At 37.8% G+C, this 288358-nt stretch overlaps 8 protein-coding genes and 1 long non-coding RNA gene across 13 annotated transcripts; 4 read left to right on the top strand and 5 right to left on the bottom strand.

The window, feature by feature from the left end:
• Positions 1-722: 722 nt before the first annotated feature.
• Positions 723-47453, top strand: LOC306870165 (oligophrenin-1-like). Its single transcript, XM_079417273.1, has 24 exons — positions 723-1266; positions 7299-7394; positions 7630-7691; positions 8680-8751; positions 17975-18076; positions 18169-18279; positions 18492-18596; positions 19517-19649; positions 20951-21051; positions 21134-21225; positions 21474-21552; positions 21641-21674; positions 24575-24637; positions 25628-25702; positions 26148-26232; positions 26317-26375; positions 30448-30553; positions 31338-31497; positions 31739-31877; positions 34268-34594; positions 35910-36039; positions 39988-40038; positions 45775-45814; positions 46227-47453. The coding sequence occupies exons 1-24, from the start codon at positions 1113-1115 to the stop codon at positions 46236-46238; spliced, it is 2388 nt and encodes a 795-aa protein (XP_079273399.1). The 5' UTR covers positions 723-1112; the 3' UTR covers positions 46239-47453.
• A 2605-nt stretch (positions 47454-50058) lies between these two features.
• On the bottom strand, positions 50059-145184 carry LOC306870164 (androgen receptor-like). The gene is made up of 8 exons (XM_079417272.1): positions 143119-145184; positions 92066-92217; positions 87137-87253; positions 58518-58796; positions 56710-56854; positions 55903-56033; positions 54253-54404; positions 50059-51804 (listed from the first exon to the last, which is right to left on the bottom strand). The coding sequence occupies exons 1-8, from the start codon at positions 144537-144539 to the stop codon at positions 51646-51648; spliced, it is 2556 nt and encodes an 851-aa protein (XP_079273398.1). The 5' UTR covers positions 144540-145184; the 3' UTR covers positions 50059-51645.
• A 2293-nt stretch (positions 145185-147477) lies between these two features.
• LOC306870415 lies at positions 147478-150406 on the top strand. The gene is made up of 5 exons (XR_013784254.1): positions 147478-147537; positions 148479-148533; positions 148783-148862; positions 148949-149041; positions 149151-150406. It is a non-coding gene; the product is annotated as an uncharacterized lncRNA (long non-coding RNA).
• A 4916-nt stretch (positions 150407-155322) lies between these two features.
• LOC306869853 (uncharacterized protein) lies at positions 155323-175811 on the top strand. The gene is made up of 7 exons (XM_079416779.1): positions 155323-155516; positions 157688-157778; positions 158545-158723; positions 158887-158975; positions 170893-171060; positions 171166-171264; positions 174807-175811. Exons 2-7 carry the CDS (start codon positions 157695-157697, stop codon positions 175202-175204), a joined length of 1017 nt encoding a protein of 338 aa, XP_079272905.1. The 5' UTR covers positions 155323-155516; positions 157688-157694; the 3' UTR covers positions 175205-175811.
• A 13044-nt stretch (positions 175812-188855) lies between these two features.
• Positions 188856-194343, bottom strand: LOC306869378 (cholesterol 25-hydroxylase-like protein; the record flags this gene model as incomplete). The annotated part of the gene is made up of 2 exons (XM_079416137.1): positions 188856-189841; positions 193916-194343. The coding sequence occupies 2 exons, from the start codon at positions 194341-194343 to the stop codon at positions 189463-189465; spliced, it is 807 nt and encodes a 268-aa protein (XP_079272263.1). The 3' UTR covers positions 188856-189462.
• A 10880-nt stretch (positions 194344-205223) lies between these two features.
• On the bottom strand, positions 205224-221356 carry LOC306869379 (erlin-2). 3 transcript variants are annotated; one of them, XR_013784169.1, is made up of 13 exons: positions 221242-221356; positions 219776-219880; positions 219588-219669; positions 219465-219511; positions 218510-218571; positions 218137-218262; positions 217672-217745; positions 216911-216969; positions 215697-215788; positions 215516-215605; positions 213950-214019; positions 208961-209040; positions 207171-208851 (listed from the first exon to the last, which is right to left on the bottom strand). XR_013784169.1 is itself a non-coding variant. In XM_079416138.1 (12 exons), exons 2-12 carry the CDS (start codon positions 219877-219879, stop codon positions 208672-208674), a joined length of 996 nt encoding a protein of 331 aa, XP_079272264.1. In that variant the 5' UTR covers position 219880; positions 221242-221356; the 3' UTR covers positions 205224-208671. The 3 variants fall into 3 exon arrangements, 2 of the variants coding, with proteins under 2 accessions (XP_079272264.1, XP_079272265.1); XM_079416138.1 differs by lacking the exon at positions 213950-214019 and having other exon boundaries at positions 205224-208851; XM_079416139.1 differs by lacking the exons at positions 207171-208851; positions 208961-209040 and adding an exon at positions 210546-210609.
• A 575-nt stretch (positions 221357-221931) lies between these two features.
• Positions 221932-225381, bottom strand: LOC306870047 (fructose-1,6-bisphosphatase 1-like). The gene is made up of 7 exons (XM_079417083.1): positions 225164-225381; positions 224524-224686; positions 224211-224303; positions 223967-224107; positions 223731-223868; positions 222858-222977; positions 221932-222771 (listed from the first exon to the last, which is right to left on the bottom strand). Exons 1-7 carry the CDS (start codon positions 225331-225333, stop codon positions 222583-222585), a joined length of 1014 nt encoding a protein of 337 aa, XP_079273209.1. The 5' UTR covers positions 225334-225381; the 3' UTR covers positions 221932-222582.
• Positions 225382-226340: 959 nt separating this feature from the next.
• Positions 226341-260141, top strand: LOC306869831 (tetratricopeptide repeat protein 33-like). Of its 3 annotated transcripts, none has more exons than XM_079416755.1 (5): positions 226341-226410; positions 227455-227679; positions 250557-250638; positions 256361-256492; positions 259724-260141. In XM_079416755.1, exons 2-5 carry the CDS (start codon positions 227657-227659, stop codon positions 260090-260092), a joined length of 606 nt encoding a protein of 201 aa, XP_079272881.1. In that variant the 5' UTR covers positions 226341-226410; positions 227455-227656; the 3' UTR covers positions 260093-260141. The 3 variants fall into 3 exon arrangements, with proteins under 3 accessions (XP_079272881.1, XP_079272882.1, XP_079272883.1); XM_079416756.1 differs by having other exon boundaries at positions 226361-226544; XM_079416757.1 differs by having other exon boundaries at positions 226409-226455.
• A 7800-nt stretch (positions 260142-267941) lies between these two features.
• On the bottom strand, positions 267942-271980 carry LOC306870576 (prostaglandin E2 receptor EP4 subtype-like). The gene is made up of 2 exons (XM_079417941.1): positions 270885-271980; positions 267942-269979 (listed from the first exon to the last, which is right to left on the bottom strand). The coding sequence occupies exons 1-2, from the start codon at positions 271668-271670 to the stop codon at positions 269383-269385; spliced, it is 1383 nt and encodes a 460-aa protein (XP_079274067.1). The 5' UTR covers positions 271671-271980; the 3' UTR covers positions 267942-269382.
• Between the last annotated feature and the right edge of the window lie 16378 nt (positions 271981-288358).

The following is a 288358-nucleotide window of genomic DNA, read 5'->3' on the forward strand; positions in this document are numbered from 1 at the left end:
TTAGTAGCCGAGTGGACACGTTAAAGGTTTTAAGTGTCGTTAATATATAATATTCCCTATATTTTAAATTGGTCAGAGTTTGGAAGTCATATTAACAGACTGAAAAATGCTTTGAATGTATTGATATGATGATTCAGAGGAGTGTCGGTGTCTCTTTAAGGGTCGGATTTAGAAGAACAATGCGCGAGTAGAATGGCAACTAGCAAGACTAAAAATACAAACATAGGCGAGGCTTAGTGGCCCGGATGTTGGACAAGGACGTACATAATACATAATAATTCTCCTATTTTAACTATTAACTGTGTATTCAATGCAATGGCTATTTAAATTTACCACTGTCACTGTTTCAGGTGCAACGTTTTTGTCCAGAACACTGCTGACGCACCACTTTAGCTGCTCGTCACCTTGAAAGTGTTACTTTTCCAAGCGCTGCTCAGGATGGACCAATCATAGTCGTTTATGATTGCTGATTACCACGACCAATAATTAACAATTTCAAAGAAACTGCAGGGGCATGTTTCCATTTGTATTCCAGGTGCAAATAATTTAAAACAATAGATTTAAATGATTACACGTTTCAGTCTGTAAATGTCTGCAGTAAAACAAAACATATCCTTTCATTTGAATGCAGTTGAATAGAGAATTTCCTTTTGTGAGCCCTCAAGCGCCCCCAGAGGAAGCCAACGCGTGTCTGATTAAAATATTTTTTTTAGCTACTAACTATATATTTTGCCGACCAATGATGTGGGAGTACTCAGTATGTAGTCCTGCCCGCGTTTGTCAGACCCTCCGCTCCTAAAACAAGGAAAAGTGTAGAAACATAGATACTTTCTTTATCAGCACTTTTAACATTTAGTTTGCCATCCAAATCGCGCGACTGAAATAACAATACCGCGTGAACACGGAAACAGTCACCACCGGAGCGCTGGATTATTGTTTTTACAACTGCATGCCATCCAATATGTCAAAAATGGGGAACTGTATCGAAACCGATTAATCGAAATCAGCTTGATTAATACAGCTGAGTGATCAAAAGGCACGTTTGTCGTGGTTTGTGCACTTTACCGACTACAAAAGACAGGTTATCTTCATTGATCATTCAGAGGGCGAGAATGGGGCATCCTCCACTAGAGTTCAGCGATTGTTACTCCGACAGTCCAGATTTCAGAGAGAGATTGAAATGCTACGAAAACGAGCTGGAGAAAACCAACAAGTTCCTAAAGGATGTGATCAAGGACGGAAACAGTGTGATCAACACGATTAAAGGTAACATGGTGTTTTACAGCAGCCGTGGTGGTGGTATTCGCTGGGGGAGGTCGATGGAAACTGAGCAAGATCAGTGATTTAAGGAATATTTCCTTACATTCGTTAAGCTTTTTTTTTTTTTTTTTTTTTTTGCATAGGCTTTCACTTGCGAGTCCTTAGTTTTAAAGGGGATTATGAATTGTAGAGGGGAGGGAGTGATCTGGCAGATGGTGAGCCCCCTCTCAGAGATGCTGGCAAGCTCTTTTAGGGGGCTGTTGATTAATTTATAGCAGGCACCTTTAATTTTCCAGATTAGTGAATGGAATTGAACTGGAAAGTTTAGAGATGGTGTGAAAGCGTCAACAAGATGATGAAAACTCGAGGGAGTGCCTGTAGTCATATATACTCAGAGACTGTAACTATAAGCCCTTCTCACTATTCTGCTCATCTCAAGTCAATTAAGGCAATTTGCATCCTCAGACTGGAGGAGAGAGAGAGAGAGAGAGAGAGAGATATATGGAGGCTGTAAACCAGCAGTCTGCAGAGCATTCATTTCTATGGCCATACACACCACAATGGGTGTAATGTCTCTCTTCCTCCTTCCTTTTCTGTGGTTTGGCTTATTATTCTTAAGTGTTTTGAAGCAACAAAATACAAATAGAAAGTTTTCACTGTCTTGCTCTACCACCACTGTTCCCCTGAACGAGGTCGTTAACGATAGAGGAAATGTCACTGCAAACAATGCCCTCTGCACAGGAGCTTCTGCCTAATGATGAGAAGCTGAACTCAGTAGAGCTATATTATAGTAATTATATAGATATAAAGTAATTATAGCTGTAGGTATCCCAGCACAGCGCATATATGGTCCTCAGTGTCAATTTGGGGTTCAGGGAAGTATCAGGGACTTATTGAAAAAAATGTGATTTCCAGGCCTGTTCATGGAAATTAAGGGGGAAAGAAAATAAGTTTTTATTTTTTTTTAAATGAAAGTAGGCCTAATACAATAATTAAACTAAAAATCTTTTAAAAATGTATTGCTATGTGTGGAGGGAGTTGAGAATAAATCAAATAAAAAAATATATAATGAGCATATTAAATGCATCATGTAATGTTGCAATAACTGAAAGTACAGTGAAATGTAAGTTAAACAAGATGTAAATAAATAATAAATTATGCCAAGCTCTATTTGGGTAAAAATGCTTTTTAATATAAAATTATCCATTAATCAAGAACAAGTAAAAACAACAACAAAAAAAGTAATGGGAATTAACTGATCGAAAAGAGCAGGAACCCTGTGTCATTGTCAGATGTTTTCTTGACTTACTGGAGAGTTTAGCTGATTGGTGTTCAGTTTTTCCGTCTGCATTTCACAGCCTAAGTTTGGATAGAAGAATTGACAGCTGGTCTTCTTCAGTGACAATATGATGATTCAGCTTTAATTTATCTCCTAGAGTAAAGCTTTTCAGGCTTCCTCCCCTAATTTCAAGGGAAGTCTTAAATACGCTAGTTTTCTAAAAACACAGGAAGCCTGATAGCATTTTTAAGTTTTTATTTTGCCTGAGGGAGTATGCAAGCTTCTAATTTGACTAACAATAAGCCTCGCTTTATACCTCAGAGTGCAACACTCCAAAAGCAGAATGCTGAGCCATTAATGCAGATTTCCTTATGGATTTGTGCGGTGCACGAATGGCTGTAATTTGATGACTGCATCTGCTCTCGAATGCTTCCACTGTCTTGGAAGGAGTCTTCAGTGCTTCAGTATCTGAAAGAGTCACTAGAGCCCAACCTATATTTTCCCTAGGGTTTCTGCTATTTGAAGTTCTGCAGTTTCTAAAGTCATATGACCTGACTCAGAGGTTTCGATATGCTTACTTCCTGCGTTTATGTAGTTTTGCACTTTTTGAGGAATATCGTGTGTGCTGTGTGGATATGAAACTTCACACAGGAAGTGTTGCATGTCCTTTTCTTCAATGATGAGGAACCTCTTTGGAGATCTATTGCTGCTGTTATGACTGAAGAGAATATCAACACCATGGCAGATTTCCAGAAGGATTGAGGAAGCTTTCATATTAATCTTAAACAAATATGCTCGCCAATACAGAACGCGAGCCAACTGTTGCGTTTGCTGTCGTTTCAAGTGCATTAATGACTAAATAATGCCACACAACACTTTTTGGCACCATCCATTCAAACATCATCTGTTTAGTTAATGCAATCTCATTCTGTCAGCTGCACTGACTGGTTCTTCAACCAAGTCTGGTTGGTTGTCTTTTACCAGGATGTGGTTCTTGGCCTCATTTGAGGTTTAGTAGTTTATGACCTGCAATACAAACAGTGACTCAAACACGTTGTCATACATTCTATCGTGCTTTTGAAGAACACCTGATACATAATTTCTAGTTTAATGTTGCGAGAGTAAAATAGCGCTTTTTGAGATCCGTGTGTGTGTGTTTGTCAGAGGGCTAAACAGGGTGGGTTTTGTGATCTGGTTTGGAGAGTGTAGTCCGACATGCCAGCTCCTCATGCTTTAGACAAACACACTCTTTGTGTCCTTTTCATCAGAGGGGATATAATCGTTTAAGCCATCTCCTCTGTCATAGAGCGTGCAGGCCTAAAACACAGTCAGAGAGAAGGAGATAGAAAGATGGATGAATGGCTCACATGCCTATTGATCAGTAATAGAGGGCTGAAATCAAATAGAGTTTCTCTTCTCTGGATGTTATTTACATAATAATTTTGCATAATAATTTTAATTGCCACATCAAAAATTGCACAATAATATTAACATTGACAACCCATGATCTGGAGAGTTAGAAATGTGCTGAGATCAAACCTAGCGGTGGACGATATGACCAAAATCTTATGTTGTTTGGCGATAAATAAATAAATGCATAAATAAAAACATTTTTATTTGCATAACAATTTACATAATTCATGAACATAATTTAATTTAAATTATCAGTTGAGTTTAAGATGAAATTTCATCAGCCATTACTCCAGTCTTCAGTGTAACAAGATCTTTCAGAAATCTTTCTAATATGCTGAATGCTGGTGCTCAAAAAACAGTTCCTAATTTTATCAATGGTAAAAAATGGTAATGAAGAAATGTTACAAAAAATGTATTTCTAATAAATGCTGTTATTTTGAACTTTTTGAACTCTGTTTTCAGTATCATGTGACACTGACGACTAGAGTAGTGGCTGTTGAAAATTCAGATTTGCCATCACAGGAAAAATTTATTTTAAAATATATTACTACTATAGAATTTTTTTTTAATGAAATTGTAATGATTTTTACAATATTACTGTTTACTGTATTTCTGATCTAATTAATGTAGCCTTTGAGACTTTTTTTAAAAAACATTGACAACCCATGATCTGGACAGTTAGAGATGTGCGATATGACCAAAATTCTTATATCATGATATGAGTAGTTTTATTTCACGGTAACAATATATATCACAATATAGTTTTTTTTTTTTTGATACTACAGAAATTCCATAATTCTTGTCACCAGTGTGAAAAGTGATTTAGTCAAGGGCAGTGAGATATTTTCTCTCTTTTGTTGTTTGATTAACATGAATGACAGACAGAAGGAATTTTAGACTGCTGTCACTTTAATGCTGTCTTCACGTGCTATTGGAATTATCGTAAATACGAGTTTCCTAATCGGAAATCTCAAGTTTCTGAGTTGGGCGTGTCATAAACTTTAAACATGGTGGAGGGGACAACCACTGCTGCTGTCAATGCTGTTCTCACAACAACTACATCCTTTGTCTTGTCGCTAAAGTAGTGTAATTATAGGCTAGATATGAACAATCATTCGAAGAATATTGCATGTTTTATAAGCAGTGAAATAAGCATGTATTTGACCGAAATTCCACAATTGTCAGCAAACTGCATGTATAGCGCGGTGAATGTTTATATGATTGTCAACCAGTGGGATGCTACATTTTATTCTTTCCGACATTAAAGCACTGGAATGCGTCAAGCTTGTAACCACGACTTCATAAGTGGGAAATAGGAAATGTCCGATAGCACGTGAAGGCAGCAGAAGATCCAATATACTGTTAAAGGGGTCATATGACGTTGCTAAAAAGAACATTATTTTGTGTATTTGGTGTAATACAATGTGTTTATGCATTTGTGATCGGAGAAACAACGAACAACAAGCACTACTCTACACTGCTCAAAACTCGCGTTTGAATCGTCAGTGGCAAATTCTTTAAATAAGAAAACGTTCTTACAAGCTGTGAGTCAGAAGCGCCAGACTGTCCTTGCAAAGTTGTAATTTCCCCACTTAATAGAAACAGCCTTTGTGCAAGCTAGCCTTGTAGGCTACTCTTCCAGGTTGAGGACATAGTCCTCTGTAAAATGCGCTGCACACACTTGAATATTTGCGTTCTACTGTTCTGGAACAGTGTTGTAAATACAACTTAATCACTGATTTCTAGTTGTGTCCTCTTTTGGAAGCCCAAACAAAGTACTTTCACTTTCACAATGAAACACAACGCCTCCACAACATGGCGCCGGCGGCAGCAGCAATACTTCTTTTGCAATACTTCACCCTTCTTTTATTGCGTAAACATTTGGGCGGTGTTATACAAATCTTCCCACACCGTGATGTAGACGTGTTTATATGAGGAATTTTAGGTGGGCATGGTCAAGTCTTAACTTTTATAAAGAATATCTCTTTGGTTTTGAGACTTTAGTCTTTGCAACTTCAGGGATCATATCTATGCACAAACAGCTTGTAACACTCCAAAGAGAAAGGAAAACTTGAAAATCGCGTCATGACAACATGTTTAAATATGTGTTTAAACAACTTTAAACATGTGTTTCCTTTCTCAGCTGTTCGCTTTCACTTAAGACCTAAATTATTGTGTTTACGAGGATACTTGCACGGATGGGCATTTTGACACATACGAGTGTGTGTATTTAACCTTTAAAGCCCAGGTCTATGAAGCTCTATGAGCACCGTCTTCTCATTCACATGACTCAGAAACGGTCCCTCAGACATTGTGCACATATAGTGAAATGAGTTCCCTTTCTTTGTCCCAGTGGTTATAATACTGTAAAATGCTTTGGATGAATGCATTTGACAGTGGTCTGTCTTACTGTGTGTGTGTGTGTGTGTGTGTGTTCTGGCACTGATCCGGTGTAGTGAGGTTGATACACAATTCCATCCTCACTGAGCCCCACAACATCTGATTTCACTTAGCAATTCTCAGAGGTTCAGTAATTAATGGCTTCATAGGTTAAGTGGCCAGCAGCCAAGCAATGTGGTGAAAGGTAGTTTGCATTCGAATTCTCTGGTCGTGGTTGTCTTTCAGTTTTTAGTGAAACTGTGAGAGTTGATATTATAGAGAGTGTTTTATTGGGGATGGGCTGAAGCCATAGACAGTATCCACTTTTTTCTTCAACGCGGAAGTAAGCCTATGGGTGAGACTTCCGGTTCATTAGCTGTTATAGATAAATAACGAGAAGAATAACGTGCAGTAAACGGTAAAACTGTTTGCTCTACAAACCAGTGTGTTCATAATTAAGATAATACATTAAAATAATATCGTAAGACACAAATTTTCAATATCAAGCAGCAAAACGAACTGTTTTGTACAGCTAAAAATAGCTTTACAAATGGACGCGCCCATTTTTACGACAAGAAAAAGGTGGAAGAGAAGGAACACTTGAACATGAATGTCCTGCCTTTCAGTTAAAAGAGCCATTTGCCTTATTAATAAAGGCATTGCTTGTTTGTTTACTCTGGAACATGCATTCACATAGCTAAGGAGCTTGATTTGAGCTATAAAAACTACATTTAAAATACATAAATTGCCAATATTTCAATTACTTGCCTTAAATAGTTGCCAAGGTATGTTGACAGACTGAGTGGAATCTGCTAGCCTGTGCTATGTGACCCATATGTTCAATCTGGCAATGCTTTCCTATTGATGTTCTCCATAAGTAGCAATTTAGTCTGACCAAATAACAAAACCTATAGGGACTAATGAGGATTTTTGATTGTGTTCTTTATAATTTTGATGTTATTTCCAGAGTACTCACTAGCAGTGCAGAAGTTCTCTCAGACCCTTCAGTCGTTCCAGTTTGATTTCATCGGTGACACTTTGACTGATGATGAGATGAACATTGGTGAGTCGACAGCATGTCTGATTGGAATAGTGCTAATTAACCTGTCCATTTCATTTATGTGATGTATTTGCTGATTTATTACTGTATTTCACTTCTGTTCTGCTGAGTTTGTAAGTGGAGTGAGTGTGTTGGACTGTACCTGCATGTTTGTGTCAATCTCTGGCAGTTGTTTTTGTGCATGTATTTGTGTTTCATTTGTATGTGTTGTTTAAGTGATCACGTTTTGCCTACACAGCTGAGTCATTTCGAGAGTTTGCTGGTTTGCTGCAGGACGTGGAAGAGGGTCGAATGATGCTGGTTGGTGGAGCACATTTCTTACCATACCATTATAAAAAACAGTCAATCATAATTAAACTCTACAACAGCACCTACGATTCTCAGATACTGTATGTCAATCATTAACATTCTACAAGATTAGCCTTCTTGTGTTGAGGGCCAGTTAAACTGGTTGTGGTTCATTTCGTTGATGTTTTTGCGCTTAGGTTTTTTTATTGCTTTTAAGTCTAAAATTTCACCTTTAGAAACAGTCTTGATTATAAATGTTCTCTGAGCTAACCATGTATAACAAGAAAATCCAGATTCAGACAAAAAATACCTCTTCCTTCCTCAAAAGGTGTAGGACAAATGCTGAAGTAATCATTTTATGAGAACAATACTCATGCACACTCATAATACAATGGAGTGAATGACAAGGCTGAATTTAATTTATTCCTAAATGTTCCACATCTATGAGGGGAAATTCCCAAACAATTGTTCCCTATATAATATAGAAACTTACAAAATTTGGATTTTTTATATTTTATATACATTTTATATAAATGTCTTTACTGCCGCTTTGATTTAATGCATCCTTGCTGAATAAAAGTATTAATTTCTTTAAAAAAAATATTGACCCCCAAACCTTTGAATGGTAATGTAGCAAGGAGTATTTCCAACATTAAGCCATCAGGACAAACATATTATGTTTAGTATCACAATGTGTGTGTAATAAGAGCTTCACACAGAGATAAAGACTCATTTTATATATGATGACATGAGTGACAGAGTGGTTTGTGTTGATATGGAAAAACAGCTTAATAATTCCATTGTCATATAGACAAAAATTGTATTTTATAATATAATGTAATGTCACTCAGACGTTCATCTGCTCAATTGTGACAGCTCTTGACCTCTGACCCGCATATACTTCACAAGAGTTGGGACAAGACTTTCTATTGTAGATACAGTAAGAGACTTTAGGAAAAAAAACAGTTATAGCCAACTCACCAGTCTTTCTTTCTTGCAGGTGCAGAATGCATGTGACTTGCTTATTAAACCTTTGGAAAAGTTCAGGAAAGAGCAGATTGGGGTCACAAAAGTGAGTGTTTATTATGCACATTTAGACACATTAAGCACACACCACATTACCATATATGTGAGCCTACTCCTCATTTCCGCCTCTACTTCCTGTTTCAGAGCCAAGTAATCAACATCACACAACAAACAAATATATATACACACAGTCATGGCCAAATATATCGGCACCCTTGGTAAATATGATCAAAGAAGGCTGTGAAAATTAATCTGCATTGTTAATCCTTTTGATCTTTTATTTAAAAAAATTCACAAAAATCTAACCTTACATTGGATAATAAGAATTTAAAATGGGGAGAAATATCATTATGAAATAAATGTTTTTCTCAAATACACGTTTTTATTGGCACCCCTAGAAATTCTTATGAGTAAAATCGCGTTTGGTCTCGTACTGTATCGCGTATCTTGTCAGTGTGTGCACTTGCTTGGCCATTTTTAGTTGATAAACAGGAAAGTGGGTCCAGCTGAATTGAAATGGTGATTTGTTGGATTGGTATAAAAAAGGTTATTATACCGCGGCAGTCGTCGTGTGAAGCCCTCTTAGTGTGAAGACCGAAGAGTGTAAAGACCATCAACTCTACCGTGCGACTCCACCGGGCAGGGACACCGGCAAGGGATAGAAGTATCACTTTTTATTTTAGTTTTTTCATTTATATGTTTATTATTGAAATGTTGTTATATGCATGTGTCAATTTTATTTAATTTCTTTATTTTCTTAAATATGTGGGTATATAGTATTTATAGAGTTGTAACTTTTAGTTTTAGTTACTTTTTCTTATTTGTAAGTCGCTTTGGACAAAAGCGTCTGCTAAATGACATAAGTAAAATATCTCTGAAGTATATTCCCATTCATATTCACAATTTTGAGCACTCCAGGGTGATTATGAACATTAAATTATCCAGCCATGGCTTCCTGTTTCACAGGAATATAAATAGGAGGGAAAACTAAGCCCAAATTCCCTTAATCATCCATCACAATGAGAAAACCCAAAGAGTATGTTTCTGATGTTCAGCAAAAGATAATTGAGCTTCACAAATTAGTGAAGGGGCTTTAAGAAAAGATCTAGAGCAGTGAAAATTCCAATTTCCACCATCAGGGCAATAATTAAGAATTTCCAATCAACAGAAAATGTTACGAAACTGCCTGGAAGAGGACGTGTGTCTATATCGTCCTAATGCATGATGAGAAGGAGAGTTTGAGTGGCTAAAGACTCTCCAAGGACCACAGCTGGAGAATTGCAGAAAATAGTTGAGCATCAGGGTCAGAAAATCTTAAAAAGAATTGTCAAACAGCACCTACATCACCACATGTTGTTTGGGAGGGTTTCAAGAAAAATTCTCCTAGCTCATCCAAAAACAAACTCCAGCATATTCAGTTATCAGACACGACTGTAACTTCAAATGGGACTGGCTTCTATGGTCAGATGAAACTAAAAAATTAGCTTTTTAGCAGCAAACACTCAAGATGGGTTTGGTGAACACAGGGATAAAAAGTACCCCAGGTGTACAATGAAATATACTGCTGTATTTTTTATGTTGTGGGCCTATATTTCTGCTGGAGGTCCTGGATATCTTGTTTAGACACATGGCATCATGGATTCTTTCAAATACCAACAAATAAAAAAAATCAATAAGTGACTGACAATAAGCCCTTTCACACATACAGACTTTTCCAGAAAATTACTGGTAAAGCCATAAAGAGATCATGTGTGAACAGGACCTTTTCAAAAATACCTGTAAATTCGTTCCGGCAATTTACCGGTATGAAAAGTTGCAACATTACCAGTAAATTGCCGGAATGTGTGTGAACGCAGGAGGAAAATTACCGGTATGAGCACGTACGAGTTCAGAATGCGCTGGCGTAAAACGTCTACTCCGGGCCAGTCATAACATTCCGACACAGATGACACATTCACTCCACACTTTCCCATGTATCCGCCCATGTCTGTCGCACAGACCTCTGTGTAGCCATTTGTGTAAACATAACTTTTTCTTTGGCTGCAGGTAGCGCCTCTGCCTGCGGATGCAAGCGACAACATTTTTTGCCAGGATGGCCATTTTGTGTAACTTTGTGTGTATTTTGGACATGATTAATTATAACTCTATTACAGAGATTTGTGAAATAAAATTTTCAGTATTTTTTTTCCCCATGCCTGGAAATTGCTGTTTCAAATTTTAATGGCTTTTTCAGATTTTTCATGTACGAACCCTAATAAAAGCAACTGATGCACGCTGTTAATCACTTAAGCTGGCCCACCAATGTGATCAGCTGAATGCTCCGTTACCTCTCCCTCTAATCACATGCCGGATCCATCACCCTGCTTTGTTCCGGGACCTCGAAATTTACAATTTAAGCACTGGTTTTTAGTCGTCTATTACGTTGTCTCTGGGACAAAAGCAGCTGCAGGAATGCGAATGTTTGAAACAAAAATGAAACCAACAAAAAGACTTGCTGCATATACCCCTCCATGTTTACAAATACAAGTGCAGCCGTTTAGAGGTTAATAATGTCACATAATTTACCAGTATTTTGGAATGGATGTGTGAGTGGTGATTTTCCGGAAAAAAGACGGAATGTTGTTGCCTGTGTGAACAGCGCATTTTTGAATTTACCGGTAAAGTAGTTCCGGTAATTTTACGGCAATTTATTGGTATTACTGTGTGAAAGGACTATCTGTTAGAAATCTTATAATGGGCCATGTTTGGATCTTCCAGCTGTACAATAATACAAACACAAACCTCAAAAACAACACAAAAATGGGTCACTGAGCACAAATCCAAGTTTCTGCTATGGCCATTCCAGTCCTCTGACCTGAACCCTATAGAAAATGAGTGAGGTGAACTGAAGAGAAGAAGCACTGTCATGGAGCTGGGAATCTAAATGGTCTGGAGTGATTCTGGATGAAGGAATGGTCTCTGATCTCTTGTCAGGTGTTCTCTAACCTCATCAGGCATTACAGGCATTTTCACAGCCTCCTTTGATCATATTTACCAAGGGTACTGATATTTTTGGCCATGACTGTGTGTGTGTGTGTGTATAATATATATATATATATATATATATATATATATCAAAATTAGCACGTTAACGCAGGCAATTCAATTTTTTTTCAGTTTAACATGTTAGAATGATTTAATGCTGTTAATGCAGGGGCGGAGCCTAGGGTTGGCCACCCCACTCATAACTGCTACTTCTGTCTCTTTTTCTCTTGATAAGAAGTGCATTTATTCAGTCGCAGAATGTTTTTACAACCACATCAAATATACCACATCAAACCGGAGATGTTTCAGACACGCACTCCAGCTTCACTTCAGCGCCAGGCGCGAGTCAAACAAGCGCGGAAACTGTACTGTGCTCAGAGGGCGAAATCTTCATTTGCATGCAAAAAGACACCGGCACGCACTGTACCCTGTATCTTTTTATATCAAATCACAAAATAAACTATGAGCATGCAATGTCTTTGTCAGTTAAGGCATGAAGTTACCAAAAAGGCGATTAAAGCTGCCTTAAAACTGTGCATGTTATAACAACTACAACTCTTTACAAAAGGGTTGAATTATCACAGGGAGAGCTTGATTAAATTGCTCCCTTTTACTTGTTTGTTAGACCTTAATATCAAACACAACCAAAACCGTTAACACGTAAAGATTCAAACAAAATAGTCCCAAGCAAGAAAATTCATAAATAGGCTCGTTGGCTGCAACACACCAGTCCATTAGTCCATAGGAAAGGAAAAAGAGAAAAATAAATAATGATAGTACTTGTCAGTCTGTCGACCTTTTCTGCTTTAGGGTGGACAGCAAACCGAAAATCCAGATGAGAAAAAAATAATTAAATGTCCCCAAAAAAAAGAAAAAGTATAATCCACTGGTTCAAGGCCCCACAAAAACAGGTTATCCTCCAGCTGAAAAAAGGTCGTCAGAGTATAGTCCAAATCTGTATATCCCAGACTTATAAAACAGCTCATAAGTCTAATACACCATGTCTCTTTTATAAGAGATCATTTTGGACCATTGCTCTGGGGTTAAGGTAACATGAGCATGCCACCTCACCAAACATACCTTCTTTTAAAAAAAAATGTCCGCCCTTCCTTCCTTATAGGCAGGCCCATCATAATAAGAGTCCTTAGCAGCCAACATAAATCCCCATAATTCCCACTCACACAAAACGCATATGAGAATTTTCAAAATCAACACCTCTTGCACATGGAAAGAATAAACAAACATTTAGGCATGGTAGTCATTCATATATAATGACCTTTTTACATATTTACCCCTAGTGAGTAACTATCATACTCGCTTTACTGTGGCAGTGTCACAGAGTCCAAACTAGGTCTCCCACTTGGAACTGTACAAACTTCTGTCTGGCATTATAATACCTGGCCTGTTTGGTATGTACGCTTCTCGTTGCTTTTAGAACATCCTGCTCAAGTTGCTGTTGTCGTTCTACTAGGGAATAGCCTGATTGCTCTGGATTTGGTGGATGAGCAACAAATTGTTCAAGGGGACCTTTCAACTGCCTGCCCAGTGCTAGTTCAGCAGGTAAATGTCCTGTGGTTTCATTGAAGGCAGTATTAATAGCAAAATGAAATTCAGCCAGCCACCTGTCCCAGTCACGTTGGCTTTCACCTACAAAAATGCAATCATGGTCTTAATGGTTCTGTTGACTCGCTCCGAGAGATTTGTTTGAGGGTGGTAGCTGGTGGCGAGCTTCCTTGTTATTCCCCATCTCTTACAAGGATCCTCCATCAGCTGGCTTAGAAACTGAGGTCTGCAGTCTGACAGTAAGAACTTTGGAACTCCCCACCTCGTTAACACCTCTTCTTGTAAAATCTTGCAGATTCGGTGACTCTTGCTGTCTCTGATAGAGAAGAGCTCTACCCATTTGGTGAAATAGTCGACCACTACCAGAAGATACACATTCCCCTTTTTGCTTTTAGGAAGGGGCCCCATAAGGTCCACCCCTAACATGTACCCAGGCTCCTCTATTTCTGTGGACTGGAGGAAACCATAGGGCTTGGTTTTGTCAGGTTTGTATTCTAGCAGACCGTGCATTTCTTCACGTACTTTCGTCACCTCAGCGGGCTGTTGTGAAAATAATTGATAAAGGTTGTGGTTAGACTCTCGGGCACTACAAGCTGGTACTTTGTGCCTGCAGCACAGGGCGACACTCTGTACAACACTGCTTGCTGGACTTAACCATCTAATGCGGTTGACCTCATCCGTGATTCTGATCCTCCTCTTTAACTCACTCACCCCAACATCCACACTCTGGGCTTTGAATATTTCTGCCATGGTTGATGGAATATCCAAATCCCAATGGGAGGATTTGTTGTCAACATGCATTGCCAAGGAGACATTGCAACTTTGAGCTCTTGACAAGGCATCAGGCACTACATTCATCCTTCCCTTTCGGTACTGTACCTGGAAGTGAAAACGCTGGAGCCTTAAGGTCCATCTCGTCAGCCGAGACGTAGTTTTGGGGGAGTTAAAAGCCCAGGTCAAAGCAGCGTGATCCGGACACACCACAAATGGAACTCCTTCCAGGTAGTGATGCCACTTTTCGACAGCCCATATCACTGCAAGACATTCTTTTTCCGAGGTTGAATAATTCACCTCTGCTCCCCTCAGACCCCTCAAGGCATATGCAATCACCTTTTCCTCTCCTCCGATGTTCTGAGTTAGAACCGCCCCCCAGGCCAACTGAGCTAGCATCTATCTGGACCTGGAAGGGTTGCGACAGATCAGGTTGAGGTAGTATAGCAGCATGTTGCAAAGCATGTTTGAGATTCTCAAAGCATAACTGGGTTTCTTCAGTTCATGCCCACTTCACCCCTTTCCTCCTGAGGTGGTTCAATGGGACAGCCAGTTCAGCAAAGTGGGGAATAAATTTGTGGTACCACCCAACCAACCCCAGCAATCTTTGAAGTTCCAACAGGTTTTGCGGGATTGGGTACTCCCTAATGGCTGTGATCTTGTCCGAGTCAACTTTTGCTCTCTGATTGGACACCACATGTCCCAAAAACTTAAGCTCTGCTTTCATGAAGTGACATTTCTTAAGATTTAGGGTAAGATTAGCCTCCTTCAGTTTTTGGAAGACAGCTTCAAGATCTTTTAAGTGTTGCTGTTGACTTGGGGAATAGACAATTATGTCATCTATGTAGACAAAACACACATTTCCTCTTAGCTTACCTAACACTCTCTCCATCAATCTCTGGAATGTAGCCCCTGCATTTTTCAGCCCGAAGGGCATGGTCAGGAAATTAAACAACCCAATGGGGGTTATGAAAGCTGTGTTCTCCCTGCTGCTTCCTTCCATTTCGACCTGCCAGTATCCAGATTTTAAGTCAAGGGTACTGAAATAAGTGTCGCTCTGTAATGACTCCAGTATTTCATGGATGTGCAGCATCGAGTAGGCATCTTGGGGATTTTTGGAGTTAAGACGGCGATAATCCACGCAGAACCTTAGACTTCCATCTCTCTTTGGGACTAATACCACCGGAGATGTCCAAGGGGATTGAGAAGGCTCGATAATACCTTCTCGCATCACCCTATCAATTTCTCTTTCCATCACCTCTTTCTTTAAGGGAGAAACTTTAACCGCTTTTGACCGTATAGGGATGTCATCCTTTGTTATGATCTGATGGGTTGCTTGATTAGTTCTCCCTAGACTTCCAGAACAGACTGTAGCCCATTTATTTAAGAGGGGTTGGATTTTTGGAGGATGTCTTGCTATGATGTCCTTTATGTTAGTTGCTGATGCCATTATCTCAAGCTCTCCACCCTTCTCCGTTGGTACAGCCATGAACAAAGAGGTAACCTGTTCCCTCTTCAGAATGCGTGGCTGCTCCCACTGAGGCTGCTGGAGAAAAGGGTATACTCTAAACTTGCCCTTTGACCTTCAACTCATAGCTCATAGTGGCTATGAGTGGCGTTCAACTGTACCTAGTTTGTCTCAGGAAGTCTAGTCCAAGGATCAGAGGAAATGCCAGGTGTTCATCTGACATTATATAGGTGTCAGTGGACCAGACCATTCCATGCCAATTGTAATCTACAGGGGATCTACCCTCTGACACATGAGCCTTTCCATCGGCCACCATGAACATCCTGCTTGAACCCTGCAGCAGTCGTTCTTCTGTTTTTTTTTCACAGCCTCCCATAACTGTTTCTGCATTAAGGAATAGGTCGAACCAGTGTCGACAACAGCTTCGACGTGGTAACTCCCCACACCTATTGCAACTTTCAGCAGAGAAGGTGTGTTTGTTTGAATCAATGAGACATGTTGAATTGAGGTGCTTGGTGACTAGGGTAGTTGATCATGTCGGGATGAAGCACTCCTTTTCCTTTCATTAGTTCCTTTGAGCTGGTTGACTCGAGTCCAGTAATCTTTCTTTTAATTCAAGTCCCTCTCCACCAAAGATCCCACTTTAACCAGCTGCTCCACGGTGTGCACGGCACCTCTTAGACTACTCGCCAGGGAAGGGTTACAACTATTGAGAATTTGTCTTACCACCTCCTCTTCTGGCAAGTTGTCCTTCCATCTCAGGCACAGGGCCCTATAATCATAGGCAAAGTCGCGGATACTCTGGTTTGGGGCTTGAACCATAGCCTTGAGCTGGTCTTCCAACTCAGCCAAGTTATCATTAGAAAGGAAAGCAGACATAAAAGAGTATTTGAACTCATCCCAGTGTTTGAACTCATCCCAGAACTTTTCAGCTGCCCACCAGTTCCTTGCAAGCCTTGTTAGCACTGCATTGATTGTAGCTAGCAGTTCCACATCTGTGAGTGGTCTGAGGGACAAGAAGTTCTCACACTTCTCAATGGACTCTAATACATCGCAAGTTTCACAATGTTGTCTGAAGGTGGGAAACTGTAGGTTGATAGGTGGCTTGGGCTCTGCTGGAGTAGAAATTGCAGAGGGAAGGTGCCCTGCATGTGAAAGACTATGGCTGAGAGGGTGGGGTGAAACTGGGGTACCATCGTCTTTATGTGTGCCATTTCTTTCTTCCTGTGCTCATCTCGACGCTTGAAACAATTCACCATCTAAGCCTCCAAAAAAACCTGAAATGGGTCAGAAAAGGTAAAAAGGTAAAACCCAATAACCCAGAGGCTGTGATGTTTGTTCATCAAGAACAAAAGAAAAAAAGAGGAAATCAACACCTTTTATAGCTTTAAGGATTCATCTGTATTTTGTTTAGAATTTAGTGTTTGATAACTTTATTGAATTTCTGTAAATTTCTGTTGATGGGCACAGATAACTAAATATGACATTATTATAATAGGTTTATGTGAAGACTGTTTTAAGTTCACTTAAATTAGAAGTTATTTTTAAAGTCTAATAAATGTTAAAATTGATTATTTTAATTTAAAGGTATGTTGAATGGCTATAGTCAATGGTTAAAGGGGGGGGGGGGGGGGGGGGGTATTGGGAAATTAGTATTAATTGGTATCAGTGATACTGGCCTTCAGTCATAAAAGAAAAGATGCCATTAATCAAATATTAAAAATATACTGTCTTTGTTGTTTGCACATTAATTTGAAGATTGAATGTGAAATTATTGCAATATAAAAGTATATTTAAAAACTTTAATGTTAGGTGGGATTAATTGCGATTAATCTCAGAAAAAAATTAATTAGTTAATTTTATTTAATCGATTGACAGCACTAATATATATATATATATATATATATATATATATGTATATGTGTGTGTGTATACACACACGAGTGTCTGCATGGCCTTTCATGTCAATGTGTTTTATGATACATACAAAACTAAAATGAAATAATGTGTCAGCAACTGGCGCATCCATGGAAAAACTATGAGTTGCAAAGAGACTGAGAAAGAGTTACAGAGCTATCATGATTCTAGAAGGAAACAGAGATCATTTGTTGGAAAAACAACACATGGAAAGTTTCAAAATTCCAAAGACTTTTCACTGGATTATAGTCTTTCCATGCCAGCATGCTTCAGTTAACTTTTCTGAAGTGTCAGTTTCATTTCAGTATTGTTTCAGTGTGGCTACTCCGAGATTATTGGTTGAAATTATTGGTTGTAAGGAACAGGTTACAAGCCTGCAAAAAATTTATAAGAACAATTTCTGTATTTGTTTTTTTTTTTTTTTTCATCAGGAATTGGTTTAGTGAGCTGGAGCACATCCACTCTAGTTTTCAGTCTCATTTTCTCTTTTTTGAGTTATTTGTTTGCTTGTGTGCATGTGTTTTAGGAGAGACGAAAGAAGTTTGAGAAGGAGAGTGAGAAGTATTACTCTCAGTTGGACAAACATATGAACCTGTCCTCAAAGAAAAAAGAGACACAGCTACAAGAGGTATATTTCTAAATACAGTCAATTTAAAATGGAAAAAAAAAAGAAACCCAATAACATAATCTTTATTTTTGTGTGTTCATGCGTGTTTATAGGCCGATGAACAGTTGGACAAGGAGCGTCATACATTTTACGAGTTGTCTGTTGAATATGTGTACCAGATCCAGCAGGTTCAGGACAGGAAGAAGTTTGATGTTGTGGAACCTGTATGTGAGAACTTCCTTTTCCTCTAGCACATACTCTTGTTTTTAAATATGCTTTGTTGTAACAGATGGTTTATTGTGTGTACAAGAATGCATCTACAGGTGCACAGATAAAAACGAGACTGTAACACACTGATTGTGTTCATGCTGATACAAACTTAAGTGACTAAAGCATGTTAAGCTTAGAGGGGTGTGTCCTTGTTTGTGATTGACAGGTTTTAGCATTTCTGCAGAGCATCCTAACACTGAATAATCTCACTGTGGAGATGACGCAGGACTTCCTTCCATATAAACAGGAGCTTCAGCTCAGTCTACAGAACGTAAGAGCTTCACCAATCAATAATGAGTCTAACCTTCCATCCATACTGTCACATGATCAGATCAGCAGAAAATGAGTCATTCAGTATGTTGCTCTGTGGGGTTGTCCTTCAGTCTGTATGTTTTTTTTTTTTTTCTGAGTGGTGGTTTAGCAGGTGCTTTTATCCAAAGTGTCTTTCAGTAAATGTATTACAAATTACTGGATTCATTGTGATGCCATGAATATACAAGTTTAATAAATTATAAAGAAAATAAAGAAAAAACTGAATTCCACCACTAATTATTAATATGGTTTAGCCATTAATAAATGCAGATTTTATAAATTATTATTTTAATATTTTACATTTAAATTTACTTTAGGCTGCATTTATTTGATCAAAAATACAGTATAAACAGTCATATTGACAAATATTATTATAATTTAAAATGACTGTTTCCTATTTTAATCTATTAAATCATTTAATTTATTCCTGTGATGGCAAAGCTGAATTTTCAGCAGCCATTACTCCAGTTGTCACATGAATCTTCAGCAAATCATTCCAAATAGCTGATTTGCTGCTCAAAAAGCAACGTGTCTTATTTTTAATGTTGAAATTAGTTACGCTACTTTATTATTTTTGTGGAAAACCTGCTACTTTTTTCTATTCTTTTATGAATAGAAAGTTTGAAAGGAACAGCATTTATTTGAAATAGAAATGTTGGTATAAATGTCTTTACTGTCCATTTTGATTAATTTAATAAATCCTTGCTGAATAAAGCATTACTTTCTCACTCCAAATATATATTAATTGTAATTAACATTTTGGAAAACAAATACATCAGCATATATTTTGTAATTGTTCCTGATTATATGTTAAATGCAATTGTATGTATGTTTTTAGCTTGTTTGTTTGATTGGGTGCCGCTGGTGTTGTCGTTGTAGACCCGTAATAACTTTGAGAGCACCAGAGAGGAGATGGAAGAGCTAATGAAGAGGATGAAGGGGTCAGCACAGATCTGTATTAGACACAGCCAGCAGGCGACTATGGAGGGATACCTTTATGTGCAGGAGAAATGTGAGTGCTTTTTATTTCTGCAGCACTGCATGTGTTTAGCTGCTATGTTGAACTAGGAAGTTGTCTGAATCCTTTTTTTTTAGGATAGAATTACTTTATTTTGGTGTAAGAACTTGTGTGGATATTGCAAAATATAAACAAAAGATTTGTTGGTTTTGCACATGTAGTCACATTACATCCTTACCATGTTCCTTCTTGGTGTCCTTTGAAAGTGAAAAAGTGAAAGTGACGTGTGGCGACCCATACTTGGAATTTGTGTTCTGCATTTAACCCATCCAAGTGCACACACAGTAGTGAATACACACACACACCCGGAGCAGTGGGCAGCCATATTGCTGCGGCGTCTGGGGAGCAGTTGGGGGTTCGGTGCCTTGCTCAATGGTCTCACCTCAGTCGTGGTATTGTTGGTGAAAGAGAGCGCTGTACATTCACTCCCCCCACCGACAATCCTTGCCAGACCTGGGACTCAAGCCCGTGACCTTCGGGTTACAAGTCCGACTCTCTATCCAATAGGCCACAACTGCCCAACTGATTGGGCAGCTTTGGTTAATATCAGCCATGAAATAAGATAAAATTGTATTTAACTTACACAAATAGGTTTCGATCACATCAGTCAACATGTGTGAGGGCTATCCTTTCAAAACATGCAATGTTTTCATTATAAGTTAATTCATTTCTATAAAATATGGGACAAGACAAAATGATTGTCTGGTAATCACCAGCCTGACACAGATGAAATCCATTGACCTTCAGTTAATAATAACCCTGAATATTCCTTAAAAAATCCAACCACACGGAAATAATACTTTGTGAAAGAAAGAGCATCTAGTCTGTAAAGGTCAGTGTCCACACACAGCACAAATATTAATATGTGTTATAGTTAATAAACGACTTCATAACACAGCTAACTGATTGGTCAAATAGCATTGTGCAGTAAAAGTAAAATATGATGCTAAACTTAGTAATTGATTGGTACTGGATTTCTGGTAGTTGTGGTAGATTCGTATCTCTGTGGTAGAACTCTGATCTCCATGTTCTCGCATTATAAAATAAACTCAAATCAATATTTTAAGACCATTTATTTGGCAAGTAACTGTAATAAATGGGATTATTTACAGGTAGCTGGCCTTTATAACAGAATAAACCTCAGAAAAAGGGTCATGCAAGACTGGGCGTCTGAGCCAGTCACCTCAATACTTATTTTTTGCAGTATTGACCAGCTGACCATACAAAACTGTGTACTGGATCATACCCTGTATATAATTAAAATGATAGTATGCTATTAATCTTTCTTTCTCTAGGGGCTCTTGGTGTAACCTGGGTGAAGTATTACTGTAAATACTTCAAAGACAGCAAGTTATTCATCATGGTGCCGATGGAACAAAAGACAGGAGCCAAACAGGTGCAGGACTATTATAGATATGATCATTACTTTGTGAAGTGTCAGCCCTTTTCTCTTACATTTGTCTCTTTGTTTCTCTTAGACCACATGCCAGCTCACATTGAAGTCCTGTGTACGCCGTAAAACAGACTCCACTGATAAACGCTTCTGCTTTGACATTGAAACAAATGAAAGGTGAGACTGTCATATTCACTCGTTCTCAAATCTGTTTGTTAATTTTACAAAGTGCATCTATATTGAAAGTTTTAGTAGGACCAGAGGAGAGTCAGCAAACTGGAAAGTTCATATATTTGTCAAAGCACTTTTTTCACATTTTCTTGATATGTCGGCATTTGTTTGTTACTGGAGAAATTTCACACAAACAACAAGTCTTTATTAAATACAATGCAGTGTGTGTAAGTTTTTTGTGTTATGTTCCATAGGTGCAGCTCTGTCCTTCTCCAGGCTATATCTGAGGTCAATAGGAAGCAGTGGATGGAGGCCATGGATGGCAAAGAACCAGTGGGTTTATCATTATCAATCCTCACTCCATTAAGAGTCAGTCTCTGTGTATGATCATGTTTCTGATCCTGTGTGGTTTCTGTTCTAGATTTATCATTCTCCGATACAAAAGCAGGCAGAGAGTAAGTATAACTTCACTTCATCACGGCACTGGCGTATTAGTATAGATCCGTGGTCCTCACTATTTTTTTCATGGGAGCCGCACTAATATGGCAAAGTCAATCGGAGAGCCACTTATACCACAAAGTATCAAAAGTTACATCTAGTCATAAATAGCATGTCTTTTTATCAATCTGTCATCCCTGAAATGCAATGCAATGTAATACAAAAAGGGCTATCATTCTTTATCATTTACCAGTCAAATTTGTAACTACGACAAGATGATTTAAAAAAAAGCAGGATTACCTTAATGCTGGGAAGACCTCAAGTTATTTATTTATTTTTCTATACTAGCCCATCATGTATCTATTATCTAACTATTTGGCGCACATTCAGTGGTAAGAGCTGTTAAGATTAAATCTGGCAACTCCGCTGTGAGTCAGAGTCATGGACGTAGGACAGAGCAAGTGTAAATATCTCTAGTCTATATTTCCATCTCGTAATGCCGCTGTTTTAGGTATTTTTTTAAAATATAAATGATTTGTAATAGAGCAGACACTGTCTGACCGTGTCTATACCAGACTCTAAAAGTCTGTCTACACTTGACGCGAAAAAGCAACAGTTGCAAATCATTTGAACTTAGTGCCAGTATAGTTCTTCATAAATGGAACGAGGCATCAGTTTACTGATAGGGATCGTGTCGCATCGCGTCGCATCCAGTGTAGACAACATGGGTTCCAGAGTATGTGAGCGGAGTGGAGCGCTAACAATTTCCTCTCTGCGCTCCGAGCATTTAATAATCACTCTGCTCCGCTCCGGGTTCACCATTTCAGTACGTTTTCGTCAGTTATTTTACTATTCTCGCTTCATTTCTTACAGATTTCTGCTCATTCGAAATCAGATACAGATGAAGTAGCACTGTGAGATTACATTTGTTTGAATGCATTATTGAGAGAGCGATTGCGTGTGAATAAGTGTAGTAGTACTTGTTTAAATCATGCTTTCACCAGGAAATATTCAGTATCAGACGGAACAAAGTTACAAATTCCTTGAACTATAACATCAGCTCACGTCATCAAAGCCTTCACATTCTTTTTATTTGAGTGATCCATCTCTATTAAGCTAGATAAATATGTTTAACGTGAATTCTTGCTAAATATGCAGTTATATTACGGGCCGTTGGTATTAATTGTACTCGTGATGGAGTGGTGGTGGAGGGCTCTTGGAGGGAATGAAAACCACGACGCTCCGACTTTTAAAAAATCCGCTCCTCCTTCCAGTAAAAATTACACCGCTCCGCGCACGTACTCTGATGGGTTCTGTTGGTTTAGACATGGTGTGAGTTTTTTTAATGGGTTATGTTATAGCCCTGCTTGTTTTAATGTTTTTATGAAATATCTGTATTGACTGCATGATCATATCATCGTATTATTTACTGCCATGCGAGCCACAAAGTAAAGCTTGGCGAGCCGCGCAATGAGTAACACTGGTATAGATGCTTATTTGTATCAGAAAACCACTGAAATGTATTTGCTGCTTAAATGTAATAAGTTAGACTGCCTCAGTTCTTCACTTCACACAATCTCCAAAAATCCACCCTTAACATGTCAGCAAACTCCAATGTGCTAAATATTTCACAGGAAAATAGCTATTCTAATTGCAGCATTTCTAAAAAGGGTGGACTGCTCCTCAGACAATTCTGTTTTGCCTTTTACAGCATCTAGGAATGTCACATTCTGTAGATACACTATGATACACTCAAATAAATGCTGTTCTTTTGAACTTTCTGTATGTCAAAGAATCCTGAAAAATTTATCAATTTTCTTAACAATATTAAGCAACACAGCTGTTTTCAACATGGATAATAATAAGAAATATTTCTTGAGCATCAAATCAGCATATTAGAATGATTTCTGAAAGATCATGTGACACTGAAGACTGGAGTAATGACTGCTGAAAATTAAGTTTTGCCTCATAGGAATAAATTACAGTTTTAAAATATATAAACATTTTTTGATCAAATAAGTGTAGCCTTGGTTAACAAGACCACTTTCAAAAACAAGAAAAATCTTGCCAACACCAGACTTTTAAATGGTTGTGCAGGTGTGATATCTCAGTGATATCTGTTAGCTATTAAAGGGTTAGTTCACCCAAAAATTAAAATTAGCCTGTGATTTACTCACCCTCGAGTAGGGCTGTGCAAATAATCGAATGCGATTATAAAAAGTCAGTAAAGCCGGTTCTGTGATTAGTAGTAAATCTCCATCACATGCGTTCAGATAGAGCAGCATTTACTACACAGCGCCGTAGTTCACTGACAAGCTGCGCAATATCACTTTCATCATCGCAGGCGATTCCTCGCTGATAATGAACGCGATATTGTGTAGCTCTTGTAACCGGGTTTACTGGTTACGCATTCGATTATTTGCACAGCCTTACCCTCGAGGTATCCTAAGTGTATATGACTTTCTTCTTTCAGATGAATCCAATCTGAGTAAAATTGTCATGGCTATTCCAAGTGTTATCATTGCAGTCGGTGGGTGTTTCTGTTCAACAGTCCAAAAGACATCAAATAAAGCGCACGCATCCATAATAAAACATGCCTCACATGGCTCTGGAGGGTGAATAAAGGCCTCCTGTAGCAAATCCATGCGTTTTTGTAAGAAAAAATATCTATATTTCAAATGAAATAGACACTTTACGTAAATGTAATTTAACCTTTTAAGAGAAAAGTTGCAGAACACAAGAGACTCTAAAAATAGACGGAGAAAATACTGCTTAATAGATTCTGATACTTGCAAGCCTGTGCAATACCATGTATCATTACACCATAAATAGTGTGCAGTAACCTTCTGAGAAATGTATACAGGGATAATGAACTGTGTTTATTATATGTAATATGAATTTCCTTTTTTTCCCTCAGTGGAACTAAATGATCTCGGCTTCAAGTTCGTCAGAAAATGCATCAATTTTGTGGAAACAAAAGGTACCATCACACATTAGACTAGGAAAGAATATTAGTCACTTATTTTAGTTTCTGAAATGATGTCATAGTCATGTAATAGGTTTGTCACCTGTTTCTTTAATGACTGACTCTCACTGCTGTTTTTGCACTTCATGGCCACCATATGCTTTAAATAATCAGAGATGGAAAGACAACACAATGCCACTATTATTTATTGGATTCCTGTCTTAAATGCAGCCAGCAGAGGGAAGCAGCACACCATTTGTGTTCACATCTGCGTATCCAGCAATTTGAGCCAACTGTAAATAGAAATGATTCTTTTCCAGAAGATGTTTATGCTGCAGAACTGCTGCTGATGTAGCCAAAGAAACAGAAACACACACACTGAAACATACATATTCGTATCAATAATAATTCATGCAAATTAAAAGGGAAAAAAATAATGTGTGCAGAAATAAATTAATAGCAGACATGTATACGCTCTCCCTCTCTTTTTCTCCAACATAGCAATTCATTTGAAACCTGGCTGTAGTGTTTCCATGCTAGAGGCTGTTATGGTACGACAATAAAATCATGAAGAGGCATTTCAAGGCCATTAATAAGTGTGATTGCACTTTAGCATTGACTGCGGGACCACCGGGCACCAACGGCTCTTTTTGAAGTGCTGATGTTTGTGTTCGCCAGTCTCCAAGCGTGCCGTTAATCAGATTTCCCAGATGTTTAAGTCCAGCCCTGTCGTCAGGCACAACATGGTGTATGTTAACAATCAGTAAACTCTGGCAAAGTATTGTCTGGGGTTATAGCACGGCTAATGATGGCTGAGCGCAAACCGAAAGTGGGACCGTTTCACCGCTCGTTTTACGGTTGAGCTGTACTTTTCCACTGCGAGACACTCCCCCTTTGTTCTCCTTCAAGCCAGGTTCTCCAAATTTCTCAGTCTAAATCATGCTTTCTTTTTCTCTTTCCTCCTTTTTTTAAATTTTTCTATGTTCTTCTCTTTCTTTCTGGTAGGGCTGACTCAGGAAGGAGTCTACAGGACTGTGGGCAGCAACATTCAAGTACAGAAACTTCTGAATGCCTTCTTTGGTGAGGAAATGGTCAAAAGAACATCTGCTGTGTGTGTGTGTACAAGAGGAAGACATACAAACATGCTCTCTCACACTCATTGTGCTTCTAAGACTAGTAAACCAGATTTATACACAAACATTTACAACCAAATTTATACAAACATGTTTTTTCTTGTTAAGAAGCTTATCATGTTTTATGTGGACGATAAATTTATTGACTCATAATTCTGAGTCCAGCTTATTGTGGCGTGTTTAATATCTGCAGTGAGCTTTGTGAACTTCCTGAGTTTTTTTTACGCTGAGGAAACCAAAGCAGAGATATACATCCATGAGAGCGTCCTTGAGCTGTTACAAAATCCCTGACACATACTCTACAACAGTAACAACTGTCTGAGGAAGGCCATTTATCTCTCTCTCTCTCTCTGTTTCTCTCTTTGTCTTCATCTGTCCTCCTCTCTCTGTAGATCCAATGTGTCCAGCGGATGTAGATTTCAATTCCACTGACATGGACATAAAGACCATCACTAGTGCTTTGAAATGCTATCTGCGGTGAGTTAAGCACACATGATTTTACGATGTCCAAAAAGGACTTTTTTTAAAAAGCGTGTATTGTACATTTGCATGCTTTTCCAGGAGTCTGAGTGAACCGCTGATGACCTACAGCCTGCATGGAGAACTGATCTTAGCAGCAAGTATGACAGCGAACACACACAGTCACACACTTTTATGTGTACAGTGCCCTCCAAAAGTATTGTAACAGTAAAGACAAAATTGCTCTGTCAGCTGTGGAGTCAAGACATATACAAATATGAATAAAATATAAATATGAGATAAAACTACAGAATGTCACATTTTATTATTGGGTGATTCAACACATAGATGTTTTACCAGCTAAGAAGTTCAGCACTTTTAGTTTCATCCCTCTGTCTGATGTGAGCATAAGTATTGGAACAGTTGCCTCACAGGCCTTTCTAAGTGATCAGCTGTCTCCCGTTGCATTAATTCTTCAGATATTAATTGCAGGGAATGTGTCGTATCAGTTATATCCATTACTTCTGTATTCTGAATCTTGCATTCGATGATGACACACACAAACCAGGATGAAGACGAGGGAGCTGACTTTGAGAGAAAAGCAAGCAATTTGGATGCTGAAAGAAAAGAGGAAGTCAGTTAGAGCTCTAGCAAAAACAAAGGGCATGGAGAAATTAAGAGTTTGGAAACCACCAACTACACCAGCAACCAACAATGACCTGATCGGCTGAGAAAACAACAGTAGTTGATGACAGACAAATCATAAAAGCTGTGAAAATGAACCCTAAAAGATGTGTCTGTAAAATCGCCAACAACTTCCAGAAAGTTGGGGTGATGCTCTGACAATCTACTGTCCTCAGGAGACTTTGACACAGAACTGCAAATAATCCCAAGCATACAGCCTCATCTGTAAAGCATGATGGAGGTGTTGTTGTGGCATGGGCATGCATGGCTGTCTCTGGAACAGGCCCTCTCAACTTTACTGATGACTTAATGTATGATGACAGTAGCAGAATGAATTTGGAAGGGTACAAAACCATCTTGCCACCAGATTCATTGGGAAGTGCTTCATGTTGCATCAGGACAATAACCCAAAACACCCTGCCAGTTCAGTCAAGGAATTTATAAGGGCAAAGAAATGGAAAGTCTTAGATTGCCCAAGTCAGTCTCCAGATTTAAATCCGATGGAACATGAATTTCACCAGCTGAAGAGGAGAGTAAAGGCAGAAACTCCCCAAAACAAGCAACAATTGGAATTGGCTGCATTAAAGGCTGGGAAAAGCATTTCAAAGGATGAGACCAAGAGTTTGGTGATGTCTATGGGTCACAGACTCACTGCTGTGATTGTGCACAAGGGATCTGCAACTAAATAATAGCTTTTAATCTTTTATATCTGCCTTATGTTAAACTATCCCAATACTTATGCTCACATCAATGAGTGGGATGAACTCTAAAAGTGCTGTTCTTTTTATTTGCTAAAACATATATGTGTTGAAACGGCTAATAATAAAATGTGACATTCTGTAGTTTTGTCTCATATTCATCTTTTAATCATATTTGCAAATGTCTTGACTCCACAGCAAACAGAGCAATTTTGTCTTTACTGTTCCAATACTTATGGAGGGCACTGTATGTATGTATTTTCCATCTGTTATGTGGGTCAGTTTAGTTAAATTCAAGTGTACGTTGAAGTCCAAGTGCACCAAGTTTGCTCTTTCAATACTAATCTGTACTATATAATAATAATAATAGTAATAATAAAGTACCAGAGTGAGTAACTAAGCAGGTTCCGGGGGGTGCTTTTTATTTATGCTTTGTTAACCCTAAAAAAAAAAGACTATAACAGGGCTATAACATAACCCAGATTTTATGTATTTGAATGACAATAATTACAGAATACACTACCATTTAAAAGTTTAGGGTCTGTTACTGTAATAATGTAATGCCTTTATTCAAGAATCCATTAAACTTATTAAAACTGACTGTAATGACATTTATAATGTTACAAAAGATTTCTACTTTTAAAAAATGCTGTTCTTTTGAACTTACTATTCTTCAATGCATCTTGAAATAAAATCATGGTTTCTGCAAACTTAATAGTAGCACAACTGTTTTCAACTTTGATAATAATAAGAAATGTTTCTTGAGCATCAAATCAGCATATTAGAATTTCTGAAGGATCATGTGACACTGAAAACTGGAGTAATGGCTGCTGAAAAATCAGCTTTGCCATCACAGGAAAAAATTACATTTTAGAATGATTTCAAATAGAACACTGTAATTTTAAATTGTACTAATACTTAACAATATTACAATCTTCACTGAAACATTTAAAAAATATACAGACCCCAAACTTTTGAAAGGTAGTGTTTTTTTGTTTGTTTGTTTGTTTTTTTTTACTCAAAGTACCATTAGTTTAAGTAAAGCAATTTTAATAATATTACTGATAATGCTAAATTATATCCAATATAATATGATATTAAAGGAACTAGGATGGAATTGATACCAAAATGTCAACTTTTGTATAATCCCAGTCCATAGTAATGTTAAATTGATACCCCAGGTAACAAAATTACCAAAAATTTGTAAACTTCCTTATATTACTTTATATTTATTTAGCTGTGTATTACATGCACAAATAAATAGCCTTCTGAATTGTGAACCGAAGCAAGATATTGCAGTATTAATGAGAATCCTACTGTTTCTCTTTTATTCAGTGAAGGAATAAATGTAGCCAGGGTAAATTGCACCTTATTTTTGCACTGACTTCCTACAGAAAACCCCTCTTACAGTGAGTGCCCGTTGAGTGCCTGTGCTCACACTGCTGTAGTCAAGCATGCAGCTGGCTGAGAAAAAGGCATTTACAAGACTGACATTTACATGGACGTATAATAAAACACTCATTAAAAGAAAAATGACCTCTTTCAGTGGTCTTGTGTTGTTAGATTAATCTTTTACAATGCTTGACACATCATGTCATCACCCAAACTGACGTCCACTGCCTGTATACTGGTTTTGCATAATCTTCCCTTCTGTTTAAATTATTAAGCCACTTTAGGACATTTTACAGTAATTTTATGAAAGCCATGGGTATTATTAGGTCTGGCTTCAAGTAACTGATTTATTTTATAAAAATCAATATGAATATGATAGAAGACATCAGCATTAAATAAATAGATACATTTAATTATTAATAACATTCAGAATAACGTATTCTTGGAAGTAATATAGTTCATTTAGTGTTATTGTAGGCTGTGTCCTGTTGCCAACAATGTATCATATTAAGACACTTTAGAACGTACCGTAACTCATCCAATCAGAAATTAGAGACCAAATCATCCTCTGTCTGTGTCTGCATGAGTGAGTGTGCATCCAGCTTTGAGCATTTTCAGAGAATTGTGTTGAACGTGCTGAATTGTAATCCTCCCCATTATAAGATTAGAGGCCATTACAGCAGCTTTAATTATTATAGCATGTCTGCTTACCTGCACTCAGATTACACACAACTAAACAAACTCAGCGGCGCAGAGGAAAGGGCTGCACCTGCCGAGGGATTACCGGCTCGCTTTAATGTGCTCTACTCGCTTGGCCCAAGTGACCTCCCAGTCCTTCATGTTGTAGAATTTCTTCTTTTTTTATATATTTTAAAGACATCAAGAGGGTTTGTCCGGCTCTTTTAAATATGCTACAGCATCACCTAAAAACAATGCCAGTTCACAATAACATGTATATTTGCTCCACTCTCTATAAAGTAAGCTTTGTTATGGTTCAGCACAGGCTGTATCTATAGATAAAGCTGTGTTTATCCCACATTTCACAGTAAATGTGTCTGTAATGATCCATTTAGGATTTTACAAGTTATCTTTGGACAAGTTGAAAGATGGTTGGCAAACTGCCGTGAGGTGTCTGCAGGAAGAAAATAAAAAAACACTTCTAGAAACCACTAGCTTCAAGCAGCCCTATTAGCTTTAACAGCTCTATTAGTTTTAGTGTAGACAGAGCAGTGCACTGACATGTACTGTCTGCTTCATTCTGCCTTTACACTGCATTCTTTTGCAAGTCTTTTCCTTTGGTACTGTGTAATGTGAGTCACGGCAGTGAAATGCATCATGAACTGCACTTTCTGTGGGTGCGACTCAACACTCACTGTGACACAGTAGTTATGTTAGAACAATATGTGACTCATGTACATCTGTAGTGTTTGTTTGTGACTTCCTACACTTTTTCCCTTAGAGTCGGAGAATCTGGACTATCGGTTAGGGGCGGTTCACTCACTTGTTTACAAACTCCCAGAGCGGAACAGAGAGATGCTGGAACTACTAATCAAACACCTGGTCAGGTAATACACATGCACATGCAAGCATGCGTGAACACAGACGTGCTAATGCTCAAACTCACACTCATTCTGAGGTTTTTCTAACCGCTGCTCAGCTTGCTTGGGTGTACCTTCATAATTAAATCTGTTCTATTTGTATTTTGATTAATGTGACAAGTTGTGTGTGTGAAAGTGTGATTTGATTAACATGACAATAGATCACCTGATCTGTCTATAGCTCCACGTGTCGTCGTGTGTGTGTGTGTGTGTGTCACATACAATACATTCACATAAGTAGCTTGAACTTTATATTAAAGGAGCTGATATACTAAATTGAAATGAAATTTAGGATTATATTAATAAAGTGTTGGTAGATTTTTAAGGCTACACTTATTTGATCAAAAATAAAGTAAAAACACTGATATTGTGGAATATTATTGCAATTTTTGTTAATTTATTTTAAAATGTAATTCATTCTTGTGATGGCAATGCTGCATTTTCAGCAGTCATTATTCAGTCTTCAGTGTCACATGGTCCTTTAGAAATCATTATAATATGAGGATTTGGTGAAATTACCTTTCCCATTTTGAGTGTTGAAAAAATTTGTGCCGCTTAATATCTTTGTGAGATAGCACGTTCACAGCTTTAGCACGAGATTTCTAATTATAATAAACCCTGCATTATAATGAGCCACAGACACTCTAAGCAACATTTTTCAGTTTTATCCAAAGTTATACAGTACTTATCACAGGGGACAATCCCTGTATCTTTTCCAAAACCTTACTACATTATCTCTGTGTGTTTATAGTGTTTGCAGCCACAGCAGTGAAAATCTGATGACTGTGTCGAATATGGGTGTAATATTTGGCCCCACTCTCATGAGAGCAGAGGAGGAGACTGTAGCGGCCATGCTGGATATTAAGTTCCAGAACATCGTCATGGAGATCCTCATTGAGGACTACAGCAAGGTCGGACATGCCCCCTTTCCAAACGATCAGGGGAACAGTTTATCTCTGTATCTATTACTATACAAGCAAAACGGGAAAACAGGTTTCGCTTGAGAACTGCTCTATTTGCACTTTGAAATTTTTTAAATCAAAACAAAAATGCTGTGTGATTTATGAGAGAACAATTTCAACAATATTTTGTCACCTATTCAGTCGCACTAATAGCGATAATAGATTGAAGTCATATTTCTGATGTTTGCAGATCTTTAAGGGTCCTCCTGAAGAAACCATACCACCTCCTATCCCGCCTCCAAAGGTGACGCCACGGAGACGGCAGCCAATCACAATCTCAAAACGCCCACCCCGTCTCTACCCCAGCCTTCAGCCTCCAGTTTTTGAGCGTAAATAGCCTTCAGCACGATAGCCATCAGCATCGTCATCATCATCATTTCGTTTGTCATATAATGCATATTTTTAGCCATATCAGTAAATTGTTATGAATGTGAATTATGTTTTTAAGAATTTATCTGGAGAATGAAGATTTTTTTACATTGTACTTTTTTAAAAAATGTATATATATATATTTTTTTTTTTGAAAGATTGCTTACAACTTTTTGATAAAGATCTAAACAGCTCAGATAAGACATTATGTTTCAGATCTATTTCTATATATGATGTTTTTCAAATGATTCTCAATATTTTTCTTATATTTTTCAGCTTTCAGTCTTCTACATGTTCTTTTTTTGCTTTTAACTTTTCTGCAAAGCCTGTTTTTGTTCTGCGTGCTTGAATACATTACACACACCTAAACATCAACGTTGTTAGCAGGCACACACACATAACAGCTGATCAGGTTTCATATGTTCTGGAAGGGACCTCGGACTGGATCTGTTTTACTTTAGTGATTTTATCTAAATGAGGGAAATACAACCAAACCTCCCAGATTTCTCTCTCTCACTCACACACACACACACACACTCCTCATGTGCCAGTTTAGAACCCTCCATGTGCATTGCGAATTGTATGATTAAATCAGCAGAACCTTGAGGCGTGTGTATGCGAATGTGTGTCTGCCTTGATAAATGTTTGTTCTCTGACATGTTGTCCTCCCCTCATTGTGAGCCATGTTATGTAGTGTTTAACAACACTCAAGCTAATAGTACACTCACTAGAGCATGAAAACTAAACGACTACCTGCCTTTCTGCAATGTGTGTATTTGTGTGTGCCTGTGCATCAGCGCCAATGGGTCTGCAAGTGTGTGTGTGCGAGTGCGAGCGTACTTGTATTTTTTAAATGCATGCGTACGAGTGTTGGTATGCGATCGTGTGTGTCCTGTGTGCGCTAACCAGTGTGTCTGAGAGCTAATGCCTGCATGTTTTTACAAGTCTCTCGCAATCTGTTTTCAAATTGGCTTTTGGACCTTTTTCCCCCTAATAAGCTATTTTCATTATTAACATCTGAGCCTTTCTTCTCCACGTTGATCAAAAACGACTGTGTGCATTAATCCATTAATATGACTCTCTGGATCATTTGTATGTTCATGAAATTTGGCTTATTAAAGCATGCTGGATCTTTGCTTGTTCAGAACAGTGGAATAAATTTTTTCCTCCTTTTCAATCAAATCATTAATCTCAGTAGATCATAACTGCTTGTTTCCTGTTTGTTGAATTAGTTGGTGGCGGGATCTGTGTGTTTGTGCATGTGTGTGTGTATGTGTGAGTGTCAAGCCATCTGTTGAGTTTCAGTGTATCTTTGATTGTGCATAAATTTGGCCCTGTGTGTGTTTTTGTTGGGAATACAGATACGGTCATGGAGTATTAGGAGCAACTGGTTGTGTGGGAACCCCTGCCAAAATGTGAATGCGTTTGTGAATGTGTGTTCATCAGATGTGTACATGTCCAGTTTGGCTAGCTCACACACAGCTGGTTGTTTTGACTGACGCGGTTCACACACACACAGAGCTCTTTCACACTCATGTCCTTGGTTCACATATGGCCATAGCAACCTTTTTTTCACTTTTCTTTCTTTATATGACACCTGTTCACACACTAAACTGGACATTGTATAAAGTTTATAATTTCAAATCAAGGTGTTTTTATGCCCTATATTAAAAATTTCAAGTCTATAAAAACACTTTTCCCTCCAAAAAAACCTCCTCATTGTGCCAAAGTAACTTTAGAGTCTGGTGTAAATGCCAACAGCAAACATAATTTGTACTCTTGGATATATACTAAAAGCAGTTAGCTTTTACCATTTCAAAGTAATAATGCTAATTCCACACAGCAGGAAATGTCATTTCTTTAAAAAGGGATAATTAAAGTTAGGTTAAAAACAGCAGGCTTTTCAAAAGATAGACTTTGACCATGTGGCTTGAGCTGATAACAATCAGGATGTTTGAGTTAAGTTCTTTATATACTTTTTTTTTTTTTTCTTCTTTTTCAGTTTAAAGCTTCCATTATGCTCTGGTTGTGTTGATGCTGTTGGAATGACTCACTTTTGATAATTTGATTTTGACAAGTTGAGTCTTGGCTTGTATTTCTCATATTGTGGAAATACAAGAGGACGGAGCATCTGTCGAGCTGTTCTCTTCATTTATTTATCAGAACCATCATGGGCTCCCTTTTTAAAGCCAGAACTACAGGAAATGTAAAATTTTTACGACACCCCTGATGCAATCTCCCCTCTGGGGAATGTTCAGGGCTCAACTGTTGCAATTGAGCTTCTGACTTGCCTGACATTTAATAGGGCTTTATCTAAACTGCCTGCATTCACTGACTCTTTGCTTTGCAGGGCGAGAGCAGAACGGCGCCACCCACAATAACAGTGAACCCGAGGGAGATACTGGCCTCACCAGTCCGGTTCCTCATCAAAGAACAAAACTGGCACCTCCATCCGTCTCTCCTCCATCCATCCCGCTCTCCTCTCCGGCTTCTCAGAAGCCTGCTCACCCCAGACCTGCTCTCCGACCCATGGATTCGGACGTCAGCAGGCTTGAAATTAGGATACAGGCTGGTCAGAGGTCAGACGCCATGGTGGCGACCAATGGGGAATCAGGAGTGGCAGTGAACCGAGCTCAGTCTTTCCAAGGAAAGAGGCCACCACTCAAAGAAACAACCAGTAAACAAGCAACAGACATGCTCAAACTGTCTGTTATATATATATATATATATATATATATATATATATATATATATATATATATATATATATAGGTGCATCTCAAAAATTAGAATAACATGGAAAAATTCTTAATTTTTTTGTAATTCTATTTTAAAAAAGCAAACTTTCTTTATATTCTAGATTCATTGTTCGCAAATGAAATATTTCAAGAGTTTTTTTTTTTAATTCTGATGGTTATGACTTACAGCTTAGGAAAATTAGAAATTCAGTATCTGACCAGCTGCTCCAAACCTGTCCCTAACCTTACCCATATCCCACCTCAATAGCAGCAAAAGTGTTGTGCAATACAGTATGAACACAATAAGTACACTGTACTTACTGTTTGATGTAAATACTTATGGCCACTTAATATAAAGTGGGACCAAACAAAAAACTCTTGAAATATTTCAGTTTGTGTTCAATGAATCTAGAATATAAGTTAGCTTTTTTAAATTAAATTACAAAAAATAAAGAACATTTCCATGATATTCTAAGTTTTTGAGATACACCTGTGTGTGTGTGTGTGTGTGTGTGTGTGTGTGTGTAATAATTTTCTTTTCTTTTTTTTTTTTTTGGGTGTGATACAACTGTCCTGATACCACAAGCCTCATTAAAATAATAATAATAATTTATTTTATAAAGAAAACCTTGTTTTTTTCCCCTTGTAAAAAATATTTAATCACTATATTTAAAAACTATAGTGTCCACCAAAAGTCACTTGGCTCAATTAACATCCAGTCAAAAAACATAAAACAGGAAAGGATATCATAGAGAGGACCCCTGCAGACCCTCATGACCAAGGCCAATAAGTCTCTTAAAATATTAGATACGACTTTTTTATGAAATGCAAGATTAGTTAAGTTTGTAAAATTATATTTATTAAAACGAATAATCCATGTAAACACTTAATGCCTTGAAAATATATTTTAAATATTTTGGAAGATAGTTGTTAAGATGCAGACTCACTTAATTGAAACTTTTCTTCAAAATAAAAATACATATAAAATGAACATGAAAACAAAGAGCACGTTTCTAAGAACTTGCACGTGTTTGTTAAAAGATTTCTCTTTTTTGTATAATGGAGACTTTTGTATGTCAGTGAACCCTAAACAACTGATATCTGTGATGTAAAAGCACAGTATGGCATTTGGAGTTTGAATAATCATCATAGTACATAAGGACAATGTGATCAATGTCGGCAGAACACAGACATACAACAATCCCGATGCAACGAGTTGTGGTTGTAACAGGTGTGTGTTTATGTGTGTAACAGGAGAGGCTCAGGGGCAGAAAGGACGATCTTTCTCAGAGAAAAGTTCCATCTGCCGGCCACCCACTCGACCACCAGATCCACCCTCACGTCACCTCAATAAAACTCCAAACGAAGACAGTTCAGCATCATAGTGAGTGCACATCACTCACTACAAACCCTACTTTACAGTGATTCTACTGCTGATTTATGATTTAATGATTCTCTGTGGTAATATTTTTCGGCAACTCCAATTTCTTTTTTGTAGCGTAATTTATTTTTTTGTTCTTGTGTCATATATTGCACAAAGCTGAAATATGTTGCCTATCACACAGGGAGTGGCATCCGTGCAGCAGTGACAAGATATATTTGGGTGAAGGATATATCGGCTTTGCATGCTGCTCAAGTGTAATTTTGGCACATTGTTCCAGGCAGATTTGCACCATATTGTTCCAGTTACTTGCTCGACACCTGTCCACTGCAATTTTCAAGTAGCGCCACAGTTGGATTGAGTTCAGGACTTTGATTGGACCATTGAGATACGTTTTTGTTCTTGTGCCACTGTGATGTTCATTTAGACTTGTGTCTGGAAACATTGACCTTCTGAAGGAAGAACTCTTTCCCAAGCTTTTTTTTGGCAGGTTAAAAGAGGTTCTCTTGGAGTAGGGCTACACAATTTTAAGGGTGCATGCTATATATCAGCACCAAAACTCTTCAATCATAATTTTAGGTCAATATTGGATTTTTAATTGTACATTAATTTCCTCTATTTTTTACATATAGATTTCATTTTCCATCATCTAATCCTCACTTAAAGTTAATTTTACTAATATAATAGTTTATTAAAATGTTAAAATTAATATCCATTTTTCATACTGTACTGTACAGTATTATAATGCCGTGATGCCTAAATTCACTTGTATCATTTTAAATGACTGAATTTAGAATTTAGTATGGAAAATAGTATATAATTGAAATACAGAATTTAAATATCGATACAACATTTTTTTTTAAACAGAAAAATTTATCTTGCAATAATGATTTGAAATTCAACCTAAACTTTGGACATCTGTTATTGTTGCCACTTAGGTATGTGAAAACCAAAAGAGTCCTACAAACTAGGAAGTCATGTTTTGCGTAAGCTTTCCTGCTAACAGAAAGAGTAAAGGTCACTGCACACTGAGCCCGAAATTTTCATACGTTAAAAATAAATACGACCTCACGTTGTGTCAATCATGTTTGCACACTGCCTCCGAAACTTTCGTCCATCAAAAAAAATTCGGATCATATTCGATTTTCTGCGTTTTTCGCATCCATAGCACGGATTTTGATAGGAAAGGATGGGGAATACAAAAACAACGGAAAAACGCATGCGACAATTTCAGACTCGGTGTGCAATGACCTTAACTCAGAAGTCTTTCAGTTGAGCCAAAAGTGAACTGAGTGAAAAAAGAAGCCAGTTCTCACGGTATTTACTTTATACCTGAATTTAGGATGGACTCAGATCTCTGTCTACTTCAGTTGTCTCTATCCACTTTTTAGTAATTGAATATTGAAATTATTGTGCAGTAGCAATATGTTTTTTTTTTTATTATTATTGTTATTACTTTAAACCCTCAAGATTTTTGGAGGAAAAATTAGCATGACGTTCACAATAGATTTCACTCTGTACAAATATTTATTAATTATTGTTTCATCTATTTAGTTACATTTCAGCCATTTCTTCTTTCATAATTACGCCATTCCACACTGCAATCTTGATTTTCATGCAATCTATTTTGATGCCCTATATTGCAGTAACTTTCTGTATTTTACATCATCCATCATCCATTCTCTCATGTTTTTATTAACATGTTCAGTTCTTGCCCGACCTGATGGCAGGACTGCAATACTTAAGCATATGTGGATGGTTTTTTTTGTGGTGTGGGCAGATATAGTGTAGATTCGTGCCACCCAGATTGTTTTAGATGTCCAAGAGCTGATTGTTTCCCACATTGCAGCTACATCGCTTTTGTGCATTTTGGCAAACTCCTGACATGCTTTCACTTGATTCTTTTTGAGGACTGGCTCCTTGTTGCCACCCTCTCCATACAGCACAGTGTTTTGCAGGACTAGTGCAATGGTTTGCTGGTGCATGTTTAATCGGTTGTCAACGAGCGAATGTTGTAGATCCTGCAGAGTGATTGTTGTGTGGTCCGCTTGGAAGTTTCCTGGTTCACATGGTTTTGAGGGATGACCTTTTCTAGGCAACGTCTGGGTGTTTTGATAGTTCATCTAACCAACGGCAACCACTGGGACAGCCAAACAGTTGGATATAGTTTTAAAGGTTTTTCCAAAATGTATGCATTTGTTTTATTTTGACCCAGGACTGCTCTTAACGCATCATTAACTCATCAGAGCAGCCCTAAAGAATCGCAGCTAGAGTAATGATCCCTTAACTGTACGGGTTTTATCCAGAAAATGCGACTGTTATTTTAATGGTTCACAGGTAGAAGTCAATTCGACCGCATTTGTGTCCTTTATTAACGTAGCTGTTTTCCATCTGTGTAAACTCAAAACTTCTGCGACAAAGGGAGTGAATTCTGAATCAAACATCTCTTCTTTTTTTTTTTTTTTTTTTTTTTTACAACAAATTCTTTTTAACAGAAAAACACACATTACATTTCTAGACAGTCACATTAAATTAATGTTGAGTTCCAGTGGTTGGAAATACAAATATCCAATTTCAGTGCAAGATTTGCAGGGATTGAGAAAACTGAGAGAGTTAGTAAAGCATCTGAAGCCTTCCACAAGCCATTGTAAATATGTTATATACAGCAAACTTTATCTGTATATGACAGCTAATCTTGAATCAAGTATAAATTTCAGCTTGTCATATCCTCATAATTAGCATTCTGTGAGCAGGAGCATGGATTAGTAATCTTAGACCAACTCTGTTTCTGAGAAAACATGTGAGTGTGCTGGTCATGGTGTCAAACTGTCTTGTGTCTTATCTTAGAAAGGCTCAATCTATTTTCTCCTGAGAGCACGCATACACTCGGAATACTTGCTCTCTCATTCTTGTGGCAGAGTCACGTTGTTGTTTTCAGCATAGTTTCAACGTTTTTTTTTTTCTTACCTGAAATAGAGGTGTTTGTACCTGGTTTGCTTGTGAAGGGCAAATCTCTCTCTCTCTACGGTTGTTAATATTAATAATACAAATTTTAATAACAATAATACCATTTACACATTAATTCAAACCAAAAATGTCTTAAATTCAACAGAATTACTGGGAAAATAAAATAATTTTAATATAGTTGATGGAAAGAAGAAAACAACAATGCAAGATATTAATAAATGAAAGAAAATGTAGAAATAACTGGTATAAAAAATCTAATCATGTTCAGTATTGAGCTGAAGGACACTTAATTGAACTGCTTTGCTCATAGTTTAATTAACCCACTCAAATATATATATTATATATATATGCATCGATACATAACTTCAGTATATTTATACTCCTAGTTCAACAGCTCAGATTTTCACATTTTGTATTTGTTTAATAAATTAATAAATGTATATTAAAAAATGGTTAATTGTTTGAACATTTTGTTAATGTTTGGTATTAAATTGTTGTCCAGTTTGAATTTTGTTAAAAAAATATATTTATTTTTATAGACTAAAATTTCAGACTAAAGTGAATAAAAATTTGACTCAAAATGCTAAAAGCATGACTAAAAACAAATTATTTCTGCATATTAGTGTGTGTGTGTTTGTGTATTTATGTGTTCTGTCAGATATTTTCTGAACAGTTTCAAGTGCAGATATACATGCAAACACACTGAGATTCAATGCAAATGTCAGTACATGTGAATGAAATTTAGAGTAAAGAGTGACTCAGAACTCAATACAATACTTTTCCACGTTTAGGATTCAAGACTCCAACTTCTGCCTCAAAAGAGACTGCAGCATTTTATGATTCCGGTCTTCTGATGAAGTTCATGTCTGTAATACTTGTTGCAGCATGCAAATGTGAAAAATATGGACAAAATAGTTCTATTCAGTCTTGTCTTATTTAGTAGATGAAGTATTGATGTATTCTTCTTTCTCTCTTTCCCCGTAGTGTCGCCTCCAAAACCAAATTTTTTGAGAACGCTTCCAGGCAGATGGGGAGGTACGTGTGTGTATGTAAGAGCATGTGCTGGATCAGGAGTGTGTGTGAGTGAACCTTTCATTGTTTCAAGCAGCTGCCTGACTTCACTTAAGAGTGCAGACAGTAAAACTCAGAGCACTTTTGATGTGGTGCTTTTAAATAAAGTTGTGTTTAAGACAGGACCACATGCTGAGTCCTTGTGTTACAAACCGGACTAGACACACATCCGATCAGTTGTTTTGTTCTGCACGGCGATATAGTTTAAATCTTTCGAATAGACGGGAACTTTATAGCAGGTAATTCAATCCAAGTTTGGGAAAAGGCCAACATGCACACTCTCATAAAACACACACACACAGATTTGCACAGTAGCCTTATTTGAACCCTTCAAAAATCAAGATCATCATCTTTTATTCATTCCTCATGTTGTTTCAATCCCTTTATGTCATGGAGCACAACGTGACAAATTGTAAGAAATAATTTGGCCACTGTTTTTCTAGCAAATTCAAATGAATTAATTTTCAAGGTTCTAAAAGGATGTAAAAGCCTCAGAAAACTGGTTCGCTTTGTGTGAGAGAGAGTCTGTTTGAACTTTTTTCTAACCGAATGTCCGGGTCATGAACAAATAATTTTAGGTTGATTGGCTGATCTGAATCAGTATTGTGAATCTGAATCAGCGATCTGATCTGATCGAGTGTTAACAACACCAAGGAGTTTGAGTTTGATGAGTCTGATTGCTAGAGAATGCATGAACTTAATAAAACATGTACCTTGAATGAATGAATGAAAATATACATTTTCAAATCAGACGGAGTCTATTCAATGAGTTAGTGATCTAGTAACCACTAACAGCAGTTAACAGCTTACTGGACAGTATTAGTAAATAATGACTTAATATGACTTGATTTTGAATATGGTGTATGAGTCATATGAACCATTTTTAAGGTTGTTTTTTTTGGTGCTTTTGGAGCTTGATATCCCCTGGTCATAAATGTAATGGGCCAGTTTATGTGTCCATTTGAAGATCGAAAACTCCAGTTCTCTGTCATTTTTATTGCATGAAAAAGAGTGACATTCTTCCCCGATTTCTCCATTTATGTTTTTCCAGAAAATGAAAAGTCTCACTGTTGAGTAAGTAATGATAGAATTTTCATTTTTGGGTGAACTATTCCTTTAAGCCCAAGAGTTCACATAAGGTTACTGTGCCTGTAGCATTATGCCAGACAGGAAAGTGCAGATAAGTTAGGCTAGCTTTGCAGTCGGTAGCGAGGTACTGCTCAAATATCAGGTTGTGTGTGGACAGTTTGTAGGTATGTGTGTAATCTAAAATCAGCATGGCCTGATCTTTTACTAAATTGTGAACTATGAAATGACGAGCAGTTTGGCTGCCTGTTCATGTTTAGGAGGATTCTCTTCACTGCTCATGGCTGCTCTCCAAGCCTGTGCACACACTTGTGTAGTTCAAGTTCAAGGCCTTTTACAATGCTAGAACAGATTCCTGAGGGAACTCACAGAGGATACTAAGATAAAAGGTTTGACCAATGCAAAGCATCAAAGTTATCAAAAATGAACCTCTGTAATAAAACACCACACCAGGGTTCGTACAGAAACTGCGAAAGGAAATTCCAGGACTTTCCAAGCACTACTTTTTTGGTTTTCAAGGACTAAAATCAGAGATTTCACTTGTCAGACAATATCATTATTATCTTTCAAGTTCTAATAAATAAACTTATTAAAACAAAATGGTACAAATAAAGTGCAGAACATGCAAAGCATGTGGCAACTTTAACATCTGAAAGGATACTATGGCAAAGTTGTCGCTTTCCTTATTCAAACTATTTATTTTTCATGAAAATATAATTGATCTGAAGAATGAAATCTGTCATACACTTGGAAAATTATGAGCTCTATCATGCTCGTAGACACTAGGAGTGTGACAAAACACTTAGTTGAGATGACAAAATACAGATAATTATGCTCCCTTCACGTGACATTGGAAATTTCCCACTTTCCCACTTATGAAGTCGTGATTACGAGCTTGTCTTATTCAAGTGCTTTAATGTCAGAAAGAATAAAATGTAGCATCCCACTGGTTGACAATCATATAAACATTCACCGCGCTATACATGCCGTTTGCTGACAATTCTGGAATTTCAGTCAAATACATGCTTATTTCACTGCTTATAAAACATATAATATTCTTCAAATGATTGCTCATATCTAGCCTATTTTTTTACACTACTTTAGCGACAAGACAAAGGATATAGTTGCCTAAATACGACTCGAGAGGCCGTTCACATCCAATTTCCGATTAGGAAACTCGTATTAACGATAATTCCGATAGCACGTGAAGACAGTATTAGTTCACTAGTACAAGACAATATTTTAATAGCCTACCATTTTTAAGAAATTTTCAATGACAAAATATTTCTTTTAATCACAAAAAGCAAAACAATGCAGTTGTATTTTGAAATGTTTTAACTAATCTAGGGCTTTAATTTACGATTATTTTGGTAATCAGGTAATCTGATTATTTTGGGTAATCTGATATTTTCTAGTAATAAAACTAGATGTTAGTGAAAAACAGGCTTTAGAATGACTATATTTATATATAAACAAAAGATGAGGAAATTATTATGTTTTATGTTTTATTGAACAACACTGTTAAAATGTATAATGTAAAGTGCATTTTGTATTATAACATACTGCAGAGGGCGCCCACAGGCTGGTGATGTTTCACTTTACAGGGAGATTCATAGCGAGGGTTTAAACTTTTATTTTGGAATCGCGACGTACAACAACAAATCGCATATTTAGAAATATGTTGATGTATGCTCCTGTGTTGATATAGGATTATTAATGATTTACAGTCATGGACAAAAATATCGGCACCCTTGGTAAATATGATCAAAGAAGGCTGTGAAAATTAATCTGCATTGTTAATCCTTTTGATCTTTTATTTGAACAATTCACAAAAATCTAACCTTTCATTGGATAATAAGATTTTAAAATGGGGTTAAATATCATTATGAAATAAATGTTTTTCTCTAATACACATCGGCCACAATTAACGGCACCCTTTTATTCAATACTTTTTCAAACCTCCATTTGCCAGTTTAACAGCTCTACATTTTCTCCTATAATGCCTGATGAGGTTAGAGAACACCTGACAAGAGATCAGAGACCATTCCTTCATCCAGAATCTCTCCAGATCCTTCAGATCCACAGCTCCATGATGGTGCTTCTTCTCACTCATTTTCTACAGGGCTCAGGTCAGAGGACTGGAATGGCCATAGCAGAAACTTGGTTTTGTGCTCAATGACTCATTTTGTGTTGTTTTTGAGGTTTGTGTTTGGATTATTGTACGGTCGGAAGATCCAAAAATGTATAAGATTTCTAACAGAGTCAGTCACTTATTGATTTTTTTTATCTGTTGGTATTTGAAAGAATCCATGATGCCATGTGTCTAAACAAGATATCCAGGACCTCCAGCAGAAATATAGGCCCACAACATCAAAAATACAGCAGTATATTTCATTGTACACATGGGGTACTTTTTATCCCTGTGTTCACCAAACCCATCTTGAGTGTTTGCTGCTAAAAAGCTAATTTCTTTGCTTCATCTGACCATAGAAGCCAGTCCCATTTGAAGTCCCAGTCGTGTCTGATAACTGAATATGCTCAAGTTTGTTTTTGGATGAGCTAGGAGAATTTTTCTTGAAACCCTCCCAAACAACATGTGGTGATGTAGTGGCTGTTTGACAAAACAGTTCTTTAGCCACTCAAACTCTCCTTCTCATCATGCATTAGGACGATATAGACACACGTCCTCTTCCAGGCAGTTTCGTAAAATTTTCTGTTGATTGGAAATTCTTAATTATTGCCCTGATGGAGGAAATGGGAATTTTCACTACTCTAGCTCTTTTCTTAAAGCCACTTCATTCATTTTTGAAGCTAAATTATCTTTTGCTGCACATCAGAAATATATTATTTGGTTTTTCTCATTGGGATGGATGATTAAGGGAATTTGGGCTTTGTTTTCCCTCCTATTTATATTTCTGTGAAACAGAAAGCCATGGCTGAATAATTTAATGTTCATAATCACCCTGGAGTGCTCAAAATTGTGAGTATGAATGGGAATATACTTCAGAGATATTTTACTCATAAGAATTTCTAGGGGTGCCAATAATTGTGTCCAATGTGTATTTGAGAAAAAACATTTATTTCATAATGAGATTTACCCCCCATTTTAAATTCTTATTATCCAATGAAAGGTTAGATTTTTGTGAATTTTCAAAATAAAATATCAAAAGGATTAACAATGCAGATTAATTTTTACAGCCTTCTTTGATCATATTTACCATGGGTGTCAATATTTTTGGCCATGACTGTACATTACAAATCTAGTGAGATAACGCACAGTGTTTTCCCTGATGAACATTAAGCAATTCAAACTCTCAGCATATGCAGAGGAAGAGTTTGATGAAGATGCGCTCCACGCTTGTAAATGGTAACAGTGCAACACAAAGCACGTCAGATTTATATACGTTCCCAAATGAAACCCAAACAAACAGCACATGCAATAAAAGACTGAACAATATAATGCAAGCACTATCAAAGGTTAACACAAACTCAACTTTATACTGATATCGCGAGACCGCTTTTCACATCGAGGATTATCATTAATATTATGAGATGTTGTGTGTTCCCAAAAGCCATGTATTTATATCAGACGTGCTGCATTATTAATTTTGCGTGAAAAGATTGTTTTTAATCGAAAACAAAAATTAACTCTTAATTTCATGTAGACTACCTCTTAAAAATTCGAGCAGGCTACTTTTCAAGTTTTCAAGGGGTTTCCAGGACTTAAATTTCAAAAAGTCAAATTCAAGTACTTCAAGCACTTCAAGCACCTTGTACGAACCCTGCCACACCCCATTCATTTCACAAGCCTGTGCACAGCGCTCACTATGCAGGTGCCCATATGACATTTTAAAGTAATAATTCAGCCAAAAATGAAAATTCTGTCATTTATTCACCCTCATGTCGTTTCAATCCCGCATTCTGTTATTTTCCATTGTAATACAAAAGGAGAATTTTAAGGATTCTTTATCTTCCATACTATGACAGTTTCCAGTGATTATGGGCAGAGAAGCTCCAAAATTACAATACACCGTATTATAGTCTTCTGAAGCCATACTTAAATCAATATTTACTCTCAAATCTAACCAAGTATGTAGCTCTCAGATTAAATATAGTTGGACATCATGAACATGAAACATCATTGGCTCAAGCATCAGTGTTATTTCAGTATTATTTATATACTATTGTGTTGAGATGGCTTTTAATTGCAGTTTCATTTTATTGTAATTTTGCTACGAGCTTGTATTTTTATTTGTTTTAATTCTTAAGTTCTTTCTATTAGTCTTTGTTGTGTTATTTAGGTTTAAATATATTTTTAGTTTTAGCTTTTATTTCTATTAATAATTTCAGTACTGCAACAAAATATTTCAGTTAGTTGCCGTGCTAACATTTCTAATTTTCTTATAGAAATTCTTTTTCATGCTCATCCCTTTATACTGCCAGTGTAGTCAAAACTGAAGTCTGAAATATTTTATTTTTTTAACCGCCGCCCCCCCCCCCCCCCCCCCAAAAACAAGAATGTAACTAATCACTGAATTCTTTATAGGGTGAACTATCCCTTGAAGTTGCTGAAAAGAGTTAAATTCATAATCACAACTGTTTTGTGTCTTGCAGTGCCTCTCCAAATGCCTCACCTGCAGCTTCTAGAGATGAGGTACGGCATGTTCATTCTCATTTTTATTATTAAATCTTTCCCCGTCAGCCTTAAAAAAAAAAGTTGCCAGCATTTTTGAACATTTTCACAAAACTTTAATGTCCCCCAGATGGCTTTGTTGTTTGAATATCTGAACATGAAATATGTCAAAACAAAGAATTTAAACTAAAACAAACAAAAAACATTATTCTAGCTTCCTTTATTCATTTTTATCAACACTTGAATGTGGGTAAGTTTAATTTAAAAAGCAATATTTTGAAAGAGTTGAGAAAAATGTGTTTTTGTCAAAGACTATGTCAATGGCGCGGAAGCTTTGTCTCATAAATGATGGAAAATTCCATCAGTGGCGGGAAAAGAGTTAAGGTAACCTATAGTGTTAATGCTCATTATTGTCACTTGTTTGTCTTTGCAGAACACAAAATAAGAACTAACATCCAGTCACTGCTACAACTTGTGGATCAATGTCTTGTGGACCAATTAATGCACATTGGGGGTCATAAGATTGTGTGTCCGTGTCCGTATATGGCACAGGCCGGCATCTGGTCATGGTTTTGAGAGATAAATTATAGTTACTGACAGAGCATGAAGGAATGCCCCTCAACTCCATTTTTTTGTGAATGAATTGGAAAAGGTACTCTTTTTAATTTACTTTATTAAAACTAAGTCTTTGATTTTTGCTTGGATCAAAGAACACAAAGAAAAGCATTGACATTTTTTTTTCTTCAATATTTTGACCTTCCTGCACACTATAGGAGAACTCTCTCCCCTTTTCTGTGACCTACTTAACAGACCGATAAGACTTACGGTTTCTGATCTCACTCTACAGATGCACTACCGACTTCACTATAAGAGCGATAGAAAGTGGTACAGCCCAGATAATATTCAGAGTAAACACTAATCTGTGTTTAATTGCGCAGAAGCTGAGCATGCTTTATTAATTACCTGTTATTATCTCTGTAATTAGTAACTGGAGAGAGATGAGTGGCCTGGGTGCTGCTTCTAAATGTTTCTGATAAACAGAGTAGTTACTGTAATTGCAAAGTGTTTCTCCTTTTATGTGCCGAGACATGCTAGTGGTGTCCCAACAACAAAAAAAGAAAAACAAAAAGGGGGGATCACGGACCTTTCGTTATTTCGACTAATCCACAGAGCACTAGTGTGTTTCAATGAGCTTTTCTCTCTCTCTCTCTCTTTTTTAAATTGTCAGTGTACCTTACTGACATAAGATCAGTTTTAGGAGCTTAACCGGACTTTTAAGCCTCAATTTTTGTACCAAAACATGAGCTTTTATGGATTTTTTTTGGTCATTGTATATCTTGAATGTGAAAGTTGGAGATTTTATCTCATCCTCATTTTCACATAACTGTAAATGTGGGGGAAAAAAAAAAGTCAATGTTTTTGGTACTTAAGATACAATAAAAGTTGAAATTTTAGGTCACTTTATGCGGGTTTGGCATGAACACTTTAAATGTGAGGCTGGAGCGCATTCTTATGTAATATCATAAAGCTCCAAATTTCAAGTTGACATTTTATGTATTTTTTTGTACATATTTTGTTGTTTCTTAAGCTGTTTGTCAAGCTCTTAATACCTAACAGTCCCTCATTTGAATGTACTGCTGCAAGAAAATGCAACTTTATTAAAAAAAGAAAAAGAAAAAAGAAGTATGTTTGTTTTTTCTTATGAACGTAAGTTGTAGGTGAAAGTGCACTGAGCCGACACAGAGTAGAAATAAATCTATACAATAAAATGGCCTCATGATAATAATCAATAAATAATTGGGAGGAAAATAGACCTTTGGAATCCAATTAAATTAAAACAGCTGTGCATCAGTCCAAATCTGAAGTGCAAAGAAAATTCACAACCTAAAGAAGTTAGACAAGTTCCTACCACAGAAAAGCTTCTCGTGCCCAATTGCTTTTGCATGATATTGTTCAGGTCCACCCAATTCAGGGTGTGTCTCACGAAGTTCCAGAGAACAACTTTCAAGATTTTTTAAATATTTTTTATTGAATTGAAAGCGGTAAAACACAAACAAACCTGATTTACACAGGCTCTACACCACAGGAATCAGATAAGCGATTTTCCATACGAGTAGAAATCAGTTTACAAACTGCTCGAAAGAAATTGCCCTTTAACAACTGTCAATACAACACTATAACAGTACTAAATAATCTGCGTAAAGCGTGCATGCACAGACACACACACCCCCTCACATACAACTGCTGTAAAAAAAGACTATAAAGTTACAAAGATTTAAGTAACAAACATTGTTTAAGAAGCCAGAATTTCCTCTTCTAGTCATATAAAGCCAAACTATCTAGCTCTTCCATCTGCATATGGAAAAGCGAAAAATATCCCAAAACACAAGGAAAAGACAGGAATTATTCACACCAGAGAAATAAATGATTTGATCACACCACACACAATAATTCCTAAGACTTTAATTGAAAATCAACACGCAAGGTTTTACATCATAGCTCATAAGAGATGTGTTAAGAAAAGTCACAAGTCACAGATTATGGATCGTCCAAGTATTTTCACGGGCGCAGCGCGAGCCAAACGAGGTGTTACATTCGAGTGTCGCTAACTGACTTATTACAAACTTGCGATTGCAAACAGAGGATAAGACAGCGAGAGAGCGTCTCCCGCAAAGTCGATGTTTGCATGCGAGTGCCCCTCCGAAAGTCCACCGGCTAATGAACGACTTTGTGATCAGACTTTGGCATCGGCTCCGTCCTACAGCGCTGCATGTTCGTGGTGAAAGTCACGAGCTCTTTTTTTTTTTGGCAGGGTAAAAGTGCAGTTTGGAGTTCTGCAAATTCTAATGAGTGCTTTTGGGCCGTCTAAATGGGTAAACACCTGCGTGTAATTGCGCGGTGCTCGGTGCTGTCAGCGCAGAGGAGCTGTCTCTGACAGCCTATTCTCTCTCTGGCACATTCAACCCGTCAACATGCTCCGCGGCGACAAGAGCTCGAGCAGCTAAACCACATCTCGTCGGTTTAACTCGGCGGGAAAGTACACCCCAGGTCACCCCAGGCCTGACAGAGACAACACAGCGCCGCGATTTTGGGGCTCTTTAAAGAGTAATCTACATACATAACGCTGCAGGCACTATTTAATCATTTAGAAACGGAGAACGTGCGGAGGGAAAAAGTTGACACGACGTCTAGATAATACACGCTGCATGTATGAGGAAAGCGAGTAAAGATGTTGCTTTCTGACAGATAAATAGAGAATGATTTAATTGAAGCAAAAGCGGCGTAAAAAATACACATGCCCTTTTTTTCTTTTCTTTTTTTTTCTTCGTCTTTTGTCTCGTTTAAAGCAATGGCTCACCCGAAAATGCTGCCTCCAGTTGTTCCAAACCTGTAAGAGTTTTTTTCTTCTTAATTTTTCTACCGAAAACTGAATAAGATATAAGAAAAGAAAAAAGCTGGTCACTAAACAGCTGATGGCAGCCTTCGACTTCCATAGCATTTTTATTATAGCCTATGCAAGTCAATGGCTACCAGACACTGTTCAGTTACTAACATTCTTCAAAATATTTGACCCTGGACCACAAAACCAGTCTTAAGTGTCAATTTTTCGAAATTGAGATTCATACATCTTCTGAAAGCTGAATAAATAAGCTTTCCATTGATGTGTGGTTTGTTAGGATCAGACAATATTTGGTTGAGATACAACTATTTGAAAATCTGGAATCTGAGGGTGCAAAAAAATCTAAATATTGAGAAAATCGCCTTTAAAGTTGTCCAAATAAAGTTCTTCGCAATGCATATTACTAAACAATGATGAAGTTTTGATATATTTATGGTAAGAAAATTACAAAATATATTCATGGAACATGATCTTTACTTAATATCCTAATTATTTTTGGCATAAAAGAAAAATGTATCATTTCGACCCATACAATGTATTTTTGGCTATTGCTACAAATATACCCCAGCGACTTAAGACTGCTTTTGTGGTCCTGGGTCACATATGTCTCTTTGTGTTCAACAGAAGAAAGAACTCATACAGGTTTGGAACAACTTGATGGTGAGTAAAGGAAAATTTTCATTTTTGGGTGAACTATCCTGTTAACACCCTCGAGGGAACAGAGAACAGCTTTAGCACCACTTGTCAGTGATTTGAGACAGCTGATGATGATTAAGATATTTGGTACGAGCTTCTGAAAAAAATAACAGTACTATTCCCATATTAGCGCATACGCTAAGCTCTTTTTTCTTTTCTTTTTTTTTTTCAAAGTTGTGCAGCATTTGAAGCATGTTTTGATATTCTAAAAGAGCTCGTTAAAAGAGTGTGTTAAGCATGTGATTATTTATTGCTAGCGCAGAGAAATACAAATCCCTCAGTGGCACTTACCATAAAGGAAAGATAGAAAACTGTACTGTAAAACTATTGACTACATCCATACATTAGCATATAGAAAGGTTGAAAAGAACCACGCTTAACTTTTACATATACTATATATACAAGAACATTACCTTGCCAAATCTTCCATTAAGGACAGTGAGAGAGAAAGTATCTTCAAAAGAGCCTTATGGGAAACAGTACCGTTTCCTAACAATATCCATTTAGCTTACTGGAAATGCAGTTTAGTTTGTTTGAATATCTAGGGCTTTAGCATGCAATTATTTGTTTGTTGTTTTGTAGATGGATATGAAGACAGCATGCAAAGATTTATATTTATATGTATATATTTGAAGATCATCTCTGCTTACCCAAGCGTTGCAGTATTTATGTTCTATGTACAAACTGTCAACAATATCCCCTAAAACCTGCACTTAAATATCCAGGTTGCAAAAGAGGGCATTGAGCCCTGTCTTAACAAAACTCTGCTGTCTGGAGGAGGCAAGTCTTGATGACTGTTTTCTTTTTTTTCTTTTTTTAATTGTGCTGTTGTTTCGTTCTTGTGGCAAACCCGACTGTGACAGATTTTTAAAATAAGTCACAAATTATCTGACCCCAAATGAATGATGCCTTTTAAAAAGCTTTTACAAAGAGCCTCTACATTTCATAAGAAATGAATGAAGTACTTGTTTTACAATCAATAAACTAATAAAGCAGGGAGGAGACTGATAGCCAGCCTGCTGTACTGAAATACACACTGTTATATATTTAGTAGTGCATTCTAACTAACAATAGTAAAAGTCATAAGCGAAGAGACGCTGTCATAGTTTTCATCATGTTCTGATGTATTTCTCTATGCATGCTGCTTTTCTTTGACCTGATCTCTCAAGTCAACAGACAATAAATGAAACCTTTTTATCCTGCGATGCATAGAGATTAGAGGCAGGTCACAGACTCTGATAGAGATCTGTGCAGTGTCCTTTTTTTTTTTTTGATTAAGGGCTCAGATGAAACTTCAGTGTGATATTTTTTCCAACCTGTCCACCAGGCAACACGTTGTAACTCTTGAAGGATAACTGCTGGTCGAAAGAAAGAACAAAACTTGCTTCACACCATGCTGTCAGTTTGAGAAAATGAGCTCAAATGATCTCTGAAGAGAAGATAGACAACTGTAATGATGTAATGGTCCCGCTACTTTTCAGGGCCATTTTTCAAAAGGAGAGAGAGAGAGAGATGAGACTGATATAGAAAGAGAGGGAGTGATAGAATGGGAGAAATAAAATTTAAAAAAAAAGGGAAAAAAAAAAAATCATATCATTCAGTCTCAGTATCGTTCAGTCCTGTCGCTCAATTCGAGTCCAGATTCAAAGCAATGCAGGCTGGTTTAGGCTGGATCAAACTGGATTAGGCCAAACTGACTGGCTCATATGGCCTGGGTGGGGTTGGTATGGATCAGCAGTTCAGGGGTGTAGACTTGTCATTTGTGAAACAGGATTGGTTTAGACAGGCCGGCTAGGATTTTTGGCACCTGGACTGAGATGATTTCTGCAATCATTTCAGGAAAGCTGACCTTCGTCGGCAGGGACCGTGCTTGGACAAAGAGGTCAAAGGTGAACTGGTGCAACTTCTGAACAATCTGGGTGAGGGAAAGAAGAGAGAGAGAAAAAGAGGGGAAAGGAGAGACAAGAACAAGCAAAATGACAACATGGAAAAAAATGAAGGGATAGAAAAATTCACGAAGAATGAAATGTGTCATTATTTCCATGTGCTGTCTGCATTGTTTTATTATCAGATTTGATGTTTTAGAATCCGATTGAAATGACATAAATCAGTTAATCGCACAAACACGGACAAAAAAATTTGCAGTGACTCAATGCGCATGTTGCAGATCACCATCTGAGGCCGAGTGTTCAGTTGTGGATGATGCAGCAGACTACCACAATCTGGCGTACTATACTGCGATTTTACAGCATTCACCCGCATTAGCTCTTTAAAATGATGAAAGTGTGCTTGACTATACAGCACGTTCCTGGTCTTAATGATCTTCTCCCTCATTTGATGAATTACTGCCGCCATGATCAAAAATGTACATAAAAGTCTTATTCATAAAATTCCTTTTACTCTGATTAACTCAGATGGCAAAAGTGTAACATGAGGTAAATTAGCCATTAGGCATTCCAGTAGCTTGGAAAGTAAAACACTGTGCTAGCAATAGCAAGGCCATGGGTTTAAAGGGACAGTTCACCCAAAAATGAAAATCCGGTCATTTACAGTCATCATTTCACCCTAAAGTTGTTTCAAACTTGTGTGAATTTCTTTCTTCTGCTGAACACAAAAGATGATCATTTGAAAAGTGTGTATAACCAAGCATTTGCTGGTCCGTAAGGAAAGAAATACAATGGAATCAATGGCTATCTTCAACTGTTTGGTTACCTACAGGTTTGAAACAACTTCAGGGTGAGTAAATGATGACAGAATTTTCCATTTTGGGTGAACTAACCCTAAGTCTCAAGTCATGGATCAACTGATAAAATACATAACCTGAATGCAGTGCATGTCATTTCAGATCAGAGTATCTGCAAAATTCAAAAGCATGAATAAGGTGCATCGATAATGAGCCTAATTTACATTAAATGGTGTGTTTGTGCTGAAAAGAATGACAGTTAATTTAAATACGCTTTCAGCCCATTTAGCATCTTGTTAAACTGGACTGCAGATTGTAAATTATTAAAATGCATGCATGGAATAGCAGCACAACTTTATACTGAATTATGCCTGTAATTGTCTTATTTGTGTATGAGAACACACACTTCCACACAAATGTTTGGGGTTGATAAGATTTTGCAATGTTTTTGAAAGAAGTCTCTTTTTCTCATCAAGGCTGCATATATTTGATCAAAAAGACAGCAAAAACAGTAGTACTGTGAAACTGTTTTACACTTAAAGGGGTCATCGGATGCAAAAATCACTTTTACATGTTGGTTGAACATAAATGTGTGTTGGCAGTGTGTGTACACAACCACCTTATAATGATACAAATCCACCCAGTGTTTTTATTTCATTTTTAATTCCAGATAAATAAAAACCTCTTTCTCAAATAAAGCCATTCACAGATTCTTGGATGTGTGACGTCACACAGACCCAGGCCGCTCCCACAATTGTTGATTGACTGGCATTTTATCACAGACCCGCCCTGAGTGTCTGTCATCAGTCCGCCATTGTTTCAATGCTGGAGCAGGTGCAGACAAGTCTCCTAAGAGATTGTGGTGTTTTTTTGTTGGATGTAATAATGAATTCGCCCCCCGATCTACCTAAATGTGTTTGTTCGTGTAAATCATTTGTGATCCAGCTTCACCTACAGAAGAAGCGAGTATAAGTTTTTTTTTAAGAATCTTTGCAAATCACCTTTCCTAATAATGTGTTTGTTAGCAAGTTCCGAGGCTAAATGCGGCTAAAGTTTACAGTCTCTTGAGAATGGCTCATGAACGGCGGCATTAGCATTTAAAGGCACATGCAACGAAACGGCTCGCTGTGAACAGAGCTGTTTTTGAAAAAGGGTGATTTACACTACCATTGAGAAATTTTAACCAAAGTATGTTATAGACTTTTCATTAAAAGGATCGTGTCAACTTGTGGAATATGGGCATCTGATGACCCCTTTAAAAGTAACTTTTTTATTTTAATATAATTTAAAATTAAATGTATTCTTGTGATGGCAAAGCTGTTTCTTAGCATCCATAACTCCAGACTTAGGTGTCACATGATCCTTCAGAAATCATTTTAATATGCTGATTTGGAGCTCAAAAATATTTCTTATCAATGTTGAGAAAAATTGTGGTGCCTCATATTTTTGTGGAAACCATAATACTTTTTATTAATAGAAAGTTCAAAAGAATAGAAAACATTTAATTGAAATAGAAATGTTCTTTAACAATGTAAGAGTCTTTACTCTCACTTTTGAGCAACAGGATACATCCTTGCTGAATCAAAGCATTAATTACTGTCACTAAACATTTGGATGATAGTATATGAATGTAAGACTAATCAGTATGTTTGGTGTGTGGCGTGTATGTGTGTTACTAACTGGTTGCAGTGAGTCCATCAGTCGGGTCAGCTGTTGGAAGCGCATGGAACAGTTGGTCTTCCTTCCATAGTTGATTAAACGATCAAGCTCGTTTATGTACGTCAGTCGCAGCTCATCAAAATACTTCTGACTCTTCAGCCCCTCCATTGGAACTGCAGAAATAGAAATAAAACTTTCATTTTAAATTGCATACACCTGAAAAAGAACATGATTTAAATAAAATGTACTGATTTTGTGTTTGCCTATTGTATTTTGCATGATTTATTATACAGTGGCGTTTTCTTTTTCTTTTCTTTTTTACTTATTTAACAAGTAGTCAATGAAAGGAGGTACTTAACCTTCAGGGGGTCACACTAAATATTATATGAGCTTTATTTTGTTTTCATTTAAGAAAAGGAAAGTATTGTGACTGTTACCATAACGTAGAACAAACACAACCTCTGATTATGACGCTGAGCATGTGCACTCAACTTCTTTGGTCGACCATGGCGAGGCCTGTTCTGAGTGGAACCTGTCCTGCTAAACCGCTGTATGGTCTTGGCCACCGTGCTGCAGCTCAGTTTTAGGGTCTTGGCAATCTTCTTATAGCCTACGCCATCTTTATGTAGAGCAACAATTCTTTTTTTCAGATCCTCAGAGAGTTCTTTGCCATGAGGTGCCACGTTGAACTTCCAGTGACCAGTATGAGAGAGTGAGAGCGATAACACCAAATTTAACACACCTGAGTCACATGACACCACTAACACTAACGAGTCACATGACACCGGGGAGAGAAAATGGCTAATTGGGCCCAATTTGGACATTTTCACTTAGGGGTGTACTCACTTTTGTGGCCAGTGGTTTAGACATTAATGGCTGTGTGTTGAGTTATTTTGAGGGAACAGCAAATTTACACTGTTATACAAGCTGTACACTCACTACTTTACATTGTAGCAAAGTGTCATTTCTTCAGTGTTGTCACATGAAAAGATATAATAAAATATTTACAAAAATGTGCGGGGTGCACTCCCTTCTATGAGATACTGTAAATATAGACTATTTATGTGATTAATATTTTCTTGCAGAAGTATTAAATAACATTAACATTCAATAATATATAAACAAAATAATAATCCATAGAAAATATATATAAATAAACTAAATTATAAATAATTAAATCTTAAATATAAAATTATGTCTAAATTAAGCTAACACTCAGCTGGGGATAGTTCATGTGGTGGTGAAATGTTTGTTCATTTATATTCTCAATTATATTTTTGTAATGGGAAATCATGCAGTAACAGAGTTGAACACAATGTGAGACACAGCTACATTTTGCGGGGTTGGCATTTAAAATTAGCTGATAAAAATAATTTATACAGCAATGAACTGAATATTCACAAGATTGTCAACATTTATTTGATTTGTTGAATACAGTCTAAAAGCTCCCTGGACAGACTAAAGTCACCATTTCAAGGTGTTAGCTATATATATATATATTTTATATTAGCTACTTAGAATATTTCTCACACCGGTAAACAAGAATGATGCCTATAATTATTATTACTGTTATTAATATTTTTTTTAATGTGTCATTAGGTGCTAGTATTCACAAGTACTTTGCTCTGTACACACACACACACACACACACACACACAGCAATAGACTCACTGATGCTGAAAAGGAGGAGGGCCTTCATACAGAGGAACTCTTCCTGTGTGACCTGCAGCAGCACAAACTCCTGTGAGAGGTGCTTCATCTGAACACAGTGCTCGTACATGCTGGAGATATGCATCCTACGACTGAGATTGGGGACAGATTAATTGACATACACGGAGAGAAAGAAACAAACAAAGGAACATCTGACAATGACAGAGCTTGCAACAACTTTTGACTCGCTAATTACCATATAGTACTGACTACTGAATAATGCAGTCAGTAATCTAATGATTCCCAAATATCTCTCTAAATGAAATGTATTTCATGCCTTATACACAAGTTCTGTCAGCAGCAGTGGTGTGGGATTGCCCAAAATGCATTTAAGAAGTCTTCTATTTCAGATAATGGTGAAAAGGCCATTGAGAGCATGTGAACCCCCCAAAAAATCCAATCTCTCCTGGGATTGTGTTTGTGACAAAGATCCTCCACACCATAATAAGCCAGCAGTATATTATAAATGAATCTTGAAAGAATCCACGATGAGACTCTTATTGTGTGCATGAAGTACAAGATATATACCTGCCCAGGAGAGAGAAAGATAGAGAGAAGGAATAAGGTAGAGAAAGAGCCGCCGAGGAGAAATGAAAGAAAAATGAGCGAGAGGAAAGATGGATTAGAACATTTACAAGACAAGCAAATGGACAGAAGAAGAAAATGGAATGAGAGAGAAGGCAACAATGCAGAACACAGATGGGTGTCAGACACAAAAGAAAACAGGCAAATAAGAGCAGGGCGGATGTGAAAGAGAATGAGACTGACTCATTGAAGACCAGGTCCGGCGCAAAGTAAAGCATCCGCGCGTTGGCGTTCTTGTAGGACCTCCAACCCAGAGCAAAGACCATCACTCCCATCCAGGTGTGTTGTATGACTGTCATCTGATCATCCACATGCAGGTTACGGAAACCTGAGAGATGGGAGAGATATTTGTAGTTTGTGTTTGCTGCCTATAACTTACAGTTTGTCAGGTGCTTGGGCGCTATTTTTGAGACCAACTGCATTTACAACTCTATTTCAGCTCCACCAGCTCATGCCATGATTCAGACTCGCCTGATGTTACTTTCAGAAAAAAGTATGGATGTCAATCTGAACAGAGGATTTTCAGTACATTGACTTGAACCAAATAAAAAGTTTGTAGAAGACCAGACAGCATATGCACCACTTTCAGGAAACAAAGGGAAAACTAGCTGAACGTTCTGGGACAAACTTGATCTTGCTTCCCTCATAACACATTTATCATTGGATTCAGTGCAGATTAAAATGCCAGGCCTCACAGTTTTATTAATGCTATAAATAACAGGGAATTGGAGAACTGCAACCAATCACATCAACCTGATTCCATCAACCAATCACTTGTTGCTGTCACACTAAGCTTCAAAAAAGGGTTCTTGTCAAGCCACACCCCTTTCGCTCTCTATCGCCCATCCTGCTGTTTTTCTCTCAGTATTTGATGGTTTGCTGCCTGCCACTGCATTTTACATACGACTGAAGTCTGCCTTTGCTTTTCAAAAAGCCATTTATCAAAGCCATTAGAGTGAAGTAGATTACACAACACCTCTTAAGCCTCAGAATTGAAATACAAACCATAGTTAAATCACTGAAAAAAAATAACCAAATAATTCTCCACTGATGCCCCGATCTGAATAACCAGGCAGGATCTCCATCTTGTTATTATACTATTGTGTCAATGAATATTAAGTGTGTCACAGATAACGAAAAGAAAGATCATTTAAAAATCTAGTTTCTTCAAAATTTACATTTTGTATTCATGTTGGTTCCACATGGGTTTTAAAAATGTTAATAATAATAAAAAAAAAAAAAGAGTAAAAACGAATATTTTCATTGCCATTTGATACACGTGAATATGCAGATTTTACATTTTTTTTTTTCAAACAGGTTTTTAATTCCATTGTTGAAGGTAATTATTATAAATTTTTTTGCAAATATCATTAACTATTGATTGATAAATATATCAAGTGTTTGGTCACATCACATGACATTTTACTAACCTTGTCTTGTAATGAAAAAGTCAAATGATCTGATATATGAGACTGGCTAACCTTTACAAAGTCATGAGGACCTGCATGGTCCTCTCATTACCTCTCATCTACTGATTTATGTTTCTGCATGATGTTGGACCACATACTTCTAATTTGGTGCAAAAAGCTTTTAAATAATAAGCAGTAAAGTGATGTTGTTCACCCCCCCTCCCCCCCCCCCCCAATAAATAATAATAAATGAATATATCAAACTACATCAAAACATAAATGAATTCAAATTATTCTTCAAAAATAAATAAATAAATTGAAAAAGGCTTTTTCTTTATGATTTCTTGACTTTTTAATAATATTTCCATCAGAAAATATCAAAATAAATTTTTGATCCAGAAATGAAAAAACATGTTCTTCATAGAAGAGGTTTAATCAAATTTCTATAGAATTTATGTTTGTTTTTTTCTTTTTGTATTTATTATTAATAGATACAAAAAATGTGCATCAAGGTACTGACCCCTTTATAAAAAGCAAAACTGCAAAAATGAAATAAGTGAAAATGTGACATGCTTAAATTACCTGGAAGTCCTTTGGCCCATTTCACTACCTTGACAAGTTGCCTCTCTCCCAACTCATTAAGGCTGGTGAGGAGGGCAGCTGCCGAGTCAGGCTGAGCATGATCATGGCCGGCGTTCACCACCTCAGGCTCTATGGCCTCCAGGATGTTCAGGAAGATCAACTGTGAGTGGAACGTCAGGCTGGGCTTGGGCGACAGGCACTGGACTGCCTCTGATGGGCCCTGAACAGGGCCGACTTCCTCTGGACCTTTCATCTGTCCGATCTTCCTCAGCTTGCGGGCTGCGGCACAGAACAAAAGCAATATACCGTCATAAACAGGGTGGGAGTACTTCCTTTGTAAATTCAACCTGCACAGAAACACATTATTAATCTCGAACACTTCTTTATTTTATCTAGCACATATTATTTAGAAGGCAATGAAGCAGGTAGTCTCTGAGTAATGAGGTTGGCATGATCTTATTTCTGCTCTTGAATATCTCTATTATACAACAGAGGATAAAACCTGCAATGCGACGGCAAGTGTCTCCACCACATTATCTCCTGCCAGTCACCACAAAGAAAGATTACTAACCACAAAACATGCTTTTCACTACAACAAAGGACCTGACAGGATTAGCGTAAATGTGTGGATATATTTTAGTAACATGGAGCAGAACTGCAGCCATTCAACAATGCAAAACATACTTTGTTTCGCTAATTCTTGCGGATATGCATTCTTTGACCAGAAAATGCTGTTTACTATGCACAACAGAGTAAAACCATCTGTATTCTGAGGCTGCTGCTAATAAAGTGAATTAAATGAAGATGTAAATATGCGCGCGTGTGTGCATGTGCGCTTTAATTAGTTGCTACAGTAGCAACGGTTTCTCTCCTGCTCCAATGAGTGCCTGTGGTTTTGTTATGATGCCTAACACTCACAGTTTCCACTCTGAATTATAAATCAGAGATGCTCATTATTCAGTGGGCAGCGTTAGGGTGAGGAATGAAAGACTATCGGTTGAGATGATTTACAACTCGCATACTTTAATGGTGCATTACGAACGCCGATCCAAAATGTAAAAAACAAGTTCTATTAAGAAAAAAAAAATTGAATAATCTGTGAGGCAGCTGATTTAAATGCCTAAAAAGCTCTTCGTTGCTGGCTAAGTGGACACACTCAAAATGAAAATGATTCAGCCCTCTGAGATCCCCACAAAAAGGAGGCTCCAATTTTGCTGACGAGAGACCAGAACCTCTCTGCTTGTGGTCTGAAATGAAGTGTTGTAAAGACATAGAGAAGGGGAAAGAGTGAAATAATAACTTCCTCCTGAGATGGTTTACCAAAAGCCTATGGGTTTGCGGTAAACTTGTGGCAAGGTGCCAAAGACACCACCACTGAGATTCTCTCGTCAAAAGACACATAAACCTGCCATTCTGGCAAATACAAGCAAAAATGTAATGTAGATGGCAAATACAGCAAATATGGCTGTTACAAAACACTGTCTCCTGCACGTCGATTTGCTAGTTAAGCTGATATGTCTTCAGATACAAACTTCACTCCAGAGTAGAGTAAAGCTGGAGCTTCAGCTTCAAACAGGCTCTAGGCAGACTGAAAATGAAAAGGAAGACCTATAAGTCAGTATATTCTGTAATGTTAACATTCAGAGTATGGACTTTGGCAAATAAATACCAATTATGCAAATCAGCATTGCACTTCAATGGCTTCGGATGCCAGTTTAAATAAGCATACTTCCATATCCAGTATTCCTCAGAAGATAAAGTCCACCCATGAGAGAAGATGCATCCTCACATTATCACTCAGTTGGGCATTTCTGAAACTCAAAATTTGAAAACACACGTGAAGTCATCCAATTGAGTTTCTCTGAAGGTCTGTAATTAGGTAAATGGTGTTGCTGAGAAAATCTTCTCAGACTTGAGCAGGAACTGGAGGAACAAGGTGAATGCGTTAAAACTTCACAGACGAGGGAGAAGCCAGCACTCAGTAGCGGATGCAGTAGATAAGTGTTTACTTATATATATGTAACAGTTTACTGTTACATAAAAGAAAACGTTTTGTTTCAGAGTTTTGGCATTCTGGGCTCCACTCGGAATCTGTGAAAAGTTTTGAATGATGTGAACTTTGAGCCATAATGACAGATGTGTGCATAAAGACTTCTGTCTCTCACTGGCAGAAAAAGAGTTTTGGGACGTTTCGGCAATAAGTAACTGGATGCTATAAATTTTCAGTCTTAAGGATTTTAAATGTAGGCATGAACTGACAGACCATTTGTGAGAATTAACATACAACCAACCAAATCAATTAATAAACAGAGATTTTGTTTTTGTTTTAAAATTTTGAAATTGTTGATTTTTATAAGAAAAAAAATGCCACTCTTTAATGCGTAGTATGTTTCTAATCCTGTCGAAAACATTCCTAGTTAGAGACTTTCCCTTTTTATTCTGTAAATGTGTTTCTGAATCATATTAAATATATGAATCATATTTTCTGAATCATATTACATATATAATCCAATTACATATATAGTGAGCATAAAACCCTTCAAGGCTTTTTTTCAGAAAAAAACAAGTAAAAATAAAGTGAGTTTTTGAAACAAACAAAATAATCTGGTTTCTTCCTTCCTGATTTAAGAAATTTTAGATATTTTGGCTGAAAACAAGACAAAAAAAATCCAAGTAAGAAAAACATTATTTCCAGTGTGAAATGCGATTACAGTCACAGAATTCAAATGTGTCAGGGAAGAGGGAAGGGCCGTCCGCTTGTCCACCGCCATCTGCTCTGTTCAAACTATCAGTTACCACAAACAGATGTATTGTGTGCGTGATGGTTTTACAACCACACTTGTGTGCTGTCTACTATTTGCTTTTGTCAACAGGACGATTTAGGTTTTATTTCCACAACTAAACATTTAAACAAAAACAAATGAACATGAAATGAAACAAATTAGCAGAATAAACCCCCATCGCTAATAAGTTTTAGGGGGAGTTTTCAGCAAAAAAAAAAAAATCCTATTATTTCTGAGCTTTGTTTGCTATATTGATTTTTGTAGTCATGTATCTTATTGCGTTTGCATTCTTATTTATTCAAATGTGATGTGATTATACTGTTGAAAGTATAAAAGATAAAGGCGATATACAGCATGTTAAAAAGGAATAATGAAAAATCACAGCTACAAGCACTTCGCGATTTATTCAGCTATGACTCAGCTGTATAAAAATCAGTGAAGAAATGACCCATGATTGCAACGTTGTTTAATTTGATGCATTTTAAATCAAGATTACTCCGACCATCTTTGTTCTAAAAGCAAGATACTATAGCGTCACTGTGAAGCAGAAGGTCCACTCTTTAATTTGATACCTGTTTTATACAATAACAACTTTGTGAGTAATTAAAAAAGATTGATGAGTGTGTGGAGATGCAGAGATGGAAGTAGTGCAAGATGGCTGAAATTTCATGTGATTTCAAAACCAGATTACTACACAATACTTTGTTGCACAGACTAGCACATAGCATCATTCCAAACGACTAGTCCTGATGCTATTTTTAGCACCACATATTTAAATGTTCCTTGTTCTTGATATACCGGTATTTCTGTTATTTTCAGAGCAATGTACATCACAGAATAGAGAAGTATGGTAGAACAAAGTGCAAGTGTTACACAGTCAGAGTGTTTAACACACTGTTCGTATGGTGACTCTAACCTTGTGACACCTACGAATATAGATTCATGGAACACACTACTCAGAGCAGCTAAAATAAGAGGCTACAGCCCCATCCTTGATCTTGCTAAAGACCTACCTGGTAGCATACCATCAGTATTGTATCACAGGAAATGTCGTAGCATCTTCACTGTGAAAAAACAGCTTGACAGCATCCTTGCAAAAGAAAGTTCTGCGGAAAGATCTCTCACAGAAAACTTAAGAAAATCCACTAGGCAAGGTCCACTGGCATCAAGGGTGTATGGGGCCAAATGTATATTTTGTGACAAATGTAGCAAGTATTTGAAAGGTCAAAGGACAAAAGAGAGCCTGACAAAATGCAGAGAGTTGAGAGCTGATGATACAATCAGGAGAGTGGCTGTCAGGAAAGGTGATAACAGAATGCTAGCCATAGTCAGCCGTGAAATAGTAGCAGCTGAAGGTCATTATCACAGATCCGGTTACAGGGTGGTTTTTCTGTGCAGCTGGGCAGGAACAATCCCTTTGGAAAGATTCTGGTAGACCAGACAATTGAGGAGACTGTAAACAAGGACACCCAGACTGCCGGTGGAACCAAAGGTTTCAGCCTAAAAACTGGAGCAGTCACCAGATACCATCTCACTTCAGAAAACAGAAGTCAGTATCTGAGGCAACTCAGGAACATGACAGGGAATGAGTCTACAGAGTGTTTCAGTCATCAAGATTTACAGAAGCCCAGGATAGAGAAGGATATGAGGCTGGGTAAACCCTCTAGGTCCAGATCAGTCTGATATCATTAGTCTTGCCACAGGAATGGCTGTGTCACCAGACATAGCGAGTGATCTGCTGCAAGCTCACCAGACTGGACAGCAGGCATATCAGACGTTCAGAAGTGAACGTTTAGCGAAAGAGTCACCTGCAACCAAGTTCCATGACAAAATGAGAAAACTGAAGACATTCTCAAGCATCAAGACAAGTGCTAGAGTAAAACAAGCACAGAAGAAAGAGGTGGTCTTGAAAGTTGACAGAAATTTATTTGGGCATATGATCATTGCTTCGCAAAGTAGAGAACTTCACATTAAAGATGTCCTGGATCATCCACTTGGTCCATTGCCTTGGGCACTCTCAAATCCAGATGGCTCATTGCGGAAAACTAATAAGGCTGCTCTTGCAAGAGAGTTAGAGAAATCACCATCATCAGTTGAAGATATTGGAGAACACTCTGCATGCAACATTGATGGAATTAGCCTTGTTCAGAAACTAAAAGGTGATGGAAAGACTTTTGGAGAGATTGCTGATTCTGTGCTGAACCTAGCGTTGCACGAAAAAAGAAACAGTAAGCGGATAGATGTGGTGTTTGATGTGTACTGGAAAACATCAATCAAGAATGCTAAGAGATACAATCGTGGTTCATCAAGTAGCACTCAATGGAAGAACATTTCCCCGGGACACAATATAGTGCAGTGGAGAAAGCTGTTAAGTAATACAGACAGTACAACAGCCTTGATAACATTCATCGTGGACCAGTGGAAGCTAGCAGAGACCTGAGTAAAGCTTCAGGACAAGCAGCTATTTGCAACCTATGGAGAGAGATGCTATTGTCGGACCAAAAAAGACTGGAATGTTGTTGAAGAGCTAAAATCTTCCCATGAGGAGGCGGATACCCGTATGCTCCTACATACAAATCATGCTAGCCAGAATGGCTATCAAACCACAGTTATTGTGAGTGAGGATACGGATGTTATGATCCTTTGTCTTGGATGCTGTAAGAAGATAAACTGCCCCTTTATCAAAAATCTGGCACTCAGAATCGAACAAGGTACATCAACATCAGCAGCCTTGCTCAGCTCCTTGGAGATGACCTATAGGCTGCTCTTATAGGGGTACAAGGGGTAAAGGCAGGTTGTGATAGCGTAAGTGCTTTTGCAGGACGAGGAAAACTTACCGCTCTCAAACTTGTGAAAGAAAACAGGATATTCCAAGAGTCCTTCAAATCCCTGGGAACAACCTGGGATGTATCAGAGGAATTATACAGCAACATGGAATCATTTGACTGCAGGATGTATGCACCATCGTCTAGTGTATGTGATGTCAATGATCTACGTAACCTGCTATTCTGTACCAAAAGGGTTGAAGTGGAGTCCAGGCTACTTCCCCCTTGCAGGGACTGCTTAAAGCAGCATATACAGCGTTCCAATTACCAGGCAGCTGTCTGGAGGCACTGTCTGGAAGGACAGCCAGACATACCCGAACCAAAAGGACATGGATGGACAACTGATGACAAAGGTATGTAATTATAATAAATACAATAATTACATTTTCTAATAACTAATAATAAAATAGTATAAATATGTATAGGGAATTTCTAGACATTTGGACACCTCACTGAAATGGATGAGAAATATCTTACACTTAATTTGTACAGGTATGCTGATGTTAGATTGGATATGGGGACCCCCAGCACCAATGGCTGTTCTGGAGCTTTGGCCTGCAAGCGTTCACGGACCTGCAAGCTTCCGACTGTTCCTGTCTTGCCAACAAATTAAAGTGCACAGAAATGTGCAAGATACAAACCTGCAGCAATCAGAGGGAGGAGGAGGAGGATACTGATGTCATGAAACTAGTTGAGTATGATGATGATGACAATGATGATGATGATGAATAAACAGAAACAGTCTGCAATGACCAAATAAGTTCATGGACAAGGTAGAATTATGTTGTTTTTCTTTGTATGCCATGTTCTGTTCAAATAAATATATTTTCATTCTTTGGCTCAACGGTTAGTGTCATTGAAGGCTGATTTCTGTGACAAAGCTACCATGTTGTAATATCATCTAGAGATATGGACTTAAAAAAAATAAAACTAGAATTTGCCACCTTGGGTGGTACCAATTAGTGAAAAATGTGGCCTGGGCCCATGGACTAATTTCAAAGCATTTTGTAGTCCATCACTTAACTGTCACACCCACACTGAAAGAAAATCGACAATTCATCTACAAATAGAAAATATTTCACAAAACTGGCAATCTACCTGGGCTAGGAGCTGACTGACAGATACTGCAGGAAGTCTCCAAGAACCCAAAGATGACATCAAAGGATATACAGTGCTGTCTTGGCTCAGTCAGTCAGAGTGCAAGAGTCAAGTATCCTAAAGAGACTGCATTACTTTGCACAGTATGTGACATACACAAGGAAGATGAATGTGAGGCCATCTGTTACAAAGCTGAGTCTGAGCTGTAAGTGGACCTGAAATATGGTACTCTGTTCCGTTTGGAGGAGTGAGCAAAAATTTAATGAGAAAAGAGACTTGACTGTTAGAGACTGATAAATTACGAAAAACACCAGTAGTTTTTAGCCAAAGCTATAAAATCATTTAAAAGGACAATTTTCACTGTAACTACCCATCAATATTCGTAAAACTCATGTAATTAAAGGGGATGCCTAATGCTATTTCATGCATTCTGAGTTATTTACACGGCTAAAGAGTTGGATTATCATGCTAAACATGGCCAAAGTAAAAAAAAAAAAGTTGGACGTATGATGGAGTATTTCTGTGCCAAATCAGTGGATGCAGTTTGTTTCTCTGGGGCAGCAGAGTTGTGCAAGTGTGTTTGTTCCCTGCATTTCGATGACAAATGTTTTATTAACAAATTAAAATTTAAGTCAAAGTTTTTGTTCCTGTTTTATTTATATTGATACCACAGCTTGCAGATCGCTACACAAAAGCTGCACATGCTTGTGACTTTTAGATCCCCCACGGCATGCCCCAGGAGTTTGACTGTATTTGGATAGAAGCGTGTTAAAACTAAAGAATCTTCAGAAATATGAAGGATACAATACTACTATAGGTACACAAGATTAACACGAGTTTGGAAGAAACTGTGTTATGTACCCTTTAAATATGTTTAAAATTGTTAATATGCTGTTAACAGTTCATGCATTTATCTAATCTGACTTTTTAATATATACAGTATGCTCAAAACACAGACACACACGTTTACTAAACAAACTTCCTGAAAACATACTATAGACTTAAAATATAATTTTTAATATAAGCTTATATTGATTACAGAACAACCCACAGCACTACCACTAAAAGAAATCTATTTGCTTTTCAGAAAAAAAAAATATATAAAAATTTTCTCCAAATTTTTTTTCTCACTGTCGATCATAACATACTCTTAGAGAGACTGGAAAACTGGGTCGGGCTTTCTGGGATGGCACTCAAATGGTTCAGATCATACTTAGAAGGGAGAGGTTATTATGTGAGTATAGGAGAGCATAAGTCTAAGTGGACGGCCATGACATGTGGAGTCCCACAAGGCTCAATTCTTGCACCGCTCTTGTTTAGCCTGTATATGCTCCCACTAAGTCAGATAATGATGAAGAACCAAATTGCCTATCACAGCTATGCTGATGATACCCAGATTTACCTAGCCTTATCTCCAAATGACTACAGCCCCATTGACTCCCTCTGCCAATGCATTGCTGAAATTAACAGTTGGATGTGCCAGAACTTTCTTCAGTTAAACAAGGAGAAAACTGAAGTCATTGCATTTGGAAACAAAGATGAAGTTCTCAAGGTGAATGCATACCTTGACTCTAGGGGTCAAACAACTAAAAATCAAGTCAGAAATCTTGGGGTGATTCTGGAGACAGACCTTAGTTTCAGTAGTCATGTCAAAGCAGTAACTAAATCAGCATACTATCATCTCAAAAACATTGCAAGAATTAGATGTTTTGTTTCCAGTCAAGACTTGGAGAAACTTGTTCATGCCTTTATCACCAGCAGGGTGGATTACTGCAATGGTCTCCTCACCGGCCTTCCCAAGAAGACCATTAGACAGCTGCAGCTCATCCAGAACGCTGCTGCCAGGATTCTGACTAGAACCAGAAAATCTGAGCATATCACACCAGTCCTCAGGTCCTTACACTGGCTTCCAGTTACATTTAGGATTGATTTTAAAGTACTTTTACTTGTTTATAAGTCACTCAATGGCCCAGGACCTAAATATATTGCTGATATGCTCACTGAATATAAACCGAACAGACCACTCAGATCATTAGGATCGAGTCACTTAGAAATACCAAGGGTTCACACAAAACAAGGGGAGTCTGCTTTTAGCTATTATGCGGCCTGCAGTTGGAACCAGCTTCCAGAAGAGATCAGATGTGCTAAAACATTAGCCACATTTAAATCAAGACTCAAAACTCATCTGTTTAACTGTGCATTTGAATGAGCACTGTGCTATATGTCCGAACTGACTGCAATGAATTTTATGTATAATCATTTTCTTTAAATTTATTTTAAATCAATCTCTATATCATTTTAAAATTCCTTGTTTTTATTATTTTTATTTCCATGTTTTTATTGATTTTTAATGTCTATTTCACTTTCTTTTATGTAAAGCACTTTGAATTACCACTGTGTATGAAATGTGCTATATAAATAAACTTACCTTGCCTTGCCTTAAATGAGCACATCCAAAAATGACTATAAATGCAGGTTTCGCAAATATAAATTTGTCTCCAAAGTATAGTGAACTAAAACCGCAAACACACAATCCCAGAGCTCCCATTCATCAGAAATTTATGGAGAAAGACCTTCTTAATGGAAAAGTCAAATTAAAAGTCAAAACCAGATGGGACATTTAAAGGGGCCATATGACGTTGCTAAAAAGAACAATATTTTGTGTATTTGGTGTGTTTATGTGGTTTAAAGTAAAAAAGAAAACATTATTTTCCACATACTGTACATTATTTTTACTCCTGTATGCCTCGCCTTTCTGAAACACGTAGATTTTTACAAAGCTCATCGTTCTGAGAAGCGAGGTGTGTTCTGATTGGCCAGCTATCCAGTGCGTTGTGATTGGTCGAATACCTCTAGCGTGTGATGGAAATGTTACACCCCTCTCACCGCATTGTGATGGCGTTTCCTAATGCCGACGAGAATAAAACAATAAAACCCTTTACAAACGAAGCATCTGTTGCATCCAGAGGGGACATAATTACTGATTATAATGACTTATACTGTACTTATACTTATACTTTTTAAACATCACCATGTCTGAATTTGTGATTGGAGAAAAGACAAACAACAAGAGCTACTCTACACTGTTCAAAACTCGCGTTTGAATAGTCAGTAGCAGAAACGTTTTTACAGGCTGTGAGTCAGAAGCGCCAGACTGTCCTTGCAAAGTTGGAATTGCCCCACTTAATACAAACAGCCTTTGTGCAAGCTAGCCTTGTAGGCTACTCTCCAGCCAGGTTTAGGAAGTAGTCCTCCATAAAATGTGCTGCACACACTTGAATATTTGCATTGTACTGCTCTGGAACAGTGTTGTAAATACAACTTAACCACTGATTTCCAGTTGTGTCCTCTTTTAGAAGCCCAAACAAAGTACTTTCGCTTTCACAATGAAACACAGTGCCTCCACGACATGGCGCCGGCGGCAGCAACAATACTACAGCGAGAATAAAAGTCACACCTTCTTTATTTGCATATACGTTTGGACAGGGTTATGAAATTCTCCCCACATCGTGACGTAGACATGTGGGGGCATGTTTGAATGAGCCGTTTTAGGGGGTCATGGACTCCCTAAAACGGAAAAAAAAATATATAAAATTGGGCTAAAAGTGTGTGCACAAGTGTTACTGAACATGTACAGAGTAAAATATTACTGAATACATGTTCAGTAACACTTGCGCACACACTTTTAGCCCAAATTCTTTTTTTTTTTTAATTGAATGTCCCTAGGGCCGGGCTTCGGGCTAATATTCACGTCATAGTTCAGACGCGGGCCGGTCTTTGGGCCTGTTTTAGGCTTCTTTATATTTATATCAATTATTGTATTATTGTATTATATGACCTGAAGAGAGCTGGGACCACAGTCTCAACGGTTACCATTAGTAACACACTACACCGTCATGGATTAAAATCCTGCAGTGCGCGCAAGGTCCCCCTGCTCAAGCCAGCACATGTCCAGGCCCATCTGAAGTTTGCCAAAGACCATCTGGATGATCCAGAGGAAGCATGGGAGAAGGTCATGTGGTCAGATGAGACCAAAATATAACTTTTTGGTATAAACTCCACTCGCCGTGTTTGGAGGAAGAAGAAGGATGAGTACAATCCCAAGAACACCATCCCAACCGAGAAGCATGGGGGTGGAAACATCATGCTTTGGGGGTGCTTTTCTGCAAAGGGGACAGGACGACAGCACCATATTGAGAGGAGGATGGATGGAGCCATGTATCGCAAGATTTTGGGTAACAACCTCCTTCCCTTAGTAATAGCATTGATGATGGGTCGTAGCTAGGTCTTCCAGCATGACAATGACCCCAAACACACAGCAAGGGCAACTAAGGAGTGGCTCCATAAGAAGCATTTCAAGGTCCTGGAGTGGCCTAGCCAGTCTCCAGACCTGAACCGAATAGAAAATCTATGGAGGGAGCTGAAACTCCGTGTTGCCCAGCGACAGCCCCAAAACATGTAAACCTGTATGGAGGAGTGGGCCAAAATCCCTGCTGCAGTGTGTGCAAACCTGGTCAAGAACTACAGGAAACGTCTGACCTCTGTAATTGTAAACAAAGGTTTCTGTACCAAATATTAAGTTCCATTTTTCTATTGTATCAAATGCTTATTTCATGCAATAAAATGGAAATTAATTATTCAAAAATCCTACAATGTGACTTTCTGGATTTTATTTTTATATTCTGTCTCTCACAGTTGAGGTGTACCTACGATGAAAATTACAGATCTCTCCATTCTTTGTAAGTGGGAAAACTTGAAAAATTTGCAGTGTATCAAATACTTATTTGCCCCACTGTACATTGCTTAAACTCCATTCTTTTACTCACTGTTACTTCCTTTAAATGGCGGATTTATGTCTACCTTTGAGTGTAGCTGGAGACCATGGAGAAGCAGATCCGCGACCTGGTGGAAAAGCAGGCCCAGCTGAGAGCCGTGCTGGAAACATCCCGTGCTGACGCTCACAAGTTTGGGGTAAATATACACTTCCACCACCTCTACTCCATGTGTTCCTGTGCACAGGCCCTGTGCACCAAGGACGCGATCTTCCCAGGCCTCCTTTACTCCTTCCTTTACCGGAACACCACGGACCCTGGGTACACCAGCAGTGGAAGACGCAAGCCATGCCCTGGGCAAGGACCTCTCCCCCCGTGCCGCCTCCGGTCTTCGAGATCTCCACCCTCCGCAAGATGGAATACGACGCTGTGATCATTGGAGACTCCATCATCCGGCATGTCTATGCTACCTTTGCTAAAGGTAAAGTGCACACTCACTGTTTCCCTGGCACAGGAGCGGTCGTGCTGCATGCGGGGGTTAACGACACCAAGCTGCGGCAGACGGAGACTCTGAAGAGGGACTTCAGGAGCCTGATCGAGATGGTACACAGCACATTACCCGCGATGACGATCATCGTGTCAGGACCGCTTCCCACGTATCGACGAGGACACGAAAGCACAATCTGATTCTGCTTTAGCCTAGATTTAAACTGCTGATTTTGTCTGGCCAGAGGAGAATGACATTCGAGAAATATTTCGATAAACTATTTCCCCATCTAATTACTGTAAAGCTGATATAAAGCCACCCAGCTTTATATCAAGCTGATGTAAAGCTGCTTTGACACAATTTCCATTGTTAAAAGTGCTATACAAATAATAGTGACTTGACGAAAGGTTCAGTAGAAACTGCTCTTTGTTAATAAATGCAATCTTTTCTGGGAGCGACCTAGGATTTTTCGTGCTGATGGCCTGTACCTCAGCAGAGTCGGAGTGGAACTCCTGTCAGACAACTACCCCAGAACGCTACGCTCCATATAACTAGTAAGCCAATTCTCAAATAACTGCTATGATGGCTTTTGTAAGTACTTGCGTTGTCCAATCTATAAAGACTGTGTCTGTTCCCTGAATTGTGAGGTCCAGGGCTTGACATTAACACCCGACAAAAGCTTGTTACAGACCTGATGTCAATTAACTTCATTAGTTGCTAGATGTTCTGCCAGCTGAATATTTTCAAACTTTCTTGCTTTTTCAGCCCTTTGCTGCTCCCGTGCCAACTTCGCTCTGACGATCGAACGCTGTCTTTGAATGTGGCAGGATTGTTGAGCCTCACAAGAAAGTGCGCACGCAACGCGCCATCACTGCTGAGTGGGGCTGTCAGAAAATTTTTGAATTTCGAATATTCGTCGAATTTAAAATCAAATCCACATTCGAATGCAAAAACACTGCATTAGAATTTTAGATGTGCATTAGGCAGCCTTATATGTGACACACAAGATGCAATGACGATGTAGGTGTCGTTGCAATTTAATGCTTTTTTAGCCTATCCAGTTGAACCCACTGGATGCGGCGCTGCTCATTCAAAATACTGCGGAAAAAGAGAACATCAATGCGGAGAAGATGTTGTTTACCTCAAAACTGGAACCAAGCCGTTCACACAGAGCGCATATTATCACATTTTCTATATAGGGACATCTATCACGTTGCACTCGCGTCTCTCACAAGAGAGTGGCATGTTTAGAAAGCCATGTAAAGTAAGTTTAACTTTTAAAAAACATGTCTCAAGACTTTATGGCAGTTTTTCTACATCCCACTGCATCTCATGTTTTTAAATGAAAAAAGAAGGCTACTCTTTGTGATTGGTTTTCGGTCCTTAGTATTAAACTATACTTACACAATGCTTGTTGTTTCTAATTGTTTAAGCAACGTAATTAATTATATATGGTTTATAAATATTGTTTTAAACATTATGCACTTTTTCAAAGATCGTCTTTTTTTGTTATTTCTTTGAAGAAACGTGCATTAGTACGGTAATATTTAGCTCGATGCACCCTCTTGTGGCCTCAGAAGAGAAGCCGCAAGCTGTTTTCCCCTTACAGAAATTATGCCTTTTAAATTCGAATATAGATAATATTTTAGTACATTCGAATTTAGTTTTTCAGCCAATTTGCTGAGATTGGACGCAGTAAGACAGTCATTTTACATTTCTTAAAAGATCCTGAGAGTTATGGGACAAAAAAGTCAAGTGGTAGACCCAAAAAAGATGAGGGGAACACGCAGGATGGTCCAAAAGAGCGATGTTATTCTACTGGAAGAGGTCCTTCATCAGGCAGTTGTTGTGAACTGCAGAGGTGTCCTGTTGAAAGACCCAGTCATTACCACTGCAACATGTCCACATAGCCAGCGGCCGTTTGACGCCCCTGCACAACCTAAAGATGCATTATCCCATTAAAGGGAAAAGCACCCCAGATCATGATGGAGCCTTCTCCACTGTGCCATGTAGAAAACATCTCCAGTGGGATCTCCTTGTCATGCCAGTAACGTTGGAAGCCATCAGGACCATCCAGGTAAAAATTCTCGTTAGAGTATAAAACTTTCTTTCACCTTTCAATATCCCATGTTTGGTGCTCCCTGGCAAATTCCAAATGGGCAAGTTTGTGGAGTGGGAGGAGATGTGGCCTTTGAAGACATTTTTTGTTCTTTGAGCCTTTCTCTCACAGATGCAGTCTTATGGTTATTGGGCTGCAGTCAGCATCAGTAAGGGCTTAAATTTGGGTCGAGGATCGGCCTGTCTTTTCACAGACAGCCCGTCAGATCCTCCAGCGCAGTGCAGGTGATTTTTTTTTATGGTTCTATCACTTTACATTTTTTGTCCCATAATTCTCAGGATCTTTTAAGAAATGTAAAATGACTGTCTTACTGCGTCCAACCTCAGCAGTGATGGCACGTTGCACGCGCACTTGCTTTTGCGGCTCAACAATCCAGCCACGTTCAAAGACAGAAAACCTTTTTGCCTTTGCCATCAGGAGATCACCACTGATAAGCTATTACTAAATATAATGTAGAAACTTTTCTGTAAAGCTGCTTTGTAACGATTTGCATCGTGAAAAGCGCTATACAAATAAACTTGAATTGAATTTACCATTATTTTTACAAGCTGACATGATGAAAACTTTAAAATACAAAACAATAAATAATTCATTCAAAATAAGTAACTAAATAATAATATTCAAGCAATTAAAAAGCAAGATCACTTACAATATTATACCCCTTAACCTCCCCAATATGTATACGTTTGTTCAAATAAAGACCTCTCCTACACTAATTTTAAAGAGTTCTCATATTATTAATTTTTTTTCTCATTAATTGGTCAAAAATGGCTACTGACAAAACACAAAGTATGTGTTCCTCCTTTTGTGTACACCAACACAATATTAAAAACATAATTTTTATTTCTATTGTGCCAGTTATTATAAGCCCAATAAACAATATAACTGAATTAGTAAATTAAAAGATGCACAAATGCCTCCAGATAATGTTAAATGTCACTTTTTTGTATATAAGGCATAAAATGTAGGGATGCACCGAAATGAAAATTCTGGGCCGAGACCGAAAATTCTGGATTCACTCGGCCAAAAACCGAAACCGAAAATGCTTTGTAATAATTATTTATTATTTTATTAAATAATATAAAGTAATTTTGTAAGACTTTTTAATTTAACTCAATTTTAATGATACTGAATTTAAAAAACACAAGTCAATAAAATAACCTCACTTTTACTAAAAGTAACATAAAACTGGACAGAATTTATATTAATATTGGTAACACTTTACAATAAGGTTCATAGTTAACATTAGTTAACTACTTTAGTTAACATGCACTAAGAATGAACAACAGTTCTTCAGCAGTTAATACACTCTGAATTAACATGGACTAACACTGAACAACTGTATTATCATTAACTTTAACATTAAGAAAGCTTAATAAATACTGTAAATGTATTGTTCATTGTTTGTTCATGTTAGTTAATACGTTAACTAACATAACTAATGGAACCTTATAGTAAAGTGTTACTTTAATATTAAATATCAATATATTATTTTTATTCACTTCTATGTAACAGAATCAGATATAAGTTGTTGTTGTTTTTGGATTAATTGTCCAAATAATGTAGGATATTGTAGTCCTACATTGGATATTGTAATAATGTAGTCCTTCAAAGCTATTATCAGAGCATGTGAGCAGAGCATAGCGTCACTGAAGGTAGCATCATTTTACCAGCATTGCCCAGTACAGCTGTACTACAGCATGTTATAGCACAGTAGCGCTACTGCAAACAGGAACAAGTATACTGCATAGAAATTTCCTGTCAGTACGTTATTTGAGCAGACTTTGCTTTTCCAGTGAGCATGAGTGGTACACTAGCACATTCATAGAGCGGAATATTGAGCGGAGCGTCAAACCGCGCAGCGATGAGGAGAGTGAAACCTGCACGCTTAACACTGCGGGACGGGGCACACCATATATGTGACCATGGACCACAAAACCAGTCATAAGTGTCAACTTTTTGAAATAGTCATTTATACATCATCTGAAAGCTGAATAAATAAGCTTTCCATTGTTGTGTGGTTTGTTAGGATATATTTGGTCGAGATACAACTATTTGAAAATCTGGAATCTGAGGGTGCAAAAAAATCTAAATACTGAGAAAATTGCCTTTAAAGTTGTCCAAATGAAGTTCTTAGTAATGCATATTACTAATAAAAATTTAAGTTTTAATATATGTGTAACGGAGCGGGTCGGACACAGAAGGTAAGTGAAGTCACAAGGTGTTTATTTACAGGGTGAACAGCAAACGTGTGGATTCTTCGGACTTGGGTGAGTGTTAATTCGTGAGGTTAAAGTAATAGGAATGTCAATCACAATCAGTCTCTCTGTCTTGACAGATCCTGGAGATGTGCAGCGTCAGAGACATAAGAGAATTCGACCAAGCCACCGGGGACAGACGAGGAGGATGACTGGAAGAGGACAAGGCAGAAGGTGAGTGATGACAGGTAAGTATTAACAGGTATCTATACTCAGCTTGTAGGGGAGTAGAGACGGTCCAGGTAGCAATCCTGAGATCGGAACTTTGCAGTGCTTGTCACGTCACTTCAAGATCGGAACCAGAAGTGAGCTGAGGGAAGTGCTTTTATGTGGCTGGTGATAATGAGGTGCAGGTGCCCGTGATGATTGGCGATACACAGGTGATAGTGATGAGTGACGGGGAAGACGGGCCATTCTGTGACAATATGTACGGTAGGAAATTTACAAAATATCTTCATGGAACATTATCTTTTCTAATATCCTAATGATATTTGTCATAAAAGAAAAATGTATCATTTTGACCCATACAATGTATTTTTGGCTATTGCTACAAATATACCCCAGCGACTGGTTTTGTGGTCCAGGGTCACATATATTATTATATGTATAATATTGGCTCATATTTTCAGGCGTTTCTCTCTTTCGGCCGGAAATCGGAAAAAACATTTTCGGCTGATAATTTTCGTCATCCAAAAATTTGGTGCATCCCTAATAAAATGTTTGAACAAACATGTCTAATTTTGTTAAAACTGGTCTGTACCTGAAGATCAAAGAACATTCTAAAAGCCAGAATCACAATGAGATTAAAAGAAATCATAGTAACATGTTTACACCGAGTAATACTGCTCAAATGCCATTGTCATTTAATTGATATATAATCAGTAGACTCATGCCTTGCATTTAAAATCCCACAAACCCTGAGCCAGTAGAGCCTCTCAGATGTATTTAGATTTAACATCTTCTGCTCCATCATGTCTGAGACCTGCCTAATCAGCACAATAATAGCTTATTTTCAGGAATATTCTCATGAAGACTTTTTCAAGACTCTAAAGCATTAATTTATTATATATAGTTCCTTAGAGAATCAACTGTTGCGAATAAAACACTTGGTCTTTCAGCACTAACATTTCATATTCATCTCAGGTTGTAAAGTCCTTTTTGAGCTCTCCTGCTCTTACTCACTTTCCTCTCTCAAACATGAACGTGTTCTAAAATAGTCACTGATCCTCATTTCATTTCACCTTTACTTTTCATAAATCAAGTAATTATTCCTTCAAAAGCAAACATGTAAATGAAACCAGATTCTGCCATCATGTGCAATCAAACTGTTTACAGTTGTCTGAAATTTATAATTCACATTTAATGAAGAGTGAGAAGAATGGGGGGGGGGGGGGTAATATTGAGCAAATATTACAGAAATTTTGACTTGGTATCTTCATCAAAATTATACTCGCTCACAGAGTGACTTGGCGTGTGCGATTCTGTGTATTTGGGACTTTTATCGATAGCCTGATCTCTGCATAACACACTGTAAATAGGTCAGGTTAGAGTGACCTGCTCGTACTCGCCTACTCCACCCACAGAAAATTAATGCCAACACAAATAAACCAATCTCTTAGCCTTGAGCTAATCTGTACACACACATGCACACATACACAAACATATAATGATTATAACTGAAGTACACACACATCAAATATCTAATATCAAACCCCATTAAACAAAATAACAAAATACAACATACCCACATACTCGCAGAGTCTGGTTTTGTTGCTATTAATTTGCAGTGAGTGAAGCAAACCTTGTGTGTGTGTGTGTTTGATTCTGAAAATTCATTACTTCTTCAACAGCTGATGTCAGGCTGACTTCAGAGAAATGTCCTCTGATTATTTTCTTTAGAGCTTTCATAGTTCATCCTAAGGTTGGGCGATGTCTACCAAATTGGCATCAGATGATGTCTACAGTGAATGAATGAATGAATGAATGAGGCATTTATATAGGGCTTTTACTGTGTATTGCTGTATACCCAAAGCGCTTTACAATCATGAGGGGGTCCTCTCCTCAACCACCACCAGTGTGCAGCATCCACTTGGATGATGCGACGGCAGCCACATTACAACGGTGTCAGTGCACTCACCACACACCAGCTATAGGTGGAGAGGGAGTGATAGACCCAGTTTAATGAATGGGGATTATTAGGAGGCCATGATTGACAAGGGCCAGTGAAGTAAATTTGGCCAGGACACTAGGGTTACACCCCTACACTTTATGCGAAGTGCCATGGGATTTTTAGTGACCACAGAGAGCCAAGACCTTGGTTTAATGTCTCATCCAAAAGACGGCGCTTTTTACAGTATAGTGTCCCTATCACTATACGGGTCTCACTAACACCTCTTCCAGCAGCAACCTAGTTTTCCCAGGAGGTTTCCAATCCAGGTACTAACCAGGCTCAACCCTGCCTAGCTTCAGTGGACAACCAGTCTTGGGCTGCAGGGTGATGTGGCTGTGGCAGTGAAACATCACGATGGACGATGACATTGGGGGGTGGGGATGGTTGTTTAGGGGTGTGCTCGAAGCGTGAATCTGTATTCGGAAAGGCACGGAAAATTAATAACACGTTCTATGCAGCCACTAAAGGGACATGGTCAGCCGCTCGCTGGAGGTAGCCTGTTCCAGTACATAAAATTTCACAATGCTGGCTCGACATTATGATGTCTGTCAGCCATCAGGCGATGAATGATGGCATCGTCTATCAGCCCAACCCTAATTCATAAAACACAGACTCTGAAGCCTCGCTGGTCACTGCACTTGCTCCGTCCTGAGCCAATGTGGAATGTTTTATATAGTTGTGAAGCTTCTGAAAAGACTTGAACATAAACAAGTTCACTGTAATTGTGCTTCAGTTGAAAGTGCTGAGGAGTCACAGAATGCCCGGAAGAATCTAAGACAAAGTGTGTTTACATGCAAACAATGTAATGTTTGTTGTACCTGCAGTATAGCATCTTTATTTTGAGATCAAATTCAAGGAAATACTCTTGAAAGAATAGGAAATACTCACTGCAGGATATACCCTCCACCCTTACAATAGTAAAAAGCATGTCTTAAATAATAGAACATTAAGAAATCACTACCACTAGCGTAGAATACATTTACATACTTGAATGAGGCCTAATGGTTAAGCATGTGGGCTACTAACGCCAAGGCTGCTGACTCAATAACAAGTAGGATTTACCCAGGAGAGTTACTAAAATCAGAGTTCGACTCCACAGGTCCTGTGTCTTTGAAGAAGGCACTTACACTAGAGTGAATAACTAGCCTAATGTCAATTACAATATTGCTGCAAATAATTTGTAAAATTACCCATCTGAGAGAACATGCAATACATAAGCTCTCTTAGCAGGGACAATTTAAAGTCAATCAATCTTTAATCTGAAAAGCTGAAATGTGAAAGTGTCTGAATTTTGATGACATGGTTACATGTTATATTGATATGGCTTTGCTCTACAGGTCATTGGAGGATAAAGAAATCATTAAAAAATAACGCAAACAACATTTCCTCTTTGCCTTGTTTATACATAATACATTTGCTTAAAAAATAGTATAACAAAGTACAGAATAGCATAAATGCATTTCTGTGTAATTAAATGCTATTACTCAGTAATCTTTTTAAAATGTAATTGTTGTCTAAAAAACTCTAATAAATAAATACATAAATCGCATGAGCACACAAACACAAAGCCAATGCAGAAACTGCTGTCAGGTGTTTCTGTAACTTCATCCACCTTCTACATATAACCAACCAACAGGACATTTTCTTAGCATGAGAAAAAAAAGAATCTAATAAGATAATATCAGCCTCAGGCGGCACACCCACGGAGCGTTCATTGACAGCCTGACACATACTGCACACAAAACTGGCAAGACCAGAAACTGACAACTCCAAGATGACTGGCTGGCTTTTGCGTAATTTCCGGGGTGGAGAACTGTTTATCAGTTTTCCAAGGAATGTTTACAGTTTCTGACGTTGCTACAGTATGACTATGCCACTGGATATGACAAAGTTTGCAACATTTATAACATTATACTGTTTTGAAAGAGAAGTGAATCACATTTCCTTAAACTAGGGATGCTCCAATTGATCGGCTGATAATCACCTCGTGAAGTTTGATCGGCGGTCTCTATAAAGGCCGATCTCAAAAACTGATTAAGCTGACGTGAGAGGTTTGGCATGACATGCAGCGCCATCTCAATCTCTGTCTGGTGTTGTGCCGAAAAAAGCACCCTGCCAAATTATGCACCCCCTAGTATTGGTAGGTTTAGGAGTAGGTGTGGGGGAGGGGTTAGGATTAGGGGTGGGGTTGCGATTAGGCAATCAGGCAGCGATTTCAACGAAGGGGTGCATAATCTGGCAGGGGTGCAGAATTCGGCACAACACCGGTGCGATAAAATAATTCTAATGCTGATGTCACAATCTCTCAATCCCTCCAACTAGAGATTGTGAGAGCTGAAGATGAGTTTCCAATTCATATATATTTTTAAATAACTTAAAAAAAAAAGTAATTAGAAAAAAAAAACAATTTGAAAGCTTTCTGTGAGATGAAATTTCACACACAGCGTGAATGAATTACCTCGCTCTCTCTCTTTCCACAAAGTGCACAAATGGCCACATTGCATCTGCACTATAAGCGAGCTGCACAGTTGATACAGGATTTGTCACTTGCACAATCGAGGCAGTGTTGCATCGTCACTAAATTTTATAATTTGCATTTCTTTTTTAAGTCTTGCCAGTGTTTAGCACTCGCGCGCTCTCCTAGATTATGCACACTCAAAGTGCATACATATCACGGAACGCGGACGACCGAGGTATTCTTTAGGGTTAAAGACACCTCACATACAGCTCATGAAATCTGGCTTGAGCTGTGTGTAAACTACTGTGCAACAATTGCCGATTGTAAAAAAAAAAATGCACTGCATGATCAAACATTTCGGTGAGATAATTATATATATTTTTTTAAATGTCTAAAAAATGCCCCCCACCACTGCTCAAATAAAAGTGTGTAAATAATATGTTATCTTCACTAGCTTAACAGTTTAGTTATTTAGTCTAGGCTTGTTGTATGTTAGCTACGTACTTGAATGCATTTGCTATGATTGAAACATATTTCATGGGAAGGTTTCGATTATAATCTGCACCACAGGCACAGAAGGACTTTTTCAGAAGCTGTTCTTGTATCTGCCAATCTTGATTAAAAGTCTAGGCTCACAGAGTTTCTCAGTTTCAAAACGTTTCACTCAACTAATTTCTACTCCTTTTAAGGATAAGAAATCATACTTTCTTCTTGACAAAATAATATCTGCTTTTGCTATGGAGTTCAAATGAATTGAGGAATTGTATTGTTTTGCTACATTTTGATGTGAATAAGGTTCTTTTCATTGGTCAGCAATCTCTTTGAACAGGCAGTTCCAAAGATCACTTCATTTGAATTTCCCCAATCCTTGATTTATTTATTTATTTTAAATCAGTACTGTCTTATTGAGAACAATGGGAAGCTATGGTTTTAAAATCTTTCCCAAAGGAAGGATGAGCTTCACATTTTCAATGTGATGCTTAGCTGGTTAACATTAAATTTATGCATCTCATAGATTTGCAAAAACCTGCTCAAATCGATGAGGACAATATGTGCCACACTTAAATCAGCGTTTGAACAAAAGGTTAGCAGAAACCATAGGCCACTAAATTTTGACATAACTCCAATATTTGATTTCTTTCTTTTGTTCAAATGAAGTAAAGATTTAACATCTCAACACTGAAATAGAGCAGTTTTACAGCTTACAGTAGTCTGCTACAAAAGATTCAGATCCAAGCCATTTGAACAAATATCTTTGTTTTGACATTAATCGAGCAAAATTATTCAAGATAATCCCAATTATTATAAGAAAAACAATTTAAAAAATTGTTTCCTTAAAATACTACAAAATAAAAGCTATTGCAATCCATCAACAATATTATTTATTATGTATGTGAAATGTATTTATTCATGTCTCAACTTTAAATATAAATATGTCTCAAATTTTGAGTCTCATATAAACCGACCAGAAGACAAAGCAGCTAACATAATATTTGGTTTGACCTCCTTAGCTGAACAGGCAACATTTTACAAACGTTAGATATTTTTTGGACCATTTGTTTAAAAAGATCAAGGATTAATGATTACATTAATCATATTTAAATCAGTTTTTAAGAAGCTATTTTAAAACCCTATTTTGTTGTACGTTATTCATAGAAAGTGGCATGCAACTAGTCTATGATCAGCAAACCGGTCTGACCTTCTGTACAAGGTAGCCTACGTCAAGCCATTACAAATATAAATAGTAATGTTGGTAACTGGCTTTAAACTTAAAGCTAGATGTGATTTGAAAAGGTTAATTATTTGACTGATTTTAAAGAAGAAGTGGTAAAAGAGGGGAAAACACCATGGGACAGATATGGTGAAACAGAGTGGCAGATGGCTTAGAAATACGGAAAAAGAAATCCAGACTCAGAAGGAAAGGTGATATAGTGGCAGGCATTGCCTGTGTAAATCAACACTGAACACCAACAGCACTTTTGTGCACTGATCCTTCCAGAATGTCTTTCAAAGAAGTATCTAAATCACGCTTAAAGGGGTCATCGGATGTCCATTTTCCACAAGTTGATATTATTCTTTAGGGTCTCAATGAAAAGTCTATAACATACTTTGGTTCAAATTTCTCAATGGTAGTGTAAAAACACCTTCTTTACCCTGTCAAAATTAGCTCTATTTTCAGCAAGCCATTCTAGTCCATGTTGCTTTAAATGCTAATGAGCTCTGCTCACCCACGACTTTAAACTTCAGACACGACACTGGCTAACTAGCACATTATTAGGAAAGGCGATTTGCAAAGATTCATTAAAAAACCCCCTTATACTCACTTCTTCTGTAGATGAAGCTGGATCACGAATGATTCGCGCGAACATAAGACGCATTTAGGCAGATCGGAATCGTCGCATTCCCTTCAAAATGAAAGTAATGTTAATCCTCTGCGTCTTCAGCAGCTCAGATTTCAGGAGTAAATGATGACTGCTATATTCATTACTACATCCAACAACAAAACGCCTCAATCGCTTAATCGGAGACATCTTGTCTTCCCCTGCACTGGAGTCGACACAATGGCAGACTGATGATCGCTCTCTCAGGGCTGGTCTAAGGTAAGACGTCCTTGTAAATCAATTATTGTGGGAGCGGCCTGTGCAGAACTACATCATTCTGACAGGAATCTCAGAACAGCCTGATTTTGAAAAAGGGGATTTTAAAATGGTTATTGTATGGATTTTTATTATTATAGGATGGATGTGTACACACGCTTCCAACATGCATTTTTGTTCAAACAACTTAAGTTAATTTTGCATCCGATGACCCCTTTAAGAAAGGGTGTGACTATTTATGACAACTTGTTCCATCCAGGTGTGAAGTTGAACATGTCCATTATTATGTTTGATAAAAACATGAATATTCCATAAAGTCCATAAAGGTGAACATGGACATTTGGATGTTTGATTGTTGCTTTCAGGCTGGAAGTCTAAAAATGTGTAGTATCTCTACATGTTTTCATGAACATGGTTTGCAGGTTAACCGTAGACAGGCAATGAGTCTGAACTTTTCAGTACTGAACCTCTTTGTTTCTAAGCCATCTTCCACTCTCTCTTGCTGCATCTCTCTCCCATGGTGTTTTACCCTCTTTTTCCCTACCTTCTTTTCTCTCGTATTCCCAATGACTTTCATCATGTATTCAATTTTCACCCGGACCCCTGACGTTCTTACAGAGGAGCAAAGGACCGTGTGACAGTGTGTATGCATGTGTGTGTGTGAGTCAGTGAGACAGTAGTGTAAGAGGTGTTGAGATGTTGTTAATATGGCCTCCAGCTGCCAGAGAGGGTCTAGAGGGGCAAAAGTGCCATAATTCTATAATGTACTGATAACACTCTTTCTCCTCTCTTTTCTCTATTCAAAGAGAGACAGCTCTCCTAATCCTCCCCATCCTGTCATTTTTTTCTTTTAGTTCCTCTGGAAATGCCACACATCTCTTACATTTTCTGCCAAACTTTATAGTCTCTCACACACTCTATCTCAGTTCTATCTCTTATTCCTGTAATTTAGACGCTGATGGAAGTTGTTACAGATTTGACTGATTATAGAATAATACATGCTCTCGTTCCATCTCCTGTTCAGCATGTGCTCAATAATAACTTCAGATGGGTGCGTTCATAGTCAGTGTCCAATTGAAACTGGATCTCTCCTCATTTAGATCCCTCACTGTGCTGCCACCTCCTCAGCAATCAAAGAAAACAACCTCAGTGCACTGTAATGCTGCCCTATACCAGCCGCCTAAGAAATACAATAATTGCAGGTTATTGTCACCAAGTCAAGAAGTGTGCCCGTCTGCTCAGGAACTTACTACTTTATGAACTGAAAGACATGCATTACTTCAGAATACAGCACACCTCAGGAATAATTTGGGCAGGGTCTTCTCGGATTATTATTCCAATTTTTACATAATTGCATCTAGTATGAACAAGCCTGTAGTAAAATGGGTTTTACAACAAAAATGCCAGTGGATGTTCTAGATAAATAACCGCAATTATACGTAATTTATCAAGGTCAAGGTGCTGCTGTATTGCATGGAAAAAAACAGCAAAGTTGTGTCACGGAAACCCTCAACTTCATTTTGACCACTGTACTTTCCTGAATACATGGGATTTCTTTATTTGTCTGCTATTGAATAGTGCTGCAACACAATTACCTGATTGTCAAAGAACTGCATTTTGCACAGCTTATAGAGCTATAAAATACTGTATATAACTAAATAAAACTCTAAATATATTGGTAAAAATAAGAAATCTTTCTTGACCACCAAATCATTAATTAACATGAAGAAAAAAAAAATCACCTCCAAACTTTTGAATGTTAGTTTGTACATATGCACATAGTTGTGGTCACACATTTACATACACCTTGCAGAATCTGCAAAATATTAATCAATTTCACAAAATAAGAGGAATCATAAAAATAGCATGCTGTTTTCCATGTAGTATAAATAAACTATTTCATATAATAATGTAATTCAAAAGACAAATAATATCTGAATTTATAAATACTACTTACTTAAAAGTTTACGGCCTGGTTTCACAGAGAGGACTTAGACTAAGCCAGGATTCGGCCATAGTTCAATTATGACATTTAAGTAATTTTTATAAACATGACTTAGGGGAAAAAAAACATTATTGGTGTGCATCTTGAGACAAAACAAGTGCACTGACATATTTTAACATCAATCAGTGCAAATTTCTTTTAGCTGAAACAGCTCAGACTTACATTTTAGGCTGGGACTAGGCTTAAGCCTTTTCTGTGAAACCAGGGGTACATGTATTTGATTCTTAATACTGTGCGTCGTAACCTGAATGATCAATAACTCTTTTATTTTTTTGAATATTTGTTCATATGTCTCTTTTAAACTGTCCACTGTTCCTCCAGGTACAGCACATTCTTTGGTTTCCCAGCATCTTCTGCATATTTGAACTCTTTTCAGTGGTGTATAATTTTAAGATCCATATTTTCACACTTTTATTTAAACATCTCATTCATTTAGTACTGCTCTTTGGGAAGCTTCATAAAACATAATCCCCAGAAGACTAAATAACACAAATAATACAGTTTACTTCGATTGAGTATCAATGAAGTTGTAATCATAAAGTTGTAATTTGTACTCAGGCAATACTAAAGAAATATTCTTTGAATTACAGTTTAATTAGACTATTAATTCTGGGTTTGAGTCAAATGGAGATTCTATCAGAGTTAATTTAATCCATTCAAAGAATTTGACAGAAAGACTAAAAGAGAATCAGTGATCACAATCAAGCTGATTGGAACTCATTACCCAATGACCTACTGTACACGGTTTCAAACTAAAAAAAAAAAAAGTTATAAAACACACTTTGAAAAACTCCTAATGAAATGACATCTTTAAAAAGGAAATCTGTTTTCATGAAGAATAAGTATGCTGTAAATTAGTGATAAAAGCAGCATTCAATAAACTATGCTTCGATTACTTCTGATCCATTATCTATTGCTATGATAATTTATTCAGTTAGTGAAAGCCTTTTGGAGAGACAAAAGAAAGAGAAAGAGAAGGGAAGACCTTAAGAGAGGGAGACTTCTTAATGTAGACCAGAGAGCTAAACCCTTAATTATTCATCAATAATTCATCAGTGAGTGTCCTAGAGGGAGAGGGGGATCACAGAGAAATGCAAAGCTGATTACTTCAGTATAGAAGTTCCCCACAGATGATCTGAAGACACCCCCTACATGCATTCTCTATATCTCACTCTCAAAGTAGTCTTTAAAATGGCTCAGCTGCTATAGAGCTGTACTACCATGACAACTCAAATCATCTAAATATTCAGAACTTCAAACACAAACAAGGCCCAATATCAACACACGCCGATTGCCATATCCTTGTAAACCACTGGTCTCAAACTCAATTCCTGGAGGGCCACAGCTCTGCACAGTCCAACCCTAATCAAACACACCTGATCCAGCTAATCAAGGTCTTCAGGGTCACTAGAAACTTCCACATAGGTGTGATTTGGAGCTGGTTGGAGCTAAACTCTGCAGAGCTGTGGCCCTCCAGGAATTGAGTTTGAGACCACTGTTGTAAACATTGGTTTTGGTGAGTTACTCTTCAGTTAGCTGGCAACTTTATTAAGGACGTCAATGTAATACATAGTTTAAGCAGAAGTCTAAGAATGATTGCCTGACTCATGATGATGGAAGCCAGATGAGCGATTTTAAACCAAAGAAATACAATCCATGTCCAAATTAATCTTTTGCAACCTTCTGACATTTGCCTGGAACTGCATGAGGTAGGACACATAGGATATTCCTCATATTAAAGGAATAGTTCACCCAAAAATAAAAATTCTGAATTAATTTCTTTCTTCTGCTGAACTTGACTTCAATGGCATTTGTTCTTCCCATACTATGGACGTCAATTAGGACAAGCAACTGCTTGGTTACCCACATTCTTCAAAAATATAATCTTTTATATTCTACAGAAACAACATAAATCCAGAAATCCAGAAATCCATACAGGTTTGGAACAACTTGAGGGTGGGTAAATGATAACAGAATTTTCATTTTTGGGTGAACTATTCCTGTGAGGTGCCAAAATGGAAATGTACTAGTCATTTGCACTGTCTGTCAATAACATGGAAGGGAAAAAACTGCTTAATAACTCTCCTGTATTATAGGGAGTCACAGTGAAGACTTTTACGGTTGATCAATACCAAAAGCTTTGTGTAAATTATCTTTTAAATATCCTTTCTGCATAAATCATAACAGTGATTTATGTAATTTAAGCCATCTGTAATATCACATAAAATAAACCTTTACATATTACCAAATGACCATTTGTTTCAATAATTTAAAGGAACAACCTAGGGTGTGATTGAGCCCAGTGATTGGGCCACCAAACGTCTCATTGCTATGCCTGGGCTGTAAAGAAATAGTTCACACAACAATGTCATTTTTGAAATGTAAGTCCATCTTCTCTGCTGAGGTTATTTGAGGTCATTTTGTGAACAAATTATTCTTTTGATTTAAATTTTTGGCCTGTTCCTCACACAAAGCATACAGAAAATATAGTATGCCTTGCAAAAACCTGGACAAAAGTACAATACTTTTTCTTCAGTGGTCATAATGAAATGTAAAATACATGAACAAGGATTCTTAAAACTTCCTTCTTGTTCCACAGAAGAAAGAAAAAGAAAATTATAAAGACTCAGACCCAAAGTTATTTTAGTATCATTGAGATACTACTAGAGTTTTAATATTTATACTGTTTTTGGTGAGGTTTTAGTGATTTTTGTCATTTTCATTAGTTTTTGCTATTTTAAATGTCTATATAGTTTTTATTCATTTTTATTTCAGTTTTAGTTATTTTAGTACATCAAATTAAACCGAATGAGAAGTCGTTAATTGGTAACTATCTGAAATAAAATAAGTTTAATTTGTTAATATTTAAATTATTTTAATATTTAAATATATATAAAAAATATATATTTCAAGGATCAAAAAATTTCAGGTTTTAGTTACCTATAATAACCCTGTTTGGAATGACGTGAGAGTACGTAAATTATGACATTTTTGGGTGAACTATTAGCCATTATATAGCGCATCACATATGGGAGCACATAATTTACCTCCCAGGGTCATCCCAGCCTCAAAACACTTCTTCAGACGGCAGGATGGGCAGTTCTTCCTCCTCAGTTTATCTATGGTGCAGTCATTCCTGCTAGCGCAGAGATACTTCTGCTTCCCTAGAAAAAGAAACAGACGTTTTTCAGAAGTTTTATTTTTTGAGACAGTTGGCAGCCAAAGTAAAGCTCCAAAAAGGACAGAGCTGGATGTATCAGATTTACACCAAGATAAAACATAGATCAGAATAAAAATAAAGCGCACACACACGCAGTATGCTCCAATTAGAGAGTGCTGTTAACGTGACAAGCCAGTCGCTGCCCTCACTCTGGGCACCTGGGGACAGCCAAATGAAAACTGCAGAGTGAGATTTGAAAAGAGGTTCCACAGTGTTTTTGTGTGTGTGTGTGTGTGTGTGTGTGTGTGTGTGTCTTAATCAGGAATACAGAGCCACTGCTGCAGTAACTGCAGTCAGGTCTGACATAAAATTACAATGAGATGTCACAGACATCCACTACCAGACCTACATACAATTATAACAAGATCTGAGAATAAAACAAGTAAAACCTAATCAACAGTAAATCATGCACAAAAGCATCCATGCATTTCACCTCACCACAAAAATAAAAAATTAACATGGAATAATTTACAAAAATACTGGGTAACACACCAGTGTTGGGGTAACGCATTACAAGTAATGCGAGTTACTTAATCAGATTACTTTTTTCAAGTAACTAGTAAAGTAACACATTACTTTTTAATTTACAAGAAAATATCCGAGTTACTTTTTCAAAAAAGTAATGCCAGTAACTTTGTTTTCCCATTTATTGACTGACAAGTCTCCTGTCTCCATGTTGGGAGAAATCAGAAGTACAGAGGTGTTGCATGCGCTGTATGAAAATGATTTTACTGTAGTTCCACACTAAATGTGAATGTGACTTAATTCATCTCACTCACAAAAAAAACAAAAAGAAAACCGATTTAGTATTCATCAAAATGAATTAAAACAGTGAAATGGAAACTCAGAATATGATGCAAACCTGCAATAATTAAATGCTAAATAACACAAATGTGTCTAATCCCATTTTATTAACCAATGTCTTTGCTGCTGACCTTTGATGATCCAGTTCAACCATACTAATACTTTTAACTTTATATTCACCCAAGCGTCATTTACGATCCCCACAAACTGGTTTATTGGTAGTTCCTCAGACACGGTTGCACTCTGTAGGGGACAGGGCTTTCTCTTCCTACGCTCCCAGGCTTTGGAATGCACTCCCTCTACATTTTAGAGATGCACAGAATTTACGCATTTTTAAGTCTTACTTAAAAACAAATTTTTTTAGGTTAGCTCTTTCTTGACCGTTTTGATTTTAAGTTATATCTTAGTTTGTTTTTTAAATTGGTTGTCACGTGTGTGTGTGTTGGATTTTTACTTGTTTGTTTTATTATGTAAAGCGCTTTGAGAAACTATTTTAAAGGCACTATATAAAAATAAAGTTATTATTATTATTATATTATTATAAGCAAAAATGACTTTACATAAACTAACAATTGTGCTTCATTGTGTTTTATTGCTGAAGAGTGTTGAACCTTCTTCTCCTGTGCTCTACTTTACAGACGTGAATTTACTTTTCCTTCAGCCTGAGGTCTATTCATTACACTTTTTGGAGTGAAAAGGCTTTTACATTTACTATAAATAGAACTACTTATATTAAAAACAAACAATCAAAGTAACGTAACGCATTACTTTCCATAAAAAGTAACTAAGTAATGTAATTAGTTACTTTTTTAGGGAGTTACGCAATATTGTAATGCATTACTTTTAAAAGTAACTTTCCCCAACACTGACCATGACAATCTTGACATAATGCCAAACAAATGTACAAACTGTAATCAGATCTTGCAGGGAATCTTTTTACAAAGCTGAGGAGTGTCATTTTAAAAATGATTTGTCAGAGTCCAGGAAACCTATTTGAAAAGAGCGACTCTTGTTAGAAACTGGTTGTGCAAAAAATTGTCACCTTTAAACAAATTCAAAAAGACATATCTAACCTTACAAATCTGTCTACAGTTATTCATAAACAACAATAAGGAAGCCAGAATAAGACGGCGCCTCTAAGTATATTGTTCCAGGTATCTCTCTGTCTCCATTAAGAACTGTTGAAACAGTATAATAGTGTGTTATTTCTGTATTTGATTAAACTGAAGTTCATTGTTGGCTGTGGAGCAAGACATGTAACTCCTCTTAACTTTGATAAATTGTTTTGTTCCACAATCTGTGTGTTCAAAGCAAAAAGGCCATGACTTTATCAGAAGTGTGTATTATTTTTTCAATTTGAACATTTATTTGCAGTATGAACATGGGCTTACTTTGCACACATATACATATCCTAAAATGATCACTAATATAATTTTTTATATATTTATAGCATATATAGTGCATTTATTTGTATATAGTGTGTATATTCAGTCTACCCTCACCTCATAATTTGTCATCATTTACTGATCCTCATGTTATTGCAAACCTAACATACACTACCATTCAAAAGATTGGGGCCAGTTTTTATGCTTTTGTAAGAGTCTCATGCTGCATTTATTTGATCAAAAGTACAGTAATGACTTCTAATGAAAAAAAGCAGGATCCGCATTTGCTTGTACGCTTAATGATTTTTGGATTTTTTTTTATCTTGCAAAAAGCACAAATGGATCACCAAACATTTGGCAATTTTACAAAGAGTTCAGTTTAGGGACTACAGCTCATCAGGTGGGAAGTCTCATTGCAGGTGCATCCTATCACAAGCATTAGCAATTTACAAGCCAGTATCCTGCTTTTTTCATTTGAAGTGATTACGCTAAGTGTTGGTTGAGCGCAGTGATTTCACTATTTTTTTTATTTATCAAAAATACATTAACAACAGTAATATTGAGATAAAATACACCTTTTCTATTTTAAACGTTTTAAAATTTCCTCTGATTGCAAAGCTGAATTTTCAGCAGTCATTACTCCAGTCTTCAGTGTCATATGATCCTTCAGAAATCATTTTACCATGCTGATTTGGTGGTCAAGAAACATTTCTTATTATTATCCATGAAATTATCCATAAATTTAATGTATCCTTGTTGAATAAAAATATTTTATTTTTTTTTTTCTTTAAAAAAACAACAACTTTTAAATGATAGAGGACATTATCTAAGGAACATAAACCTATAAACCACAAAACTTTTTCTTCATTTCCATGGAGCACAAAAGTTTTTCATGTAGATATCAAGTAAAATGTGCAGGCAGGTTTTTTCATACATTGAAAATGACCATAACTGTCCCTGGCCTGGTCCCCACCCACTTTCATCATAGGGAACAGAGTATCTTGCACATTCTGCTTACTAACTCCTTTTGTGTTCCATGCAAGAAAAAAGTCATACAAGTTTGGAACGAAAATGAAAAAATGAATAAGAGACATGAATAATGCTGAAATCTATGCTTGGGTCACTTTGAGCTAAGCGTTTGGGTCTCACTAGCTGCGTTTCCACTGTCGGGCCAAAAGCGTGTGCAAGGGCCAGTCGCATTTCCACTGTCACTTCCAGGGCTTGATCATGCCTCGTCGGGGCTTCCTCTGGGCCAACGGTCAGGGTTTTTTGGCCTGCCAAAAACCTTGGGCCAAAGTGGGCCAGCTCGGGCTTAAGGAGTGGTTATGAACAAAGGTGGAGTTTCTCCGCATCTGAAGAGCATTACACCAGCATTAAAAACTTTAAAAAATGTTTAGCTCAAAACTCACTTTCCGACAGCAGCGAGTGTTTGAAATAATTTCTGTTTGAGATCCAATGTGGATTATGATCACCATACAAGGCAGAAATATTTATAAGCACTGCAAAAGACTATGCACGCTAGCCATTACCATAGCAAACATAGTAAATATGACAGCTTGAAGAAATCAGACAAATCATATAGGCTATCACAATCGTGTATTTATTTAGTAACATATTTTATCTGTCAGTAAGACTCGTATGTCATTAAGTGTATCATAATCATAGTTTTTGTTCAGGAGCTCCCTCTGCTATTTTTTTTATGGAAAAATAATAGAAATGATCATTCTTTCTAAATGTGTTGTATACGGTGACTAAAAATAAACAGAAACAGACGCGACTGAATATGCATGTCACATTTTTATGGTGAAATAATGGTAAATACCAAATTAATTCATTATGATCAGTGTATCACTTATTATTGTAAAACTGGTAAAACACCAATGCTTTTGGATTTAAATCTTTAAGTAAACAACATAAAATGCAAACAAACGGCCACTTTTATCATGTTCGTTTTGTGATCTTTCTAGTTCCAGTGATTTATTTCTGATTAGTTTTCTGATAACTTCTTTTTGTAGGGGAAATGACGGGGTTGAATGACGTTGTTCCAGAGAGGCATGTAAAGGGCAGGTTTTAGTGAAGCGCACCAGAACTTCTGGCCCGACTGTGGAAACGCAGCTATACTGATTACTAATCATTTATGGCGAGTCTTCACACACCTCACAGCCAAGTCTGTAATTTCTAGGCTTCTATTGGATTTCTATTTCATTTTGGATTACATAATAAGGAAAGTATGTGTCACAAAGGTTCATTCATTCATTCATTCAAAGTGTCGCATACTTGCTCTCTTTTTATTTTCTCTCTTTTACTGAATTCCCAAAAACCTGTGTGTGATGTGCCAATTGTTGCAATTTTAAGTGATATGATTTATTAACAATAAAATCTATACTGGACATGGTCAGGAGTATATTCATTCTATGGCAGCTTTTAATGCAGCTTTAATGACAGTTTATAGCTGCAATTAAAAGTTCTAATTAAAGTTATAACGGTCCTCCTCACATATGGTGAATATATGTAGCCGTTAATGCAATCCGAAGCCAGACTTTAGTTATAATGAGTGTGTTTGTTACCCTCAGCAGCTCTCTTAAAGAACACTTTGCAGCTTCCACAAGTGAGGGCTCCATAGTGACATCCAGATGCTTCATCAGAGCAGATTAGGCACATCCTTTGTGGAGGAAGGAAAAACTCCATTGGGAAAATGTCACTCCTCCCTCCATCAAACCTAAAAATAAAAACACAGCATTAACTAATGGCACGACAAAACACTGACATAAATGATCTGTTCTCTGTTATATCTGCAGGGGAAAATAAATACACTGCAAACTTGTTACTTGTCCTTCCATTGTAATGTCAATTGTGAAGAAAAATATTAGGTCCATTATCAGTAATTTGAACAGAACATGCATACCAGCTTTCATCCAAACAAACACCGAAATGTGGGCATAATGGGTGCACATTTGTACATTCAGATGATTGAGCAGAATAAAAATAGTGTAGGTTGTAGCTGAATTCCGGCCTTTTTAAGTTTTACATCGGTTGTCCAGTGTGCAGCTGCTAAATTAGAAATGTAATTTGCAGGTCCAGCACTCAGTGATAACGTTCCCTATGAAAATGCACAACTGAAAGCTGGTGTGTGTGTCATTGGGTCAAATGATGGTGGTAAGTTGAGGTGACATTATCCTAATGCAAGTGCCAGGTCCCTAATGAAGGGTAATAACTGCTTTGTTCCTTAGGGAATGATGGAAAGATTCTGAGTTAAAGAGAGTCATTCAGCATGATTATTCTGTTCTGATGATGGTGGCCAATTCTGTCACCACACACAGTGAGAAAGGAAAAGTGAACGAAATGACTGTGATTAGGACAAGGGCATATTTCTGATATTTTCTTGGCTGTCTAGAAAAAGTGGTCAAACGATGTACATTATAATAACTTTTTGTAAAAGAAAGAGCAAAAGAAATTAAATAAAAAATAGAGGACTCAGAATCAGGCAATACATTGTGACAGACCAGACCTACATAAAAAAGAAATCTCATTGTCACCTTTGTTTTTCTCTTTTCTCTCTCTGTTTTCACCTCTTTTTTTTTTCTTACATACACACAGTTGGGTGCTGCTGGTTCATGACATTTCTGAGAGTCTAACGATCTGTGTACTTGATGACAAAAGATTATCTGTATGCTATTGTCACTAATTATTTAAAATTACAATAGCAATAGTCTACAAATACAATAGTCTTCTGTATGCTATGTCCCCCGCTGCTTATTAAAATGTTATTCATCTAGCCCTGTGTGACGTCTGTTTTTGTATTTTTTGTCAACACACATTACATATATGTATCTGGATCCACTAATGCTGGCTTCTTGACAATTCAAAATAATTAATTGTTAGGGTGGATAAAAAGGCCCCCCCTTAAGGACTGTATATGTATATATATTTTTTTTTAAATTTGAATCACAAGTTAAATGTGTCTAAATTAGAATAGTTATCCTTGTTTGCAGTGATCGATGAAGGAAAGATGTCCGTCTCAGCTATAATAATAGCAGGAAATAAATAAAATGCATTATTTTTCGCCTGCTGGTCAAAAGTGTGTAAATGCAACAAAAACTCAGGCTAAAACGTGCATAAAAACAGTTTTAAAGCCCATTGCAAATGTTTTATTGAAAGTATACTATGTTAAATGCAATAAAAATAATAAAATACCATTAAATGTGAAGTGTCTGTATGATATGTGGTTTTTAAAATATTTTATTAATTTGCTGGCTTGCTTAGTTTGTTTTTCTCACAGCAATTCGTACATACTTTACGAGGTGGCTAATTTGTACAAATTCATACAATTTTTGCTAAATCGTACGTATTTTTATGAGTTGCCAATTCGTATGAATTTGTACGAATGACCTACACACCTAACCCCGCCCGTAAACCTACCCATCACTGGAGTTTAGACAAATCATACAAAATCGTACGAGTGAGGTCATACGAATTAGCCACCTCGTAAAATATGTACAAATTGGTCGTGAGATAGTGTTTCTTCTTTATAACTAAATTTATTATAACTAAATAATGAATAAACGAACAAGCATGTATAGGTACTTTTGTAAATAACAGCACTGGAATTTTCCAGAAAACTACTGTTTTCTGTGCGGATTCCAGCGAGGCCTGGATATGGGTAAAATATCGCTCCAATGATGTATGGGAGTCCTGGCATTCTTGGGAGGTGTTTTGGTTGTTTGGGTCTCTTACACTACTGACCTGCCAGCTGTGGAACTTTCCAAATAAGCTATATAAATCACAGGGTCTGGATGTCTCTCACTATCAGCATTATGGCAACTATTGCTTTGACCTCATGCAATGCCATGTTTAAGAAGGTCACAAGGGCTAAAAATACAGTCGCACTGAGGTTCTGAGCCAGAGCAGTCACACAACACACGCTCTCACACAGGACTCAAACGGTGTTGGTTTGCTCTCACTTACTATTTCCACTAACAAGTTCTTTAGTCTTTCTCATTACTGAAGATTAGACATAACTTGATAGCTTAACAACACTCAAATGACATTTTTTAAATACCAAAACGGGAGCACGTTGCTAAGTAAATTTATTGCCATGCTTCGTGCCTCTGTCAGGTTTGCGATTATTTCCCATGCTCCTTCAACTGGTGTGAGGCTTGCATTTGTCATCCCTCTGGTTCCAGCACTCTGTTCCATAAATGTTATTTTAACATGTCCCAATAATAAGTTAGGTTTACATTAGTGACAATAGCATACAGATAACATGCCATATTATCAGACATATTTTGCCCATAAATAATTTACATTAAAGGAATTTTTTGAAAAACGGTTTTGTCTATACAATGAACGTACAATTTTTTTTACAAAGTTTTGGAGCCCATTCATTTTGCAGCGGTCTGAATGATCCATTCAGAGCGAGTCTCTGGTGAACTGTATTCACAAGTCTGACAAGAACCGGGGATCCCCTGAATGCCCGTGCGACTGATGCCGTGAAAACAAAGTTACTAATGTTGAATTTTACGATTAACTATTGTAACTGAAAATCATATTTAAGTCAAAGTTGTCAGTTGTTTGTGAACTAAAATCTAATGTAAAGAGCGATCTGTTTAAACCCACTGAAATGAATGCGGAGGCCACATCAATGTCTGTGTTTTAGGTCAAAGAACAAAATAACACAAATTAACATAACACAAGCCCGTTCGTTCCCCCTGCTGCTTATTAAAATGTTATTCATTTACATATATGTTTCTGGATCCACTAGTGCTGGCTACTTGACAATTCATCATAATTCATGGTTAGAGTGGGTAAAAATGCCCCCCTTTGTCAGGGTTGTGGGGAGAAGGGATGAGGCGAGGACTCAGTACTGCAGAGAATGGGCTTCATTAATAATAAAAAAAAAAAACCCAACCAAAACTACCCCGTAGGGGAAAAACAGGACAGCTGGCAGGCTTGGCAAGGCAGGGCAGGGCAGGGCAGGGCACGACAAGGCAAGGCAGGATCAGCACACGACAGGGGAAATTACGACGACGAACTGGCCCAGGACTGCAAACACAAGGAGATTATAAAGGGAGCAAATGAAGAGGGTAATGAGGTAACAGGTGGGGCAAATTAACCAATAATTAGGAGACAAGGTGGGTGGGGTCAAGACAATAGACATGAGCACATGGCACATAGAACCAAACAAGACAAGCCATGTGCTCACACAAAACAAAAACACAAGCACATGGACAGCAAAACAAATCACTAGCCATGTGCAAAACAGGACACGAACATGCAGCTAATGAGAAGACTCATAAGCCTCTAACCCTAAACCGAACCGCGTGCCGAACAAAACACACACACACACACACAGAGGACAGAGGAGTGCACGGCCCGAGCGAACTCGAAATCGCACGCTCCCCAGCAAGAACAAACCTGAAGTGTGAGTGTCCGAACCCCGACACGAAACCAGAACAGAGTCTGAACAAGACAGGAGTGCCGGGATCCGAACACCACGCCCCAACATGAAACAGAGAGCACGCAGACAAGAGAGCGCGCAGCTCGAGCACACTCGAAGCCGCGCGCTCACCAGAAAACAAGACAAGAAGGGAGCGTCAGGGCTCCGTCACAAAACCATGAATAAACTAGACCGAAGTGACAGAACCCTGACACCCTTAAAGACTATATAATTTTTTTATGTGAATCACAAGTTAAATGTGTCTAGAATAGTTATCCTTGTTTGCAGTGAGAATTACATAAATTATAAACCAAGTATGCAAAATGTCCAGAGTTTTCATTTTATTCGATTTGTTTTAACAAAAAAATGGGCTAAATTTGTACCGGGGTATTTCCCACAGGTGGAGTAAAATGCCACCACTCTGACAAAGCCATTTGCTTTAAATAACTTCAGAGCAAAGTTAAAGTATAAGCAGTTTTAGCTTAAAATGAAAAAGACAAGCTTAAATAACAGTTTATAAATACGAATGTTTATTCAAAGCCATGCTGAAAATCAGAAAATATTGTTAGCTGATGCTAGCTGATGCTAATGCGAGATTTATTTATTTTTTTATTTTTTTATATAATGTCCAATTATTTTTATTCAACCACCAATATATTTTACACTTGATGGAAAAACAGATGATGGGATGTTCAGAACATGATAACCACACAGACTAGGTTTGAAAAAAAAATCATTATATCTTTAATTTCAAAATATAATTAGAAATTCCTTAAATAACAAGTAATTGTCACTCTTCTAAGGAGAGGAGCGAGACGACGTAGGAGCTTCAATTTAACCAGCTTTAATAATTCAAAAGCAGGGAACATAGAGAACGCAGGAGACACAAAATGACGTTAACACCAGACGCTAGACACAGGAAAACACTGGGCTTAATGCTGCCTTCACGTGATATTGGAAATTTCCTATTTCCCACTTAAGAAGTCGTGATTAAGAGCTTGTCTTATTCAAGTGCTTTAATGTCGGAAAGAATCAAATATAGCATCCCATTGGTTGACAATCATATAAACATTCACCGCGCTATACATGCAGTTTACTGACAATTCTGGAATTTCGGTCAAATACATGTTTATTTCACTGCTTATAAAACATACAATATGCTTCGAATGATCGTTCATATCTAGCCTATAAATACACTACTTTCGACAAGACAAAGGATGTAGTTGTTGTGAGAACAGCATTGACAGCAGCAGTGGTTGTCCCCTCCACCATGTTTAAAGTTTATGACACGCCCAACTCAGAAACTCTGGTATCAAAATTATTTCTGAATTTCCGGAAGGCCATTCACGTCCAATTTCCGATTAGGAAACTCGTATTTACGATAATTCCGCTAGCAAGTGAAGGCAGCATATGTAACAGGAAGGGAACGAGGATAATTAGGGGAACACAGGTGGATCAAATGAAACTCAATGGGAAATGGAACAGGAAGAACCAACTATGGGAACAATGAAACACGGGAGAAAAACGGGGTCACGTGGACCACATAGGAAGAAAAACACAACACAGGACTGACAGTAATCCCTAACAACAGGCCTTATTCTCATATATAACTGATGTTTTGCAAAACAACAAGCTTTCAAACACGTTTTTTTCTTACTGCTGAAAATTAGATCACTTTCTCTCAGATACATGCAGTGTAAGCTTCACAGTGAATATTTCTACATCACTCTTGTCAATGTAGTCCATAGCAACAACAAAAATGTATCTTGACTTCATTTAGTGGTTATTTTGAGAAAAGCCCAGGTATTTTGACCATTAGGATTATATAAAATATATAATTTAAATTAAATTATATAAGAAGTGTAGGCCTATTTAAAATGACAAAATAAACAATTTTAAGTATATTAAAAATACTTTCACTCAAGTAAAGTTGAAAAGGAGTTTTTCACACTTTACTGGAGTAAAGTTTATTTAAACATATCTGTACTAAAATACTTGATTTTTGTACTTCATTCACCACTGCCACTTTCACTGTACAACTGAAACATTCTTTGAAATATATTCTTACTGTGTTCCACAGTAGAGAGAAGGGTTTGGAACAACATGAGGTTAAGTAAATGATGTTCATCACATCATTGTCAGTGATACTGATGAAATGTAGATTTTTAAGGTATTGTGGTTCTCGGCCTCATCAGCTTTTGTGAACGGAGCTCACATTTTGGCTGGGGTGTTAATGACACCTAAATATAACACAGAGAGAGTGTCTGTGTGTGTTATTACTGATGAAGGTAGAGGCAAGGGAGTATGAAGTTAAGACTGAGCAGGGACAAGTTTGTGTGTGTGTGTGTGTGTGTTTGTGTGTGTGTGTGTGTGTTAAGACAACTGCACCACAACCAAGAAGTTGATTGGACACAGAGTACAGACATAACTATACTCAGTGACATGAGATGTCAAGGTTACACACAAGGACGAACACGCATAAATCATAAGAATCATAACAAACACTCACATGCCCTCTCTTTCCCTTCGCTCCCTCCCTTTCTTTTTCTCTGTCTATTTTGCGCTAAACTTCTGTTCCTGTTTTATTATGTATCACGGCACCAGCTAAAGAAATAATGAAATCATACACTCTCACATGAATGAATATTTTTTTCTTTATAGTGAAATACTAAGCAAAGTGAAACGTAGGCATAAGCATATTTCATCAGCACCAAAAGAGATTCAAATTGTTCATTTCTTTCTCTGTTTCTTTCCTTTTCTTTCTTTCTTTCTTTCTTTCTTTCTTTCTTTCTTTCTTTCTTTCTTTCTTTCCCAAATGTTCAACCAAAATGAAAATTCTGAAATTTCTGTCAAAATAATTTACTCGCCCTCATATCTTTAAAAAAATACATACGACTTTGTTTCTTCTGTGGAACAAACAAATAAATTAAAATAAGTTGATACTAGCAGGATGTTCAAGATGTTCTTTCCATAAGGCAGGGAACAGTGACCAAAGCTGTCCAGCAAGGTTTAAGACTAAATTTTCAGTGAATAACAACTTTAAATTTCTGTTCTACACAAAAATCTATTGTATGTCTTTAGAAGACTTTAAATATAGCACACAGGTCATAATAACTACTTTTATGATGCTTTTATTGTTCTTTTATGTTTTTTTTTTTTGGAGCTTGACAACCTGGTCTCTACAACCTGGTTGGATATTCTACTAATAAAAATGACAGCTTTTTTGTCAGGTAACATCAACGGTTTCATGTGGTAACATTTAAATTTATTCAAGTAAATTAAGAAACTCACATGGTATGCAAGTATTATATTAAGTTGTACATTTATAAATGATGTATGGTAGGGTCAGCCTGATTTCATTACATTAAAATGCGCTAAAATAATTTTGAGGTCTTCAGGTATGCATTCGTATGCTACATGTATGCAGTCCACTGAAGAATGAATATCACACAAAGTGGTGACAATGTTAATATTTGGGTGAACTGTCCATTTAACAAATATTCAGTACATGTAAAACATAGCGGCAGAGTTGTGCACAAATTAGGATTAAACTGAGGATGCCATTTAAATTCCTGAATTTAAAATTCAAAGGGAAGTTTCTCAGGACAAAAAAACAAAACAAAAAAACAAGTAAATAAAAAAAAGAAATAAATAAAATATAAAGGTCATCCTGAGATTCTGTAATATTTCAGTCCCATAGAGGTTCTCTCTTTGATGGTTCACCAAAATGAATTGTTAGAAGCTTTCCACAATATGCCCATTATTAATGAATAAACAATTTATTGCATTTTAATATTTTTAGCATAAAATAACGTCTTATATTTGTTTTAAACCAAGCATTTTGTCATGACCCTGAGGAACGTCACTGAGTTTGTGCTTAGAAAATTATTAACAAAATGTGCATAGTGTCTGTGATTTTTGGCAATATTATAAGCATTTATTTTGTATTCCTTTCTTGTGAAAAATATTTTTCTAAAAAAAAAAAACTAGATTTTTGTTTTAAAAAAAAAAACAGACTTTAAAGTTATGTCCCTGAACTCAACCCTATCACACTAACTATTCTAATTTAGTCTCCACACATATGTGACATCATTTACCAGAAATTACATCATTCGGGTCTCTTTAATAGTGATGCAGAAAATGGTTAGTAGTATTACAGTAATGGCCAAAAATATTGGCACCCTTAGTAAATATGATCAAAGAAGGCTGTGGAAATTATTCTGCATTGTTAATCCTTTTGATCTTTTATTTAAATAATTCACAAAAATCTAACATTTCGTTGGATAATAAGAATTTAAAATGGGGGGAAATATCATTATGAAATACATATTTTTCTCTAATACACATTGGCCACAATTAACGGCACCCTTTTATTCAATACGTCTTGAAACCTCCATTTGCCAGTTTAACAGCTCTACATTTTCTCCTATAATACCTGATGAGGTTAGAGAACACCTGACAAGAGATCAGAGACCATTCCTTCATCCAGAATCACTCCAGACCATTTAGATTCCCAGCTCCATGTTGGTGCTTCTCACTCATTTTCTATAGGGTTCAGGTAAGAGGACTGGAATGGCCATAGCAGAAGCTTGGTTTTGTGCTCAGTGACCCATTTTTGTGTTGTTTTTGAGGTTTGTGTTTGGATTATTGTCCGGTTGGAAGATCCAAACATGGGCCATTATAAGATTTCTAACACAGTCAGTCACTGTGTCAGCAGCGCATGCGCTGATTTGTGACTGCGTGTTTTGAGTTTGAGCTCCATCAAGTTCATTCTTTATCGTCTATTTTCTATCTTAAAAACAATTTTTTACACTATCATTTTCGTTTCTATAACGTGTGAATATATCCCCTATAGCATTCTAAAATAAAACCAATCAGAGCGCCTTGTTATCACTAGTTTTATTTTGATTTCTCATGTCTGCTATTAGCTTATAGCCCGTTAGCATCGGCAGCGTGGCTGCCTCTAATCTCGCTTAGATTGCTAATACTCTATTCACACACATTACCATTGTTTCACTGTTACTTGCTTAAATGGCGGATTTGTGTCTACCTTTGAGTGCAGGTGAGGACACGTTTGAGCTGCATTCGACCTGGTGGAGAAGCAGGCCCAGCTGAGAGAGCGGAGAGCTGGGCTGACGCTCACAAGTCCGGGGTAAGTATACAGCACGCTGCTAACACTCCCACCACCTCTACTCCGTGTGTTTCTCTGCACAGACCCCGTGCACCCAGGACGCGATCTTCCCAGATGTCCTTCACTCTGGCGCTGGAACGCCACGGACCCTGGGTGTACCATCAGCGGAAGACGCGAGCCAGGCCCCAGGCGATGACCTCTCCCCCTCCGGTCTCGGAGATCTCCACCCGGAACCACTTCGCTCCCCTCCGCGAGACGGAATGCGACGCTGTGATTGTCGGAGACTCCGTGCTACGTTAGCTGAAGGTAAAGTGCACACTCACTGTTTCCCCGGTGCTCGATGTTTCTGCGCAGATACCCGCGATCTTGAAGGGCGATGAGAGCATCGGTGCTGTTGTGCTGCACGCGGGGTTAACGACACCAAGCTGCGGCAGACGGAGACACTGAAGAGGGACTTCAGGAGCCTGATCGAGACGGTACGCAGCACATCGCCCGCGACGACGATCATCGTGTCAGGACCGCTTCCCACGTATCGACGAGGAAACGAAAGGTTCAGTAGACTGTTTGCTTTAAACGAATGGTTATTATCATGGTGTAAAGAACAGAAACTGCTCATATAATAATTATAATAATAATAATTGGAATCTTTTCTGGGAGCGTCCTAGGCTTTTCCGTGCTGATGGCCTGCACCCCAGCAGAGTCGGAGCAGAACTCCTGTCAGACAACATCTCCAGGACGTTACGCTCCATCTGACTAGTAAGCCAACTCTCAAATAACTGCTATGATGACTTTTGTTCTCACTTAAAAGACAGAAGTACTTGCGTTGTCCAATCTATACAGACGGTGTCTGTTCCCCGAATAGCGAGGTCAAAATATAAATTTAATGCAGGATCTAGAAAAAATCTGATCGTGATTAAACCAGAAAAACGCAAAATAAATGAACAAAAACAATTTTTAAAGCTTGCGCTCCTAAACATTAGATCACTCGCACCCAAAGCAGTTATTGTAAATTAAATGATCACAGATAATAATTTTGATGTACTCTGCCTGACTGAAACTCTAAATCTAAATGAGTCTACTCCACCAAGCTACTGTTATAAACATGAGCCCCGTCATACTGGTCGTGGCGGCTGTCACGGTGCACAAACGAGGGAGGAACAAGGAACACGAAGACGAGGATGTAAACTCAAATCATAGTCTTTAATGAAGACATCAGGGCAGGGCAAGGCAAGGCAGACATCAAACACCGGGGAGTAACGAGAAGACCAAAACGAAAGCTAACTCAACAGACAGGACTATAAATACACAGGTAAATCATAGATAACGAGACAAACACAGCTGGACAAGAATTAACTAATGATTACATTTAACAAGGACAGGAAACAAACCAAATATGGACACACGAGGCGGGAACACACGACACACGACAGAGGACTGACAGCAGCAGTGTTGCAACAATATATAGTGATATTCTCAATGTTACTCAGAAAACAGGATACAGGAGGTTTAACTCATTCGAAATACTTCTGCTTAATGTTACACTGTTAGATATGCAAAAGAAATCTCTCCTATCTCTTGCTCTGGCTACTGTGTATAGACCGCCAGGGCCATATACAGATTTCCTAAAAGAATTTGCAGATTTCCTCTCAGATCTATTGGTTAATGTTGATAAACTGCTAATTGTCTGAGATTTTAACATTCACGTTGATAATACAAATGATGCGTTAGGACTTGCGTTTACTGACCTAATAAACTCATTTGGAGTCAAGCAAAACGTCACCGGACCCACTCATCGTTTTAATCATACGCTAGATTTAATTATATTGCATGGAATTTATCTTACCGATATAGATATCGTACCTCAAAGTGATGATGTTACTGATCATTTCCTTGTATCGTGCATGCTGCGTATTACTGATATTAACTATATGGCTCCGCGTTATTGTCCGGGCAGAACTATTGTTCCATCCACCAAAGACAGATTCACAAATAACCTGCCTGATTTATCTCAACTGCTTTGTGTACCCATAAATACACATGAACTAGACGAAATGACTAGCAACATGGGCACTATCTTCTCTAATACATTAGAAGCTGTTGCCCCCCTCAAATTGAAAAAGGTTAGAGAAAAACGTACTGCGCCATGGTACAACAGTTACACCCATTCTCTCAAGAAAGAAACTCGTACTCTTGAGCGCAAATGGAGAAAAACTAACTTGGAAGTTTTTAGAATTGCGTGGAAAAACAGTATGTCCAGCTATAGACAGGCTCTAAAAGCTGCCAGGGCAGAGCATATCCGCAAACTCATAGATAATAACCAAAACAATCCAAGGTTCTTATTTAGCACAGTGGCTAGATATTCCCTCACAGTTTAATAGTAATGACTTTATGAATTTCTTTACTGATAAAATAGATAACATCAGAAATACAATAACAAATGTAGATTCTACTGCGTCTAGTATTTCAGCTTCATTCATCGCACCCAAAGAAAAACTGCAGTGCTTTACAACAATAGGACAGGAAGAGCTAAATAAACTTATCAGTGCATCTAAACCAACAACGTGTTTATTAGATCCTGTACCCACTAAACTACTGAAAGAGTTGTTACCTGTAGCAGAAGAACCGCTTCTCAATATTATTAACTCTTCGTTATCTTTAGGTCACGTCCCAAAACCATTCAAGCTGGCACTTATTAAGCCTCTTATTAAGAAACCACAACTAGATTCTATTGAACTGGCAAATTACAGACCCATTTCAAATCTTCCGTTTATGTCTAAAATTTTTGAAAAAGTTGTGTCTGCTCAATTGTGCTCCTTCTTGCAAAAAAAATGATCTCTATGAAGAATTTCAGTCAGATTTCAGGCCTCACCATAGTACAGAAACTGCACTTGTTAAAATTACAAATGACTTGCTTCTTGCTTCAGATCGAGGCTGCATCTCATTGCTAGTATTACTTGATCTTAGTGCTGCGTTCGACACTATAGACCAGTGCTTCTCAAAGTCCGGACTCCGGTCCGGATCCGGACCCGGAGGGAATTCAATCCAGACCCGCTTCTATTTCATATTTCAAGAACACTAATTATATTTCCTACTTTGATAAACGCACGTTAAACTTGTAAATCGTTTGTTTATTTATTCTTATTTTTTTATGACTTTTTGGAGAAGGTCCGAAATTGCAGGCGAGATATTGAAACTTTTCCTTCATGACATTTGTTGTGAAAGATATGAATGTATCTTTTAAAAGAACCGTCCGTTTTCTTCAGAAAAGCTTTGATGTCAATTTTAATTTGGTCTTTCCTGTAATGGCTGATAAAGTAGCACTTATTTGATTACAGTCGTTACCGGGGAAACAGCTATATATCACGCTCCAACAGCGCCTCCTGCTGGCAGAGAATCAACTTGCATTTGCTAGTCTGCGGGAAACACTGGTGTCTGTCAGCAAACATAAACAAAAAAGCATGCTTCAGAACTGTTTTGAGAAGGTGCTTAAGTTTTGAGCCATGTATTATTACTATGAATTAGGCTACTACTACTACTATTACTAATACCATTTACGCAAACTCTCTTTTGATATAAAGGGAAAAAAAGAGAAAATCGGCCCAAAAAATCAGCATCATATATCGGCCATAGGCTGCCCTGATTTCTAAATATCGGCATTGGCCAGAGAAAAAACATTATAGGTCGACTTCTACTGCTGACACTTAAATTAATTGTTTTGCCACTTTTGCACTTGTTATTAAAGTATTTTGAATGCAAAGGGAACCTTTTTTTTTTTAAATTAGTGTTTATTTGTTATATGTTATGTATGTTTATTAAAAACACGTTTTGTAATAACCAATTGTTCCGGACCTTTGACACTGATGAAAATTCAGATTTGGACCTTTGAATGTAGACTTTGAGAACCCCTGCTATAGACCATGATATACTCATAGATTGATTACAAAACTATACTGGTATTCAAGGGCAGGCTTTAAGATAGTTTAGATCCTACCTGTCCGATCGCTGCCACTTTGTTCATTTAAATGGAGAGTCATCACAATTATCACCAGTAAAGTATGGAGTACCACAAGGATCTGTCCTAGGTCCTCTGCTATTTTCAATATACATGTTGCCTCTTGGTAATATTATTAGAAAATACGGGATTAGTTTTCATTGTTATGCTGATGATACTCAACTATATATCTCAACAAGACCAGATGAAACTTCTAAACTATCTAAGCTAATAGATTGTGTAAAAAATGTAAAAGATTGGATGACCAATAATTTCCTCCTATTAAATTCAGATAAGACAGAGATATTACTTAATTGACCAAGAAACAGTACACAGAATCTCTTGGATTACACTTTGCAACTAGACGGATGCACTGTCACGTCCTCTAAAGTAAAAAATCTGGGCGTTATATTAGACAGCAACTTGTCCTTTGAAAATCATTTCACATGTTACAAAAACAGCATTCTTCCATCTTAGAACCATTGCCAAGGTTCGAAAAATGCTACCTGTTTCTGATGCAGAAAAGCTAGTTCATGCATTCATGACCTCTAGACTGGACTATTGTAACGCACTGCTAGGTAGTTGTCCTGCATCTTCAATAAACAAGCTACAGATAGTCCAAAATGCAGCGGCTAGAGTTATTACCAGGTCAAGAAAATATGATCATATTACCCCAATTTTACAGTTTCTGCACTGGCTACCTATTAAGTTCCGTATCATTTACAAAATATTATTACTTGCCTATAAGGCCCTAAATGGTTTAGCTCCTGCGTACCTAACTTGTCTTCTACCACGCTACAATCCAACCCGCTCCCTAAGGTCGCAAAACTCTAAACTTGAATTGAATTGAATTGAACTTATTGATTTTTTTTATCTGTTGGTATTTGATAGAATCCATGATGCCATGTGTCTAAACAAGATGTCCAGGACCTCCAGCAGAAATATAGGCCCACAACATTAAAAATACAGCAGTATATTTCATTGTACACATGGGGTACTTTTTATCCCTGTGTTCACCAAACCCATCTTGAGTGTTTGCTGCTAAAAAGCTAATTTTTTTGTTTCATCTGACCATAGAAGCCAGTCCCATTTGAAGTTCCAGTCGTGTCTGATAACTGAATATGCTGGAGTTTGTTTTTGGATGAGCTAGGAGAATTTTTCTTGAAACCCTCCCAAACAACATGTGGTGATGTAGGTGCTGTTTGACAATTTTTTTTTAAGGTTTTATGACCCACGAGACTCAACTATTTTCTGCAATTCTCCAGCTGTGGTCCTTGAAGAGTCTTTGGCCACTCAAACTCTCCTTCTCACCGCGCATTAGGACGATATAGACACACGTCCTCTTCCAGGCAGTTTCATAACATTTTATGTTGATTGGAAATTCTTAATTATTGCCCTGATGGTGGAAATGGGAATTTTCACTTCTCTAGATCTTTTCTTAAAGCCACTTCAGTAATTGGTGAAGCTCAAATATCTTTTGCTGCACATCAGAAAAAGGCCACGTACACACTACAAGTTTCAGGAGTGACAACCGCATTTAAATGCGGGAGTGAGTCCCATAAATTACCGTTTCATGTGTGTATAGAACAGCACTCACTCCCGCATTTGTGATACACACACATTTGTAAGTACACATTGCCACATAGTATCTACAGCTCTAATGTTTGTGTAACTACTTGTAACAACTAGGGATGTGCGCTACGACTAATTTGACTGTCGTTTACACGCAAGTTTTGTATCCGACTAGTCTAAAAGATAGAAACCCCCAAAAAGTGGCAAAAGAAGAAAACTGCGTGTATATATATATATATATATATATATATATATATATATATATATACAGTGGTGGAAATGGGGGGGGGGGGTCCTTGGAGTGAATTTCGAGGGGGGGCGGCGTTTCATTTTCAACTGGTTAGATTTATTTGAAAATTAAAATGATTTCTATATTATATCCATTCAAAAGCCTACAAAAGCGATCCCAGGTCTGCATAAACCGTAGTGCAGTGCAGACTAAACAAAATGTAGCGGGATATTTGTGTCTATGGTTTGCTGGGCAATGCCGTCTTTGATTGGCCATCAAGAGCAGACTGCAGCCAATGGAAATGCTTCTCTATTGCTGCGCATGCTGCTCCTCACAGCACAGATCGTGAAAGCAGACTGCAGTTTGTCATTCATTGTAACAAACAAAGTGTAGAGAAGATGTAAATAATAGATTCAGTGTGCAGTGTAGAGAGCTTCATTCACTAAAATAGAAGTTTGTAAGATCGCAATGAACTTAATGATTATATTTGCAAATGTGAAATTGAATTTATACAACATATTTATACATTATTGATTTAATTTAAAAGTTAATATAAAGCGACTTACATTTTAGGAACACTTGTCTGGTCTGTTCAGAACTATTTTGTTGATTTAAATAAAGTTACAGCTGAGCCGCTGCACATCTCCAAGCAAACACAGCGCTGTTTCAATTGTGAATGAATCTTTGTTTTTGAACAAATCTAGTGAGTCAATGATTCAATGACCCATTCATAAAGAATCACTTGCTTCATTCCTTAATGAATCAGCCGTTTGAACGAATCGATTAGATGAATGATTCAGTGACAGACAGTGACTTGCTGCCACCTACTGGGAGTTTCATTTTTAAAGTATAAATTTTAATTGTTTAATGTTTCTATATTCAATAACATTGTTTTTATTTTATTGAGTCCCGTAAAAAAAAAGTCTGTAAATATTCCACATTTGTGCTCTTCTGTTCCGTGCAAAGATTAATTGTTGATGCTGATTTCAGGACTTCCTGATTGTATCTTATTATTTTAAATGAATTTATTGTTTAATTAATATTTTTTTTTTTACAAAAAGTTAATAAATCTATTTTTGGCACAACATATGACATATATTTAATAAAGTTAAAAATGGCATTACAAAGGTTAAAAAAATGCTTTAAGGAGTCAAAAATCACCTTATAATAGTAAGGTTAATTTCTGTCATTGATCAGAAGGTGTTCCTAATTTATTTATTTATTTATTTTAAGTAGAAGCACTAGTGCTCCTGAAAAGAAACGTAAGTGCAGATTCCTTAAGAAAGTAATGTTACCTTTTAAAACTAATTGAAAACGTTTTTGCAAAGTGTAAACTATTAAATATAATCTACAAATCATGCAATACTGTACAGCTAAATAAGACGTGTTTTGAGGGCTTAGCTAATCAGGCCAATGAGAGACAATCTAATTCTAATATTTCTAATTCTAATATTTTATCAAATCATTCGTTCATTTCACTAATCAATGTTTTTTTAAATATTTTTTTTATTAAACACAAGAGGTCATTAATAATAATTATAAGATGTACAAATTCAAACACAACATATCTTTAATTTGGGCAGAATTGCATTAAGACAATGCATTGTCTTAATGTACAAGAAGGTTTAGAGAAAATATGACATAAGTTGTTAATAAATGGTTTTATGATTAAATACATCCGAAAGGAAATCTAAAATTACCATTGTTAACCCCCCCCTCCCCCTCCAAGATAGAGTCCCCCCAGAAAAGTTCAGCCATTTCCACCACTGAGTGTATGACATGATTGACATTTGCTGGCTTTGGCTAGCCTCCAAGCTAGCGCATACGTGCCTGTATTGAATGTGGTTACGCATCGCTCCAGTAAAGTTATTGCAAGCCAATCTGACATTACACAGTTTACACACAACTTTTCCGTTTTCGTCTAACGTTAACTCAAAAGAATCCCACACCTTGCTGATCTTTTGCATGGTCACTTTTGAGCTTGCCGCAACTGACATGAAGAAAACGCATGCGAGGTCTGAGGTGGGGAAGTCGTGGCCTAATGGTTAGAGAGTCGGACTCGTAATCCAAAGGTTGCGGGTTCGAGTCTCGGGCCGGCAGGGATTGTAGGTGGGGGGAGTGAATGTCCAGCGCTCTCTCCACCCTCAATACCATGACTGAGGTGCCCTTGAGCAAGGCACCGAACCCCCAACTGCTCCCCGGGCGCCGCAGCATTAATGGCTGCCCACTGCTCCAGGTGTGTGTTCACGGTGTGTGTGTGTTCACTGCTGTGTGTGTGCACGTTGGATGGGTTAAATGCAGAGCACAAATTCCAAGTATGGGTCACCATACTTGGCCGTATGTCACTTCACTTTTTCACTTTAGGTAAAAATGTAGTTTGCGCCCAGATTCCGCTTTTAAAAATATGTATATATTCAAATATTTTTATAACTTATGTATTCTTTTTCAAAAGTTTTATTTTAACTTGTTATTTAAAATGTTTTAAATGTAACGTTAAAATCTTGGTAATTTGAAAGATAAAAAAAAACCAAAAAAATCAAAAATTCCTATGGATTTACCATGTAATTACTTTGATGTTACACAGCAGCGGCTAGTAAGTTAGGCTTTACATATAAATTGTGGTTGGTGTCCAGAATGTTACACTTTATATTAAGTGGACAGTTCCTGAGGATTTACCATGTAAGTACACTGGTATTACAGAGGTGCACCAACTCCAGATCCAACTCCTCCCACTTTACATATCCCTAAACCTACCCATAATTGTTACTCTTAAACATACTGTTGTTACAAAATGTAGCTATATAATTCCTGTTACACGAGTACTTAGTGAAGTGAAAAAAGTGTTGTTAACAATGTCCTGTTACACATTTGTACACACATACCATTTTGAGGGTTGTTACATGTGTGTAGTTACAGAAATATTACAGCTGTATATACTATGTACCAATGTATACTTACACTGTGGTTACATACTACGTACACATCTAGTTACTATGTAAGTACACAGGTATTAGGGACACAATATAAAGTGGGACCTAATTGTTTTCAATAAAAATAATGAGATAGTAGACACAATTAGTGTATTTTTAGCTTCAGTCCAATGAAATGTAATAATTATGATAAATGTTACATTTGTTATCATATTTGTTTTTATCAGGGACACATGAGCAGAAGGTAGATGGTTGTTTTCCCAGGAATGACCCATAAATAAATAAAAAGCCTTGAAGGATTGCATCCCAAATAAAAAAAGAGATTTAGACACAAAAATAAAATAAAAATTATTCTGAATTATCCCAACCTTCTTTGAGGTTTTAAGAACCTCACTGGACTACATTCTTAACCACAGATCCATCATTCCCTTATACGTGAACAACTCGAGAAAGTTTTTAGGTTCCTTCATAAGGCGGTGAGAGAAATGTAACGGGTTTGCAGGTGAGGTGACTGTGTGTTTGCACGTGTGTCCTGTGATGTTTCAAGAGGTGATTAGATGCAGAGGTGATTTAATGGCCTCGGGTTAAACTAACAACTCAGATTTGTCACTTCATCCGCACTCGCTGAAAAACAACTTCCTGGAGAGTCACACATAGGCACAGATCCCATAACAACCAACAAAAAAGCAACGAGTAAAATATTTCCATGCCACGGGCATATGTACGGTGGCAAAATCAAGCAAATCAAGAAAACATCTTCATCAGTTTGACCCGCACAAGTGCTGCAAATGCACACAACACAAACAAATAAAGAATTTTATTTTGCAGCACGTTTCTTTATTTGGTTGCATTGTGAGCATTTCCAGTGCGTGTGTTGTCAAATTGATGAAGTTGTTTTCTTAATTTGCAGGTGTTTTTTTCTATTTGCAGCGCATTTCTTTATTTGGTTGCGTTGTGAGCATTTGCAGCGCGTGTGTTGTCAAATTGATGAAGTTGTTTTCTTAATATGCAGGTGTTTTTTTAATATTTGCAGCACGTTTCGTTATTTGGTTGCGTTGTGAGCAGTGCGTGTGTTGTCAAATTGATGAAGTTGTTTTCTTAATTTGCAGGTGTTTTTTGTATTTGCAGCGCGTTTCTTTATTTGTTTGTGTTGGGAGTATTTGCAGCATGTTTCTTTATTTGTGTCGTGAGCATTTGCAGCGCGCATGTTGTCAAATTGATGAAGTTGTTTTCTTAATTTGCAGGTGTTTTTTCTGTTTGTAGCACGTTGAGCTCTCTCGGCCACCGTACATATGCCACTCGACATGTCACCGCTACATGCGCATGCCACTCGACCCGGTACGGCCATACATACATGGCACTCGGCCTGTTACCATTATATGCGCATTGCACTCAACCCAGCACGGCCATACGCACATGGCACTCGACCCGGCACGGCCATATGTGCATGGCACTTGGCCTGTTACTGTTATATGCACATTGAACTCGACCTGGCGCTTGACCTGTCACTGCTAAATCCGTCTGGCACTCGACCTGTCAGCGTTATATGCGCATGGCACTCAACCCCGCGATGTAATAAATCGTATGTTTGACAGCAACATACTTTTGATTAATTATATCGTTCTGTCGTTAAGTGTGTATGTTACGCAATCTACATTATGCAGTGGCACCCAGCGGCAGGTGTCAGTTACCGCAGATGCCACATAGCGACATGCACCACAGCAATGTCAGTGACACTGGACGCAGTCCATTGACATGTGTCACAGGTTTCAGTGACAAATACCACTGTCCACTGACACATGCCAGTGAAAACCAGAAACACCACCAGAAGTGTCACTGAGCATAGCGGCATGTGCCAATGGCATCTGTGCATCAGATGTCATGTTAGTTAATGTTAAAACTGCTGCTGCTGACACCTCTTACTCTAAACAGAAGCGCAAGCTGAGCATGAGAAGAGGTGAGGTAGGCATCACGTGATATTCCAGCAAGTTTGGTCAAATGACAAGGATTGAAGACACAACAACAGAACATTTATTATTCAGAGCATTTACTTATAGCTGTAATGAATCCCGTGACCGGCTTATACGGCTGTGACGGGTCGCGAGGTCAGAGTGTTTAACCTTGAGGAGTCCAGTGGCAGAGCATATAGTCGCTTTGAATCCGGTGACAGCTGCATATAGCGGTGGCAGCTGCCTCTAAACGGTGACAGGTCGAGCGCCAGGTCGAGTGTCATGCGCATATAACGTGACCGGTCGAGTGCCATGCGCATGTAGCGGTGACTTGTCGAGTGGCAGCTGCCGGTGCGATGTGCATGTAGCGGTGACATGTCTAAAAACTTTGACCAATCAAAAAAATATTTTGAGATTCAGCAACCTTTCTCTCAGAGAATTTATGTGTTTGAGCGGTTTTCATTATCAGTAGCTCATATTTAGGCAATTGCATGGAGTACTACATGGCAGTATGCTTCAAAATCAGAAAATTGCAGGTTAATTTTCTCTGTGAAAACCTCTATTTCAGATTAAACAGTTATACTTAATGCACAAGGGCTTCATTCAATATACTTATGCATCTGCTGATTTCATCTTATCTGTGGATTATTTGGTTTTATTTTGAAAAACAGAAGCATGCCAAATAGACTCCAATGTGAATCTCCCAGTTTCAACAGCTAAATAATGTGACATAGAGTTAACCAATGTTAACTTAATTATAAGAAAAACAGAAAAAACAAACAAACATTATTTACCCCCTTCGCATCTACAAGTCATCCTTTGTACATTTTTCTCTTAACATCAATATTTATGACTGTTGAATGTCCGACAATTTGACACTTGGTAATGTATTTGTAGTCCATGTGTTTTTCTTTTCTCCAGAGACACAAATTCTGAAAACTTGAATTCTTCATCAAGCACGCTATTGCATGGAGAAAGACTGTAGGCATACTCTTGAAAAACCTAAACTAAGTGTACACAAGTAATGAATAATGGGAGGGGAGGGCAGTGTTATGGAGGGTGGGCATGCATTCACTGGCAGAAACATAAGTTGGTGCTTATGGTCACACACACATACACTCGGATCCAATTAAATAAATGTGCCCCTTATTTAAAAAAATCCACCCAGCATTGGCGTATGTGCTGTCTGTAAGTTGTGTTTAAAAACAAAGCAATAATGACCCAAGAGAAAGGACTAAAGGGTAAACAAATAGGTCATCAGCGAAGGGGGGGCAGAGACACAGAACACCCTCAGAGAGGCCCTGATTAAATCATTCAAGTGAAGACCTCCAGATGGAGGGCTCTGGACAAAATACACATAGATTTATGTAATGTTACTAAGAAACATTCACGTTAAAAACTTTAAACTTTTGATAAGATAATAATAGTTTGACGTTGCAACTAAAGTTTGGATGCAAGCATTTCAAAGCATTTCAGATGTTACTCAAGACAAGAAACAGCGTGAAAAAGGTTAATTTTGAATGAGGAAAAAATTTGGCTAAATTACTATTTTTGAGTTGCTGTGTCAATGAAAACATCACACAACAATGTAGTTGTTGAGCCCATTAAAGCATGTGTGAGGCACTGGATGAAGCACAAAGCAGGGCTGCCACAAAGATTCACGTCCAGAGTAAGAATATGAGAAAATTTTTCACCATTCACCATTCAAATATGGGAATAAGCACCTTTGTCGACGAGATGACAACACGGAAAGGTTAGATCCCAAAATTATTCCTGTACCTTCCAGCCAGCTACAGTGTGGGCCTCAGTCTGTGCAGAGGTCAATTCATTTGAAGTAGGCTATGAGTGGGCGTATGTGTCAGGATCTTGGACCTGTTTTTGTTGTGTTTTGCTCCCCATGTGTTCTGTGACCCAGTTTCTCCCTCATGTTAATTGTTAATTTGATCCCAGGTGTGTCTCCTTAGGTCCCTCGTTATCCTGTGTTTATAAGCCCCAGTCCTTTCAGTTAGTTTTGTCGGTCGTTGAATTGTCTTCCCTGTCCGTGATGTGTTTCCTGTGCCTCCCATGCTCCTAGTTGGATTAAAGATTCTTGTGTTTGTGAATTCCTCGTCTCCTGGTCTCCGTGTCTCCGTGCTCCCGGGCAGAGTTGTAACAGAACGACCGACCTCAAACAGATACCTCTACTTTTACCTTCCGTTTTGTTTTCCGTCTTACCCAGTGTTTTTCTTTCCGTTGTGACCCATGGATCCCTATGTCTGGCCCGAATTCCTCCTCCTCCTGCTGGAGCAGGGGGACCGATCTCTCGAGGACCATACAAGACTGTTCCTCATGTTAGCTAACGCCACCAGCTACCCGGACGACGTGCTCTGCTCTTTCTATCATGGAAGCCTGAACACCGCGTGCAGAGCGCTGTCGTCCGAAGATGGTCCTCGAGAGGATTTCGCCGCTTTTGTGGAGTGGATTCTGGTGAGAAACGGATCGCCTCTCACAGTCTCCTCAGAGGATGATCTCGCCAGAACCACTCCAGACCCAGAGCCCAGCCCACCATCTCCCCACGGTGCGGAGCACCAGCCCGAGCCCACCGATGACGGAGAGCCATTTCCTGCCGCGATCTGCGAGCCAGCGCGAAGCCGAGCGACTGAGCGGATGATCGTCCCGGAAGTAGAGCCCAACCCGTCAGACCAGGTGCGAGAGCCGGCGTCAGTGTTCATCACGAGGGAGCAAGCCGTGGACGGTGTGAGCGCGGAGTGGAGCTCCGCCCCCTGCACCGCGGCTGAGGGTGAGCTGAGGACAAATCTGGGACTGCTGGACAGAGAGGGGGCGTCCGACTTTCCCGTGCTGGTTCCGCCCAGCCGTCCTGAGTTCCCGCTGGTTCCGCCCAGCCGTCCTGAAGTCCCGCTGGTTCCGCCCAGCCCACCTTCGTCTCCGCTGGTTCCGTCCAGCCGTCCTGAAGTCCTGCTGGTTCCGCCCAGCCGTCCTGAGTTCCCGCTGGTACCGTCCAGCCCACCTTCGTCTCCGCTGGTTCCGTCCAGCCCTCCTGGGTTCCCGCTGGTTCCGTCCAGCCCTCCTGGGTTCCCGCTGGTTCCGTCCAGCCCTCCTGGGGTCCCGCTGGTTCCGCCCAGCCGTCCTGAAGTCCCGCTGGTTCCGCCCAGCCGTCCTGAAGTCCCGCTGGTTCCGTCCAGCCCTCCTGAGTTCCCGCTGGTTCCGTCCAGCCCTCCTGAGTTCCCGCTGGTTCCGTCCAGCCCTCCTGAGTTCCCGCTGGTTCCGTCCAGCCCTCCTGAGTTCCCGCTGGTTCCGTCCAGCCCTCCTGAGTTCCCGCTGGTCCCGCCCAGCTCTCCTGAGTTCCCGCTGGTCCCGCCCAGCTCTCCTGCGTCCCCGCTGGTCCCGCCCAGCTCTCCTGCGTCTCCACTGGTCCCGTCCAGCTCAGCTCTTCCCGAGCGCCCCCAAGTGTCCGCGCTTCCAGAGCGCCCTCCAGTGCCGGCTCCACACACGTGCCCTCCAGTGCCGGCTCCACGCACGTGCCCTCCAGTGCCTGCTCCTCGAAGATCCCCACCCTCCCACCCACTCCTGCCTCCTCCACCGCTGTCGTCTGGCAGCCCCCCCGCTCGCCCTCAGCCCTCTATCGGTACGGTGCGAGCCCCGTGGGTCTGCCATCCTCCAGCGTTGCCGGGGCTGGAGTATCCCTTACCTCCGCCTCCAGCCTCCGAGGCCCGGACTCTGCCTCGGTCCGTAGACCCAGTGGCTCCACCTCGGCTCCTAGCTCCCTCGCCTCCACCGTCACTCCTCGATCCACCAGCTCCACCGGGCTCCCTCGTCCCTCCGGCTCCGCCTTGGTCGGGCGTCGACCCGCCATCGCCTCTGGACTCCTCTCCTCTGGCTGCGCCTCGTCGCTCCGTCCCACCGGCTCCGTTGGGCTCCTTCCTCCCTCCAGCTCCACCTTGGTCCTCAGTCGCTCCGGCTCCGCCGCGGATCTCCGGGTCTCCGCCTCCACCTCGGTCACCAGAGCCCTCGGCTCCACCCTGTCCCCCCGGATCCTCGGCATCACCCTGGCTCGTTGGCTCTCCGTCTCCGCCTCGGGCTCCTCCACCACCTGCTCCGCCGCCGTTGCTCGGCCCCCTGGAGTCGGCGGCCATCCCTCCTCCATGGCTCCTCCCTCCGTCGGCTCCACCTTGGGCCATCGTCACGGCTGTGGCCTGGGTCCAGCTGAGCGCCTCCTGCTCCGGGTCCCTCCTGTCTCTTCCCTGGCTCCTCCCTCCTTCGTCACCGCCTTGGCCTCTGTCTGCCGGCCCCCTCCCGGGTATCCGTCCTCCTCCTGAACCGCCTCCCTAGTTCCCACCCGCCCCTCCCCTTTGGATGTTTCTACGGTGCGAGGACGCACCTTCCGGGAGGGGGGCGATATGTCAGGATCTTGGACCTGTTTTTGTTGTGTTTTGCTCCCCATGTGTTCTGTGACCCAGTTTCTCCCTCATGTTAATTGTTAATTTGATCCCAGGTGTGTCTCCTTAGGTCCCTCGTTATCCTGTGTTTATAAGCCCCAGTCCTTTCAGTTAGTTTTGTCGGTCGTTGAATTGTCTTCCCTGTCCGTGATGTGTTTCCTGTGCCTCCCATGCTCCTAGTTGGATTAAAGATTCTTGTGTTTGTGAATTCCTCGTCTCCTGGTCTCCGTGTCTCCGTGCTCCCGGGCAGAGTTGTAACAGTATGTGTGTGAGCATCTAAAAGTGCTGAGCAAGTTCAGCCCTTCATCTTTTTGAAAGACATCTCAATAAAATAATTACCACCAGGGATATAATACTTTAAAATGTAAAGAATATCTTTTTCTCACTCTTTTCAAATTACTGAGACTTTGAGTACTTTAAATACTGAGAGTATTTAGTTCTGTAGAACAGCAACGTATGCAAATACTATAAAGACATCAAGCCATCAGAAAGTGTAGTTTATTGACAGCCAATCACACAACAGAAATAAATGTGACAACAGCCGATCAGTGCATGTCGCTAATAAGCCTGCATGTTTCTGTGTCACTGTGTGAATGAGTGGTGTATAGTGCATCTGGAAATTATTCACAGTGCTTCACTTTTTCCACATTTTGTTGTTACAGCCTTATTCCAAAATGGATCAAATTAATTATTTTTATTAATTTAAATTTGTTGAAGCACCTTTGGCACCAATTACAGCCTCAAATATTTTTGTTTATGATACAAGCTTTGATCATCATCATTTGGCAATTATCTGCCATTCTTCTCCTCGTCTCTTCACCTCTCAAGCTCTGTCATGTTGGAAGGGGGGCAGACGCACATTTTCAGGTTTCTCCAGAAAAATTTGATTGGGCTTAATCCCAGGCTGCGGCTGAGCCACTCAAGGAAATTCGCAGGGTTGTATACTACACTCTTGCACTCTGATTTGGCCAGCATTTGGCGGGTCGTATATAATTTTTCAAGGTTTTTGTTTCCTGTGCGTCTTTTTATCCATCTTTCACGAAGAATGGGGCTGTGATGGAGTGTTTGATTGTATTTTGGGTGTTGTCATATCGCTACACCATACAATTTGCAGAAAGAGAAAGCTGAAAAGGTTTAATGTATTAGAAATAAATCAAGCATAAAGCTTGAGATATTATTTTAACCTGGTGAAATGTAAATGACACGGGGCACAAAACTTTTTAAAATCCATCTAATTGGGCCATAGAACGGGACTCTCAAAGCATTAACATCTGGGTATCCGGGAAGTCAGTAATTTCGAGTAAAATCACAGGCTTCGCTTATCCCGTACGAATGCACCACACGAAATTCAGACGTGGGGGAGTAATTTCAAAATCACACATGGTCCCCAGATAATACTAATCCCGTGCGAATAGGGCTTAAGAGTGCCGTTTTTCTCCAAAAATTACCATAATTACAAATGTGATATTGATTTTTACAACAGTTCAATACACAAGAAGTTAATTAAGAGACTTACATTTTAGACACCATATTGCCTGTTTTTTGCTCTATTTCGCCAACAAAAATCGTTCCAAACACAGCCACAGCACTGTTTTGCGTCTCTGAGCAACATGAAGGTGTTTCGTTCCTGAATGAATCAAACGTTTAAATGATTCGGTGCAATCGCAATGACTCACTTAATAACAGTGATTTGCTGTCACCTACTGACTTTTTTTTCATGTTTTAAATCATTTCAAATATCAGCATTTAACGTTTTATGTTTAATATATCAAAACATTATTTATGAATTTGTAATTGTAGGTTAAATGCATTCATGTCAGCGCAAATGTCTTATTATTCCAGTTTATTAAATGTAAGAATTTGCTGATTTTATTGAAATTAACCAAGGTTCAGTGGATGATCCTCAAACACTTTGGAATGCAGTTAAAGGATTTATAAGGAATAACTGAATTTCATATGCCTCTTTCCTTCAGAAAAACCGACACAAAAAGATAGTTGAACTGTAACAGTGATTTGCTGTCACCTACTGACTTTTTTTTCATGTTTTAAATCATTTCAAATATCAGCATTTAACGTTTTATGTTTAATATATCAAAACATTATTTATGAATTTGTAATTGTAGGTTAAATGCATTCATGTCAGCGCAAATGTCTTATTATTCCAGTTTATTAAATGTAAGAATTTGCTGATTTTATTGAAATTAACCAAGGTTCAGTGGATGATCCTCAAACACTTTGGAATGCAGTTAAAGGATTTATAAGGAATAACTGAATTTCATATGCCTCTTTCCTTCAGAAAAACCGACACAAAAAGATAGTTGAACTGGAATCACAGCTCCAGAATCTGACTAGTGATAATCAGTGTTGTTTCTCAGACAATACACTCCGTAAAATCATGGCAGTTAGGTCTGAACTGAATTCATTACTGAGATCCAGGGCAGAATTCCTGATCCAAAGATCCAGGCAGAATTATTATTTTCAAGGGAGTAGACCAAGCCACCTTTTAGCCCTAATATTACGCAACAATGAAAAATTTGCTAATATTTGATCAGGGAAATCCCAATCTGGGCTCATTATGACAGACCCAAAAGACATTAATATCGCCTTTCACTCTTTTTACTCTAACCTCTATACTTCTTCTGCTGATGGTGACCCTGACTCTTTTGCATCTTTTCTGTCCAACCTTGATTTACCTAGGCTGTCAGATTTGGATTCGGAATACCTGGCTGAACCGATCACTCTTCAGGAGCTGGAGTCAGCAATTCGATCTATGAACAAGGGGAAATCCCCAGGCATAGATGGCATTCCAATCGAATTGTATACTACTTTTTGGTTGGATTTAGGCCCCCTCATGTTAGATATGATAAATGTTTCAGTTACTCAAGGCTCATTTCACCCATCTATTAATATAGCTGTTATTTCTCTCTTATTAAAAAAAGATAAAGATCCAACTTCCTGTTCTAGTTACCGGCCACTTTCTTTGATAGGGACTGATGTTAAATTATATGCTAAAGTACTATCTCGTCGTCTAGAGAAATTTATGAATAGGCTAGTTCATCATGACCAAACAGGATTCATTAAATCTCGCTCAGCTTCGGATAATTTATGCAGGTTATATCATATTATTAATTCAAATAATAGTTTGTCCTCCCCTTGTGCAGTATTATCTCTAGATGCGATGAAAGCTTTTGACCAGCTAGAATGGAACTATTTATGGGCGGTTCCACAGCATCTGTGTCTAGGATCGAGTTTCATGAATACGATAAAAGTTCTGTATGCCAATCCAGCAGCCACTGTTCTCACAGGTGCTGTTCGCTCTAACCCATTCTTTATACATCGAGGTACTCGTCAGGGTTACCCACTTTCTCCTCTGTTATTTGCCCTATCCTTGGAACCCTTAGCTCAAGCGGTCTGACAATCTGAAACTATTTCTCCCATAAATATGCGGAAAACTCATTATCATATTTCTTTGTTTGCTGATGATATCTTATTGTTTTTGGAGAAGCCGTCACATTCTATTCCTCATGTGCTGAATTTATTTGACAATTTTGGATGTCTCTCAGGGTTTAAAATGAATTGGAGTAAGTCATGTTTACTTCCCCTCAATTCTAAAATTGATTCCATGTCGCTTTCTATTCTATTCCACTGGTTCAAAACTTTGTACTTGGGGATAGATGTTTTTCCTTCCTTGCAGTAAATCGTCTCAAAAAACTATAATGGTATTCTAGCCAAAGTATCCTCAGATTTGGAAAATTGGTCTCGTCTTCCTACTTCTTTTCAGGCCCGTATATCGGTGATTAAAATGTCTCCTTTTTTTATGTATTTGCACATTATATCAGCCCTACGGACCTATGGGGTGCCTTGGAACTCTCAACTGCCTGTTCACCCTTTGCACAAACTAATCCTTCCTTCTGAGGAATCTCCCTCCTCTGCTTCAGTCATCTCTCTTTCTTCTTGAGCATTCATACAAACCTTTATCTATTACAACTGTTTGGGCTAAGGATCTTAATGAGGATGTGCATGTTTTATTTTCCGATCAGGTATGGGGTATGTTTAAATTGTCTTCTAAAAACCCCATAATCACCAAATGATTCATTGGAAATTGCTGCATAGGGTTTACTTGACTCCAATTAAACGTTTTTATATTAATCTGTCATCTTCTCCTAAGTGTAATCTCTGTTCCCAAGGAGTTTTAGGCACATTTTTGCTGTTTTTTTGGGAGTGTCCCTCTCTCTCACCTTTTTGGACTCAGCTCTCACAGGACCTATCATATTTGTTGGGTACTGAGATATGTTTGACTGCGCGCCATTTTTTCGTGAATGACTTTTGGGACTTCACCTTGTCCGTCCAACAAAGATCTTTACTGTTAGATGCTCTCACAGCAGCAAAAAAAATGCTTGTCAACCGTTGGAATCCTCCTCACACAATGGACAGACGAACCTGTACTGTGTATTTGTTGGACATTATCTCGATGGAACTCTCTACTTCTCGTATACATGGATCTAACGTGAAAACTGTAAATTCATGGCATTCAGCTTTTAATGTTGTGTCTTTTCTAAAATCTTTGTAAAAAATATTTTATTATTTGTTTATCTATTAATATTAATTAATGTCTTTATTATTATTATTTTTATTTTTTTTTGAGTCTACCAAGGGGTGGGTTTTAAATTTGTACAGCTGCTTTTTGTTTTGTACTACTGTTCCACAAAATAAAACTTAATAAACAGTTGTTAACAAAAAAAGAATATTTGCCTGCAGAGCATAGCCTATATAGTAGTGATGGGCGGTATACCGGTTCATACCGAATACCGGTGTTTATTTTTATTATGACATGAATTTTTAAAATACTGTAATACCGGTGTCGTTTAAACAACATTCGGAACGCGACACTGTTTGAGAGGGGTCTCTTTTGACTGTTGCACTGTAGCGAGGACACAGCTGTATGAGTTACTGAGCGTTAAAGTTCTGCAACTGAAGCTGTAGAACTAGTAGAACGTGAACTCTGCAACAAAAATCCACCGCCCCCTGCCATTAGCTCCCACGTCTCTCACAAACGAGCGCGAAGTTAGTGCTATATTTAGCAACTTTCAGACCCTTTTAATTTGACAACTGCCTTGGATAATTAAAACTTGATAATTAAAAATAATTTCTTTCTCATGAAACCTCATTTAAATAAACAAATATTCGATTATTCGTTTTTTATGAGCCCAGATATTCGAATGCAAATTTTTGAAAAATGCCCATCCCTAGTGTCCGCTGCAGCATGTAGATCATGGTGTGTAGTCGTGATGATAGGTATCTTGCTTCACGTAGAAGGTTGGCTGAAGGAAAAGATTCTGAATGGATGACATACAAGCGCTGTCTTATATAGAGTGGGATTCCCGTTCATATTTCGCGCGCTTGAACGCCATTGGCCAGTTTCGCTGGTGTGATTCAATAAGGCTTGAATTTGAGGAAAAGGTTTTTCCCATAGCAATGTAGAGTGACCGGATTGAAAGGGAACTGGAGGCGGCCATTTAAACCAGCGCAGATTTGGCTATATAAGGAGCTTAAAATATCATCTTGTGATGTTGGGTAATATATCAATCACACTGAACTGGGCCAAAATACAAAAAGTAATTTAAACATTCACTCTCATGTAGCTGTAAAAATAGTTGCCTGCTGAAATTGAAATATATACCGTCGTGGTCAGAATTATTGGCCCCCTTGAAAATATGATCAAAGAAGGCTGTGATTAATTAATCTGCATTGTTAATCATTTTGATCTTTTATTTAAAAAATTCACAAAAATCTAACCTTTCATTGGAGAATAAAAATTTTAAATGGGAGGAAATATTATGAAATAAATGTTTTTCTCTAATACACATTGGCCACAATCAGCGGCACCCTTTTATTCAATACTTTTTTGAAACCTCCATTTGCCAGTTTAACAGCTCTAAATTTTCTCCTATAATGCCTGATGAGGTTAGAGAACACCTGACAAGAGATCAGAGACCATTCCTTCATCCAGAATCTCTCCAGATCCTTCAGATTCACAGCTCCATTACGGTGCATCTTCTCTTCAGGTCATCTCACTCATTTTCTATAGGGTTCAGGTCAGAGGACTGGAATGGCCAGCAAAAGCTTGGTTTTGTGCCCAGTGACCCATTTTTGTGTTGTTTTTGAGGTTTGTGTTTGGATTATTGTCCAATTGGAAGATCCAAACATGGCCCATCATAAGATTTCTAACAGAGTCAGTCACTTATTGATTTTTTATCTGATGGTATTTGATAGAATCCATGATGCCATGTGTCTAAACAAGATGTCCAGGACCTCCAGCAGCAATATAGGCCCACAACATTAAAAATACAGCAGTATATTTCATTGTACACATGGGATACTTTTTTATCCCTGTGTGCACCAAATCCATCTTGAGTGTTTGCTGCTAAAAACACATTTTTCATCTGACCATAGAAGCCAGTCCCATTTGAAGTTCCAGTCGTGTCTGACAACTGAATATGCTGGAGTTTGTTTTTGGATGAGTGAGGAGAATTTTTCTTGAAATCCTCCCAAACAACATGTGGTGATGTAGGGGCTGTTTGACAATTTTTTTTAAGGTTTTCTGACCCCGAAACTCAACCTTTCTCTACAATTCTCCAGCTGTGGTCCTTGAAGAGTCTTTGGCCACTCAAATTCTCTTCCTCACCGTGCATTAGGACGATATAGACCAGGGGTGTCAAACTCAATTCCTGGAGGGCCACAGCCCTGCAGAGTTTAGCTCCAACCCTAATTAAACACACCTGATCCAGCTAATCACATCCTTCAGGCTTATTTGAAAACTACTTGATTTGTGTGTTGGAGCAGGGTTGGAACTCTGCAGGGCTGCGGCCCTCAAGGAACTGAGTTTGACACTCCTGATATAGACACATGTCCTCTTCCAGGCAGACTCATAACATTTTCTGTTGATTGGAAATTCTTAATTATTGCCCTGATGGTGGAAATGGAAATTTTCAGTGCTTTAGCTCTTCTCTTAATGCCACTTCACTAATTTGTGAAGCTCAATTATATTTTGCTGCACATCAGAAATATATTCTTTGTTTTTTGTCATTGTGATGGATGATTAAGGGAATTTGGGCTTTGTTTTCCCTCCTATTTGTATTTCTGTGAAACAGGATGCCATGGCTGGATAATTTTATGTTCATAATCCCCCTGGAGTGCTCAAAATTGTAAATATGAATGGGAATATACATCAGAGATATTTTACTCATAAGAATTTCTAGCGGTACATATAATTGTGTCCAACGTGTATTTGAGAAAGACATTTATTTCATAATGAGATTTTCCCCCATTTTTAATTGTTTTAGTTGAATGAAAGGTTAGATTTTTGTGATTTCTTTTAAATAAAAGATCAAAAGGATTAATAATGCAGGTTTATTTTCAGAGCCCTTTTTGATCATATTTACCAAGGGTGCCAATAATTCTGACCATGACTGTATAGACATCTTTGACTAGATAGACACAGGTGAGTTTCTCTTTACTACACGTTAGGTTTCTCTATAGATGTGAGTCACTCAACCGGAGGTAATCCTGTCAGATCGTCCATCCTTTGAGTGAGTACAGGTCGGCCAATCTGGTTTCGTCCATTAAAGTTAACTTATTTAAATAACAATCATGGTCCTGCACAGTGAGTGATCTTACACATGCAGGTGAAATCGGATTTTCTCCACTATTTGTAAAAAAAAAAAAACAAGCTAACAAACTTCATAGCTAACGTTAGTGAAGCGGTCAGTGGAATCTTTCTGCCTCCACCTAAGCTCCGCCCACAGAAAAACGTCACAATGTTTACTAACAGAAAAAGGGTCTATAAAGCAGCTCTCCAGTGTGGAGCTAGCTAATGATCAAATATTTTTATTAGTGGGGAAAAACGCGATAGTTTGGTTTACAGAGATCAAAGCTTGATCTAGCTCAGGACTGTTTTGGTTATCATATAAGGTATAGGTAACCCTATAAGGTATTTTAAGACATTATGTTGTGAATAAAATAGGTTATACACAGCGTCTTATCACTTACCTTTATTTTGTTTCTTATCCAGATGACTTACTAAAGGAGATGTTAGGCAGAATATGTCATTCAATTACTTTTTCATGTAGCTAATTAAATGGTGAGAGTGTCTCTGTCTGTCATCTCATTTTGTGTGCCAAATACATCTATTTGTACAATGGGTAACACTTTTTTTCAATAGTCCACTTTAGACATTCTACTAACAGTAAGTAACTTTGCAACTTCACGTCAACTAGCAGTCATTACGAGTATTAGACTGTCTACTAAATATCTTCTAACACTTTATTTTGATGAGTCCACAACATACAACATACTGACTACCCTGATAGCACACATACATCTTGGAGACATCTATTTGACGTCTGCATTTACATCTGCAAGACGTATTTTTTAGGATGTTTGCTCATCTGCAATACGTCTATAGGACGTTTCCTTTTAGATGTCAAATAAATGTCTATTAGATGTCTTTAAGATGTTTATGATTTAGAATGTATGTAAAACTGACATCTGAAAGACATCTGTCAGACGTTTGTAGACAGCAGATGCTTTCCAGATCAAGAGATCTTTAACAGACATCTTGCAGACGTACGTGTGCTATATTGCCCTATTCGGACGGTAATTGTTTATCTCTCACCACTAGGGCTGGTGCGATTCGGATTTTTAAAAATCCTCGACTTCATTTTGCTTGCGTCGACTAACCGACGAGAATCCATAAAACACATTATTAGACTGTTTTCCAAGGTTGCATGATATATTAAACCCATTTAAAAATCATAAGTAAGCATAATTGTGAATTCACAAACGCTACGATTTAATTAAATAATTATATGCGATGCAGTTCTAATACAGTATATGTGCTTTAATTATTTACATGCGTGTAGGTTAAGTACATGCGTCTCACAACGGCTCCGTTCACAGTAGTTCCACAGAAACTGTTATCATTTACATGTGGAGCATCTCAAACTCCATCTCTGCATGTTGATGTGAGTTTGGGTTTATTATAACGTTCATCTGGGAACGCAACATGTGCCATTTCATCAGATTTGTAAGGTAAATCATTTACAAACCTACGCAAACACAGGAGAATACATCACGGTTTCAAAATAAAAGCTCAAATCCTATGGCAAGCCGTTTTGACTTTTATTCCTTCTCACGATATGAATTCTTGATATCAACAATTCAATTTTTACTAGTTAAAATGCTAATTCTTGATATCAGGAATTAGATTTTTACTAGTAACAATGGCTATTTTTGATATCAGCAATAACATTTCCACTATTAACAATGTTAATTCTTGATATCAACAATTCAATTTTCACTAGTTAAAATGATAATTCTTGATATCAACAATTCAATTTTCACTATTTAAAAAAACTAGTAAGAAATTAATTCTTGATATCAACAATTTATTTTGAATGGCAGCCTATGGTGACATTTAACTAGTGAAAATACAATTACAGATATCAAGAATCAAGAATTAAATTGTTGATATCAAGAATTAACATTGTTACTAGTGGAAATACAATTGCTGATATCAAAAATAGCCATTGTTACTAGTAGAAATCTAATTCCTGATATCAAGAATTAACATTTTAACTAGTAAAAACTGAATTGTTGATATCAAGAATTCATATCCTGAGAAGGATGTCCACATATTCATTTAATTACAGTGGCTATAGCATTTCTGTCCTAAAGAAATGGCCAAATATTAAAGATTAAGTGGACATTTGAATTAAATGGTGCTTGGTCAATATTAAACAGCAATGTGTAAAAACAATTATCAGGCCGTTGGCGCCCCCTGCAGGCCTTTGTTGTAATGCGTAATGCACATTAGCCCTATTGTTTATAATACATTATGTATTTTAACAATTTTGTTCAATAAAACCATGATTTATTGCTTTTGATACTTTATTTGAACTAATTATGATTGCCTCATTGCTATTATATATGTATTTTAAGTCATTTTAAAGGCTATTGTTCATTTACATCTATTTTTATTACCACAAAAAAATAAGTAATTATAGGGCCATATGAAATCCGTTTTATTTCCAAATTCAGTTTTTTCCATTTTAATTTTTCTATACTCTGTTTTAATGGTTATATTAAATTTTATTAATCAAAAAGCCTGTGTAATTAATTTGAGTTTTAGAGTTTTATCTCTATTTATTATATCTATTTATATCTATTTTCTGGATTCCATTTGAATGGTTATTAAAAAGTTTTTTTTCTTTTCTTTTTTTTTTTTTTTTTTTTAGAAATACACATTTACATTTTTCTCCTAAATAAATTCTGGTAAATAATATTTCTGTTAAATACTCCTTTAAAATTGTTTGATTATAATTGTATTATTAGTAGACTAGAACATGTGGATATATTGTCATTTTTACACTATAGTATTGAACTTTGATTTCAATGATTTGGACTATGAGATGGACACTTGCTTCTTGCACTCTATGTTGCACTTTACTTTTGCTTTAAAAAAAAGGATTTCATAGAAATTTGGATTTCATTTGGTTTAATAAAATATAGTTTAATAAAATATTCTTAAGTGAAATTGTAGATTTTTTGTTGGAAATTAATCATTTAGATTAATCTATTAATTGATATATTAGTCGATAGATTAATCAAAATAAAAATAGCCGTTAGTGGCAGCCCTACTCACCACCCTCGTAAAAATCCCGACCGAATTACCTACTGTTTTTTGACAAACACCAAGATCGTGTGGTAATTTAATTGCGGTCCGAATCCACATCTCTGAGTTTACAAGAAGAAATCGATTCAAAATTCAGTGTTTAAACCCTTTTTGAGCACTCCCGAACACTGTAAGGTAACTGTTGTAGGCTACTTCGGTGTAATTTGCATACATATCATTTCTGAAATGCTGGAAAGTATTTAAAAGAACAATACTTCATAACTGCTCATGGCGACTGGGAGCAGAAGAGAAGAAAAGCACGTAAACATTCGAAATGTGTCTTTATTATGGCAGCAGCAGGTATGCGATACAATTTTAAAATGTGTATTATAAACAGATATATATTGCGTATAATTATATACAACTATAGCGCGTCTATTTTCCTATTTTTAAACAGGAGATTTAAATAATCAAATAATAAATAGGATTATATATTATAGAATATGCTTGGAATAATAAGAATTTATTTTACATAATAATTAGTGTTTTTAAATACATTTTACACAATAATAAGAATAAATTTGTAAATAAAATTAATTTTATTTACAGCAGACAATCATGTTACTGGCCACGTGAGCAGTGTGTTATTAACCAGGGAAATAATCGACGATTAGTCGATTAATCGTTCCAATAATTAATCGATGATCAAAATAATCGTTTGTTGCAGCCCTATCATATACCGTGAAACTAGTATAATTTGGAAAAATACAGTGATATAAATTTTTGGTCATAGCGCCCAGCACTATAATACAGCCTCACTAGACAGCCAATCCTGAAACAATAATCCCATTCAATGGCTGGTAATCAAGGGAAAATTATGTGGGTAAGGGACTTACTAACCACCATCTAAAAGAGATGGCTCTGATCAAGCATCACATATTGATGTACACTGCAGTAGTAATATAGCACACCTATCACTACAATCATTAAAACAAAGTAACAACAGAAAAACAGTGATTATTTACAGAGAGAGACATCAGATGTCAGATGCTAGAACAAATGCTAACATTTGCATACACCCATGGGCGTAAATTTCATCTAACAGTAGTGGGGGGGGGGGGGGGGTTTCAATAAACATAAAATTTCTCAAGAGCAATTTTTGAAGGGGACACAAATAATACAGCTAAAATTGAACTTGTAAGGATATGCATACACAGAGGAAAGTCTTAGTCTTAGTGTTGCCAAGTCCATGGTTCTCCCGTGGGTTTGGGCTACTTTATCACTGTTGCCACAGGTTGTTTTTCATGTCCGCGGGATGAAGCGACCCCAATAACGTGTATTTTAGCCCCTGGAACGCTATTTTTACTGGGGGACCCCCTCGAAATGTGATTAGATTGGACTAGTTTTGGGTTAGTTTTGAGTACCAATTGAACGGGTTTTGTTGTGAAAACCTGGCAACCCTTTAAGTCAAGCAGGTAACGTTATTATTGCTAACATACCGACTCATCGAAAAACACATTGGCATCATCTGTATTAAAGAGAAAATAATCACTTCATCCAATATTTAAGTGAATAAAATAGCATTGACAGCCTTACATAATGGAGTTCCACAACTAGGCCTATTGACTTTCTTCTCTCTCACCGAACTTGTGTGTGTGTAGGTGATGTAATAGAGGAAAGCAGGCATTTGGACCAAAGCACTGTGAGGCAAGGGAGGGGGAGACTCGAAATGTTTTCAAACTTAAAAAGCATGATTGCCTTGTTTGCGTTGTTTTACTACTTACACAATTTTTTTTTTTTTAAAGTTTAAAACATTGTTAATTACAATACAAAGCGTGGTTTTTAATAAAATTTTTAGGGGGACAACCCTCAGATGACTCTGAGATCAAGAAGCTAGAAAAGGAAGAAGCTCAGCCTGCTGCTCGCTGCCGTAGAAGAGCCCCGGCAGAGGATGAAGCGGAAAGCCTTCCCCTGTGGCCATCCGGCACTACAAAGAACAAATTTCTGATGTTATTTCAAATGTAACCCCACAACGGGCACAGCGAATGCATTGCCTGCCTGGCAGCGCCCATGCAGAGGCTGCACTAACTGAGACATCATGCTCTAACTGCGAAAGTATGAGTCTCTCCTCTTTTCGCTCACAGATCACCTTCTATAATGAAGGTAGTCCTCCCCGCTCTGCTTTCCCATTTGCTTTCTCACCTAGGCCAAAGAAACAGCGAAGCAGCAGGGCTCTGACATCTGGCTCGAGTGATGTCACACCGGCTCAGCCCCCGCGTCCTCCACTCATCCTGCATCACCTCATCTCACCAGTGTGCTTAGTTTCCTTCGGCGTTTCCAAGGAGGAGATTGAAGAGTGGGTCTGTTCCAGTTTAAAAGCCCATGCAGCGCATCCATCCAAGCCCTGCAGGACTACATCGGTCTCGGTCAACAGGGCTTATGCAGCAGCTGGTCAGGCCAGTTCAGTGCTGCATACGATGTCGGTACTCTAGATGTTCATGGCAAAGCTTCTCCACAACATGGATGAGTCCAGACAGGAATCTAATGCTTTCAAGGACCTGTGCACAGCAACTCACCTGGCTCTGAGTGCAACAAAAGCAACAGCTCAGGCAGTTGGCAAGGTCTTGGTGGTGCTGGACCTTTGGCTGAATCTTACAGAAATCAAGGACGCTGAGAAAATAGCCTTCCTCCACTCACCAGTCTTGCTTAAGTGACTATTCAACCCTGCTGTGGAATGGTTTGCTGAGCGCTATATGGAGGCACACGCTGCATCATTTCCTGCCTAAATGCTTTCATTGAAGCAGCTGCTAGTTGCTGGAAGACCCCATCCACTCAGCAGCCTGCATAGACACCAGCCTGCAAAGACGCTCAGCCCCAGCAAAAATCTGAGCCTGGGCTTCAGCAGCTCCCCTCGGTGGCCAAACGGTATCTCTAACCGAAGCACAGGGTAACCCTTCTCTGTATCAGAGCTGTGGCCCCTGGACAACTCCTCGCTTGTTTTAACCAGGCGTTCAGTTGGGACTGACCTCTAGGAGGAAGGAAGTCTCGACAGATGCCTCCAACTCGAGTTGGGGAGCTCTGTTCAAGTGTAGCGTTCGGCTTCTGGTCAACCTCGGAGCAATGCCTACATAACAACTGCCTCAAAATGATGGCAGTCTTCTTGGCCCTAAAAACCTTCTTGTCAGCCTTAAAGTGGCACCATGTCCTGGTCCAGTCGGACAACATGATGGTGGTAGCATACATCAATTACAAAGGCAGTCTCAGGTCACGTTCCCTTACAAGATTGCTCAGTGTCTCCTCTTTTGGGCACAGAGCAAACTTCTCTCACTAACTGCGGTTCATGTGTCAGGCAGTTTGAACCGTGGAGCGAATGGAGACTACACCCTCAGACAGTTCAAATGACTTGGTCTGCCTTTGGGAGGGTAGAGGTGGACCTCAATTTCTCTCACGACCCAATTTATTTCTTGATGCAGCGAGATGCCCTGGCCCACGATTGGCCCAGTGCTCACCTGTATGCCTTTCCCCCCTAATTGCCTTGTTTCCTCTGGTCATAAAACGGATCAGAGAGGTCAAATGCTCGGTAATCCTGGTGGCCCCACTCTGGAGGAACCAGACGTGGTTGCCCAAGTTGATTCAGCTGTCAGCAGCAGCCCTTTGGCCAACACCACTGAGGAGGGACCTTCTCTCATAGGCGAAGGACATGATTCGACATCCCCAGCCAGAGCTGTGGAAACTTTGTTTTCAGGGAGCACGCCCCTTCCCCTCTGAAGTTTATATGGCAGCTATCACAGCGAACCATTCTCTCGAAGCTAGCCAGTCAATCAGCAGAAATGACCTAGTCATAAATTTTCTTATGGGAGCTTCGTCCTCATACTTGAGACTTGGTTCATAACCATAAGGGTCCAATGGGGCCCTCCTTTTAAGCCGTTCCATTTGGCCGAACTGTGCACCATGTCGCTTAAGAACGTCCCTCCTCTTGGCTTTAGCATCGTTCATTCAAGTGGGTGACTTGCAGACACAGTCAGTCAGTGCTTCCTGTCTTGCGTTTGAGCCTAATGACGTTAAAGTCATCCCCATGCCAAGGCATGGTTACATACCTAAGGATGCTCTCAACTCAACGTTTAAGAGCCCAGGTTATCACTCTCCTAGCACTCCCCGCTGCAGACGGTGAGCAGGGTCCCAATCCACTCTGCCCAGTAAGGGGCCTTAGAGTGTGCGTCAAGCACTCTAGTCTCTTCAGACAATCAGAGCAGCTCTTTGTATGCATTGGAGGCCGCTCTAAAGGGCTGCAAGTTATGAAGCAGAGACTGTCTCACTGGATTGTAGATGCTGTAGCCTTGGCTTACGCCTCAATTCGCTTGCAGTGCCCCATAGGTGTGAGGGCCCACTCCACTAGAGGAATTTACTCCTCCTGGGCATGGTCCGGCAGAATTTCAATCAGTAAGATAAGTGTGCGGTCGTCGCTGTCCACCCTTGCCATATTCTATGACTTAGAAATTCCTGCTCTGCAGGCACGGATTTTGTCTGCTTAATTCTACCTATTTTCCCCTTGTGAGTGGAAAAGGTTATGTCTTGTGGTCCTCAACCTATCGGCTTGGGTCTCAACTTTGCACATGCTTTGTAGGAGCCATTTAAACGAGTGCTCCGAGGCTGGGCTCGCAGAGCAGGCTTCATTCTGCTCATAGCACGGTGCTATTGGATGTGTTCACAACAGTGGTGGTCAGTAACGAAGTAAAACTTCTTCGTTACTGTACTTAAGTAAATTTTTCAAGTATCTGTACTTTACTGGAGTAGTTTTATTTTGAGTAACTTTTACTTTTACTTCACTACATTCCAAAGCATAAGATCGTACTATTTACTTCACTACATTTCATAAAACATATCGTTACTCCTTATAATCTTTTCAATGATTATAATATTATAATATTCTGTTCAATGAACCAATTTTTCAGTGAAATTGGTTTGCAAATCGCAACAAACGATTCATTCACGAATTGGAATGATCCGATTGCAGCTGTTCTCGAGTCGACAACTCACTGATTCAAATGATCCGTTTAGAGCGAGTCTCCAGTGAACTGAACTCACAAGTAAACACTGGAGATCTTGTGAGCGCCCGCGCACGCAACTGATGCTGCTAAAAATAAGTTACTAATGTCGAATTTTAGGATTAATTATTGTAACTGAAAATCATATTTAAGTCAAAACTGTCAGTTGTTTGCGAACTAAATCTGCTATAAAGGGTGATCTATTTAAGCCCACTGAAATGCTTGAATGCACACAGATCAATGTCAGTGTCTCTATGTTTTAGGTCAAAAAACAAAACATTAAAATAACACAGATTAAATAAAATAACTCATGCACGTTCATATTCCCCGCTGCTGTAAAGTTAGCAGTTTATTAAATTGCTATGCATTTAGCCCTATGTGACGTCTGTTTTTATATTGTTTATCAACAGTACAATTTTTTATATTGTTTAGATCATCGAGCCGAGCAGACAGATATGAATGTTTATACATAACCATACTGAAAATAAGTAAATATTGTTAGCTAATGCTAACTGTCTAGCTAACAAGCTTGCTGGTGCTAGGTTGAGGAAATTTTTTGATATAAAGTCCAAATATTTTTATTTAGCCACCTAGATAGATTCCATCTGATGTAAAAAGAAAGGATGTGATGTTCAGAACACAGTAACTATAGTAATTATCAAAGTGTGAAGTGATGCCCTCTTGGGGCATTTGGCCAGGGGTGTTTTTACACCACAGACAAGGTTTGAGAAGAAAAAAATCATGAAAATATAATTATATTTTCCTTAAAATGTTCTTCCTAACTTCATGCCTAATTCTCATGTCATATATAACTGACGTTCTGCAAAACAAGAAGTTTTAAAACACTTTTTTTCTTACTGGTGTAAATTAGACTGTCAAATCTGTTTTCTCTCAGGTACATCGCAGTGTAAGCTTCACAGTGAACATCACTACATCACTCTTATCAACGTAGTCCATATCAACAACAAACATATATATCTTGACTCCATATAGTGGTCATTTTGGGAAAATTACAGGTATTTTGGGCAGTAGGATTATAAAAATGTGCTAATATAAAATTAAATTAAGTAGTCTAGATAAAATTGCAAAATAAATCTATCTATCAGTACTTTTTTACTTAAGTACATAAAACAAAATTGTACTTTTGTACTTTCACTCGAGTAAAATTTAAAAAGCAGTACTTTGACTTTTACTGGAGTAATGTTTTATTATACGTATCTGTACTTTTACTCAAGTACTTCTGTGATCTGTGTACTTTGTCCACCACTGGTTCACAACATGCATCCTTGACTCAACAGGAAAGACCGTTCGATAGGGAACGCTCCGGTTTCTAACGTAACTTGCCGTGCTATGAGCTGCATGTGAATCAATGGCTGACGCTTCAGTCTAAGGATTCTGATGAAATGGCACTTTGAGTTGACTAATATAGAGGTTGGCTTCTCCTTTCTGGCAGGCAGGAGCACCATTGGTTTGTGCAGCCACACTAACGTGAACAAATCAGGCTTCAGTAACAGAGTAAACAGGAGTTTCCCCAAATGCGTCCTTGACACAACGCTTGTTACCTTATCTCAGTGAACTGAGGTTATGTTAGTTACTGGAGCATTATTTAGTTTGTCCCACATCCCATTAGATTACATGGAGAGGGGAGTATGGAAAGCCAAAGTGCTCATAAACGCCTGCTCAGGCGTCTGATTGCACACTGACACGTCAAAAGTGTGCGATTTGACAGCAAAGTTTTCCTAAAAATAAAATGGCATGAATAGACATCAAAAAGGCAAAAACAATGGGATTTTTTTTTAAAATCACCAATACATTTTTAGGTTTCAGGATTTTTTCTTCTAAACTTTGTTTAAGGATGATTCTCAACTATGTTATAAAATATATAACAAAATGATTTGATATACCATTTTGTTTTATGCAATATGTCTGTACAAATTTCCATAAACTGGTTTTCCCATTAAACACAGTGTATCTTTACACTGTATCTAATTTGCATATTAATGTGTTGCTGTTGGGACAGCATGTTGAAAAAAGAATTGTCACAATGGGAGTAATAATTGGCCAGATGTTCATAACAATATATAATATTTCATAAGAAAATGTATATATATAATTAATTTTTCTATTCAATAACAACATGGGGGTAAGTCACTTGAGACAAAATTTTCATTTTGGGGTGGAGTAAACCTTTAACGCACGCTCTACATTTAAAGCTCTGTTTCGGGGATTACACCTGTGTCCCAATGTGCATACTATCCATCTTAAATTCTATGTGATATTAGTAATTTTCAATACTATTTAGGGCAGATATGGTGTATAGTATGCACGTTGTGTTCCTCTGTGGCCAGATGAAACCTTATTGTAGCCTATATATTATGCTCTATTCATTATTTTTTAGAAACCTCGTCCTTTTTTTACTCCATTTGAAATGTTCTTGTATTCAAATTAAGAGCGGTCCACTGCTGTACATGTGCCACTCGTATCAACAAATGACAATACATCGTCGTATAGAACACAGCACTATTAAAAATGTCGCCCACACTTGTCAAAGTAGCTCAAAGATAAAATATGTGAACCACCATATATTAGGAACAGTGTCCAGAAACTGCTGCATGGACATCACTGTTTTTCCTTTTCATTGTATCTGTATGTTTGTTAAATTGTTCTTGACTAAGACAAAATGCTAGAAAAAAAGACAATCATCTTTAACACAGTAACTTTTCTTGCTTTCTGTGATATTTGACATTTGGTTTCTTATTTACATCATTATACAAATATTATTTAAGTAATTAGGGATTAGATCTGAAAAACTAAACGTACAAAAAAGTTTTTTAGGGTAATGAATAAAAATGTTCCACATATAGCAGTAGCACTTAAGAAAAGCTTACACATATGGTGTTCAGGTTAGAGGTGCAATGGATTTCAAAACTAAATGACATACACAACCATTTTACTAACATATGACTTATATGAAGTGAAGTGACATACTGCCAAGTATGGTGACCCATACTCGGAATTCGTGCTCTGCATTTAACCCATCCAACGTGCACACACACAGCAGTGAACACACACACACCGTGAACACACACCTGGAGCAGTGGGCAGCCATTTATGCTGCGGCGCCCGGGGAGCAGTTGGGGGTTCAATACAACCCAAAACATGTCAAATAGGGTCTGTTCTCATTTCATGTGGAGACCAGATCATGAAAAATCTGTTTTCAAATTAAAAATGTTTGATGCAACATATATTTTAAAACTTTCAAAAAATACCTCCCATGCATGGAGGCTATTTATTGATGCTTAGTCGCGGAAATTATTTATTGAAATCTACAAGGTTGTGATGCAATTTCTATGAGCTAAATCTATGAGCACATTTGCACATTAACACCTATTCAGTATTCAGCAACTCTTCACCTATGCTTAGCCTTCCAAAGGATCTCAATGTAAGGGCTCTGACAGCAAATCAATACTGAGAGGAAATGTTATTAAAAACGGTTAAAAATGAGAATCATTAGCCTACCAACTGTGTGCTACAGTATTGCATGGAGAACCTTCATCACTGAAGTCACTTTACAGGGAAAAAAGTGCATTTAGAAACAGCAAAAAACCAAAGGGTAAGTTCCAGCAAAAAAAAGGGGGTATAAAACTAGTTGAACAAAGCATGGGCTCAGCACTTTATACTGAACACTTCAAGGAAGGTCATAAGCATATGGTTTCATGTGGCACGTTTGCCATGTCATGTCCTTCTAGGCAGCCTGTACTGTTAACTGCAGTGACGGATGGTGGGGAAGCACAAGTAATTGTACACTAAACAATGAACCTTGCTCAAAGTGCTCAAAATGAGCCTATATTTCAATAAAAACAAAATGGCAATATTCCAGGGACAAGAGAATAAACATTAAACCCACACATTGCAATGGAATGAATACATCTCAGATTGTGGGGTGCACTGTGTATGCCTGCATTTTTAATATCATAGATTTCTGTAATGTACATTTCAATAACTCATTTAATGCAATTTCCAACCCATTTGATGGCCCAATTATCATAAAAAGTAAACGGATTTCCAGATTTGAAAACAAAACATTGATTGAAATCCCAGTAGCCAAAAAAGCAAGCAGATGTTTTTTCCACAGCACATAGTGCACAAAATGCTCTCACTGACTCCTGCTGAAGCATACAGGTGTCACCTAAAACTACTTATTTAGATACTACTGCCCAATAAACACTGACATTTGCACCACTAAAATCAATGGTACACGTATCTACCATCGACTAACAGTGAATTTGCAGTCCTACTTAGAAGTGAATGGCATAAGTTTATTTTTATCAAGTTAACTCACAGAAATATTTTTCCTGAAAATTACAATTCTGTCATTATTTAATAAACCTGTTGTCATAAAGCCATCACTCAAGTCAAATGTGCCATTTTTTAAACCTGAATGAACATGTGAATGAGATTTCAGAGCTTCAGCAGAGAGAAAGATTTGATGGTAGCACTTTATTTTACAGTACGTGTACTTCAGGCAAATGAGTGGTAACACAAGGTACTTACCTGAAGTGTATGTACATGGTAACAAATAAGAAACACGGCTGTACTTAACAGTCGTACATGCATGGTAATTAGTTTGTACATACAGACAAGTGTGGGTAAGAATGGTCACTACCAGGTGGCTGATAACTAATTAGATACTTTACTGTATTATTAATGCATAGACATGGTAAATATGTAGTACTTACGGACAAGTGGGTACAAACAGGCACGTTCTTACAGTATCCGTATATGGTAACTAATAAGACACATTACTGAACATACTAATGATATGTACATGGTAAATGTGTAGCACCTACGGAAAAAATGTGGTATTATGTGATACCAGACAAGACACATACTGTACTTGGTATAAATGGTACGCTTGGTAAGTCCTAACCTTACCTAATAAAAAGAAGACTGTTTTTCAATTGCTTGTGAGGATTGTTAATGCTAAATTGCTCTCCACAACAGTGCTTACAAAGTTTGAAGAAATGGTAATTCCTGTGTAATGTTTATGTAAAATGGTGCACTTTATTTTACAGTGCTATTTCCATATACTTACTATGTACATACTGGTGTATGTACCTATTAATGTACAGAATAAGTTATGCGGTACTCAAGTTGGGGGTTATAAACATGGACTTAACAAGGTACTTATTGCGTAATTGATAGTAGGCAGGGCCGTGCAGAGACCTTTGGAGGGGCAGGTGCTCAAAGTATAAAAGGGGCACATGGACTGTGCTCCTTGCTGATATGTGTATCGAAATGGATGCTTCTGTATTGATACAGCAGCAAATGCCATGACGCAGGTTTGAAAAAGAAACACAGAACAGAAAAGACCATTTTAAGTTTAAATGTTAAAGATTTTTTTGCACCTCTTAATTACTCTGGAATTATATTATTATAATTATTATTGTTGTTGTTATTGAGTTTACAGGGTATGGTGGTTTTGCTGTTGTAAACACTGTTGTAGTTGTAGAAAAAAATAATCCTGTCTTATTTAAAATAGAATTCTATTCTAATCCTCTTCTGAATTTATTCATTTTTTTGAATGATAATGATTATAAAAACAGGATTGATAAGTATAATTCGGAGGACGAGAAATCAGCCTGTTTTACCAGTGTTGTGATAATTATTTTTAAGGCACTCTACAATTTTTAAATAAATACTGTAATATTAATAATAGTTCAAGAATAGTTTTTAGTCAAATAACAAAAAAAGACAAGACACCTCAACGCGCTTTAAACTTTTCCCAAGTAAACAGCAAGGACGAAAGAGAACAAACAACTTTGTTTATATTTCTGTGTGTCGAACTACGTTAGCTGCATTTTTAATATTTAATATAAATTTTAATACAAATTTAAATTCGTGCCCCGCACTTTATTCGAGCTAGAGCAGGTGTTTTCACATAGAGGTTAAGTTAAAAAAGACATGACCTGACGTTTTATTCATATCCAAAATGAGGAGATGTGAATATCAGGAGAGCTGAACACTCTCGTGCAGTGCATGTTTCATTCATACTCGAAGCCAGAGGGCGCTCTAGAGTAGAAACTTATGACGTGCAGGAAATCCCTGTAACGGAACGGGTCGGACACAGAAGGTAAGTGAAGTCACAAGGTGTTTATTTACAGGGTGAACAGCAAACAGCAATCGTGTGGATTCTTCGGACTTGGTGAGTGTTAATTTGTGAGGTTAAAGTAATAGGAATGTCAATCACAATCAGTCTCTCTGTCTTGACAGATCCTGGAGATGTGCAGCGTCAGAGACATACGAGGATTCGACCAAGCCACCGGGGACAGACGAGGAGGATGACTGGAAGAGGACAAGGCAGAAGGTAAGTAAGGACAGGTAAGTAATCGCAGGTAGTTATACTCAGCTTTTCGGGAAGCAGAGATGGCCCATGGAGTAATCCTGAGATCGGAACTCTGCAGTGCTTGTCACGTCACTTCAAGATCGGATCATCTAGTGAGCTGAGGGAAGTGCTTTTATGTGGCTGGTGATAATGAGGTGCAGGTGCCGGTGATGATTGGAAATAAACAGGTGATAGTGATGAGTGATGGGGAAGACGGGCCATTCTGTGACATTACCTCCCCCTCCCGGACGGCGCGTCCCGCGACGTAACAACAATAATACCGGGGAGGGGGGGTGGGCGCCCTGGAGGCTGGAGCAGAACCTGGACAGGGCAGGGAAGCCTCCAGGGCGGATCAGGAGCCTTAGGAGGCCAGGGCAGGACTGGAGACTCGGGAGACCATGGCGGATCCGGAGACTCGGGAGGCCGTGGTGGATCAGGAGCCTCGGGGGCCGTGGCGGATCAGGAGACTCGGGGGGCCGTGGCGGATCAGGAGACTCGGGGGGCCGTGGCGGATCAGGAGACTCGGGGGGCCATGGCGGATCAGGAGGCTCGGGGAGCCATGGCGGATCAGGAGGCTCGGGGAGCCATGGCGGATCAGGAGGCTTGGGATGCCATGGCGGGACAGGAGGCTTGGGATGCCATGGTGGGACAGGAGGCTTGGGCAGCCATGGCCATATGTTTTGGGAAGCCCAAAGGGATTCATGTGGCCATGCGAAATGAGCCATAGTGGCCCTGACAAATGTCCCTAGCAAGGCCACTATGGCTACTAGGATTACAAGTATATAGCCCCCCCCCAAAATTTCTTTGGGAATGTTCCCCATAAGGGGTCTCACTGGAGGAGCGGGCTCTGTGGGGCGCTCTGGAGGAGCGGGCACTTGAGGGCGCTCTGGAGGAGCGGGCACTTGAGGGCGCACAGGAGGCGCGGAGCTGGATAGAACCAGCGAAGACGCAGGAGGACGCTCTTGCAGCGCGGACACCTGAGGGCGCTCTTGCAGCGCGGACATTCGAGGGCGCTCTTGCAGCGCGGACATTCGAGGGCGCACGGGAGGCGCGGGGCTGGACGGGACTAGCGGGAACTCAGGTGGGCTGGACGGGACCAGCGGGAACTCAGGTGGGCTGGACGGGACCAGCGGGAACTCAGGTGGGCTGGACGGGACCAGCGGGAACTCAGGTGGGCTGGACGGGACCAGCGGGATACTGTAAGAACGTGCCTGTTTGTACCCACTTGCCCGTAAGTACTACATATTTACCATGTATATGCATTAGTAAGTACATAATTAGTTACCATGTACGGGCACTACCTGTAAGTGACCGTTCTTATACACACTTGTCTGTATGTACAAACTAATTACCATGCATGTACAACTGTTAAGTACAGCCGTGTTTCTTATTTGTTACCATGTACATACACTTCAATTAAGTACCTTGTGTTACCACTCATTTGCCTGTGTTACAGATGTAGGACTCAGACTGCGTGACGTAGAGAAAACAGGTATTTATTGGCAGACTTTGAGCAATAGGGAGTAGAACAGGTAAGTGGTGATTCTTGGATTCTTCGGAGATCTGGAGGAATGTTAAATTGGATATATTTTCTTGACAGGAGACAAGGAACAGGAGCTGGACACACACCCATACGGCAGACGAGCATGGAACTCGGGAGCAGACAGACTAGGGATCGCTGGACAACACACTCGGGATGAAACACAGCAGGTAAGTAGACAAGGCGGAAAGTATCAGGCACAGATATTGTGATGGTAATAGTAGTCCTCTTCGCATGAATGATTGACGTAGTAAGGTAGTAACGAGACTGGACACTGGAGTGCTGTGAGGTGTGTGTATTTGTAGGTGTGTTGATGAGTGAACAGATGACGTGCAGGTGTGCTCAATCAATGGCTAGGTGAGACCAGGTGCGTGAGTGCATCGTGACTGGTGGAGAACAGACAGATCCGTGACAAGATATTTACCACATATGTACCAGGGAAGTACACGTACTGTAAAATAAAGTGCTACCGATTTGAATTTCTCTCACTAAGCTATTATACACTTTAGAGGTCATATGGATTATTTTATGGTGATTTTTAGTGTTTGACAGCGACAGTCACTATGAACTCATTTTATGGGAAGAGCTTTATAAAGAGTTTTCTAAAATTCTCATTTTTTGTCTTTTACAGAAAAATTATTTTTGAAATAACATAAGTGAGAGTAAATATTGACAAATGTGTTATTTTTTTCTGTCAGCATATACTCACCCTTATGTGTGATTTGGTTTTCCTCTTTGGAACACAACGGAACATAATTTGAAGAATACTTAAGTCCAAACAACACTGGACCCCACTGACTTCACTGCTTGAACAAACAAACTAAATATTTTTCATGTTCACAGAAGCAAGCAAGTAAATAGAGTTTCAAAGGACACTAAAGTTTATCATTTATGACAGAATTTTCATTGCTGAGTGAATTATCCTTTGAAGCAATCATTTGTTCTAAGCCCTGCTGGTGTGTTGTGTGCCTTAAGCACTGCAGTCCAGCACGTAAGACAAACTTTAAATATGACTGCTGTAATTATACCTAAAATAGTCATTAGTAAATAAAAACACTTTGACTGAGGGTTCTCAGATTTCTAGTGCAATGGGGCTACAGTGAACTCTTTTAGGGATCTCGGTTGAAGCCCCATGTTGCTACCTTGACCGCTTTGTAAGGAACCATTGCCTTGTTTGGAATGCTGTTTGACTAGAACTGAATTTGGCCAAGGTGTACATCAGATTATTACATAACAGAGACACACAAAAAATCTCACAACCCCACATCCCCTCTCTCTAGCTCTTTGTCACTGTCTCTCCCACTCATAGACACACAAATAAATACAAACAAATTTGTATCACTAACCCAGCTATCTACCTTCAGTGGTCATCCAGCAGTTCACAGTTTGTCTATTTTTGCACCAGCCAATCATCAAAGTCACTGCTTATTAAAAATGTTCAATGTTTTCAAAAGAAAAGTCACCTTAAATTACAGCTAGTTGTCAAGTAGACTACCAAAACCATCACAAAAGATTAATATGGTGAACTGTACATTTAAGTACGAACAATTCTTACTCAAATAAACAAAGTGTACCCTTGAACTTTGTTGTGTTACTCATAAACCACTTTTTTTTTTTGCCTAAATGTGGCCTCATGTTGTAAGATTCATGTTCAGAAGATTTATTATGTGTGATATCAGGTCAAGACCAGTGTAAAGTCCCTCACACTTTGTCTCATTATTTGGGTCTCTGTGTGTCAGTTTCATGTTCTGGCTGGTGTCTTAAACCATATTTTTCGCAAAAATCAAGTGGTTTTGCATCCAACTCAAACAAAACAAAGTTTCAAAGGTTAAACACATAACTAAGCTCAAATTCCTTTCAGGAAAAACACACACTCCGTATACACTAAAACACAGCCTCGTACAAAACACTCGCTTAACTTATGGTTCAGATTGAAGCACTAAATTATCAATCAGATTCTTTAGATAAATGCAGAGACACACAAGTGTTTTTCTCCGTATAGTCTTAATTTAAGGTGAAGTTTATTTTCAGCTTGCATAACATTTCATTAATGTTCTGCTTTTGTTCCAGCTTGTGCAGGTCTAATTGAAACCAGTTTTTTTAAAACAGCCATCCCACTGTTCAGTGAAGTCAAAATACATTTATAATTAAAGAGAACATTGTTAAACCACAAATGATGAGATATCAAAACAACCAAATAGTAAAAGATATTAATGCATAAACTGTGAGTTTATGCAATGCAATTTAACTAATGCCTGTTAATTAAAATGCATAGCATGACAGTTGGACCGGCATGTCAGTGTATGAATCAAAATGTTCCCTTTCCATGTATAGTTTGTGGGTGATTAAATGTGTGAATGACTGAGAACGAGAACGAGAATACAGAGAAGTTCAAGGATAAGAGCTTTGAAGCGCTTGGCACGGTGTCTTTGCGTTTTAACACAACTGTGTGGGGTTGCCTTTATGGCAGTATCCCTGGATCCAGCTACCCTGAGGGAGGAGGCTGACTATGAGTCTGTGTGTTTGGATAAAAGCGTCTGCTAAAGGAATAAATGTATATGTGTGTTAGTGTGTACAGCTGTCTGTGTACTGGTTTACTTGGCTGCAGTCATAAAGAGAGGAATTTCAAACAAATTAAGGCTTCCTTCAGGAATTACAATTTCATTTAATTCCTAGCTAATAAAATGGTCCTGAAGCAACTGATCCCAATCCATTAATAGAAAACCAATAAAAAAACATTACTATACAGAACTGAAACTAAACACGAAACCAGGGGCCATGCGAAAGTACTGGGGTCCGTGGAGAAGACTTCTAAAACAAAGCCTTTTCTTTAAAAAAAAAATTCACTACATCTATGACTATTTTATTTGAACTAATCATCTAATGAGCATTATATAATGTAATTTTTTTCATACTTTAAATGTAAGTTTTTTTTAAATGTTATGAAGAAAATTTTGACTTTTTTATTCTGGGTGGTCTCTGTAATAGCTGAGAATCTGAATGGGAGATCCCCTTAAAAAGTAATTGCTCTCCAAATGAGTGCAATTGGTCCTGTGCATCGTTTCTTGCTAATTTCCATTAGCCATTAATTAATAATATTAAAATAAATATAAACTGTAAATAAACATTTCTACAAGTCGGGCAAACTTTTTCACTGTCCTCCGTACAGTCGCATGTTGGGGTACAAAGACGCGTCTTATTTTAACGCGCGCCATTTTAATTAACTTTATCAACGTAATGAATTGGTTGTAGCGCAACACATAATCAGTGTGGAAAGAAAAAACAAAGCAGTGCCCCCTCTTACCTGCTATCCGTATATGATGTTACATCCAGCCATTTGCCCATCTCGTTTTTCACGCAGGGCATGTTAGGGTAAGGAGGACGGGTCAACATCCCGCCGGGGTACCACTGTTCGGGCGGAGGTCGCTCCCGCGGAACCAGAGACTCGCTTCGGCCGTACTCGTAGGGGTTACAGATAAAAGGAGTATCGTGACCAGATGCGTAAGGGGTCCTCTGTTTGAGGGACCCGTACTGGCCGTTGCTGTCCTCAGCGTAACTATGCGGGTACGCCCAAGTGCCATTAAGTTCACGGGGCATCATCTCTGCCTTGATTTTGACATTATAGAGATTAACATAATTCTCCACGGGGCCCGTGAACTCGCCGGACATCTCCGCGGGCTTCGCGAAGCTCTGGCTCGGTCCGTTTTCGAGCTCCGGTTGCACGAAATGGGCCATGCTCTGGGGCAACAGTTGTTCGAACTGGCACGAAGCCGTTCGCGTTGCGTCCATGTCCGGTGCTGTCGTCGCTGCCGTACCTTCTGAATTCAAGTTGGAAAAGTCCCCGGACAAGCTGGCGAACTCATGCACAGCCGCGGTTAAGTGTGATCGAGATGCGGTGCTGCACTGCAAGGTCGTCACCTCGCCAGCTAGCTGCTCCAAGTCGCCACTTTTAAGTATCTCGAGCAGTTTGTCCCTGCCTCGCAGCTCTGCGCCTCTGTCTCGTCCCGCCGCGAGAGCGTACTCTCTTTCTTTCCCTCCTCCTGCCTCCCGTTCGCTCACTGAGCAGTTCAGCAAAGGCATTCCAAAAAAAAAGATTTCCTCACTACTACTTTCAGTGGTCAGGGGTGGCGGCGCATGGTGCGGTCCCACCTCGCCCAGTTCGCTGGACTCCATAGCTAAGCCCAAAGATACGGACACGGCTTTGCACAGCTCTCGCGCTGTCTCCGAGATGCTACTACTGCTGCTGCTGCTGCTGGTGGTGGTGGTGCACGCGCGACTACTACTCGCCACACTTGCGTCACGGGCCGAGCACAACTCGCGCGATTGAACTTCAGCCGCAGCGCAGCCCTTCTGCCCGCTCTCAGCGCCCCGAAGGAAACCTGCGCGACTGCCGCTGCTTTCTGTGGCGTCTGCGCGGCCCGAGCCGCTAGATGACAGGGACGAGTCGATTTTACGTCCTGTTAAACTCTTGTGAAAATAAGTACGATTCGCCGCCGCCTGTATCACTAAACTCGCACCCTCGCACTCTTTCTCGGGGCAGCATATTATTCCCTTGCTGGGGGACAGCTTGCTTATTAAAAGCATTTCTGTCGACGCGGTCTCCTGCAGGCAGCCGCGCTTCTTGGCGCTAGAAAAGTCCAAACTCTCGGCGTTTTGAAGAACGCTTTGGTAAGGTCCGTGAAAAACTGCGTCTGGGGATTCGCAAGCCTCCCCCGGAACCTCCATAGTCTAGAAACAGAGCACAACACTGGTCGCGAGGGTTTAAAGGGGACTCACCACAACAAGTTCATCGACAAAATACTTGAAAAAGTTCCAGTCAGACAGACATAAAAGAGCTGCGCTGCGCGAGATCGTTTGAGCAAAAGTAATCAAACTAGCGCTCATGCTCAGCTGGAGACGCAAGGTGGCTCTTAATAAACGTCAACGGAAAAGTTTTCCGAAAATGCACGCGAACAGCCTTCTGGTCATCAGAGCGTTATTAAGTCCCGCCGTATGCTCAGTCAAGGCGTGCAAGCTACGCGCGTTGTCCATAAATGAGCGGATGAATGTGAATCAGACCGGGGGTGGGAATTTCTTTCCACCGCTCGAGTTGTTTTCCGTCTACCTTGAGAACAAGCGAAAAGATTTGTTTTCAATGATCAGTCCGAGCCGAGGCGGCGGTTGCTACAATATAAATAGGCACATCACAAAAACCCACGCTTTCCTTAAAGTACAATTAAGCCCTTTTCTCTCGTGTCAGGTACTCTCCTGAGCTCAGTCGCAGGGAAAGCGTGGAGAGCTTGCTGTGTCACGGTGTTTTGCCGGGGTAAGCAGTTATTTTACGGAGAGTCCTTGAGTGCTTTAATTTTCAGGACTAAATAGTACAGCCACGGGAACGGCGCCAGTAAAACGGGTAAATGAGAACACGCCGCAAATACGAGCACGAGATCACAACTCACTTTCACTTAGTATTAAAATATATCACTGATGTATATGTAGCCTATCATATGTTTAAAAAAGGAGAAAAATACAATAAAATAAATGAACCCCAGTGCTCTATGGCAGTCTGCACGGTGCGCACTTTATAGGAGTTCTGGGCCTCTGTTCTGTGGAAATATTTCCCATGACATATATTACTGAGCACACGTTAAATTCACAACGGGACTGTTAAATCCACAAAATTATAGCCATTTGAAGAGCAAAATAGGATGATGGCTATTTTTTTAAAATGGGAGAAGGCTATATTTTACCTGCTGCCAGAATAAATGTTCCTGTCTGGACATTTAATGTCAATTAAATTTAATTTGTGACCCTGGACCACAAAACCAGTCATAAGTAGCATGGGTATAATATTTGTAGCAATAGCCAACAAGCCTACATTGTATGGGTCAAAATTATTGATTTTTCTTTCATGCCAAAAATCAGGATATTAAGTAAAGATCATGTTCCATTAAGATAATTTGTAAATTTCCTACCATAAATATATCAAAACTTAACTTTTGATTAGTAGCCTATGCATTGCTAAGAACTTCATTTGGACAGCTTTAAAGGCGGTTTTCTCAATATTTAGATTTTTTTGCACCCTCAGATTACAGATTTTCAAATAGTTGTATCTTGGCCAAATATATTGCCCCATCCTAACAAACCATACATACATCAGTGAAAAGCTTATTTATTCAGCTTTCAGATGATGTATCTCAATCTCAATTTTATAAAAAAAGAAAAAAAAAGAAAAACAAAAGACCCTTATGACTGGTTTTGTGGTCCAGGGTCACATATGAAACTACATTTTTTATGTGTATAATTTAATGGACTATTTTATTTAATGACAGAATTTAACATTAAATTAATAAAATAAGGTTTGTAAACATGTCAAATGCCCCCTCATCAGGGAGAATGTAAATGTTTGAGTTCAGAATATGACATAGGCTATGGAAAATATGACTGACTCAACAATAAAAGGAAATGAGAGTCAGAATGTGTTAGATAAATAAGTTCTGTGTGAATAAATACATTAAATATCCATTAAATATAATATTTTTTTGCTTGGACTGTTGTTGCTTTGACAAAGGCAAGGCACCACTCTAGGTATTCATTAAGCTCTAGAAGACGAAAAAACATCAAGACAATGATTACATCTTCCTAAACAGTCAGGTCCTGAGATGTCTTCTCATTCACATCCAGCCACAAGGACCCGTTTGATCAAAATTCCATTATTATGAGTACTAATACAAGCAGTATTATTATTTTTCAATAGAACTTTCACCAGTGCAAAGGGTATCCTTTTTTTCACTGTAACTAAATGTGACCTAAATTTTTTTCTTTGCCACAAAGCTCAAAAGATTTTAATGCTCCTCAGTGAGAAAACATATTCATTACTAATCCCTGTTGTCAGTTTAAAAATTAGTAACAGTGTAACATATGAAGCCTTATTTATATCATGTTACAAGAAGAATGATTTCCTGGCATAAACTTTGCCCTATTAAGAAGCGAAAGTTCAGAGAAGCACTTCACATAACCCGCAAGCGGGCACGTATGCAGTGCAGGATATTGCATTTGCAGCTAGAGCTGTATTGTCGTGAACCATGTCTGATAAATGCTGCAGTGAAGTGTTTGAGGTTATTCCAAATGAGTGGCTTTATTCACAATGAATTGGTGAGCAGCTGTGGGAGGAGCTGAGATCGAGGGGCAGAAGTTGAGAGGGCTGTTTTGTTTTGTTTTGGCCGGAGATTGCTGATATGTAGGGAAAGTGTCAGTTGTGTTGTTTATCAGGGTTTTGGTTATATCTCATCATCACATTTTTGGTTTATCATTAAAGGAACAGGCATTCTACCCGTTCCTTGCTGGTGCTCTCAGTGTTAGTTTTTTTTTCTTTCTGTTTATTTTGCTCTATCACATCCATTTGAGCGCGCATGTGCAGCACCTGTTGCTTAGTAACTGAAATTCCACATATACTCAGAGCATTACGGCAAAGTGCAGCCCATCACTCAAAAAAATGAAATCTGTGTGTTGTTTGATTAAAATAAATAGAATAAAATGAATCAATTTAAGGGATATACACAGTTATTTCAAATCAATCTAAACTAAATCCAGGGGAAATTAAATGAGCGCAACTAATTTTTGCTGAAACTACAAAAAGGAATTGAGTCGAGTCAACTACTTCTTCTGCGCATGCTCAGAATACAGGAACTTCCGGTGACCGCTTCAGCCGACGCCATTAATGTGGTGGAGTTGTTTGAAATCGGTAAGTCCAAAAAACTTTTACCATAATAGTTATTAAAAACTGTTCAAAACAGTCCTAGTATTGTATTCAAGCAGATATTTGACTCTTTATTTTTTATATTTAAAACAGACTCGGATCACCCTGTATACGCAATGAAAAAATAGCAAATTCGTTTAAATGCCTGTATTCATGTGCATATTTAGACATTAACGTGGTATTTGCTTAGATCTGACACTAGTTGTAAGGGGTATTTCACTAGATCGTTTGAGTTATATTACAAACATTAACCAATTAACCATTGAATTTTGTTGAGCTTGCTGTTAGCAAGGTGATATTTCCGTACGGGTAGAGATGAGAACACAGAAAATTCAAGTAAAAACGATTTACAGTTATTTCACTTAAAATACAAGTTTATATTTGATGTAACATGTTGTACCCAAAGCGTGATTTTTGTATTCGGAAATACATGGAAAACGAAAAACGCGTTCTATGGAGTCACTAAAGGGACATGGTTTGCTAGCGGTATTCTGCTACAGTACATTATAGTTAGGGTTGCATCATTGTTCGATGTATAATGCGCATCTCGTCAGTAAAGCCGGTTCTGTAATCTGCGGTAAATTCCATCAGGTGCGCAGCTCGTCAGTGAACAACGGCTCTGCGTTGTAAATGCAGCTCAGTGTGACATATGCACGATGATTATCCTGCAGCCCTAATTTACAGTACATAACATTTCACTTTACAATCAGAGTATGGAGAGAAGAGTGATAGAACGTATGATCACAAATTTTTAAAGTGAAAGTTTCATTTATAATTTACAGTGACATGAAAAGTGGTTTCAGTAGCAGAACTAAACCATCCGAATCTATTTAAAAATGCATTTCATTCTGATACATTAAAAAAAAAAAAATAACTATCAAGTTAAGTAAATATCATGCTAATTCATTTTTGTTTTCATTTCACAGGTTTTACAAGAGCAACATAACAAATCATGCTTGGCTTAGTTTTTTTCCCCATTGGGTAAGTAGTATTAGGCTAATTAATGTTATTTAATTTTAATTAATTCATGGATATTTTTAAAACACCTTTTATTACTGTCATGGAATAGAGGAACGTGTTTTATTAATCGGTGCTTGGACATACATGTTTTGGAATCCAGTATGTAAATGTATAATAGTAAAATCTAAATCAGATTTTACATACTGATACATTTTGATACCTGTGATTTTACAATTTCCTAATTGATTGTTGTGCTTGACCAATATTCAGACAGCTTGATGAAGATTTTTCACACTAAAGGTGGAGTCAATGGCCGAACAATAAAAAACATCATGCAACCCATTTCACAGGTTGGTACACAAAGTTATACACACCTCTTGGTTATCAATATTCAATTTTTTTTTTTTTATCGGTGTTTTGTATTTGTTTTTTTAAGAATAACAGCATAGATGTGCGAAGAGAATGCATCCTCAAAGCATTGTATGCATACTTGAATGAAGACCATGTACAGCTGTTCAAGGAGTATGCTGTAAGCAAATGCTTCTCTTCCGTCTACTTCACTTTCATATATTACCTGTACTGTGTACTTAAAGGTTAGTTGTCATACAAATGCTGCATATTTTGTTTATTTTGCACAGGATTGCGATTGGTTGAGTGCCAAAGAAGCGATGTAGCAGACAGTAATGGGGATCTACATTGTTCGACATGAAGGACATGACCCAGTGGATCAGCCTGTAGATGTTGGTGTCGTGATTGAAGGGACTGAGGTTCTCAGCTCCTTGAGGAATGCAGGTGTAGCAGTGGCCATGTTATTCGGACTCATTTACGCCTTGAACCTTAGCTACCCACAAGAACTCAAATCTACATTTGAGGTAATCCAGAAAGTGTTCTTCAACCTGGATGGACACAGACTTTCACCAAAAGTGCAAACCCTGAAGAACAAGATGTTGGAGTAAGTTGACCTTGTTCTATTTTGTTGTAGCTCAACAGTGAGCAGAAATTGTCTTAATTTTTTTTTAAATTATTATTGTATAGTCATTTTATTTGGTTGCATGCAATATATCAGTATTGTTAATCCTCTTTTTTTTTTTTTCGGACGGTGGTTGGTTTCTAAGTTTTATTTCTTGACTTGGCTGAAACTTTACAACTACTGCTGTAGTTGCTTTAATGTGATTCTTGAAATATGTAGTTGTAAGATACTAGTTTTGAGATTGTATCTCTACACTAAGCACAAGTTGGTGTTTTTTCCTTTGAGTGCAGTAATTGCCAAATCTGCATTAAAAGTGGTTGATTTTCATTTTATTTAATTGCATGCAATAGCAATATTGTTTCTCCTCTATTTCTATTGTGTAGTTTTTCTTTATTTGACAAAATATTTGTCAACCTGCTTGAAACCTTAAAACTACCTCTGTAGTTGCTTCAAACTGACTCTGGAAATACTGTATTTTTGATCTGCCTTGTTCTAAGATGGAGTAGTTTTGAAATTGTATGTCAGCACTGATCGGTAACTGCTGTTTTTTGTTTCACTTTGGACACTGAATAAAGAGAGATTTGAGACATTTACATTGAGTATTTGATTTGTAAGTAAATTTTGGCAGAAATATCAGTAATTAAATTAAATTAAGCTGGTTTAAATGACAATTACGTTGTTCAGTTAACATATTTCTGGTTGTTTAAATTTAAGTGGTTTCAATTAATTGGCTCAACAAGACAAAATTGTGTAAAGTTAAATTCACAAGACAATTAAAACAAAAATAATTTGACCTCATTGGCTGAACATGATTTTTGCTTATGGGTTCTATTTGCCTAGATTAAGCAGAGATAACATAATTCAAATGCGTGGAAATGTGTCATAATTATATTAAGTTACACCAACGATTTATTTTTTTGAGTGCATTTACTCTGTTTAAAAATATAAATGTTCTTTTGTTTATTTTAAATAATTTTAAAGGTTATGGAAACCTGCTAATGTTATGTTAAAAGAATATTCCAGGTTTAGTAAACTCAATTGATAGCACATGTGGTATGATGTTGAATGATTACCACAAAAAAACAAAAATAAAATTAATTAATTAATTAAAAAAAGCAAACAGTGAGGCTCTTAGAATGGAAGTGAAAGGGCCAATCCATAAACATTAATACTTACTGTTTCTAAGCTTCATATTTCTGCTTTTAAAAAAATTGGTCTCATTCATTTATATGGTGCCTTGCTGTAATTTTTTATTTTAAAGAAAACAAGGGACAGGTATGAATTATTTTTTGTATTAGTCAACATTATTCCACAAACACTGTTGATTGAGCTTAACTTCTATTGTTTATGGAACATTCCTTTATTTTCTTTGATTTCTTCGAACCTTAGGGTGTCACCAGAATCAAGATAATATGAATCCTCATGTGCAAACTAAAGTCTGTGTCTGTTTTGTGCTCAGTGATGTAAGTGAAAAAAAACATTTGATTGAATCTCCATATAGGTCAGATTAACTTTTGCATTACAAACTCAGCAGACAGACAGTAAAGCCACTTAAGTGAATGTGCATATGTATTTAAGTAAGTGTCTATAAAGCAGTTTTTGAGGTTGCTGGTGTTCTTTCGTCCCCAGGGACCAGTCCAACATTTACATGCATGTATTATGATAAATGAGAGTCACAATCTCTATATCACACCCAGACACCTGTAAACAGGCCAGACATTTCTGTAGAAACACTTAGCATACATAATTCAACACAAGTTGTCTTTTCAGGACATTCCGAAAATATTCAGTACTTTAAATGGAGCTGCTGCTCTAAACATGTGAGTTTTGCAAAAAATTGTTCAAATGAGTTTGTGTCTCTCTGATTGTCCTAAAGCAGCATATGGGCAAAGATGTGAAGTATTCGTCCTACATGTGGGTATTTTATCAGCCATGAACACATGGGCACTATAATTAAATAAAGGAAAATGAAGGTGTGGCTGCTAAAACAATTTCACAGTTAGTGGATGATAAAAAACACTAATATTTAAAATGATTGTGAGCGGGTGTTTTTTTTATTCAACATCCTAAAGAGAACTATTTTGTTCTTAGTGTGAAAAATATTCTTCCACTATAACCTTGAAAAGGTTCTATGGATGTTAAAGTTTCCTGATGGAACTATGTGGCAATAAAGAATATTTAGTGTGCAGTCTGCTTCTTTTAACAGTTGACCGGAATGTCATCCCAGCGGAACCCCCCCCCCCCACCACCACCACCACCATTTTTTAATCTATACATATGCACATTTAGACACTTGCAATATATTCTGGTATTCATTGATAACAACTGAGGAGAACTTTGAAAAATGTTAAGTGAGTGTGAGAAAAAAAAAAGAAAGCAATGTTTCTACAGGCTAAACCATTTAGTCGAGTCCTCCATTCTCTAATTGAAGGTTACAAAATACGACACAAAGAGGAGGGTTGATATTTTCTTCCCATCTATGGCTCTGTGTCCAGAGAAGAAGTCCATGCTGAAGACTTTTTAGCAGAGAAAGGAGTAAAGAACAAAAGACACATGATACACAACCAACTTCAGGTCTCTCTAACATTTCTCTCTTTGTCTATCCATGATGTCAAGTTTATATTTACAAGCAAACACTTACACATTCCAATCCAGTCCAGTCATTTTACCCCAAAGAAATGAAAAAGAGAGAAAGAAGCAGATGGAAAGACAAATGGAGATACAACATAACAAGTTGCAAGAAGTTTATCATTCTCTGAGGAGTCAAGGAGTCAATGCCATGCCAACAACTGAAGATTAACATTTGTCAGAGGGATGTGGTCCGCACAAATTAGTGAAGCTGGGTGTTTCACAATTTAGTGTGTGAAAGCATGCATGTATGGGGCCTTAAAATTAATAGCATTCTGCTCATCTTTCAGTTACATTAATATATTCCTGCTTAGAGAAGGTCTTCGTTTAACTTGATCACTCATCGTCATCCCCCTCTGAAGTCAGCAGACATTCTCTACTTTTCTCCAGCGTGCCAGAGTCTGATCACTACAACCTCTTTGGCTTTGATTCATGTGCAACTGAGAGAGCTGCAGAGTGGGTGAGGTAAGTTTATACTGTTTATATACCGGCTGCTCTGTGGTCAGTGGAAGTCATTGGCATAAGTCACCTACTCTTTCATGCCACAACATTTGTTGCTGCTCAACTCAACTCCTCTACACCTGCAAGTATATTCTTTTTTCTACTTTTTTGTTGATCTTTCGGCTTGCAAGAGCTGTTTTGAATCATGAAATCTTGGAGCTATTGTAAAATTTCCACAATCAGGTCATGTCACAGATGTAGTTAACTTTTTATTGAGGAGCTTTATGGTCGTCAGTGTTTTTTTTTCCTTTTGGTTGGACTCATCCTATTAATCCATGATGTGTTGGCCACAATTGTCCCATTTTGACAAGTTAAACTTTTCAGTTAATAAAACATCCAGTCAGGCTGAAGCTGGCGTTACGCAACATTGGTTAAAAGACAACAGAATGCTGGCACTGACCAACTGATATAAGTTTATGACAGACTAAGTCATGTTTATGAATTCTGGTACAATTTGCTGTGTTTTGCTTTCTCTGCAGAAGAATCATACCTAATTGAAGTTCATATAAGCTGTTTCTGGGACAGAAACTAAACAAAAAGGAGGTATCGTATGACAATTTGTTGTTTTATTTAGCAATTATACGACAGAATCCAAGGTTTTATGTAAGTGGACTAGGCTTTTTTGTTGACAATGAGTGTTTTTGTCCTTCTTAATATATCATGTAAACAGAAAGGCTCAAGTGAGCTTGCTGGTGTAGAAATGGCCCACACTTTCATGAAATCTCATCTAAGTGAAACTTATCCTTCACATTATGCACTAGAAATTGTGTCTAATGATCAGCAACTATTCATTGTCATTATGTAAAACAAGACAACGCATTCTACATTCTTACATCATTTGCTCACCCTCATTTTGTTCAAAACAGCATGATTTTCTTTCATCATAAAAACATTAAAGAATATATTTTATGAAAGTCTATGGACAAAAGTCTAGTATGTAAAACATACTGAGACATCTTCGTTTTCTTTACAAATTCATACATCATCTATTGTGTTCCAGAAAGCAAATCAGTCAAACAAAACAAATATGTATAATGCTTAGTAAAAATAAAAGTATGTTTTCTTTAAGGTCCTCTTTACTTTAACTTTGTTTTGCTCATTATGTCTATTCTGCCGGTCTGAGGCAAATCCCTCAAGGCAGACTCTAGTTCTGAGAGTAATGCTGATGTTTTTAGGGGCTCTTATGCCACTTTTCATAGTTTTTCCTGTACTGTACTACTAATTAATGTTCAGAACCAGGTCTTAAGGTGTCTCTCTCTCCAGGTGGTTGAAGTTTTCTTATCTGAAATATTCCCGAGTCTGGCTCTGCTCTACAGCCTTCATACTTAAAACTCCCACTAACACACACATTCATTCACTCAGACACAGATGCAAATGCTCATACAGGCACACATGCCTTCATTTCTGCATGGCCATAAAATTCAGGCGTTTCGGTTTGATGTCTACAAAATAATTTATTTGCCTTAGTCAGTCAATAATATTTTTTGCCTTGGTCTGAAGTTCGTCATTACAGACTCTGTCTGCATGGGCACCTTTGTAGAACAACATCTGTCTTAAACTTAAATATGAAGTTGAACGTCAAAACACATACCCATGTATCTTTTTAGAGGTCAGAGCAAATCTACATTTCTGATAAGGATGTATGTGAAGTGGGAGGGGACAGGAACAGGCTGAGATAAGATTCAGGGATGAGGTGATCGCATGGACGACCACGGCAGCACTCACGACAACAATGATCAAACTATCTGTGAAACTGTTCTGTTAATATAACATCATGATGTTCTGTAATATGAGTTGCTTAAGATCGGTTTAGGGACAAAACGACCTGTGCAAATCATTGGTCCAGTTCAGACACAATAACTCTTGACAGGATATAAAAATACTCCTTCATGCACTCTCTCCCACTTTCTCTATCTATTTGTTCCTCCTTTGCCAAAACCACTATGACTGCTATGCAAGGCTACAGTGCCCTCCTACTCACCCCCCCCCCCCCCCCCCCCCCCCCCCCTCTCTCTCACACACACACACACACACACACACAAGTCTCTGCAGTTATCTTTTCAACACATACACACCAATCCCTTGCACAAAAACTTTTAATTTAGCTTAACAATTTTGTAACAGTTTGTGTGTGATAACTGTAAAGAAAACAGATACCTTGAATTCCTAATCGGGTTAAATAAGGCATAGTAAACATGTCCTGCTCTGGTACTTGCCAACTGATCACTGAGCTGCAGCGTTCAACTTAAGGTAATGCAATCTAATAATGGAATGCAATATAACGTAATGTGCTGTAATGTAATATAATGCTATGAGCTACATAATGGAAACGAATTTAATGTGAAATGAATTGCCGCGCTATTTAAGTAATTCGACTCCACTTTAGAGGTCATACGTAAATTCATTATCGCCCCCTTGTGTACTTAAGAGGTTGCTGCAGCGAGGTAAATAATGAAATTCCTAGTTAAACCGAGTAAAAGCTCTTAGAACATATTCTTTTGAGAAAAAAAACACTGCTTGTGGTTGAGGAACAGGACTGCGCAACAAGTTTTCAAACGGCTATCATCGTGTTATATGAGATTCATATTCAGACCTTTGTGAGAAATCCTTTAGAATCGTTATTTCCATTCAAGAGCAGTTCTCAATGAATGGACTTCGCCTGTGGCGGCGAGTGCTCGCAGATATTTTCTTCTGCGGCTGCAGCGGCTTTCAGTCACAGCAGTGCGAACATGTCGGGACATGCCTTTGTGTCCCAGCGCGCACCGCTCTGTCGCTCACCGGGCAAACGTGCCAGTCAACTTCAACCGCAGGCGAAACTGGACCGAGCTGACCCAAAGCCACAGGAGACGGTTACTTTAATGGGATAAAGAATTAAGTGACTGCTGAGCTTTGCCCCTGCTGCAATGTAAGTTTGGATGAAACTGTCCCTAATACATGACTTTACAGGAGATTGATGATGCCGATGCATTGCCCTTTACTTTTGTATCGTAGCAGTGCGCCCTACTTACGTTTGACCACTTTTCTTGTATTTTATGCCTCGGTTAGATTATTCCCAACAGATCATTTAACAGAGGTATGTTTGTGTTAAATGCACCTCATTGTGCGCTCTCCCTTGATCTGTTTCTCTGTTCTGAGATCTGGAATGGATGAAAGTGAATGGACATCAGGCTACTCTTTATTATTGAAACGAACGTAAAAAGCTTACTATAGTCTACATTACATGAAACTACAAAAACTTCTTTTTTTATTTTCCATTGTCTTTTTAATTCGCCAATTCGCTATAAATAATCAAATGGACTGTAAATTCTGAGCAAAATAATCTACGCAATATTAAAAAAAAAAAAAAAATCAGAGATACACCTAAAACTATATTAGATCGTTTTTTGAGTTTTTTTATTAATACGGACTGTCTTTGTTTTTACACATTCTGGTCAAGCAGTTGGCTAAAATGTTTTCGTAGGCTGCTTTAACATACACCTCAGAAACATTAAACCTAAAATTCAAATGTTCCAGGCATCAACAGGTTTAGAAATAGTTAGTTCTAGCTAAACAGTTGCATTTAAAATGGACATTTAAAATAACAAAAATATAATTTATAATTATATTTTTTATAACATAATTATATTTATAATTTATATTTAATTTAGCCTATATCTAGATGGAATTTAACCTTGAGCTTTGATTTTTAAATTCATTTTATTTCAGTTATTATAAGAAGTACACTGTACTTCTATACAGCTATAGTTGCCACATCTTTGCTGTAATATAGTCTAGCCTATAAACTAATCTACCAGTCAAATTTTTTTAAGAGTAAGATTTCTAATGTTTTTTAAATAATTATTTTCTGCTCACCCAGCATTTATTTGATACAAAATACAGCAAAAGCAGTCATATTGTGAACTATTTTTACTATTAGAACTGCTTTCTAAGATAATTTATTTCCGTGATCAAAGCTAAATTTTCAGCAACATTACTCCAGTCTTCAGTGTCACATGATCCTTCAGAAGTCATTCTAATATGCTGATTTGCTGTTCCAGAAACATTTTGTTGTTATTATTATTATTATCTACAGTTGAGTAAATTTTTTTCAGAATTCTTTGATGAATATAATTTTTATAAAAATTATTATTATAAAAATTTATATTGTTATTTAGCAATGATGCTTTAAATTGATCAGAAGTGATGATAAAGACATTTGTGACCCTGGACCACAAAAGCAGTCTTAAGTCGCTGGGGTATATTTGTAGCAATAGCCAAAAATACATTGTATGGGTCAAATTTATTGATTTTTCTTTTATGCCAAAAATCATTGGGACATTAAGTAAAGATCATGTTCCATGACAATATTTTGTAAATTTCCTACTGTAAATATATAAAAACGTAATTTTTAATTAGTAATATGCATCGCTAAGAACTTTATTTGGACAACTTTAAAGGCGATTTTCTCAATATTTAGATTTTTTTGCACCCTCAGATTCCAGATTTTCAAATAGTTATATCCCAGCCAAATATTGTCCTATCCTAACAAACCATACACCAATGGAAAGCTTATTTATTCAGCTTTCAGATGTTGTATAAATCTCAATTTCGAAAAATTGACCCTTATGACTGGTTTTGTGGTCCAGGGTCGCATTTATAATGTTGCAAAACATTTCTATTTCAGATCTTCTGGACTTTCTATTCATCAAAGAAACCTGAAAAAAAGCTGTTTTGAACATAATTAATTTTTTGTTGTTTTTATGTTTTTGTTTTTTTGAGCAGCAAATCAGAATATTAGAATGATTTCTGAAGTATCATGTGATTGGAGTAATGATGCTAAAAATTCAGCTTTGAAATCACAGGAATAAATTACATTTTAAAATATATTCAAATAAAAAACAGTTATTTTAAAGTAAAATGACATAATTTTAAGTTAATTTACACGTTTTCCCTGCTAACTTACTGCCAATTAACAATTAAGAACTTCACTGGAAATATACGGTATTTTGCATTCAGATCTCATAGTTTTGAATTAGTGTATTGTAAGCCCATGTTTGCATGCTGTATGTTTTAACTCTTTCTTTTTTATTCTGTTAGATATGAAATGGATTGCTTGATGGACGAGTATTACAATGGTGGACAATGTCATAAGTGCCCACAATGTCCACCTGGCCAAGAACTGAAAGAGGTGAGAGAAAGAGCGATGTTGGGTGTGAGTAAGCAAGAGAAATGCCCTGTTGTGTATCCAAAATTGAAGGATTACTGTAAAGCAAATATTTGAAAAATCATTCACTTAATTAATCACCATTTGAGAAGCCCAGAGGCTGTGTGAAGAAAACAACACCAATAATTAACTGTCACTTATTTTTAAACGCATGTAGATGAACGAATATGAATCCCAGCAGTCAAAGTCAGCAACCTGTTTGATTGACTTTGTAATACAGTAAAGCAGATACGGTTATATTTATAAACATTTGACTATGCAGTGAATATTTATCCTGCTGGGGGTGGGGACAGCTTCAACAAGCCTAAAGTTTGCTGGTCTTAGCTCGTGTTCAGTTGGTAAAGCTGGTCAGCAAACCATAGAATATATTAACTATACATAGAAAAGTATTGATAATGTGGCTTTTTTCAAATTATTGACGAAAATTGCAATTGTCTTCTGTTTGTAAGTAACTGTAGTTGTACCTATACTATAAAATTATTATTAATTGGTGTGTTTTATGTACATATATGAAGACATAACATGTTAAAAATGTCCAAAGAGAGCCCCAATTTGTGTTCTATGTAAGGATGCTGTAGTATCACATCCCTGCCACCAGAGGCTTACGCATGACCTTAAATGACTTGCAAACAGGGCAAGGTTACAAAGGTTACATTCTCAGAAAAAAAATGGACACATCCATTGTACTTATCGTATTACTGATTATGTTTGTGTGCTTGTGAGTTGTTAGGACTGTGGTTACGGTGTAGGTGTGTCGGCAGTGTGCGCCACATGTGATGTTCGGTGGTTTAAGGAAGCCTGGGGTTCTCACCTTTGCGCACTGTGCCAGAACTGCCGCAGACTCAACAGACACCAAATCAAGCACTGCACACACACAGACAATTCAGTGTGTGGAAGCTGCCTCCCTGGGTGAGACTTTCTCACACGCACTCACAAAACAACCTTTATGAAATATAATTGTGATCAACCCACACATGACTGATTGCATCCAACTTCACACCCAAAACTTCATAGACTCACACACACCTGTATCCTGTTTTTTAAACTGAAACCTTTTTTTCTCAAATTAAAGTTTCTACAGCAAATTGCGACTGGATGGACTAAAAGATTTGGAATGCCTTCCATGTGGCCCCGCACCCTTCAGGAACATACAGTGTAGCCGTGAGTAACATACCGGAAAATACAACTTACGCCATCATGATTGAGTCTGAGCACAGTGTCAAGTTAAAAGCATGTCTCCAGACTCCCTGTGCTCTGTTCAATTCTGTTACGGTTCATCCAACTGTTTCTGAACAAAATGCATCCTATTTAACTGCCCCATAAGCAGAGCTTCAGGGTTGGCCTGTGGTAAATATGATGCTCAATCAATCTAATGATACAGGGATTCCTTATAGCATTAGTCTGAAGTTAAGTGAAAATGAAAATTCTGTCATCATTTATTCATCCTCAGGTTATTCCAAGCCTGTTTGAGAGATTCCTTCTTCCGCACGTAATAAAAGGTCATTTTAATGAGTAACCATTTGGGTGAATTTAATAAAATGGCAGTAGATCCCCTGGCACCTGAGATTGTGACCAAAAAAAAGTCACCCGGGAGATCATTCTCTATACCCTCACCCTCCTTCATTTTTTTTTTTAAAGTTGGACATCAACTTTCTTAGTAGTCCTCAATACGTTCATTATAAACTATATAACAAGGAAAAAAAAATATATATATATACAGTGGGGCAAATAAGTATTTGATACACTGCCGATTTTTCAAGTTTCCCACTTACAAAGAATGGAGAGATCTGTAATTTTCATCGTAGGTACACCTCAACTGTGAGAGACCAGAAAAAATCCAGAAAATCACATTGTATGATTTTTAAATAATTAACTTCCATTTTATTGCATGAAATAAGTATTTGATCACCTACCAACCAGCAAGAATTATAGCTCTCACAGACCTGTTAGTTTGTCTTTAAGAAGCCCTCCTATCCTCCACTCATTACTTGTATTAATTGCACCTGTTTGAACTTGTTACCTGTATAAAAGACACCTGTTCACACACTGGGGTGGACTGGGGCCCATGCAAGATCTCGCCTCGTGGAGTATCAATGATCCTGAGAAAGGTGAGGGATCAGCCTAGAACTACATGGGAGGACCTGGTCAATGACCTGAAGAGAGCTGGGACCACAGTCTCAACGGTTACCATTAGTAATACACTACACCGTCATGGATTAAAATCCTGCAGTGCGTGCAAGGTCCCCCTGCTCAAGCCAGCACATGTCCAGGCCCGTCTGAAGTTTGCCAAAGACCATCTGGATGATCCAGAGGAGGCATGGGAGAAGGTCATGTGGTCAGATGAGACCAAAATATAACTTTTTGGTATAAAGTCCACTCGCCGTGTTTGGAGGAAGAAGAAGGATGAGTACAATCCCAAGAACACCATCCCAACCGTGAAGCATGGGGGTGGGAACATCATGCTTTGGGGGTGCTTTAATGCAAAGGGGACAAGGTGACTGTACCGTATTGAGGGGAGGATGGATGGGGCCATGTATCGCAAGATTTTGGGCAACAACCTCCTTCCCTCACTAAGCGCATTGAAAATGGGTCATGGCTGGGTCTTCCAGCATGACAATGACCCCAAACACACAGCAAGGGCAACTAAGGAGTGGCTCCGTATGAAGCATTTCAAGGTCCTGGAGTGGCCTAGCCAGTCTTCAGACCTGAACCCAATAGAAAATCTATGGAGGGAGCTGAAACTCCGTGTTGCCCAGCGACAGCCCCAAAACCTGAAAGATCTGGAGAAGACCTGTATGGAGGAGTGGGCCAAAATCCCTGCTGCAGTGTGTGCAAACCTGGTCAAGAACTATAGCAAACGTCTGACCTCTGCAATTGTAAACACAGGTTTCGTACCAAATATTAAGTTCTATTTTTATATTGTATCAAATACTTATTTCATGCAATAAAATGGAAATTAATTATTAAAAAATCATACAATATGATTTTCTGGATTTTTAAAAAATATTCTGTCTCTCACAGTTGAGGTGTACCTACGATGAAAATTACAGATCTCTCCATTCTTTGTAAGTGGGCAAACTTGAAAAAGCGGCAGTCTATCAAATGTTTATTTGCCCTACTGTAAAAGAATGCCTGTTTTCTGATCAATTTTTTATAAAAAGTGTATAAAGAGGTATGTAAATGTGTATTTTTTTTCCTGCTCAACTATATTTACATATCTAATGACTCAATACATGCAATGCACCTTTTTTCCTCGAGGTGGCGCTGTTTGATACACAATGGTGACGTGAGGTTTCGCTCATAATTAAGGCAGGCATAAAACAAAATAATATTATCAGCAAAAAATTAACTGGTTTGAATGGCTTTACTGCAGAGCAATTACTGTATACAGTGAAATATAAATGTCACTGTTATTTGATGGTGGATGTGGTGAATAAGCTGTCAGTGATCAAAATATTGATTTTGAAGACACTGAAAATGATAGTTTTGAGAATATGGTCGGAATCGCGAATATGAGCCATATGCTGCATGTACTGTGGAAGTACGCTCAGACGATGACAATAATGGTAAAATCATCTGCTCAAACTGAACCCTTTGAAGTTTCAAAAGGTAACGAAATATGCTTTATTGTGTTTTTCTGTAATTTTTCTTAAAATATCGAGAGCTTTTTTGCTATTGCAGCAGTTAGAGATCCATCCATGCTGGATATATAGGTCCGGGTCGAAAGACCCGAATATGTAATAATGATTGGCGAAACATTCATGCATTTAAGGGTTAATAATAGTTTAATGATAATTTTGTAATGGCTCATTTTAAGTGAAAAATAACCTTATATTTAAGCTATTTAAGTTTCACAGCCTGAATGTTTTTAAGCACCCATGTTAAAAGGATAGTTCACACAAAAATGAAAATGAGCACACACACAGAAAATGGTCTCTCAGACAGCGCACAAGTACTGAATTCAGTTCTTTTTGTATCTTATCGCACATGAACAGAGAAATACACACAAAATGATGTCAAATTGTCCATTTCGATGAGTATTCATGTAAACAGACTTGGTTACATTTAGTGAACAGAAGCAGTTAGAAGAATATCTGTTGTGTATCAGTATATTGCATCCATGCATTTGGTTTTAAATGAACAGCATGTTAATCAAGCAACAAAAGAAAGAGAGATAATCACTGAACTGCTAATAATAAGGATTAATATAAATGTAATAAATGTGTCTGCTTGAAAGAATAAAGAAAGTGGTAAGCAAGTTGGTATAAAGAATGTATATTATATAACCATTGATATTGTAGTGAAAAAGGACCATACTCTTTCTTGTTGCTCTTGTTTCTTTGAAATGTGTTTTTATTTAATTTTAATATAACGACATGTTGTGTGTTACAGCAGTTAAATGTGTGTCTATATTGCATGTTCAAATTAATACCATTCATATTACCAGGTTACCTGATGTTTTCTCCAGGAATATATAATGAGTTTAGAAATTTTAGAGAAATGCTTAATAAATACTGTCTAAACCCATTCGATTTTAGTCAACTAAATACTGTAGATTTAGTCTACAAAAATCTTATGGTATTTAGTCAACTACAACTAGACTAAAACTAAAACAAGTCAGATGACTAAAATATCAATCAAATTAAATGGCATTTTAGACAAAAGACTATGACTAAGACTAAATCAAAATTTGCAGTTAAAATTAACACTGAGCACAAGGGAAGTGGTGCTTAAACATTGGGTTACTTTTCACCAAACTCAAACAGAACATTTTAAAATGATCAGAATGTATTATTATTATTTTTATAGAATTTTTTTGCTGACTCACATACTGTAAGTTTGCATCGGTGCTAAAGAGTCACAAATTTATCATCACATAATTGAACCCCCCCCCCCCCCCCCCCCCCCCCCCCCCCCTTAATTTCATGCTTAAAGACACACTTCACGTTTTCATCCTCTAAAAGTTGTGGTACTGTCTTCACCCTTGCACACACTCATTCATTCCATGCTCTCATGCTCTTATCTGAGCTTCAGTACCTTTACTCCTTCTCTCACTGTTTTATCTCTATCCTCTATTCTCTCAACGTGATTACGGGTGAAGTAAAGGAGATGGTATTTATCCAGCAAGGATCAGTCAATGCTCTTTGAAAGTGGACTAAGGTTCGATCCTCCCTGAACCCACTTCATCATGGATTGACAGAGGTCTTTTAGTATTCTGCTGATCAGATACACGACCAGCATCAGGAAGAGGGGTGCTTAGCAAGAAACGAAAGGCAACAGAATAAGGCAGCTGTGTCATTCTTTGTCAAATCAACCAAATTTCAGAAACTGGGGGGGGGGGGGGGGTGTCAAAATGGCAATTTTCACCTGAGATTCAGAGCCAATTTACAGGGGGCTAAAAATTACTTCCGAAAGATGGCAGCATCGTATTGTTACTTTTACTCAGAGATTGGTAGGTCTATTAGTAAAATCTGTTACTTTAGCAATCATTGTTGCATTATGTGCCAATGGTGAGCGTTTAAAAAATGAGGAAAGGGCACTTTTCAAGTTTTTTGCAGGCCTGTAACTCAAAAAGTATTAAAGATATCTTAATGCCCTTTTAGATTTTGGGTCTTAACAAACTTTTCTTTTGGCATCTTAATTTTTAAGGCCCAATATGGTTTCGTTCCAGAGATATTGGGATCTCAATATGGCTCCTAGGGTAAATTGTTAAATTGTCAATGGTCAAAAACCAAATGTGGGTCAATTTGCAAAAATATGATACTTCTTTTCTTTTAAAGGTGGGGTATGTATTTTTTCAAAAACACTTTAGAAAACTGAGTCAGGCCGGTTACCAAAACAAACTTGTAGCCAATCAGTAGTAAGGAGCGTGTCTACTCATGATGTGGAAGAGAGAGCGCTCAGTGCACATGACAGACATTAGCCGAGCCGAGCGACGACAGAAAGATAGAGATGGTGGATAAAAAACAAAAGAGGAAAACGTCTACGGAACAAAAGAAGGCTTAAACCGTGTCTACACCAGACGCGATTGTTGTCGTGTCGCGCTGCACCGCGCCGCTCGCGTCCGGTTTAGGCACGGTGTTACGATAAGGCAAGAAGTAGGACCCGTGTAAATATCGGATCAGTTCAACTCAAGGAGCGGGAAGGCCTGTGATCAGATGTAGAGGTTGCTTTGTTTCTTCTCGATAGGTGAGTAACATTGGTTTTGCTTTGCTTGGTTTTATACAGTGCCTACAGAAAGTCTTCATACCCCTTCATTTTTTCACATTTTGTTATGTTACGTTATGTTAAACTGCTTTAAATTACTTTTTTTTCACATAAATCTACACTGCACTCACCATAATGGCAAAGCAAAAACCGGATTTTTAACAAGTTTGCAAATGTATTAAACAGGAAACACTGAAAAAATGACATTGTACAAGTCTTCATACCCTTTGCTTTGACACTTGAAATTTATATCAGGAGCATTCCAGTTTCACTGAATCGTATTTGAGATGTTTCTCTACTCTGACTGGAGTTAACTTGAGGCAAATTCAGTTGATTGGACATGATTTGGAAAGGCACACACGGTCTATATAAAGTTTAACAGCTGAAATGGATGTCAGAGCAAAAACTAAGCAATGAGGTCAAAGGAATGGCCTGCAGAGATGAGAGACAGGTTTGTGTTGAGACAGATCTGGGGAAGACTACAGAAAAAACATTCTGCTATATTGAAGGTTCACAGGAGCATTTGGCCTCCATAATCCTTAATGGATGAAGTTTGAAACAATCAGGACTCTTCCTAGATCTAGCCTCCTGGCCAAACTGAGCAATCGAAGGAGAAGGGTCTTGGTTGGAGAGGTGATCAAGACAGTGGTCACACTGGTTGAGCTCCATGATCTTATATGGAGATGGGAGAAACTTACAGAAGGACAAACATCACTGCGACTATCCACCGATCTGGGCTTGATGGCAAAGTGACCAAACTCAAGCTTCTCCTCAGTAAAGATACTCTGGTCTGATGAACCTCAATTCCTTATTCATGTCTGAGGGAAACCAAGCACCGTTTATCACCTGCATAATACCATCCCAACGGTGAAGCAGCATCATGTTTTTCAGGGACTTGGGGACTGGCAGGGACTGGGGAAATGATCAGAGAAGACTGAAAGCTGAATGCAGCAAAATACAGAGATATCCTTAATGAAAACCTGGTTCAGAGCACTCAGAGCACCTCAGACTGGGCAAGACAATGCAGGAGAGGCTTAGGGGCGACTCTATGAACGTCCTCGAGTGGCCTAGCCAGAGCTGGGACTTAGAACCAATCAGACATCTTTGGAGAAACCTATAAATGGCTGTCCACCGATGGTCCCCAGCCAACCTGAGATGATCTAAAGAGAAGAATGGCAAAAAAACTAAAACAAATGCAGATGTGTAAAGCTTGTTGCATCATACCCAAAAAGACCTGAGGCTGTAATTGTTGCAAAAGTGCTTTAACTAAGTTTTGAGTTAAGGGTATGAAGACTTGTGCAATGTCATTTTTCCAGTGTTTCCTTTTTAATAAATTTGCAAAGCTGTGATAAATCCGTGTTTTGCTTTGTCATTATGGTGAGTGGGGTGTAGATTTATGTGGAAAAAAGTCATTTAAAGCAGTTTAACATAATAGTGCAACATAACAAAATGTGAAAAAAAATGAAGGGGTATGAAGACTTTCTATATGCACTGTATATATAAATGTGTGACCCTGGACCACAAAACCAGTCTTAAGTCGCTGGGGTATATTTGTAGCAATAGCCAAAAATACATTGTATGGGTCAAAATTATAGATTTTTCTTTTATGCCAAAAATCATTAGGATATTAAGTAAAGATCATGTTCCATGAAGATATTTTGTAAATGTATTACCATAAATATATCAAAACTTCATTTTTGATTAGTAATATGCATTGCACTTCATTTAGACAACTTTAAATAAACTTTAAAGATTTTCTCAATTTCTTTATTTTTTAATAATTAATTATTAAATTAATTCCCATAATAATTTTTTCAAATATTGTCCTATCATAACAAACCATACATCAATGGAAAGCTCATTTATTAAGCTTTGGATGTGTAAATCAATTTGGAAAAATTGGCACTTAAGACTGGTTTTGTGGTCCAGGGTCACATATATATACAGGTGCATGTCATAAAATTAGAATATCGTGAAAAACTGCATTTTTTTGTAACTTATTTCAAAAAGTGAAACTTTCATATATATTTTAAATTCATTACATGTAAAGTAAGACAAATTAAAAGTTTTTTTTGTTTTAATTTTGATGATTAGAGCTTACAGCTCATGAAAGTCAAAATCCAGTATCTTAAAATATTAGAATATGTCCTAAGATCAATCAAAAAAAGGATTTGCAGAGCAGAAAAGTTCAAGTTCTTTAAAGTATGTTCATTTATGCACTCAATACTTTGTCGGGGCTCCTTTAGCACAAACTCCAGCATCAGTGAGGAATGGCATGGAAGCGATCAGCCTGTGGCTCTGCCGAGGCACTATTGAGCCTTCAGCTCATCTGTATTGTTGGATCGACTGTTTCTCATCTTTCTCTGGAAAATATACCATAGATTCCATATGGGGTTCAGGTCAGGCATGTTGGCTGGCCAATCAAGCACAGTAACATCATGGTCAGCAAACCACTTGAAGTGGTTTTGGCACTGTGGGCAGGTGCTAAAGTCCTGCTGGAAAAGCAAATCAGCATCTCCATAAAGCTTGTCAGCAGATGGCATAAAGTGCTCCAAAATCTCCTGATAGACGGCTGCATTGACTCTGGACTTGATAAAACACAATGGACCAACACCAGCAGACGTCACGGCACCCCAAATCATCACTGACTGTGGAAACGTCAAACTGGACTTCAGGCAGCTTGGGTTCTGTGCCTCTCCAGTCTTCCTCCAGACATTGATTTCCAAATGAAAGGCAAAATTTAAATTTTTGAAATAAGTTACAAAAAAAAAATTTGTTTTTCACAATATTAATTTTTTTTTAGATGCACCTGTATGTGTATATATATATATATATATATATATATATATATATATATATATATATATATATATACTATGGCTGGTAAGCGATTAATTTTTTTAATCTAATTAATTACATGATGTGGTAATTAATTAATCTAATTAATCGCAAATTAATCACACATCAAATTTGGCTGAGAAATCACTCCCAAAAGATCATTTGAAGTCATTGTTGTGTAAAGCATCAAACAGACATAACAAAAAATAGCTACATTTACATTAATTCATTTAGCAGACGCTTTTATCCAAAGTGACAACTGAGGAATACAATAAGCGAGCCATTATAAAGAGGCAAATAGACACAGGAAGTGCTTGCAATACAAAGTTTCAGGCATTGTTCAGAGTAAATACTAGCTAGACAGGGAGAGGTTAAGGAAAGAAAGTAAAGTGTTCATTTTTTTACTTTTTAATTTATTTATTTTTAAGATGAAGTCAAATGATGATGGAAGAGATGAGTTTTCAGATGTCGCTTGAAAATTGTCAGAGATTCAGCATTCCTGATTGGGTTAGGAAGTTCATTCCCATCTCGAGGTCCTTTGCCAATCCTATTTCCCTCTCTCCACCCAATGCCTTCTTGTCGTTACTCTACTGTCCTATCAAAATAAAAAAGCCATAAAAGTCCCAAAAATATCTTTAAAAAAAAGAGATCGCGAACACGATTCAAACACCAACGTGATTCTATTCCTAAATTACAATGATTAGGCTGTTTCAGTCTTCAACCGTGTCATTGAATCATTCATTCATAAATTACATGTGATTTTGCTTAGTTGTCCCATGTTTTTTTCTTCAGAATCAGTTATGTTCAATGCCGTTCTTTTGCCAGAGGGAAACAAGATACATGTCTAGTTTCAACATTATTTGTTCTTCAGACATTCCTCTTTAAAAAAAAGTAGTATCTTATTTTTGCAAATTGACCCACATTTGGTTTTTGACCACTAAAAATGTGCACAATTTAACAATTTACTCCTGGAGACATTGAAATTCCAATATCTCTGGAACTGAACAATATATAGGGCCTTAAAAAATTAAGACATCAAAAGAAACATTTGTTAAGACGCAAAGTCTAAAAAGGCATTAAGATATCTTTAAAACTTTTTGAGTTACAGGCCTGCAAACTTTGGAGAAAAAACTTGAAAAGTGCTCTTTCACCATTTTTGAACGGTCACCATTGGCACATAATGCAACAAAGATTGCTAAAGACAACAGATTGTATTAATAGACCTACCTATCTCTGTGTAAATGTAACATTATGATGCTTATGTAATCTTTCTGAAGTCATTTTTACCCCCCTGTAATTTGGCTCTGAATCTCAGGTGAAAATTGCCATTCCACCCCCCCACATACCCCCCCCCCCCCCCCCCCCCCTACAAAAAAAAAGAGGATTACTCAATAAATATTCATTCATGACATTTAATATTTAGGCTTTTATCACTTAACATGTTTATCTTTCTTAAATATTAGAAAAATGAAAGTGCCCCTATTATGCATTTTGGAACACAGCTCTAAGTGAATAAAAACATCCTGCAAAGTTTTAAATCTGAAAGTGCACTGTGTATAAAGTTGTCTCTCAAAAGAAAGAGTCGACTCCTAATCGTTAAAATTAGTTTGTTTTTTTTAAACGAATCCCAATCCGTTTCATGATGATGTCAACATGAAACATTACCATATTGCCCACCCGCTTGTTGGTCTTTTCGTGCTGGTCTGACTGAAAATGCAAATTCATTCTTTGCCACTAGGTGACCACGTACACACTGCAAGTTTCAGGAGTGACAACCGCATTTAAATGCAGGAGTGAGTCCCATAAATTATCGTTCCATGTGTGTACGGAACAGCAGTCACTCCCGCATTTGTAACTATAGAAACATTTTGCCATCTTGCAGGAGTGAGGAAGAATTTAGCAGTTTGGTATCTGTCATTTTTTGGCTAAAGACTCTTTATGTCCATTGATTTTAACTAAACTACCGCTAATAGACTTGCCACATTTTGTTTTTGCTTGGGAGGCTGCTTTAGAGAGCGCTGTCTTGGAGTGTTGCCATGTCCTCGTATTTACAAGCGCTTTAAGGCATGCTGTTTGGTCTTAGCTCATAAAGTTAGGCTTTTTATGGAGTTAAAATGGTCTGCTGCGGATATGTGATATATATGTGGGGATTTTTGTGCTATAAAACATAAAGCATTTTGGTATTTTAGTGTTTTTTTCTGCTTGTCCACTGACACTACCGCAGGGCTCGTGAGCACCTCTAGCCCCGTGTCAAAATATGCTAAGGTTAAGATTTCTTTCACTGTTATTTTCTTGCATTTCACATACAGACGAAGACACATTTCTGAAGCACGTTCAAACACATGATTAACAACTAGTTGTTCAGTTTAGTTCCGTACACACGGCATAGAATTTCTGTAAATGCGGTTGTCACTACCTGTACTTTTCGGGAGTTAATGCGGTTGTCACTCCTGTATCTTAGTGAATTATGTGTGTACAGCGATTATGCGATTAAGGAGTAAAAGGTGAACTGACAACTGAATTTAGCTGCAGTGTGTACGTGGCCGGTGCTGCTTTTGGAGCGGTAAAATAGTGGTTTCCCCGTTAATGGCTGTACACAAAGCAGCACTGCGCTCACAAACGCTGCTTTATCAGGCATTACAGGCGAGATGAAATGGATATGAGACCAATCGGACCAATCACCAAAGATTAGCATCACGCAAAGGAGGGGTTTGGAGAAATGAATCATTGAGCGAATCGTTTAAGAGTCTTTGAGCACGTAAGGTAAAAATAAATGCATATTATAAGACAATGAAAGTGTTTTTTGACCTTGCATGCATGTCAACCTATTGTTGGGGACTCCCAAAACCAAAATATGAACCTTTCATTACCCATAATAGGGGCACTTTAAAAATTTTAGCCGGGGGACCTCTGGTTGTGTTGACATGGAATGACCCAGCTGCTAGGGTGGGCGTATCGATCCTAATATCGATAGTATCGATACCAACGTTGGTATTGGTATCGGATCGATACTAGCCTGATAAGATCGATACTTTAGGTTAATTTTTTCTCCTATACACTTAATAACATTGCTTAATAAATACAACAAAGTGTAGACATGTCTGTGGGTGTATATTCCGCTCTTTTCACATCTTGTATGCAAGCATCGCTGCTCCTCCCCTGCTACGCTGTGTTTGGTTGTCATGCCATCACGTGACTCAGCGACTCCGAGCGCGAGCGGATACTTTTAGCTACAGATCGAATGATAGAACTCCGAGCTACAAAAGAAATGAAATCCTTCACATAGTGCATATTATACCTGTGTACCGAGTTTGTCCTTTTTATACAGTATCACTGTAAGGTGTGTGAGTTTAGCTTTTTAAAATTATTTCTTAATGCATTAAGACACTTTAAATTTTCATTATAACGGTTTTCTATTGGAATAAAATGCTTAACATGTTGTTTAGCATGTTTGCATATATATTCTGAGCTCAGCTGCTTGCAACATATTATATTTTATTAACAAGCTGTATACCGAATTTAGTCTTTATTTATTTATTTGGTCTTTATCACTGTCTTCCTCCATTAATTGCACCATATTAAATGTTTTTATATTGCAATTAGAGAAAATTTTTATACCAAAAATGGTACCAAAAAGTAGTTCATTGGACTTTTGTGTTATATTCCAAGTCTACTGCAGCCACACAATTTAGTTGTAAATGACTAATAATAATCTTCCTCTCCAGTGATCACCGAGTCAGTGAGTTGAACTTGAGAACTGAATCTTTAAACAAATCATTCTTTTGACCACTGATTTATTTTTTCAATTTTCTGTTTCATTTAAATCAGTCAGATTAACATTTTTACTATTTACTAACATAGTAAAAGACCCAAAACATACAACCTTCAAAGTACTTAATTACCAAACCAAATAAATAAATAAAATGACTGAATTACCTGCTCAACAAAAGAAAGAAAGAGTAAATAATGACAACATTTTAGAATGAAAGTTGATTTTGGTAGTATGTATTCTAACGGATTCTTCCATTTTTAGGAGAAGAAGGGACTGGTGTTGCAAAAGCCCTCACCTCAGCACCTCCCATCCATGATGTATCGTCCATAGTGACCGCTTGTGCAGCAACAGCTATATTAACGACCGTCCTATTTACAATTGTGTGTGTCACCTACCAGACACGGTCTACACTCAGGAAAACATGCAAACGTATGAATATACATACACTGAATATACTGTACATACAAAAGTAATCCACTTAACCTCTAGGTATGACTTAAAACAAACGTAACTCCCATTTCATTCAACCTCTAGGTTGTTTATCACCAGTCAGTAATGGTCACCATGATGCAGCTTCGGTTCCAATGACAACCCTACACACAGTGATGCCGGGCACAGAAGTGGACACATCAAGTAAGTGTGCATGACAGGTTGTGAGTTACAGTTCGATTACAGACACAATGAGAATGTGATGTAAAAAATAAACAACTAAGTGTAGTCAACTGTGCTATTTGGGACACCATGAATATGAACTAAAACGCGTTTTTAGCATACTATCTTTTTAGATGTCTTTTTAATAGTCACCACTTGAAGTGCACTTGAGTGTACTAGTGTATGAAATATGGGTTGAAGTGTACTACAAGTGGTATCTAAATACATTTTTTAAATACAGAGATAGTATGTTAAATGCACATTTTAGTTCATATTCATTTAGTTCATGTCAGAACTAAATTATACAGAATTACCAAATTTTGCCATAAGTCAAACATATTAAGGTTCTGCAATATATAAATATATTGTGGAAACTTAAATTCCTGTAGAGCTGCTTTGCAACGATTTGTATCGTAAAACGCGCTATACAAATAAACTTGAATTGAATTGAATGTCCCAAAATAGCACAGTTGGGTACACTTAGATGATCTTAAGTTTATCTTAAGAAGTATTAAAGAATAATTTTTAGTATATTAGGTACAAAATTAGTGCGCAAAAAATAGAGCACTATAAGTGCATTATGAAAGTGTTTCTTTTCTTTTTTTTTACTTGGGTTCGCTCTCCCGAATCAAACTTGCGAAGTCCGAGCTACCAAGGACAAAAGTCCGAACTTTGTGTACTTGGTATTGAAAAACGGCTAATGACTCGTAAGTAATGCAGGTGTTTTGTAGTTGGATGTAAAAGTGAACGCAAGACATCAGAGCCACTGAGGATGCATTGGATTTGTTTTGGTTTTAATGGTAACGTGCTACCAAATACACCTAAATTCACTAATGTCTGCGCAAATCGTTTTACTCCAGACTGCTTTCTAAACGAAGGAGAATTCAACGCAGGTATTGCTAAAAAGTTTAAACTTAAGGATGGATCAGTGCGCAGTGTTTGCGATCCAGATGCACCTCTGGAAGTAAGTCCCACACTTTATATTTCTAATGATTATTTGCGAATCGCCTTTCCTCTTCCACAGAAGAGACAGGCGGGGTGAGCAGAGCTCATTAGCATTTAAAGAGACTAGGGCTGTCGCAATTCGTCGATTTTATTCGACTATTTGATTTTTAAAAATCCTCGACTTCATTTTGTTCGTGTCGACTAACTGGCAAAATACCGGAAGTGGTGCATTTCACAGACGAGAATCCATAAAACACATTATTAGACTGTTTTCCAAGGCTGCAATCGCTGCATGATATATTAAACCCATTTAAAACTCATAATTAAGCATAATTGTGAATTCACAAACGCTATGATTTAATTAAATAATTATATGCGATGCAGTTCTAATACAGTATAGCCTATGCGCTTTAATTATTTACATGCGTGTAGGTTACATCCGTGCGTCACACAGCGGCTCCGTTCACAGTAGTTCCACAGACACTACAGGCCCCCTGCAGGCCTTTGTTGTAATGCGTAATCTACATTAGCTCTATTGTTTATAATACATTATGTATTTTAACAGTTTTGTTCTATAAAACCATATGATTTCTTGCTTTTGATCCTTTATTTGAACCAATTATTATTGCCTCATTGCTATTATATATGTATTTTAAGTAATTTTAAAAGCTATTGTTCACTTCTATTTTTATTACCACAAAAAAATTGTAATTATAGGGCCCTATGAAATATGTTTCTATTTCCAAATTAATATTTTTTTTGCCATTTTCATTTTTCTATACTCTGTTTTAATGGTTAAATTAAATTTAATTAATCAAAAAGCCCGTCCAATTAATTGAGTTTTACAGTTTTATCATTACCAAATTCTGTTTTCCATTATTTTCTGGATTTCATTTGAATTGTTCCATTAAATTTTAATAATCAAAAGCATCTCCAAATAATTGATTTTATTTATTTAAAAAATTTTTTTTATTTTTTTATTATTATTCAGAAATACTGCACGTTTACATTTTTCTCCTAAATAAATTCTGGTCAATAATATTTCTGGTAAATACTCCTTTAAAAAGTGTTTCTTGATTATAATTGAATTATTAGTAGACTAGAACACGTGGATATGTTATCATTCTTACACTATAATACTGAACTTTGATTTCAGCGATTTGGAGATGGACATTTGCTTCTTGCACTCTGTTGAACTTTATTTTGCTTTAGAAAAAGGATTTCATAGAAATTTGGATTTCATTTTGTTTAATAAAATATAGTTTCATAAAATATTCATAAGTAAAATTGTTGATTTTTTTTTTTTTGCGGGAAATTAAATTAGTCGATAGATTAATCGAAATAAAAAGTTGTTAGTGGCAGCCCTAAAAGAGACATGCATGAAACAGGTCACTATGACCAGAGCTGTTTTTGACAAGGTAAAAATGCTGTTATTTTACATGACCATTGAGGAATTTTAACCAAAGTATGTTGCAGACATTTCATGAAGAAAGAATCATGCCAAATTGTGGAAAGTGGGCATCCAATGTCCCCTTTAAAATAGTCTCAGCATGACAATGTGGTGTTTCTAATAGGGGCCTGGCGTTATCCCGTTATCAGTTGCCACGAAAATGAAGGAAACAATATCCTCTCTGTTGTTCTGCATTGAAATGGACTTTAAAGGGGTCATAAAATGCCTTTTCAGATGTTTATACATACTATGTTTCTGGGGTGAATTTGTGAAGTCCGTAACAGTCCGTTGTGAAATGTGAGGAACAAACAAAAACTATTTAGTCGCTCACGCACGTCATTAAAAACAAACTTCAGCCATGCATTTCTCGGATCTTTAGGAAGGCCTTTTGGAGAGTTTCTTTACATTCACTGACAGAACAATGCCTGAGTTTGACAGTCTAATTTGATATTTTTATCCAACAGCAGTATCGCTCTTGTGATTCATAGACAGACCTGAGTTGTTCAGAACACTCCGCCTTGATCACGTAAGACCATGACGCATGTTAAGGGCGTGATGAAGGGATATTTCAAATCCGGGCGTTTCAGAAGAGTAGAAAATAATAATTCATATTTTTAACTGAGGTATTTTAAATGAACCACAAAAGAAGATTTTTAAAAAAAATCTTTATAAAGGCAGTGGATAGCGATCAGCATCAAGTTTTCAAAAATAGGTGAAAAAAAATATCACAGAATGGTTCCATACAACAAGTGCCATATATTCCACGTGTTCTGGGGGTATATTATAGCTAAATTTGAAATATTATTTAACAACGATTCTGACCTTGGCTGTTGGTCTCTGAAAATGACTCATTAAAGTTACCAATGGGAAAATGAGCTTAATTTTAGATATTTTCTCTGAAATTAAGGCTTATTATATGACACTTTGATTCTCGAGTAAGTTTATCTTAGGTTAAGATATTTTTAGAAGAGAACAAGACATAATACAGTATATAGTAAGAAATATGACACCAAAATCATCAGTGCTTATAATTACAGTATATGTATTTGCATACAGTATGTATTTAAAAGAAAGAAAGAAAGAGATGCGATGATTGTGTGCCTGACTTGTTTGGTCTGTGTCCTGTAAGATCCTTGCATGCTATTGAAGGACCCCTGCACGCTTGATGACATCACCACCACGATGTCCTCTGATCTTGGCCTGCATAGGTGTGAGGTTCTTCCTCTGGTGCGAAGCTCATCCTGCACAGATCCTGCTACGGGAGTCCTCATGCAGGCAACAGAAACACCTGAAGTTTCTTCTTCAGACTCTGCCCTCTGCAGCCAGCATGTCATTCTCACTCTGGTAGAAGGACAGTCTACAGTGAGATCCTGCTGTGCCGCAGAGCAGCGAACAGCCTGGGGGCTTCATGCTCCTGTAGAGTGCACTGAACTGGACCTTCAGTATCTCTCCATCGCCCCGGAGCTCCAAACATTCAGACCTTCAGACTTCATAGCCAGAAATATCCCACAGTGCCCTCAGGCCTGATTCTGCAGGACCTGGAGAGAAGAGAGCGAGAAGAGAAAGTGGAAAAGGAGACTGTTATTCTGTTAAAGTGCCCCTATTATGGTTAATGAAAGGTTCATATTTTGGTTTTGGGAGACCCCAACCAACAATAGGTTGACATGCATGCTAGTTATGAAAGGTTCATATTTTGGTTTTGGGAGACCCCAACAATAGGTTGACATGCATGCTAGGTCAAAAAACACTTTCATTGTCTTATATTATGCATTTATTTTTACCTTACTTGCTCAACGACTCTCAAACAATTCACTCAATGTTTAATTTCTCCAAACCCCTCCTTTGCGCTAATCTGCGGTGATCGGTCCGATTGGTTTCATTTTCATTTCATCATGCTTGTAATGCCTGATAAAGCAGCATTTGTGAGCACAGTGCTGCTTTGTTTACAGCGTTAGCGGGAAAACCGCTATTGTACCGCTCCAAAAGCGGCACCTAGTGGCAAAGAATGAATTTGCATTTTCATTCATACCAAAGCTAAAAGACCAACAAGTGGGCGGGCAATATGCTTATATTTCATGTTGATGTCAACACGAAATGGCTTGGGTATTCGTTTTAAAAACAACTCGTTTCAATGATTCAGAGTCGACTCTTTATTTTGAGAGACAACAACTTTATACACAGCGCACTTTCAGATTTGCAGGATGCTTTCGTTCACTTAGCTGTGTTACACACAGCATGAAAGGTAATTTTCAGAAATCCATAATAGGGGCACTTTAAGTCAATGTACTGAAGTCGCAATTAATAGAAGTAGCAACATATGTTTTCTTCAGTATTTTGATGTACATCTGAGTGAATTGGATTATGAAAGAAGGAAAAAATATAGAGGGGGACTTAGTTCTATCCATTGCTTGTTGATCATTCACGAGAAGATAACATATTTAGAAAATATTCATGTAATTCTGACTTTAATTGAACACCACTTATTTACATTTAAGGAAAAGTTCACACAAAATTACAATTATGTCAGTATTACTCATTCTCTTCAGTCTCTTGTCAATATAAACCTGTAAGCTTTTATAATTATAATGTCAGAATTTTAATTGTGAATGGTTTAAAATAGTTTCTTCAGTGAAAGTATAATAGCTGGAAAAACATGAGGGTAAATAAATGATGACAGAATTCAAATTACACTCCCATTCAAAAGTTTGGGATACGATTCATTTTCAGAATTAATACATTTAATAAATTAATTGATTACATTTTTTGTGGATTCAAAATTAGTTAATGAAGTTTAGAATACAAAAAAAAATAAAACATTTTTCAGCTTTGATAATAATAATAATAAATGTTTCTTGAGCACCAAATGAGCATATTAGAAGGATCATGTGAAACTGAAGACTGGAGTAATGGCTGCTGAAAACAGCTGGAATAAATTACATTTTAAAATACATATATAAAAAGAAAAATATCTCACAATTTTTACTGTAATTTTTGATCAAATAAATGCCACTTTGGTGAGCATGAAAGACTTCTTTCCAAAAAATTAAAAACCCAAATGTTCTGGACATAGTGTACCCCTTTAAATTTTGTAGATGTAAGCTCACTCCTGCGGTCTATGTTCAAAGCCCAGGAAATGGATCACATCCTCCTGAAACTGAAAACTGAATGGTAATTCACTCCAGTTGCTAAATATGTTAATGTAGTTAATGTAGAGATTCTACGAAAGGCATGTGTACCTCTAATTTTACACACACACACACACACACACACACACACACATAATATTCCAAGCTTCAGTATTTAGACAGGATTTAACAAAATGTATCCAAAAATTCAAAAGTAAACAAATTAAAGTACACAACCACTAATGTACATTAAATGAACTGCACAGAGCACACAATGTTTTCGATACTCCTAAAAACATAATTTAACTTCAACAAGCGTGTGCAAGCCTGTCTTAAAACACGTGCTTTACAGTTCTTTGAAGAAGACTGCAGTTAGTCGCCTGAGGAGTGAGATCTATTGTAGAAGTGTTATGGGCTAACGGTGGTTCTTTAGTCATTAGGTGTGTCTGTGAATATATAAAAATGTTTTTGAGGTGGTTTGGTGGACAGATGCAGATGGGATGCCACAGGTGCCACAAAAACTGTACAATATTGCAATGGATATTCGGCTTTGCTCTGTACAAACTGGTTTTTATACTCCATATGTGTGGCCCTCACTTCATAGGCTTTGAGCTTGAAAGTATAAAATAATGCAACAAAAATTATAATTCTGAAATATTTGAATTCCTATTTAATTCTGGTGACATTAAAGTGCATTTTTAAAAAACAGCAGTTTGTTAGATCTATTTCCTGAGTAGTTTCAGAGTTGGCATTTCAAGTTGCTGGGAATGAGGCATAGCAATGACCTCTTCAAAATGGACCACATCCAAAAAGGCATTTAAAGCAATTGTTCCTCTTTTTGCACCTTAGATAAATATTACTTGTCATTTGTAGAGCTAATTTAAAAGCTTGAACATTTTAACATTAATGTGATTTTTCTTCTACTGTAAAATGGTGCTAGTTTCTTTTTTGTATATTTTGCATATTTGTAGCCAAACTTTGCTATGTCTGCCTGCATTTTGTTGTGCTAATTTTTTTTATTGAGAATTGTGTTAAAAACCACACATTCATATTTACATTCATGTAAAATATGTCAGAGTTCTATTGTTTTTTTTCCCAAAAAATCTCATCAGTGTTAAACGTGTACTGTGTTGTATTGTAGTAAAAGTAGGATTTTTTCTATTTTAAGTTGAATGTGTTCTTACTCAATGAATCAGGTAATATTGCAATGATGATATGCTGTTGTCAGTGTTGTTTAGTTTAGTATATTTCAAATAAATAATTGTTCTACTTTTTTCATTATGCCAAAATCAGATTGTTGTTCATTTTGCATCAGTACACCAATGCAAGGTGTCGCCAAGTCAATGAATAAAACATACATTAAAACAATTATTTGGGTAATAATTTATTTTAAAAAGGTTGACCTTTTTATATATCAAACTGAAAATGCACAAGCTGCACTGAAAGAAAAACTCATATTAAGATGTGACTGCCATCTACTGTTCATTTGTAAACAATGGAGGTTTATCTTTAGCAGCACCTGCCATTAGTGCCTATTTGCTGAAACTTCAGGTCATTTGATCTGCCCTTTCTTCTGAGATATTTGCATGTGTATTTACATTTTACAATAAAGTTGGGGATGACGAAAAACAAAATACGGGAGCTGGGCTTTTGAAAAATAATCCATCAAAAATGTGTAATCCAGTGTTAGCCTAATTGATTAAGATTTAGACTTTTTCACATTTGGTAAACAAATGGTTTACTGTGAATTAAGCAGAATCCAGAATACTAATCTGTCTATGTTTAAGAAAAAAAATAAAAAATTATTTCAACACCTCACAGGTGAACACACAGGAGAGATGCATATGGCCTGTATACGAAATAGAGATTGTAGAGTCCCCTACTGTATCAATTGCAGCTCATTACTGCAAAAACTTGAGCTGACAGAGCTAGCTGAGATGACAAGGAAGGAGATGAGACTCTGGTGCATCTAACAAGCAGAGAAAGATTTTTCATATTCCATTACATGGCATTCAGCTGTGCCATTGAGAGCCCACAGGAAAGAAAAACCTCTTCAATATCCCTGCATAAAGAGAGCAAATGGAGACATTTGTTTAAATCTCCTGCTTCTTGGAGTTTTTTTTTTTTTTTTTGAATTCTGAGGAAAAAGACCCCAGTAATCCCCACTGCGCTCAAAATGTGCACATATTAGCCAGGATATCAAAGTCTACAAGACGAAAAGGAATAATTCAGACAAAAATTAAAATGTTCTGAAAATATACTGAGGCCATTCAAGATGTAGCTGAGTTTTTTCTTCATCAGAATGGATTTGGAGACATTTAGCATTACATCAATTGCTCACCGATGGATCCTTTGCAGCGAATTGGTGCTGTCAGATCAAACAGCTGATAAAAATATCACAATCCACAAGTAATCCACACAACTTCAAATCCATCATAATATTTTTTTACGTCAAACCATTGCTAAAATATGTCATATTGCTTTCTCCAGTGAAAAAACGTTGTCTTGTTTGAATCAGAAGAAAAATATGCACAGATTAAGAACCATTTACAAGCAAAAACAATTCCAAACTCCAACTCCAAAACCATTTTAAGCAAATATGTCTATAAGTTTTGATGTCACAGGGAACTTTTCTGCTAGAGGATGTGCTGTTATGGATTTTGTTTCTACAAGACATTAATTGATGGATTGAAGTCGTGTGGATTATTGTGATGGTTCACCGCAGACAATCCACTGGTGGGCAAGTGTAGTAATGCTAAATTTCTCTAAATCTGTTCTGTTGAAGAAACAAGCTTATCCACATCTTGGATGGCCTAAACGGAAATTATTTAGATTAATTTGTAATTTTTGGATGAACTGTTCCTTTTCGTTTAAAACTCTTTGGAAATTTGAGGGGAAAATGAGACAACGGGCTACTAATGTTGAAATGATACTGAGAGCTCCATTAAGCTATAAGCCTGTGAGCAATTAAAAATCTCTTCATGTTATTCACAACAAATCATATTTCTTTAAAAACTATCCTAAAGATTGGAAGTTAGATGTAGATTAACTGTAATAGCGATCATAGTTCCTCCCTAGACTACTTAATTCAAATGAGTTCATGTAGATCAAAAATGAAGATGGAGATGGAATGTGCTGGAGGGATAAACTGTCAAGGGATTGGCTATATATGCACAAGTTCTTATGCGCTGTGATCGACAGGACAAGATGAACAAGCTCTTGAATTGACCTATCATTTGGGAAACAATTAAGTGAATAAGTGGGAAATCTTGTCAGGTGCTCTGGGAATAAGAGGTGAAAGACTGATGAATGATAAGATTTGCCAAGATTAAATTAATGTTTGTGGGACATTGCTTTAACTCAAATGGGGGCAGATGAAGACAAGGTTACAGTTATTCTAAAAACCCCAGATCAAGGCTGTCTCTTGAAGACCTTGACTGACTTGGCAATTACTTGAGGAAGTGAGAAATAAAACCGCACAGAGACAGAATACAGTGCGTAATGTCACTGGTGCAGAATACATTAGCTAGAAATAGGCTATTATACATCCTATTGCTTCTTGTCCTATAGTGCAATGACATTATATCTCACTGGAACATGCTAAACAGAGCACTCAGAGTAGCAGAATAAGCCCCCCAAAATGCACATGACTGAGAAGATGACAGTATAGTTCACTGTGGACACTATTATTCAGCTGCCAGAGGGGTGGATGTGTCCAGTTCAGAATCAGAGTGAGTCTGATACTAAAGTTTTCTTATTACAGCACAATATTAGATTCCTTCTTATGCATTCAATTTTCACACTCTGTACAACTGCAGATGGGAATTTCTTAAAAGGGATGTTCTTACAATTCCTTCCATCTAATGGGATAGTTCACCCCCCCCCAAAAAACAAGTTTACTCGCTTACCTTTATTTACTTTGTCATCATTCACTCTTAGAAATAAAGGTGCAAAAGCTGTCACTGGGGTAGTACCTTTTCAAAAGGTATGTATTAGTACTTAAATTGTCCATTTTTGAACCTAATAGGTACAAAGTATACCTTTTAAAAAGGTACCGTCCCAGTGACAGCTTTTGTACCTTTATTCCTGAGACTATTTATACTCCCATGTTGTTCTAAACCCATGATTTGACTTTAACTGAACACCACTGAAATAATGAATAATAGCATGGTCACTCTTTTTCAAGAAATAACCATTAACAGGGCATATAGACATAAAGTTGAACAAAAGTACTAAAAAAGTAATCCATCCGGACATTAAATAGCCAATTAAGAGAACTTCAGTAAATACGTTTAGCTGCAAGAGCTCTGCTGTTCATCACATTCACAGCCAAGTTCATTTGAAAAACAGCAATAGGCTATAGCGTGAGTGTTATAGCTTTTATAGGCAAGAGCTTGCATGCTGAGCTCCAGGTTATTTTGTCTGTTTTGCTCCCCCAATGAAAGTATCTCCAAACGAAGTCAAAGCACAACCTTTGCACGTCTTTGAGCATCAGCGGGCTATGGAGGACCAAGAGTGCCGCTTAAAAATAAATGTATACAAATTAATTGACATATTTAAAGATGTTTATTTAATTTATTTAACTATTTTTGTAAATCCAGTGGTCAAATGCTGTGTATAGTCACTTGACTAATGACAGTGGGCTATATTTTAAGCAGTAAGGAAAGGCAAGTTTAATTATATAGCACATTTCATACACAATGGTAACTCATAGTGCTTTACATAAAATTAAGTGAAAAATTATTTAGAAATTGATTTAAAATGAATGTAAAAACAGTTAAAAATAGAAAATGATTATAGCCTACATAAAAATTGAGCACAGTGCTCAATAAATGCACATAAACAGATGAGTTTTGAGTCAGTAAGCTATTAGGAAGGAACATTTAAAATATGAAAAAGAGGAATTAGGGAGAATCAATAAGTTACAAATAATTTACTGATTTTGTGTGAATAATAAGTAATCATGCAATCAAAGTAACTGTAGTCTGATTAGGAGTAGCCTATGTTAAAATGTAATTTAAAGGGGTCCTATTATGCTTTTTCACTTTTTGAATTTTAGTGTGTAGTGTGTATGTTTGGGCATAAAAATATCTACAAAGTTACAAATCTCAAAGTCCACTCCAAATGGAGATATTTTGTAAAAAAAAAAAAATCCCTTTTCAAGAACTACAATGAACGGCTCGTTTGGGGTTAAGGCTAGAAGGGATACGTATGGCACTACTGAGCATGCGCACATCAATACAGCAGCGTAATTTTTGTCACACTGTACAGCAATAATTACTATATTTATCATTATTGTAAGGGGTAGGTTTAGGGTTGGGGTAGGTGTAGGTGTAGACGTTAATAAAACACAATCTAATAGGTAGAAAAATTATTTCATTGTTCGTATCCGGTCGGAGCTGTATCCCTTCTAGCACAACCCTCGTTTGGACTACAGCGTTGTTTTCCGGTGTTTGTGATATCACAAAACAGTCCATTAGAATATCATTAAAATAAAATCCCGCCTACGGAAATTCGAATGGTTTTGGGGGGTGGGGAGAACACTTGGTTGAGCACTGCACGTTTTAAAATCAAAACCCGGTGCTGGTGTTTTTATATCACTGTATTTCTGAAGGAAACTGTCTGTCTTCAGAAAATTATGGATGTCATTTTCATTTCAGCTTGCATGTAATGTCTGATAAAGCAGCGTCTGTGAGCGGAGCTCTGCTTTGTGTACAGTGATCACAACACATTTCGTTTTTCGGAAGGCGGGCCTTCATCAAACCCGCGAACTAATTGAGCAGTTTGTGCCAGGCTGGGAAGAAAAGTATTGTAATAATGTAAATTATGTGAAAAATAATGCGATTTTCGAACCACCAAGCATGAGAGCATGTTCTAGTACACCCACAAAACAAAATCAAGACTTTGTAAAATAACATAATATAGGACCCCTTTAATCTAACTACAAGTACTTTTAAGGCACATTCCTTATGAGAAAATAATGAAATAATTCAGCCAACCGAATCGTTCAGAAACACTTATTCATTCTGGAATGAAACACGTTACTGTATTTATGAGCATACATGTGATCTGGATCACGTAATCAGGCCTGCATTCAGACCCAACAAAACGGTGCAAAACGTTTATTAAACGGAAACAGTGGTGCGTTGAACACCCTGTTGCTGCTGATTGGGCTGACATTTTTGACACACCCACCAAATAAGAGAAAACGTATCTCAAACCCTGTTGCACACCGTTTCCAGGAAACATGTCGTTCAACCTGGAAACCGTAGCAAAACGTGCACCGGTGTGAGCCTGAACGTGCCAAAATGTTTGGTTCATTTATGAATCAGTGATTTTGAAAGAATCAGGTGACTGAGTGATACATAAACTCACTCAGTAACTTGCTGCCGACTGCTGGAGAAACAATGTCACCTGCTGAAATTGTGACTAGCGTACTGCAATGGAGAAATCATGTATAGGAAACACTATTTGAATTTCCTATAAAAGTAGTTGCATTTGTTTGAACCTGAAGCTCCTCCACTGCCATCATCTCATCAATGAAGGTCACAGAAAGAATGATTGATTTTGGTAAAGAGGGTCCTGGAGGGAAATCAAGAATACAGCTGCAGGAAGAGTGAAACTTAAGAAAAAGCTAGCATGGTCAGCATTTCTGGCACTCAATATGGAAAATATTCCAACAAGTAATAGCTCCTGTTATACTAGAGATTTATCCCAGGGGAAACGCTGTAAGTCAGATAAATGGAACTTGCTTGAAATAAAGTATATTCCTGTCATGGTAATTGGAAATACAGTGCTAAATCTAAGTAAACCACATTATCATATATGTAGTGTAATGATATGAGAGTAAATGACAACAGAATTTCCATTTTCAGATTTATAGCAGAGGGGATTCAAATAAGTAACACCCTCATGTTTCTCTCTAGCTGGTCTCAAATTATGAAATTATTGGGAAGTCGTGGCCTAATGGTTAGAGAGTCGCACTTGTAATCAAAAGATTGTGGGTTTGAGTCTCAGGCTGGCAGGGATTGTAGGTGGGGGGAATGTACAGCGCTCTCTCCACTCTCAATACCACAACTGAAGTGCCCTTGAGCAAGGAACCAAACCCCCAACTGCTCCCTGGGTGCCGCAGCATAAGGCTGCCCACTGCTCTGGGTGTTTGTTCACTACTGTGTGTGTGCACTTTGGATGGGATAAATGCAGAGCAAGAATTCCGAGTATGGGTCACCATACTTGGCTGTATGTCACTTCACTTTAATAGCCAGTGTTTTTGGTAAGGTGAATCAAACTTCATTCATCAATTTAAGGTATGAAAAAAAGACTAATTTACAGGTAAACTTAAAGTTAATTACATGTTAGGAAATTACAGCATTAGGAAATGCTGAAATGTTGGGGAAAGAAAGAGTTCAATTCAAGAGTATCAGTTTTGTGCCTTTATTTTACACTTCATTTTAAACTACAATACTATCCATGATTTGTATGCGAAGTTCATATTTTACCAATCATATTTCACATTCCACATTAGATTTAAGCTCAAATATTCACAATCATCCACATTCACAGTCAAATTTGCTGTGCTGTGACTCCTCATCCGCAATATATTCTCTTCTTGGGCTCGCATAAATACATCCCCTAACGCCACCTAGTGAGTATTATGCCGTATATCAGTGGTGGAAATGGCCGATATTTACTGGGGGGACTCTAACTTGGGGGGGGGGGGGGGGGGGGGGGGGGGGGTTAACAATGGTAATTTTAGATTACCTTTCGGATGTATTTTATCATAAAAACATTTATAATCTATGAAAACATTTATTAAGAACTTATGTCATATTTTCTCTAAACCTTCTAGTACATTAAGACAGCCACCTGCAATTCTGCCCAAGTTAAAGATGCGTTGTGTTTGAATTTGTGCATCTTATAATATAATTATTATTACTGACCTCTTGTGTTTAATAAAAAACAAACAAAAAACATTGATTAGTGAAATGAACTAATGATTTCATAAAATATTAGAATGATTGTCTCTCATTGGCCTGATTAGCTAAGCCCTCAAAACACGTCTTATTTAGCGGTATGTATTGCATGATTTTTAGATTATATTTAATAGTTTACACTTTGCAAAAACCTTTTCAATTAGTTTTAAAAGGTAACATTACATTCTTAAGGACTCTACACTTACGTTTCTTTTCAGGAGCACTAGTGCTTCTACTTAAAAAAATAAAGAAAGAAATTACGAACACCTTCTGATCAATGACAGAAATTAAACTTACTATTATAAGATGATGTTTGACTCCTTAAAGTATTTTTTTAACCTTTGTAATGCCATTTTTATCTTTATTAAATGTATGTCATATGTTGTGCCAAAATTAGATTTATTAACTTTTTGTAAAAAATAAATAAATAAATAATTAAACAATAAATTCATTTAAAATAATAAGATACAATCAGGAAGACCTGAAATCAGCAACAATGAATCTTTGCACGGAACAGAAGAGCACAAATGTGGAATATTTACAGACTTTTTAACAAGACTCAGAGGTGGCATTAATACATTTAATAAAAACAATGTTATGAGATTGAATACAGAAACATTAAACAATTAAAATGTATACTTTAAAAATGAAACTCCCAGTAGGTGGCAGCAAGTCACTGTCTGTCACTGAATCATTCATCTAATCGATTCGTTCAAACGGCTGATTCATTAAGGAATGAAGCAAGTGACTCTCTTTATGAATGGATCATAGAATCATCGACTCACTAGATTTGTTCAAAAACAAAGATTCATTCACAATTGAAACAGTGCTGTTTGCTTGGAGATGTGCAGCGGCTCAGCTGTGACTTTATTTCATCAACAAAATAGTTCTCAACAGATCAGACAAGTGTTCCTAAAATGCAAGTCGCTTTATATTAACTTTTGAATAAAATCAATAATGTGTAAATCTGTTGTATTAATTAAATTTCACATTTGCAAACTCTTTATAATCATTAAGTTCATCGCGATCTCACAAACTTCTATTTTAGTGAATGAAGCTCTCTACACTGCAAACTGAATCTATTATTTCTACACTTTGTTTGTTACAATGAATGACAAACTGCAGTCTGCTTTCACGATCTGTGCTGTAAGGAGCAGCATGTGCAGCAATAGAGAAGCATTTCCATTGGCTGCAGTCTGCTCTTGATGGCCAATCAAAGACGGCATTGCCCAGCAAACAACAGACACAAATATCCCGCTACATTTTGTTTAGTCTGCACTGCACTACGGTTTATGCAGAACTGGGATCGCTTTTGTAGTCTTTTGAATGGATATAATATAGAAATCATTATAATTTTCAAATAAATCTAACCAGTTGGAAATGAAACGCCGTCCCCCCTCGAAATTCACTCCCAGGACTCCGTCCCCCCCGCGTCCCCCCCCCCCCCCCCCCCATTTCCACCACTGCGTATACTATATGCAGTATTCCACATAAAATGCAAAGAAATGGCACCTATACCTTCCGTAAAACTCAAGCTCAAGCTTTAGCAGGAATAAATCATTATTTTTGCTTTGGTTTGATCTGTCTAAGTGGCACTGGAAGCTTATTTGCACATCAAAGTATGAGCCAGTGAGCTTACCTCTTGGAGGAAAGTACATATATTAGGGACTTTGAAACTACTAAAATGTACTTACAAAATACTAACATTTCCGATTAATTGACCTATTTCCATCCCTTATAATTCACTAAAGTGCTGTGTGGGGAACAATATTTTAAACCAAACGGTGATGGATGCTCCTATAAAGACTATACAGTTAACTAAAAATGTCAATCAAAGGAAAGGCTTTTTGGCACAGTGCAGGTGAATGATGCTGCTTGTTGCAGTATACAGATGTGATGTGGCCTTCTCCGAAAAGGTTTAGGTCAAATCAGTTAAGTACTTGTGTTAGGACCACTAGGGGTCAGCCATAACAGGAAAAGGAGGAGAGCCTCAATACCAGAGAGATCAGATGCTGAATTCACCCAAAAATGAAAATTCAGTCATTAATTACCCTCTTTGTTCCAAACCCTAAGACCTTCTTTCATTTTCAGGACACAAATTAAGATATGTTTGATGAAATCTGAGATCTCGCTGACCCTGTAATGCAACTGAAATGTTCCCAGGTTCAGAAACGTAGCAAGGACATAAATGAAATAGTCGGAATACTTTTTGTGCGAAAAAAGTACAAGAATAATTTTTGTGCACAAAGAAAACAAAAATAACGACTTTATTTAACTATTCTTCTCCTCCTCATCCTGTCTGCAGCGGTGCCACCATTGTGGAGAGTATCATGACGCATGCGCTTTCTTCCGGTTCATGTAAACAACGCATACGCATGGCACTGCTGCTTACATTATTGGTTGTTTTCTTTGTGCACAAAAAGTATTCTTGTAGCTTCATAACATTACAGTTGAACCCCTGATGTCACATGGACTATTTCATCGATATCCTTATGTGTTTCTGGACCTGGAAACATTTCAGTTACGTTGCGTTCTATGGAGGGTCAGAAAGCTTTCAAATTTCATCAAAAATATCTTAATTTGTGTTCCGAAGACGAACGAAGGCCTTACAGGTTTGGAACAACACAATGGTGAGTAATTAATGACTGAATTCTCATTTTTGGGTGAACTAACACTTTAAATTAAAAACAAGGGTTTAGCGTCAGGGGCAGGCTAGGTCAAAATACCAATTAAGTATCTTTTTTTAACCCCCTACACTTCCTAAACCAAAATGAAAGATTAAAAATACAGTTTAAATTTACCTGAATCCCTAAACCAAAAACTATGTGAAAAGATGTGTAAAATAAAATGGCATCAACCCCCCTACATCCTTTAACATTTTTCAAAGTTCACAAAAGATATATACAATAGTTGAACACGATGAATAATGTTATGGTCACTCTTTTCCAAGAAAAGACAAAGTCGATAGCTACAGTTCAAAATCAGTTTCCAAAATCGTAGTCAATCAGGCATGGGTCAAGTTAACAAGAAATATCACAGGTTGAAATCACAACCACTAATGCTAAATTACAGTCACACTCACAATATCAAGTATGCCACAGCCATATCACCCTGCAGCCCAAGACTGGTTGCCCACTGAAGCTAAGCAGTGTTGAGCCTGGTCAGTACCTGGATGGGAGACCTCCTGGGAAAACTAGGTTGATGCTGGAAGAGGTGTTAGTGAGGCCAGCAAGGGGTGGTCTGTGTGGGTCCTAATGCCCCAGTATAGTGATGGGGACACTATACTGTAAAAGCCCGAAGTTAATTTCCGGTCTGTGCTTGTTTATAGGTCTGGCTAGTGGTGCCAACTACAAACGCAGTTACAGTTCAGGTGAAGAGTATGAAGTTGGGCTCAGGTTGTTGTGCTGTGGGATGCAATGTTTCCCATACATTGATTTATTTGTGGTGAACCACAACAATATCAAAACTGACCACAAATAGATTTTCCAAAAGGCTATGACTTCGTTGAAAAAATATGAGCTCTGCACATTTCAAAATCTAAACGCAGTGCGGGGGTTTTTATATCACTGCATTTCTGAAGGAAACGACTGTCTTCAGAACATTTTCGATGTCATTTTCATTTCGTCTTGCATGTTAATGCCTGATAAAGCAGCGTTTGTGAGCGGAGCTACAGGGGAAACCTGTATCTCTGCCACTCCAAAAGCACCTCCTGCTGGCAGAGAATGAATTTACATTTTCAATAAGACTGTCTGATTTACGCCACAAACATATTTAGCTTGTCATCAGAAATAATCTATTCTAGAAGGACTTGTTGTTAATGATTCTTTGCGAAAGTCTACTAGAAGTTAAGTTTGGGACATAAAAGTGCACATGCGCAGTAGTGACTCAGGCTTTTAATTGCAAACTACAACTGATCTATCTCCAACTTCACTGCCATGGCATTCCATGTTTTTGATGAAGTACAGAAACAGAATTTGATTGAATTTCAAGCTGGACACACTGGTAGAGTTTTGTCGCATTGACTATCATTGTATTACTTCAGGACTAAAAGTGTCATTATTATAGAAAGTATTTAATTTGTAATATTGCTGTTTTTATTGTAAATGCACATAGCCTCGGTTGGCATACTTTTTTCAGAAACATTAAAAAAAAACATTCTTCTGCTTTTGCACACTTTTTTGTGTTAAAATACATACCAAAATCCACCCATGAAAAGGAACTTTTTTTTTTACTATCTCAGACTATATAATAAAACATTTAAAAAGTTTTCTTTGAAGCTTAAATATAAAATTGACATTTTCCAGCTGCAATAATTATATTTCTATACAGAAACATTTGTAAAAGAGGCCTGTTTGATGTTATCAGCCCTTAACAAAACAAATATAAACATTTGATAAATATACAACATTAAAAAATTGTAATGCAAATGTATTCAAAATGTACATAAGATTTCTACACAGTTTAGGCTGAGTACAAAATCAGGCCAAGAATCTAAGATAACTCATTCTTATAAACAGAATTAACTTGATGTTCCCAGGCTTAACTGGGTTTAATCCAGTAAGTAAAATCTTTGCAAAAACTGGGTTATTATATGTGAATTCATATAGGGTGAAATCAGATACAATGGGACACTTTTAATAGTCTCATTCTCACAGTCCTGTAATGGCCCAATTAACCTGTATTCACCCTATCTATGGCCTCTCTTATTTACTGAAATGGGCAATGAGGTCCCAAAGATATAATCCCAGTGTCTGAAGTAAGGGGCGAAGTTCCCTTTAAAGTGCTGATGGTGGGCCAGGTGGTGCGGCGCCCCGCTAAAGCATGGCAACAACCGATGCAATGCCCAAGGAAAGTCATATCCACAGTGGTCCTCCACAGCCATCCAGGTGTTAAACAGATGGAAAAGGATTTCGCTAAAAGGGTGGCAGCCCACAAGCATGGCACTTATAAATGCAAGGGTTTGTAGAGACAGCAGTTCAGAAATACTGGAGTCTTGAGCTGCCAGAGCAAAAGTGTCCCTGTTCTGATGGTGAATGTGGTGGACGTTGTGGTACAGCCAGGGAATTCTGGAAGAAATACAGACATTTGATATAGTTATATATAATAATATTATATATTATATAAATATGTACTGAAATATTTTATAAATAGATACATAAATGAAATACATAAATATGGGCCTTGCTAAAGTTACAAGTGGAGACAACAAGAGTGAGATGTGATAATGACATCAACAGATTATGAAAGTGGAATGGACGTGAGTGGGGTTTTTTTTTTTGGAGCTGTGCACGATAGTTTGTTCCTTATATTTGTGAATCTGAATTTATAAAGTGGTTGGAGTCATGGCACTGTTGCTAATGCACAAGTTCTAGCATATACAGAGATGTTTTGCTCATGGCGATGGCGTTTGTAATCTGGCCAGATGCATGCTTTACATGTCTTGTCTACTCTGTTTTATACAGAAAACTATATACTAGACAGTGACGTTACACAACTACACATTGAACTACACTGTGAGTAGATTCGGTAATCGCAAAGAAACTTTAAAACTCTCTGGGACAATTTTCACCAAAGATTCTCTGCCCCTGGTTAATCTAAATCACTTCATAATTTCATAATATCTCACATATTTATGGCAATATAAGCCTTACAGAACAGAACACAACACATGAGATTATTTATTTGCTTCATGGCAATTTCATAGCATTTGCTTGACATTTTTCCTTTTCATTTGGTGTTAAATAAAGGTTTAATATTTGAATAATTTTTCACCATAGCTTTTTTTCTAAAATCTGGTAAATGCATTATTATTATTATTAGGTTATATAAAAGCAATATTGTTATATTGAAATAATAAATTGAATTAAAATTATTACATTTATTAACTATATTTTTAATTAAATGAATAATCCTATGTAATTATAATCTAAAAACATCCATAAGTATCTTTGTTTTTTGTTTTGTTTTGTTTTTCAAATAGGGCTTTTAAGGTTGCGCTAACGACCCCTGTTGTTCTTCATAAGCCCACTAAACTAAGAATACATTGAAGCTCATATGAAAAGCATTAACTGTGCTCAAAACCCATCTTTTTTTCTCATAAACTTTCATGGGTGGCTTCAGGCGAAAACTAATTTTTCTTTTATAAAATGTGAAAGGTCAAATTGTATTCATACAAAAAGATGTATTTTTTTCAAAGCTGTAGCCTAAAGGCCAAGATAAAAAGCTGGAACTGTTCAAATTTGTCCTATGAGAACAGGCTAAACACTTTTTTTAACGAATAGCCTAGTTTGAGCATTATACCACAAGTTTTTGTTTTTATTTGGCGTAGGGTAGAATAAGTACAGTAGAGACACTTTCTGCTTTTTTCATCACTACACAAAAACTAGATGCTGAAATTAAGTGATTTTTCACATGTTATTTCTTTTGCTTGTGTACTAAAATATCATAAATTGATAATGGCCATAAGTAGTTTATATTTTTCACAATTAGCTCATAAATATGAGGTGCATTTTTGTCTCAGCTGTACCCATATGGTGTACAGTTGAAACAGTAGCATGGTACAGTTGAGACACCCATTCTTAATGCTGTAAAGCTGGTTAACCATTTATAGCAAATGTAATAAATGACAAAATTACAGTTTTAAATAATTAGTTTAAAAATACATTTATTTATTTGCTTTATTTAATTCAGATTCAGTTAAACAAAACAGGAACAAATATTTAACACTACAAAAATATATGACAAAAAGTTCAAATGCAACCCAGACAGCAAGCAGTGTTTGCCCAGATCCGGCCCACATCTGGCCCGTGTGAAATCCATGCGGGCCAGATGTGGGCCGGATCTGGGCAAACACTGCTTGCTGTCTGGGTTGCATTTGTACTCTTTGCCATATATTTTTCTTTTTGCAATATACACTATGTTGCTGTCTGGGAAACATAACAGTAAAAATAACAATAGGCCTATACATACAGTCAGGTCCATAAATATTGGGACATCGACACAATTCTAACATTTTTGGCTCTATACACCACCACAATGGATTTCAAATGAAAGGAACAAGATGTGATTTAACTGCAGACTGTCAGTTTTAATTTGAGGGTATTTACATCCAAATCAGGTGAACGGTGTAGGAATTACAACAGTTTGCATATGTGCCTCCCACTTGTTAAGGGACCAAAAGTAGTGGGACAATTGGCTTCTCAGCTGCTCCATGGCCAGGTGTGTGTTATTCCTTCATTATCCCAATTACAATGAGCAGATAAAAGGTCCAGAGTTCATTTCAAGTGTGCTATTTGCATTTGGAATCTGTTGCTGTCAACTGTCAAGATGAGATCCAAAGAGCTGTCACTATCAGTGAAGCAAGCCATCATTAGGCTGAAAAAACAAATCAAACCCATCAGAGAGATAGCAAAAACATTAGGCGTGGCCAAAACAACTGTTTGGAACATTCTTAAAAAGAAGGAACGCACCGGTGAGCTCAGCAACACCAAAAGACCTGGAAGACCACGGAAAACAACTGTGGTGGATGACCAAAGAATTCTTTCCCTGGTGAAGAAAACACCCTTCACAACAGTTGGCCAGATCAAGAACACTCTCCAGGAGGTAGGTGTATGTGTGTCAAAGTCAACAATCAAGAGAAGACTTCACCAGAGTGAATACAGAGGGTTCACCACAAGATGTAAACCATTGGTGAGTCTCAAAAACAGGAAGGCATCTAAAAAATCCTTCACAGTTCTGGAACAACATCCTATGGACAGATGAGACCAAGATCAACTTGTACCAGAGTGATGGGAAGAGAAGAGTATGGAGAAGGAAAGGAACTGCTCATGATCCTAAGCATACCACCTCATCAGTGAAGCATGGTGGTGGTAGTGTCATGGCGTGGACATGTATGGCTGCCAGTGGAACTGGTTCTCTTGTATTTATTGATGATGTGACTGCTGACAAAAGCAGCAGGATGAATTCTGAAGTGTTTCGGGCAATATAATCTGCTCATATTCAGCCAAATGCTTCAGAACTCACTGGACGGTGCTTCACATTGCAGATGGACAATGACCCAAAGCATACTGCAAAAGCAACCAAAGAGTTTTTGAAGGGAAAGAAGTGGACTGTTATGCAATGGCCAAGTCAATCACCTGACCTGAATCCGATTGAGCATGCATTTCACTTGCTGAAGACAAAACTGAAGGGAAAATGCCCCAAGAACAAGCAGGAACTGAAGACGGTTGCAGTAGAGGCCTGGCAGAGCATCACCAGGGATGAAACCCAGCGTCTGGTGATGTCTATGCGTTCCAGACTTCAGGCTGTAATTGACTGCAAAGGATTTGCAACCAAGTATTAAAAAGTGAAAGTTTGATTTATGATTATTATTCTGTCCCATTACTTTTGGTCCCTTAACAAGTGGGAGGCACATATGCAAACTGTTGTAATTCCTACACCGTTCACCTGGTTTGGATGTAATTAGCCTCAAATTAAAGCTGACAGTCTGCAGTTAAAGCACATCTTGTTCGTTTAATTTGAAATCCATTGTGGTGGTGTATAGAGCCAAAAATGTTAGAATTGTGTCGATGTCCCAATATTTGTGGACCTGACTGTACCCCTAAACTTACACATCACTCGAAACGTTCTGCATTTTTACATTTTCAATCATTCTGTATACATATATGATTTAAGCTTGTTTCATCATGGGGACCTAAAACATATTCCCATAAGGTGAATTTACTGGTATTACTATACTTGTGGGGAAATTTGGTCCCCATAATGTAGGTAATACCAGTACACAAACACACAGTCTCTGTATGCATTTTATTTTCTATGATTGAAATGTTACTGTATACAGTACATTGCAACCTAAAGGGTGCCTCAACTGTACCCACTTTTTTCAACTGTACACATGTCTCAAATGTACTCAGTCTACCCTATTTACAGCAATTTCATGAGATTGGGTTATATTCTTGAGAATGCCAGCCTGTATACAAATGCCAATACCAGTGTAGCCTATAGCGTCTAATTTAATAAAACTGTTAAAAATGACAATAAATTACTATAAGATTTAAAACTTTGTCATTAAAAGTTGCAATGCTCCACACGTGCAATGTTGGAAGCTCCATATTCTGACATGTGAGATGAGTTATGCTTACTTGTGAATGGTGCAATGACAAAAGAAGAAGAGCGTATCGAATATGAGCATGCACGATACACATTCCCTACAGGCCTGGAAACAAGACGGTGCTGTCTCCGGGAAATGCGTGCGCCGCACCGACAGAAACAGCGCAGTTAACGGTAAAACGCCAACCACGTAATTCCATAAAATCCGAGAAGCACATCGAAACCACTGATGCAAGCCAACGACTTCACGGCGTAACCTGTATTTATGGAGCCATCCCAGGTGTGGACTGAACACGTCCAGAAGCATGAAGGGAGCAGAGAAGATGAGGTGAGTGCTAAAAGCTGCGCACACGCTATAGTGGGGTGACATGAGGATCACATGATGTTCCGCATATATGAAGTCCCAAAACCACTGAAGAAGTGCATCGCCTCCGACAATCAGTAAGAAGAGAACGATCATACTTGTGGACTACTACTGTTGTTTCCACATAACCGCGAATGAAGCTGCAGCAGTGATGATGTCCTCCAGATGTGCTGTCTTTTGATGCAAACGGCGTGAAGATCACTTTCATTCTGACTCGCTTTGGTACAGGCAGGGGCGTGTCTACGTGGTGGCCAGGGGTGGCACCGGTCCCCCCTGAAATTTGGCTGGCCACCCCAGGTGCCCCCCCTACCAGATGTCTTGCGATAGGCTTGTTTTTAGTTTCTAACTGCATCTGGCGTATCTTGGCATGTGTAGGCAGCTGCCTAGGGCCGCTTTCTTCTCTTCTTTATTAATTTTAGGCATTTTAACGTGATCTAAATGACAAATGTCGAGAGCGCATAATGTTACGTGACCATGTAATGCGCGAGCACGAATCTCTCCACTCGCACAAAACTGGTGTGTGCTTTTAAATCTACATTGTTCTTTTATGAATTGGCTCGGGTCTCACTCAGATATTGTGTGTATGCTCAAACGTTATCCTCGCATCACTGAAGACCAGAAAAGCTTTTTTTTCTAATTCAAGTGAAGAGTAGGCTTTTCTCACTAAATGGAAGCAAGCTGAATAGTTAGCCTTCTCTAGCTATTAATTTTATTAATACTTATTTTAGTTAAGTGCTTAAATTGTAAATATGCATTTATTAAATTATGTAGTACATTTGTATTTTGTTGTTTTTGTATATACAGGTCCTTTTCAAAAAATTAGCATATTGTGATAAAGTTCATTATTTTCTGTAATGTACTGATAAACATTAGACTTTCATATTCATTACAACACAACTGAAGTAGTTCAAGCCTTTTATTGTTTTAAAATTGATGATTTTGGCATACAGCTCATGAAAACCCAAAATTCCTATCTCAAAAAATTAGCATATTTCATCCGACCAATAAAAGAAAAGTGTTTTTAATACAAAAAAAAAAAAAAAAAAAAAAAAAAAAAAAAGTCAACCTTCAAATAATTATGTTCAGTTATGCACTCAATACTTGGTCGGGAATCCTTTTGCAGAAATGACTGCTTCAATGCGGCGTGGCATGGAGGCAATCAGCCTGTGGCACTGCTGAGGTGTTATGGAGGCCCAGGATGCTTCGATAGCGGCCTTAAGCTCATCCAGAGTGTTGGGTCTTGCGTCTCTCAACTTTCTCTTCTCAATATCCCACAGATTCTCTATGGGGTTCAGGTCAGGAGAGTTGGCAGGCCAATTGAGCACAGTAATACCATGGTCAGTAAACCATTTACCAGTGGTTTTGGCACTGTGAGCAGGTGCCAGGTCGTGCTGAAAAATGAAATCATCTCCATAAAGCTTTTCAGCAGATGGAAGCATGAAGTGCTCCAAAATCTCCTGATAGCTAGCTGCATTGACCCTGCCCTTGATAAAACACAGTGGACCAACACCAGCATCACTGACTGTGGGTACTTGACACTGGACTTCAGGCATTTTGGCATTTCCTCTCTCCCCAGTCTTCCTCCAGACTCTGGCACCTTGATTTCCGAATGACATGCAAAATTTGCTTTCATCCGAAAAAAGTACTTTGGACCACTGAGCAACAGTCCAGTGCTGCTTCTCTGTAGCCCAGGTCAGGCGCTTCTGCCGCTGCTTCTGGTTCAAAAGTGGCTTGACCTGGGGAATGCGGCACCTGTAGCCCATTTCCTGCACACGCCTGTACACGGTGGCTCTGGATGTTTCTACTCCAGACTCAGTCCACTGCTTCCGCAGGTCCCCCAAGGTCTGGAATCGGTCCTTCTCCACAATCTTCCTCCGGGTCCGGTCACCTCTTCTCGTTGTGCTGCGTTTTCTGCCACACTTTTTCCTTCCCACAGACTTCCCACTGAGGTGCCTTGATACAGCACTCTGGGAACAGCCTATTCGTTCAGAAATTTCTTTCTGTGTCTTACCCTCTTGCTTGAGGGTGTCAATGATGGCCTTCTGGACAGCAGTCAGGTCGGCAGTCTTACCCATGATTGCGGTTTTGAGTAATGAACCAGGCTGGGAGTTTTTAAAAGCCTCAGGAATCTTTTGCAGGTGTTTAGAGTTAATTAGTTGATTCAGATGATTAGGTTAATAGCTCGTTTAGAGAACCTTTTCATGATATCCTAATTTTTTGAGATAGGAATTTTGGGTTTTCATGAGCTGTATGCCAAAATCATCAATATTAAAACAATAAAAGGGGTGAACTACTTCAGTTGTGTTGTAATGAATCTAAAATATATGAAAGTCTAATGTTTATCAGTACATTACAGAAAATAATGAACTTTATCACAATATGCTAATTTTTTGAAAAGGACCTGTAGTTATAGAAGCATATCAACCAGGTTCCAGAAATAATCACTAAGGCTGCTTCTGAAATAAGTGGGGGTGCTCTCTTAATGCACATTTTCACATATTTTGTCCCTTCTATTGCTATCAATATGCTGCTACTTCGAGAGCGAATCCCGCATAAATATGCAGATGTCATTCCCAAAACTTTGCAACGTGTGTGTGGGCCAAAAACAAAGTTCTACATTTTAAATGGATTGCTTAGAAAGCTCGCAAAGAGTGCTCATGACCAATAAAGCTGTCACTCTTTGTTCATCGCGATCTCACAAAGTTCTGTGAGGACCAATGAATCTCACACTGTGCAATTAATAGCCTATATAATATAGGCCTATTAACATCGTGTATCCAACCCCTCCCCCCGGCCACCCTCTTTTAAGGCAGTGCCCAAGACTGGCCCCCCCTTTAAAATGTTCTAGACACGCCCCTGGGTACAGGCAGTGGCAATGTGAACGCGAGCCACAGCGGGGAAAACTGAATCTTTCCTCCCACAAGGGCAGCTATAATTATGAGCAGCACTGAATCGTGATCTTCCAGCGAAATGATGCCACTGAATAAATGTGCTTATTCTGCTTAATAACATTATGTACACAAAGTAACTGGTAACTATACTGTGTCTAAAATGTAAATTACTCAATATTGATTATATAAAACATTATCACTGAGGGAAAACCACTTTAAACAGTCACACTCTCTGCTTTTTGAATATGCTTTTTAAATAAATAAATCAAATAATTACAAATTTTCACTAATATCAACCACACTGTAAAAAAAAAAAAAGAAAGAAAAAAAAAAGTTGAGTTTAAGGCAACCAGCTTCAGCAGAAATCTGAAATCTGCTGAAGCTGGTTGCCTTAAAATTTTAAGTTGTCTCAACTTTTTTTTTTTTTTACAGTGCACATATAGAATATGACAGTTTCCTTATTAACAGCATCTGCCTATGTTTTGTGTGGAGTTCATACTATATTGAGACCTGGTGACTGTGGGAACACAATAATACTCTCTTGCTCCTTCTTTGTTACTAAGCACCGCCAGCAACAGAGATCAGATGCCAAGTTTAAATGTCTTTCACATTGTCAGTTCTTTATTTTTGTAGAAGGCAAGGCTCTCACTTCAGCAGAGAAGGAGCATAAATACCTCACTGTATAAGCTTTTAATTTATAAAACATGCTAAGCATACAGCTTAACTGTTGTTTTTCATTTGTCATGTGTGAAAATAACAGGAAGAATGGATCACTAATCCAAACGTCCTCTATCTGAGTGCTTCCAATTCATTACTCACCCCACACTGAGTGAAAAATGACTAATTTCCCAGAAAACAGTACTGAATTCCAATATGATGATTTTTTTTCTATCCCATCTAATATTTGATTCATTGTGTAATATTCTATTCCAGGCTTACCTGGTTTTGGATTTTGTGTCTCATTCATCTCGGAGGCACATTTTGATGAATGTATTATGAAGTTGGTTCTTGAACTATTCAATTCTATTCGGTTCCCTTTATTTTTTTAATCACATTTAAATACAAAACATGCTGTTTTAAAGTACTGAATACACAGACAAATAAAAACAAAGAATCAATCAGTGATGACAAAATTCAAGACCTCAGACAATAATACATGCTAAAGAATAATAAAGTTTTAAGAACTGATTTAAAACTAAAAAAGGGGCAGACCTAACATGAAATGGGAGAATGTTTCACAAACTTGGGGCCAAAACAATCACAAAATAATCTCAGCTGTCTCAATGGGGAGTATGGGGGGTCAAAAGATTATTTAGGGGCAAGCCTAACCAAGGCCTCAATACAAACAACAGAATCTTAAAATCAATACGAAACGTCACATGGAACCAGTGATGAGAGGCAAGAAACAGAGTAATGTACTCTCATTCTGCACCAGCTATAGAGATAATTGAGGTAAATTGACATGAAGCACATTATAACAGTCAAGCCTTGATCTATTCATGAATCACTATTTCCATGTCATTCCTGGAAAAGAACGACTTCAATTTAGTGATAGCCCCGAGATGTAAAAAGCTGCTCCTGTCAGCACTAATTTGCTCTACAAATAATAGATGTCAAACAAGACTCTGAGTCTGAACATTATATAAGTTGGAACCTAAATAAATTTGAAAAGCTGAGACATAGCCAATAGGATCAGAACTTTGGGATTAGAATTATGTAGCTGCAATATGTCATCAAGGTATTAATTTCATCAAAGCAGTTCAGCACACTGGTCTCAGCACCTTTACTATCTAAGTTTATTGGCTTCATTGAATTGGCTCTATCTCTCTCCTCTCCACCTATAGCTGGTGTGTGGTGAGCGCACTGGGGCCGTTGTACTGTGGCTACCGTTGCATCATCCAAGTGGATGCTGCACACTGGTGGTGGTCAAGGAGAGGTTTTTTTTTGTGTCAGACATGTGTCACTTTGCTCACATCTGATTGGTCCAATTTCAGTTTGAGATCTCTAACTCGAACATAACCTGCCCCAGAGCAGGTTAGCTGTGGAGCATAAGTTACTATGGTGATGAACACCACTAAAATCAAAGCCACTTTCATGGTACCTAAAATCCAAGACTGGTGCAAACTAAACTGAAACTTACCTAGCCAGGTACTCCGGCTTCATGGTACAGGCCCCAGGTAATGCAGTCCAAGTCTGCTTTGGGAGTCATTCGTTTATTTTGGTATACATGTGAAAATAACAGGGAGAACAGATTGCTAACTCAAACGTCCACTATCTGCTTCCAATTCATCACTGACCACATATTAAAAGAGAGAAATGGCTAATTTCCCAGGACAGTAGTAAATTCCAATGTAATTAATTTGTCTTTTATTTTTTTAATCTAATATCTAACATTTGATTTATTTTGTAATATTCTATTCCAGGCTTACCTGGTTTTGATTAATATATTATGAAGTTGGTTCTTGAACTATTCAATTCAATTCGTTTCATTTTGTTTTTAAGTCACATTTACAGTGGTGGCCAAAATTATTAGAACACTAGTATTTTCACCAGATAAAAATAGTTTTAAGTCAGTTATTTCTATCTTTTGCTGTAGTTTGTCAGCAGGAAATATCAGTTTACATTTCCAATTTCCAGTGAGATTTCTGTTTGCTCAAGGAGTCTAATAACAGCCAGTGCTCCACACAGAGATCTGATCTCATCATCATCCAGTCTGCCTGGAATGACATGAAGAAACAGAACAAACTCAGACAGACTAAATCCAGAAGAATGTTTCCAAGATGCTTCAAGAATCCTACCTGCAAAGAAAGCTACAGTACTGTTAAAAGTTTTATGCACTAGTGTAAAAATTCGGTAAAATGAGGCTTCAACATGGCTTCAAGATATCTCCTACGATAAATTAAATCAACATTTAGTGTGACCATCCTTTGCATTTAAAGTGGCTTTTGCCTTAGGTGCACTTGCGCTTAGTTTTCCAGGAAGCTTTGCTATGGTTGGCCCCTATGGTTTCCAAGCCCCCTGAACATTGACTCAGGTCCCCCTTGGTAAAAAACGCATCCAAGTTCATTGGCTCTTGGAATCATCTTAACCTTAACCTTCCCCACCGTTAAATTATGTTGTTGAATAAATAATGTTATTATTGTTTTCTTTGGCACAAAAAGTACTCTCATAGCTTCGTAAAATTACAGTTGAACCCCTGATGTCACATGGACTATTTTACCGATATTTTACATTTCTGTGCGTTGATCATGGTAATATCCTTGCTGTCTATGCAGGGTCAGAGAGCTCTCAGATTGCATCAAAAATGGAAAATGTTTCGCTTCCCAACCTACAATTTTTAAAGCTGTATGGACAAGTCGAGCAAGTGTCTGAGAATTTTATAAAAGAAAATTAATATCCTGACCTGAGACACATTCATTAGTATATAACGTACACAAAATGGGTGAACTAACACCGCCCTGCGGTGCCACTGACAGAATAATAATTATTGACCCTGACTTGATTTGTTGTATGATTTGTTAAAAATGAATAAAACCATTTAATACAAAAGGGGTTCACTTTCAATTCTATCAGCTTGCCACTTAATATCTTATGTTGGAGTGTATTGAATTCCGAATTAAAATCTATAAAAAGTAAACGTGCATAAGCTTGGGTGTCCTCTAAATGTCTATTTATCAAATGAAAGATGCAATTAATGGCATCCTCAGTCCCCTGTCCAGCCTTATAAGCAAACTGAAGCGGGTCAAGCGATAATTTAACCTCCTCTTTCAGAACATTTACTACTAATATTTCAAAACATTTCATGATATTTGAAGTTAATGCCACAGGTCTAAAATCACAATTCTCATCTGGGCAATTTTTCTTGGGAACCGGAGTAATTACAGTTTTTTTCCACAAAGAAGGAATTCTATGCAAATCTAAAGATCTCTGAAAAATAGGACAGAATGCTGGAGTAAGTTCATTAGCTCAAGTCTTTAACAAGATGGCAGAGATTCCATCAAAACCCGTAGATTGTTTGGTACATATACCTTTAAATATAGAACAAACTATGTGTGGGCCAACCTCTAGTCTCCGATCTGAATTAGAGTTTACTTGATTCCCACTTTTAAAACAGATAAAGCCACAGACAAAGACTGTTTGGTCCGATGACAGCACTGAAATTTTAAAGGGCTGCTTTGCTTGCACGGATTGGGAACAGTTTCATGAAATGGATGTTGAGGATGCCAGAGAGACAATAACAGATTACATAAACTTTTGTGTGGACACAGTGGTTGAGATGAAAACTGTAACTGTAATCATCTGTAACTTTAACTGCATTTCTTTATATAACAAAAGTTATATAACAAAGGAAATTAAGGAGTGTTTAAATAGGAAGAATTTAGCTTTTATCAACCAAGATAAAATTTAATTAAAATGAGTTCAAAAGGAATTAAATATCACTTTCACTTTTTTCACTTTCACTTTCAATATTCTGTTGAACGAGGCTAGGAAAAAACATAGACACATTATAAAACAAAATTTTAACTCTGGGGATCCTGATCAATTAAGTGAACTTTGCAGAAGCACAAGTAAAAGAGCTACATAAATTATACCTTTGCCCACCAATTGGATTCCGTCTTTGGGCCAATCTGGGTGGATCATTACATCATAACCTGTGTTCTTCAGTGGCTGACAGGATTCTTGAGCAAGTGGTGAATACTGCACAAAATATCATAGATGTACCACCATCATGGACAGCTACAAAATTTGGCATTATAAACAACACCTTAAGGTTTTATAGAAGTATCAGCCCATCTAGTATTGGCGTCCCCGTCCCACACCTCAATTCCTTAACAAAAGGGACATTTGAAATTCCTAAGGACACAGAGATAGCCTGTATAGGCGTGTATAATGGAGGATCTTCTAATTGTCACAACTTTAGAACAGTGCGGAAAGCTGCTGATTGATCAGGTTGAATGTCTCAGATTAGTTTATAGTCACATGATCAAGGAAGGGATAAAAGAAGATTTAACTGTTGCTCTGCTTCTTTCTTTTTTGCATAAAAAGGAATACAGTGCATAAGCTCAGATCAATAAGGCCTACAAGCAGTACGTCCCAAAAAGAAATACAAACCCTGTGTGAATCCAATATTTTTAAAAATATAGCATATTTTATGAGCGGTTTTGTGGCTAGTCATTTTTAGGTTTTGTGTAAGCCAGTCATTTTTTACCAAAAACACCACACATGTTCCATTGACTTCCATTCAAATGCATCAGATCGGAAATGCAAGCCCATGCGAAAAGTTTCGCATTTTGCTACATTCCAAAGTTAAAGCTTGGTGAACTCTGCCATGCGAATTCACATCACGTGACCCCGTGGTCCAACGGCAGATCGATACATCACAGCATGACCTCGTAGCTGAATTAAAAGAACAAATTTAAAACTGCAGCGCTGCAGAAAAGTGTTGTAGATTTGTATGTTTTTACATTTTAGATGTATTATTTGTCATGTGTTAAAATTAACCTTTTTAAAAGACGCTGCAGAGCATGACGTCATATCATGACCGTTGTAGCTTCCAAGGGAAATTCGCATTAAAGTCTAGTGTGACCGTGGCTTAACACTGTTGTTCTGTAGTAACCCCTTCATTGCTGTGTGCTAACCCTAACAACCAGACTGCCAGAGAGATAAATGCATGTTCCCCACTGTGCATTGTTTTCCTAAAGCTCCTGAGTGGCACTGCTTGTAGCTATATTCTTCGTTTAATTTTTGCATGTTCAATACTTTTGTCAATTTTATTTTTTTGTTTTGCTCTGACCGAAACAATGAATATTTGTTTTATTGCCAAATTGTGAAAATTTATGACTTTGTTTTTAGGCCAGATGGTTAATGCAGCCATTCTTCTAATGCCATCACTTTTCAAAGAAAAGGAGTCATCGCTCTATGTCATTGATCAGGTAACTTAAACAAAAATGATTTGTACCCTTGTAAATGTGTGGTATTAACATCACAAAGTAAAAGGGTCATAAACTGAGAAACTGTTTTTATTATATTTTAAATCACCGCTTATTTCCTACAAACCCTAAAAATGTTTGTTGTCACAGGATCCTCTATACCCAACCCCAACCATCGTCCTAAAAAACTGTGAAGACGGGAACCCTTTAACCAGTGGCTCAGTTACCATTCAGATGGATGGAGAGGACATGGTCAAAGATGATGGGGCACTGATATTTCCCTCGCTCTCAGCCTCCTGTACTCACTCTACCAAATATACAATGTTGCATATCCGAAATATTTGAGAAAGACCTTGACGTTTTTTGAGGCTTTTGTTTTCCAAAAGACTATACCTGTCCCTGTATGTGTACAGAGGGTTTATAATTCCCTGTAGATTCCCTGCAATTCAAACACGGTGTCTCTCACACCGAGAGACACTCACACACACTTCTCTGTATGTATAGATAACTCAAACACACTTACACAGACACAAACATATTCACGGGTGTAAATATATGCGAATCGCAGTTGAACGATTCACAGGCATTTTCCAAATGGAAGTGATCATCCCTGTCCCCTTGTTGTGGGGACTTTGGAGTGAGCAGGGCACGTGTATCATTATGCAGTCGTTTGGAATGCACTTGGTAAAGGGAGCAATGTAATTTCCTCATCTTCAGCTGGGATGTTCCTGTGACAACACATGGTCTCTGTCAGCAGATGTTGCCGTTTTAATGTCTTTTTTTTTGTTAGCATAACTGTTGTAAATAAACCATACATTTTATATTTAAATATGCTAATATATAAAAACTATGAAACCTTTTTAAATATCAAATATGCAATTTTTTATGCATGCAGATCGTGCTGCATTGTCACAGGAACATCCCAGCTGAAGACGAGGAAATTACATCGCTCCCCACTACAAGGGGACGGATAATCCCTTCCATTTTGGAAAATGCCCATGAATCGTTCAACCGCGAGTTGCGTATCGGTACACCCCTACACACAACACATACAGACACACACACAACACATACACTCACACGTTTATATTAAACCGTCGATAATTTTCATTGTTCATGAAAATTCATAGTCTCTCCATCACTTTTGGATGTTAAAACTGTATTTGTTTGTAGATGCAATTCATCGTTACAATTCTCAAGTCTTAAGATGGATCAGTTTAAGGCTTTTTTTTTTTTTAAGAAATGCGTTTCTCTGTGAAGGAAGTTTTTAAATTCCCTGTAGTTAAAATTAATCATAAATTGCATATTTGTTGCTGCTGCTGTTCATCTTACAAGTATCAGTACTGTTTTATATTGTACTGTTTTTATTGTATTTTTTCTGCTGTTTTCTGGTTTATTTAATGCTGTTTTCAGTTTGATTTTGGGCAAGTAATAAACATGCATTTATTCCTGTTCCTGGATTTCTTTGTATGTCTATTAAATACATTGGGGCCATGAAGAACCTTTTCATAAATGGTTCCACAAAGAACCTAATAAAGTGACACGAAGAACTGCAAGGGGTTCTTCTAAGAACCTTTGAAAAGGGTTCTTTGCAGTACCAAAAAAGGTTCTTTATGGCACTAAGAAAAAAAAGGTTCTTCAAGGAACCATTTAATAAAAGGTTCTTCAGGGAACCAAAAAAGGTTCTTCTATGGCATCGCCGCGAAACCCCCTTTTTGGTTCTTCCTGGCACCTTTTTTTTTAAGAGTGCATTTAACATGTGGGAAAAAAATTCCAACAATTATGCATTTGGGAAGCTGTTATTCCTTGTATAAGAAAAATCACTGGGTTTCATTGCAATATAAATTACAAAATCCTCTCTAGGTCAAAATTTCCGGAACACAACATGAGGGTTAATAAAAAAAAAATTAAAAAAAGAGGTTTGTTCATGAGAAATCAGAGTTGATAGTTGTATAAATATGTGGCTATATTGAAATTATACTCAAAGACCACTTTAGCATTAAATTGAGCAGCTGTTCTCTATTATGAAGCTGATGTTTATGAACACCACATCTTCTCCAGCAATATGCATTTACCTTGTATTTACTTTAGATATACTTTATAATTTAAATATGTATTTTTTTTAAACATGTCACTTATTAAAACTGAACACAAAGACTTTGAGAAAACTTTACTGTATAAACAATTACGCGCCCAATACATAGCCAATTTTTTATGTACATTAAATAAAGAAATTGTGATCTTGACAACACATTAAAAACAGACAGTGATTCAACACACATTCAGTGCTTAATAAAACACAGACATGAACACTAAATGTCTTTGGGAAGCTCTGATAAGTCTCTGAGGCTTTGAACAAAGTATTACACAATCTGCTACAATGTTTAAAACTTGCCAGTTCTCAGGCCTAAACACAACTGTGCTCAAACAAACATGACCCTTTAAACAGTCTGACTAAATTAAAGCCGGTCCAAATTTTCAAAGAGAGTAACAGTAAGGAGATCATTTCAAATCCACAAATGTGAGATATGCTGTTCATTATTAGGAACATCTATACATATATCAGAGAAATACTTTTTATATCCTTCAAGTTGGTCTTATTCAGATATGCATGAATGTAAACAAGTAGCCCACATTCCTGAGAACAAATGAAAGCAAGCTACTGATCCATACATCTGGAGGTACTAGAATAAGATACTGTACATGATCTTCATACTGTATATAACAATTTTAACACTGAAAAAAGCTTTTGTTTGAACTTCATTTTAAGGGAAATTGAAAATTTACAGAAAACATACAGTTGGGCAAAAAAGTATTTAGTCAGCCACCAATTGTGCAAGTTCTCCCACTTAAAAAGATGAGAGAGGCCTGTAATTTTCATCATAGGTACACTTCAACTATGAGAGACAGAATGGGGGGAAAGAATCCAGGAAAATCACATTGTCTGATTTTTAAAGAATTTATTTGCAAATTATGGTGCAAATTATTATGGCAAATTATAGATTTGGTCAATAACAAAAGTTCATCTCAATACTTTGTTATATATCCTTTGTTGGCAATGACAGAGGTCAAACGTTTTCTGTAAGTCTTCACAAGGTTTTCACACACTGTTGCTGGTATTTTGGCCCATTCCTCCATGCAGATCTCCTCTAGAGCAGTGATGTTTTGGGGCTGTCGCTGGGCAACACGGACTTTCAACTCCCTCCAAAGATTTTCTATGGGGTTGAGATCTGGAGACATGGCTAGGCCACTCCAGGACCTTGAAATGCTTCTTACGAAGCCACTCCTTCGTTGCCCGGGCGGTGTGTTTGTGATCATTGTCATGCTGAAAGACCCAGCCACGTTTCATCTTCAATGCCCTTGCTGATGGAAGGAGGTTTTCACTCAAAATCTCACGATACATGGCCCCATTCATTCTTTCCTTTACGCGGATCAGTCGTCCTGGTCCCTTTGCAGAAAAACAGCCCCAAAGCATGAGCTTTCCACCCCCAGGATGCAACTCAGCATTCTTTCTCCTCCAAACACGACGAGTTGAGTTTTTACCAAAAAGTTCTATTTTGGTTTCATCTGACCATATGACATTCTCCCAATCCTCTTCTGGATCATCCAAATGCTCTCTAGCAAACTTCAGACGGGCCCGGACATGTACTGGCTTAAGCAGGGGGACACGTCTGGCACCGCAGGATTTGAGTCCCTGGCGGCGTAGTGTGTTACTGATGGTAGCCTTTGTTACTTTGGTCCCAGCTCTCTGCAGGTCATTCACTAGTGAGATCTTGCGTGGAGCCCCAGATCGAGGGAGATTATCAGTGGTCTTGTATGTCTTCCATTTTCTAATAATTGCTCCCACAGTTGATTTCTTCACACCAAGCTGCTCACCTATTGCTATTGTGACCAATTCTGCGATTCGATTCGATTCTTATTTTTATGGTTTCGATTCGATTCGATTTCGATTAGCTATCAATATTTCATTTAAAATGTTAGTTTTGCAGACATGGGATCCATATTTTGATATAAATGCTGGTAACTGAAACTCTCCTACTTAAGTTTATTACTGAAATACACATCTACATTAATAATAGGGTGCACACAGTTGTTTTTTTTTAGTGGAGCAATTCGAAAGATGGTGACACCTTCAGGACGAGAGGTGAATATCCATATCCTCTTACGTGAAGCACGCGCATTAAGAATCGATTCGGGGATTTCCCGAATCTATATCGTTGCATTAAACTGAAGATAGATTAAAATCGGAGAATCAATATTTTTTACCCAGCCCTAGTAACGAGTGGAGGACAGAGGAGAATCTTAAAGAAGAAGTTATAGGTCTGTGAGAGCCAGAAATCTTGCTTGTTTGTAGGTGACCAAATACTTATTTTACCGAGGAATTTACCAATTAATTAATTAAAAATCCTACAATGTGATTTCCTGGATTCTTTCCCCCCATTCTGTCTCTCATAGTTGAAGTGTACTTATGATGAAAATAACAGGCCTCCCTCATCTTTTTAAGTGGGAGAACTTGCACAATTGGTGGCTGACTAAATACTTTTTTGCCCAACTGTAATTCCAAATATGACTAACAATATCAAGCAGAATCAACATTGCATGAGTGAGAAACAGCCCACAGACATGCTGCTTTCTAAAGTTCAGTGGTGAGACAGTGACAAAGACTCTTTTTTAATGTAGTCTCCCAAATCCACAGAAATGTGAAAACGACTGGAGAGTACGCGATTACACTCCTCTGGGTGCTGTGCAGGAAAAGGCACAAAACACCTGGCGATTTAAAGAGGGATTTCATTTTAAAGGGTACTGTACATCACTTAAGATTAAAAGTTTCTAATAAACTCCAAATAAAACTCTGCACACAATTGATAAAAATTATATATGATGCTGTACTTTTATATTTAACAATAAAAGCTATATGCTACAGTTTCCAGATGACCTTACGATTTTGCAGGTTTACACATCCATTTCCTCACTATAAATTGTTACCTCTTGAAAGATTTTCTCAGTACTTGGACAGCTTGATTAGGATAGTGTTCTAAATTTTGTTGCCAAATGATTTGAATTCAATGGGGGAGGGGGAAAGGACAGCCGGCTGAGTCGTAAAACTTCAAATGGCAATAAAATTAAGAAAACTATTCTAATCTAGTCCATATTCTGATTTTAATTCTGTAAACTCAATAAAAGAATCCCTGAGGTATAAAAGCCTTCAAGACACTAAGATGTCTTGAAAGTACATCATTCAAATTCCTCAGTGTAAAAAAAATAGTTTCTTTAGTTTTACAAACTTGATGTATCTGAAAACATTTAAATCATGCACAAATCTCTACATGCATTCAACTGGGTTCTAATCTCACATTCAATTTCACATTCCCACACACTTCTACTTAAAAGTATAATACTCTGGTTAACCACCACTGGCGTGTGATCAACTCACCAGGGTATAGTTGCAGGTATAGTGTTTCGGTCCTAATGATACAGCACCGTATTACTTGACTGAAGTGATTTCAGCTGCACTGACTGTACCAATGCAGTCTTATGACTTGCCATTAGTCTCTTTTATTACCTGTTAATTTATCCTCAGTACTACAACACAACTTCTCTCGTCATTCCAAGTCCAGTATGCCCTCTGAGAGGGCGTCTATGGCTTTGGAGGCAGCTGAGGTGGAGCTTCCTGGTCCCGAGTCCATGAACATGTGAGGGATCTCACTTCCAAAGTAAATCTTACTATTAGCTGCTATTGCCTTAAATTTCATCAGCTGGAGATATTCAGGGGTCAGCTTCAGCTGTGAGGAGAGGAGAGGAGAGGAGAGGAGAGGAGAGGAGAGGAGAGGAGAAAACATTCACTAAACAATGAGCACAGTAATAAAAGGTGGTGCAGTTTTAGTGGTTTACCTTATTGGCCTCAGCTGCTCTCTGTGCGGTGTAAAACTCTGCATCTGCTTTTGCTTTCTGCCTAGCAAGGAAAGCACCATCTATAAAATCAGCGAGACAAATGGGAAAGCAAAATGAACAACAGAAACCACAGCAACATTCAGAGCTGTGTGATGAGGGCATTTAAATTCATCCTAAGCGTCGCATTTCACTCTTATGATTATGAATGTATTCAGGCAGTTTGCCGTTTAAACCTCAGCATCTCCTATCATTCTAATGATAATTTAATTGTTTGTTCATCTACATTTTCATTTATAATGAATTTATTCCACAAGTAACAGTTTCCAATAACAGTGCAGTTACTGAAATTCATGATTTCACACTTACATATATTAGCTGGAGTATGGTAATGCGTATTTGGCGTGCTGTCCGGGGAAGGGTTCTGAGCTCAGGAATGGCCCGAACCCAGAGTATCCCCCGTATAAGTGTAGTAAGAACTTAAAGTGGGAAGAAGGGGCGGTGGAGGGATGCTGATTAATCGTCAAAGGATAGAGGTATGTCAGCTGTATTTGTTACCTATGGTGTTGATTAACTTGAGTGTACTCCTCTTTGTGTTATTTAGGCTAAGTATCTGACGCGCTCCTCCCGAACTTTGTTGATAAAACATCATTAAGCAAGTAGTATTTAGCTAGTCATGTGAGCTGATAAATAGAGTAGTGCTGCATTTACAGTGTCATAATTACTGCAATGACAGCCTGGCACTTTCTAAGTATGAGTGTCTATGTCAACACTATAACTGCCAAAATTATTTGATATAGTTTTAGTAATCAAAAACCACAATAAAAACCAATTAAAAGTTGTTATGCAAATGCATTATTAATAAACATTTTTAATCTGGACATTTACATGGATTAAAAATAATCTTCTGATTGAAACTTTTTCCTCGGCCAGGAGTGCTTGTCCTTCTAATTTAAGAAATTTAGGAGCACCTTCTAATCAATAATAAAACATTTTTTTATTAAAGTGCCTTCTTAATACAAGGTGACATTTGACAAAGTGATTTACAGGGGCATTTTCTTTTTACCTTTGCAAATGCATTTTTCTCATTTTTGAATTTTTCTAATTAAATGTATGCAGTGTTTCCTCTAGGATATTCTCCAGCTGTGGTGGCAAGACTATTTCCCATGGACCACGCCCCCTCCCCACCCAAGATTCATGCGTACTTACAGTTGAATTAATTTGAACTAAAAAAGACAAGTAAAATAGTAAATAATACAATAAGAACAAATAATTACAATCAATAGCACAAACAAAAGCAATAAGATACAAATTAAATTATTAGTACTTACATTCTTCAGTTAGGTCTAACTATAATCTATTCAACTGTAAAATAACGCTGGATAGTCTTCACTGTATAATGAAAGACAGCAGCAGGTTTATTTATAAGAAAAATGTAAAAGTTCAAATGACGCAGGCAGTGACGATTTTCGCCGGCCAATCAGTGATCAGCAGGGTTTACACGTCACGTTTTAGTATCGGTACAGCTCGCTTGGAACCTCGGCCGATTTCGAAGCTCCAGGCGATCACCACGTGCTCCGTGCTCAATATCCGCCTCGAGCAGCCTTACGCTCAGCTAGTCCTTCCGACATTTGCCGCTGGCTCTGATGTCTCTGCGGTGATTAAATGAGAATCAATACGTTTTGTGTATATTTAACAGGCATTCGTGGTCTCATGAATATATTATTTGTTCCTGGTCATATCGTTTTGACTGAGCACAAATTTTAACTTTATATTTATTTTGAACTTTACCTTTAGATAGATAGTTCGACAAAATAAGCTGTGAATTTTGTTCTCCCCAGTTATTTTCAAACACGTGGTGCGTAACCTATTATAGCTAGCTTAGTCAGTGTTTGATTTGATCAAAATTAGTGTCGAAAGATAGCATTATTTTATAATATTTACAGCTTGCTCTTATTTTCTGTGTTATTGTACCATTCTGGGATACTTGACATGTTTTCTAACAAAATAAAAAACGTTAAAGTAAAAACTTTAAAAAATTTATAATATATAATAAAATTATTATTTGTAACATTTTAGTACCATGTAGGTCTACTGTACGTATTACTGTATTAACTACTATTATTTCATACTAATATTATTACTACATATACTATTAGTAGTAGTAGTACGTGTAAGAAAAATAATATTGCACGTTCTTTTTATTGTACTTTACAAATCTCAAGTGCTACCACAGACAATAACAGTAACACAATAACAGTGTAACAATTAGAAATAAGTTCTGTAATAATTTCAAATAAGATCTTTGGAATAAAATGCGGCCTTGAGTTTATTTTCGTCAAAATATCAAGTAATCTGCGTAGAATTGACAATATGAGCTCTGTTGGGTTGTCTAAATAATTTGCGTGTGACTTGTAGTTTTTCCCAGATCGTTTATTTGCACAGGCCATCATTCATGGTCTTTGCGAGCTGCAGGGATTGTCTTGGCAGGAGGCTGAAGAGGTGTTCCCCCAGGGCCCCATTTATTACTCAAAGTATGTTTTCAATTTTTGTTTGTACAAAAACTGTTGGATTTTTGTGTTACACAACATTTCTGACAACAGCATTTGCCTTTTCTTTTAGTGAAGTTGAGGAATTTGACAGAAGAATTGCTCGAGAAATGAAAAATCTCCCCAACAAGAATTGTCTGAAAACAACGATAGTTCTGGCAGTGCTGGTCTGAGCATGTGGGTCTGAGTGTACAGTTGGGCCTCCGGGCCTGCAGCTTCATAATGTTGGTGGGCACACAGAAAATGAGAGCGCGCGAGTGAGTTATCAACGCTCAAAAGCACGTGCGGGAATGAATAGAATTATTATTAATATCCGCAATCCCATGCCGAAATTCAAGTTCTGCTCTGTGTTCTCTGCTAATAACCCGACTGTGAATGATGCGAGCGGCGTTACTATGCTGTCAGTGAGAAGCTGCAGCCGTGGCGGGGATGATTTTTGGTGTTGGATTTTGGTCCTGACAATTTATCCTACCCATCAGATTTTCCTACCGGGGCTTACTGCTTTTTCTCACGCTGAACAACAATATTTAATGCATCTGCATTACTGTAAGGGTAGGTTTAGGGTCGTGGTAGGTGTAGACATTAATAAATCATAATTGGTAGCATTTTTCGTTGTAGAATTGTACTACCTACTGTTTTAATGGGAGGTAGGAAAATCTGACAGGGTAGCACAAATCGACAGAACACCGGCAGAACATCCGTGTTTCTTTTCCCCTCATTTTTTTTCCCCATTGATGGAAATCCATCGTAGCGTCAGAGAACTTTAGTCCATGCATTTATGCGACTTTTGCTACAGTATGTATTGTAGGTCTTTTATTTATTTTCAGATTATTATGAAAATATTAACAATAGTCATTTATGGGAATTAGAATTAGAATATTACAAAACTAGGGTAAATGTACCAATTAAGCTCACCAAAATCTACACTGAGAGATTTTTAGTGCACAAGATATTGGGTTCAGTACAAAACGTTATGTTGAAATAAAACATTAATCTCTCACACAAAAATATTTTATTTTATTTTAAATTACAAAAGCATTTCAATTAAGATATACATAATTAAGTTAAAGTCTGGCTGGGCTTAATGGGTACATTTTGTACCCTTTAAGCACACCCCTGTTCCCATTAAGCTCACATCATTTTTTATGAAAAAGTCTTGTTTATTTTAACCAACCTTTTTAAAGAATAATTTAAAAATATTTTTTAAGGTACAAAGTCAATCACAAAAAAAAAAAAACAGAACACTAAAATCAAGCAACAAGGCATTCAATTCGATCAGTTATATATTCATAATGAAGTGTCATTTAAGCACATTGCAACATCTATACTAGTCCACGTTCAGCCAAGTAACATTCAAAAATCAAATAAAACATTTCATTCATGGGGATGAACACAGAAACTAGACTCATTATAAACCTCTTTTTAAATGGATGTCAACTTATCAACAGTCTCTAATGGCTGGAATACACCAGAAGAGTTTTGCCCCGATTTTCCACAGATTTACAGTCTGGAGAAGTTGATGCTAGTTGCCAAAGATCAGAGCCAGTCTGCAGATTTCAGTTGACAGAATCCATAGAAAATCAATTAACTTAAAGTATGTTTATGAAGTATTTACATATACGTTCAATGTGGAAGAGCTTAAAGAGCACACTGAGCTTAATTGGAGCAGCAACAATTTTTAATAAATTTCATGTAATATTTATTAAAATGACAGGATTTTGCTAAATAAATAGTCTAGGTCATGCATTAAGTTCATACATTTTATTACGAACAACTATTATTAATATCATCTATGAAATAATATTTTTTCTTATTGATGTCACACTGAAGCTGTGTGATTTTCATAGTAGTGTACACTTTAAGCTCACCATAAAATATGAAATCTTTCAAAATTACAGCACTGTAAAACCACAGACCAGCAATAAACTGTCAATTTATAATATTATGGATTTAAAAGTACAAGCCAGTAATGCCTGTGACGTAATATGTTAGCGAAGCACACAATCTTATAAAGCTTGTCAGCTAACTGTGTTCTGTAGCATCTGCGCTATGCTGCTAAAACTATCTTTTGGACCGAATTAATTATTTCCCACATCCTAGTTCCAGTTTATAATATGCAACAGTCTGAACGTTAATCTCTTGATTTTACAATAAGTAGTGAAAGCTACCCAAAATAAAGGCTTTTTTATTTATTTAAGGGGCTCCTCTTCTGGTGAAAGTTTTAAAGCTTTCAAAATGGCCGCCAGACAGTGTGAACACATGGAGACCCATATCTCAGTGTGCAATGATCTGATTGACTTGAAATTATAGGAGGTATATAGTAACAAACGTATCAATTGGTTAAGACATCAAGTAGGATAATAAATTATTTTTTCTTTTTATAATCTGAGCTCAAAAATGGAAGTGTGCTTAATGGGTACGTGAGTTTAATAGTTACATTTACCCTATTTTGAGTGTTTCCATCGGTCAGGTGTCTCGGTATCTCAACATGTCGGCCCACATGAGGCAACCAGCTTCCATGTAAAATAAAACAGCTTTTCTTAGGAGACCAATCCTAAGAATCTCCAAAGCATGATTAGAAGAGAAAGTCCATGCATCTGCCTCTTCGAAACTATCTTATGCATATACATTGAGTACAAAAACAAATAACATCTTTTCTCAATGTTTATATTCACATTAGTTCAGAAATACTCAGACTGCCCATATCAATATTCACATTAAACAAAACACTGTGGCTTTTAGTATGCATAATCCAGTCTGTTGGCTCAGAAATGTCCCTATTTTGTTCTGTAGGAAGGAAAGGAAACCCAGTCTTGAACAAACATTACGAAAACTGCCAAGCATAAAACACAGAAGGGCCATGTTTTTACTGAAACAGTCCATTCCTTCCAACTGAACTTCTACCAGATTGTGGAACAATTCTGTGTACAGTAAATGACACATAATGAATTGATAATGTTACATAATGCAGTTTGCAACAAAGTTTGTTTCTCCCAATGGACACACTGGCTTTTTTTTTTTTTTGATGTCCTGCAATATAATGATGACCTGCTTTGCATGGAATCACATGACATCCATTTGTCTTGGGCATGCATTTGTAGTTTTTTTCTTTTTTCATTTTCAACAATTTTTACATTAACTCCTAGACTATTGGTGAAAGTTTTGAATAAAGTTCTTCAAAAATGATTTGCATGCTGGTTTGGTAGACAGTTGTTGCTAATTATTTGAGTAATGACCAACATGAACTTGAAATTAAAAGCATGATTTAACATCTGAAAACCTGGCCTGTATTGCAAAAAAGAGTTCATGTTTAAAGCTGAAGAAAAATATACACTGCCGTTCAAAAGTGGTCGGTAAGAATTTTAATTAGGTCTATTATGCTCACCAAGGCTGCATGCATTTGATCAAAACAATAGGAAAACAGTAACATTGAGAAATATTATTACAACTTACAATTCATATTTTCTGTTTTAATATATTTCAAAATGTAGTTTGTTCCTGTGATGGGAAAGCTACATTTTCAGCAGTCATTACTCTAGTGATCCTTAAATAATATGCTGATTTGGTGCTAAAGAAACATTTCTTATTAATGTCAATGTTGAGAATGGTTGTGCCGTTCACTAATTTTGTGGAAACAAATTTTTCTGAATTTTGTGATTACAAGAAAGTAAAAAAAAAAAAAAAAAAACTGCATTTATTTCCACTGAATCTTTTTGTAACTTTATAAAATGTCTTTACTGTCACTTTTTATCAATTTAATTGCTGAATAGTATGTCTATTAGACCCAAACTTTTGAATTGTAGTGAATATGACTTTTTGTATGAGGTTATATTTTATTTATGAACCAGGTACTGTATATAATGCTATGAAGTAATTTCTTCCAAACATTTAGTGTTAATTTTGGCAATAATTTTAGCCCAAATACCCCATGTGTTTATTCAAGGCTGTTTTCATTTTCCTACACTGCAGTCTAGTATTTAAGAGGGCACATGAAAACACATTCACCTACCTTCAATTTCTGAGATCTTTTTCTCGGTTTCTTTTTCCATAACTTTCTGTCCAAATTTTATTTCAGCCACCTGAGCCAGCTTCTCTGCCTCTGCACACACACAGAAACCTTCATCAAAATCCAACCCACAAGACCAAACTAGTTCATCAGGCTGAATACTAAGAAAAACATTTTTGTTCACCAATGACAGCCTTTTTTCTCTCAGTCTCTGCCTCCTTCTCTACAACCTTCTGAGTCTCAGCTGCAATCAGTAACTTTGTTCTCTCACTCTCCCTGAGAGAGAGAGAGAGAGAGAGAGAGTGTAAGGACAGATTATTTTTCAATTAATTTCAACTGATAAGGATTGACATAATTCTCTCACATAACACCAAAATACAATTGTACAGTTCAGAAATAGAATGACAAGTATGTAAGCTCTAACTAGGGTCCAAAATTAAGACTCACCATGAACCATATGCGAGTACAATGCTACTTGCCAGTTGGCTGGTATCTTTATTGGGAACTGCAACATTTAATCTATCTAATGGAAGTGGCAATTAACACACAAAAATTCACAAATACAGAAAATACAAACTTCTGTTTTCTATGATAACGTTAACCACATTGTTAACTACTGTTATCCATTTATTTGGACATATGTGTAATATTCCTCAAAGTTTAATAAGGGGGGTGGGGGGGTGTAACTGTTTGCTATTATGTTTATAAATTATTTAGTTTTTTCTAAGATTATTTTTGTTTTGAAGAGAATAAGTTACATTTATTATTTGTGAATTTATTTTGTTATTTGGTGTGGGACTTTTATTTTGAAATATATATGGTTGTATGTAAATGGCTGACGGCCTTCAAGGTTCTCAGTTCCTGTAAGCAAGCCAGCGGCAAACACGAACATTGTGCATGTGCGCGTTAATGGATGTCTCTTCCTGTAAAGGATTTGAACCTGAGATTAAGGAGTATTCAAGACAATTTCTTTCATATAGCATGCAGCCTACTAAGTATTTCACTTTATATTTGCATTTTGTGTTTGAAGTTTCTAAAGTATGTTTGTTTGCTTACACATGTTTTGGTTTGTATTAAGTTAATATGGCTTTGTATTTTTTTTGCATTATTTAGTTTTCATGGTGGATTTGGGGGAAAAAGCCAAATAAACCAGTAGTACGGAAACCACTTGTGCCAGCGTATGCTTGAGGGGAATTACAGGGGGAGATCACTTTTGACAGGGATTGGCTCATTTAATATGCAAGATTATGCAAGAAAATAAATATTTGTCATAGAGCGAAACATTGATTACCCAGTCCACTGATTGCTTAGAGGTGTTAGTTAACTTTGGACCCTTGTAGCAAATCATATCATTAACAGCTATTACACACAACCAGCAAGAATTTCTCATAAACCCACATTAGTTCATAGTTCCTGCGAATGCTTTCTGGAATGTTTGGTTTGGTGACACGGACCGCCTGCTTAGGAGGGAGAGGAACAGAAAAAAGATAAAGGAAAGAGAAAAGAGTTAAACACAGACAGACACAAACATCGCTTTTCCTAATAAAAAAGAAACTAATAAGATCTTTGACTTTAAACAGGCAGAGCAATCTTCTCACAAAAAGACCTTGTTACGTAACGTATCTTTTTTTCTTTTTTTGCTGGAAGGGCCTTGGGAAAGGAGTTAAAGGAGTAGGAAGCATGGTCATCATTGATCTCAGAGGAAAATGAGTCAAATACTCCTCAATATGGTCAAATACTCCTCATGTGACTGACACATTAGCCACAAAAGCTAACAGAATTCAGGCTACGAGGATGTGTAAAACAGTTTACTGATGATCTCTGTGTCATCTTAACGAGCTGATGACTTGCATATTTTTAGTGCTTTCAGATGAGAATTATTAACACTGGAAATGTACTGCCTGCAAAGCTGATTATGGGAAAGGCTGTTTTAAGAGTCTTTGCTTGAATCTGTGAAAACTTGGTCCAGCACCAGAGGGATTTGGGTGAAGGAAATCTGCCAAACCAAAGCTAAATAAAGACAGACAAACACATGCACACATACAGAGCTTATATGCCGCATCGTATCTAAAGTCTAACATTTTCCTGAATTTGAAAGAATTGCCAAGGGATAAACTGTGCAGAAAACAGAATTACCAAACCAATCTATTGAGTCCCACCTGAATGATGAGTCCGGGGGCCATGCTGGTTAGATCCTGCTGCAGCGTGAGCTTAAGATTCTCGTCTATTTGATCTAAGAAACAACGGGCTACTTAAAGAATGACAGGTGTACACAGAAATTATACACCTAACTTTTTGCTTTCTCATCACACAACATCAACTGCAAATAAAAAGTATGTGAGAAGCTTATGCCACTAACATCATGTCAAACATCTCCACATTACCACTAGAGGGCTGTGACTACCTACCCTCACATCATTGTGAAGTGCAATCATGGACAAAATCTAATGCTATAATGGTCTCACTCTGTAAAATTCTCAAAATATGTGTCTACAAATTCTAATTAAATTACTAAAAGGAGTTATTTTCTGATTCCTAAACTTTCCTAGTAAATTCAGTGTCTTTACATTTTAGTAGGGACAAATATGCATAAATTGATTAAAATATTAAAGCCCATCACTTACCGAATAGACCTATGTAGACCTCCTGAAGTGAGTGCACACTGCAGAACTGATTCAGCTCATGGTGTACCTTGTTGAAAATCAGAGCTTTGTCGTAGTCAGCAGTAAAGTTTCTCACAATGCCATAAACTGCAGCAGAGTAGACAACAATGTTAAGAGAGAGATGAATAGGGCACATAAAATAAACGACTGGTCTGGGTTACTGCTAAAATTCACGGGGAGCAGGATAAAACATTTATGCCAAAGAGGCTCTTAGTGGGCCCTCCCACATTACAGGGCCCAGGGAAACGTTCCCAGCTGTCCATCCCTATAACAAGAGCTTTTTTTTTTTTTTTTTAGAGGTTCTACATTATAAATGACAAAATAGTAATTTTACCTGCTGAGTGAACAAGATAGTTTACCACCTCAATGCGATCAAAGTAGATCATTACACCTCCACTGCAAAGCAAAAAACATGTTGATATGAATGAGTGTGAAAATCTACTCCAGAAAGCAAAAGCGATAAAAGTAATCTCACACTCTAAAAACAGCATGTGTTGATCCGAGCATGAGAAGATCTATAATAGAAGACTGACCATCTGTTTTATGAAGAGAATGTATTGTAGTTTTCAGCTGCATATAACAACTTCAATAATATTTCACAATATTACTATTTGTACTGTAATGTTGATCAAATAAATGCAGCGTTGGTAAAATGGTTTCAAAAACCATCAAAAATCTTACTGAACCCAAACTTCTGAACAGCAGTGTACACATACAATAACACATTTACCAACATTAAGTACATATAATCATCAATTATTATAATTTCATTGTTTACAACTGTTTAAAGCAACAATCTGAAAAATCTCTGGGATTTATTTTTAACCCGTTTTTCTGGCCTTTAGCCAGTTTTATTTTTATAGATCAGTAGAGAGATAAGAGGAAATAAGAAGGAAAGGAGGAAGGAACAGAATTGTGAAATGTTTTGATCCAGCTTTAAATCTTAGCTTAAACTCTATAGTAGATCAATTCTAGATCAAACTCTCAAGTGTCTGCTCATAAATTATGTTCTAACACAAAGTTGCAACCTTCAGTCTAGGATTCTTCTTAACTGCTGACCTGATGTGTGCACAGGCTTAAACATTGCAAAATAACATATATATGATGTTGGCTAGACAGAAATGCAGGCAAGAGTTCACCAAACTTGAATTTGGTATGCAGCAATAGAGGAAACCGAATGCCTACGCTAATGTGGCTCTCACCCTAATTTTGCATGCATATGAATGGAACACAAAGTCTGTTGTGACTGCACTTTATAGAAGGTATGATATATGAACAATTTACCTCACCTTGTGCCACATGGAACATTCTTTACTTCATCTGTTTGTAGGGTTGTCTTTATAAAAAGAGAAAGGATGTAATAAGAAAAAGAAAACTATCAAGTTAATCTATATATAAAGTCTGTCATTTACCTGTACGGACTTGAATGAAGTAATGAACGGCAGCATCAGATGAAAGCCAGGGCCACTGGTGGTGGTCAGCAGAGCTCCACCTCTGAGAGAAGAGAAGCACACATCTATAGTACAAAGTAGAAAGTGACATGCACTGCAGCATCTACTTGGCTCTGGAAGCAGATTATTGGAAATTTTAAGCAACTGACCTGTAGTAAACACCCACATGTCCTTCTTCAATCTTATGAAGAGCAGAAAACACTGCGGCTCCTCCTATGGCGAGGATCACAGAGGCAATTGCTCCCAATGTCATTCTGAACACAAAAGAAATACGTTAACCAAAAAATGTTAACCTATTAACCCCACCCTCAAGCCATCCAAGATCTAGATGAGTTTGTTTCTTCATTTGAACAGATTTGGAGAAATTAAGCATGACGTTACTTATTCAACACTGGATCCTCCTCTGCAGTGAATGGGTGCCGTCAGAATGAGAGTCCAAACAGCTGATAAAAAAACAAACCCCACTACAATATCCGCACAACTCCAGTCCATCAATTAACATCTTGTGAAAAAAGTTGCATGTTTGTAATAGACAATTCACCTTTAAGATATTTTAACTTCAAACCATTGCTTTCTGCTAAAATACGATTTCTCTCTCCATAATATTGCATCCTCCAGTTAAAAAGTTGTCTTGAAGGTAAAACGCCTTATCGATGGATTTGTTTCTTAAATAAACACACAACTTTTCACTTCACAAGGTGTTAATGTACTGGAGTCAAGTGGATTACTTGTGGATAACTGAGATGTCATCTCATTCTTATGGCACCCATTCACTTATTTTCCATTTACAAACAGTAACAGCCATTCATCCTCACGAGGGAGTCATGTTGTGTTCTACTCTTTGCAGTTAGACAATAGACACAATCCAACAAAAATATGAATATTTATCCCAAAACAACTTAATAATAATTATTAACAACTCTTAATACATGTAATGTTTTATTGTAGTATGCTGAACTAATCAAAACAACCTAAAGTGGATGCTGGCCAGTTTTCCAGCCTGGTTAATACCTGTTGTGGATGATTAGAACGATTTTGTGTGTGTTTTACAGTTAACAGCTAAACAATATTATTAGTGTGAAACCCAGGGAAAAGTACAGTCATTAGAGTTCATGGCAGATTGAGAGAGCATGTGGAGCACTGACATTGATGTGACTTTGTTGCTAAGAGGATTGAGAAAACCAAGCACAAAGACCTGCCATGCAACTGTCCATTTTATTGACTATGTATTATTTAAAAATATCACAAACGAAAACCTCAGTTTTGTGAACCAGCGCTGCAGGGGTGCAAAGTCCGGGTTTTAGAGACACAATGACAAACAGTAACTTTGACTTAAGACACTATAGTTCGTTAAATGCATGACTTCTGGCGGTGATGTGGCTTTTCTCTTCGCGTCAAACAAACTTATCGATACAGTTCTGTAAATTAGTTACTATTTTGTCAAAATAACAAACATTCTCCCGGCGACAAGATGCAATCTTACCAATAGCAAAAATGACTAGCTAGCTTTAAAAGATGTGTATACAGACAAAATACATTAGATAGCCAGTCAACGCCAGATTACAACACGGAAAAAAATACTTTGTGGATGAATGCGAACAAATAGAGATGTTACCTAAGTACCTACTGTTACTCCTTCCTGATGGCCGGTACAGAGACACCTGCGATCGATGAGGAAAATACAGCGACGCTCGTTTGCGTCTGACGTCACTACAGTTCAAACCACCGTTGTTAAAAATATGTCTATGGAGCATCACACCATTAGATGGCGACACATATCTTCCTATAAAAACAGGACTGGAGCTGACCCTAATTTATTTGCCTCAATATTGTTTATTAGTAATTATAAAGTTTTGTAGTATTTATTATAGCTATTTTAAAATTTGAAGTTTTTTTTATTTCATATTTATTTTTATTAATTTTAGTTCTTCAGCTTAGTTTTTATTATTTACATTTTACGTTTATTGTTTCCTATAATATTTATACATTAATTTCAGCTTTATTTCAGTTATCAGAAATTATATTTAGTTTTAGTTAAAAATAACAACACTGTTATGACTTTAAAGCTTTTACATGCATTTTGGAAATTAACAAGTAGGGCTACAACAGGCCTTAGGCAACAACATCATTTTTTTTTTTTAACTGCAGTTGTCAGTTTCCTTTTAAATGCTGCTGGTCTAAAAACATCTTGGTGGGAAGTGGAGCTTCATCTGTAGTTGCAACATGCCTTCCAACGATTTCTGATCATCAAATTATGTTTAAATATGGACACAATTAAGCAATACTGATTTTATTTTCAGTGTGAACAGAAGCGTTTATGGGGCTTAATATCAGACACAAAATGTATAACATTGGATTATATATATATATATATATATATATATATATATATATATATATATATATATATATAATTTATTTATATTATGAATTGCATAAGAGTACAAACATTTACACAGAACAAACATTTGTGAAAATTAAAATTAAAATAGAAACTTATTGTATCCTATACAGATGGATGCTTCATGCAGAGTCCTTAAGTTTCGCTTATTTGTGACCCTGGACCAAAACCAGTCTTAAGTCGCTGGGGTATATTTGTAGCAATAGCCAAAAATATATTGTATGGGTCAAAATTATTGATTTTTATTTAATTATGCATTGCTATGAACTTCATTTGGACAACTTTAAAGGCGATTTCCTCAATATTTAGATTTTTTTGCACCCTCAGATTCCAGATTTCCAAATAGTTGTATCTCGGGCAAATATTGTCCTATCCTAATAAACCATACATCAATGGAAAGCTTATTTATTCAGCTTTCAGTTTATATATAAATCTAAGTTTCGGAAAATTGACCCTTATGACTGGTGTTGTGGTCCAGGCTCACATTTGTTTTTGAGGTTCAGTGGGATGGCAGTGGTTGTAGAAGATGACAAAAGAAGCTCATCTGGTTGCATCTCATTTCGAGTGTTTTTTAAAGATGGAGATATATTCCTGTACATCATCAAGGGAGCCCAGCACTACAGGAACCCTCTGGTGGATTGAGTCAGGTTTGATGTCTAGAACATTCATGGCTCCTGTTGTTGCCATACCGCCAGCCTGCTCCATGATGAAGGCCATGGGGTTGCACTCATACAACAGCCTCAGCTGGAGCCCGAAAAGAAACATGAAACCAGTGAGATTGTTGCCATAAATACACTTTAAAATCACTTTTAAACTCTGTTTCTCCTCACCTTGCCCTTGGGGCTCTTGATATTAGCAGGATACAGGAAAATTCCACCATAGACTAGAGTCCTGTGCACATCAGCTACCATTGAGCCCACATAGCGTCCTCCATAGGGTGAACTGCCATCCTGCCGGTCAGAGTGGGAATGTTATATTTACTGTCAGTGGAAAAGGCTAATTATGATGGCTAAAACTACTCTATAAGATTTTCTCTATAATGTCCTACTGCACATTTAGAAGAGAGAAATAATTACATTAAGTCAAAATTTTAAGTGAATTTTATTTTTTATTTTTTATTTAACTTTAACTGAGTACTTTTCACCCTTCGGAAATAATGTTACAAAAACTAACTACCATTCAAATGTTTGGGGTCAATAATCTATCTATCTATCTATCTATCTATCTATCTATCTATCTATCTATCTATCTATCTATCTATCTATCTATCTATCTATCTATCTATCTATCTTATCTTATTTATTTATTTATTTATTTTTTTCAAATGACCCCAAACTTTTGAACAATAGAGTATCTTAAGCCCTTGCACACTGAATTTTCGTATGCGTTTTTCATATTTTTCGTATTATCCTTTCCTATCAAAATGCTTGCTACGGATGTGAAAACGCAGAAAATCGAACCTGGTCCGATTTTTTTTATGACAGATGAAAGTTTCGGAGGCAGTGTGTAAACGTAATTGACACAACGTAAGGTTGTATTTATTTTTCAACGTGTGAAAATTTCGGATTCATTGTGCAATGGCCTTTAGAGTTATGATCTGACTCTACCATGATAGTAACTGTAATGGTTATTAAACAGATAGTAGGATGTTTCTCTAGCTCGGACCCTTTAGTGACATATTCTCAAAATCTCGAACCTCTTACCTCTGGGAATTTCTTCTTTTTCAGATATTCTGTCACATCTGGGTAAAAATGTGCTGCATAGCCTTCATTCAGACTGTAGATCTTTCCCTTCTTCTTAATCTTCACATCCCGGTCTACAAGTATAAATTCACCAATGGCCTAATGATGGAGGAGGAAAGAATGCAGAAAGATTAAGAGGTAATTCAACTATTTATAGTTAAATAGGATATGAAGTATGTAACATAACTCTGACTTACAGGATCAAGCATGAAGCAGTTGACACCCTGTCCTGTGGAGAGAACCAGCATGGTAGCACTGCCATAAAGAGCATACCCTGCTGCCACAATGTCTCTGCCACTCCGCAAAGCATCCTTCTCTGAGGGTTCATCATCAGTTTCCTGGAGATCATGTGCACAAACAAACAAACAAAAGCATTTCATTAGTCTTTAGATGACTGTAAAGAGATTTGCACTTCAAATTATATGATTGCCTGTGCTTTACCTTTCTGTAGACTGCAAAAATGGTTCCAATAGAAGCTAAGCAGTCAATGTTTGAAGAGCCATCCAGAGGGTCAAAGCAAACCACGTATTTGCCCTGGGCAAAAAAAAAGGAACAGTCAGGTATTGGCCTGTACAGAAATACATAATTACAACATTACATCATCATATAATACATAATATTATTAGCATAAAACCTGTTATTAAAGTTAATAAAGTGTCTGTGGGGTTTACTTTGACATTTAAATTTTTACTTTAATTAATCAAGGGTTTTTTCAGGTTAAAATAACAACAAAACCAGCGATGAACACACTTACCCTTTTCTCTGGTTCTATAATGATGGCGTGATCATTTTCTTCAGACACCAAGACACAGGATGTGAAGGAAGATTTAATCATGTTTATAACAAGATCATTAGACAGGACATCTAACTTTTTCACCTGGTCACCTGTAACATTTGTGCTCCCAGCAATTCCATAGCTGAGAAAAAGTAAAAGATCAAATTCAAAACTTATTCATGGAGACTTATTCATGGACTTTCTTCAGAGTGCTGATAACTTAGGGAAGAGTCGACCTTTGCCCCATATTTCAACAAGAGACAAGGTCTAATCATTTCCTCAGTCTGTAGTGTTTGTTTGCAAAGTAGCTGAAATGAGCAGACGCTACAACAGTACACTGACTTATAGAAAATATATATGTTAAAATGTGCAAAAATTATTTATCAGAAAATGCTTTTTGCATAGGTGGAAATGAAGTTTAAGTTATTGAAAAGTTTCTAATCAAAAGGACACTAAAGCACATTGTATAGTCTGGGAAGTGATATTGTGGCTGCACATTCAATACCAATAAATAGAGAACATTTCCTCACTTTTTATACTATAGGAAGCAAAAATGACAGAAACGGTCTGAAAACCACAATATTAAAATGTTGGTAAAGATGCATTGACAGATACTCACAGATTGGCAATGCCAGCTTTTCTGACTGCAGTGGAAATGGCTTTGATGGCCGTGCACATGGAGTTGAGAAGGGTTGTAAGCTCGCCCGTTCCTTTGGCTTTTCTGCCCTCTTCCAAGACAAACCTGGTGAGGGTCACCACATTAGTATCAAATGCACCTCTGTCTGACATGATGACTGACTGCTAAAGCATGAGTTCCTGCTGATTCCTCCTGTCGGAAAGGATAGTTTAGAATTAAGTGTAGATATATGACTGGGTTTAAAGGGGGAGTGATGGTAATTTAGCCAATTGCAGATAAAGTTAAAAGGGAGGAGTGGTTTTTTGCACATGTAGTGAATGCAGGCGAGGGCCTGGCCGAAGTCCATCGAGTTTATCACAGATTTCACCCTGAGTGCAGGGGGACAGTCTCTTCAAAACAATGAAGATGATTGTATTAGTTTAGCTTATTTGATCTGTGATTGACTGATTAACATTTTGTGATGCAAACCTACTTTGTGCAACAAACTGCATCTAGGTCTCAGTTATAAGATCTGTGCTTACAAAAAAGTTATAAAATGAATGGATGATAAAATCACTGACTATAGCTATTCTATTCTACAGAGAATTTTGCAACATTCATTCATCTGTTTACCTAAAGATCCACATATGACATAGTTATGTGCACGGGCTGTCCGTGATCAATGTGCAGTTTAAAGGTTAGTGTGCCTGAGTCTGTTCTGAAGGTTAATTGGCCACAAAAGAGTGGGGCAGTGAGATTCTTATGCAAGATTTTACAAACATGTACTAAATAACTATTCTTAATGGTTCAACTCTGATCTTTGCTGGTTTCAGGGCTAAAATGTACAATACAGTACAATAATAAACTTAATAATGATGATGATGATGATAATTCAAAATGATTAAAATAATATTTTACTATAAATAATCAAAAGCAGGAGAGAGAAGACAAAGATTTATCACAGCTCTTGATTAATAGGCTACATGTTGTTCACTGCTCCAAAAAAGACAATGTACAAGCCATTTCTTTCTTTTTTTTGTTTGTTTTTGTTTATCTGCACAATAAATATCCTGTTTTTGTTACTGTATACAGTAACAATTAAACAAAAAACAGGATTCAGATCCAGTCTCGCATGTTCGTAATCTGGTAGTAATGTTTAGTCTCTTAAAACTGCCCCTGTACCTTTAAGAGAGTTTTACAGTACTTCCGGGTTAGAGAGCCGAGTGACTGTAAACAAATCCAAAACATTTGTGAGTAACGCATAGATGAAAACGAAACCTGTAATTGGTGCTGGGGTATTTTGATTTATATTTATAAATCAGATTTGGCTTTTTCGAAACCAATAGTTTTAATTTAGCCTACGTGTTCAGCCGCACGCGCAAAGGTAAAGATTGTTTAGAAAATGACAGCGCAGAAAGTGCTTTATTGACCGCCGCCTTCAGTTTATGTTATTTCACACAATATGAATGAGGCATGTGCAGTAAATTGCATTGGACTGTAAAACAGCCATGTGGTACTTCAGAACTTCATCATCTTACGCCTGTTATTGACCTCAAGTTGGCTGTATTACAAGAGCACTTGACCTTCTTGCAGTTACAGGTTCAATATGAGATGTCTGAACCTAGAGGTTTACAATTGAACTAAGACACTATACATGCAAAAACAATAATGCATGATGCGTTTGTTTCAGTACAGACAGCAGGGTTAAAATATTTATTTGACTTAATTTTTATAAATGTTTGTCTGGGACAGTTACCTAGGTCATTCAAACCACTTCAAAATACATTTTGAGATGAATGTTTGAATATATAATACCTCTGTCCGTTCCTGACGATTATCTTCTTTGGTTCCGATGGCAAATATAGTGTTATGCAGTTTATTTAAATAAAAGTTTAATTATTTTGTCAGCGCTTTTGCATGGAAAAAATCAGTGTAGTTTTAAATTAATATAAACTGTATTTAAAATGAGTTTAAAAACTTTTACAATACATTGTATACAATGCATGCATTTGTAGAAAATACCTTCAAAGTTTGTCCTCAGATTAGATTTCCAATGTCCTTCTCATGTCTTTGTCATGTCATGCACACAGACAATGTCTTTACATTTTATGTAAATATTGTGAATTTGTTAATGAATTACTTAACAGATATAAAAAAATAACAGATCTGCCTTCCGAATCACTATCAGCAGTGCTGATTTGTAACATTTGAATGTAGTATTCACTATTGCTAGTTATACAGTAGCTGTAACCTCTTTTGAATGGAAAGAAATACATTATATTTTGTATTTTCAGAATGGCCTCCTTTAGCTGGAAACGTAAGGTGGGGGAAAAAGTTTCCAAGACGACAGTGCAGCAGTTTGAGAAGGACTCGGAGCAGGCAGATGATGAAGATGTGGAGAAGGAGTGAGTTGATTGGCTGCACGTCATCAAACGGCGGCGAGAGGTGCTGCTGGAGGATTGTGCTGCTAAGAGCAAGAGGCTAAAGGATGAAGGAATGCTGCTCGCTGAGCAGGGCAGGTAGACTTTTGTTTGTGTGCTTGTTAGTGTGCTTGTTAACTCCAAATGTCTATTTCCAGCAGTCTTAACAACAGGCTGAATATTGCAAGTTTTGGATGAGCGATTAGGCAGCCAATGTTGGGGAATAGCAAGAAGTATCTACTGAAAGAACCAAGTCAAGTGTCTAACAACATTGCTTCTACTGTTTTTATTTCTTAGTTACAGTCTGAAGCATTATATGTGTGGCATGAGTCAAAAAGTGAGTCAGTGAGTTGAAATTATGTAAAGATGTTAAATGTTTCCACAGTGTTTTGTGGTTGCACCACTGTAATCTGCTCCCAAAATTCCCTTGCTTATGTACACTACTGTTTGAAAGTAAGGGGTCAGAAAGATGTTTTGAATGAAATTAAAACTTTCATTCAACAATGATGGCACATTAAATTAATCAAAAGTGAAAGTAAAGATAATTATAATGTTACAAAAGATTTCTATTTCAAATGAATGCTGTTCTTTTTTTAACTTTCTATTCATCAAAGCATCCTAAAAAAAAAAAAAACTATTACAGTTTTCACAAAATAATACACTGAAGACTGGAGTAATGGCTGCTGAAATTTCAGCTTTGTCATCACAAGAATAAATTACATTTTAAAATGTATTAATTTAGAAAGCAGTTAATTTAAATTGTAAAAATATTACTGTTTTTAAGTTTTTCATCATTTCACAATAGTACTGTTTTACTGCATTTTTGATTAAATAAATGCATTAGTGAACATACAAGATTTATTTCAAAAACATGAAAAAATCGAACCGTCTCCAAACATTTGAACAATAGCATATACACATACAAACTGGTATGACATTGATATCCTGGTTTTGACAGGGAGCTGTCTGTCTGCTTGATTTGAAAAGACAAGTCACATAATAAGATACTTGTTGGCCCATGGAAAACCTCTCTCAGCTTACCTGATTTTCAGTAAGTCTCTCTATTTTCTTAGATTCTGGCAGCGTGTGTCAGCCAAATTCCTTCCAGGAAAAATTGACAGCTGTTTTGCCTTTACGGTTATTCATCTGTTAGTTGTTATTTAATCAGGTTAATGCATTGGCCAGCAACATGACAAAGCAGTTATTGTCAATGATAGAAACAGAGTTCTTAGAGTCATCAACAAAGAAGATAAGTGGCGGGTCTTACAGTGTCAATTATAACAGTGCCACATTCATCCAACAGATGGGACTGTGGGTTCGCTATGGACTCGCTGCATGTGGATGTCACTTGTTTAACCTGTTCACTCAAAATATGCTGGCTCATACAAAACTATTATATGGCTTCAGAAGACCTAAAATATAGTGCAGATTTTGTATGGAGTATGATGCTTTTTATGGTGCCCTTTTTGTCATTTTAGAACTTGACAGCCCAGACCCCCATGCAAATGAATTGTATAGACATTTTCAATCACATTTATGGGTGCTTTTAAAAACATTGACTTACAGCCAACTATTTACATTGTTCATCTTGAATTAAAAATATAAATTGAGCACATGTTAGCAAGGATAAAGCTGTTTATTATATCACTTTTCAAAGGAAATCTCGTGCTTTGTTTATTTGAAGTATTTAAAAGGATTACATCTGTCTACTTCTATTGAAATTTATTCTTGTAATGACTTTCATGAAGTAAGCCCGACACCAGCGGGAGAGGCCTAGACAGGAGTTCAGTACAGTATGAAGAAGCTGAAAATTTTAGCACTCAAATGGGACTTTTGGTTTTAGCATATCCGTGAAAAGCTCAACCAACGGTCATGATGCGCTGTAGCAACTCATAATGTAATAACTGCACATAATGTAAAAATTGCACATAATGTAATAAGTATTACATTATTATTGTCATAAAATATTCATAATGTAATAATTTTTCTCAAAACGTAATAAAATCTTGAGCTCATAATATAATAATAATTTTTTAATGTAATAATTTTTTTTCCCATAATGTAATAGATTATTTTATGAGAAATGTATTACATTATGAACACACTGCAGCAACTTATGATGTTATCACAGTTCACAAGGTAATACCAGCACATCATTTAAATTAATGTTTAAAATATTATAATTATCTTTCAGTATAATAAATTTGACCACAAAACATAATAATAGTTTTATGTAAAATATGCTATTACATTAAAAGAAAATTAGGCTTATTAGGCTACATTGTGAACTTTTATTGTGAAGAAATATTTAACTCGTGCTCCGTTAGACTTAGACATTAGACTTTGAAAACTTTTATTTGTTTATTTTCCAACTATGTTCATAAAAATGCCTTCAATTCAAGGACATAGAATTTAGTAGGGGCGCAGCTGAATTGTTCCTAGTAATAATTTTGATCAAACAATTAAAAATAAATTTATATGTAACCACTGTTGTTGTCATCATACCACGGACATTACCTAAGAAGTTAAAGTAAATATGTCAGCAAACTGCACTCTTTCAAGGACGAGTATTTAATGCATGGTCAAAGAAGAACATAATAAGTGCAAAGAAGGATTGCCAACTGCTCCCATATTTAAGTAACATTCCATATTAAATCCATACGGAAAGCATTGTGTCACGCCCAGTTTAGGGAACTAAACACTCTCAAAAAATAAAATACAAAGAAAACAACAACAACAAATAAATATATATGTATATATATTAGGGATGGGCGATATCTTATCGTTTGCGATATACCGTTGAAAATTCTCCTCACGATAAAAATTTGTCTCCTCACGATAATAACGATAAGTCTAGTTGATGACGTAGTTTTGTGCGCGCCCGATTCACTGTTCACGTGCGGAGTGAAAACAAGCATGGCGGAATGCGGACGTGAGGCTGACAGTGCGTTCACACCGGACGCGACTTGCGCGAATAAATCGCGCTATTCGCGCGTGGTTGGACGCGTGAACATTTTGGGTTTACGCGCTTCATTCGCGCGTGAAATTCACTGCACAACAGACGCGAATTCGCATCATGGGCGGGGCTTCTGCCAGGCGCACATGTATGACTGCCACAGAGAGCATATGTATAGAATTTCGCTCTAAACGCTCAATTCGCGCTGCGTCATTCGCACGAATAGCGCGGCAGGATGTCTATTCGCGTCTTTGCATTGACTTAACATGTAAATCACTCGCGCTTAACGCTTCATTCGCGTCTGGTGGGAACGCACCATGAGGAGGAGCTTGTTGTTACGCGAGGAGCTACCTCCACAATTTGCAACTGGTTTGGTTACAGAAAATCAGATGAGGAGCAAACTACCGTAATATGCAAAGTGTACAGAAAAATGGTGGTTACAAAGAGTGGAAACACGTCCAATTTGAATTTGACATAAAAGATGCCATACTTTTAATAAAGTTAGAAAAATGCCATTACAAAGGTAAAAACTAAATTCCCTGTAAATCACTTTAAGGAGTCAAATATCACCTCGTAATGGGAAGGTTCATTTTTGATCAGAATTGTTGATTATTGATTTGAAGGTGCTGCTAAATTTTTGACCGTGCTCCTAGCAGTCTAAATCTCCGCGATGTTCTCGTTAAATATGCCATTTCTGAGATATTACAATGAATTAATTTCTAAAATGTTATGATATGGAAAGCCTGAAACAGATCACAGCAGTATAGCCATACACAGGCTTTCAGTCATCAGCAACGTGGTAAATGTGTGCCAGTAGCCTATGCATATGATTTAATATGAAGCGTCCATAACGCATTATTATGGTTGATAAGAGCAATTAATGGAGATGAGCTGTTGATCATAATTAGCATGGCCATAAGTTGGCTGTGTACAGAAAGTTTCAAGTTAATTGCATTAATAATACTATATGAAATAATCTTAATCTTTAAAACTTAATTTACTTATTTATATATATATATATATATATATATGTATATGTGTTTATATGTATAAATTATATATATATATATTATCGTCATTTGTATCGTTATCGCAATAAATACCTGAAATTATCGTGATAAATTTTTTAGGCCATATCGCCCATCCCTAATATATATATATATATATATATATATATATATATATATTGTGGCGGGAGGAGCAAACGACAGACACAGTGGGTGTGGCGTCAAGCCTCGGAGAGGTTTTTATTAAACAATAAAAAGGAAAATAAAGTGTCCAAAGGGGCAAAGTGTCCAAATAAACGGGGAATCTGGTGTCCTCGTTGTGCTGCGGGGCTTGTGCCGGAGGGTAGTGTTCGTCAGGGAAGGGTCCAGGGAAGGGGCGGAGTCCGGTGGCCGCACGCGCTCCCCTCTCGGGGCCGGGAGCGAGTGGCGGCGGCGTCTCTTGCGCGGCTTCGTCCATCTCCTGGGTTCCCGGCGCTTCTGGGGGATTCGGCGGCCTGGCATCCTGGCCCGTCAGCCGCCTAACGGGTGCGGCAGTCCTCCTCGACGCACCCTTCCTGGACCCACGAGGACACCAGCGTGCATGCACGGGGAAGAGACCGGTCTCCCGAGGAGAGGCGCGCTCGGAGTTTAAACGGTGGCGGTGATGAGGCTCTATTCACATCAGGTGCGCCTCATCACACGCTGCCAGCCCTAGGTGTTCAGCGCCCCTCCTCTCTCACACACCCACTCCCGTCGGGAGCCTGGTGAAGGGCGGCGAATACGGGACGGGGTGGTGATGATGGACAGGGGGGAGGCAGCCGAGGGTAGTGTTCGTCAGGGAAGGGTCCAGGGAAGGGGCGGAGTCCGGTGGCCGCACGCGCTCCCCTCTCGGGGCCGGGAGCGAGTGGCGGCGGCGTCTCTTGCGCGGCTTCGTCCATCTCCTGGGTTCCCGGCGCTTCTGGGGGATTCGGCGGCCCGGCATCCTGGCCCGTCAGCTGCCTAACGGGTGCGGCAGTCCTCCTCGACGCACCCTTCCTGGACCCACGAGGACACCAGCGTGCATGCACGGGGAAGAGACCGGTCTCCCGAGGAGAGGCGCGCTCGGCGTTTAAACGGCGGCGGTGATGAGGCTCTATTCACATCAGGTGCGCCTCATCACACGCCGCCAGCCCTAGGTGTTCAGCGCCCCTCCTCTCTCACACACCCACTCCCGTCGGGAGCCTGGTGAAGGGCGGCGAATACGGGACGGGGTGGTGATGATGGACAGGGGGGAGGCAGCCGACTCGTCACAATATATATATAAAAGAGCACCCTTAGTTAAAACTGTAATAATAACATATTTGTCAAACTCTTCTGTGCATATTTGCATTTGCGCTCTGGAGAGCATCAGATGTTTCTGTTTATGTTTGTAGCGTTGAGCAGTGTAGCCAATCACAGACACGTCTGTTGAACCGATGAACTGAGATGAGTGACAGACTCAGTGCATCTGAAATTATAAAGGGCGCACTCTTTGCACGCGTACTAGGGTATCAGTAATGCATTCAGAATTTTAATAAAAGGTGTTTTTTTTCCATGATGCTAAAAGGAACAATATCCGCTTACTAATGTTCAGCTATAATTTAGTTATTTTATATAAATGCTCATATGAATCCCAGACATGAACATATTTGCTTAGTCTTTTCATATACCAATTAATTCTAAAAATAAATATATATGTCCTTTTAGAATTAATTTGTTTGTGTATACACACACACACACACACACACAAACAAATTATTTCAAAATGGAAATATATATTTCTTTTTAGAAGTAATTTGTACATGAAAAGTTTAAGCAAATCAAATATGTTCACGTCTGAGATGCATTTTGACATTTATCTCTATGTCTCTGTCTCTTATATATATATATATATATATATATATATATATATATACTGCCGTGAAAATGTTTTTGACTCTTCCTGTTTTTTTGTTGTTGTTTTTTTTCCACACTTAAGAGATTCAGATCATCAAACAAATTTTAATATTACACAAAGATAATTACAAAAAAAATACAAAATGCAGTTTTGAAATAATGATTTCATTAAGGGAAAAAAGCTGTTCAAACCTGCCTGGCCCTACGTTAAAAAGTAATTGCCCCCTAAATCTAATAACTGGTTGTGCCATCCTTTGCAGCGACAACTGCAATCAAGCGTTTGTGATAACTGACAATGAGTCTTTTCACTGTGGAGGAATTTTGGCCCACTCTTCTTTGCAGAATTGTTTTAATTCAGCCACATTGGAGGGTTTTCGAGCATGAAAGGACTGTTTAAGGTTTAAGACTTTGACTTGACCACTCCAAAACCTTAATTTAGTTTTTCTTGAGCCATTCAGAGGTGGACTTGCTGGTGAGTTTGGGATAATTGTCCTGCTGCATAACCTAAGTGTGCTTGAGCTTGAGGTCACAAACTGATGGCCGGACATTCTCCTTCATGATATTCTGATAGAGTGCAGAATTCATGGTTCCATCAATTATGGCAAGTCGTCCAGGTCCTGAAGCTGCAAAGCAGCCTCAGACCATCACACTACCACCACCATGTTTGACTGTTGGTGTGATGTTCTTTTATGAAATGCTGTGTTGGTTTTACATCAGATGTAACGGGACGCATACCTTCCAAAAAGTTCAAGTTTTGTCTCATCAGTCCAAAGAATATTTTCCCAAAAGTCTTGGGGATAATCAAGATATTTTTTGGCAAATGTGAGACGAGCCTTTGTGTTCTTTTTGGTCAGCAATGGTTTTTTGCCTTGCAACTCTCCCATAGATGACATTTTTGCCCAGTCTCTTTCTTATTGTTGAATCATGAACAGTGACCTTAATTGAGGCAAATGAGGCCTGCAGTTCTTTAGATGTTGTTCTGGGTTCTTTTATGACCTCCTGGTTGCGCTCTTGGGGTAATTTTGGTAGGCCAGTCACTCCTGGAAAGGTTCACCACTGTTCCAAGTTTTCTCCATTTGTGGATAATGGCTCTGACCGTGGTTTGCTGGAGTCCCAAAGCCTTAGAAATGGCTTTATAACCCTTTCCAGACTGATAAATGTAAACTATTTTTGTTTCTCATCTGTTCTTGAATTTCTTTAGATCTTTAGATCTGAAATTTAACTCAACTTTCTAAAATAATGTGGTTAATCACAGTTCTTTCATGATTTAACAGGAGGGGGCAATTAATTTTTCACATAGGGCCAGGTAGGTTTGGACAGCTTTTTTGCCTTAATAAATGAAATCATCATTTAAAATCAAACCTACGCCCTTGATTCACATAACACAAAAATAAACTTGTCTTTGGCTTATTCCTCACTATAATACTATTACTGTAGCTGTTTATTATAATTATATTTAACAAGTCTTCTTATTATACCTACACCGATTATACTCATTTATAATTCATATTCATATTTTTTGGTGTTTTTTCTCCTTTCTCTGTTGTGTCCTAACAACATCAGAGTTCTGGAACCCAGAATATTTTGATACTTGAATAAAAACAATGAGAGCCATTTTTTTTTTATTATTTTTTTTTTTACTTTATTCAGTTTTAATATGACATTTGCTTTACCAGAACAAAGGTCCAAAACAAAAGCGATAGTACGGTATACTAGTTACAAATAGATTCCTCTGTTCAAAATAAAGACAGATCAGAGTTCATAGATCACAGTGATAACATCAGCAGGGTGTGAAGAAGAAATAATAAAAATAAAAAAATAATAATAAAAAATAAAAAAGAAAGAATATATATGTATATAATAAAATAAATTATATATATATATATATATATATATATATATATATATATATATAAATAAGTTAATTAATTAATTAAATACAAAAAAACTTCATCACCACATAATATTTAGGTAAATTTAGGTAATTTAGGTAATATTAGGGGAAGTCGTGGCCTAATGGTTAGAGAGTCGGACTTGTAATCCAAAGGTTGCGGGTTCGAGTCTCGGGCCGGCAGGGATTGTAGGTGGGGGGAGTGAATGTCCAGCGCTTTCTCCACCCTCAATACCACGACTGAGGTGCCCTTGAGCAAGGCACCGAACCCCCAACTGCTCCCCGGGCGCCGCAGCATAAATGGCTGCCCACTGCTCCGGGTGTGTGTTCACTGCTGTGTGTGTGCACGTTGGATGGGTTAAATGCAGAGCACGAATTCCGAGTATGGGTCACCATACTTGGCTGAATGTCACTTCACTTCACTTTTTTTAAATCAATTTAAGAGTTACAGAGGTATAATGCAGCACAAAAAAACAACGTAAATAAGTTATCTCATTCCTAAGTAATCTAACACAGGCTTCCATATTTTCCAAAATATATATAGCTTATCATTACCAATAAACCGTAATTTCTCAATATGAATAACAGTGTTTCCGCTACATTCATTCTGCCGTGGCGGCCCGCCACACCAAAAATCATCCCCGCCACGGCTGCAGCTTTTCAGTGACGTCACTCGATTCATTTACAGTCTGGTAATTTATAGTGGAGGAGACGTTAGTCACACACTAATTATTAAAAGGTGAGTATAATATACCGCAAACTTAAGTGTAATCATAGTAGTGGTGTACGTTATGTGTAACGATTCGATTCAACCTCCAACATTACACAGTAGTTGTGAAACTGATCGCAGTTGATCCGTGGTCCGTACGGACCAGACCTCAAGGTTCGGTTCGCATGTGATTAACAGACTAATTGCAAAAATTAACCATCATAGAGTGAACGTTTATCATTTGTATGTGTTTTATCTTGCCAATTTACACATTCGAGTAATTTTAAGCCATTCCAGCGCAAGACGAGGCGAATAGAACTTATTTCACTGTCCGTGCGCTGATTTCTGTGGCCACAGCTGCCGGACACGGCGCCCGCGCACAGATTTTTAAGCGCGCGCGAACACCGAGTTCATTCTTCATTCGCATTTCCTTGTGTTTGAACAGACGCATACATACAGAATTATGTGAAAATGGACGTCTCAACAATCAGGGAAAATTTTGTGCAATTTAGTTTTACACATATATACTCTATGTAGAGATTTGGATTTAATTAAGTTGTGTCTAGTATTAATTGAACAATCATGTATATTCTGTAGGCATTCCTCCCATTGCGCATCCTCAATTGTGAAACCTAAATCCTCCTCCCATGCTTTCCTAATTGTAGTTGTGTCACTTTCCACCAGATCTGTTAATACATTATAGAAATATGACACTGCTTTTGAGTTTCCAACTTTAAATCAGTTTATTTCTTCAAATTTTTATTGCGTTTTTAGTTGTTCAAAATTAGGAAAATATTTTCTGACGTAGTCTCTAATTTGCAGATATCTGAAAAAGTGAGAATTTGGTAACTCAAACTCTGATTGGATTTGTACTGTAGTTGGTACTGTGCTCCACCCTTTTGTTTAGCAATGTAAAAGGGCATGGAAATCGAGCAATGGATGATGAAACGTACAGTACAATGAAATTTTGAAAGCACTGATGTTTTTATTTTTAAAATGCCTATTAGAATTATGACAATATGACAATATTGTGAGAGTTTATAATGTAATAAATATCTCATAATGTAATAATTGTTATTACATTATGAGCTCAATTTTATTACGTTTAGAGAGAATTATTACAATAATAATGTAATACTTATTACATTATGTGCAGTTATTACATTATGAGTTGCTATGAGCGCGGTTGAGCTGAAAAGTAATACACTTCAATGTGCATTTTTGCTTTCATTATTTATTTTCTAAGATAATAATTAATTATGTCATTGTTTAATATGCACCCTCTTCTCTTGGAGGCAGCATTTCTTAGATGAATCAGTGTAGCAGGTGTGTCGGTATAAACCTTAGGATGATCCTCATCTCTTTGAGCTCAGTGGGTGTTACGAAATATGAGATGGAGAGGAAAAAGGGCTTGTTTCTCAAGTTTCTCATCCATTTACCACTTAACCGGAACAATAAGTCAAATTAGGCCGCTTGTTTTCTCAGTGTCCAAAGAAAGGCAATAAAACGTCATAGCCAGCAAGCATTTGAAGAGGATAAAAGAATAGCTTGAACTTACTGGAAGATGGTTTAGAGGCATGGATTAAACTCAAGCTGCTGTTATTGCGGTCTTACCCTGTAAAGCCTTAGCAAGTATATGAGCGGTCAGGGTGAAGTGTCACTCTTCAATTTTACAACCTTTTAGCTGCTCCTTTTCTTCTCCACTCTCTTTGTCTCTGTCCTTGTTTGGATTACTTTAAGAGCTGTAGTCTGAAATGTTTTTTAATGCCATGATTAAGCATCACTTTGGTTCGGACTGTGTAATAGTGTGCTGTGGCCCACTGCCACTCATGATGTGATCAACTGTAGCACTATGCCAATATTCGTTGCACCTGCTTTTTCAGAAAAATTAAAGGAAGGCCAGATAGGCTAGAAAATGTGATGTCAAGGCGTTGATAGCAGCTGGTCTTTGGTGGGATGTTGAATTTATTTATTGCCAGATAAAGCCAAGTAAATGAAAGGGCCACAGATTTTAGTGTTTATGTATAATTACCCCTTTGGATCTGTCTTGCTAAAGGACCAGTTGTCCCTGTAGTGTTCTTTGGCTGCAGATTTGGTGATTTGCATTTGGTGTAAACAGTCTTTCCATTGGGCTCATAAAATTGACTGAAAACAGCAGGCAACCATATAAAGAGTGTAAAATGTTTGACTGTACCTTTTGACTGCTGAGCAAAGAAGTTTAAAATATATATATATATAATTGAATATAACCATGTGGGGATAAATGTTCTACTGGTTTTTGTTCTTCCCTTTTTATTACTACTGAAGATTTTGATTGTTTTATCATGCATAGGAGGATCTTTAAAAAAGGAGAAAGGAAAAAAATATGAAGGTTTGCACACTGCATTACTTGTCCTTTTTTTACTCTTCGTTAAATGTCCCATTTAACTTTGGAGGGCAAAAGTAGCACTGTGTTACCAGGGAGTCCAAAAAGTGTTCTCTAGGCTCATTAGATCTTGGTGCATCCATTCATTGTCATGCTATAAGAATATGAAGTGAATCTAGACTCCAATAAATCTGAATATATTTGAATGTATTGGAAATCTGGAACAAATTGAAATAAATGAAGGATACATAAAATGCCCACATTCACATATGAAACTTTAAAGTTTGTGGAAGTGCGCACATAATCAATTTATGTGTTTTACATATACTATCTGAATAGGATGATTACTCAAAGTAGTCTATGTATCTCTCAGAGATTTTTACTGTAGAAGTGTAGTGTGTATCTGGAAGTATCAATGCATTATTTCAGTCAAAGGTTTTACATCTATTTGGTCCCACTTTATGTTAGGTGGCCTTAACTACTATGTTCTTAAATTTAAACGAATCATTTAGAACAATGCATTTATTGTGTACAATCTTGTTTTTACATTGTATTTATATTTTTTTAAATACCTGCTTGTAATTAATTTCTGTAATTGCATTTATAAATATAGCTGCAAGCAGCAATTTCGGGGCCAAGCACTTCAGAGGCAAATTGAGGAGCTAAGCATGGCATGGATCATCAGACCAACTGCAACAATGAGTAATTAAAGCAAGTTTAGAATGATTTGAAGCAAAATTACTGAAAAATCGTAACATAACTTCTGAATATGATTTAATGGCTTATCACTTTTGACCAATAGGTGGCGCTGTTATCAAATATATGTGGTGTGTTCTGTGTGAGGTGACAATGGCACACAAAATGTTTGGTGTCAATATGTCAAAGCTTTGCAGAGATACAGCCTCAGATGCTGTTTGGCATCTTTCCAGCAAATTCGTACATTTGGTAAAATGTACAAATTTCAAAATGTACAAAATTCCACAATTGGTATCAATGTTCTCGGCATGATCCAAGGAATCTATCAACATCAGTCTCATTCCAATAAGCTAATGTAAGCAAAAGTTATTAGCATTTTTAGAAATTTCATTATAACTTTTGACCACAAGGTGGCGCTTCCCCCAAACTTTTTGAGTACCGTCAAGGCATGTTGCCGAAGACACATACCGAGTTTCGTAATGATATGTCAATGCGTTTGTAAAATATAGCATTTTATGTCTAAATTCAAAATGGCCGATGCCCTTATTTTTTGTGATTTTTGGCCAAACCATTCAGAAGTTATAAGCAAAAATAAAAATCATATCATATCTCCTGACCACTAGGTGGTACTGTGCCGAAACACTGCAGGTAGCCTCAGGTCATACTTGTTATATCACACACCACGTTTGGTCTCAATACACCAAACCGTTGCAGAGATGAGGGCTGTGTCCAAATTCAGGGTCTGCATCCTCCTTAGGATCCTTCCTACCTGGTTGAAGGAGGAGGGATCCTCCGACGTCCGCAAAACCCGGAAGTCGGTGTTTGTGAATTTGGACAGCCTACCCTTCTTTCAGTTCCCTCCCTTACCCGTTGCTCATATCCTGTCGCCTAGCAACCGTGACAGCGCCAAGCAAGAAGCGGGAAAATGGACAAACAAAGAGTTATTCTCCTCATTTTAATTCTTTTGGAAGAAATAAAGCAATTAAATAAATTAAATACTTTCTTTGCTTGTTGTCGGAGAGTTTTTTATATCAGACTACAAGACCGTCACATCCAGGTAAGCCATTATAGCCTATTTTTATTTGTTTTTAAGTATTCTACTAATTTCTCCTACAAATTCATTGAGCCGAAGCATAAACTTTAGCTTGTTTTGTCAGAGAAACTCCTCTCCCACTCCGCTACCGCTCGCTTCGTCCGCCATTACGCTCTGCCAAAAAGAATTATGGGATAGGTAGGACGGGAAAGGATCCACCACACCCATCCTTCCAATTCGGGGAAAAGGAGGACGTATTTGTGGGCCACATTTGAAGGATCCTACGAATTTGGACAGCCTTCGTCGCGGCGCTGTGACGTAACATCCTTCAAATGAGTACTCCGAAGGATGCAGACCCTGAATTTGGACACAGCCATAGCCTCACATCCATTTTTGCCAGCATGGTAAGAAAACAACTGTCTAGGACGAGTTTGGAAAAAGTAGGTTTTTCGAATTATTAAAAATAGCGGGGAAAAAAACCTAAACCTATTTTTTTAATTTTGGTGTCCATTCGACTCGTCATGAGCCAAGGAATCACAGGAAAAAATAATTTTTGGTAACACTTTATTTTGGGGTCTCTTAACTAGTTGCTGATTAGCAGGCGTATTACTAGAATCATAGCCATTTATTACTAGTAATTAAGCACATATTAATGCCTTATTCTACATGACCTTATTCTACATCCCTAATCCTACCCAATACCTAAATTTAACAACTACCTTACTAACTATTAATAAGCAGCAAATCAGGAATTTATTGAGGGAAATGTCGTAGTTAATAGCGAATAAGTGTTTCCTTTTCTAAAGTGTAACCGAATTTTTCTTCTGTGCCTTACAGTTCAAAAGTTACTAGCATAAACATGAGTGAAAGTTTGGACAAGTGGTGGCACTAGAGAGTTTGAGTTAGAGACTCCAAACTTGCTATGATTAATGTTTGGACTGTCCTCTATCAGTGTGCCAAATTTCACAACTTTCCCACTAGTGGTTCTGTGGGCTGCTATAAACTTCCAGAGCGGAATAATAATAAGAAGAAGAACGCCAACGGATACAATAGGTGTCAACGCACCTTCGGTGCTTGGCCCCTAATTACACTGACCAATCCCTTACATCTTAACTCACCCTTAAACCAACCCATACCACCAAACCTGTCCCTAACGTTACCCATATTCCAACTCAATTGCAGCAGAAGTGTTTTGGGTAACACTTTATTTTAAGATATCCTTGTTACACGTTACGTGTATTTACTATTATAATAACAGTTTATGCATAATCACATTTACATTTAGTCATTTAGCAGACACTTTTATCCAAAGCTACTAACAAATGAGGACAATGGATGCAATCAAAATCAACAAAAGAACAATGATATGCAAGTGCTATAACAAGTCTCAGTTAGCTTAACGCAGTACACGTAGCAAGGTTTGTTTTTTAAAAATTATATAATAAATAAAAAGAATAGAGCAAGCTAGTGTTAGAGGCCTTTTTTGCTTTTGTTAATTGTATAATAAATAAAAAGAAAACAAATAGAATACAAAAAGATTAGAAAAGCTAGTGTTAATTCATTTTTTTTTTTTTTTTTTTTTTAAGAATAGAATTCGAATAGAGAGAGCTAGAGTTAGAGGGTCAAATAAAGATGGAAGATATGTGTCATGCAAGTAACCCTAAGCCGAACCCTAATCCTAACCCTACCCTTATTATAAGTACATGTAGTTAATTAATATTACCCAGTTCTTAAATGTATAACTACTCTGTAACAAGGACACCTTAAAATAAAGTGTAACCATGCTTTTCAGTACAATATGAACACAGTAAGTACCTCGTACTTATTTTTTGATGCAAGTACACCTATTATATGGGACCATTTGCAGAACAATACTGCAGATGCTATGGCAGGTAACTTGAGGTGACTCGGTCTCATTCACATTCTCACAAAAGACTTAAAATGTCCTTATTACTTTAAATCACCTTTACATTTCACATATTGTAGCCATTATAGATGGGGTCAGTGATGATGCTCTGTTGAACAATGGTCCTGGCTAATGCTTTACACCAGTAAGTGAAAACCCAGCAGCCCCTGAAGAGGCGTGTTGCCCTTGGCGACTCTTATAATCAAGTTTTTTGGAGAATAAGTGGATTGTGATAAGGAAATTACATGGAGCTGGAGGAAAGTGGGTACAGGTCAAGACAGTGCACTCACTGAGACTGCATTTGAAACTGACTTTGTGTTTTTAAAGCTGAAAGGGTGTAAAATATGAGATCTAGAATCACCACTGCATATAAATGTTGTATTGTTATCCAACTGTAGTATCATGCTTAGAAGATGCATTATATTTATTTCTAACCCAATATAACAAGTTAGTTCTTGAGCTACATGGGAGTTTTGAAAGCTGGATTTTCTCAGCAGTTTGCTTACTTTGCCATTTAACCCCGAGACCAATTAGTTATCCCAGTATTGACATGACTTTCACTTTGTTTCTTTTACTTTTTGATGGGGCTTTTCTTTCTTATAAACTTCCACTCAGATCAAGGCTTACAGCCATTGTTACTGATTATAAACTGCTGCATAGTTAACCTGATAATGCAACACTTTAACCATTTTATCATGTGAAAATAATTTGGAGACATATATATATATATATATACATATACATATACATACATACAGCGAGTGAAATAAGTATTGAACACGTCGCCATTTTTCTCAGTAAATATATTTCTAAAGGTGCCTATGACATGAAATTTTCACCAGAAGTCGGTAACAACCCAAGCAATCCATACATACAAAGAAAACAATACAAATAAATTCAGAAATTAAGTTCTGTGTAATAAAATGGAATGACCCAGGGAAAAAGTATTGAACACGCTTACTGAAATGTATTTAATACTTCGTACAAAAGGCTTTGTTGGTAATGACAGCTTCAAGATGCCTCCTGTATGGAGAAACGAGTCGCATGCATTGTTCAGTTGTGATTTTGGCCCATTCTTCCACACAAACAGTCTTCAAATCTTGAAGGTTCTGTGGGCCTCTTTGAACTCTGATCTTTAGTTCTTTCCATAGATTTTCTATTGGATTCAAGTCAGGTGATTGGCTGGGCCATTCTAGCAGCTTTACTTTCTTTCCCTGAAACCAATTGAGAGTTTCTTGGCTGTGTGTTTGGGATCATTGTCTCTCTGAAATGCCCACCCTCATTTCATCTTCATCATCCTGCTAGATGACAGCAGATTATTTTCAATAATATCTCGGTACATGTTTCCATTCATCCTTCCTTCAGTTATATTATCCATAGCCATATCACCCTGCAGCCCAAGGCTGGTTGCCCACTGAAGCTAAGCAGTGTTGAGCCTGGTCAGTACCTGGATTGGAGACTTCCTGGGAAAACTAGGTTGCTATTGGAAGAGGTGTTAGTGAGGCCAGCAGAGGTTGCTCACCTTGTGGTCTGTGTGGGTCCTAATACCCCAGTATAGCGACGGGGACACTATACTGTCAAAAATTACCGTCTTTTGGATGAGACGTTTTACTGAGGTCCTGACTCTCTGTGGTCATTAAAAATCCCAAGACACTTCTTGTAAAAAGTAGGGGTGTAACCCCGGTATCCTGGTCAAAGTCCCTCCACTGGCCCTTGTCAATCATGGCCTCCCAATAATCCCCATCCACTTGATTGGCTCTATGACTCTCTCTCCTCTCCACCTGTAGCTGGTGTGTGGTGAGCGCACTGGCGCCGGTGTACTGTGGCTGCCGTCGCATCATCCAGGTGAATGCTGCACACTGGTGGTGGTTGAGGAGAGACCCCCCCCCCCATTATTGTAAAGCGCTTTTGGTGTACAGCAATACGCAATAAAGCGCTATATAAATGCATCATTCATTCATTCATATGAATTTTGCCAGTGATGAATGTTACACCATGATGTTTTGGGGTGATGTGTAGTGCCATTTGACCTCCAAACATGGTGTGTATAATGGCATCCAAAGAGTAAACTTTTTGTCTCATCTGACCAGACTATATTCTCCCAGTATTTCACAGGCTTGTCTAAATGTTTTGCGGCAAACTTTAAATGAGTTCAGCATGCTATTACTTCAGCAATAGAGCCTTGCGTGGTGAGCGTGCGCACAGGCCACGGCGGTTGAGTGCATTACTTATTGTTTTCTTTGAAACAATTGTACATGCTATTACCAGGTCTTTCTGAAGCTCTCCACAAGTGGTCCTTGACTCTTGGACAACTCTTCTGATAATTCTTTTCACTCCTCTGTCATAAATCTTGCGAGGAGCACCTGGTCGTGGCTGGTTTATGGTGAAATGATGTTCTGTCCACTTCTGGATTATGGCCCCAACAGTGCTCACTGGAACATTCAGAAGTATAGAAATCCTTCCATCAATGCCATCAGTATGTTTTGCAACAATAAGGTTGCGAAGGTCTTGGAAAAAGCTCTTTGCTTTTACCCATCATGAAATGTTTCTTGTGTGACACGTTGGTAATGAGACACCTTTTTATAGGCCATCAGTTGGGACTGAACCAGCTAATGTTCATTTCCACTGACAAGGGGCAGGATTGCTTTCTAATTACTGATAGATTTAAGCTGGTGGTCTTGGCTTTCTATGCTTTTTTGCACCTCCCTTTCTTCATGTGTTATTTGTGTCATTCCACTTTATTACACATAACTTAATTTCTGAATGTATTTGTTTTGCTTTCTTTGTATGTATGGATTACTTTGATTGTTACCGACATCTGGTGAAAATTTTATCTCAACAGCACCTTAAGAAATTTATTTACTGAGAAAAGTGGTGATGTGAAAGGGTGTGAAACTTGCTTTCAACAGTGTGCTTTCACTCAGTTTTTTATACATTAAACAAAACATATCATATTACTATATGCAGTTCACTGTAGAAGAGTTTCCTGTTTTGACCATTATGTGAAGTCAGCCAAATTGTATCGTGAAAACTAATCCCTATCTCATTGATGTTCAGTAAATTGTCTCTTATGAAAAAAGTGACAGGACAGATGGCTTGTCTCATGTCAGTAATGTTGACACGTCGGAGCTTTTCCGCTATTAGTGGGACTATTTCCTGGGTGACATTCATTTCGAGTTAAACTTTCCTGCCATACTTCATTAAGTGGGATGAAATGAGACCATTTGTAAGTTTCCATTGCAGAACTGATTTTACAGATGTCTGTTCATCTGTAATTTAAGTTCTGAAAGTGCTTAGAGTTGAAAAGAGACAGATTTAGCTACCAAACAACAGAAATAGCAGGTGACTTAGTCAGCATATTCCTAATGCTTGACTCAACTTCAATTTCCATGTCTTGCTGATAAATTTGCTGTTTGTTTTTGATTAGCATAATCTGTGATATTAAGACTTAATGCTTGAATATTATTAAATACCTCAATAATCACATTGAATTTTTTTAATGTCTTTTTAAATTAAAAAAACAAGTTTTAAGGGGGTTCATGAAATATTGATGTCTAAGGCACAGTTACAAAGGAACAGATAAATAGTACTTTGACATTGTATTGTGTCATAGTGTCACTTACATTAAGGATGACTGTAATTGCGCACAACATCACTCAGTTTCACGTGACTCCTGGCTCAATGTGGATATAAAGGCTGCGCCATACAGCCTGTGTCCCAGCGTCCTCATGAGGGGAGGAACAGGGCTTCCTGACATCACATTGATGAAATTCTTTTTCAAATATTGTACCAAGTTATCAGCACATTGTGCTGTGATGTTGTAGATGTTTTGCCTGCTCAGTGCATCATTGGCTGTGTTTACACTGCTAATTAACCATTTTGCCCAATTCTGATTTTTTTGCTCAAATATTTTTGGAGGGTCAACACATCTTTAAAATTTGGTTCATATCAAATATTGGTCAACAATTCTATAGATGCTCTCATGCCACTTTACTTAGGTCCAACTGTAAAGTGAATTTAGCTCACTGTTGTGTTTGTGAGTACCTTTTTCTCCCTGTGCCAAGTTGTCTCTATTTGCAGTGCAAATATCCAAAGATCCTGGAGTGTTATAACGTCTGTGTATTGAGAAATCTTATATGAGGGTTTCATTCATGTACATTGATGAAGACAGCTCTGACTCTGTGTGTATTCTTACATTTTAGATGAGATGCAGATTTTTTTTTAACTAAGTGCTTTCTCCATGTCATTTGTCACAAACACACTTTTACACTACCACATGCAGCACATGGTTTTTATTGCAATTCGGAGACGAAAAGTGATGTTTTTTTGCAAACACTTGTCATACTTTTCTACTAGTAATGCATGGTAAGATTGTGACAGAGCATATTTGTAATTTAAACCTTATAGCTGGCTGACCTTTGTTCCCAACATTGCCTGAGGTGTTCCAACATATATGATGCTGTTGAAGTTAATATTAAATACAGAAAATTCCATGTATAGTATCAATAAAAAGTTGTGTTTACCATGTTTTGCACAGTCAGCTAATTTGATGTTAGTCTAGTGTGAGGAAAATATGAACAGGAGTACACCTTTCCTCATACCTACGCCCACTTTTGCAGGTAGAGTAACACTATGTACTTTTTGCCTTTCCGTAACTTATGACGTGTTTCACAATCACGTACTTGGAAAATATCTAATAAATCCTTTTTAACTGACTTTGAGGGCTTTTTATCTTCCCCTGTGGGTGCTTTGAACTCCTTCATAGGATGCCCTTATCTCATCAATTACCACAGGTCTCTGAAAAGTAACCACTGTACATTATTTGCATGATAAACAGACATGGCAAAGCCTAACAAATCTAAACCATTTTTATGGACTCAGAAAAATGCCATGATGTATTTGCCCAGCTGATGTTTAACACTAGCTTAGTTTTTTTTTTACTAACTTTCATTGTGTAAATACAGAAGCTAGTTCTGTGAAGAGGAGGGGACTGCTTGATCTGAAGAATTACGGGAATTTGAAAGGGCTTCAAATTCAAAGTCTTCAATATAATGTGGTTGCAAAGGAGGTAACGGGGTGCTGAGGTAGCTAGCTAGCTTGAAGCCAGTGGGGCTGTCATTAAGAACAGGTCCAGTCTAGTCAAACCAGGTATAGGAAAGTTTATTGTACATCCAGTGTGCGTGTGGTTGCTTTAGAGAGAATAGATATACATGTTTAATTTACCAATAAACAATGCTAAATAAGGTACAAGGCAACGACAATGATACATCAACTGCACATTAAATAACTGAAGCACGTGCCTAAACAGAACTAAACAGAAACTAAAGCAAGCATGAACATAAACATTTAGGCCAAACTTGTCATACAAAATATTTAAGCATCAAACAAAGGCACTTACATGGTCAATTAAACACAGGAGTAAAACTCAGTCCTCTGCACTGTATAAACACATGCAGCAAAAAAGGGCAAGTCTGTGAGATGATTCTCATTGGCTTGAGATGGGGTGGGTGGAGCTTGGGGCTAACAAGGAACTGAACAGGTTAAGAGGGGGTGTCGCAATGCTTTGAGGGTGCAGTTTAGGGACACACAAAAAACTTCTCAACAGTGGTAATGATGTCTGACCCTCATTGCCAGCATTTCCAACAAGTGACATGTTTTGAAATTTGAACTTCTCATTTCAAACTTTGTGCCGTAGGTACAGTAAGTACTTTGGTTTTCTTAGAAGGCTGCATGTTCTGACATTAAGCATTCAAGCACACAATGTACCTGTACGTCTGTTTTCAAAACAGCGGATCAAATTACCAGCAGACAGTTTTCAATTAACAAGCCTTTTGGTTTTTTTCACAATGAAAAAAAAAATGGCCTGATCATTTACTGCAAATTGTCTACGCAAGATTAGTAGTATGCCAATAATTTAAACACAGTCTAGTGTCAAATAACATTCAGTCTGGCTTCTTTTTTGTCCTTAAAGTGTTATTTTGGGAAAACTGACTCTATTTTCCCCAAAAACATTCCTTTGAAACCGACAACGTTTAATTTTATGATGCAAGTATCTGTAATATTTAAAGTCAAATAGCTCTGAATTGTACTACAGTTATAGACTGCAGACTGTTTTCTTTTGTGTAATGGTTATAATATTTTTAAACCCCATATTCTGATGAGCTATCAAAACACTTATTTATACTCTTTTAGTTAGCTTTTTTTGGAGGGAAGGAAAACAAGAGAAGACTTGCAGTTGCATGTGTTAAACCTGTCGTTAAATATCCTGTTTTTTCCCCATACATACCTTATGTTGCGCACTCTGCCTCTGTTGTTGTGAGGGTCTGTGTGTGCATTCATTATATTATATTATATTTAATGCTGTCAATCGATAAAAAAAACAACTAATTAATCATTTTTCTGAAATCGCGATTAATTCCACCTAACATTAAAGTTTTTAAATATACTTTTATATTGCAATAATTTCACATTCAATCTTCAAATTAATGTGCAAACATAAAGATAGTATATTTTTTAATATTTGTTTAATGGCATCTTTTTTTTTTTGAGACTGAAGGCCAGTATTACTGATACCAATACTGATTTCTCTATAAAATTGCCCCCCCCCCCCCCCCCCCCCCCCCCCCCCTCAATATTTACTTATTGACTATAGCCATTCAACATTACAGTATATTTGAGATATATCAATTTTAACAGTAACATTTATTATCAATTTTATTATATAGGCTAGATGAATCCTTAAAACTATAAAAGTAATTTTTTCCTCTATTTCTTTCTTTGTCATTTGATTAATAGACATCACAGCAGCTGGTTATTACGTTATTTTGGCTGTTATTTCTTTAAGAGCTGTTAACTCTTTTTACACTTCAGGCCATAAAGTCTCTATTAACGAGTTGATTCGGGTGTGTTAGATGAGGGAGACAGTGCTGGGCTGCTCAAGGACAGTTTTGAAAACCATTTCATAGACATGTTCTTAAATGTGACTCATATAAAATATATTACATGCATGCACAGTTTTAAGGCAGCTTTAACCGCCTTTTTGGTAACATCGTGACTTAACTGAACACGACATTGCATGCACGTAGTTTATTCCGCGCGTTGATATGAAATGATACAGGCTACAGCACGCGCCGGCACCTTTGTGCGTACAATTGAGCACGCCCTGCGAGCACAGTGCCGTTTCCGCGCTCGTTTGACTCGCGCCTGCCGCTGAAGTGAAGTTAGGGTGACCAGATGAGGTGGGTAATGAATAATGACGGAGGGGGGGGGGGGGGGGGGGGGGGGGGGGGTTCATGAATAATAAATAATAAAGATAATGAATTTCAAACGAAAGTGACTGAACCAATCCGGTACGTTTTAGCTTTTTTGCAGCATGTTGGGGTTCCGGTACGCCAGCCATGTCAATTTCATGAATGAAAATTTGCTTATCAGTGCATATCTTAATGCGCGCCTACGGTATATCTAAAAAAAAAAAAAAAAACAAGATGCTGCAGCCAATGAGCAGCCGGCGGGGGCTGGTTGCCAGGCTGCAGGATGACTCAACCTCGCTCCACGGACAGTTTTTTATGTTTTATCAGACAATAAATATTTAAGATTTTGCTTCAGTATAATTTTCGGGACAATTAGAGCGGGATTCGGGACAGTAGCTTAGATTTCGGGACTGTCCCGAATTTTTCGGGACGTCTGGTCACCCTAAGTGAAGTGGAGAGCGCGTCTGAAATGTCTCTTGTTTGATGTGGTCTTAAAAACTTTCTGCGACTGAATAAATGCACTTCTTGTCAAGAGAAAAAGCGACAAACAGCAGTTGTGAGTGGGGTGGCCAAACCTAGCTCCGCCCCTGCGTTAAGTATTTTTAACGCGTTAAACTGAAAAAAAATCGCCTGTGTTAACTTAATGCGTTATTTTTGACACCACTAATTATATTATATTATATTTAATATATTATATATTTTGCAAACCAGAAAGCTCTCATGTTTATGCTTAGAAATATGTCTTGCCATTATAGCTAAAATTGATTTATTCTCCAAGTCTTGATAAACCACTCAAAATGCATGCTTTTAGTCATCGCAATTGCTGTTCTATTTACTAAAATTGACTGTTCTTCTGATGCTTCCAAGTTAACAGACTCGCTAGAGATGTGTTTGAATCATCTATTGCATCAGTGTGAATTTGCTTTTCATTCAGCCCAACAAATGTGCTTGGTACGAAGAAGACCATTCACTGGCAATTAGTTTAGGTTTTTCGTTCACTGTAGGTGTTGTATAATCATTTAAATTCCATTTGACATATGAATCCGCCTTGCTAAACAGATTTTGCATTCTAGACATTGGGCCTTTGATAACAGTTTGATTGTAAGTGTTATAATAATGAAGTGATTTACTAAATGTGTGCAGCAGTGTTTGTGTTCTTGTACGTGCATTTGCACTATGTTTGTGTTTAAACATACTGTATTTGTTATGCATTTTTGATATTTGAAATAATCATTTACAGGAGTATTTTCTGTATATGTGTTTGCTGTAGGAACTGGGAGGCATTGAAGAGGTGGGATGAGGCGATTCAGCTCACACCAGACGATGCTGTGCTGTATGAGATGAAGTCACAGGTAAAAAAGAAAATCTGCTAAATTCATTCACACTATAAAATAAATTTTAATGTAAATGGTAAGACTGCAATAGTGGAATTTACCGCAGATGTAGAGACGCACATCTGTTATGCTGACACACTATTTTCCTCTCTTCTCTCTTTCTCTCTGGCTGTTATTTTCATTTCCTCCTCCCCAAGTTTCACTGTCCAAACACACTCCCTATCTGTGGCTTTATAACAGAACATTCTAGGGGGTTTTTCCGTATTGTACCTTCTCGTCTCTCACCGTCTTGTGCTGTTACCACACAAACTGTGTCTTACTTAGAGAACACTATGGACATACTGTATCTGTCCTTCACTCTGGATGGAATTACCATTCCTTGAGGGCGCCACCGATTTTAGATAGCGATCCTGAATATGCAACCCACATCAACATAAATAAATGATACCATTTAGCAGATGCTTTCTCATGTCTTAATGTAGGGAAAGCCCCGTTGGGTTTAAGTGTCTTGCACAAGAGCGCAGTGATGATCTGACAAAGCTGTTACGCTATATCATTAAGTCACCGGTTCATGAGTCACATTTGCGATCAGACATGGGATCCTTCAAGTTAGTAACCTAGATATGTGGTAATCATCTGTCTACCACCTCTGTATTTTTGAGGAAATGTGATGAACACAATGAAATGTTATAAACAGTGTTGAAGGAGTGCTGTGTTTCTTTCATTACTCTGTGTGACTAATAAAAAAGATAACTAAAATTATATGTTACTGATTGTATTTTTGTTATTAACTGAATGTTGGTTCAAATAATGTCATTAACAGGATTGTGGAGTTTGTTTCAGCTGATGGTGGGCTGTTTATAAAAAATATGTTTACAGATTACATTAATGTTAGCAGCTTGAAATGAATAGTAAACCTGTTTTACGATGATGAATGACAGCGTTAAGACCATAAAAGAAGGAAAAGCACTTTGACGACCCTCCAGGCGGGCTGCTCCCTCAACGTTAACAAGCCAGAGCAACGTCTTTATCCAGTGTACACATGGGAAAATGTACAAATCAGATGGTAACAGGATATATTTGTAAAACATTTGCATAATACTCACAAAAAAAATCACAGATTAAAATCACAAAATAGATAATATTATTGTTAAGTTGACAGAGCTGCTAGAGCAGATGGTGGTTTCAGGTTATGATGAGCCAAAGATGGCCATTAGTTTCAGTCAACAAATGACCTAATCAGCCTTTATATCTGCTCCATCAGTCACCTCTTTCACTCATCTTACCTTGTAATATCTGTCTTTCACTCTCTCCTGTCCATTATCCAGTAGCATCTCATATCAGAACATTACAGTATCATGGATCTGGCAGAGGCAGATCGACTCAAAATATCAGACAGTTTTTCTGTCGAGCATTTTCATATCTTTGACATCTTATTTGAAATGAATTTTACACTAAACAGAGGGTATTGATAGCTTGAAATGTTATGTAATTAATTTTAGTTTCTCCTCTTCACTTGTTTATCAGGATCTTAATTACTGTATGTTTTGTCATTTTGACATGTCATTTTTAAATGGCAGGCATTTGAAATTATGACCAAATTCCGTGATAAAAACAAAGAGCGATTTAAGCTTTAGACTTTCATGATTTCAACATATCTGCTATGTAAGCTCGTCTCAGGAATGGTCTTGAATTGCATCATTTGAATTTCTCCTTTATTTTACTTCACTAGTCTGTACAGAATTTGCTGAATGGCCCTAGATCCTGACATAGATGTTGCCTTACTCAATCATACGCACACACGTATGGCTATAGAGCATGTTCAGTGACTTAGCTGTACAGTGGCCCAGTAGGCCTAGTGCACAACACAATGAAATCACCACAACACAACGCATAGGACCAATTTCTTAGTGTTTTGCTAATTTCATTGTGTTGCGGCTTGTTTCCATTGTGTTGTGCTAATTTCATTGTGTTGCGACTTGTTTCTGTTGTGCTGTGTCTTGTTTCCATTGTGTTGTGCTAATTTCATTGTGTTGCGACTTGTTTCTGTTGTGCTGTGTCTTGTTTTCATTGTGTTGTGCTAATTTCATTGTTGTTGTGTCTTGTTTCCTTTGTGTTTTGACTTGTTTCCATTGTGTTGTGCTAATTTCATTGTTGTTGTGTGTTGTGTCCTTTGTGTTGCTACTTGTTTCCGTTGTGTTGCGTCTTGTTTTTCCATTCTGTTGTGCTAATTTTGTTGTGTTGTGTCTTGTTTCCTTTGTGTTGCGACTTGTTTCAGTTTGTGTTGTGCTAATTTCATTGTTGCGGCTTGTTTGCATTGTGTTGTGCTAATTTCATTGTTGTTGTGTGTTGTTTCCTTTGTGTTGCTACTTGTTTCCGTTGTGTTGCATCTTGTTTCCGTTGTGTTGCGTCTTGTATCCATTCTGTTGTGCTAATTTTGTTGTGTTGTGTCTTGTTTCCTTTGTGTTGCTATTCCTTTGTGTTGCGACTTGTTTCCGTTGTGCTAATTTCATTGTTGTGGCTTGTTTCCGTTGTGTTGTGCTAATTTTGATGTGCTGCGGCTTGTTTCCATTGTGTTGTGCTAATTTCATTGTTGTTGTGTCTTGTTTCCTTTGTTTTGTGACTTGTTTCCGTTGTATTGTGCACTACTGGGCCACCGTATATAGCTGTTTATTGAGATGAGTGCACACACAAACACACTTGTTTGCTCTCTTATTTCACTAACAGATTGCATACAGCTGCAGTCATTACATCACTTAGTCTGTTCGTTCTTTCTTCTTGTTAACCGTTTTGTCTTTCCCATCCTTCACGTGTCTTTTTTTCAAAATTTTCCATCCTCTATTATTTCTCACTTTTAAAATCCTCTTTCATCGCTCTTTATCTTATCTTTGGCACAAGTGTCTTGGCTTTGATGTCTGTGAACGTTGTCTGTTGCAGTTTTGTTTTTCATGGAACAGATGAGTGTGAGTGAAATGACAGGTTGGACATTAAAACTCCTTTTGACTGGTTGATTTCCTGATTAAATTTTCGAGTCTGTTCATTTTCTCATAGCACTCTCATTCAGAGATCTAACACATGCTCGGTATGTGGGTGTTAACTTCAGAAACTGGATAATGCCTAAATCAAATAGTCTTTGCGAAATTGTGAATGTATCAGTGATAGAGCAGGTTTTACAATACAATTGGTCTCTATTATAGTTTTTCAAAATTAATATAAACATGTTTCTTTGCAAAAAACTGCATCTGGAAAACCTGTAAAGTTGTTTTTCTACATGACATAAAGAGCAAGTCAATAGAAAATGGTATGAAATTGTTTGGCATTATTTTAATTAAGGTTATTAAGTTTAGAAATAAATAATATCAGTTAAAAATATATAACAAAGCATTGCATTTCTTATTGGTTATGAATGATTGGCATCATTGCATTCAGTGAAGCTTCACTAGAGGCTGAACAGCTGTTGGTCATGTCAGAATGATCACAATTTGTTGAGCTGATTTATTGAGTTGAGTGCTCTTGAACAACACCGTAGACGCATAATTACCAGAAGAAAACTCTGCACTTTCTTTCAAATTGCTATTGATCACAATACATTACTCTGAATGTTGACTTTACACTTTGTTGCTCTTAATGTGGACTTTTTTCTTCCTTCCTATAATAAAACTGTCCAGTCATTCCATTTTATTTTGAAAAAAATAAATACATTTTTGGACTCACATTATATAATTATGACTTCCGAACTCATAAGTGGGAATTTCCCAGAAGCACTTGAGTGCAGCATAGGTCAGGGATTCATTTCAGCACTGGCTGTCCTTATTTTCCCCTTCTTGTAGTGACCTTTTCCTGACTGATCACATGATTGTATGAGGTGAGTCACCTGAAAAGAGTGATGATTGAGTGTCTCTCATTAGTAATCTGATCGCATTGAAGTGGCAGGTTGGCTTTAGTCTTGCCCTGATCCATCTACAAGCAATGTTTCACAACAAGTCGAGTTTGCATAAAGTTAATTTTTTTAATTTTCCTTCTCATTTTGTCCTTTCTTCTCTCTCACCGTGTCCCTTGCATCTGCTTATTACTCATCTATTTAGCAGTGGCGCTCACCTCATTGTGGATCTAATATTTTTCAGCCTGCCTGCCTGCAATTTCAGAACCAAACCTGCTGGAAACTAAGATTACAGCCCAGTTCTGTCCTTTAACTGCTGTTGCTTTGGCAACACCCTGCCCTGTATAAAGCTGGTATTTACTTAGATTATTGGTCTGACCTGAATTGAAAGGCTTTAATTAAATAAAACTCTATAATGGAAATATCTGTGGTGTAAGAACATCCCTGTGTTGCTACGTAGTGCAGTGTTTGCTCGCTCGTTGTCATTATATTGTCTCTCTCTTATGGCCCAAGTGGATGTTTTGCATTGTGATAACACTTTATTGATGTTTAAAATAAAATAAATTACATCAGCTTGGGAACTGTTGTAACTGAGTAAATATGAATAGAGTTCCTCATTCTTGACATTAATTTGTAGGCCAAACTTGAAGGCTAATTAACCATGTGTTACTTCAGGAAACTGCAGTAACTTTTTAGAACAATCATGTTTGGATAACTGACTGAAGTTAGGTCTGTGGTGAAAATGATTTAGTTTTGTTCTTCTATAAATTATACCTAGTCATACCTCAAAGTGAATTTTAAAACTGTTGTTTTCTTAAAAAATGTAATTTGCTCACAGTGTGCAACAAAAGCTGTTGTAAGTTGCATAAATCTGATTTTGTAAAGGTTGGAATACACTACACAACATTTGCCCAATTTTTTGCCCTGATTTGCAGTCTGGAGGAGTCAGTGCACATTGCCAAAAGTACCAACCAGTCTGAAGATTTTGGCCAGTTGGAGGAGACCGATTTCACATGGGCACAAACTCCATTTTTATCTCCATAGTTTCAGACTATGATCCCATTCAGTTGGAGGAGTCAGTTTTAGAGCTTATAATGTTTTCATTTGTCTTGCATCTTCTAGCAATGAGGTGTGTGTTCTGTGTGACTTTCTTGTGAACAACTATTCAGGTAGCGTGTGTTCATCATCATTTGGTGTATGATTCTCAGTCAGCAAGCGTTTGATGCCTGGTCTTTTAAAGTGCTCCTAATATGCTATTTGAATGCTTTGTAATTTGGTTTTGAGAGTCCCCAACAACAGGTTTATATGCATGCAAGGTAAAAACGGTAATTTTCTTATGATATGCATCTAAATTTACCTTATTTCTCAATGACTTTCAAATTATAATTAGAAGATTCATCTTTCCAAACACCTCCTTTCCGTGAGGCTACTCTGCTCTGATTGGTCCAATGACCAGTCTTTTGTCTTTGGTCTACTGCGTTGCAGTGCATGTTGGAAACAGAATGTAGTAAAGACCCAAATAACAATTGTCGACATGCTATCCACAAGAACAACCACACAATCGGGATGTCCATGCAGAACGTAAGCAGACATAATGCATATGTTAACTTTGGTCGTGTGAACTTAACAGAAAGGGAATTACTACAAAAGACAATAACTTTATTTATGATGCACTTTCAGCTTTATTTTGTAGACTGTTTACATTCACATACCGCTACGTTACACACTGCATGAAAGGTCATTTTCAAAAATCCATAATAAGGGCATCTTTAAAATCGGTTTAGATTTTGAAATTAGTGTTGAGAACATATTTCAGAATTGAGTTTGTCAACTTCTAACCTTGTAATGTGTAATCCTTAGGTGTTGATCACCCTTCAAGAAGTGTTCCTGGCTGTGCAGTCTGCGGAGATGGCCACCAGACTCCGCCCCCTCTGGTGGGAGGCGTGGCAAACTCTGGGCCGCGCCCAACTAAGTCTTGGCGAAGTAGAACTAGTAAGTAGATGCAATTATGCCAAAAGTGTACAGTTAAATCTGCCCCATCAGGTCGTACCGTAAAAAATAAATAAATAGAACCACTGCAATATTTTCAGACAGAAAATAATAACGATCTTAAGATCGTTAAATAAGATTAAATGTTTTTTTATATCATAGGGCTTTCCTATAGCTCAAATGGCAGGGCATGGCGCTAGCAACGCCAAGATCATGGGTTCGATTCCCAGGGAAAGCAAGAGCTGATAAAATGCAAAACTGTAACTTGAATGCAATGTAAGTCGCTTTGGATAAAAGCGTCTACTAAATGTAAATGTAAATGTAATATCCGATAAGCAGTTCTGTTCATTGATTGCAATTGGAGCGGTCTTGCTTTTCTTTTCTTTTTTCTTCTTTTTTTTAGTAACGAACAGCATATAATAAATGTTCTCTTTTATTATATCCCATCCCACAACATCATGGCCCTAGGCGACATCCTGTATAGCCTAAATGAACAGCCGACCTTGGGAGTCGGTTTATTAGGTGATGAATTGTTTTCATACAGTTTATTCAGCATTCTGAAGCATCTTTAAGCGAACAGCTTGTGGTCTCCAATCCTACATCCCTCCATGTTATGCTATCAGTGTCCTTGTCGGTCAGTATGAGGTGAATGAGTCCTCTTGCCACTTATCCATCACTCAAATTGAGTGTCATTGTGATGAAATGTGTAGTTCAGTACGTCCAAGCCCAGGAGCATGGAAGATTACTTGAACAGGAACACTGCCACACCTTACATGCCCCGACCTGTGTGTGATTGTGTGCATTAAACTGACATGCTTAATGTAAGAAAACCTTGCAGATCCTGCAGGTCTCCAGCTAGTAACTACTTGCGTGTGTGTATAGTAATGCAAACGCTCATCGCACACACTGAGTTTGACGTCTTGGCTAGAAATGGAATAAATACTTTACTATTTTGGGCTAAGCATGCCTTGTCAAGTCATTCACCGAAGAGAAAAATAACCTGAGGATGGAGGAGGACTCAGGTGAAATGTTAGGATTAATGTTTAAGTTCTGTGATTTTTAAGAGTGCTGTGGTTTTTTGTAGGATCATGGAACACATTTTCTTAGAACTGTTGCAATGAAAATGAACTTTTTGTTAAAAGGTTGTTCACGACAAGGATGATAACTGTTTTCCTGCCCAAATCTTTCATTCATAGCACACGATATTTTCTCAAGATTTATTCAAACTTTGCTAGTGTTCACTCTCAAATGAACGTGTAACATCAATTAGAGCTCCTGCATTTATTTTGCGCTAATGTAAATGATTAGTTTTAATAAAATTTATGTCTATTTGGTCAAAGTAGAGTTCAAAGTAGAGCATTTGGAACCATGCTGATCATTTGTATTCATTTACCTGTCATGAGGCCTGTCTGTTTTCAGTTGACATTTTCCTTGATTCTGAATCATAGTTTTATATCATGATAAAAACCACAATTTTTATCATGATATTGCGTAATTTAACACATTCTTTAAAGAAACTCATTTTACATTGGGCAATTCATTCCAGCTCACATAAGATTGATATCCAATCAATTTTACCACATTTTGAACACATTTTACTAAAAATCATGCTGTTCCTGGAAATCTCCAGTTCATTCCAAAGGAATGTTCGATAAAATTTATATGAGTAAGAAATAAAGAGGCTGGAGAAGAAGGGTTAGGTTTTTTTGTTCGATCCATTAATATTTTAATAAATTCTAGCAAAAAAAAAGTGTAGTGCAGTTTTTCTTAGAAGTTGCTGTTAATAATTTTCTTTGTCTGGAGTTATGACATTTTTATAAAAAGTTGTGAGGTTAAAAAATTAAATATGCATAATTGTTCACAATAAGAACATGTATTTAGAAAATTGACAGGATGAATTTCCCTTTCATGTCTACTGTTGTTGTTATAACCACAAGAAACTGTCTAGTAACTTTTGTATTTGTACAAAAAAAGAAGAAAATAAAAGTCATCTTACAGGATTCAGCACTTTCCAGTTTGTACGTTGGTCACTTCTAATGGAGGAGGCAAGATTGAATGAGTCTATATCATGACTTCAGCACAACTGTTAAAATCATCTCTGCTGAATCGATCAGGACTCTGGAGGAGAAAAGGTCTCCCGAAGCCATCAGATGGCTTTATTCCTCATTAAAGGTTTTCTTCTTGACAAGGGCTAGGCATTCTTGGCTCCTGCTCACACTGGCTCTGATATTCTTCCTCTCTCAGGCTGTTACGTGATCTAGTGTTTCTGTTGAAGGAGTCGACCATTCCTTTGTAGATTGTCAAGTCAATAGGTCAATTATGAAAGGAAAATGGCTCGCTAAATCCTATTTATGAATACATTATTTTCCCAGGGGATGAAGAGAAAGCAAATGTCGTTCTTTCTCTCTCTTTCATCCCCTCGTCCCCTGGGTAACACGAGCAGGGTGACTGATTCACAGCAGGAACTAGGCTTCAGACCTCATACGGAATTAAATGAACGTGTTAGATCAGTTCTCCATAGACTGAATGAACTCTTCAGCACTCAAGCAGTTGTGATACTGTTTGCACATAAAAGCCATCTTCAGGAAATTAATATTTAGCTTTCTGACGGTCATTTTAATACTGTGGACACCAAATATTGAGTGTAGAATAAGTCGGACACGTGTAGTAGTTGTTTCAATCTTAATAATATGGTTTGCCCACTGCTCCGGGTGTATGTTCACTACTGTGTGTGCACTTGGATGGGTTAAATGCAGAGCACAAATTCTGAGTATGGTAGTATCCGGTCACCATACTTGGCCACACACCACTCCAACCCGATTTATATCTCAAATAAAATGCTGTCCTTTTTAACTTTCTATTCATTAATGAATGTATTATTAGGGTAGTAAACCGTTTTCAACATTGATAATTATAAGAAATGTTTATCAAGCAGCGAATAAGCATATTAAAATTATTTCTGAAGGATCATGTGACACTGAAGACAGTAAAGGCTGCTGAAAATTCAGCTTTGCCTCAGAAGAATAAATTACATTTTGAAATATATTAAAATCTAACAATTTTTCAAATTGTAATAATATTTCACAATATTAGTGTTTACTGTATTATTGATCAAATAACACATTTAAAGTAAAATTAAATTTGTTAACATTAACTAAGAATGATAAATACTTTTAAAGCATTTATTATATTATGTTAATTCCCACACGTTTAATGTCCCTCTGTGTGTTCCAGGCTGTACGGTCCTTCCAAGTGGCGTTGCACCTGCATCCGTCTGAGCGCCCCCTCTGGGAGGAAGACATGGGCTGGGCCCTACAGCTCCGGGAGCAGCAAAAAGTTCTCCGCGAAAGAGAGAAACAGGAAGATGAAGCCCGAAGGCTGCTTGTGGAAGCTCCTGAGCTGAAGACTGATTATGATTTTGAAAGCGATGAAGTGATTGAGGCTTGCACTGCCATGGCTGATAGACAGAAAAAATATGAGGACCTAAAGAAAACAGCGTTTGTTGTGGACGCATGCGGGGTTGCCAAAGAGGTGATTGTCGAAGATGACAGCGAACCCACTTCGTCCTCACAGAGCGTTTTAGTCAAGGCACGAGGACTCTGAGTGAAATAGAGGTTTTGTGTCTCCTCATGTGTATATAGTTTCGATTATGTATGTATTGTTAAGTTTATTTGATAATCCAGGGTTCTGATTGACTTCCTCATAGTGTTTAACAAAGTTATTATTCCCAGTGAATTTGTAAAGCGAGTACCAGATTTAAAATGCTTCTGGATCATTTCCACTCGAACAAGAGCATAAATTCCTTCCTTTTACTAGTTTCATAGTTTTAGTGCAGCTAAGTGTCGCCTTTTAAGTTTACAAAATAGCAGAGCAATCCCTTTTTAAAGGGGTCATGAACTGCCTTTTTTTTTGTACTGTTCCCTTATAATGTTATAAAGAGGTTTACATCAAAAATCATCATAATTTAGAAGCAACTGGCTTTTATGGAAGTAATTTTCTGTCCAGTTTTTCACCCCCCACATCAGAATGCTCTGTTTGAACAGGTGTGACAGCTTTTAGACTCGTAAGTAAACGCCCACTGCTGTGATTGGCTAACAGTTGCCTATGTTTGACAGACAACATCCTTCGTAGATGAATGGTGCTGTCATTTAGGTTAAAAACGCATAAATATTCTGTACATATCTAACGATCTGTAATAACAGACAAAGCAATTGTGACCACGTAATAAGGGGAAAGGGAAGTGGTGTGTGGCCAAGTATGGTTACCCATACTTGGAATTTGTGCTCTGCATTTAACCCATCCATGTGTACACATAGTAGTGTACATACGCCCGGGGAGCAGTCGGGGGTTCGGTGCCTTGCTCAAGGGTCTCACCTCAGTCGTGGTATTGAGGGTGGAGAGAGTGTTGGTTATTCACTCCCCCACCTACAATCCCTGCCGGACCTGAGACTCGAACCCGCGACCTTCGGGTTACAAGTCCAACTCTATATCCATTAGGCCACGACTGCCCCCATAATAAAAACAGTTACTGTTAGATCGGAGCCAATATAGTCAGCACAGCATCGTCTTTTAGTTTCAATATTTCTGAAAATCCTGTGTTGAATTGTGCCTTGTTTGTAAATCTGCGGTAAAATTAAGTGAACTAAGGAACAAGTTCTCACTGACACATTCTGGAATGGCTTTAAAAATAAAGTTCATCCACTGTTTCCTAATGTTGGAATCGGAAGGAAGGTCAAGTCAAGTCAATATTATTTGTATAGCGCTTTTAACAATGCAAATCGTGTCAAAGCAGCTTTACATCGGCTTGATATAAAGCTCGGTGGCTTTATATCAGCTTTACAGTATTTAGACGGGGAAATAGTTTGTCTAAATAGTGTCATTCTCCTCTGGCCAGACAAAATCAGCAGTTTAAAACTAGGCTAAAGCAGAATCAGATTGTGCAAAGGGCTCCTCTGGTTCCTGTGGTCTTGTCCCGATGGCCGTCTTGGAGACAGGGTCTTCACTGGGTATCAGTCTCTGGGGCTCATCTAGGTGTTCTGGCTATAGAGGTCATCGCTAGGTGCTGACCCATCATCTGATCTGGATACAGTCTGGATCTGGGTGGCTACGGTGACCTCGGAATAAGAAAAAAACAGACTAATATTAGCGTAGATGCCATTCTTCTAACAATGTAACAAGTACATCAGGTGTTTTGGGAAGTGTTCCCGGTTCCGGTTGACCTAATTAATGCAGCCTAACAATCCTTTAACGGATTTAAATTATAGAAATGCGATAGTGTATTATGGGTAAACCAGGTTAAAGAGATGGGTCTTTAATCTAGATTTAAACTGACAGAGTGTGTCTGCTTCCCGAACAGTGTTAGGTAGATTGTTCCAAAGTTTGGGCCCTAAATAGGAAAACGATCTCCCGCCCGCAGTTGATTTTGATATTCTAGGTATTATCAAATGGCCAGAGTTTTGAGATCCCAGCGGACGTGAAGGACTACAATGCGATAAGAGCTCATTCAAATACTGAGGTGCCAAACCATTCAGGGCTTTATAGGTAATTAGCAAGATCTTAAAATGTATACAATGTTTAATAGGGAGCCAGTGCAGTGTTGACAGAACCGGGCTAATGTCGTCATACTTCCTGGTTCTAGTAAGAACTCTAGCTGCTGCATTTTGAACCAGCTGGAGTTTGTTTATTAAACGTGCAGAGCAACCACCCAATAAAGCATTACAATAATCTAGCCTCGAGGTCATGAATGCATGAATTAATGTTTCTGCATTTGACATTGAGAGCATAGGTCGTAATTTAGATATATTTTTAAGATGGAAAAATGCAGTTTTACAAATGCTAGAAACATGTTTTTCGAAGGAAAGCTTGCTATCAAAAAGTACGCCTAGGTTCCTAACCGATGATAAAGAATTTACTGAGCAGCCATCAAGTATTAGACAGTGATCTAGGTTATTACATGCAAAAGTTTTTGGTCCAATAATTAACACCTCTGTTTTTTCAGAATTTAGCAGTAAGAAATTGCTAGTTATACAGTTTTTGATATCAACTAGATATTCCGTTAGTTTTGCAAATTGGTTTCATCAGGTCGCAAAGAAATATAGAGCTGGGTATCATCAGCATAACGGTGAAAGCTAACACCATGTTTCCTAATGATATCTCCCAAGAGTAACATGTAAAGCGGGAAAAGTAAGGGGCCAAGTACTGAGCCTTGAGGTACTCCATACTGCACTTGCATACATCCTCGCATATATAAATTTTCTCAAAGAAGGAACACAGTTGTGATGATACTACCTTTTCTAATATCTTTGACAGAAACGGACATTCGAGATCGGTCTGTAATTAATTAATTCTTTGGGGTCAAGTTGTGGTTTTTTAATGAGAGGCTTAATAACAGCCAGTTGGAAGGTTTTTGGGACATATCCTAATGACAATGATGAGTTAATATTCAGAAGAGGATCTATTACTTCTGGAAGCACCTATTTTAGGAGCTTAGATGGAACAGGGTCTAAAATACAGGTTGTTGGTTTAGATGATTTAACAAGTTGTGGCGGGAGGAGCAAACGACAGACACAGTGGGTGTGGCGTCAGGCCTCGGAGAGGTTTTTATTAAACAAAATATTAAAATATAGTGTCCAAGGGGAAAAGTGTCCAAAATAAACAGGGATCTGGTGTCCTCGTCGTGCTGCGGGGCTTGTGACGGAAGGCAGTGTTCAGAAGGGAAGGGGCGGAGTCCGGTGGCCGCATGTGCTCCCCTCTCGGGTCCGGGAGCGAGTGGTGGCGGCTTCCTTGAGTGGCGGCGTCCTACTCCTGGGCCCCCGGAGCTTCTGGGGGACTCGACGGCCCGGCATCCTGGCCCGTCGGCCGTCCAACGGGTGCGGCAGTCTTCCTACTCGACGCTCCCTTCCTGGACCCACGAGGACACCAGCGTGCATGCACGGGGGAAGAGACCGGTCTCCCGAGGAGAGGCGCGCTCGGCATTTAAACGGCGGCGGTGATGAGGCTCTATTCACATCAGGTGCGCCTCATCACACGCCGCCAGCCCTGGCTGTTTCAGCGCCCCTCCTCTCTCACACACCCACTCCCGTCGGAAGCCTGGTGAAGGGCGGCGAATACGGGACGGGGTGGTGAAGACAATAAGGGGGGAGGCAGCCGACTCGTCACAAAGTTTATACAATTCCTCATTTCCAATAGAAGAGAATGAATGGAATTGTTCCTCAGGGGATCTAGTGCACTATTTGATGTGATACTGTGGCTGACAGCTGCATGGTTACAATTTTATCTCTAATAGTTTCGATCTTGGAAGTAAAGTAGTTCATAAAGTCATTACTATGTGCTGTTGGGTAATGTCTGCACCTGCTGATGTTATATTTTTTTGTTAATTTAGCCACTGTATTAAATAAATACTTGAGGTTGTGTTTGTTTTCTTCTAAAAGAGGCGTAAAGTAAACAGAGTTTTTAATGCTTTTCTGTAGGATAGGGTACTTTCCTGCCAAGCAATACGAAATACCTCTAATTTTGTTTTTCTACAGCTGCGCTCCATTTGCCGGGCTGCTCTCTTTAGGGCCCGAGTGTGCTCATTATACCATGGTGTTGGACTCTTTCCCTTAATCATCTTAAGCATAAAGGAGCAACCATATTTAAAGTGCTAGAAAAGTGAGAGTCAATAGTTTCTGTTACATCATCAAGTTGTTCTGAGCTATTGGATATGCTGAGGAATTGAGATAGTCAGGAAGATTATTTATAAAGTAGTCTTTTGTGGTAGAAGTGATGGTTCTACCATATTTGTAACAAGGAGTTGGCTTTACAGCTTTAGCCATATGGAATATACACAAAACTAGATAATGATCTGAGATATCATCGCTCTGCTGAAATATTTCAACGCCACTGACATCAATTCCATGTAAAATCACCAGGAATTAGGACTTTATCTACAGCCAGCACTACCTCAGATAGAAAATCAGCAAATTCTTTAATAAAGTCTGTATGGTGCCCTGATGGCCTGTATACAGTGGCCAGTACAAACATCGCAGGGGATTTATCATTAACACTTATTTCTTTGGATAACGAATTATACTTGAAACCCGACCTCTGACAAATACTGAAAATATTGCTATAAATTGTAGCAACACCTCCCCCTTTACCTTTTGGATGCGGTTCATGTTTGTAACTGTAATCTTGGGGGGTAAATTCGTTTAAAATAATGTAGTCAACTGGTTTTAGCCAGGTTTCTGTCAAACAAAGCACATCTAGTTTATGGTCAGTGATCATAGCATTTACAAAAAGTGCTTTTGTAGAAAGGGATCTAATATTCAATAAGCCAAGCTTTATCATTTGTTTATCTGTATTATATCCGTTTTTTATTTGTTGAACATCAATTAAATTGTTACTCTTACTTTGGTTTGCATGTTTTCTGTATTTTCTAGTTCAGGAAACAGACACAGTCTCTATAGTGTGATATCTAGGTGAAAGAGTCTCTATGTGCTGAGAATTAACTGACTTCTGTGACGTGAGGCGGCTAGCAGACGGTCGGTTTAACCAGTATGTCTGCTTCCTGACCTGGGCCCCAGTTAGTCAAGTACGAACTCTAAGACTATGTGCCATATTTCTAGAGAGAAGAGCGGCACCACCCCAAGAGGGATGAAGACCATCTCTTTTCAACAGGTCAGGTCTGCCCCAAAAATTCTTCCAATTGTCTATGAAACCTATGTTGTTCTGCGGGCACCACTTAGACATCCAGCCATTGAGTGGCGACAGTCTGCTATGTATCTCATCACCCCGGTAAGCAGGGAGCGGACCAGAGCATATTACAGTGTCTGAAATCGTACTTGCAAGCTCACACACCTCTTTAACATTATATTTAGTGATCTCCGACTGGCGAAGGCGTGAATAACAATCTTACTGAATTTACGTTTAGCATGAGCCAGCACTTTTAAATTTGCCAAGATGTCAGGCGCTCTGGCTCCCGGTAAACATTGGACTACGGTGGCTGGTGTCTCTATTTTCACATTCCGTACAATAGAATCGCCAATAACTAGAGCACTTTCATCAGGTTTCTCAGTGGGTGCGTCACTGAGTGTTTGATGTTTTGATCGGAACAGAAGGGTGGTGTTTTGACCCGCGACTAGGCCAGGACTCCCTGAGCTAGTTGCACCCAAAGCAGTATCTACAGCCCTCACATTCTTACTGTCCTCAACTAAAGTTTGGATGCGTGTCTCTAATTCTGAAATCTTCTCTGTCTCTGTCCGAACTATTTCCCTGCATATATCACATGTGAATCCCTCGTCGCCGACAGAGAGAGAGAAACTGTACATGTGGCAAACAACAATAGCAGGAGAAGTCATTACTCACCGTGATTGAAGAATGATTCGCTTACCACTGTTGTTTGATGACCTCGTGAAAAGCGAGAAAAAAGAAAACAATAATAGGCACGAATAGAAACGCTAATGGAACCCGCGAGTGACAAGCTAACTGGCTTACGAATGGTAACGTGCACAAAAGCGAACGATCAAATTAGTTTGATAGATAATACCAGAAATATGGTGGGAATTAAGTTATATATTATCACTTTAAACAACAGAGAGTGAAAGTAAGATAGCGATTCAACAGAAAAGCGAAGCTACACGGCGCTTCAATTGTAAACCTTTCAGCAGCACGACAGACAAAAGCAATCGATCAGCAATCCACCGTTCTATGTGCAGGTAGAATAATGTGCTACAGGTAGCTGCAGGGTTTTTCTTTTTACATAAGAATACCTGACATTAACACCTTCATAAAAAACTGTTCCCCTTGTTCAAAATGAAATAGGCTTTACTCTGTTCTAAGTAGGCTACCCCACAATTTCAGTTTGATTGTGACATGCCTTACATGTGTGCGTGAACTTGCTGTTACTGCCACTGACCCCATTATTCATAGGCATTCATACACTATCTGCACTGATACTGTCCAGCTGCGTGCGTGGGCTGCAAACTGGGACATTTACGTCTCTAATGCTTTTTATTTGGCACCTGTGGGACCTGGCGGAAGCTTCCAGCATCCTTCTGCCTCCCGCTAATCCTTTGCTAATTGTTGCTTTATTCAAATAAATGAGGACACTAACGTCTTGGCTAATGATGTTTTAGGGAGATGTCTGAAACTGATGGACTGTGGACTGTGCTGCTGTAGGACTGCAATGAAAGATCGCTTTTGTCAGTTCTTATTTATGTATGGAACCGGGACAGGTGGCAGTTTGTACGTCACAGCAAGTGCACAAATGCATGATTCATGCTGAGAATACTTGCAGTGGAGAGTAGAACTGATTTCCCTTCATGAGCTAATGAAATTATGGGATGTCTACAGTCGGTGAAGGTCTCCAGATCTGTCCCTGCACATTGGTCATCGTGTAAGGATCATATAATGATACCTCAGTGAATCATTGGACTTATTTAGTTTGAAGCACGAAAGCAAACGGAATGTCAGAGTTTATATATTTAAGGATGTGGATACAACATGAAGAATGAGATGACTTTATCCAAGAATTTAAGAGGTCTAACATGACCTAACCTGACCAGTCATTTATTCTTCTAAAAATATAATGAGCTCTGACCGACTTAAGGATTACTGACACATTGGAAACATTACACTTGAAACTATATTTTGGATCATTATGGGTCATCTGTCTTTTTCCACATACAGATGCAATCTATGCTGTGACTAGGATGAGTGTGCACGTCTTATGAATCTGGTCTTTTTTTTTTATTATTTTGGACTTGTCCCATCGGTAAATTGTTTATAATTTTTGAACAGATCCATTGTGTTCATTGATGTTCTCTGGATATAAGATTTTTTTGCATCTCTGAAGTCATATTTATTTGCTTGAATGCCAAATCAAGATAAAAAAAATTCCAACATAAATTAAATTTTGTTAAAAATTACATCTTTAGATGTCTTTCTCAAACTATTTCTCAAATGTTTTTGATTAGACATTTGCCTTTAATTTTGATAGCAAGTTGAGAATTTTATTTTAAACTTTACTGGCCCGGTTTCACAGACGGGGCTTAGCTTAAGCCAGGACTAGACCTTTGTTAAATTAAGGTATTTAAGCAGCTTTTATAAAAATGCCTTAGAAGAAAATGTTACAGGTGTGCATCTTGAGACAAAACAATGGCACTGACGTATTTTAAGATGTGTCAGAGCAAGATATTTTCAGTTGAGACCGCTCAAACATGCATTTTAGTCTGGGACTAGCCTTAAGCCTCGTCTGTGAAACCGGAGAATTAAGTAATACCTAAGGCTAAATGACAACATCTAATTTTTGTAATAAACTCATATATATTAAATTGATTTGTAATGCTTGGTTGGACTGGGCACTTTCAATTCATTTAAATGATTTCAATGATATTTGAATTATGTTATATAGCTGCTATGCTTATATTAATATTTAAGAGTGCGACAACAAATACCATAAGATTTTGATTTTCAGTTTTCTATTTGTCTTCAGTTCAAGAGTTTATTTCAGCATAATTAGCTGGCCATTGCACATTCTGGAGGGCCACATCGAGGGTAAGAGCAAGACCAGATTGTCTTTGTGTTTGAAAATGTGAAAATTAAATGGTGAAAATATACACAGTAATGTTGAATCATTTATATACATGCAGCAGATGATGGTGCTAAGTAGTTTAAATCATGCCTCATACTGTTTTGATACACATAAGAATTGTGAAATAAAACAAAAACCATATATTCAACATGAGTAGAACCATCTCAAACTTGACCTTCTCACAGAGAAGAAATAACTAGAGTCCACAGATTGTATAAAAAGCCTACAATAAATTAAAGCGAGACAGCGTTCACATTTTAACATCACAAGTATGTACAGATGAACTCAACAGTTCTTCCTCGATGACCACTGACTCATAGTAACGGTTCAAATTTTCTTCAGTGGTTACAAGGATTTAAAAGTGCAAAACATATGACCTTAAAAGACATTCAGCATCTTAATAGCTTTTACGATTTCATCACCTCACTATACGTTCTATCATCTACACATACTTTAAAAGAAACAAAAATTAGCAATAATGTGCTGTGTATCATGTGCTCTTACATTGTATGAGGAGTTTTTGGGTACCGCTATAGTGTGTGATGGTGTTACTCTCAGTAAACATGGATACAAAATTGCTTGGTTAATTCACAGAATATCGTATATATTATAGAAATTCCAAAGACAGTTTGGACAGTTGTTTATGCACCAATAGAAATGAAATGTGTTTTGGTCACCTTAACATAAGGAAAAGGAAATTTTAAACCACGAGTTCCAGCATGAGAAAAGCTAACAAGGCACTCTGGTTACTTGAACTTGTGACCTAATGTAGTTCTCACCAAAATGTCTGCAAAAAGGAAACTTGAAGCAGGGCAGTAGATATTTGCTCACATGGTCGTCCATCAAATCTATTCAAGATTTTCCTGGGTCAACCAATTCAGTCAGTCAGAGCCCAACGGAACTGTATTCATCTGATAAGAAGGCCTTTTCTGCAGCAATTCACAACAACTTACAATAAATTAAATACACATTTTTTAGAGCTCTGTTTTGCTGTTTAGAATATGCAGTCAGCATAACCTGTTGCTCAACAAAACCCATTTCTTTTGAAATCCATTATGAGTTACTATCAGAAAATGAGGCCAGTTTGCCTCTCCATCCCATCATGCAATTGTTTTTTTTTTTTTTTTTTTGCATGTTTTGACCCAGATATATAGCAACATTGTTTTTCCTACTTTAGTAAGCACTATTTTGAGTCCTTTGCGTAGTCTTTCTCTTTAGTCTCATGAAGTTTTAGGAATTCTTTTTTCAGTTTTTGCTCTTGAAATGTATTTTACCTCCCGACATGTTGCTCTGCTGAACTAAGCGAGTTTTTCAGCATGCATCATATGCTTCTTTCTTGTAAGCTCAAAGTCTCATCTGTAAAGGTCACCTGCAGCGGCTGGTGCTTGGAACACTGTGCTTCATTTGTGTTGGAGTTCGTGCACGAATGTGGTTTCACGAAATCCGTGCCCGTTTCCGTCCTGTTTTCTTCACTGCTGAGCTCTGCCACCTGAGAGTCCTGCAGAAGGGTTTGCTCGGTTGAAGTCGAACACGATCTGCTCTGCACAGAGCCACTGCAGCAGCCCATTTCTTGTCCCGCCTCCATGGGATACAGGTACATCTGCGATGTGCTGATCACCTCTGGCAGCTCGGCCAACGCTAGCGATGGCAAATCACGAGACATGACCGATGAGCTGTGGACACCGTTACCGCAGTGGAACTCCGTAGTGTTCCTCCCGTGTCTCCTCCCACCGATACGGCAGAAGAGGCACTTGATCTTTTCTAGAATCTTCTGCACAACTGTCTTTCTCAGCAGGATGTAGATCCAGGGGTCCAGAATGGGGTTGACAGAGGCAATTCGGATGGCTTTAAGGTCTGGGTTCAGCTTTGCTAGCGTCACTACTGGAGAATGATACAGCTGGTTCACAAACACCTGCACCTAAACAGGAAACAAGACATTATATGTTTACTTATCTTTAGTTATCATACATTGATTTCTGACACCATCCATCTATTTGAGACAGCAGATGAAGGTACACGCACTGATATCAGATACTGGTTTCATATCAGATTATATATACAGATACAATCACATTCAGTGAACATTTTGTGTACAACATCTCTCATCAGTAGATAACAATCAGTAGAGTATGTGACCTTGACAAACTTTTGGGCTTTTCATCACTTTTCTATCTCAGTGCTGATTGAAATTGTGCAGTATGTAAAACTGTATGAGTGTTTTCAACCTATGAGTGTTTTAGTATGAACAGAGCCTCCAAACAAAAAACATTAATTGTGGTATTTTTATGGTAAAAAAGCTGGCCGTTGTGTTTGCCAGAACCTTACCATTTGAAAATCAAGTGGCAAGAAAGATATAAACATATCACAAGCATTATGGGATGCATTTATTCGACTGTATATTTTATTAATACTATCTAAATGTCATTAATTTATATAAAGATACAGGAAAGGTATTCCATATTTTTAATTTATAAAAAAAACTTTTTTTTGTACGACTATAGTCTATATATTGCCCAGTAAATTATGCTGTAATTCATCATTTTCACTTTAATTTACAATTTTACAGTAGATACAGTAACAATGTATGGTATTGTAAAATTGGTATGATACTATTTCACATACTTTTGTGATTAAAAAACACTCCTCCGTACCGTATTTAAACTACGCTTAAGTGAACTCGTGGACTTTTATTAGCAAACCATCTTGCAAACCAGCCTGTTTTGCGTTTTGTGAGTTTCCCCACATAGCCTAATTACATTTAATGCAACTACCTCTAAATCAAAGTAAGCTGTCATTTCCCAGAGGCCACCAAACCCCACTTACCACTAAAGGAATTGAGCAGATGAGAATGACAATGGACGTGGCTATGAGAACGATGACCATCTGGATCTCCGCGCCGGCCAGATGCGCGAAACTCCGCCTGCGCCTGAGCTCCGCGACTCGCGCCTGGTCCGTCCCCAGCGAGGTCCTGCGGACGAAGCGCTTGTGCATCATGATGAGAGCCGCGCACACCAGCACGTTACAGAGGACCGTGGCGAGGATGAGGACGGAGCTGAAGCCCGCGTACATGTAGGAGAAAGTGGCGTTCGTGCTGTCGTTGCTATGCCAGTCAATGAAACACCAGGTTCCTGGATGCTGTCTCACCACGGATCCCAGTCCCATGCTGGGAAGAGCGCAGAAGAGTGCATTGGACACATAGATCACCGCGAGCGTCAAGCCTGCCACCCGCTGGTCCACGTAGTGGTTGTAGAAATACGCGTGATTGATGGCGAGGTACCTCTCGACGGACATGGCACAGATAATACTGAGACCTGACAAGGAGAAGAAGAGTAAAACGAAGCCGGAATACTGACACAGCGCGTTCCCGCCGGGCCACTCTCCCTTCACATAGGTGGCAATGGTGACTGGGCTCGCGAGGAGAGTTCCCAGGAGGTCAGTTACGGCAAGTCCACACACCAGGGTGTAAAAAGTGGTCTCTTTTTGCTCTTTTCGCGACTTTCGAAGCACTACGATAGCAATCACGTTACCGACCACACCAAAAATGAACATAATGACCGGGATAGTGGGGTCCCAACCCTCCTTGCCACGACTCGTGCTCGTTTCGTTCATCTTCACTGTTTTTTTTTTTTGGAGGGGGTTCTCACATGCAGGTTGATGTTCAAATCAAATCATGCGCTAAAGACGCATTTCATGAGATCTGTGACTTCGCAATCGATGTCAAAGATCCCACGATGATACCTTCCACGTTTAGGTTTCATGTGCTGTTATGCGTCTCCAAAGCGCGTCTCGGATTAGGAAACATTTTGACTCGGCGGAGTGGGGTACGCACGCGGTCTTTCACACGTCCTAAAGTTCAGTCCTGTGTTTTTGTTCGTGAGAGGTGTGTAGCTACTAGTTCACGGTTGCCCTCACTCTCACTAAACTGACTCACAAGTTTTTCCTTGAGAGCTTTCTGCCAGCTCCGCCCATAGCGCGCAGTCTTGCACCCTCCTGTCACTGCAAGTTGACATATTTGTCTCTGCATAAAATATCTACGAGGCTAATATTTATCTAAATAATTCGCTCATTGCTCTTTCTTCTTTTCGCCTAATTAATTACTTATATAGTCATTTAAGGCAAAGATGGTTGTTGTGTCCCTCCTGAATGTGTAAACGATGCATTTAACAATGTTTTGCTTTTATGTCGTACTTTTTATTGAACAAAATGGCAATTAAAGCTAGATTTTTTTTATCCTCTCTCTCTCTCTCTCTTGGTTTGTCTGGTAAAATGGTGCTGCTTTCAAGAGTACAAATTAGCATAACTTGACAGAAAGGAAGTGTTACCACCACAATACATGTTAAAACATGAATAGCACATTTCGCTAAGAGCCTAAAAAAAAAAAAATGCAGTAACAGCGATGAAAATCATACTTTATTTAAAAATATAAATTATTTTGTAAACATAATCATATTTTCAGTTCTCAGCATGATTTAGTCAACTGAAGTTTTCTGTCTGTTATTATCATAGTGTTGTGATGACCGTAGCTCCAAAGCAGCACGCCATCCACCTCATATGACCATAATCCATTCTTGAGGAAGAAATAAAACAGCACATGGTAAGTGCACAAAACAATATGTTTTTGTTATTAAATCCTCAAGATTTACATGCTGGCTTCATGCTGAGTTCTGGCTCCAGGGGTTAGGCAGTGCTATATTATTTATGCATGACATGTTCATAACGGGTGTGAGCTGAAAGAAATATAGTGCTATCCATTTTATCTGGTACTTCTTTAATCATTGACGATGAGATTTACACACTTTTGTTATTAGTTATATTAGCAAATCAAGTGTGATTGAAAGGCGTTAGTAAATTACATTTAGATCTCCTTTTCACCCATTAAAATATTTTTTAATGATTGTGATTAAATATATTTGTCAGTATTAGTTTCTTTCAGCACTTGCCCATTCTCACACTTCTGTTTTTGCATATGACCTGGACAGTTCGGCAAGGTTTTCTGAAGACAGTGACTCATAGCCTTTGAAATGTCATTTAAACTAGTTGTTTCTGGATTGTTTGTTTCTGTCTTGTGGTGTACCTTGTGCTTACTGACGTCTGATATGTGCTCAAGCTACGCCAGGCGCAGTGTTATTCAAAGCCATGCATGCACCAGCTACACACAACAACAATGCATGAGATCTGAAAACAATGTGGTTTTCTGTGAGGTTTTTTTATTTGCGAAAAAAAGCATTTCTGCTATGTCGCTACAAAGGAAGTGTGCGGTCATTAGGTACATACATTAGGTGCAAAGTTCACAGGAATGTCACACACCAGTAAGTTTGTAGAAATGCACAAGAAATTAGTGATTACAAGCCCAGATCAAAAAATCTTAATTTAAATGGTTAAAGATTACACATTCAGTCTGAAAATAGAGCAGACATTGACACAGAGTAACACACACCAGGTAATGTTCTAAGAGCATCTCTTTTCAATTCTGATTTACAATGCAAGTATATTTTTTAAAAACTGCACTTGCAATATTAACATATATAACACTGCATTAAGATCTGAAATTGCAATTGCGAGAAATATAAACATAAATATAATGTTGCAATTGCAATCATGAGAAATTAAGTAATTAATGCAAGATAAATTTACAATTATGAGAAATTAAGTCACAACTGAGATATAAATTCACATTTATGAGAAATAAAGTCATGATTACAAGAAATAGTCATGATTGTGAGATATGTAGTCGCATAGGATAGTCTAATTTCAAAGAAATAAACTTGCAGTTGTCAGAAAAAAAGTCATATTTGTGAGATATAAAAGATGCAATACCTAGAAATAAAGTTTTCTAGGACACATTTGTAAGATTTAGAAGTATAAACTAACTCAGCTCTCCGTCCCCACCTCTGTCTGTCAGTGGATCAACAGCTTCCTGACAGACAGACAGCAGCTAGTAAAGCTTGGTAAATTCACATCCAGCACTCGTACCATCAGCACTGGAGCTCCTCAGGGCTGCGTACTCTCCCCACTGCTCTTTTCCCTCTACACCAACGACTGCACATCTAAAGACCCCTCTGTCAAGCTCCTGAAGTTTGCAGATGACACTACACTGATCGGCCTAATCCAGGACAGTGACGAGTCTGCTTACAGACAGGAGGTTAAGGAGCTGGCTGTCTGGTGCAGTCTTAACAACCTGGAGCTTAATACGCTCAAAACTGTGGAGATGATCGTGGACTTCAGGAGAAACCCCCCTGCTCTCCCCCCACTCACCATCATGAACAGCACTGTGACTGCAGTGGAGTCATTCAGATTCCTGGGCACCACCATCTCCCAGGACCTGAAGTGGGATATTCACATAGACTCCATTGTCAGAAAGGCCCAGCAGAGGTTGTACTTTCTTCGCCAGCTGAGGAAGTTCAATCTGCCACAGGACTTACTGAAACAGTTCTACTCTGCCATCATTGAATCCATCCTCTGCACTTCAATAACTGTCTGGTTCAGCTCAGCTACCAAATCTGACCTCAGAAGACTACGGAGAATAGTCTGGACTACTGAGCGAATCACTGGTACAACCCTCCCCACTCTCCAAGAACTGTACTTATCCAGCACACTCCCTCTTTGAACTGTTACCGTCTGGTCGACGCTACAGAGCTCTGAGCACCAGAACGACCAGACACAGGAACAGTTTCTTCCCTCAGGCAATCCATATCATGAACACTCAACAATAAACGTCGAACACCCAACTATAATACATTATCCATTCACCACACTCACTTATTTTATTTTCTCATTTCTAATTTGCACATACTTGACCTGTACATACATAGTTGTCTATATTATATATTGTGTTTTTGCTGCTTTGTACATTGCCTATTTGGATATTTGGATATTATTCTTTAATTATCTGTGTCCTGTCCTGTTGCTGTCTTTCTGTTGCACTGTGGAGCGTCTGTCACTACAACAAATTCCTTGTATGTGTAAACATACTTGGCCAATAAAGCTCATTCTGATTCTGATTCTGATTTAAACACACAATTATGAAAAAACAGGTTGCAAGTACCCCCTTTTTTAAAACTCATATAATTTGAAATGGATTTCCTTAGATACCAGTGGCAAAACAGGGTCAAGTGGGGATGACATCAAATGGTCCACAAGCATCACTCTTGTTGAATGTCTGTGCAGGTATTGAATCCAACACTTGCAGTGCAGCAGTATTTGAAAAACATTGATTCTGTTTTTAATTATTGCCTGAGACGATCGATGGCCCTTCATCACACATCATGTATTTAACTTTCTGAGCATAAATACCTGCTCAGTCCACTGGTACGATTGATGTTTAATCTGCAGTTAATGAAACATAAAACCTCCTAAACGACAGGTTTTTGTTGACTGAGCTGTCTGTGTTTGGAAGGGTGGTGCGGCTGACTAAGTGGCTGTATTACATTTTCCGTGCTTCTGTGACCAAAGTCAATAAGCAGTAATTAAAAGCCATTCATTGAAAGCAGAGTGCATGATGGGTATTTACTTTATTCTGGGGAAGCTCTGCTTAGAACGTATTTTATTACCTTCCCAGAGAATGAGCCAGTGAGTCAGTGTCTAAGATATATATAAAAGCTATCTCCAGTTTTATGGCCACTATTAGCAAATTTTGAATATTTTCTTAGTGGTGATGGTATGTTTTTTTTTTTTTTTTTTTTTCAAACACATTATATAGTTCTTAAATAGCTGTTCCATCAGCACTCAATTAGGATTTCCACAAAAGCTTTTAGTGGTCATCTTGGCCCCCTGGTCCTCAACTTTTGTCTCCCTTAAAATTTGTGTATGTCATTATGTTTGACTTAATGACCTTGTCACATTAACAATCATTAAAGGATTTCCTTCATTTGCACTCAGTACTTCAAAAAGTCTTCTTTAAAGGTTATATAAGAACCATTCTGGGGTTTCTCAATTCTGCTCTCACTACTGCACATTTTGCATGTCTCTCTTGGAGTAGAGCTCCTAAACTGTGTGTGTCAGTTTGTTGAGACATTTAACATGAGATAGTGTTGGATCTCCCCCTACTTGGAAACTACAGAAAAAAAAAAGTCAAGTCAAGTCACTATTATTTGTATAGCGCTTTCAACTATGCAAATTGTGTCAAAGCAGCTTTACATCAGCTTGATATAAAGCTGCTTTATATCAGCTTTACAGTATTTAGACGGGGAAATAGTTTGTCGAAATATTGTCATTCTTCTCTGGCCAGACAAAATCAGCAGTTCAAATCTATATAGGCTAAAGCAGAGTCAGATTGTGCAAAGGACTCATCTGGTTCCTGTGGTCTTGTCCCGATGGCTGTCTTGGAGATAGGGTCTTCACTGGGTATCAGTCTCTGGGGCTCATCTAGCTGCTGACGTTCAGGGCTGTAGAGGTCATCTCTAGGTGCTGATCCACCGTCTGATCTGGATACGGACTGGATCCAGGTGGCTGCAGTGATCACCTGATCTGGATACAGTCTGGATCTGGGTGTCTACGGTGACCTCGGAATAAGAAAGAAACAGACTAATATTAGCGTAGATGCCATTCTTCTAACAATGTAACAAGTACATCGGGTGTTTTGGGAAGTGTTTCCGGTTCCGGTTGACCTAATTAATGCAGCCTAACAATCCTTTAACGGATTCGGATTATAGAAATGCGATAGTGTATTATGTGTAAGCCAGGTTAAAGAGATGGGTCTTTAATCTAGATTTAAACTGACAGAGTGTGTCTGCTTCCCGAACAGTGTTAGGTAGATTGTTCTAGAGTTTGGGTGCTAAATAGGAAAACAATCTCCCCCTGCCCGCAGTTGATTTTGATATTCTAGGTATTATCAAATGGCCAGAGTTTTGAGATCACAGTGGACGTGAAGGACTACAATGCGATAAGAGCTCACTCAAATACTGAGGTGCCAAACCATTCAGGGCCTTATAGGTAATTAGCAAGATCTTAAAATGTATACAATGTTTAATAGGGAGCCAGTGCAGTGTTGACAGAACCGGGCTAATGTGGTCATACTTCCTGGTTCTAGTAAGAACTCTAGCTGCTGCATTTTGAACCATCTGGAGTGTGTTTATTAAACGTGCAGAGCAACCACCCAATAAAGCATTATAATAATCTAGCCTTGAGGTTGTCAGAGAGTCACCACAGTCACCGCAGTCTCCACTGACGACACTCACCAGATCCCAATCCCCTGATTTCTAATAACTCATCAACAGCACTATCCTGCACTCCTCCCGTTCACTCACTGTCTGGTGTCAAACATTCCAAGTTGACTAACCTGACCCACTTAACTTTTGTCTACTTACCAGTTGCTCCAGTCTTCCTATCCCTGTTCTCCACCGCTCCAGTTCTCCACCATCTCCACACTCCGCTGTAACCTCCGGATCCCCTGGAAAAGGAAAAAGGACATTCACACTCAGATAAGCCCCTAGAGACATTCCCATTCCCGCCTGCTTACCTGGAAATTCTGCTTATCTCATAAGCCTCATAAGGGAAGTCGTGGCCTAATGGTTATAGAGTTGGACTCGTAACCCAAAGGTCGCGGGTTCGAGTCTCAGGTCTGGCAGGAATTGTATGTGGGGGGAGTGTATGTACAGCACTCTCTTCACCCTCAATACCATGACTTAGGTGCCCTTGAGCAAGCCACCCCAACTGCTCCCCGGGCGCCGCAGCATAAATGGCTGCCCACTGCTAGAAGTATGTCACCATACTTGGCCGTATGTCACATCACTGTCATTCCCCTCTGCTGCTACTCAATAAACCTGTTGATTGTTTTGCACTTACCTCTGTGTCCTGTGTCTATCTGCTGACAGAGGTCATGAACGCATGAATTAATGTTTCTGCATTTGACATTGAGAGCATAGGTCGTAATTTAGATATATTTTTAAGATGGAAAAAGATGTAAGGGGTCACTATAGGAGTGACCTTTGACAGAGAAAAAAAATCTCTTTCTTCTAGCATTAGTTGAACATGTTTCATGATATTTATAGATGGTACACATACTTGAGCTCAGTCTTTGTGGTAGTATAATCCACCTTATTTTTAACGTAGGAGTAGGTGCTGCCATTTGTAGATTTAATGTGCAAGGTGTCATTCACTTGGGGCAAAAGCAGTCTGTTATGCCGCTTGATATCGTAAACTGATACTTGGTATCATATAATTTTTATTCATTATTGTAATCATAAACACACCGGTTTATAGCACAAATATAACAAATATAAATATATATATATATATATATATATATATTTTTTTTTTTTTTTTTTTTTTTTACAGTAGTATTATACGTAGCCCACAAAACTACTCAGCCAAACTACAAATCGAGGGGTGAGAACCAGAAGGGCGTAAGTGACATTTTGGGTGAAATGGAGATATATCAAATGAAAGCTTTTAATGAGCTCTTTCTACTGGCAAAAGTATACTGTCACCCATGAGTGTATACATTTTTATTATAAACAATTGAAATCAGTACACAAAGTCAGATCAAGCTATGTTAAATTTTTGTTTTGGCTTTCCTGTAAAGTTGTTGAAATTTCACTTACGCCTTTCTGGCTCTCACCTCTAGAAATATAGTACACAAATGTGAATTTTCCCTAATGTGAATGTTTCCATGGGAAATTGCAACATGCTTGTTGATTTTTGACAAAAGGGGTGTGTGAATAAATTCAGAAGAAATAAACCATTTTGTCAGGGAACAAAAGAGGAAGGAAGCAACTGGGGAAACGAGCAAGTGCTGATGTGTGTCTGTTGTGTGTGTGTGTGTGTGTGTGTGTGTGTGTGTGTTGTGGATTTCAGTCTCTTTGTGAATGTTGGAATGGCTTTGTTTTATGAAATTTTAGAGCACTGATATATGCTGATTGCCTGGATTATGCATGTTTATATGCATATGCTTATGGATTTATTGAAATTTTGGGTCAATACAATAAATGCCATTTAAATATAAGTATTTGACAATGTACTGTGAATCATCTTATGTAGCTATGATGCAACTAAAAAAAATAGAATGGCCTTAGATGCAAAGATAAAATGTAAAAGCGCTATGAGCCACATCACTGGAACAGTTTAGATCACGTCCTGTTTTGCTTTCACCCTATGTGAGACCTGATGTGACCACTTCCTCGGCAACTTACAGTCTATATTCATGTATTTAAAAAAGTGATCTTAGTAAACATTGCTTTAAAAACGCAAAACAGGGAAAGGGTAAAAAAGGAACTGAGAAACCGTTAACTGACACACACCCACAGAAAGAGAGAGAGTGTTCTGTGTCTGATCTTTTGACAACTAGAATGCTCAGGTAGAAGAATAAAATCTTTGCTCCAGTCAACTGGAGAGGAGTGGAATTTGTTGTAAATATGTGCATCTCAGTTCATATCTGTGTGTAGGCAAATTAATTTTGATTGATGTCCCTCTGGACACCCCCCCTCCCTATCCCTCTTCAGAAGAAAAAACACAGTCATACATCATGTTGCGTTAACTGGAATCACCTCCTTAGAGGAGATGAGACATGTTTTTTTTTTTATCAAAATGTGTCACAGATTACATTGTCATTACTTGAGTGTTCTGATTTTTTTAAATGTATTTGAAGGGGTCATATCATAATTGCTTATAATTTTTGTAACTTACAATGATTTGGACTAGATTTTAAAAGATAAGTAAATTTCATAGTATTTGCATAGTGTGGATTCGCTTCATAAAATAAATAAATAAATAAAAATAAAAAAAGGGAAGAGAACAAGGCAGTTTCTCAACTCTTGACACCAGTCAGTGTTATCACTGAAGTGATACTTATGAAGCATGACCACCCCAGCATTCATGAATGAGTCAGACACATTTTGAGTAGAAGCCAAGTCAAATGGCTGCTCACCCTGGGGTGCTACTAAATAACTGCTCACAAAAAACATCCGATTACTGGAATTTTCGTCCTAGTTAGGAAAATATTACATTACGGTGTCGTGGGATATAGAAAGTATGGTGTTTAAAAGAGAGGAAATGAACAGAGTAATGATTTGGCACTAGAGACACAAAAGCGAGAATACATATCTCATAAATCATCTGATGTAGTTTTCATGAGCATTGAAATGAGCTTTATCTAATAGCAGAGTCACCATATGTCACTTATTTAATTCAAATGACCTAAAATGTCTTGCGTTTGGTTTTGTTTTCCTATCGATGTCCTCATACATTATATATGTACGCATATTTGCACTGCATTGACCATTCTCTGCAGATCTCACCTCCTCGCACACCATGATTGGTCAATTATGTACAATGTCTGCACGCTATTGGTCAAACTACTTTTCATCATTACCTTCAGCAAGTATTTATCCCGATGAGGAGGATATGCCCAGGAATAAAGAGGATGTATGGTCACCCTAGTTGCATTTACTTTAGAAATGCAATAATTATGCGTAACAATATTATACATAATATTTGCTTATTTGTTTCTGTCATTAAATATGTGCTGTGGGCAGAATATGTGCCATCATGTAGGTGCATCAAGTCAGTCAAGTCAAGTCACCTTTACTTATATAGCGCTTTTCACAATGCAAATTGTGTCAAAGCACTGCACAATATCAAAAAAAAAAAAAAAAAAAGGAAAATAATGTGTCAATAAGTTTAAATAGTGTCTTTGCAATAAGGTCGGCGATATCGCTGGAAATGAAGCGTCCCCAACTAAGCAAGCCAGAGGCGACAGCGGCAAGGAACCAAAACTCCATCGGTGACAGAATGGAGAAAAAACCTTGGGAGAAACCAGGCTCAGTCGGGGGGCCAATTCTCCTCTGGCCAAACAAACCAGCAGTTCAGTTCCAAACTGCGGCAAGTCAGATTGAATGGGCTCAGCTGGTTCCAGTGGTCTTCTCCGATGGCCGTCTAAGTGGCGGGGTCCCCAATGGGGATCTGTCTCCGGCGTTCATCCAGGTGTTTGGCCTCTGCCTACGATCAGGGACACATACGTCATCTCCCGGCGCTGATCCTCCATCTCAGGTGTTCGGTCATCTCAGATCATGTAATGGTTAGATCCAGACTGAAGTTCTGTAATTCCTGGCTACCCGTGGCAGAAACGTAGAGACAAGCAGAGACATGATTAGCGTAGCTGCTGTTCCATCTAAGCAAAAATAAATTGTTCAACCCAAGCTAAAGAATAATAATAATGTACATTTGATCAGATATAACTGCAGTACAAGATTATAAGATGCATTATGTGTATGCTTGGCTAAAGAGATGTGTCTTTAATCTAGATTTAAACAGAGAGAGTGTGTCTGAACCCCGAATGTTATCAGGAAGGCTATTCCAGAGTTTGGGAGCCAAATGTGAAAAAGCTCTACCTCCTTTAGTGGACTTTGCTATCCTAGGTACTACCAAAAGTCCAGAGTTTTGCGACCTTAGAGAGCGGGTTGGATTATAGCGTGGTAGAAGACAAGTTAGATACGCAGGTGCTAAACCATTTAGGGCCTTATAGGCAAGTAATAATAATTTGTAAATGATACGGAACTGAATAGGTAGCCAGTGCAGAGACTGTAAATGCATCACATCAAGTTTGTGTTTTTAGAAAGTTATGGTGTACTGTGACAGATTTAGTTGTGTTGTTCCCTTTGGCAGGTTGATTTTGCTGCTGTGGTGAGACCTGACAGACCTGACAGAAGCCCTCTTTGTTCTTCCTCTGTGAAACTGGGGGTAAGTGTTTACAGGGCAAGCCTCAATCTGCCATCAGTCTCTCACCATTCCATCATCCAAATGAATTCACAAAAAAATCCCCTGACTGTCTTTGCCTGAGAGAGAGAGAGAGAGAGAGAGAGAGAGAGAGCGAGAGAGGTAAAAGTGGCTAGTAGCAGAACAGAATCATCTAAAGTGGTGAACAGTTTATAATTAAGGATGACGAAACACTTATCAACAGTCTGCTAAAAGAATTTCAGGTGCACATTATACACCTGGTCCAAATGAACACGAGTAAGGTAAGTAAAGAAATGAGTGGCAATCTTTTACTTCACTAAATTCTAAAGCATAATATTACATTGTACTTTAGAGCCTATAAATACACACACACACAGAGAGAGAGAGAGAGAGAGAGAGAGAGAGAGAGAGAGAGAGATAGATAGATAGATAGATAGATAGATAGATAGATAGATAGATAGATAGATAGATAGATAGATAGATAGATAGATAGATAGATAGATAGATAGATAGATAGATAGATAGATAGATAGATAGATAGATAGATAGATAGATAGATAGATAGATAGATAGATAGATAGATATTTTTGTAATTCACTCACCATTGTCATTCTGGATTATAAATATCAAGTAAACATTTCACTACACCTCTCGATTTATCTGAGCCAGCTAGATAGAACGGCACATGAAGTCAACTGATAAAAGAAAAAATGGTAGTAATTGTTTGTCTCTCACATTTAGATTAGAAGATCTGCAATGAGACACATTGTACTGGGACATTTTCTGTTGCTAATGAAAACAACAGCCTGGCTGGTAATTAAAAGTGCATTTAGACTCACGGCCAAATTGGCCATACTGTGATTAAGACAGGTTTGAGCACAACCTACTCACAGTTGTCTTTGTGTTTGAGGGAGTGTTCATGTGTGTACACTGCACTTGTCATGTGTCTCATATTGTGTGCTGCTCAGTATGCATATGTTCAAATACGTCTGTAAGTGTTTTTTCTTATCAGTGCTCCACCTCTCTTCTGGTGCAACTTGTCGCTTCATGCTTCCCATGCTGTTGGTAGAGGGAGGAAGTCGCCAGGAAACTGTTTCAGAGCTAAAGGATGCTGGGACTGTGGTATTCAGCCCACACTTGACTCATTGACCTGCATTATAGACTGCTCGGGGCATGAAATCCAAATCAAAGATACCAAATAACAGCAATTCCTAGGAAGGGAGAACAGGAATGTATGTGTGTGTGTGGGCATGAGAGAGATTATTCTCACTGTTCTCAGCATAGAATCTACCAATTCAAGCAAATGCACTTTATTCTCTGAACTTTACATGATGTTTGTAGAATGAACACCTGATGCTACCAAGCCTTCGCTACTCTTTTTGTTTGTTATTGCTCACTCAGTACAGCTTTACAGAACGTCCCATAGGGATGACTTGGGGATTTCCATCAGTGCATGTTTAAGTAAAATGTGCTTATGAAGAGGTAAAAAAACTTTAGTTTTAGTTACTTTTTCTTATTTGTAAGTCGCTTTGGACAAAAGCGTCTGCTAAATGACAAAAGTAAAAAGTAAAGAGTGTAAAGACCATCAACTCTACCGTGCGACTCCACCGGGCAGGGACACAGGCAAGGGATAGAAGTATCGCTTTTTATTTTAGTTTTTCCATTTATTTGTTTATTATTGAAATGTTAGATGCATGTGTCAATTTTATTTAATTTCTTTATTTTCTTAAATATGTGGGTATATAGTATTTATAGAGTTGTAACTTTTAGTTTTAGTTACTTTTTCTTATTTGTAAGTCGCTTTGGACAAACGCATCTGCTAAATGACAAAAGTAAGTAAGTAAGTAAAGTATAAAATGAAGGAATATTTTTCTTCCCTCTATGGCTGGAATAAAGTGAAACATTACAAAGTATTTATACTGATTTTCTTTGAAGAAATTATTCATTGCACAGAGGCAAAGTTAACTGTCTGTCACAAGAAAGCGATTATGGCTCTTCCTAAACTCCACACTCATCCAGAGACATTGGATATGTGCAACATCTCCCTCATCTACACTCGAAACAAATGCTGGGTTAAATACAACCCAGCTCTGGGTAAAATATGAACGAACCCAGTGATTGGGTTGTTTAGACCCAGCGGTTGGGTTACTGCCCAGAAGGTTGGGTTAAACATTTAACCGAACTGTTGATTGAAAACAATCCAGCTTGTGTTCTGTCCAATATTTACCCAGCACTGGTTTGTATTTAACCCAGCATTTTTTTGGAGTGTAGATGAGGGAGGTGTTGCACGTATCCAATGTCAGGTCAATGGTATTCCTGAGGCCAACATTACTTGGGAGAAGGACCTTGGAACATCTGATGACAGGTAACGCACAGTTCTTACTGTCTTTCTTTATATTCTTCCTCACAGGATTGCTCATTCATGTTACTCTTTCGCCAAAGAAGCTACACACTTCTCCCAGTGGGTATTCTGCAGATTACAGGAGCTAAGAAATCAGAAAGTGAACAGAAAATCAATGTAAGTGAACAGAACAGAATGTATTACTCCATGGATTGATGATCTCTTTAGATACTTTTACCTCTACTAAGAGCTTAAAGGAATAGTTTACCCAAAAATGAAAATTTTGTCATCATTTACTCACCCTCATGTCATTCTAAGTTTTTCTCTTATGTTGAACACAAAAGAAGATATTTTGAAGAACTTTAAAGGACCAAACAGTTGTTGGTCCCCACTGATTTCCATATAGGGAAAGAAATACTATGGAAGTCAATGGGGACCATCAACTTTTTGATCACCAGCATTCTTTAAAATATCTTTTTTTGAGTAAATGATGACAACAAGCCAGGTCTTTAATCATTTTGAATAAGAAATAATTTACTTTGGAGCAAATACATATTCTTACTGATGTTTTTCTCAAAATAATTTTTAAAAGTTGGAGAACTGAAGTGCCCCTCAACTTTTTATAATATTTTTAAATATAAAAACGTCAACTCCAATCCTCTTTAAAACCATTCACTCACACAGGGCATCCACACACTGATAATATAGAGAACAGCAACAGTTGCTAAAGTATTGGTCAGCAACTTTTGTTAAAGGTGTTGTTTAGTTCTTTTTTTATATATATATGTTGACCCATACTCAGAATTCATGCTCTGCATTTATCCTATCCAACGTGCACACACACAGCAGTGAACACACACACACCGTGAACACACACCCAGAGCAGTGGGCAGCCATTTATGCTGCAGTGCCCGGGGAGCAGTTGGGGGTTTGGTGCCTTGCTCAAGGGCACCTCAGTCATGATATTGAGGGTGGAGAGAGCACTGGACATTCACTCCCCCCATCTACAATCCCTGCCGGCCCGAGACTCGAACCCACAACCTTTGGATTACGAGTCCAACTCTCTAACCATTAGGCCACGACTTCCCCAACTTCTTTGACTGAATCCAATAATTAATAAATATGACATAAAAAATTAATGTTTTTGAGACACCATTAATGATTGTTTACTTCATTCCAGTTCAGTAATCGCTCATAACAAATTTAAAATCAAACTCTTTGAAAACCTAATGAAAGGCAACACTTTTTGGCGGGTTGTTGAACGGCACTTCATGCTTTTTGAGCATTATACATTTAAAAAGAGCTCTCAATACAGTATGTTTTCCTCTGTGGTGATACATTCAGTTGCACAAAAGCTGACACGTCTCTGCAATTACGATTCACCAAGCGGCAAGTTCCCATAACTATGCTGTATTTGCAAATGCTATCTGACGTCTTTATGAAAATGATAAGGATCTGAGGCAGGTGTTGTCAATGATTGCAGCTCACTTTTGTTTAGCTGGGTCGTCTGATTTAAATTCAGACTGAGGGCTTTTATCAATTCAGAAGACCGTGACTGTTTTGAAATCCAATGCATGTTGTAGTTCGAAGATGAAGATAGTAAAACACATGTATTGTATGTAATATTTATTACAATTTAAAAAAAGAAGCAAATTAACAGTTTCATGGATGTTAAGAAATATTTATTGGTGGTAAATTTTCTCAGTTATAAATAAATAATTCTGTAGAGGTAGGGATAGACCAGAAGGTGGGATATCCCCTCCATCCCCCTATTCAAATTACACAAACTACTCACTATGGCAGCCATTGTTACAGTATGTCATAAGCATGACAGCTATGTTGTTTTACATAATAGTTCATTTTGACAGGCAAGCAGGACACATTTATTTCAGACATCCATAAAATGGCATACTACAGAGCATCTGTGTGGGTGGCTGAAGGAAAATATTCTATAGGGAGAATTTATAGTTTGACCTCTTGAACCAAAACCATGTGGTTTCTAACACACTGTCACACAGGTCTGTTTGGATGTGTGTTATGCAAGAGCTCAGAAAGAGTGTATGTTTATCTGGATGTACAGATCGCAAACAGCAGAATAAAAATTTTGGTGTCCAGCAATGTTCAATATATTAGTTGACAGGATGGAGGAGAAAGGAATAGTATGTAAACATCCAAAATGCAATCAGCTGGAATAAATGAGGGGAAACACCTGCAAGCACTTCCTAGTAATAAATGAACAGAATATGTTCCACAATAACTTTAAAGCCATAAGCGGACATTTTAACAGTAATTCATGTACTGGATATAAAACAGGACCATATCTGATATTGTCAGATGTGTAATGTATTATGGAATTTAATGCAATGGCTGGTGTAGTATAAATATGAGGAACGGTATGTGCTTCTGTGACACTTTACAGATAAGGAACATTATTTGAGAGTGATAACACAAAACAGATGGCACACTGAACTCCCTCATATTGTTAGTGCATGTGTGTGTGTGTGTGTGTGTGTGTGTGTATGTTTATGTGGTTTATGAGGATACAAATTTGTATAATGACATGGGTATGACAGAGGTATTACAATATAAAGGTGGTTTATGAGGACACTGCCTATGTCCCCATAATTCAAAAGGCTTAAAAAACATACTAAATTGTGTTTTTTTGAAAAATCTAAAAATGCACAAAGTCTCCTGTGAGGGCCAAGTTTAGGTGTAGGGTTGGTGTAGGGCAATAGCACACACAGTTTGTTCAGTATAAAAACCATTACGCCTATGGAGAGTCCCCATAAACCACAAAAACCAACATGTGTGTGTGTGTGTGTGTGTGTGTTTGAAAATTCAGTGATAAAGATGTGTTGGTAGCCGTGAGATAAATCCTAAGTCACCTTTCAGGCATTTTCCAGGAGTACCTCTGTCTCTCATTAATTGTCCATTCATTGCTATTCTCTCCTTACTTCTGTTTTGATTTGGTCATTTTCCCCTATGCATTTGTCTATTAAAGCAGCCCTGTGTGATTATATTGTCTTTTATATTGTGCATATGTGTGTGAGGGAGAAAAACAAAGAGGGAGGGTGCAAATATTAATGGACTGTCATTATTTTTTTAAATAAACGAATAAATCTTTTGTTTTTGCTTCATGCTAAATTTTAGGAACTTGGTACGATCCCAGGCTTTCATAGTTTGTGCTTTGCAGAGAGAACACTCATAAAAGAAATGATGGCTTAAATTATGCCTGTCATCTCTGACTTTCATGTGTGTTTTTAACACAAGCTTTAGTAGAACAAGTCTTGACAGTTGCCAAGTATTCTCCCCTGGGCAAACCAAAAACAACACAGTAATCACCAACTCAACCCCTGGAGAAAATGTGAGTGTGTGTATGTATGTGTATTGTGCACGTTTATACGGCATACTGTGTGTGTGTGTGTGTGTGTGTGTGTGTGTGTGTGTGTGGAAAGTAGAAAGCAAAGGTGGTCATTGAGGGACTGTAATTGGGAGTGTAAAATACTTCAAAGACATTACTGGAGACTTACAGGACATCAACAACAACCAAACTGTCAAGTTGTCTGCTAAAGCTAGCTAAATTTAGAGACATGAATTATACATTGAGTAACTCACTAAAGAAGCTGCTTGTCAAGATGTCATGTTGATGCCTGCGAGTTTTCCAGAGATACCTGGATATTTTGTTGAGTAAAAGCCATTTGAGGACTTTGAACATCAAATACACACAGGTTTCACAAAGATTCTGGATTTTTTGTGGAGCACTTTAACATTTAGCATTCACATTCATGCTGACACTATATGCACATTAACACATACTAATTATTTACTCCAAAGCTAAATGGATCATTTTACTAAAACAAATCAAGTTAAAGTTGAAGTGTCATTCATTTAATATTAAGATACTTCCTTCTATTCCAGTTTATTTTTCATTGGTGATACTTGGGCTGCAGAAATTGTACCCTAAGCTGTAAAATATATATTTGCATATGCCATAGTCTTGCATTTCCATTTTTGTTTATTTTTCTGGGACTTTTGGAGAGCTTGGACATTTGCAAACATTTTGTCAGTTTCAGAGTTAAGCAGATATGAATAGAATTTAGCCACATGACCTGCAACAAATTATTTATAAAGTCCTCATTTGTAGCTGGTATTGATCTGTTTACTATTTCCACTGCTGACTATTCATTTAATCACTTTTTGAAAATTCTTATCTCATATATTTTTCCATTAGTATGCCATATAGGACTGACATGAGACAGTCGAGACAGACTTATCTCTAACAGGA

This window comes from Barbus barbus, assembly GCF_936440315.1.
Source record: "Barbus barbus genome assembly, chromosome: 5".
Classification (NCBI taxonomy): Eukaryota; Metazoa; Chordata; class Actinopteri; order Cypriniformes; family Cyprinidae; genus Barbus; species Barbus barbus.

Excerpts from the sequence above, each read along its gene's own strand:
- LOC306870047 (XM_079417083.1), bottom strand. The coding sequence starts at position 225,333 with ATGTCAGACAGAGGTGCATTTGATACTAATGTGGTGACCCTCACCAGG. Across the intron at positions 224,108-224,210 it reads TTTTTGCAGTCTACAGAAAG|GAAACTGATGATGAACCCTC; the intron begins GTAAAGCACAGG and ends CATGATCTCCAG. Across the intron at positions 222,978-223,730 it reads AAAAGAAGAAATTCCCAGAG|GATGGCAGTTCACCCTATGG; the intron begins GTAAGAGGTTCG and ends TCTGACCGGCAG.
- LOC306870576 (XM_079417941.1), bottom strand. The coding sequence starts at position 271,670 with ATGAACGAAACGAGCACGAGTCGTGGCAAGGAGGGTTGGGACCCCACT. Across the intron at positions 269,980-270,884 it reads TCTGCTCAATTCCTTTAGTG|GTGCAGGTGTTTGTGAACCA; the intron begins GTAAGTGGGGTT and ends TTTCCTGTTTAG.
- LOC306869831 (XM_079416755.1), top strand. The coding sequence starts at position 227,657 with ATGCTGCTCGCTGAGCAGGGCAG. Across the intron at positions 250,639-256,360 it reads TGTATGAGATGAAGTCACAG|GTGTTGATCACCCTTCAAGA; the intron begins GTAAAAAAGAAA and ends TGTAATCCTTAG. Across the intron at positions 256,493-259,723 it reads GTCTTGGCGAAGTAGAACTA|GCTGTACGGTCCTTCCAAGT; the intron begins GTAAGTAGATGC and ends TGTGTGTTCCAG.
- LOC306869379 (XM_079416138.1), bottom strand. The coding sequence starts at position 219,879 with ATGACATTGGGAGCAATTGCCTCTGTGATCCTCGCCATAGGAGGAGCC. Across the intron at positions 216,970-217,671 it reads CCCCCGGACTCATCATTCAG|GCGGTCCGTGTCACCAAACC; the intron begins GTGGGACTCAAT and ends CCTCCTAAGCAG. Across the intron at positions 215,789-216,910 it reads CGCAGGAACTATGAACTAAT|GGAGAGTGAGAGAACAAAGT; the intron begins GTGGGTTTATGA and ends TCTCTCTCTCAG.
- LOC306870164 (XM_079417272.1), bottom strand. The coding sequence starts at position 144,539 with ATGGAGGTTCCGGGGGAGGCTTGCGAATCCCCAGACGCAGTTTTTCAC. Across the intron at positions 58,797-87,136 it reads GGCTGGGATGACCCTGGGAG|CCCGCAAGCTGAGGAAGATC; the intron begins GTAAATTATGTG and ends TCTGTGCCGCAG. Across the intron at positions 54,405-55,902 it reads CCTCCTCCTTTTCAGCATCA|TTCCAATGGAGGGGCTGAAG; the intron begins GTGAGTCTATTG and ends CTATTTCTGCAG.
- LOC306869853 (XM_079416779.1), top strand. The coding sequence starts at position 157,695 with ATGGATTGCTTGATGGACGAGTATTACAATGGTGGACAATGTCATAAG. Across the intron at positions 158,976-170,892 it reads CAGGAACATACAGTGTAGCC|GAGAAGAAGGGACTGGTGTT; the intron begins GTGAGTAACATA and ends TTCCATTTTTAG. Across the intron at positions 171,061-171,165 it reads ACTCAGGAAAACATGCAAAC|GTTGTTTATCACCAGTCAGT; the intron begins GTATGAATATAC and ends TTCAACCTCTAG.
- LOC306870165 (XM_079417273.1), top strand. The coding sequence starts at position 1,113 with ATGGGGCATCCTCCACTAGAGTTCAGCGATTGTTACTCCGACAGTCCA. Across the intron at positions 7,395-7,629 it reads TGATGATGAGATGAACATTG|CTGAGTCATTTCGAGAGTTT; the intron begins GTGAGTCGACAG and ends TTGCCTACACAG. Across the intron at positions 7,692-8,679 it reads AAGAGGGTCGAATGATGCTG|GTGCAGAATGCATGTGACTT; the intron begins GTTGGTGGAGCA and ends TCTTTCTTGCAG.